The sequence below is a fragment of the Leptosomus discolor genome, chromosome 1 (genome assembly GCF_034619465.1).
Source record: "Leptosomus discolor isolate bLepDis1 chromosome 1, bLepDis1.hap2, whole genome shotgun sequence".
Classification (NCBI taxonomy): Eukaryota; Metazoa; Chordata; class Aves; order Leptosomiformes; family Leptosomidae; genus Leptosomus; species Leptosomus discolor.
The window spans coordinates 218,327,650-218,570,122 of NC_141391.1; the positions used below are offsets into that span (position 1 = coordinate 218,327,650).

A 242,473-nucleotide genomic window follows, 5' to 3' on the forward strand; every position below is an offset into this window, starting at 1 on the left:
CGTGGCTGGGCCCTGCGGTGCTGGGCGGGGGAGGCAGCAGCCGTAGCCCTGCCTGCACAGGGCCTCGTGTCTCACCCGCACCCCACCCAGTCCCCAAAACTGGGGTGTGGGGATCTGGCCCCGCACCAACCCGTGTTTCTGCCCCATCCTGCTGCCTTTGTACGGAGGGGAAACCCACACACACCACACCCCCTCTCCGCTGCAGCCCACACTCATGGCAGCCCCTGCCCATCCTGGGGAGGCTGAGCTCAGGGTCCCCACCGGGGCGCGGGTCACCGGGAAGCCGCCGTGCTGGGGCACCGAGAGCTCTGCTCCTGCCGGCACTTCGACCCTCGGCCTCGTCTCTTCCAGCCTCCTGGGCAGCGGGTCGGTTCTCGCCGTCACCTCCCGGCGGAGGCGATGCTGCCACATCCAGGTGAGCGCCGCTGGCTGCCGGGGGCACAGGGACGGGTTTTGGCCCCAGCTAAGCCCAAGGCTTGATGCACAGTGGGACTGGAGGGGGGCAGGAGATGCAGGACGCTCACACCAGCCTTCCCGGAGCGCAGGCGATCCCAGCTCTGCTCCTGGCCAGTCTGCGGAGGAGCGTGGTTGTGGCAGATCTGCAGAGCCGGGGAGAAGCTGCTGCTGCCGGGGTGACGCTGCCAGCCCGAGCTAATGCTGTGTCCCGTCCCCCCCAGCTTCGCCCCCTTTTCCTCCTCGCCCTGGCTGATTTCCTGGCCGCCGCCGCGCTGCTGAGCACAGCCACCATCCAGCTGCTGCCGGCCCCGCTCTTCATCCCGGCGTACGCCGCCTGCCCCTACGGACTGATGCTGGCCACGGTAGGGGGTCAGCTCACACCGTGGGGTGGCACTGGGAGCGGGGCACCCTGCCAGGAGCCGCTGAGACCCGACTGCGGGCTGGAGTGTCCCTGGGGAAGTCCCGGGGTGGGGAACTATTTCTTCTACTGAGAATTGGCTCCCGTTGGCCCTGTCACTGTCCTCAGCCACCAAGGCTGATTCCTGGGGAAACACAGCCAGTGCTTCTCCCCAGCCGCGGTGAGGCAAGCACCACATTCCCCCCCACCCCCACCCCACAGTGTCCCTCTTGCCCCTGCCATGCCCTGCCACCAGCTCTGGGGTGGCGAACCCGAGCTCAGAGCACCAGAGCGAAGCGGAGCGCGGCTCTCCCCGGTGCAGACGTCCTGTCCCCTTCGTGCCCGAACTCACCCAGCGCCTGCGGCTCCGCCGGCTCCTCTCTGCCCTGCCCAGTGCACAGACCCTGCGGCGGGCAGTGCCCCTTCCCTCCTGCCCCAGGCTCATCCCGCTTGGTGCTGGAGCCTTTGCCTCAGCCACGCACGGGGACTGTGACCAGGACAGGGCTCAGCACCACGGGGCCAGCTCTGCGCTGCACCCATGGGCCTGCTCAGCTGCGTAGCGGCACAGGGTGACTGTCACTGCGGTCGCAGGCCTGCTGACAGGACACGGCCCTGTTCGTGCCACCTAAAGCCCCATGCGGACCCGGGTGGTCAGTGCTGCCCGCAGCTGCCTGTCCCCATAAAGCCACTGGCCAGAGAGGCCACCCGGTCGCTCTCCCCTGGGTGGGCGCAGGGACAGCACGAGGCCATTCGCTCTCGGCACTGCGTGTCTCAGAGCTGCTGCCTCCCTGCGCGGCTGCTTCTGCCGGGGGAGGGGACAGCGGGATGTCGGGGTGCAGAGCACCAAGGGGGAAGGTGCCTTCGGGGGTGCTGGGCGCAGCAGGAGCCCCGCTCCCTCTCTCCTCTCCCAGACCTTCTACGCCATCTCGTTCCTGATGGTGGTTGTCTACGCCTACGAAGCCTACCGCACCGTCCGCGGCTGGAGAGCCTGGCACGCGGCAGCGCTGCAGGTCGGTGGCCCCCAGCCGCGGAGCAGCCGGGCATCGCCCTTCCCTGGGAGAACCGGGGAGCAGTGGGGGGGCGAGCCGAGGATGGTCCCTTTCCCTGGGGGCGTCAGTGGCTTCCCCTGCGCCCTGCGTCCCAGCCGAGCGGGGCTGGAGCCTCGAGCGGCTGCGAGACCTGCGGCCCCGGCTCACCGGTGGTTTCCTCGGTGCAGGAGAGGAGCGAGTGCCTGGAGAGCGTGCGGCAGGGGCTGCCCTACATCCTGGCCTGGTAGGTGCCAGCCGCCGGCCCTGGCCCCCCTCTCCACCCCGAGCAGGGCTGTGGCACCACGCCTGCCCTCCCGGCTCTGACCCACTCACCTCCGCCCTCCCTGCAAGGCTGGTGCCGGCACTCACGCTCCTGGGACAGCTGGTGGCCCGTGGCACCTCCCTCACCGACATCGCGCCAAGACCCATCGAGCCCGTCGTGCCGGGGAAAGGCAACCGCTCCCACGAGACCTACGGCCTTTACTGCTCCAGGTACCCCAGCCTCCTGCCACCCTGAGCCAGGGGGGAGCTGGGGGTGGGCACCCTTCTCCCTTTCCAATGGGCTTGGGGACGCTGCAGCCCCTGCAAGGGACACTGCCGGGTGGTGGAGGCTTTGGGGTGGGGGATTAGGGGGCTGCCCCCAGCATCCTCTGTCCTTCCAGCTGCCTGCTCCTCATCCGCCGAGCCCAGGATATCTGCTACGAGGTGAGCGCTGCCGGGTGCCCGTCCCTCCCGCCGTTCCCTTTCCCCGGCTAAGCCAGCACCGCTGCCCGACGCTGCCGAGGGTCGCTGGGCTCAGGAGGACACGGGGAAGGAGAGGGGCCATGGCACGTGGGGAAGCTGCCGGAGGGACGGGGCAGGGGCGTCCCTGCTCGAGCAGAGGCGCAGGTCCCAGCTCCGGCAGTGCCCCGGCCCTGGCTGCTCCCGCGCCGTGGGGTTTGTGGCACGGCTCAGCCCTGTCCCTGTGGAAGGAGCCGCTCGGGGCAGGGCTGGCCCGTGGCCCCGCTGACTCCCCGTTGCCTCTCAGTACGTAGAGAGGAAGGACGTGGGCCTGGAGGGGAAGATCCTCTTCTTCTTGTACCTGCTGCTGGTGCTCAGCTGCTGCACGGTAAGCCAGCGGGGCGAGCGCAGGGTCCGGCCGCAGCAGCCAGCCCGGCGCCCCCCGGCTGATGCCCTCCCCGCCGCCCAGCTCCTGTACCGCAGGGTGAAGCTCTGGTGCCGGAGGAACGCGGCGGCGCCCTTGCTGACCCTGGAGAAGGACGGCTTTGCGGGCAGGAGCATCCGCGGCGTCAGCAAAGTCTCTCACTACTTCCAGCTGGTTTTCCTGCTGTGCTGGGCGCCAGGCAAGTCAGGACGGGGATGCCCCGCAGCAGGCAAGAGCCACCGCAGCTCCTGCTCCAGCCCTTTTCTTCCTGGGCTGAGACAGCACCCAGGTCCGAGACGAGAGGCTTAGACTGACACACTGCAAAGCCTCCGGGGGGCTGTAGGACCCCGTGGCTGGGCAGACCCCGAAGGAGAGGCCAGCCGGCCCCCATCACCCCCGTCGAGGCTGACCGGCGGCTGCTCTAGCCCACCCCGCCCTTACCCTGGCAGGATTTTCCAGCCATGAGCTGGAGGGTGGGTCACATTTGCTGGACCTGCTTCTTAGCGAGATCTCCTCCCTTTGGGGGGCCCGTTTATGCTTTTGGCCTCACAGAAACCCGTGGCATTGAGTTCCCCGAGGTCCCTGGGCAGCGCCTTGGGAAGGACCTCGCTGTGCACACCCGTGCTTGTCCTGCCCAGAGCCCTGTGCCACGGGAACCAGGCTGAGGCAGGGGAAGGGCAGCTGCCGCTCGGAGACGGGAAAACTCTGGATGAAGCATTGTCAGAGAGAGGGAGACCAAGGGGTGTCCTTTTGTTCTCCATCCGCAGCCTTCCTCCTCACCCTCCTCTCCTTCACCAGCATCCAACCTGCCTCGGTCTTTGGCCTCTACGTTGCCACAGTAAGTAAAAACCCGTTTCCTGGGCTCTGGAGCTGGGACATTTGTCCCCACCAGACGTGCGAGCGGTGATGGGATGAGGGGTCCCCGCTGGGACAGGCTGAGAGCGCGGTGCTGGCAGCCCGCGCTGGTGACACCCGACCAGGTGCCACCCGGGCCGGGCACCGGGCAAAAACCCCGGGTTGCTGGTGGCAGCCGCGGTCCCAGCCCGGCTCTGCCGGGGCTCTTCCCCCGGGTTGGGTGGTTGGCGTTTCGCTCCTCAGCTCTTGGCCAGCGTTTGCCTTGTTTGCGTTGCCCACACCAAGAGGAAAGCCCCCCGCCTGCGTCCCGGTGTCACCCTGCCCGTGCGCTCACACGGGCTGATCCCAGGCGGCTCCTCTCCGGCGCGGAGAGGGCGACGGGGCTTGCGGCGCTCCTGCAGCGCGGGGCGGCCCAGGGGCAGGTGAAGGCAGCGCTCGCCCCTGCCCTCTCGCTCTCTCGCAGGCCCTGACCGTCTCCCTCCAGGGCTTCCTGCACAGTCTGGTCTACGGCTGGTTGAGGCAAAACTTCCGGCAGGAGGCGGTGGGCAAGAGACCCTCCCTGCAGCACCAGCGCGGCCTCAAGGCCTTCTACGACGAGTCCCTGGGGGCTGTTCCCTAGGCTCCCAGTGCCTCCGGGCTGCCCAAAGCCTCGGCAGGATTTGCGCACCCCCGGCAGGGCCCCGCAGCCGGGCAGCATCTCCCTGGATTTATCCCTGGAAAGGTTCGAGCAAGGCGCAGGCGGCGCTGGGCAGGTTTCCGACAGCGGCGGGGGGCAGCGGGAAGCCCACCCGTAGCCCCTCGCTGCTGTGCTGGGGGCAGCCCGGCTTCCCCCCGCCTGCAGCAGGCGGGCAGCAAACCCACGAGTGGTAGATGGATCCCGGGAGAGGGGACGGGAGCTCTGCGGCAGAAGGATGCCCCTGTCCCGCACCACGGACGACTCGGCTGCGGGCAGCAGCAGGGCCCGGCGGGCTCGCGAGCGTCCCGGTGCCGCGGGAGGAGGCTGGTGGCACACGGACAGTTCGGCGACATCCCCAGGGAAGGTGGCGGTTCTTTCTGCTTCGTTTGGTCTTGTTTGGGTGCTCCGCTTTGCGCCAGGGCGCCATGCAGGGTCCTCCGCGGGGCTCGGGAGAAGGGGCTCACAAATAAAGGTGTTTTGGCTGAGGTGCTCCTGGGTAAGTCACAGAAACAGGCGGGGAGCCAGGTGGCTCCTGCCTCGGGGGGAGGTTCCTGGGCACGGCCGCATCCATGGAGGCGAAGGAGCCGTCGCTGGGGGTGACTCTGTCCCTACAGCCTCCTGCCAGGCCCCTGCTTCCCCACCCCCAAGCTCCGACCAGCCCAAACGCTTGCTCGTCCCTCATGTACTCCTGGGGCCGAGCGTGCTCAAGCGCCGTCGCCCCGTGCGAAGACAAACCGTCGGGTGGTGCCGGCGGGGCCGTGCTCGCCCCCACCCACCCAGCTACCACAAACGGGCACGTCAAGAGCATTTGGGGACCCCCAGCTCAGGGCAAGGAGCTCAGGGCCAGAGCCAGGAGTGCCACAGAAAGCTGCAGAGCCTGGGGCTGGGATGGGCTTGAGCAGCGGTGAGCAGAGGGGCGCGGCGGCCCACGTGGGGTGATGGGGAGACCACCGGGGAGCTGCTGCACAGGGCAGGTGGGAGCACGGACCGAGCGGGCAGCGGCTCCTTCCAGTGGGTCTGCTGGAAGCGTCCCGTCTGCCAGTCAGCAGCGCGCCGTGCGGTGACTCCTGGGACTCCTGCGCCACCAGAAATGGAGGCGAGGAGCAGGGCGAGGACTCGGGGTCGTTTAAACCTCACCAGCAGCACAGGGACAAGTTCCCAGGCACGGGAACCAGGACTTGGGCAGCGCAGGAGAGCCCGTCAGGAGACGAGAAGGGCAAGAGCGAGAACGGAGAGTGCGCAGGAGCCGAGGTAGGACGGCGAAAAGGATGGTAACGGGTGCGGTTTGCAGGAGATACGGCCCGGCCTCCTCGGGAGGAACGCAAAGCTGAAAATACATCCTCGAGAGGAATCGTACCGGCAGGAGGGTGTTCGGGCTGTTGAGGAACGGCTGCAAGGCGACGGGAAGATGATCCAGCGGCTGCCGAGCTGCCAAGATTAAGGGTGCGCACGGACCAGCCCAGCTGTGGGTGCCCGGGGCCGCACGACGGGTACCGGGGCCGCACGACGGGGCAGGGCGGCGCGGTGCGCCCGCGGGGGATGCGAGGGAGGAGGTGCTGCCAGACAGGACGACCCGGTGTCCGCTTTGGCGCGGCACAAGCCGTAAGGCCGTGAGGTGGCCAGCAGCCAGGGCTTCCTCCCGCGGGCACCCGGTGAGCCCCACGGGTGGGCGGCGTGGCCCGCGCCCGCGTGGCGGTTGGGAGAGAAAATGATGAGGCTGAGGCTTGCCAGGAGAAGTAGGACCAAAGGCACCGCTTGGGCGACGGGGGAGGCTGAGGCTCCGCAAGCAGAAACGGGGGCAAAGGGGTGCGGGGGGCAGAGAGGCGGAGGGGCACAGCGAGAGGGATGACAAGCTGGATCGCCCTTGGATCCCACCCCAGGAGATTCCCAGAGGAAAGGAAGGGCTGGAAACGGGTAAGGCGGTTGAGGAGTAGACGAGAGGCGAACCGCAAGACGATGGAAACAAGGGTGACCCTCGCCATCTCTTCAGGAGCCCCCCATAGCCAGCGCTGCGGGCCGGGCGCCATCGGGGCACACAACGGTGGGGCCACGACGATCCCAACGCAAAGGGAAGGAGACGAACCAGCACCTACGGAGGGTGCTACAAAGGAACAGCAGCCAGCCATGAAAATGGCCAAAAAAAGTGATTACCAGGTACAAAGAGGTGAAGAGGGGGACCCAGGAGCGCCAGCAGCACTGCAGTACCAGAGCCAAACCCACCCTGGAAGGAGCAGAGACAGAGCTGGGGGGGGAGGAGAAAACAGCACAGCGGCGACCGGCGCCCAAGAGCCCAAAGGGCTCGCCCGGGCGCTGCCCCACAGCCCCCCAGCGACGGGGACCGAGCAAACACGAGGCCGAGGGCCACGAGCGACCCAGCTCAGCAGCAGCTCGGCAGAGCAGCCCCGTTCCTGACCCCAGAGCTCTACCGAGACTCAAACCAGGGCGCAGCTTGGGCGCTGCTTTTTTTTTTTTTTTTTAAACTAGTATTTTCTACTATACACGAGCGCTTCGGCCCGAGGCAGTCACTGCAGAGCTACGGCAGGGACGCACACACAGCTCTACACACAGAACATCCACTGTACAGGCAGGGCTGCCGCTAAGGAGCGTTGGACAGAACTCGCTGCTACGGGGAGGGACGGCCCCGTCGCCTCGCTGGGCCGCTTGCAGGCTGGAGGCGGCGGGGAACCGAGCAGCCTCCCGCTCCCCCGCGCTGGCTCCGGAGGGGAAAAATGCAGGAAGGGTCCGGCTGCCACCTCCGAGCCTCACCGACGTCTCCCCAGCCCCGAGGCAGCGCGGCAGCGGCCAGCGGTGAAGCGGCACAGCTTCCACCCCGCGAGCAGCGGGCGCTGCCGACGGCTTTGCGGAGGTCTCGGCTGAAAAGCTGAACCCTCCTGCCCCGGGCAAAGGTTGGCTCCAGGGCTTCTGACGGAGCAGGAGCGCATCAGGCTGCCAGGGCCATCCGAAAACCCATTCTTTTGGGGAACATTCAGGCCCTGGCCAGACTGGCCGGAGGTGAAATGCAGCTCCAGCAGCAGCAATCGACCCCGGGGTCACAGCAAATCCATTTCCAAGGCAGCTGGCAGGAAGACTGCTTGCTCAGGGAGAGGGCAGCTGCCTCCAAAGGCAGCAGCAGAGCCTCAACTCTTTCCCACATCCAGCCCAGAAGCGCACACACACACTCACACACACGCACACACACACAATAAATTACATTCAGAGGCCAGCTCCTCTCTGCGGAGCTCCACTGGCCATCGCCGCTCACACAGCACCCCGCCGTGACCTCCGGGGGACTCCGTTCCTTGCAGATGCACCAGCCCCTTCTTCTTCTCTGCCTCTGCCTTGGAGAAAACCCAGCAGCATTCCACATCCAGCCGCTCCTCCTCCCGCAGCCGAAGCTTTTGCCGGCACGAGTCAGGCTGCCGAATGGGCAGGGAGGGTTTTTTCACACCGCTGGTACGCGGGGGGCCGGCATCTCTCTCGTTACCATCAGGAGCCGTCCTGAAAACACCCCCACCCCGCGACGGGGCTGCTCCTGCTGCCCGCAGGCAGGGCAGCGGCGCGCTGCGAGCCCCAGCCCTGGGCAGAGACGGGTGCGGACGGAGGGGCGGCGCGCGCCTCGCAGGGCCTGGGCGCGCTGCTGGAAGCCCGGCTGCTGCAGCCTGAGCCGCCGGCAGCCGCGCAGGGAGCAGCTCCTCGCTGCCAGCCCCCCCCCAGCTCCGCAGAGCGGGACGAGGCAGGCGACAGCGCCCTCAGGTCCCCGTTTCTGCCGCCGTTCCGACCCACGCGCCGACGTCCTCGGGATGGCCCGCAGCGGTGAGCAAGGTCCGGATCGGGTCATGCAGCTGGATCGGGGAAGAACTTTCCTTTCCAAAGGCGACTGCAGCTGCCCACAGCCCGGAGCAGGGTGGCAGGACCCTTCCTTCTCCAAGAGAGCCCCTTCGCCGCCCTCAGTGGTGGTGCAGCACGGCCTGGAGGTCCTCCGGCAAGGAGCCAATGATGGTCTCGATGTACAGGCCCACCCGCTGCAGCGTCTCCTCCTTCACGGGGAGGTGCTGGCACCGGGCTCGTACCTACAGGGAGCGAGAGCAGAGGGGGATTGGGAAACAGCTGCGAAGCTCCTCTTCCCGCTTCGCCCTCGGCTGAGCAAACTCCACGCTGTCTTTAGCCCGGGGTGCGAGAGGACAGCCAGGAGACCGTCACCTCAGCCTCGGGGAGGCAAAAAGGGTCAGAACTTTGAAGCCTTTGCTACACAAACACTAAAGTTTTGCAACTGTCCCATCTGCCCGTTCTCCAAATCAGGGAGCGAGGACAAAGTTTTCTAAGCAACGAGTGTGATCCGTGTCCCTGGGCCCTCCCTGCGACAGAGAGAAAGGAAGGAGCGCAGGAGGAAGGGAGCAAAACTTACCAGCTTCTCACGAAGCTTCAGCACCAGGTCTACAATCTCCACCTCAGACTTGTCCTTCATCCAGGCCACAATGTTCTAAAGAGAGAGAAGAGCCTTCTTCAGGGACATTTCCCCTTTACAGAAGCTTTCCTCAAAGAGACACCCCTAAGCAACGCCTGAAATAAAAGCGAGGAGGAGGTTTCTCACCCTCTTTCACACCTTTGCTCGCAGCACTTAAGCCTAAACAAGCAAGACGGAGCTCTCCCCACCTCTCTGACCACGGAGCTCTCCCCACCTCTCTGACCACGGAGCTCTCCCCACCTCTCTGACCACGGCAGCCTCAAGCTCTGCCCTGCGAGAGGAGAGCCAAGGCAAGAGGCAGCCACACGCAGGCAGCGTGGGGCTCCCCCCTCCACTGTGAACTTTGCACCGCCCCCAGAATTCAAACCTCTCTGCCAGCGTCGGGCCCGGGAAGCACAGGAGAAGCTCCGGCGTTCCCCGCACCGTGCCCGAGGACCTGCACGGCCGGACACCGCAGCAAGCACCGCGCTGGGTGGGACACCGGAGCCCTTGGGACCACCCCAGCAGCTGCTTAGACTGGGAAACTGTTACCAGCAGTGCCTGGCACCCGGCTGAAAATCCCACCCATGTTCACATTTCATGGCATTTTCCAGCCCGCACCAGACGACGCTGCTCGTCCGGCCCTCTGTTGGCTCGGGAAGGGGCTGACGGGCGAGAAGTAGCCGACAGAAGCAGCCAGAGCAGGGCCTGCCCTGGCTAACAAGGCGGGGGAGCGGAGCTGCTCGTGGTTTTGTCCCCTCCACGTCCTGCGATTCCCGTGTGTCGACAGCCAGGCGGCAGAGCCGCGGCTCCCGGGGGCGCAGGGCACTGCTCCCCACCAAGCCGGGCAGAATCGCGACGCGTCTGGGTAGCAAAATTTTACAGTTGAAGAAGCTGCTCTAAAGGCCAAGAAAATGTTCTCAGCCTTGTCCTTTGTATAGGCCCTCCCAGGACGGGTTTAAAACCCAGTCGTGCAGATCGTGGAGGAAAACAAAAGAAAACAACAGTGATTAATTAGTAACGGGCGTGCTGAGCCTGGGGAAATAAGGTTAGAATTAGCATCATTTGAATTTTACTTGTTGCCTAAGTCCTAAATAACTTTGTGCCTTCTAAGTAATTGATGTAAGAAGTTCTCAGGATTGTAACCATGTAGGATTAGTAGAAAATTCTGTAGACTATTTCGGAGACAACCCGAAACTGAAACCAGAACTGGAAGCAGAAAAGACGAACCCAGCTGAAGAAGGGGATTGTGAGCAGACTTAGTAAGTGATGAAGAACTGAAAGGTTGAGCAAAAATTTACAAAGACTTTGGACTCTGTGCATTGATAAAGAAAAGGTATAAAACCTGCAAGGACTTGGAATTCGGTTGCCACACACTCGAGGTGTTGGCCCAACTCTGAGCGGTTAAGAAAGCAGACCCAGAGATCCCCACATCTGGGTCAAGCGATTTATCTCCTGGAGCAGCCGGTAAGCGCCCAAGGGAGCAGCGCCCCCATCTCCCAGGTTTCAGGCCACGGCGTTGGTTTTAACCGCGGCGGCTGGAACGTACCGCGTCGCAGATCGCCTCCAAGTGAAGGGCCTCCAGCTTCTGGGTCATCTCCTTGTGCCGCTGCCGGTACCAGCCGTCGAAGTTGGGAGATTTGAAGAAACGCCTGCAGAAAGAGAGGGGACGTGGAGAAGGGGACGGGGGGGGACGGATCCAGAGAAGCACACCGGCTCCATCGCACCCCGATCCCCTCCCTCCCACAGCCGGGAGAGGAAAAGACTCCCTGATTGAGCGTCCTTAGGGACAGTGACCGACTAGGAGCGAACGCGCCCGTCGTGTCTTGTCCGCTCCAGCGGCTTCTCTTCCGTCGGGCATGAGCAGCTCCGGCAGATGGTCACCAGCCCCACCAGCCTCACGCAAGGTGCTCTTTGCCCTTCCGCAGCCTTGCGCCGGCCCTCGGCGTGATGGTAACTGGGATGGTTCAACGCGGGAAGAGTCGCCTTCCTCCGCAGTATCCTTGCTTAACTCCTTTCCTGGTGTTTATTCCCCTTCCTCTGCTTGATTCCTTCCCCTTCCCGACATTTCAAGCTCTCAAGCACTCGCGAGCACGGACCCAAGTCCCAAACAACGGGTGATTTACATCCCATCATCCGGGCTACGGCGAAGGCTGTGCAATTCCCACCGCAGGGCGGTTATAACCTCCGTCCGTCCTGCGCTACGCGGGAACACGAGCGGGGGCAGCACACCGCCCTGGTTTACCTCGGAGCGTTACAGAACTTGGATCAAATCCAAACTGGGATTGAAAAGCCACGGACGCAAAGACAAGGCTCGTGGCAGCAGAGGCAGAAAAGTACGAGAACGTTTTCGCTGCCACCGAGAGGCGAGTGCTGCCGCGCCAGCAGCACGTCCTCAGCGGCTCTCGCCACGGCGGGGCTCTCTCGGACGCTGTAGCTCAGCGTCTCCCTCCACGAAGAGCGGCCGCTCCGTGGCTCTCCAGGCTGCTCCCCCGGGCGTCCTGCAGAGAGCACTTCGCCCGCAGAACTCGGCTCGTGGTGGCACCGCTCCGTTTTGCGGCTCCGAGGACTCTTGCCCGCGCGCCCTCCCCAGCGCGGCGGAGTCCGAAAGCCGGCCGAGATCCGAGGGTGCCGCTGTGACCCGGACTCGCTGTCCAACGGGGGGGTTTGACGCAGCACCACAAGCCACAGCACACGGACAGAACGTCACACGGCGAGGAACGCTGGAGCCTGTCAGCCTCTGCGTGTGCATCGGCTGCCTGCAGACCCCACCCAATTCACGGAGACAGCTGCTCCTTCGTTACTGGCTTTCAAAGGACTGGAAACCCAAACCGAAGTCTGTCCCGCACCGCAAGGAGCGGAACGGCTCGTTCTCTGCCGGACGCATCGAAGCACAAAATGGTACAAGCTTTACCCCAGCCACGCAACGCCCCGACCCGGGACAGTTGTCTCCGCTCGCTTTCTGGGTACTGTTTTCCCTTCTCCATAGCCGTACATCTGCCACCTTCCTTCCCACTGGGTACCTGATTTCTGGATTTCTCCTGCTCGTTTCGTGCTAAGGGTCTTCTCCACCTCATTTATAACTAATTATCCTGTAGGAAAACTGCACGCTCTCTTAAATTCTGCCCTGAAGAAGCTGCGTCCTTCTGTGTTCTAACAGCACTGCCCTCGGGCAGGAGAAACGAGATGCCCCTCGTCCTCAATGCTCTACACCCGCGCCCAACGCTGCTGGGCGAAGCCCTACGAGTCTTTACACCCCACCTGCCCAGGAGCAGACACTTCAGAAAGCAGGGTGCCCTGGGGGACAACAAACGGCAGCTGATGTCAGAGATGAGGGCCCTTCTTCTCCAGCAGTGAGCACTCCTGAAGGGGAGAGCTGACAGCTGCTAAACCCGGCTGCACCCGCTCACTTCAGAGCCTCCCGAAACCACGGGATTGATTCTGCCCTGCACGAGCTCCTCCTGACCGTTACTAGTTAATCAGTTCTCCAGGTCACCAGTCTGTCCTGAAACTCTCCTTTTTGCTCTAATTCCAGACTTGACGTCCATCACAACTCGCAGCAGCTGTTACGGGGACAAGGCACGTCACGACCCAGCTCTTACCTGTAGAGCCCCAACCAGTCGCCCTTCAGCACACAGGTAAGCTGGGGACCAGCATGCTCGAGGGTCTTCATGAAATCCTCCTGACGGAAAGGGCGAATTTGGGGAGGATTCTGCACAACAGAAAGACCCGGTTACACGGCACCCAAAAGAAACCGGGGGAAGGTGAGGTCTGCACCTGCCACGGAAGAGGCTGCACAAGGCAGAGCTGGTAACTACAAGAACAAAAGATGCCCGAACACCTTACCCAGCCTTGCCAGTGACATTCAAATTAGAGGCACAAGAGTTGAGCTGAGCGTACTGCAAAACAGGAAGCATCTGCCCCAATGTTTGTTTCAACTTTTTTTTTTTTTTAAAGAAGTAATAACCCTCTTCCTCACCCTCTTCCTCCAACGAGGGAAGTTCACGCAGAGGATGAGGGCACGTGATCAGCATCTGGCGCACCTATTCCCAGCCCCCGTGGTCAGAGTAAAGCAGAAGCAACTGGAAAACTGAACGTACCTTCCACGGAGTAATGGCCCTCTGCAGAGGCATCAGACTTGCAATATAATGCTCCTAGGAAGAAATAAAAAACCAAAATAGAATTAACAAAAGGTACAACAATCGAGGCGCCTCCTGCACGGTGACTGAGCCTGTCGGTCTTCTCCAGTGCTTCACAGGCCCCCTCGACAGCCTCACACCCTCTGGCTTTTGCCTTCGTGGTTGTGTTTGACACAAGCCCAAGCGTCCCAGCTCGCCTCCCACCAGGGACTGGGTCACAGAGCTGTGCCACAAGAATCCTAAGCGCGCCACGCGAGGAAAGGTCGGGCGGGAAGAAGTTGGCCGGAGGGACTAGAACGCAAAAAGATGCTCCGTCCTCCCACGTGCCACCTCCTAAGGTGATGTAGGAAAGCGGAGGAGGCAAACTTGGCCAACTGGAGGGTCACCAGCAGCTCTCCAGCGGGACTAGACAGGGAGGGCCTTGGAGGGAAGGCTAAAACCTGCCATGGGTGGTGTCACCACGCGGAGGGGCCTCAAGCTCTACAGCAAAGCTTCCCAAAGCCAAAGGGAGGGTTTTGCACCGGCAACGGGGTCAATCCCAGCATTAGAGGGGAAGAGGAACGTTCTGGGCTCCCGTCCCTTCCCCGTGTGTCTGCTCTGACCACCTGCTTAAAGAGCAGAGAGTCAGCATTACAATCAAGTAACGACTCCCACCCGTGCTCTGCCCTCACACACGGCGTGCCGCGTGCCCGACCTGCTCACTACTGACATGTGTGTTCCAGAGACACTTTGTTCCTTGCCACGGAGTAAAACACAGAGTGCCCCGTCCTGAATCGACTAGAGATGCTCGGGTAGGGGTGAATAAAGGAGGGCGAGCGCCAACTTGTCACTCGAGCACCTCCCGCTCGCCTCCCCTCCCCCTCACGCCGCTCCGACAAGCCTCTGCTCATCTCACCAGGGGAATGATGAAACTCTGGGTCAGCTCCAGGAGGTGACGCCTCAAAAGGGCACTCTGGACTTCAGACGGGCGTTTCCGCTGGATCCCCTGCAAGCACAAGCAGCGCGTTCACCGGGATGCTGTTCCCAGGCCCGGGATGGGCAAACGCTGCGGCTATCAGCGAGTGGGCCGGAGCAGGCCGGAGCACCGTCCCGCCCCAAACACAATTCCCCTCTCTAGTTAAACATGTCACTCACATTTCACTACGTAGAATCTGTTTTTCCAGACTCTTTTTTTGGATAAGGCTTGTTCTCCGTTAGGTTGTCACTAGCACCCGCATTCAATCCATAATATCCAGTGAAAAACGTTAAAACTGGCAGGATAAACATCTCCAGGGATACTTGACTAAACCATGACCCACTGTGAAGAGCCTGCTCCTTCCCGGGAGTTTTGTCTGTTTAAACCAAGCTGTTGGCCCAGTTTTCCCACAATGACATACAGGACGTAGGAAAGAGGGGAAACTGCTCACCTTCAGTAGTCGTTTTATCAGGGTTTTGTCTTTGTGAAGGAATGTTTTATAGGAAGTATAGATTCCTAGGAAAAAAAACAAAGCCAGGGAAAAAAAAGCAGAAGTTAGAAACAAATCTTTGCCCACATATCTAGAGGAGGTGCAGGGTGACAGAACTGAAGCTCCTCGCACAAACCCTGGCAGCTGTGTGTGGGTAATTAAAAAAAATTGTGAAAAAATAATTAAAAATTTATGCAATTGCCAAGGCAGCCAGTACTCACAGCAGGATTAAAGGACACTGAACTGTCTCAAGGACCTTCTCATGCTAAGCTTACGGTGAGATAACCTGCTGGCATCAGCTTAGGCTCGGCCTGAGGTGACCAGCGGGTTGAGGGACGCACAGCTTGTCGAGGTAAGCAAGTTCCTTCGGCTGCCGCCGCATCCGGAAAGCGGGTATGACACATAAAATAAACCCAGGGAAATCACAAGTTGTTCTCCCAACACTAAACCAATTTGTTCAATTAATTTATAGCGGGTTTTCCGACCTCAGAACAAAGATGAGCACCTTTGCTGTATTAGACGGGGGACGCTACCACGGTGGAGCGGATCAAGCGGGAGAGGACGGTAACACTAAAACGCCCGTTTGTTGAGATGCAAAGAATGCCGCGCGCCACGCTGGCGTGCCTGCCAGGCCTGCAAAATCCCCCACGTGGAAGGGTAAATAAAATCAAATCACGTCTGATAAAAGGACCTACCTGGTTTCGTGTCTAGAGTTTTCAGCTTAGCTAACTTCTTCACCTTGACTTGCTTGGGCAGGTCTCCTGTGGAAAGACATCAAACGACTAGTTCAGGCTCTAATCTGCCCTCACAGCCACAGCACGCACACGAGAGACTTCGCTCTCGAGAACATTCAGTCCTACACTTGCACGTCTTTAATCATATCCTCCCCTAACCCCACCCTCACATAAGCCTTCCCCTCTGCTCCCTTCCCTGCTAGAATTTTGGAACTTGTATGTGTTGAGGAGGCATCGCAAAAACCCCGCTCCTCAACCTCGAGGTCTTCTTGGCTTCATAGGCAACCATCAGAGTCTCCTCTCCACTGCGCTCTCCTCCTCTACGCAATTTTCTCCTTCCTGCCCAGCAGGGACTTTTTTTCTTAATGCTTCAGCATAAACCCACAGCACGCCATCCTCTCAGCATAAACCCATACACGCCATCCTCTCAGCAATTTGTCTTCATCACCGTTTGAGCTCAGCCTGCACACCAGCTCAGTCAGAGCCCAGACTTCCCTTCGGTTCCCCAGCTCTCGCAGGAACAAAGATGTGCAGAACCGAGGCCAGCGCTGCGACCGTCCGCTCGCCCGTAGCCTCTAACAGGCTCTACCCGCACGACAGGACTTCGGTTCCGCCCTTACCTGACATCCTGAGCTCCCCAACCCGAAGAATGTGCGGCCAGTGCTGGAGAGTTTTGATAAAGAACGGGTTTGTGACTCCCACGACGATGTTTGGCCTAGAAGGGGGGGGGGCAGGGAAAAAAAAGGCAGAACAATGCTAAGCTCAGGGTTTCCTTCCCACAGACAGCGGCAAGCGGGTCGCAAGGGTCGAGTGGCTACTCACGGAGCCTGTGTCCTGGTGGTGTACTCCTTGAACTCGCTGTCGTGGATAGTGAAGTAGGGGCGGTAGTCGCAGCAGTACCGCAGCGGAGCGAGGCAGCTGCAACACAGGGCAGTCGCCGTGTGAACTTCACAGAGGAGGAACGTGTCTCTGCAGCAGGTTCATGTCCTAGAGCCGTGTCTCGTCCTGCCAGAGGTGACGCTCTGCAGGAGTTCCAGGCTTGCTTTTTTTTTTTTCTTTTGCTAAAGCAGAGTTCAAAGCTGGGGAGACCAAGTTCCTCAGCGCTATGAACCCTCAGGTCTCCCAACACGGGAGACTCGGTTTTGCTCTTCCCTACCGTCAGTGGAAGACAAGCAAGACCCTGACTACGCTGTTTGTCGTACCAGCTCTCACAGGGAAACTAAACCTAAGGCAACTGGCTCGGCAGAAGAGCGGGTCCGGAGGAGAACAGCCGTCAGGATTTACTCGTACAGCTACCCCCACCCCAGCAGCCGAGGGCATTACCTGGTAAGCGCCAGCACCAGTTCTGAGGACACCGTAGGGGAGGGGGCCATCACAACCACGGGCTCTCCCAGTAACATCAGCTCCCACAACATCTGGACGTGAATTAACACTGGCTGGAAACACCTGGCAGCGAAAGGCAGAACGAGGGTAGAAACGCAGGTCGGAAAGGCCAGGCACGGCTATTGCCTCGTCCGGGCGCGCGTCTGCCTGGGACCCGGAAATCTCGCTTGGCTTTCAGCGCCCCGCAGCAGAGCGCCCCGGGCCCTCGCACGCGCGGGTGCTCAACCGTTCCACACGTGTGTAAAGGAAGGGCTTTAAGCGGCGCAAAGCGCCTGCTGCTCCCAGCGCGTCCCTTCACCCCAGCGAAGCCGAGCGCACGGGGGCTGCGGCAGATGCCCGTCTGTTCGCGCCCGTCACGGGTGCGTAACGCCGCCAGGTTGGGTTCAGACACGCCATGGGCACGCGTCAGAGCTGCAGCTGATCGCCAGCCGAGGCCAAGGAGAGAAACCCTCCTCCAGGCAGGACACGGGGCAGCGCACACGGGTTTAAACACCGCCCAAGCTCCGCAAAGCGGTAGCTTTTGATTCCTCCTCTGACGTCTTCCCTGTACCTACGACTTAGAGGATACTACGAGCAGGGAAAGCAGAGGGCACGGAGAGGGTTGCAGGGACGGCAGCTCTCACCTGAAGAGGTCCAGTTCGTGAATACTGGGGAGAACCAGTGGGGCTGGTAACAGATTCTAAACGAGGAAGAAAAAATAAACAAATAAATAAAAATAACCAAACAGACACCAAACTGTTAGTAAACGGAAGCATCCTGACTGAAACGCCATCTAAACTGACCCCATCAATCACAAAGCACAAAAAGAAGAGAACGAGGTTAAGGCATGGAGGTGTGAGCCAGGAACAGATCTGGATTGAGCATTAAGGTCCCAACAAATTTCCTTCGCTAGAAGATAGCCAAGAACCTCTTCTTTTCCAGATGTGAAAGACAGCCTGTGTCTGCGCCTGCACTTTCTAGAGCTTCCTCTGAGCTTAAGACACAGATCAAGACCATGAGGGTTGGTAAAACGGGTACCAAAAGTTGTGAAATACGACAGCATTTGTCAAAGGAGAGAAAACGGGAAAAAAGCAAATGCACAAGAATCGAGGTCAAAGCTCAATAAAAGCAGTAAAGATGCCCAGGCAGCAAATGCTGCAAAGCAACAGAGAAAGCTGAGGTCGGGTCTCGTGGAGACCTCCCAATGCACGACTTCCCAGGACAAGGCGGACCCAAGCGGGGAGAACAACGCACAGACACGGCTCGAAGCACGCAGCTTCCGCGCAGAGAGTCCTGTTCTGAAAGACCCGGGCAAGAGAGCGCGCGGTTGGAACCAGCCGGGCAGCTCAAACCACACCAATCCCAGGCCAAAGCGGTTCCAGGCAGGACAGGGCTGGAAGAGTTCCAGTTCTCCTCCACCCTCCTTCCTTGGGAGTCTGGGTGCTGCTCACGGCTGGCTCGTGTCAGGCCACGCTTCATCTCACCTCTTGATTGAACTGCTTCACTGGGCTCGATCCTGGCTTGTCCACCCTGGACGGGATTCTCACCTGGATTACAAATGAGAACAGACAGATTATCCAGGGAGATGGCATCAGTCAGCGCGCACACACACTCCGCTTGCTTTCCCAACAACCATCCAAGCAAGAAAGCTTCCTCGGCTATCAATTCTAACGGCACAGAGGTTAGGAATAAAGGGAAAGAATCGAGAGTAAAGGGCAAGCTGAACATCCAGAAGGGAAGGGAATACATGTTCCACTTCCCGGTTCGCCTCAGCCTGCTGCCGAGCGCAGATCACCAGCCCCGAGTACCTGAATGACAACTCCCATCACGGGAAGGTTCAGAGTCTGTCCTGGCACGGGAGGCGGCCACTGATCAATCTCATTGCACACTGCAGGGACACAGGTAAAGAAGAAAGGTGAATCTGAAGGTCAGCACAGCCAATTCAGCCCGTCCTCCAAGTTCTGCCAATTTAACTATCGCTCATTCCTAGTTCACGTGTCCCCCTGGCCAGTTGCGAGCCAACACTACGTCAAATAATTGTGCAAGTTTAGGTGGGACACCAGACTCGACGTCTGCAGCACCGTTTCCAGGGCAGGCCCAGCAGCACTGCACTGTTGAGAAATCATGATTAAGTTGAATAGAGCAATGAAGACCCAGACAGAGATGTAGCATTAGCAGTTTTTCCCCTCTCGCTGGGAATACACTGTGTGCAAAACTGACAGCCTCATCTATTAAGGTTGTCAGACACTCCCCATTAAGGCACCTTTTACAGCTGTTTATAATTTTGACAAGCCAACCACACGGATGAAAGTTTTTCCCTGCCGAAATTTGTTCCAGAATGAACTAATGTGGAACATTTCAGCTGTCTTTCAAGAACTTCCTGATAAAACCTCTGAAAGATTTCAATATGCAAACCCTCCCTCCTCCATCTGGCTGCTCACCTGCCTCCAGGCACGGCTCCAGCTTGTCAAAGTACTCCGGAGCAATCAGCTGCAGCAAGGACTGGAACAAGTTCACATACGGAAGGCGTGACACCAGCACCAAAGACTGAAAAAAGGCACATTTCGGAGTCCGGGACCCCCGACACGATCATTTCTAGCACTGCTTACTAGAGGGCTAAGCTTGAAAACCAACATCAAAACCATGAAAGAGCTCAAAAGCAGCACTTTTAGTGGTGGAATTCTTGCCAGCGTGCTCGGCGTTGAGCCTTCAGGCTTTGGGAGACCCTGGGTCCCCACACAGGCCAGGAGTCTGTTGTTTAACGACTAAGCACAGCAGGCGGCTTCTACCGGGGAGCCGCCGCAACTGGGCGGGATGAGACTGTGACCCAGCAAAAGATCAGCCGGAGCAAAACTAAAAATAAACTGCTGATAGGTCCAAAGCTACCAAAACAACCATTTCAGACGGAGAGGTGCAAAGGAGCGGACCCCTGAAACGGAAACTAGGCAGATAAACAAAATAAAGGAATTCTGGGGAAGAACAAACAAAGTGACTTGAAATAACGCGGAGTCGTTTCCAGCAATGCCTTTTGTTGCTGTTGGTTTGGCTTCTTTGTGAAACAGTTTGCTATTTTTTTATAGCTTTTCCAATTCAGTCCCACTGGGGGGACTCATTACTCTGCTGGTTATTCTCTTCCTCTAATCGTTAATGAACACATTAATTAGGATCCAGCGAAAATTTCTGCAATAGTCACTGAAATACCTCCTTTCCAACCCAAAACTTTGCCATTTGAAATAAAAAAGCCATCCAAGCACGACACTATACTTCACCGAGGAAGCCAACATGCCCACTACTTCTGTACGTCTACCAAAGAGCAAGGACACAGGCCTGGTATAAACACCTGACCCGTGCGGTCCAGCTCCTCTAACCCTCCAGCTTTTGGAGTGAACAACCCACTGCTTTCGTGGAGATGAAGCAGCTCATTTCTGTATTTGCATGTCTCTCTGACAGAGACTCCGTGCCGCTGCCTAGAGGTGGAGGAGAGAAAGCACAGCGGGCCAAGGAACTGCCGGGACAGACGGGTGTCAGCAGGTACCAGGCTGGTCTGCTCTGCAGCGCGGCTCTTCGCAGAGCAAGTGTGCACAGTTACCTGGTTGAGAGGATGGCCTTTTACCTTTTGATGGGAAAAAACACTACTGAAAGAGTCATTCCGTGGACCCACGGAGCAAGATGGATCTGAGGGTAACAGTAAAACATTTGCCTTCTCTAGAAGTCGTCTGAAATCGCACTCTCTCTCAGGCGGTGACCATAACTATCTGCCTGAGTTTGCACGTTTATTTCCGCAGGAACATGCAGTTTGTACTCTTTTCTCCAGTGGCTGTGTCAAAGGAACCGATGGGAAGGGACAAGGCTGGTGAGGCACCAGCAGTGTCACTGCTGCTAGCAAGAGGCAACCAGCCCAGCGGGAAATCCATTCCCAGACGGCTGCTAGGAAGGAGAACGATTAAAGCAATAACAAGAGTAGGGCTAAGGTGTGCCTAGCACAGACTGCAACAGCGCAGCGTGTCCTCTCGCTGCCCGTGACACCGGAGCACGCGCTGAAGCAAGTACCCGAGTGCTCCGGGACCTCGTGATTCAGACGGCGCGTCCCTGCCCGGGTGATTAACGCACCACGGCAGCCGCGCCCAGGTTTGTTTGGAGCGACACTTCCCACATATTCCTCTTCTCCGTGACCCCTGCTGCTTCCCGCAGAAACGCCGTGGGTGCCGCGTAGGAAGGGGTGCTGTTCCACCGCTGTGGACAGGGGCCTTTTCACAGCCGCGTACCGGCTGCGAGCAGCAAGCGATCTGGTTTCAGCACTCACCTTCTGAAAATAACCTCTCTTCATGGAGCTGTCCTTGACTTGCCTGAAGTACACGTACCCGAAGTAATGCGCCGACTCCCGCTGCAAGAGACCAGCGATGCCGTGACGGAGAAACCGACGGCCGCTGTCCCCACGCTCCCCCCGGCCACCGGCCAACCGACGCGCCGCCCCCCGGCTCGGGGGCGGTTACAGCACCCCCCCCGGTACCAAAGTCACCCACGCTCAGCCGTCGGGGAGAGTTTACCAAGGAGACACAACCAAACCCACAAACCCCCACAGCCTCCGGGCAGCGCCCTTCACTAGCGCCTTCCTGCAGCCCCCCCAGGGCCACCCCCTGCAGGGTTGAGCGAGGCTTCCACCAACGCCACCCCCAGCGGAGCCACCCTGCTGAGCTCACCCCGTGCTGCCACCGGTGTGCTCCGACTGCCAGTCCCCTGGGCCAGCCGGAGCACAGCGTGTTGCTGGGGAAGGAACGCGTCATCTTCTGAGCGGAGGAAACGGGCTCTGCCGTACCCGTTCCACCCCGCCTCCGCCGGGCGTTTGAGGCAGCACCGGGCAAATTTTGCTCAGGAGGAAGCACAAAGCGGAACGATGCTTCCTTCATAGCATCCACGAGAACTAACAGATTCAGTGCAAACCCCCAGCGATCATTTCAAACACGCCATGGCACTCGAGTCCCCACAAGGAGGAAGGGCAGTTTCACTGCCGAGCACACAGACCATCCCTAACATCGTTTTGAAGCCCCACAGGCCCCACGGTTTAGGGCGCCTTTCTCTTCCCAAATACTATTTTTCCACAACAGAATCCAGTACTTTGGCAGTTTTATCCCCCTGACTTCTTCACAGCTAGGTGAATCTGTGCGGCAGCATCCGACCGCTGCAAAGCAGTAAAGATGCAGGCAAGCTGAAAAATCTCTAGACCGGAATTTAGGAAAAGAAATCCTCCTACTCCCTCTCAGACTAACAACTCATTTCTGGATTGCATCCCACAAAAGGACTGCAGAAGTGTTAAAAAGGCACAGGCACAGGAAGCATCATCCCAAAGGAGAAAGCAGAAGAGGACAAGCCGATCTGACGGCCATCTGCTCAATTAAAAGAAGCGACAGTGCTCAGCACATCCCTTCCCTTCATGAAACGGACAGTTCACTGAGGGGAAAACCACAACTGATGGACACCCCTGATGTCAGGGCTTGGGTATGGTTAGACCAGCCCGCACACAGCCAGCCAAAGCGTGGACCTGCCGCACGCCGGTTATTGCGGCTGTTTTTATAGACGTAGATCCTGCCACAAAGGAACAGAGCCGGCATCCCTCAGCAAAGGAGGTGAACATCTCATTTACCACAGACAAGGATGTCCTTGTCTTGCCTCACAGAAACGTGCACAGGTAGCTGTGCCCTCTTGTTGGATGTCACCTGTGTGCCACCGTTGATCTTCCGCCGGGGCTAGGCACGACCGCTGCTCTAACTGGGGGTCCCCCGACTCAGTTCCGTCTCTCAGAGCAGCTGGGATTCTCAACACGGCCCTCTCTGAGCATTAACCTGGAAGTAAGCCCCTGTGCTGAAAGCCTTCTCCTCTTCCGACTACTCCCACGGCCAGAGAAAATGAGTATTTTATGCACAGAAAACAAATGAAGCGTCTGTTTGGCTTTTAACGCAACAACACGACTGTCTGCTCAGCAGGTGTAAGGAGTGCACTGAAATGCGACCGACCTGCAGCGTCAGGGGTGCTTCTCTATTGTACTCGCCACCATCCTCGTAATGAGCAGTCCTCTGTCCCCCCGACTGACGAAGACGGAAGCTAAATTGCGTATCCCCCAGGCCACCTGAGACAGAGAAGATCGCAAACGCTCAGGAAGAAGTTTCAGTAAAGAGAAAGCTGGAAATTGGTTAAATCCGAAACGCTGACACGAACAGGGATGCTGATTGACATCCAAAACTGAAAATGGAGAGGAACAGCATAAAGAAACCCCAAAAGCCCGGCGCAAGACAGGGAGAACACGCAGCTGAACGCAAGAGCTGGTACCACTAAGCCCAGCTTTGCCAGGCCATTGCTGGGAAACCCACAGACAGGGGCCAGTCTCCCCAGTCCCGAGAGGCGACAGGCACGGCTTCCCACCCACCGCGCGGGAACGCCCACAAACAGCCTGAACCCGAGCCCACGCAAACACCGATTCGAAGGACGACCCCCTGCCTGACAGCTCCAACAAAGGACCCGGAGAAGCCCCGCGGCCGGGCGCCCCCCAGGCGCCGCTCCCCAGCGCGCTTCGTGCCGCAGAGGAAAGAGCAGCGGGAGCCCTCCTCAGCTGGGCGGGCTCGGGAGCAGGGCCGAGCACGCACAGAGAGGTCAGTTATGGGGAGAGGGTCCCACACACCGAGCTCACCGCGCCCAAAGCAAGGCTACGCAGGCCAGGCCCGGCGGTGGGGTGAGAGGACGTACTCCCTCCGCGCTGTGTGCAGCAGCTACGCTCCGAAGAAGAGGAAAGGCTGCTGTGTGTATTATGAAGACACGGCTACTAGTAAATAATTTACTTTAATAAAAGGGACACTTAGCCTGAGCGTTCACTAAGCTCTGAGAAACCAGTGAAACTACGTCCCCAAAGACATTTAAAACTAAACTGGGCAAAGCTGTAGAAAACTAACAGTCAGGAACCAGTCTTAACGAAACGGCTGCTGGGATGCGTGAACACGTTTATTTCTCAGTGCCACCCTTCTGACGTATAAAAACGAGCTCTGGGAACGCTTCTGCTGCGGGAGCACCCTCTCCCCATCTATTTCTCTTCCCTCGCAAACAAGGAAATGCCGACTGTCGACAGCACCAAACCTCAAGGACCTGCCCTCCGGGACCGGGTTTTGTACCTCATCGGCACGGGGGGAGCAGGAGCGCGCGTGCTGATCAAGAGATTGTCCCGTCCCCCACTAGATCGCAGATTCTACACCCAGAGAGCAATCAAAGTGACAAGAAGCCTCTTTGTTCAGACCCAGGGGCCGGGCGCTCCCTGATGTCACCGCTGTAGAAGACACGGCCCATCAGTCTCCGCTGCACTAGGGGGATGACTCACTCTTTCCACCGTGAACCCGCTTCTCTCCTAACGCCACGAACCACCCGGCAGGCTGCCGGCACGGCCGCCAGATGCCACCTACCTGAGTAGGAGTCTGGGAAGGACAAGTAGCAGATACTCGTTTTCTGCAACAAACAAAAACACACAGTGGGAGAACCTTCACCGCGGCTGCTCAGCGTCTTTAAAACCAGGGGGGAAAAAAACAAATTAGAACATTTACCTCTTTCTCCGTTAGTCTAAAGTCATAAGGATACACCAACTGCAAAAGAGACAAGAGCCAAGAAGTCAGTCGCTGCTCCCCCGTGGCTGCCCCACAGATCTATAACCGTTCCCTCCACACAGTAACCGCCTCATTTCTCCCCAACTAACACCTCCCGCAAGCTGCCGCCTCCCGTCCGAACCCGACTGCCAGGGGCCCGCTGCACCGAACCCGGCGCAGAACCTGCACTTGTTCTGGCGGACCTGGAGACAGACCCAACGGCTTCTGTCTCACTTGGGTTTGAACTGGAGAGTCGGCAGCTCGGTGAGCGAACAGCCCCACCGCCCCGCCGCTAACTCCTCTGCACAGACCCCTGATGTGCAAACGTCTGTCCCCTCTGAGGCGGGCAGAGGCGACTGTTCCAGGGCTGCTTGAAATTATGTCAACGTACGCTTAACTCTCCAAGCTCCAAGCCCGGAAAGCATTACTATATTCATTTCTGCGCCTAAATAAAAGTTCAAAAAATGCCCAAAATAACTCCCTACAAAGTTTCGGACTTTGTGTCTTTCCAATTGTTTGGAGGAGGGTCGCTTTTTATTTTGATTTTTTAAACCCTGCTAAAAAGCCTCTTACAATTCACAACCCCCAGTGTCCTGCAGGGGTGAGGAAGGCTGGCCTCGCCAGCTGCCGAGATGGATTTCGCAGCAATGAAACGAGCAGACGGACGGCAGGGACAGACCACGAACGGCTTTAAAAACGAGGCAGGGAAAGAAGAGCCGCGGGGGGACGGCACAGAGCGCGTTAACAGCCGCGGCTGGGGAAGCGACCTCTGCGGCAGCAGCGTTCTGCAAAGATCCAGGCAGGGCAGGATCACTGTCCCCAAGGGCAGAGGAAAGGACGAGGCAACCACCAAGAGGGAGACAACGGCAGCCTGGACGAAGGGTCCGGCTGCGTGAAGGGACAGAAAACACTAACTCCTCTGCAGGCCAAGCAGCAGGAACCCTGGTGTTAGACACAGGCGTGGGTGTATCCACCCCAGCCTCCGGGCTGGAAACGCTTATTTACCAGTCCTGAGCGACCAGGCAGCTAGAGACACTTTCACAGTGACCGAAAGGCAGGACACGGGCAGCAGGGGAGGGCTGGGGGGATTCAGAGCCGCGTTTTAGCCTCTCCGACTTGAGCTCCGTTGTCAGAAAGACAAGCTGAGGTTTATTTCGCACAGAGAGAGGTGGGTCTGGCACAGGCGTGAAGCCTCATGCTTTGTCAGCATACCAGTGACAGCTGAATTGTGTTACACCCAGTTTATCACCCGGCATTTCAGATAAGACAGATCCTCAAGAATTTTAAATCATCTGAAGACTCTGGCTGTGCAGCTGAACCCTGCGAGCGAACGCTGATAACACCGTTCCGGCATTTAACCTAACGCAATAACAGAGAACTCAACCCAAGACTTCTCAGGTCAGGGCCGAGGACAGAACCGCAAGCGAGATCCAGCAGCAAGATCCACTCCAGGAACAATCCCACCGGGAGGCCAGAAACGACACAGTCACAGCAACGACGAGTCGTCACGGGCCGAGGACAGAGATGGAAGGGTTCACGGATCTGCAGCAGTTAATCTACGCAGCCAGTACAGCACCCACTGATCAGGAACTGCAGAAACCGTAGAAATAAGTGGATGAGAAAAAAACTTTCTCAGCACATAAGCCATAAGCCTGGAATGACCTGGAAAATGGAGACGGGCTCTTCAGACCTCTGCGGCTCCCGGGCAGTATCTCTGCTCAGGTCAGTCATCTGGTCCTCGAATCAGGAGCTCTCGTCAGTGCTTGATTCTTCTTGCAAGACTATAAATAGGAAGGGTGGCACCAAGCCAGAGCGCTGGAAGTTCACCAAGCGAGCTCGCCTCGCTCTAACAATTCCCCACTGATTCCTTGGCAAGGTCATCTAATCAGCTTCGGAGAGCGAGCCAAATTAACCGGTAAAAATGACGCTGATTGGCCTTCGGTTAAAGCTCCTCCAAAAGACGAAAGCCACAAAAACACAGGAGCAAAATGATCCCACGGACGCTACAGCGACGAGGCAGCACACGAAGGCACGACGGGCTTTTCAGGCGCTGAAGCATGAAGCGGTGCCTTACAAGCACGCCACAGGAGAGGACACGCTTCCCTGCTTGCGATAGCTTCGCATTAGGCAGCTGAATAAATCCTTGTGGTTATGACTAATTTAACAATGGTACGAACGTTTATTTTCTTAATTCCCGTGTCATAATGGGCAGCCCGGGAACGGAGACCTGGACACCTGACGGCGATTCATCACGGAGCTCAGGAATCTCACAGCGCTGTGCCCTCTGCAACGCTTGCTGATGGTCTAAACTCAAGCTCAAGAGCCAAGACAGACCTCCAGTTCTCCTGCTGCCTTTACTGGGGGGTCCTTCTGCAAGCAGGTCAGACCAGGAGGGGACACTGGTGGCTCCCAGCTGCCTTGGGGGTCCCAGTTTAAGGCACGCTAAGCGTATGTTTCACTTGGAGATGTGTGCTCAGCATTTTGGGACAAAAGAACTAGGAAAAAAAAATGAGGCTCAAATGCTTCTGGCTGAGCATGGGAGCGCTGACAGACCCAAAAATTCAGATACCATGTTTTTGAAAAACAGGCCTGGTCATCTCCATCTCTGCTTCCCCTTCAGTTTGACACGCATGTCTACGTTGGGGTGGGGGGGAATCCCTAAATATTGACAAGATTAAAACCCCAATCTCAAATACTGAGAGTCCTAGTAAATAATGAACAGTAAATAGTAAAAGTCGCTGGAACTTTTCAAAAGCAAAAAGAGAGCAAACAGAAAGGAAGCTTTCATTTGTAGAAGTCCCTGGATATCTCAGAAGCAGCCCAAAAGGGCTTGAATGATGTCACACCTTGTGGCACGGCACCCTCTCCCAGCAATACCGAATTAACAAGTGTGGAAGTGACCCACGGTGTCGAAAACGGGTCCTTGCACCGAAGCTTTGCTGTCAGCATCGGCAACGGTGCCGACACCGCTGCTGCTGCCACAGCGACGCAGAGAACACCGCAGCAGAGGACTTCTGGTGACTCCAGAGTAACCCGGCTTCACCAAGCGCCTGCGTTGGGAAAAGCTCGGGGGGGAGGAGCCGGCGCCGCAGTGAAAAGGGACATTTCAGAACCACGGGGACGGATTTTCAGCGTTTCTGTGCGAGCGGCACCAGGGAAGCCGGAGCCCTCATGGAGCCGGAGGGCGAAGGGCTGGCGGGGAGGGCTGTTCCTGCAGGACACAGACTGCTCGCCCCAGAGGACCCTCCCAGAAACGTGTCCCCTCTCTCCCTGGTATTTCTGCTGTCTGTAGTTGACTATTTGAAGAAATGGAAATGAGTCTGAAACAGAAATTAGACCTAATCCCTGCGTTAACCTCCGTTTTCCTCTGTAACTCCTTTCCTACTGTGTAGCTACAGGGCAGCGGAGCGGGACTCGCCGAATTTCAGGCCGATGTAGCTGCACCACGAGAGGACTGCACAGAACACAAGACAGGCAACATTCAGAAACCCGAGCAGACCCTCAACAAGCTCTTGGCTGTGAAGCTGCATCCACAGAGCCGACCCCATTCCGGGGCAGCTTTGCCTTCCTACCCGAAGGACGCACAACACACGCTAATCGCGCTTCGACAACGTGGCTTCTGCGCAGATTTGGGGAGCAAGGGAAGAAAAAGAGATGTTTTATCTGGAAAGAACCCAACATTCAGGCACAAGCAATCTTCAGGAAGGGATGGCGAGGTCTCAGCACAGAAGCGCTGCCCGAGACACTCCTGCTCCTAAAGCAGAGCCGCAGGGGACGCCCTCCGGTTGGACTCACCCCGGGATGTCTGCAGCCCCGCACGCTGACTGACAGAGATGACGCAGGAGCACGGTGCACCCTCCAGAACGGGAGGTTTCCCTTCCTCTGACTCGCTTTGCTGCGAGCGCGGGAGGCCGCGGGAGTTACTGCCCGTCGCTCTCTGCAACCCTTGGGTGCGGGAGCAGCCCCCGCGCCTGAATCGCTCTTCAGAGGGACACACGTCCGTCCACAAAACCACAGAGAGCTCCGTCAAGATCTAACCTCCGCCAGATGCACTGCTCTGGGGATGTCGATGCCAAACTTCCCGTGCGAACTCAGCCAGGACTGAAGTCCCACAGGGCTGGGTGCCACGGACGCGTTTTGGTTTTAAGCCAGGAACTTGCAGTCGAGAGCCCAGATCATAAAACCCCCTCTCCCCCGCTGCAGAAATCAGCCTGCTCGGAGACAAGCCACAGGATCTGGACCCAACCGAGAACAACCAAGGCAACAGATGGGAACAGGGAACAAGCAGGAAGCTGATGACACCGTTTGACTGCTGGCAATAGTGATGCTTCCACTTTTTCAAAATTTTGAAATAATTTTACTTGGAATTCCCCTGTAAGACAGTAACAGCTTGAGCTTTTATTTTTTCCCAACCCCACCAAGAATGGAACGGGGGATCTTTATCACACTGCTTCTCCTTGGCCTGGCTTCCTTCCTGGGCATCCCACGCCAGGCAGCCCCCTGTTCCTTGCCCGAACCCTTCGCTCAGAGACAGAAAGCCACAAGGGACAACCAAAGGGAAAGCGATGGTGGGGCTGTGTCGTCACTTAGGCCAGATGCCGAGATGTTCCCAGTCTTCTTGGCCATTTGTGCCACATGAGAAACATTTTCCCATCAATACTGAAGTAGGCAAAGGAGGAAAAAGGGAGGAAAGGAAGGAAAAGAAGAAAAATACCTTTCCAGAGATTAACAAATCATATTACTGCATACCCCAATCACAAAGTCTCCTCCTTATAATGCCAGACAGGTAACAAAACCAGTAAGAAAGCACCTTTGTAGCTCCATATTAAAACACCCCTAGGAAGCATTGAAGTGTAAATGCCAATCATTATCCCAGTATTGACATATATTTATATCCAGGGTATCTCGGGTCTGGTTTTGCAGGGAAGTTTAGAGCATGTGAAACTTAGGTCTACAGCAGATTTTTCTGATTTATTTTCAGGCTTCATGGAAAGAAACTTAACCAAGTATTTAAGAAAACAGAGCAGCAGTAGGCTAACTTGACCTCTACTGCTCTCCATTCCCTTCGGAAGCTGCAGCACAACTTTAAAAATTGGAAGGAAAGTTTCGGCCCTCTGAAAAACAGCGTTAACCTCCTTACACAAAGGCATAGCGAGGAGTACTTCCCGCAATGACACACCAAATACCACGGAAACTGAGATAATCCAGACACGTGTGGTCCTCTTATGTTGCATTTTCTTAGAGCACCAACCAGCTCTTGCCTTCAGCCACGTCACAAGCCTCAGGTACCCCACTCCCTTCAAACCCTCTTTCAGAGGCAAACACCACAATCTTCCAGGGAAGAGGGAAAAAACTGTCCCAGTCATTTCACTCCCAATTCATCCTCTCTGCCCCCCCCCCCCCCCCCTCCAACAACACCCCCCCGGGCATATCAGCCTCCTGGGAAACCTCTGACAGAGCTGCCTCAGCCCCCTGCTCCACTGCACCCTGTTACCTCCCCAGCACTCCCACGAAGACTCCTTCCCTGTGGCACCCCCCTCAGCCCCCCCTTAGCGCCTGCTGACCCCACACATCCCACCTGTATTTCCCAGTGCCAGTCCCCCCACCCCCAGGCCTCCCTGCCTCCACGGGCTGTTCTCCCCAGCCCTTCCTCCACAGCTTTCTCCCCACCACCCTCCTCCCCCTCCTCGGCAGCCTGCTAGCCCTCTGCCCACCTCACTCGGGCACCCCCCTGCCCTGGCTCCTCCTGGCCCTGCACACCCAGGCACTGTCCTGCCCGCTACCCCCCGCCCCAGCCCCGCACCCAGCCTTAGCCCAGCTGTCCCCAACCCGCACCCCCCCCCGCACCCCCCATTCTGCCCTGTCTTCCCCCGCATGGGGCCCTTCCCCGGCCCCACCTGCTCCCCACCGCCCCCCGCTCCCTCCCCTGCCCCCCTGCTCCATTCCCCCCAGCTCTGTCCCCATCACCCCTCGTACCCCCACCCTCCCCCCGCCTACTCGCTGCCCCACACAGTGCCCCCTTCTTCCCCACGCCCTATCTGGCTCCCCCTTCTCCACAGCCCCCGGCCCTGCCCGGGCCCACCCTACATACCCCCTAGGACCCCCACCCCACACCCCCCGGGCCCACACCCCACACTCACCCCATCCACCCGCCAGGACCCACGGACCCCCCAGGCCCACAGCCCACGGACCCCCCAGGCCCCACTCCCCCACCCCCCCAGGCCCACACCCCATGCAGCCCCCAGGACCCAACGGACCCACCTCCCACAGCCCCCGGGCCCCCCGGGCCCAGCCCCGCCCCACACCCCCGGCCCCGCCCGCACCTCCATGGCCTGGCCCAGCTCCAGGTCGAAGGTGACCACGCAGACACAGTCGAGCCAGGCGGAGAACCGGGCCCAGGGCAGCGGGGAGGCGGCGGCGGGCCGGCGGGGCCGGGGCTCGGCCCGGCACAGCGCGTCCATGGCAGCGCCCGCTCCGCCCGGCCCGGCCCGGCCCGGCCCGGCCCCGCCGCCCCCCGGCCCCGCCCCGCCGCGCTGCGCCCCCCGGCGGCCCGGAGGTCCCGCGCCCGCCGCCCCCACCATCGAGACGGCGCCGGCGGCGCAGAGCGGCCCCGGGGCTGGGCGTCATGGCGGGCGCGGCGGGGGCCCGGCGGCGGCCGAAACGCAGGGGGACGTGGCCGCCGCTAAACCCCCCTCCTACTGCGCCCCGCCGGGGGCCGCGGCTCCCCAGAGCTTCACCCTCCCGTCCCCAGCCCCCTGCTCGCCCGGGGCCGCGGCTCCAGCCCCGGGGCCTGACTGGGCCTTCCCGGGCAGGGCCTCCGCCGGGGCGGCTGCCTGGGCCCCGCGGTCGGGCCCGGCCCGTGGGCTCACGGAGGCTGCGAGCGGTGCCAGCGGCGGGGAGGGCGGCCCAGGGGTGCAGAGCCCCTTGCTGCACACCTTGGCACGGGGTGGGCATTACCCGAATTAAATGGCGAAGGGTAAATTGGGACCTGAAGGTGCTCGGGTTTGTTCAGGGTGAGGGACGTGAGCTCCCCGGCACCGGCTGCTTTGTGGTCAGTAGGTCGAGAGAGGTTCTCCTCCCCCTCTGCTCTGCCCTGGTGAGGGCACATCTGGAACAGTGTGTCCAGGTCTGAGCCCCTCAGTTCCAGAAGGACGGGGAACTGCTGGGGAGAGTCCAGCGCAGAGCCCCAAAGGGGATGAAGGGGGTGGAACATCTCCCTCAGGATGAAAGGCTGAGGGAGCTGGGGCTCTTGAGCCTGGAGAAGAGGAGACTGAGGGGTGACCTCCTCAATGGCTATAAATACGTGAAGGGCGAGTGTCAGGAGGATGGAGCCGGGCTCTTCTCGGTGACGGCCAGTGACAGGACCAGGGGCAACGGGTGCAAGCTGGAGCACGGGAGGTGCCACATGAACATCAGGAAAAACTTTTTCCCTGGGAGGGTGACAGAGCCCTGGCACAGGCTGCCCAGAGAGGTGGTGGGGTCTCCTTCTCTGGAGACATTCCAGCCCCGCCTGGACACGTTCCTGTGTGACCTGCTCTGGGTGGTCCTGCTCTGGCAGGGGGTTGGACTGGGTGATCTTTCGAGGTCCCTCCCAAGCCCTGACACTCTGTGATTCTGTGATTCCATCTCACATTTATCCAGCATTTGGGGTGGGAGGACAGTGATGGCTAGGAAATGCTAAAATATCAGTAATAAATAACAGTTTCACAGCAGATTTTCCGAGAGGCTGCATAAAACCTGTTCCCTATTTTCTTTATTATTTACTGGGTTTACTTATTCATTGCTAGGCTACTGTTCAGCCAGGTTCAGTCATGGAGCAGAAAAGCACCAGGGCCACTGGAAAGGGAAAGCATAAGAAGCAAGAGCCTGCAGCAGCACTGGCTTAGGTCTACCCCAGCGCATCCCACTGGCGCCTCGTGCTGCCCAGAGAGGTTTGTCTGCGGAGTTACGTGATGGATAAGCTGGCGTTGAGCAGTAGCCTCACATTAGATGTGTGGGCTTGGCTGTTAAAGCCTCTGTATTGGGCTAAACCGAAGCTTTGCTGTCTGATTTGATGGGGAAAGATGCAGACATTTCTGTGTGCTTCCTTGATTAAACTATATCATGACCCAAAGGTACAAAACAGGGGTAATTCTGTCAAAGCCAATTGAATTGCTTCAGATCTACATGATTTTAGAGGAGAAGCTGCCTTATGAAGTGTTAGAGAGATCGATCCTTTCACCACTGGAGCTGAATTTGTGCCCTTTCCCTTGGCCCTATGTCCAATATACTGATCGATTTAAAGCTCATTTTGGAGTTCCAGTACTTGCCTGGAACTGCCATATGACTCCTGGAAGTTGCCTCTGTGAAGAGAGAAACACGGAGTGGTGCTGACTTTGTGCCGATGACAGTGTCCTATTCAGAGTAAAGGTGTGTGTTTCGATATTAATGTTAATTATGAGTATTAATAGTCAATATTTAAGTCTTCCAGCTATCATTTTTATACTTCTCAGATGTTATGAGCGCTTGCATCACCCTTTTGATTCACAGTGAATTTTCTTCTGCTTGGCTGGCCAGTCATGTACGTGTGGCTGCAGTGAAACAGACTGAGACACCCCTTGGAATAAGATTAGACGTGATTTTTGTTATGGGACAAAGGATTACGGGGCCAAAAATGTCCAGAATTTTTTATTCAGGTTATTTTTCTTCTATTTTCATCATGCCCTTTTCTGGACAGAATCAGCTGTAAGCTTGGTGGGGTTTTGTTTTCTTTGATAACTTGTCCTACATGTTTAGCAAGGAAGAAAAATGCATGAGGATTTGCTGAGAGGGCAAGAAGGACCGAAGCAGATGTGTCTGGAATGCTGGGCTTCTGCAGAGACCCCACCAGCGCTTCGTACGATCACGGTGGCAACACTGGCTGAGGAAGAAAGTCCTCTGGAGCAGGGAGACGGAGGAGCTCGTTCTCCTCGTGGCAGCTCTGGGGCTGGACGGGACGTTCATGCCAAACCAGCGACGCGGCAGATCGTAACAAAACCTCTCGATACGGCCTGCGGAGAGCCTGTGCTAGACCAGAACCGACAGCACTCGACAGCCGACGCTACGATTCGGTATCTGCCGTGGTGCGGCACCGCGGCGCCCTCCTAATGGGCTGCGCTCGGCAAGGTGCACTACGGCCTGGGCAAGGGCAGCGTGTGGCTTCAGCATGAGAACCAGCCCGTCAAGGTGACCAAAATGGAGGGGAAAAAGGGAAAAGACAAGGGGATGCCGCTGGGTAGCACGCGGTGTGGTGGTGCCACGCCGTCGTTAGCCTCCCCGTGGTCCTACCGCGCGGCGCTGCTGTTCGGAAAGCGCTTTCCGAGTGGGTGTAGCTGCTGTGTGGGCGCCCGGGGTACCTGAGGGAAGGCCTGGCGCTGTGATCGCTCCCGACACTTCACACAAGCCGAGGTCGTGCCCCGGAGTGGTTTTGCTTTAATGTTGTCTAAACACAAGAGCTTTTATAATTGATTCCCTCGGCTCGTCTTGAAGCACGACCAGGGCAGGCTTCCAGCCCGGGGGGGTATGTGGCTCGGCAGCCCTCTCGCCAGGGCGCTGGGCCCGTGCTGCTCCGGGCTTCTGCAGGGAAAGCTGCAAAGTGGCCTTTTCGGTGAGAGAAGCGTTTCGTCTGCTCGGCGTGGAGGGCTGGGCCTTCTGCGCCTTCGGTCTCTACGGAGCAGCTCATCACGGGCCCGCGGGCTCCAGCCTCCCGAGCACCTCTACGCGCCTGGACCATATTTGGGCAATAAAGGTTCTGCAGAGCTCGAGGGCGCTGCAGATCTGATCCTCTCCAAAGCCCCGGCCTCGCCGGAGATCCTGCGCTGCGCGGGGCCGGCGTGTCGTTTCTGCACGGCTCCTAAGCAACCTGAGTAAATAGAACATTTCGCAACCCCAACCGCAGCGGTTGCTACACTTTCATCTATAATTATCTTTTGCATCAGAGCTCTCAGGAGCAACCGGCTTACCAGATTTTGCAGGATATTTTGCATTCAAGCTTCAGTTTGTCTGCCTTTGCTCTTGCATTGCCAGTCAGGATAATACTCCCCAGACAAAAGGAGAAACATAAATACCCTGCAGACTAGAGGAACGTGCAATCTGCTGTAAGCCAAGAAATGTCAGCTCGCCAGCCTCGCTTCTGACTGCTGTTTATGTTCTGCGCGCTTCAGAGCTTTGTTGTTTGAACAAGGCCTTATAACTCGCCCCAAAAGGCAGCCAAATGTAATTCGTGGTGTTTGGAAAACCCAACGCAAATTATATTTAGGAAAAGAGATGATGACTCCAGAAGGACGAACTAAGGCTCTGCCCCTCCTCCCTTCGGTGTTTCTCAGGATTAATGGCAAAAGCGCGGCGATCCTGATACAGCGTCCGTGCGAGGCACTAGATCGGGCTGCGCTTCTACGCCAAGAATAGAGCCCGGCGTTCTTGCCCATCCTATTTCTGGCCGCGCAGCCTCCCAGCAGCCCGTCTGCCTCATCCCGCTCTAGGTGTGAATCTCAGCACGGCTCAGGTTCGTTCCACCGGTTCCAGGGTGGGAGAGCTGCGCTCAGGGGCTGACACCCGAAAGGCTCGTTGCGCGGAGGGTCTGAAGGCACCGGTATCCATACCCTGCCCGAATCCTTGGATTTCTGACAAAACCTCTGGGTTTTATGCTTTTTCACTGAACTTCAAATACTCAGACTCAAAACTTCCTTAGAACAGGGTTCAAAGAAACAAACCAACCCTCGCTAGCTAGTCGTCCAGCAAGTCACACAACCCAGCACGACTTCGTATGTCCCGACTGCTTGACGTGTAAATCGGTTGTTTGCGTGAAAGAGCGGCGGCTTTTCGAGCTCAGAGGGGTGCGTTACCGACGTAGCTCCGGTTGTGAAGCACCTGCTCCACGTGTAGGAAAGGAGTGAGACGGTGCTCGCCGGCCGTGCAGTCCCGAGCCTGAACGTTCGCCTCCAGGACGAGGACGCGATTCTGGACGCCCGTACCCGGGGCGCGAGCCTGACGGACGCAGGGCTAACCGCCCCGGGACCGGCCGCGGCGCTGGGCTGAAGCCATGGCTTTCGGTCGGGGTGTGCCAGAGGGCGGGTAAGGAAATGTCCTCGTCGGGAGGAGCGGGGCGAGCTCTTCCCGAGCCCTTCGAGCGCCCGTTTGGCCACCTGCGAGAGTGAGTTTCCTATGTCGCGTGCTCACACAGTCTGGGTTGTTTCTCGATCGTCCCTACCCATTGTCGCTGGCGTCAATGGTCTGCTGAGTGACATCGCAGCTGGCACGGGGACAGCTTTGCTGTCGTGGAGAGCTTGCCGCCGAGCTGCTGCTCTGCAAGGCGTTTTGACACGGCACAATGGCCGGCGGACTCAGCTGCTTCATCTGTCTCCGAGACGGGGAGAACTGAGGTCACTGGTCAGAAGAGCGGCTCATCCCAGCGCTTGAGTTCCTGTTCTTGCAGCAGAGCTGGCGCTGTTGGACCTTGCTCCTCCCTCCTGTCCATTCCGTGTGGCTTGTGAAGCCATCGGCGGGGATAGCAGGCTGGTAGAGCACACCCCGGGGAGAGCAGAGCTGTTTCTTACTCACAGGCATTGGGGTTTAAAAGTAAACGGACGTTTTGGGCGAGATCACTGGACTAGTTTAGTATAAAATGGTAAAAATCCTTCGGAATTTTACTATAAATCTGTGACAGAGGTAGTCCTTTCCTGAGTGTATTTTTGCTGTATTAGAAACTAAATAACCGTAAGATGATTCAAGGTGCGTGTTTTCAAGAGCGCTGAATACGGACAGCATGAATTTCAATAAACAATTGCCCTGGAAATGCTAAAACGCTTGGAGGAAGGACACTAAATGATCGGCTTCTTCCTGTTTAGGAAAGCTGAAACACTGTCGAGAGGACAACAACATGATAATATTTTTCGTTACTTACACCCCGGTGCGGATTTTAACAACGGCAAAGGATGCGAAACCCAAAATTACTGTATTTTCGTGCGTGCACAAGCAGGGAAGCACTGATTTTTGTATCTGTTGGAACAGGAACGAGGTCATACCTGTATTCAGCACCTGCATGTCAGCACGAGCAGCCACAGAAGAGACCGACAGCTCGTTGGCGGCAGAACGCGGCTGCCCTCATAAAACACCCGGGGGCCCGGGCCCGTGGGTTATTTTCCCGCGTAAGGAGCTCTCCCTGTTCCTGGACCTGCCTGAGTCCTGGCCGGGGAGCGCTGAGCTGGCGGCCCCAGCCCGTGCTCGCTGCCAAGCCCGGCTGGTTACGCTGTTCTGGTGCGTTTTGTAGAGCCGGGGGAGGGAAGGAGGAAGCTGTTCCGAGGTTGGTGCTGTAGAAATCGGGCGGAGAAGGCAGGGTCTGCAGCCCCGGCCCCCCTGCGCTGCGTGGGGGAATGAGTATGCTCGGGGGATGGCTGGAGGGCTTGGGAATTCGCTTGGGTGGCCGTCGTCGTGCTCCGAAAGCCACAACAGGCCTCAAAAAATGCTTTGTAAGCGCGTGACCCTCCAATAGACAAAATGGAGAGATGAAAACTTCTGAGCTTGTGCTGGTTTTTTCCCTTTTAACGGCCAGCAGGGTGTTAATTACCAAACTGGGTACCAGGCAAACCCTGGCAGCCCTTGTCTTCAGGCCCTCGTGGTGAGAAAACAGGCACAAACTAGCCATTTTGCCCACTTAGTCACGGGTGAAATTTTTGGTGGCATTTCATTACCCAACAGGGTAAACAGGGCAGTATGAAACTGTTTATTTTTTCACATGCTTTGCTGGCAAAATCCCCATTTTCCCTTGTTACCACCCCCGCCCCCCGGGCATGTTTGCCACCACGGCTGCTCCCGCGGGCGCTTCCACAGCAGACCTGGCCGTAGGTTCTGCAGCAGACGGTGTTAAATTTTAACCACGTGCATTAATATTTGCAGGGTCAAGGCCCGAGACCAGCGGGGACCAGGAGACGTGGCAGCAAATCTGATGGCAGGAATTCACTTTGGAAGGAAGGGAAGAACTGGGTCGGTTCCTGTTGGGTTCCTGCATGATGCTGGCACTTGGGAAGCAGTTTATTCCCGTAGGAATCTGGGCAAGGCAACACTGACATCTACGTCACGCGGCGAGCGGGCCTGACGAGAGGTCTCTCTCTCTCTCCGCCCAGCACCGTTTTGTCCCTTTTTCCTATTTCTCCCCTTTTTTCCCCCATCACCTTCCCTCCCTTCCCCTCCACACTCATCCCCACCTCCCCTGACACAGTGGATGGAGTCACCCCAACGTTAACCCCTCCCCCAGCCCCACTACAGTGCCCATCTCTGGAGTCACCCCCTTCCTCCCAGCTGCTCCCAGTGACTCCAGGGCGGCCCCCCCCAGTACTGGGTTGGGGAACAGGCCTTCCCGCTCCAGCCGCTTCTTTACTTGAAGGCGGTGGCCACAGAAGGGCTCCCGCTGTCCCCCCCCCCCCGCCCCAACCCCGGGGTCCTGCCCTCCTCCCGGCCCGGGCCTGCGCCCCCCCTCGAAGCCATGGGCCACCGCTTGCCCGCCCACAGCCACGCCGGGGGCCGCAGCTCGCCCACGCCGGGGGCCCGGGGCCTGTCGCGGGCTGTGGCCTGGCCCCTCGCCCTCAGCCCCGTCCCCGACCCTGGGGCCGCCCCCACCGGGACCGGGACCGAGCCCCGTCCCCGTCCCCGTCCCGCCGCCCCGCCCACCCCCGTCCCGCCGCCCCGCCCACCCCCGGCCGTCGCCCCGCCCACCCCATGTTTCCACGCCGCCTTGCCGCGCCCCCCATCCCCCGCCCAGGCCCCGCCCCCGCCGCGCGGCCCCACCCTCCCGCCCTCCCCCGCGCGCGGCTCTGGGCAGCAGCGGGGCCGCCGCCATTTTGGAGGCAGCCGGAGCGCCCGCCGCCCGCCGCCTCGCCGCCCGCTGTCAGCGCAGCCCCGGCCGCCGCGCCCCGCCTCGGCCGCGGCCCATGCCCGCCGGGCCGCCGGCCCTCGCAGCCAGGCAGAGCGCCAGCGGCCTCGCCGCCGGGCGGAGGGCAGGCCCGGACCCCCAGCAGGTGAGACCCGCGGACGGGCCCGCCGCCCGCGCCGCCGCCGCCGCCTCCTCCGAGCTGTCACCGCCGCTCGCTCTTGCCGCCGCGCCGGGGCACGGGCTGGTCGGGCCGGGCCGCGGGCTGCGCCCCGCCGTCGGTTGCTTCCGCCCTTCCTGCGCCGGGCCCGGCGGGCCGCGGAGGCGGTGCGCGGCCTGCCGCCCCACCGGCCCCGCCGGCCCCGCCGCCTCCGCCGCCTCCTTCCCCCACCGCCGCCTCCGCTTCGGCCTCCTCGGCCGCAGCGACACCCCCTTCTCACCCCCGACACCGCCGGGAGGAGCTGGTCACCGGTCCCGTAGTGCTGCCTGGGCTGCAGGGCCGCGTCCAGCTGCCCCTGGTTTGTTTTTCGCTGTTTTTTTGGGTTTTTTTTAAACAGCCCGTAGCCCCGCCGGTGCTGGCTGCGCCGCCCCTCCAGCAGCTCGCAGCTCCGTTTTTCAGTCTTTGCCCCCGGCCGTGCCACAATCCCACCGTGTGGTTCCGTGCCACATCTGGGCTAAATCGGACTTTGTGCGCGTGTCGGAGTTTGCTTTTTCGTGTTTTTTTTTCCTTTTTTTTTGGGGAGGGGGTGGTGTTGTCGACCTGGTGGGGATGGGTGATGGGACCCAGGTGTTGGTGACTCACGCCTGGGCAGTGGCCGGTTGCCGGAGCTGTTGGGAGAGGTGGTGGCGTTGGCAAGGTCAGAGGCGAGGGTCAGGCTCCCGGGGACCTGCTGACTTGGGGCGCGCAGGGCCCGGCGCCTGAGCGAGGGACCCTGCCGGCTTCGCCCGTGCAGGGTGTGAAAATAAATGTCACCGTGCTGGCGTTATTAATGCATAGAGACCGAGGTGGGAGTTGTAGCCACAAATGGAATTGCTACGGCACGTAATCGTGCAGAAAGACGACTTCTTGACAAGTCTGACGAGGACCAGCTAATTCGAAGGCCTTGTTTTGCACTAGTCAGAAAAAAAACAAACTAGGAAGTGAAAAAGAGAAACTGAGAGAACTTGGAGGGACCTGAGGTATTTTTCATATCTTGATCTCCCACTTAAAAATTAACGTTTTAAAAACTGAAGCTTGTTTCCCTAATGTACTTTTATTTTCACTCTCAAAAAACAAAGGAGAAAGTTGTGGTTCCAGTCGTGTCCAGAACGATATGTCTGAAGCCAAGCGCGTAATCACTTACTAGCAGATTTTTGGTTTAAAGCACCATTTTAAGAATAATGGGAGAATAAACATTTATGATTATTACTCTGACACTTAAAAGCAGTCTGGCAGAATACTTCAGTGGTAAAAAAATCCGGCGGATGGTAGTATAGCAATTTCCATAGCAACCCATGGTGATATCATGGTAAGCAAAGTTAAATTCTGGAATAGGAGCACATAATGATCTGTGCTGGTCTGAGTGATACCAATAAACGTTTGCTCGGGGGGTGACTGAGGACTGGATAAGAACAAAATGTTTTGAAATAAAAGGCTTGCTTTGGTTTTCATGTATTTGATATACAGACATTTCTGGTGACTTTTGCACTTTCCTTGTATCGCACTGCAAATCCAGGGGCCTGGGACGACGTCCCGTCTAGAAATTGTGGAGAATTTGTGGTGCCGCAGCAGCTTTCTGGGGAGAGCTGGGTCTGTAGCAGGACGGTGTCGGACAGGTGGTGCAGAAAACAGCGCTGGGGTTTGGGGAGGATCCTGCAAACCTCCGACTGCGAGAGAGTGTTTGTTTTGGGGATGACGGGGAGCACCGGAGCGTCCTCCTTCCGAACCCGGTATTCGATGAGACCTTGGTTGTGTTGTAGGAGGGACAGGTTGAGTTTCGTAGTTCAGCAACCGAGGACTGTCAGAACCGAATAATAAAAGAAAACTGTCCTGAAGAGCCCATGTTTTGGTTTTTTTTACCCCTAGTAGCAAACATCCTCGGTCTGTGGGCTTAACTTATTTTTAGAAAGCTGCAGGCCGCTGTGACGAGCGGCATAGCCTGTTCCGTGGTGCTTCCCGGCGGGGGAAGGCTAAAGCCCTGGCAGCCCCCCTACCACGGAGGGGTGCGGTGGGGCTGTCACGGGCCTGCGGTGCTTCCGAGTGGGGCCTCCCCCCACCAGTGGCTCACGGTTTGCTGGTTGGACTGGGAGTCAGCTGGAGCGAAGTGAAAAGTGAACTCTCGCTGTCCCCAGATAGCGCGATCCTGAGCTGGGAGGAGGAATCCCTTGGCTACGCTTCCCCTCCTGTCGGTCGGGGGGTATCCCAGGCGTAGCTGGCGGTGGGTTTCCGTGCTCTGGGGAGGGAAGGCAGGCCTCATCCGTGTGCTCCCCTGCGTGTTGTCGGCTGTCGGGTGGGGTGTCAGAGGGAAACCAAAACCGCTTTCTCCCCTGAGAGGCAGCAGGGCATCAGCGGTAGAGGCGTTTCAGCCGAGACGGGCGTCACGTTTGGGGAGAGCTGGGGGCAGGGGCGGCAGGGTGAGCTTTCTGCCTCTGTGTTCCTGACAACAAGGGGTGTAGCAGTGCAAGTGTGAAAGCTGTAGATTATATGTTGGGGAGAACGACTCCATGTACGTAACCAGGTCGTATGTTTTCTTAACCCAGTGGCTTGGAGCCTGAAGTGTTAGTGCCTGAAGGGCAGTCGCTGGAGCGGGGTAATAAGCTCAGCCATAAAACTGGAATGCCAAGAACTGGAGGAGTCTCTTGTTATAGTAAATGTTTCTGAAACAATAGTGGAATGACAAGAATAACTGGGAAACTTGGGTGTAAATGACACGGGAGAGGCTCGGCAAGTTGCGAGCAAAGCAGGAGCTGAGCGGTTGACAGAACTTTTGAGAACTTCACAGGGAGGCATATTTGTGGGAGGTCTTGTTTGCTAGATGCAAAATTACCAAAAAACTAATTGCAGAGAGCAGAGTTAATAGACTGTGTTAATGAATGATGTCAGCTCTCCGTCTGAGCAGTCAAATATGGAGCCACAGTTCAGAGCAGCAGTCTTTTACTCTTAGCCCTATTTATAGGGTAACACAGCTCTGTTCTTAATTACGTTTTACGGGCTGGGGAATCGGTTTGACTGTTTGTTACCTCTTTTTCACGGAAAATCTACAGATGTCAGTGGGTTTATATAAGGATCAGGGAAAGAATGTGGCCTCTGTGTGACCAATAGTAGCAACAAAGGAACTTAAGTGTCGTCTTTGATTCAATATTATTAGAAGCAGAAGTATGTTGTCTTTTCTGGCCGCTGCTATGTTTCTAGGGCGCTTGTTTCTTTAATTGTGCTCTTCTCCTCTCGCCGCCTGTGTTCCTCCCACCATCCTCCCCTCCCCCTGCGATGGACTTCCCTGCTCCTTGTTTTGGTCTGCTAAAACAGTCAGCAGGGCAATAGCCAATATTGACATTGTTATTACATGCCTTGGCTATTTTTACCTGCCTGTTAACCCTGGTATGGGGCGAAACTCGGGCAAATAAATATTAGTTATCTTGGGAAATGAAGCTTTCATAGCCGAGGTTAAAAAAAAAAAAAAAATCTCAAGACTGAAAAAGCTCGGGTTTTGGTGGAATTTGAATGCCACACGCATCGCGTACACGGTGTTCAGATCTGCAGATGGGAAGTTTGACATCGGTAGCTGAATTAACAGTGACGTTCTCTCTTCTTGCTTAATAATGCCGTTTAGTCCTAGAGGCAGCGGAGACGGTGCAAGTGGTTTCAATAACTGGGTACGTAGCGATGCCTAAAGCCGAACTAAAATGGTCAGCTTTGGCAGGGATCACTTCAGACGAACCGCCGCGTGGCTCCGGGCTTTGGAAAGCGGGGTGTCAGCAAGAGTGGGGTGACCCGAGGAGAGCGTCGTGTCGGAAGAAGGAAGTCAGCCTCGCCAGCCTGAGCGTGGAGGCTGCGCAGCCCTCGGGCCGTGCCTGCCGCTCGCTTTCCCTCTGCTCTTCCCTCGCGTCTGCCCTTCCCTCCCCGCGCCAGGGCTGGGCTCTGCGGGGCAGCGGCCGTGCGTGGGGACGGTGCAGGGGCAGCCTGGCCCCGAAGCGGTGCCGCTGGGCGTCGCTGCGTCCCACGTCCCCTGTTTCTTACCCCCCCGTGGCAGTGTCGGGTGCTGAAGGACACAATCTGATCTGGACAGAAGGGGAAAGCGGAAGGCGTGAGGAAAGAACGTGATGGTTAAATGGCAAAGTTCAAGAAGTTACTTGAGCCGAAGAGGCAGAGCTCAGAGCGGTTTCCTTGCCTAGGCAGAACGAGAAGCTGTCACCAGCGTTTGTCTGGTAGGTGGCACGGTAGGCAAGCTGCCTGGTTGGCAAAGCAAGCTTCCCAAACGTCCCGACAACATGAATTCCAGGTTTGTGTTCAGCTGGGAGAGGTCTCTGCTGCTCTCTCCAGTATGCCTGTGCTAGTTGCCTTTTTATTTTTTCTAGTTTTATTTCAGTTCTGCAGTTTGCTGCTAGTCAGAGCGTCGTGGCCTGCAGTGACACTGATAACTATTAAGTCACTTTGATTCTGATTTTGTTTGGCAGAATTGGGAGCAATAGCAGCAAAGCAGAGACTGGCACCGCTTGCTGGGAGAAGGACAACAAATGCAGAGACTGCAGTGGTGGAGATGGTCTTTCTTGCTGCAACCTACAGGGAAGGAAGAAGGGAACTGAACACAAGATATTTCAGTTTCAGTTTTGTCTTTGATTTTGCTGTGGTAGACTCAGCTATGGTCGCTGAGAAAGCTCGTGATGGGTATGCCTTGGCTTGTTGTGATGAGCCACTTGGATTCTCTTCTGCGTAGCAGTTGCTTCCTTTCTTTTGATTCCCTGGAGTCCTGCAAAACCCACTGATCGTTTCAGCTTCTGATTTGCACGTGCAGCGGGGTGGGATGGGAAAGGTTGTGTTTCTTTAGCTGTTTACTTTTCATTTTCTTCCTTCGCAAGATCCTCTAACACGCCATTAATGTAGTTCTTTTATGTTGAGAGAGATTTGTTTGGGGTTTTTTTTGGAAGGATAATTGAGACTGTAAGCTAACAGATTGAAAACTGTATCCCGCCTCCCCGAGCTGGAGGACTAAGGGCGCACTTCCCCAGCGACACCAGTGGGCCCGGGTCCGGGTTGCCACGCGTGGGCATTAACGTCTGCGGGGAGCGCCCAGCGGGCTGGCAGCCTGCCCCTCTTGGAGGGAGTCATTCTCAGCTGGGTCAGCTCCCTCGACCAGCTCGATGCGGGGTTGCATAAACAGCGGTGACGCGAGGGAGGGCGCAGGAACGAACGCGTGCCCTGACCCAGGAAGGAGAAGAGGGAAAAGAGCAGGTCTCTGGCCGCCTGGGTTTGAGCAGGGTGCGGTTCGGTTTAACTAATCTGAGTTTGCGGTGCAGCGTGTTCCTGGCTTGTCCCCCTGCGCTGCAGGGCGGGAGCCGGTCCGTCAGCAGACTGCCTCCCTTCCCCTGCTCGAGTTCTGCTGGTTTGTTCTCCTCAACGGGCACGGCAGGAGCAGGCGGGCGCCGCTGCTGGAACGTCGGCCGGGCAGCTGAAACGTGAAGGGGTTGGAAATAGCGGGGCTGCAGCGGTGGTACCGAAAGCCGCGATTCCGTGTTAGATTAAATCGAGCTAAGCCCAGGGAACGGAACATCCAGCCCATCCGCAGGGTCCCAGCACCTCAGCTCCTGGGCCAGAATACCCGATTAATGGCCCACAGATGCTCAAACAGCACTCTGACTAGAAAATACTAAATGGTGGATTTCAGCTTAGTTCTGTTGCATGTTGTCTTTTTTTTTAAATATGGAAGATTGTTTTTCTTAGTGCTCAGTTGTTTTTTACTACTTCTTCACTCTCCCAGTCCTTTACTATATTATTTTTTGACATTTCATTGTCCATGGTATATCCTAAGTTTTCTTTTATCTTTTTTTTTCTCCCATGACTTTCTAAGCCTTCCCCCCCAACACTGTGTTTCAGACTCTGCCTTCCCTTTCAAGGGGCTGGAGACCTCTCACCGAAGCTCACACATCTGTGCTGTAAATGCCTGCTTCTGAGGTAACCATTTAGGAGTCCTTTTTTAGTCAATGGAGAGAAATAGATGCTTATTTTCTTTTGATGCAGAAGTCTAAAATAGAGCTGAGTTTTGCTGTAGAAGTGCTCATTTCTCTCTACTGAGAAGGGAGTCTGGGTGACTAATTCAAATTAGTCATCTGTAGTATAAATATCTACACGTTAGGTGAGAGGGATCCTGTTGCAGAAGACTCCGCTCCCCGGGCAGACTCTGATGGGGACCTCCTCAGGTCAGCACGGTTGCCTTCTCGCCCTCGATGAGGTGGGAGGTGAATGAGGCACAGGGTGTGTTTGGCAATGTGCTGTGCCCTTGGCTCTGCTTGGTGGATCTTCTTCCCCTTTCACAGCAGACTGCTGAGTTTGAGGTTGAAAGCAGGGTCTGTAAGTGATTCAGACTCACATAGTTAGTTAGTTAAGATGAATACAATAAAACAAACTTAAGTTTTTGACACATATGTAACCAGCCCAGCTGGTTTTCCCGATTCTGTTTGAGATGCAAAGACACTAGCCCGAGGAGTGATCGTCTGCCTGGTTTGGGTCACAAATAGCCGTAAGCTCCGTGGTGCAGGAGGTGGGATTTCTCTGTGTTGCTTCAGTGCTTGGCGTGAAGAGGATCCTAAGCTGAAAAGAAGTTTAGCTCTGCTTTAGTAAATGTCGATATTGAGTGTTTTCCTTGTGCTTTCTCTAAAGACAATTTAATTGTGGCCAGTCCTAGAGGCTGCTACGTGTGTCTGAGTTCTGTGAAGACTCGGGGACGGAGGAGCAAAGTAGTTTACAGAAATATGAAGGGGCTTGAGGATGCCAGATTTTGCAGAAAGGTGCGTAATGCGTTAGGGATGCAGTGCCAGAACACTGTACCCACTGTTTCCTCTTACAAAACAGGCAGCTCGCTTCATTACTTCTGTTTTTCCTGTGACTTCGGTCATCCTTGTTCTTAGCCAGCCGTGGTCCCTGTAAAATAACTGTTGTGAGCTCTTGGTGTTGGTATCTGTAGTGCTGTCAGCGCGGCAGCTTTCATCCCGTGTGTCCGTGGCTTCCTTGGTCCTGTTTTACCCCTCCATTTTACGTGGCAGCACTGCTGAAGAGGGTTGTGTTTTGCAGAAAAAATGCTCACCCCTTCCACTTCATTTTTTCACGAGTGAAATTTGTTACTCAATGAGCTTCTAAGTGCAGTTTTTTAAAAGACCTGGAAGAAAATGTTGGAACGTGGTAGTGCAGTTCCCAAGAACGAAACTATTTAATTATTTTTAGTCTTAAAAGAGACCAGCAAGTAAAAATATTTGGTGCATACTTGGGGTTTGGATATATGCTTGAGTTTTTACAAGGAGCTGTGAAATGAAACTGGATCACCTGGGAGTCACAGCAGACGTTTGCCATAGGAGGAAAATACGGTTGCATAATCACAGTTTGTTGTTAGAGCTGGTGGACTGTGCCCCGGTCATGAATATGTTGCTTTGGGAAGAGCAGAAACTTTACTGAGTCGCTAACAACCGAACAGCAGACCTAGTGTGTGGAGAAACAGGAGGATTTCAAAGGCCCTTGATGAAAAGAATCAGTCTTCTGCTGACCTACATGTTTGAGTTTTAATCCATGAAAGGCAATTCTTGCTGGAAGGAGATCACTACAATTTATGTGTATTGGCTGGTTTAAACTCCGGCTGCCTAATGGGAACGAGGTGGGGGAAGAGCAGGCAGTGTTGATGGAACGTCTGTGAAAATTCATCTCTGTGTGTGAGGTAATAAGCCAAAATAACATTGAAAGCGTAATTATTGGAATGGATGCTGTGCCTGAAAATGGCAAAATATTATGCGTGTTAGCATTAGGAACAGTTTTGAGGTGTGTGATTCAAGAACATAGCAGGGCAGAGAGGATAAAAACCATACTGGATGATCTGCTGTATTTAAAAAAAGCAAGGGGAAGTCCGATGAGATGTGTGGAATCTAAATGTATTCCTCGTTCCCAGCGTTTGGTGCGTGTGTGACTCGTCAGGCTCGATGTCAGGGCTGTCAATTAGGCCAAGAGTTGGTGTGTGGTGTTTTACCTGTTGAATAAGAGGGGAAAACATTTGTTAATTCGTGATGCTAGCACTGGTGGGATTGAGAGAAGACCCTCTTTATGCTCCTGTCGTCCCATACTGGTTTTTTCTGTACCTAGTGCCGAGGCGGCGGGAGCTGCCTGCTTTCAGGGACTGAGCACCACGAGCTGTTCCTCTGGAATGGTGTTTCTTGTTTGATGCCTCCCCAGGATGGTCCCATTCCCTTGCCGCCTCTTGGTCCTTCCTTGGACGGCTCCGTGCAGCGGTGGGGGGAGTTCAGCTGAGGCCCCTGCAGTTGTGTCTGTCTGGTGCTGCAGGGTGAGCTGCCGAGCTGGAAGGGGTCCCCGTACGTCGCCTCCAGCTCGGTGTGGGCTGACGGGCCGTCTCTGTTGCCGAAACCTGAGCTGGGGGCTCCGCACAGCACTGTGCTGCCCATGTAAATGCACCAGCGTGCTCGGTCGGGAGGGGCATCTCTTAATTCGGTGCTTTATCGTGCGACTCGGATGCAGAAGCCACAAGAACAACATGTAAAGTGTCACTATGGTATTTTCCAGCTGAGAAAACCCCACACCTTGCTTTCAGAATTTGTGGAAAGCAGAAAGAGCTCTCCCGTCTTTAGAAGGGATTGGTCGTCTTCTATAGCCTTTGTAGTTTGACAAGTCGGGTTGTAAATTAGCTGGAAGGAATTTCACTCGTGCCAAGTTGCTTGTGAGGCCTGTTGAGGTGCTGGGGGTTCTTGTGAGATTTACGGTGGCGAGCGCTCTCGGCGCAGGAGGGAATGCTCGTCTTTGCCACAGGGGGCAAACACTTCTGTTGCTTGGCTTGAAACAGAATTTCTGACTTGGGAATTGTTACTGGAATAGGCTTTGAGCGTTTTATGCAAAGTGGTACCGTACGATGACTCCTCGTAACTGCATATTCAGCTGCCACACCAAGCGAGCTTGAAGAGGAGGTTTTACGACAGGCAGAGGTGATCGCTGAGGTGATGCTCCCTTCCTGCAGCTATCGGAGTTTGCGTTCTCCGAGGTATTTGTGGAGATTGAGGGTGCTTACTGATGCAAGGTGGATGTTCATTTCTTTTCCCAAAGTTGATGCAATCCCTAGAATTGTTTATTAAACTTGGAAAAATAAACGTCACCCTTTTCAGTCATTCGAAATCTTCGCCTTTTCTGTTACAGAATCTTTTATTAGTCCGTTTGGTTATGGTTAAGGCTGTTTGGTTACAGTGCGAACGGCTCCTTCGAGTCGGTGCTTAAAGCCGTAGTTTGACGTGCATTTGAGCTGGCACGGCTGCTGAAGTGCTGTCCCCTCCTTGCTGCTCATCCCCGTCCCTCCTCGCCTCTCTGCCCTCCCTCCCTGCTGGCGCAGGCGGTTGTGCAGCTCCCCGGTGAACCAGCTCGGGGGAGTGATCCAGCTAAAAGTTTTTTCCCCTCGTACTGCATGGAAAAGGAAAACAATTTTCCTGTTCAGCAGCACAGGTTTAAATACGCGGCAAACCGTGGCCCTGCATCGTCAGCACGTCACTCTGGTTCGTGATTTCAGGAGCCACCTGAGATTTCATGTCTGTTTGTCCAGGTACAGCCCATCGAACTCCTCAGGGCGGGTCTGAGGTTGCCAAAGGGTTGTTTTCCTTTTAAGATGTTTTCTGACGAACGAGGCTTAGCCCATAAACGTGGTGTAGGTGGTGCTGCGCAGGGAGAACAGGCTCGTGGTCCATTGTCGTATGTAAGATTTTTCCTCTGAAGTGTCTTAATGTTTATTTGAACTGTAGAACCACGTAAATGTTGTGTGGGCTGTGTCTTTGTGACGTCCTGAAAGGCTGAGGAAGTCAAAATGCCTGCGCTGTTTAGCATCCTGTCTTAAGGCACTGGTTTGTTACGGCTCGGGAAAGCTGTATTGCGCCTCGTTTCCATGAACTTTGGTTGGTAGAACAGTGCAGTGTCAGAATATTCTGGTAAAAGCTGCGGTGTGCAGAAACCATAGACAGAGGCCCAGACGTGGTTTTGAAGCTTAGAACTTCCATCCCGTTAAAGGAGTGCCAGCGGTTGGTTTTCGTGCTCGTTGGAGGACATCGTGATACTGGTAACAGAGGGGTATCGGGAACGTACAGCTCTTGCTGCTCTGGTAAAGCCTGACAGGAAGCCTTAGCGTGCGAGCGCTGCGGCTTCGCTATCTAGTAGTCCGAGCGGAACGGTGTGTCTTGTGCAATACTGCCTTGCTCCGTGTGCAGCAAAAAGTGAAATACCCAGAGATCAACGTGCTAAATGGCTGCGACAGACGGGCTTTTCTGAAAAATGCTGCTGGTGTGCCCCGGTGAGTACCTGGGCCTCACTTCTGAGGTAATAGTCTAGTTAACAGTCATTATTTCTGAAGGGTTTAACTGCGGTGATCCAGGAAGAAGAAAAATAATCGGCTGCTCAAACCACACGTAGCAAACAGTGCAAGTGGCATTGAAGCCTTGTTTGCTGAGGTGGGCAGTGCAGGCGGGCGAGGAGCGGAGGGTCTGGGGAGCCCTGCAGGAGAGGCAAATCGACATTTAAGGAGCCCCCGTGACTTTGTTTCTCCTGGGTAACAGTGGCTGCGCGTTGGCTTTTTAATCCTTGCATCAGGTGGCAAATCTTACACAGAAAGGTTAATCTTTAAAGCGAAGCACAGAAGTGCCCCCAGGTTCCGTATCGGTGCTGCTGCTGCCCTGGGAGACAGCTCCAGAGCTCCGTAAAGTAACTGAAAATGTTTGACTGTTAATCTTCTTAAATTATTAGTGATAGAGCGAAGTGCAGGTTTAAAATGTTGAGATAACTGTGCCCGTGTAGATAACGTGAAGCTGGTAGGCTGTGGGGTTTCGTTCTTTGGCGTGTGTTTAGCTCCATACGCTTTTGACTGACCTAGAAAAAAAAAAGACCTTTTTTGTGCGATTATGTTCACAGTGCATTTGGTGTATTTTTCTGGCTAGCTTTTTCCTGCGTTTTTTGAAGCACTGCAGTTTCTTCAGTGTCTGGGTGTGTTGAATTTAATTAAAAGTGTAACATTTAAATAAAGAAGCTGTGCAAATTCTGTCCTTAGCATGGGGTAGGGCATCAATTAGAAGGCTGTTTAACTAGATACTAGATGAGGATAAAGTTGATCATCAAAACAGAGTACTTCTTGATATCATCTCTTTATTAGGGAACTTCAGAAGCATGGAATAATTAGAAGTAGGTCTTAATTTTGCGTGCATATTTGTACGACAGACAGGCCTTCATCATTTTTTGCCTGCAGCAGTTTTTTATTAAAAGAAGAAAAACCCAACACAACCCCTCGCTGTGCTGGCGTAGCAGACTCCTGAAGTACTTGTGATTTACTGTTGGTGCCCAAGGAATGTAAACGTAGGTGCCTCTTTCGTTTGTCAGTTAGATGTTGAGAAAAAATGAAGAAATTCGTATTGCTACCTCAGAAGGGGAGAACAAAAGGAGGCTCTTGGTGAGCTGCTGAAATACTGTTTTGGTTAAGAATAAATTTTATCGGAGAATTGTATCTAAGTGTTTTCAATCGACAGCTCGGGCTAAGCAGTCTCTCAGGAGGCTGAAACACATCTTCAGTCAGATGGTAACATCTGGGGATTAACAAAATCCTCTCTTCAGTGTTTCCATCTTCTTCCCCATGTTTGCTGTGGCTGTGGAGCGGCGCGAGTGTCCCTCGTAGTGCTGGTGCCCTCTGAGGCTGTAACCACTTCTGAAGGATGGATTTCATGGTCACAGGGCAGTTTGGGTTGGGAGGGACCTCAAAGACCGTCCAGTTCCACCCCTCTGCCATGGGCAGGGACACCTTCCACCAGAGCAGGTTGCTCCCAGCCCCGTCCACCCTGGCCTTGAGCCCTGCCAGGGAGGGGGCAGCCACGGCTGCTCTGGGCAGCCCGTGAGCTGGGACAGAACTGTTTGCCCTGCTGTTTTCTGGTGCTGTGGGGGGAGAGAGCCACAAGGCAAACCCTGAGGAACGTGGCAGGAGAATGCTGTGCCAGAAGGCTACAGAGAGAAGGTTGGGGGAGAAGGGGCTGCAGAGCTGGCACCATGACAGGAGGAGGAGCGGGAGTTAAGAGCCAGCTGGTGCTGCAGGAGCTCAGGGTGGATTTCAGCACTGCTGCTCACGGCACAGGGCTCGCCTCGGTGGGAGTGTGGCTGTGGCTGAGTAGGCAGAGCTGGGCTCGGTAGTTCTGAAACATGAAAATCCAGATGCTGAGTCTTCCCTGCAAATGCCATTAGTGTAGTGTCTTGTGGCCTTTGCCTAATTCGTGTGGGGGAGTTGGGATGCCAGGTTGATGTAGCGTGAAGAACTCCAGCGGGGAGATTTGAGTCTCATTCAGGAGGTGCTTGCCTGTGTTTGGCAGGATGATAATCTGTCCTTTCCGATTTGAAGTAGCTGAAGCTCGGACGGCAGAAGCCGGTGGCCTGCACCGGAGTTCAGGGGTGCGCTCGCTAGAGGAACCGGCTGCCACTCCAGAAGACCTTCACGAGCCCTTCTGCCTTCCAGGCAGGGCTTTGCTGGCCGCCCGCTCGGAAAGTGGCCTGCAGGCAGAACAGCCTTTTCTGGTCCCCTGCCCCAAGACGCATCCTTCACTTGTACAAAACAGAAGCTTCTGACTGTTGGGCTGTTCCCCTCGGAAGGTTATGAGACTTCGAGGGAAAGGAAGGAAGATGAAGTAATAAAATAATGATAAACTAGGTTCATTTATTTTATAAGGCTAAAACATGATGTAAGATCCAGGTTTTCACAGGTTTTAGGTATTCAAGTTAGCCCAATACCAAGTTAGTAGCTAACTACAAAGCTAGCTGAGGACAATAAGAGGCAATTTTTGATTTTGTATGCTCAGTTGTAGGAGGGAATAAAGGCTGTAATTCATTTCTGTGTTTTATTTTCTGGAGACTTTGATGTGTACGTGTGCGGTCAGAGCTTGGCAGAAATTGCCGAGATCAGAGGAGTTTGATGTCCAGTGGGACGCGTGTGCTAACTGGGGTGTGTGTGGACAGCTGCTGGAACCGCTGTTGCCTCTGAGGACCCTTGTCTGTCCTGCTTTGCCTTTTATTCAGTTTATAAACAAGAATTGAGCAAATGCATGAGGGAAGGGAACAAAGAGAGTAGTGACGAATGAGAATGTATTTATGTAAAATTCTGCCATTATTCATGTCCTGCAACTTCTAAAGGCGTCCTGAAACTACAGTGATGCCTCTTGCAGAGCTTTGTAGAGAGCCCTTCGTCAATGATGTCCCTTGGTTTTATTTTCACCAAGCCTATAGCTAGCTGTTGCGAGTGAGGATGGGCTCGTTGCGTGATCTTGGTTTGGCAATGGAGAAGGCTGGTTTGGACTCATTCAGGCTGCCGTGTGAGGGACAGCTGCTCATTGCAACTTGGCTCCTTACCTCACTGCAGCTATTGCGTGTAAAATGGCGTTCTTGCACCTAAGGCCTCCTTTGGTTTGCTGGGTGAACTGTTAGTTATGTCACCGGCTATAACCCAAACCCTGGCTTCTGGTTTTCTCATGACTTTGGGCTTAATCTTTCCTTGTGGTATTAAGCTACAGTTTCATTGCGGCACTGAGGAACAGATATGCCTGAGTGTTTGATCTTGTGGAATTAAGGCTCTGTATACCTGTAGAAGACGGATTTTTGTCTTGCTGTTTTAATCTTGGGCTTTGGGCTTTATTCCTTGCAACAGTCCGTACGTAAATAATGCCTGCCCGTGTTAGCATTGCTTGTGAAAGCATGCGGAGCGTGTCAGATAGCGCTCCATAACATCTGCTTTTGTTGTTGTTGGGTTGGTGTGACACTTCTGTGCTTGGGGAGGGACTGACGTAAAGCCTGCCAAGACTTGGCTTTCAGAGGGCGTCTGCAAGTAGGTTTCCAAAGAGAAAAACATTCTTTCAGGTAAGAGAGGCTCCTCTGGAATAAGGTTGAATTTTCTTTTACCGTCAAAAGATAGCATGACTAGCAAGGGCGGACATGGTACCAATTTGAATTTGGAGCAGTGCGTATTAATGAAGTCCAAGTCCTCCCAAATTACAGATTAGGTGGGCTGGGAAGAAGTAAAATGTTGGTGAAGAGGCGTTCTGTATTTCCTGCCTTTAACTTTCTATTTTTGATTTTGCCTTCTTGTAGCTCTGTGGACGGCTACTTCAGAGGAGAAGTATAGCTGGTGGGAAGGAGATACGTGACTGCGTGAAAGGGATTTATTTGTTCTCCCTGTAGTGGTGGGCTTCAGCAGCTCCGATGCTTATTAGATACGGCAGGACGTCTTGGGTACTGCTTTGGAGAGAACTGCTTCCCTCCAGTTTGTGTGGAGAACCACAGACCTCTCGGGTACAGCTTCAAAATAATGCGAAAAAGGTCTCTCTTCTTGAGCTATAGTGTTTGTGTACGTAGCAAACTGCTGCTTTCCTCCGTTGGGTTTTCACTGTTCTTCGTGCCTTGTGTCTGAATGTAAGAGGAATGAATACAGATCCTTGATTCAATCTTGGCTGTGTTATAAGATGAATGAGGAAATTTTTTATCGGCGTTGTTTTGTCTTGGAGACAAGCACTGAGAGTCTATTCCTGAAGAGTCTGGAGCAGGATCCTAAAGAGGTTGAGAGTGAGCTCTAGAAGTAATTGAGTAGCTCATGATTCTCTTCCCTTGGCAGGCTGAAATGTAAATTCTGAGCGTTTTGAACCCAGAGAAGAGTGGACTGCTGCAAGCCATCTGTTACCTGCGTTGTGGGTGTGCTTCAACAGCAAGGCACGGTGCCGCATCCAGGCTCTGCCAGAGCGGGGCTAGTGCTGCACCCTGCCACCTCCACCTGTGGTAGGTTCTCGCCAGCGATGGGGTCGTGGAGCTGGAAGACGAGGGCAGGACGGTGATGGGACTGCAGCGGTTGGTTGTGATGGACCGCGGAGGCACTTAGAGGCAGCAGGTAGCAGCCAGGAACCTCCTCCTGGGGACAGGCCATGGCAGAGGGGCTTGAAGGGCTGGCAGCCCGGGGTGTGGACGTGCAAAGCAGCAGCACAGCGTTGGTGCTTCGGTACCGAAAGGCTGGAAGTAGTGTACGCCAGAAAGCTGTAACGCAGGTAGGCTGTGCATTGCAGGCAGTTGTCTTTTGACAGGCCCCAGCAGTTAAATCCTCCAGAAACCAAAGGGGTGTGTGCAACAGCAGCAGCAAAGGAGTTGAGTGCTGGTAGTGCGGAGGGCCTTAGCAGCAGGGGAGAACTTGAGGCGTTAAGACACGTCCAGAAGACACTAACATCTGATTCATGGTCTGTGCAGTGCGAGTTAAAACGTTGTCGAGATTTCCATCAGTCTGACCAGGCTAAAATCCCTTTGAACACATCAGCTGGTGATTGATAGGAACTGGAGGAAGAGTTATTTCAGAGAGATCGTTAGTCCCTGGAGTGTATCCTTCAGTTGTTCTGAAGAGATGCACTAACAACTCTTGTTTCGGCTTGTAAACGCGTAATGCTGTTCTGGTCACCTCCAGTGCAGAACTGCAGTTGTGAAGTACTTGCACCTTCAAAACCTGAGTCTTCTCTTTCTGAGTGATGGGTGCTTACCTGTGCCTCGGCAAATAACAGCATATCTTCTGGAAGGACGAAATGAAGCACATCTAGGATGCACTTCGTGACACGCAGCTGGGAGGAGTGCTGCTGTACAGAGGGACCTCAACAGGCTGGAGAAATGGGCCGGTAGCAGTCTCCTGATGTTCAGCCAAGGGAAGCGCCAAGCCTTGGCCCTGGGGGGAGGGATAACCCCGTGCACCGGTGCATCCTGGGGCTGAGCAGCTGGAAAGCAGCTCTGCAGTGAATGGCCTTGGGGTCTTGGTGGACACAAGGCTGGCCAGGAGCCAGCAACGTTCCCTTGCTGCAAAAGTGACCAGCAGCCTTCCGGGCTGCGGTGTGCCGAGCGTTGCCAGCAGGCCAAGGGAGGTGATCCTTCCCATCCACCCAGCCCTGGTGGGTCACGTCTGGAGTTCTGGGTCCAGTGCTGGGCTCCCCAGGACAAGAGGGACGTGGACACAGTGGAGAGAGTCCAGCAAACAGCCACGAAGGTGCTGAAGTATTTGGAGCATTTGCCATGTGAGGACAGGCTGGGAGAGCTGGTGCTGTTCATCTTGGAGAAGAGATGGCTCGGGGGGGATCTCATCCGTGTGTGTTAAGTCCCTCATGGGGGACAGTAAACAAGACGGAGGCAGGCTCTCCTCAGCTGTACCCAGTGACAGGACAGAGGCGGTGGGCACAAAGTGAAACACAGGAAACTGAACATAAGAAAAGATGGTTTTGCTGCGAGGGTGGTTGGAGACAGGCACCGGCTGCCCAGAGAGGTGCTGGAGTCTCCATCCTTGGAGGTGTTCAAAACAAGCTGCCTGGACGCAGTCCTGGGCAGCCAGCTCCGGCTGGCCTTGTGCTGGGAAGCAGCTGGTTGGACTGGATGCTCTCCAGAGCCCCACTTCTGTCTCTGCCGTTCTGCGGCTGCTGCTGTTACAGGAAACTGCTGGCTCATATCCTCGTTAAGGTAAGAGCTGCTGACCTGTACAGGGTGCCGTGCACAGCGCTCCCTCGTTTGCATGAAGCTGCCGTGTCTTGTCTTTGTCTCAAGGAGTCTCTCAAACCGCACGGGGCAGCCAGCACTTGAGGACTGCTGCGTGCCCGAGGCTGCTGTCGGGCTCCAGCCCTCACCGGGGACAGGCCGTTGCCTTTGCCTCGCGGTGTTTCGGCACAGGGGCCCGTGTGTTGTGGCTCCTCTCCAGTGCGAGGGTCAGGCGAGCGTCGGGGTGAGAGCAGCCGATTCTGCGGTACACGCCACAGCCCCTAAACCGACGCCGTTGCTTCTTACTTCATCTGCCTGTTCAGAACGGTCTGAGTCGTTCTCGCGGTGCGTCCCTGGCAGGTACGTGCCAGCGCAGAGATCACAGTCAGGACGGCAGAGTGCGGGTGATGGTGGTTTTGCTTTACATTTCCTGGCTTTTGCAGGTAGCTTTAGCTGTGCTGTCGTTTGCCAGTTGGCTTCGTATCAGTTTCAGTTTTGGATGCCACTTAGTGGACTGGTTCTGTGGTAGTCCATACGCTTGCTGATTTTCTTTAAAGCAACCTCAGGTGGGAAATACTCTTCCTAGAAAAGGGGGAATTGAGTTTTCTGTCTAAACGTGCCCTGGCCTGACTGTCAGAGGGGAAGTGAAGAAAATGAGGATGTTGAAAATGGGAATAAGCAGGACGGAGCCTTCACCCAGAAGCATCTTCTAACCGCGTGCCCTCTGGGTTGGTGGTGAAGGCTTGTGCGTCTGCGAACAGCAGTCGTGGTGCTCGGCCTGTCTGCCAGCCCTGCCGTGTCGGGTGGTGGAGGATGTTTTGCCCTGTTGGGCTCGGTCTGGGCTCGGCACCTTGCTCAATCTTCCTAAGGCTGTGCAGAGCGTGGCAGTGGGGCAGCTCTGCCTCTCCCAGGGCTGCTGGTGTGGACACGTGCCCTGGGGTGCTGCAAGCCGGCATAGATGCCTTGAAATCATTCTCTGAGATGTTAGAAAAATTTCTAAATAGAACTTGCTTCCAGCAGGAGAACGTGGTGTAAAACGCTGCTGGAAGCGAGTGGAAAAGCCTTGAAGAAGTCTGTGAATGCTGGAGGGAGAATGTCCAGTTTCTGCAGGAGCTGTTTGGAAGGCCCTGGGGGAGCACAGCGAAACCTTGCCTTCCACTTGCCAGCCCCGGGACTGGCTCAAGGGCAGTTGCAAACAGAATGGAAACTCGCTCACTGTCCCTGTCCCCCCCGTCCTCTCCCCCTTAACCTGAAATACCCCTTTGGGTAATACAAAGAATTTCTTGAGGACGGGGGTCTTCCTGGGCACTGGGCAATTTCTCCTCTGCAGAGCTGTGACGTGGTGTGTGGGTGACGTTTATGCAGCGATCTTTTTAAAATAAATGACAATAAAAGAATGGGATTAAGCAAAAACGAGACCAAGTGTCTTTTTAGTTGGTAAATTTACTTGTTGCTGATTCCTTTTGGCAAGTTGGGCTTACGTGGAACACTGCCCAGGAGATCTGTAGCCTTTTGTTGGTGCAAAACATGTTACTGTTGGAGCTCGCCAGACACATTTCTTCTGGCTGGTCAGCCAGTAACTCTCTTAATAGGTACCAAAGAACTTCGCAGTACTCTTTTTTTTGTGAGGGTTTTGTTTTTTTTTTTGAGGGTTGTTTTTTTTTCTTTTTTCTTTCCCCTCCCAGCTTCCCATGGAGCCGAGGCCTCGGAGTGTGCTACTTGTCAGCAGCGGGCTGCCAGAGCCGCCTTGGAGGATTTGGAACCAGGCACTTTTTCCACTTACTCTGCAAAGTTGTTTCTCTGGTAGTACAAAAAGAAATGTTCTCAGAGCTCTTGTTATGCAAGTTGAATTTCAGAGAAAATGGCATGCGAGTAGTCGTCAGTATAGCTGGGAAGCCCCTTTTTAAGAACAAAAATCGCCACGTTGATGTGACGTGGTGGTGCACATCGGGAGCCCTGAGTGCGGTTCCCCTGGTTCCAGAAAGAGCGTTGCTCCTGCCACATGCCCAGCTGGCGTACTGGGAAGGTTAGACCTGGAAAGTGCGTGTTTTGGCGGTTTTTTTTTCCTTCCCTGTTTGGAACATGATTTCTGTGCGTAATCTTTATGTGATTTCTGGAATTTCGGTACTGTGTCTGTATCTTACATGGGCTCATCAGTTCAGATGGCATCCTGAAATGCCTATATAGAAGGAAATAAGACATTCTTGCCTCTTTCTATTCAATTCTTAGAAATAAAGCCAAGCAAGAACAGGGGCGATACTCTAGAGGTGTAAGCAGTGCGGTGTGTTTCGCTCTGAGGTGGTTTGGACTGTCATTTCGGAGGAGCGCCTTCACAGAGGCTCCTTCCAGGAGCGGCTGGAAACGCCTTCCCAGGCAGCGCTCCTCAGTTCGTGTGTGGCCAGCCAGGCTCGTCTCCTTTCGGATGCAGGTTTGATCGCTCACCTAGCGTGGGCTGGACCCTCTAAATGAGTCTTGAAGATGGACGGTACGTTCTGAGTTCCCGGGTGTAGCTATGGCGCGAGCGCGCTGAGCTGACCTCCCATCTGGCTTCAGCAGGCGAGGCCACGGGGGTTTGTGAGTCCGGCCGTGAGTCTTTAAGGCTGGGGGAGTTAAGAATTGGTTTCGGTCGGCGAGCTCACCGCTGAATTACGGCGCCTGGGCTGCGTTGCCGTGGGTGAGGACAGGAACGTGCCGGGGCCGTGGTTTGGTGTCCGTGCGTTTGGTCAGAGTTGGTGGTTTTGTAGCAGTTTGTGCCTTTCTGGCAGAGGTTTTTCTGTGAACACTTGGTGAGGTCCTGGGCACTAAACTGGGCAAACCAGCCCCCAGCCTGCGCCGTTTGCTGCCTCGCTAGGTTTGTCACCACCCCGTTTGGCACCCGAGGGTGGCACACCGCAGGCTCGGTCTAGGGGCAGGGAGGTGGGGGTGTGAATTCGGAGATTGGCTTGAGCTGTTGGAGAGCTGTAGTTCAAAAGCAGGCGTTTTAGTCAGGGCAAATAACTGATACAGGATTAAATCATTTCTGATGTGCCTCTTTCCTCTCGCTCTGACAAACGTGAGGCAGACAGTGTCATTTCAACCAATTTGTGCTGGTGAACAAACAGGTGGAAACCACTGGCAGCCCTGGGGATTTTTTGCAAATGATGAGAAAGGTGAAAATCGAGGAGAAGAGATCCTGACCTCTTCTGGTCAGCAACGCCTAAAGTTTGGGAGAAGCATGAGAGATTATGGTGAAAAGAAAATGGTGAGATGTACAGAAGCTTTGATGTTGCCAGGTTTTCTCAGAATTCCTTCCAGGCTGCCTGGTGTGCCATGTTTTCTTATGACTGCGTGTTTTCATTGAAATGGATTCTTTCTGTGCCGTGAGTCAGGAGCCTGGTAAGTTTTAGGTAGTATTTTTATACATGTATGTGTCTTCTAGAAATAGATGTTGTCAGCCTTGGGCTCCATGTGATTTTTTTTTATTATTTTTTATTTTTTTTTTTTTTCCTAGCAGGGACTTTTGTATTGCTGGCGGTTTTCATTCTGTCCCCATGTCCCCTCCACATGGCCTGTGGAGGAGGTTTGTCACAGCGTACCTGAAAAGCTTAGCAAGCTTGGGTTTCAGCATTGCAGAATTTGAGCAGGTGTTACTTTTTAAATTCACTGTGGGTTTTGTTTATTAAAACTAAAAATTTAAATTCTGGGTAGAATGAGTTTGATCTGCTTGCCTTTCCCCACCAGCTGTGTGTGTACCTGGCACGCGCCAGTGGCCGTATGTCACCGTGGATTGAGGTTTGTGGTGATTTTAGCTGAGCTTTCCGTGGTCTCTGAGAGGCAGCAGCGTGGAGTGCGAGGGGCAGGAGGCCGGCTGTTCCGCAGCAGCAGCAGCGGCGTCGGGTCCTCTCGTGGAGCTCTGCGCTGGTCGGCAAAGGTTGGGTTCGGTTACGTTACTGAGGTGCAGTTCCAGCTCATCCGTTGCGTTAGTTCTCGGTTGAGTTCAAGGCTGTTTTCTGTTCGGAATGGAGTAGTGTAGAGGCTTGGGATTCTCTAGAGCAAGAGCTTGGATAAACAAGGGTGATTCTCAAGAGTGTCTCGTGCCGTTTTTGATACGAGCTGGGTCCGGGCTGATGGCTTTCTGTCTCCTCCAGTAGTCACAGGAGGAAAACTTTGGGATGTGTCTGCAGACTTCATCATGGATGGCTTGAGACGTTTTGAGTGTGCTCTGAATTTTGGAGGGTGTTTACTTAACTCTTGTGGAAAGTTGGGCCCTCTTTAGGCAGCTTAAGTTGTGCAGTCAAAAAATCTTGATAACCCAAATGATCAGATTTCTTGGGAAGATCTTGGTGATAAAAATACTGAAAATGTAAATTCTTGTGAGGTAGCAGTGTGGTGTTATGCATTAAACTGGCAGCTTTCCTTGGCTTGTTTAGTTACTGAGTGGCTTGACAGATTCTTAAAATGGATTACAGCTGACTTAAAGTATCAGCTTGGGAGTGTGAAAGAGCAGTACGCCGCGTTGGCAGCAGGAGAAAAATTGGTTGAAATGACACTGTCCCCAGCCTTGGGAATCGCTGGGCTTAGTGTGACGCTTCTGTCATTAATGCTGCCAAGGAACAGGAGGACGGTTTTCTGGGGCCTTGCGAACCTCTGCAAGTGATTTGTTGTAGACTCCAGCTGCTTCCCAGCCAGCACATTTGACAATAAACAGTCCTTGATTTCCTTCTCCGCCACTGCTCTGGTGCCTTTTGGCAGTTTATTGCCATAAATAACTGCGCTAGATAATCTTCAGCTTGCTTTTCGCTCTCTGGTTATGTCTGACCTTGTGGATGGGCCTTCTGTGGTCTTCACTGTCTAACTCAAAAAAACCACAGTGACTTCACCTTCATCCTGCGCCGTACTTAGAGTTTTGAAAAGGTTTTGTGCAAGCCCTGTCACCGTAACGTGCTGGTTTTGTGGACGGGTCAGCTCCTGTGAAAGACGTTCATGGTGCTTGGCCAAAAGTTTAAAATAGTAACTGGTCTCGGTTACTTCTATAATTACCAGTATCATTTCATGGATCTCATGATTTGCATATCGTTTTGCAAATGTCCAGATGGAGAGGAAAATAAATTCGCAGTCCCTCGGAGCCTGACGATAAAAGCTGTGTTTTAAACTGATATTTGCTGTTAAGAGTGTGCGTGTGAAGTCTGAGAAATGAGTTGCAGAGGCTGGGAGCAGACGTCAGCGTTCGGGTAGGGAAGAGCAGGCTGGCTGCTCTTGCCGTTAGGATAGAAAATGAGTTCCAGGGAGAGTGGAGAAAGGCAAATATTTTATAGTCTCTTGAAATGAGAGGGTACGTACCCTCACTAATTATTTAAAGGGATTCTTCTGTTACCAGAAAAGTACAATACTATTAAAACGTTAGTCTAAGATTAAGCTGGTTGCTGACTCTCTGAATGGTGTTTCATACCCTTAATGTGACGGAAGGACTATGGGACAATAGCCGAGGTTGGGCTCCAGACAGTGCTGTTGCTGCAGAAACACTGTCGATACTGAAAAGTATCCGAAGGGCTTGGTAAAACCTGAGGTGACTATTTTGTTCTCTGTGGGAAATGCTAAAACCAAGCCAGATCTTTGCAGGAGACATCAGGGAGTCTTCGTTATTGTTTGAAAGAAGTGTGAAGATGCGGGCCCGGCGGATCTTGGGGAGCCTGTGAAGATGCAAGAAGATGCAACTGGCCTTGTTTCATCTTCCCCAAACCGCCATGGGTCACTCCGTGCTCAGGAACGACAGTGTTTGGTCTTCGGTGAGACGTGACCCTTTGTTTCCAAACGTACGTCGTTGAAAGAGGGTGTAGATCAGTTTGGGTTTGTCTACAAATAGATTTTTGTTTCTTGGGTGTTGGCTTTTTTTAAAATTTCAGCAATTTCTGTAAAGTCTCAAGCGCTCTGAAAACGTGCAGGGAGCCAGCTTCTCTCTGAAGACGCCCCGGAGCGGCAGTGGAAGTTGGCGGAGGGCTCCCTGTGGCTTTGTTTGCAGCAGAGTTTCTGAAGAAGCGGCACCATGGGTGATGTTCGGGGTGTGTCACTGCCAGAAGTGTCCATTAACCGTCCAGTGGCTCGTTTGTGTAAGCTGCTGTGTTTATTTACCGTACAGCTGGAGACTGTGGGACTAGGTGACTTCCCTTGGTACGGGGGAGGCTCAGCAGAGCTGGTGGATAGATTTTTTTTTTTTTCTTTTTTTTTGGGAAATGAGCAAGTGGAAAGCCCAAACATTGTCTGAGTGATCTTGGGGCTGCACGTAGGTTCATAGTTGGATGCAGGATTTTGTGGACTAAAATTAATCTAGAGTATCTGGAGCCATTTCGGTTGAAATTCAAGCCAAAAGCTCGGTCGGCTGATGTATGCAGTAATGTTGCAGTTCTGGCTGAGGATTGGGTGGTACCTGTCCTCAGCAGTGCTGTCAGGGAGCCTTTTCCCTAGTGCCTATGAGTTAGTTCCCAAATAAGATGCCAACACCAGGTACGAGGCCACAGCTTTCTCAAACGGGCTTGCCGATGCCCGAGTGCCTGTGGAGCAATGCAGGTGGTAGAGCTGACAATGATGTGCCAAACAACCACGGGCAAATTGCTGTCTTTTGTGGAGGGTGAACCCTTGACAGCCTTCTAGGAGACATAAATATTATTTATTATTTCCAAAAGATGGATGAAGAATGAGGAAACTTTTATGTCGTTCTCCGTGACAATTCTACAGCTATTGTACTCTTTTTTCCCTGAATTCCTGGCAGCGTTAGCTTGAGAGAAGTAGGGTTAGGAGAGAGTTGATGGTCTCAAAAAAGCCCAACTTCAGAAACTTGCTGCAAGCGTTGATGATGTAAAACCCCGCGAATGGGCCAGCCTCCGGGCTGTCTTAAATAGTACTTGGCGTTTCTCAGTCGGTGCACCGGGGAGGGGAGGATGGAGAGGGTGGCTGCTTACGCTGGGCTTTCTCTTCCTTTGGATTGTAATGATTTTTTTTGTGACCGCTCCTCAAGTAGGTGGGAAGCGGCTAAATGAGTTCCAAAATACAGGCAAGTGGAGGTAAACTTGACCAGAGACTTGTTTGGGGCTGTTACTGGTTTCGTGTAAGCTACCTGTCCCTTTGCTTAGCGCCTTCGTTGCGGTGGAGATACTCTGTGGAAATGCTTTTATTTCTTAGTTTGGATAACTAAAGTTCTGGCTTTATTGGTAACGTCTTGAGGGACATTATAACTTATATAAAAGGTTGAATTTAGTTAATCTTGCTTGAGGTTTCTGATCAACGATCTGAAAGTAACTAAGGCAGTGGGAAGACATTAAATTCCTTTAAAAATAGCTGCTTTTTATATAGTAGTATCAAAACATGCGTGTCCTTTTTTTTGTACGCTTGCATCCTGCTCCCGACTACTGCGCAGTGCCGCCGGTCCATCTGGGGAAGGCAGGGGTCTTGCTTCTCTGCTGTGCCTGAGCTGTTAGAATCGCTCGCCAGAGGTGCCCTTTTTTAAGAGTTAAATAGACCTTTTGATTATTTTTGTCTAGAAATTCTAATTCTCCTCAATATTTTCCTCTCCACCTGCCTTTTCCGGCTAATCGATCCTCCGTTCCTAGCGGGCAGTTCCCCGAAATGGTGCGTAAGGGTTCGGTGCGGGGCAGCAGCGTTCCAGCCTCCGGCGCCGCGGGGCCGTTCGACCTCTTCTCTCTGCTTGCCCTGCGGCAGCAGGTACCGAGGCAGGAGGAGCCCAGGGAGTTCTCCGCTCACCGACGCCTTCCTTACCTGTGCTCTGTTTGGAACATCTCGCTGCTTTCGAGCAGAGGAGCGCGGCAAGGAGCACCCAAGCTCTCCTGGTGCCCGCGCTGCTGCCGGAGCTGGGGCCAGGCTGACTCCTGCAGGCTCGGGGGGCCGGGGCTGATCGTCCTTCTCCAGCAGGGATGTCGGGGAGCTGCTGCCTCCGGCCTGAGCTGTTGCTGGGCGCCTGTGCGGCCCTCGGGAGCCCAGCGGGACGGGCACAGCCAGGGGATGCTGGGCTGGAGCGGCCCAGCTCTGCTGGACCCAGCTCAGCCCCAGCAGAGGGATGAGCTGCGGGTGGGTAGTGCCAGTCCTGCCTCTGTAGTGCCTGAGCTGTCTCTGCTTGTGTGTGGTGCCTTGGCACAGGCTACCCAAAGCAGTAGGGAGGGTACAGGTTGTGCAGCTCCTTCAGCAAGGCTTCCGTCAGGTGGAGGCTTCCTGAAGAGGGCTCAGGAGGTAGTTGAGAAGGTGGGGTATTTTTAACATTTTTTTTCCTGACTTGCTGAAGTGTAAATGCTCTTTCGAAGGCGTTGTAGAGGTTTATGCAGTGGATTTTAGACTGCTTGTTAATGAGCTTCCCTTAGTTATTGGAGTGGAGTCCGTCAAAAGGCAGTGGAGTATGTCTCAAAACCCTGGAAGGGCTGCAGGGAGCAGCAGCAGTGGGGAAGATGGGCTCTACTCGCAGGGCGTTTGAAGAAAAATGTAGGGAAAAGCTGCAACAGGCTTTACTTTGATAGTGGTTTAGAACTAAACTGCGTACAACTGACCTTCCCTCTTGGTATTTTAATTTGTTAGCATGTTTGGAAGCATGTTTTTCTATAGGAAGGACATGTGGCTATTTTTGGTTATTGTGGGTATTTGGAAACAAGTGCTGCCTGATGAAAGGAGCTGTAAATCAGCAGTCTCTTGAATTCCTTTAGATTTTGCTCACACTAAACTTTGGGCAAGTTACTTGGGCGTTTTGCCAATGTTCTTTCATAAAGTGAAAGTGGTTCAATTTTTTTCTGCCTTGTTGGTTCTGACGACTGTTTGAAAGGTTTGGCTGGCGTGTGACTGCTTTGAAGCTGGGAATCATTAAGTAGCGCTGAACAGCCCGTTTATCAGCCTCGTTCTTTGTGCAGCAACTTCACCAGTTGCTTGCAGAACTGCGAGTATTCCCTCTTTTCTGTGTGATGACCAGACAGGTAAGGATGGCACAGCAGTGACACCGCAGGGTGGCTGAGCTCCTCGGGAGGTGTCGGTCGGGGGGCCGGGCCCTGGGCGGCTCCCCGGAGCGGTGCCCTGGCTTTGGCCGTGAGAGCAGGCTCGGTCCGTGCCTGCAGCTGAGGCTTCGTCAGGCTGGGTCCGTTTGTCCTGCCTTGGGTTGCCATGTGCGGCACGTGAGAAGAACTTTGCTTTGTGGAACGCAAAACGATCTGCACGAGACAACTTCTCCCAAGCCCAGACCCTGCCGTGGACCGCTCTCCCCCCCGGGCTGTTCTGCGCGCAGGGAGCATCTGTGTCTGTTCTTCCGCGGTCTCCGTCTCCATCCTTGAGCTGCCCAGAGCTTCCTTACCCGTTTAAACCAGAGATCTGTAGAATTTGACAGAAGGCTTAGCTTTTGTGGCGTGGCAGTGAGCTCTGTTGACTGGGTTGTCGTTCACAATGACCAGTTTGCTGTTGGTGGTTTTTAGGCAGGTGGCCCTCCCAGGGAGCGCTGTCACAGCGAACTTAGCTGGGACGGGCGTGCTGAGGGCCTGAAGAAAGGAGCAGGTCTGGCACACCGGTGCCTACAAACGTTGGATTTCCGAAGAACCAGAACTGCGCTGTTGGAACAAGGCCGGCAGTCGGCTCCAGCTTCCCCTGTGTCTGCCCAGACGGAGGAGCTGGAGCAGGCTGTTGGGCTGCAGGGGCACCAACCCCCGCTGAGGTGGTTCTGCGAAGCGATGCGGTTTTCCCAAAGATGAGCGCTCCCGTGACACCCGTGAGGCTTGGGGTGGTTCTGGGTTTCTGAAGCCACACGTGCTTAGTTACTTCATCGGGGAACCCAGGAGTGGGGCTGTCTCCGTACAGGAGCTTTTTACGGAGAATTTGCTAAGGGCTGTCCCGTCACCTCGCTCCTGCTGCCTGCGCTGCAGGGAGTCGTGGCGTACTGTTTGGAGTGTATTTGAAAATTCGTAGCCTGAATTAGATTACATTTCCTCTGGGAGTGTGGGGAGCATGTTTGATCTGCTGGGATTATTCTCTCTACCCTATTTCAGGAAATCACTGGAGATGGTAGTTGGTTTTTTTGAGGTGGATGGTTGCTCCTGTTAGGTTTTGATGACATAGAAACCTGTCCGTGGTTTGACTTCGAAACTGAGCTTCTATATGGATATACTACACTAAATTTTTGATGTATCTGGTTAACATGCAGTGGGTTTAGCAAAGACTTTAAAATCACGAGGAGAGAAGGTAGAAAATAGAAACTCGTACTTACTGTAACTCCTTTGTTATGCTTTGTTTCAAAGTGGCTGTCAGGTAAAATAAAGCACACGTCTGAGAAGAGAGTAAGGCTGAGATCTCAGCAGTGTGTGTTCAGAATGTAGGAAAGTAATTAAGTACATTACCCAAATCTGTTTCAACCATGTTGAAGTGCAGCAGATCCCGCTGTCCTGCCACTCTTACCTGGAAATGTATTAACTATTTCAATTAAAAAATAATTGAGGGAAAATTGAGAAGAATACAGCATAAAAACTAAAGATGGCAGATCTGTGAGGCTGATGTCAGTCACTTGAAGTGTTAGGGATGAAACGCTTCCTCTTTCTCCCGTTGGAAGGATGACGCCCCGTAGGCCGTTGCAGTAAGGTGCGGCCGGATCGGGTCCGTGAGGGCCACGGCTGTGCCCGCGCCTGCGGCGAGAACAAGATGGGAACTTGCCTCTCGTCTTCCTGGGTCTCACTGCGTGGAGTCGGTGTTAAAGAAAGCGTTGAGGGGGTGTGGGATACCTGTCTGTGGAGTCGGTTTGCCGGTCTGCTGACCACCTTCCCGTAGGTCTTGTAAATGTGTGCTTGGCTTTTGGGCTCAGGAAATGCCATGGGACTGCTCGTTGTGCTGGGGTTTAGGCACCAGCTGAGCAGAAATGGGGCTGAAGGAATCCTACGTGTCTCATGGAGCCGTGGAGTGAGGCATGATTTATCTTGACCGCCGGCACAACAAACAGAAGTGTCAGAATGACGCAGATGTGTTGAGTTTCCATAATAAAGTAGCTTCTAAATAATAATAATTACACTCTGCCAAACTTCAAGGCATTATTCAGAGCTTTTCTTCTCACCGTTTAAGTAGAAATACAGCAAATATCGATGACTACCAATCAGTTTCCAAAAGCGAGTGTGACTTCTAAGGGGATATGGAGACTCAAAAAGCGTAGCTGTTTCTCGAGCGCTGTCTGGAGGTGTTCTTGCTGTATTGTGAACGCATCCAAGGTGTACAGTGATTTCTCTGGAAAACAATTCAGTCTGGTTTTGGAGCAACACTTTAATTGTTGGGCCTCAGGTTATGATTTTAAATCTGTGCTGCACTGTTTTGTGTTCAGTTTGTCATTTATAGTATTTAAAAGGCTTTTTGGGACAAATGGTGGGGAAAAAGAAGGCATCAAATGTACAGACTTTAAATATGCACAATAAAATCGTGAGCACTGTCCATCTGGGTTGATGACTTGGGTTTTGCGTGACTGTTGTACCGCCAATTAAGTAATTACTGATGAGAAAATACAGTGTGTTTTGGTAGCGCTGCCTGTGTTACACTGTCATGCCTGCTCCGGGCTCCGACAGCGCGGTTGCGAGGCTGTTGAGCCACGTCGAGTGCTTGCCGCGGTGATGGGAGCGAGCTCTCTTCATCGGGGTGGTGGGGGAAGGTTGTCGCTGGGGGTGGGGACTGGCTGCTGTTGCTCCCTGTTCGGTCATAACCCCACAGCACAAAAGGGATCTGGGTTCAGGGGGAGGTTTGGTTAAAACCCAGCTCTGCCAGTCGTGGGGGGAGCTCGGCCGGCGAAGGCAAGCTTAGTTCTCTCGCCCGTTTCCCTTCTGTGAATCGCCCTCTGAAACCACTGTGAGCTCTTCTGGACGCCTCACTGCCTCCTTGAGGTGGTGGGGGCCCCAGGCCGCCTGTGAAATACGTGTATTGTTGCTGCAGTTATTCTTGGAACAAGTGAAAATGACTGTTGGGTTTCCCTGACAACCTATAACTTTCTTTTGAAGGGATGTCAAGAGAACAAACATGTGTTCTTGAATGAGGTACAAGTCTCACAGCTGAGTCGAGGGCTATGGAGGGAAGGGGCTGTTAACCCCCGCCTTGTCCCAGCTTGGTGTGAAGGTTCCTGTTTGCCTGGGAGGAGTGTCTGACGTGGTGGTGGTGATGGCTCTGCAAAGAGGGTTCGTCGCTGATGGTCTTCTCAAATTTTACTTTGGGCTGAAAGGTTGTGTGCAAGTTTGTTTGTTTGGGGGGAATATCTTTGGCCCCCAGTTACCTTTGGTTAATAATAACTTTTTACAATATTTTCCAGGATAGGAAGCTTGAGAGAGAATTCACACTGGATGAAAATAATTTTCTGAAGCTGGGTATATTCCAGGAACTGTAACCCAAATGTTTCTCTGTCCGTGGAGAAGACTTCACGTTTGAAATAACTTCTACTGAAGGTATGCACATCTGCCCTTCCTTTTGAAGCTCAGTAATGACAGTGTGCTTTATAATGCTGTATTATGTGTTCTGGGGGTTGCTAGTGAGGTTGTTCTTTGTATTTAGTACCTGGAGGCACCTGAGCTGGGACTCGTCGTTACTGCCCATGAGTTTCAGAGCGGGGTACGTACAGCTGAGCAGCTCAGTTCTGCTGTTGTGGAGTCTGTGGTCTAGTCATGATGTGTTGGTCAGGTTACTCCCTAAAACTGGGTTTAACTGGTAAGTGCTTCTCAAAGCTTGAGCTCTAATTTAATGGACATAACTGATGGGAAGATAGAACTTCCTTTTTCCTTTCTGGTGGCTGCTATACTTCTGGGAGCTGCTTGTGGCTAGTCCAGGAAGTAACAATATGGAAATGGCACGTAGTACGTTTTGTCTTTGGGGTAATGAAAAGGCCGTGGTTACCCACCAGTTCTTGTGAGGTGGGAAGTTGGGAGCATCCAGCAATGCTATCAAGTAGGCAAGGAACTGCCCTTCCCTGCAGCGTGTCGTTATGTTGGGGATTCACTGCCCCGGGATTACTCGGGGGGGGGCTGGCTGGCTGTGGGAGCGCTGCAGTCCTTCCCGGGGCCCGAGTGGCGCTGGCCGACTCGGTCGTTTTCCTGATGGTGGTTGGGTTAGGAAAAGCCTTCTTGATGCTGCAGAGGCCGGGGATTTTACGTAAAGCAAGGTCGCCAGGGGGAATAGGTTATGCATTAAAGGCATTCTTAAAACTCCTAAAAGAGGGAGGAGACCCTGAGTTTTGTTGCAGAAAAGTGCAGGTTTTAGGTGAGATGTAAATAAAATGCTGCTGGAGCTGGTTATATTTATGTTGCATGTCAGACCTGATGGCGTGGAACTGGTGGATGTTGAGGGTAGATTCAGATTAAAGAAGAAATTTTGTACACTGAGGGTGGTGGAACACTGGAACCAGTTGCCCAGAGAGGTGGTCGATGCCCCATCCCCGGGAACATTCAAGGCCGTGTTGGACGAGGCTCTGAGCAATCTGACCTCGCTAAAGATGTTCCTGCTCGCTGCAGGGGCTTGGCCTGGATGGCCTCTGAAGGTCTCTTCTAACCGAAACCATCCTATGACTCTATGAAATTGTTCTGGAAGCCATCTAGGAGCCTAGAGCATGTGGATGGTACCCAGACATTCGTAGTCGTCTGCGCCAGTGAGATACATAGAAATAAAGCAACAGAAGTTGGAAATAGCAGTGTGGTCCGGTCTGGCAGATGCCAGTTGTCCTTGGGGTCCGGCTGGCTCGGGACCCTCCGGTGTCTGCTCCTGCTGACGCTGTATTTGGGGGAAGTTCGGAACGGTGTAAGTGTAGGGTGGGCACTGCAGCTTTCTGACAGTCACCTGGTTAGTGCCTTTTCTGGGACAGCAGTGGCTGCGGAACGTTTGAGGGTTGGGTCCTTCATAAGCCTGTGCTTTACGAACTGGAGTAACCAGCTGAGTTTGAGCTCAGCTGAGCTTTTGAACTCCGTAACCATGTATGGCAGTAAGTTCCACGGGGTTTCTTCTTCCCATGCAGGATGTAATTAGCGTTTCATTCTGCCTGTTGGCTGCTTGATAACTTTGTGAGGTGTCCCCATTCTTGGGTTTATAGGGAGCGGTAAATAACTGTCCATTCCCTCCGTAATACCGTTCGTGCCTTTCTCTATCTGTTGTTTTTCTGAGCCGTAGTTGTGGCTCGAGTCGAGTTCGATGCATCTTCCATGAGAAGCTGTGCTGTTTCTCGTTCTGCTCAGTCTCTGTTAAGAGAAGCTAATCAGACCAGCTGTACTTGTTCGAGCTCTGCTGTCTCTTCTGGGAGAAGCTAACCAGACCAGCACTCGAGATGCAAACTCACGATAGTCAAATGATGTCATGCCTTCTGTTTACTTGCTTATTCTTCCTTGTAATAACTTTTGGCATTACTTTTACCTCTGGCTGCGGCTCGATGTTGAGATCCTTGAACAGTGGCTCCAAGATCATTTCCAAATGGCGCTGACAAGCAGGATCTGTTCCGTCTGTGCGTTAAAATGTCGTGTTTCCTCAAAAGGCTTGCGGCGCGGCGCGGAGGAGGGCTGTGTGTTCGCTTTGTCCTGGCGGTGACGCTCAGGTGAGGCGAAGCCCTCTGGAAGGAGGGGAGATGGCCCCTTCCTGGGATCATCTGAGCATACTGGGGGGAGAAGTTCCCAGAACGTGGGATGGGGCAGGCAGGAGAGTGTGAGTGTGTGAAAGTTCAGCAGGAAGGAAACCTGGGGCGCAGGAGAGCGTGGGATGCGTCTCGGATGAGCAAGGGGCAGATGGACAGCCTGGCTTCTGCACTGGTGGAGAATGAGAGACTTCCTGAGGATCCAGAGGACACTGCAGGTGTTGACTGGTCCCAGGAAGCTCCTGGCTTAGACTGAACCGAGCCCAGAGGAAAGGATTTGCCAGTCAGGACGTAGTGGACAGGGGCAAATCGCTGATATCCTGCTTGTCCTCGTCTCTAAAAGACACATTCCCCTGAAGTGATGTGGTTGCTACTCAAATGCCTGTTGGTGACATTTCCAACCCCCTCCAGTGTTTATCTTCCTGGCGTGCCCATCATAAGGATTTGGGCGCTTCTGTCTGAAAGTACTGGGGCCACAGGTCATCCTGCGATGCTGACGGACTCGGCGGTCCTTGTTCGGCGGTGGGTTTTCTCCCGTGATTGGTGCTTTGCTTTTGTCAGCGCTGAGTTAAAGCTGCCATTTCACTGCCCTGCTGCTTATTAACATCAAGTCATTGTGCAGCCGTTTGTGAGAGTTCTGGTAGGTTTAAGCTAAATAATTTTCATGTCACTAGTAGGTGTTTCTACCTTGCTGTTCATCTTTCTTCTGAGATCGCTTGTAGATAGATTGAGCAGCGCAGTTTGTTTTGGGACCTCGCTTGTGTTTTTCTATTTCATTTTTAATTGGTTTTGATTTATTTCTTATGTTTTAACCATTAAGATTCACAAAAGAAAGAGAGCTTTTCTTTGAAGTTGTTTGGAGACGCCTGTGCAAAATCCTTCTGTGGGAATTCAGCTGCGCTGTCGATCGTGCTGTCCTTGTCTGCCCGCATGCTTTTCGTCGTGGGTTTTGTGAATTGTGTGTAAAAGCTAGCTTTAGGCTTCAGGTTCACCAGGTTAACTAGAGTGACACTTTCTTCCCTGCAATTAGTGTTCAGTAGCTGCATTGTAAAGGTGTAGAGCTCTTGGATGAATGCCATTTAGTTCTGGTGATCCCCTCCTGTCTGACTTACAGGTCTGTCCAAAAATCTCCTCAGATGCTGCAGTTTGAGAGAATTATCTAGAATTTTTATTTTCTTTTGCTCTGTTTAGCAAAGCTTAAAATCATCTATACTTATAGAGGAAATAAAGGAGATTTTGTATTAAAACTTAGCATAAAAAAAATAATCCTGAAATAACCTTGAAATTCACATCAGGACTCTGTGCTTGTCGAGACTGAAGAGACAGACATTAAATGGGACCTGGGAAGGCTCTTCAGCTCTGACATAGCTGCTGAAGTTATGTTTGTCCTTTGTGTCTTCGTAACAGAAAGGATGTTACAGGAAAGCCAGAAGTATTCAAAAATACTTTCTTTTTGGAAACAAGTAGGATAATGTGCTTCTCAGCATTTCCATGTGTTTCCACTTAGTAACTAAGTGGAAAATGTTAAATGTTTTATTTTATCAGGAATGGGTTTAAATAGGCTTAAATAACCCCCCCCCAGTAAATCTTGGTAATTTCCGCCCGGTTTCCAGGAGGAGTTGCCTGTGGTGGTCGCTGGCCCTCCGCGTTCGTGTTCGCTGGCCTCGGAGCACTGGGAGCGTTCTGAAAGGCTGGAGAACGCTGTGGGTTTTGTCTGCGGGCCCACGCTCAGCGAGGCTCAGGGTAGCCTTCGCTGGCTGCAGAACTGACTGGGGTGACCAGCCTGGGCAAAATAGTGCAGATGATGAATTCGGATAACAGAGGGCCAGACAAAAACTCACCCAAAGTTCCAGGGGAAGCAGGGGATGCAGTGTAGTATCTTTTTATGGCAGCCGAAGCAGCATTGCGAGATGCTCCAAGTTATGTGGAACGTAGAACTAGTCGTCTTTTGCTCGGTGAGTTTTAATGACCTGTTGTTTTTGAAGACTCCTCCTGGTTTTCTAGAGAAGGTAGAGGCCTTTGTGCCAGACCTAACAGTCCTTGGGTGAAGGCTCTCGAAAGACACCCCCTACCTCCCTCCAACAGAGCTGTTGAATAAAATCCAGGCCACGAAGTGAAAACCACTGGTAAGTGGGAGGATGAGATGAATTGAGACAGAAGGGGTGAAACGGTCATTACAGGCCTCACAGAGGAGGAAGGAGACTCTTGGCATTCTGCTTCGTAAGGAGTGAGGCGAAACGGAGTGATTCCTTTGAAACATGCACAGTGAGAGGAATTATTTTTTTTTAAATTTCTGTTGTTAATCATCTATCCCAGAAGCAGCGTGCAGTCAGGGATTGCCTTGTGTCTTCTGCTTCTCGACTGGAGCCTCTGCATACCTTCTAAATATTAAAAAATTCCTGCAGTGCATTGTTGGCAAACAGCAGGTGTTTGAATGGCAGTTTAATTCTACAGGTATCAAATTCAGAAATGCTCTCTGTAAAGCAGCTAATCTTCAAAAATGGCAGCATATAGTTACAGAAAACTTGTTTCCTTAAATCATTATGGTTTTTCCTTTCATTGGATACCCCGGTTCAGAAATAACATGAGCAGCTTTGAAGGGCTTGGAGATGTCTGCCTGGAAAAGCAAAAGATGTTTCTCGTTTGCTGTGGACACGGGTGGCCCAAACTCAAGCGCTGCGAGCTGAGATGTGGCAGGCGTCAGGAGAAAGGTGTTTTTTCCAGATACGTGTTTGGGCCTCATCGGGATTGAAACCTGAAGGTGCCAGTGCTTTAGTGCAGCTGTACAAGTTGCTGATACGTACAGTTAATTCATTTTCATAATAAAGTAAAAGGTTGTGGTATTTAACTTGTGTGGAAGAATGTAGGAAATCTTTCCTCTCCCTGTTCCTATACAGAGCTACAAGACTAACAAACGCTGCCTCCTCAGAGCGGTGTGTATTACATATATATTTGTGTATGTGTGTGTATATATATCTATATATCTGTATCTATATCACATGTATATTCCTGCCCACAAGACGTGAGGAGGACGAAGGGCTGTGTCATGGTGTGAACGCCCCGAAGAGAGCAGGCACCGCTGCGACAAACCGGCCTTCCCCGCCTCTCCCAGGGGAGCGCTGCTGCAGGTTTAAAGATGAGTTGACAAAAGGCTGCAACAATTAATCCACTTGCTGTTCACAGATAATCAAACAGGGAACAGCTTTTGCCACCTCTGGTTTTTTCTCTGGCTCTCCACCTGCTTGGTAGCCTGGGCTGGGGCGAGGCTGGTCCCTGCTCCCTGCGTGCCTGGGGAGCGCCTGCCCTTCCTTAAAACCTGCTCATTATCATAAATGAATAAATTCAGTCCTCTATACCAGACATTGTGAACCCGACGTGTTGCTTGCTGTGAACTGTACTATGAAATTTGGCCTTTTGATTTTTTTTAACGGTGTAATTTGTCGGGGCTTCCTGCTGGCGGCAGCCTTCGGTGAGACGGCTTGTTCGCCCGCCGGCGGAGCACACCCAGCTTTCAAAAAGCCTTATTGTAGCAGCTCCCAGCAAGACCAGGAGAAAGTTAGCAGCGCAGAGGACTAAATTGTGACGGGTGTTGTGACACCGAAGATGGCTGTCACGGGGCAGCAGAGCACGTGATCGGTCAGGAGACCCTTTCTCCCCCCTGCTGGCGTTGGGGTCTGTAGCCTGCTCCTGCCAAGCCCCGGCCGTCAGAGCCTCCTCTCCTGCTCCGTGGCGCTCTTTCAGTGAGAGGTTTCTAGTGCTCTGGGGTGTTACAGCAGTCAAGATGCAGAGGACAGACATAAAAAAGCGCTGTTTATGCGTAAAGCCCGAAAACGTACCCAGGTTGGGTTTGAGTGTAAATTGAAACAGGACCTTAAGGGAGCTGTTCAGTGAACTTACTGCCCAGATAAAACTACCTGAAAACCAGGGCCTTTTGTTTGACGTCTGTAAAACACCTGAATCGAAAGCTGAGCGTGACCAGCGGGGATTCTTTGACATAATTTGGGACAATTGGAAGGCGTTACAGGTCAGCGCAGGTAGTTGCGTCCCAACCGATCAAAGCGCTGGGGAAAACCAAGGCCTCGAGTCCCTCCCAAAGGGGCATGAACAGCACGTCCTGGCTGACTGGGGAGCAGAGCTGCTCCGTGGCCTTGGGCAGCTCCTTCCGCGCTCCCCTGGGGACGCCTGGTCCCGCAGAGGGAGCAGTCCCTGGGCACCGCGGGCTCCAGCCTGCAGAGCAGCCCGGGCGGCTGCGGGCGCGGGGAGAGCTCTGCCCTTGCCCGGGGTGAGCAGCGCCTTGGCTCTTGCTGCTTTTCCCACCGCTGGAGGGAACGTGCAGGGCGGACGGGCGGCGTCACAGCAGCCGGAAAGCTCGAAACAGCTTTAAAGGAAAAGTAGCCGGGGTTACCCTGAGCAGCAAGGATGCGAACCTTGACCCTCCCGTGTTTGTCCTCATGTCCTCATGTTCTGATTTAGCTCTTTTTTCACGTGTTTAAGGAAGGAAAGTGAAACTGGAGAAGCTGTGCAGCAGGAGCCGGTTTGGGTGGCTCCGTGGCTGTGAGCAGCACATCGGTATCTCCGACGAGCTCCGCCTCGGCCGCAAATAAAGCCAGGCCGGTGGTGGGGATAACAGCTTGGTGAAGAAATACCCAGCTATGGAACGTTTATTTTAAGCCATTCACAGCTGTTAATCCTGAACATCCTTGCGCAGCTCAGGACTTCCTCCGTTTTACAAAATTGGAAACTTAAATATGGGGAGAATGAGTGACCCGTGGTGGGTGGCAGGAATGGTCTTCTGTGGTGTGAGGTTAGGTGAAGGAATGACAGCTAAATAGTTGAATATGCTTAGTAAAATGAGAAAACGCAAATTCATTTTGAGTGACAGCTGTTTAGTAAGCACTTATGTCTGTTCTCTTCCTTGAGTTTATCCAAGGAACTTACCCATCATCTTTAAGAAAAAGTTACCACTTCTACCAGATGCTCCTTTTGGTTTGCACTTTTCTGGTTTTAAGTAGGTTCTATAAAGATACTGGCTCTTTTAGTGTAGAGATCAGATTAAAACAAAGGCTGAGACTGAATTTTAACTTCTTACGTACAGAACAAACTGTTTTGTAGCTTTGCAGTTTCTCATTTCCTGAAACTCCCCTTACAGAGCAACTTTCTCTTAATTCATCTGCTGTGTTCAGCTCGAAGTTTTTAACCATCCTGCTCCGTAACTTACACAATCCTCACATTTTTCTTAAACAATTTTAGCGCACCCAGTGTAATCACTGTAGGCAGGCAAAACTGTTTACTGCACTCTAGCCTTGTGATCAAGATTGTCTTTATACTTTTGCTTCACTCCTGCTTTTAATAGGCCGTTAGTTTTTCAGAGCTGACTGGTATTGCTCAAACGGTTTGTGTTCCTTTCCACGCCCGTGAGAGATGGTGAGGCGGTTGTGTTGTACAGCTCAGCGCGGGGGGGAGAAGGGAGGAATGAGCCGCGGTGAATTCAGAACAGCCGGTCTGAAAAGTGCTTTTCCAAACCGTTTGGAACTCGGGTTTGGTTTAACCTCAGAGAACGCTTCTGATGGCAAGCCCGACTGGGTTGCAAAAGGTGAGGCGTATTCACAGGACACGTTCACCGATACTTATCAAATGTGAGATTTCAGGTGTGACTGGAGGTGATCTGGGAAGAAATGATGGCAGCAGGTAGAGGCAGTTCACCAGGAGAAGGTCGCTCGTACCTCGCTTTCCAGCGTTGAGGTCCTGGACTTCTAGGAGGGGCTGTTCTCGGTGAAGGCTGAGGTAGCGTCTTGCTTCCCATGTCGATGGGGCATCTCAGTGATTCTAGGCTTTCGTTGGGGCACTGCTTTGCTTTTTCTGAGAAGATCCAAGAAATGAAGAAATCCTGACCAAAGAAGTTGCTGTATTGCAAGACAATCACAAAAGCCCCTTCGTTTACGGAAGAGGAGATTGTCAGCAGCCAGAAGGCAGGGCTGGAAGCCGAGGCTTGGGCTCTCTTTGGCTTCTTGCCTGTGAGTTAATCAAGGCTTCCCTTTCCTTCTCAGCCCTGCATTGAGGGTAGGAGAAACCCAAACTGCGTCCCGTGCGCCTGGAAGCCTCAGCCTCCCCTTCTGGGGTGAGTTGCTGCAGAGCAGTGGTGGTTTCAAAGGGTAAGCAGACGCTCTGCAAAAGGACAGCCGAGGAGCTCTGACAGCACCTGAAGATGCTTTCCGTGCTGAAGACACATTCTTGAAGCAGCATCAAAGGTTAAATCAAAAGCCCCCCCCCCCCTTTTATAGTGACAGCCTGGGGGGAAGAACGGGCTTTCTTCACCTGAGGAACTCATCCCTCTTAACTTCCAAATGGAAAGGTCTTTCAAAATGAAAACTACCGTCCTTCTACTCATGTCAGAATGGGCTATTTCATCACCTGGACCGAAGGAAGAGCAGTTTGTTGGAATACAACAGGCTGAAGGATTTTGTTCCTATTAAAGGCACTCACAGAACACAGTTCCCAACTACGTTCTCATCCATTTAGCGCTCTGGGTGAGGTTGATGCTCCTGACACTCCTGCGTTTGGCCTTGTTGCTTATTGCTGTATCCCTGAAACTCCCAGCCCAGTGGAGTCTCATTGTAGTGTGCTCTAATGTTTTGCTGGACATAGGGTAAATAACCGTAAATACTAAGAAGGCTTAATGAAGGGCAGTAGTATCTGTTAGGTGGCCGTAGGTGAGCTGGTATTTGTTTAGCAGACTTCTATAAACCTCAGGGAAACGTTTCTCTGTGCTGCTTTCTGATGAGTCTCAGCATTCAGTCTCTGCCTCCTGACTTTTCTGTGTTTTGTGGAAAGTTTCACTGAACCGTTGCTTGAGACCTGAAGCACAAGTTGTCGTCACTCAGAGATGAAGGTCAAATAGTTCAACAGTTACCATCAAAGAGCAAGAAGTGGAAGGACCTGGTGGAGACACTCAGTATCTGCTGTTGACCAAGCAGTTACTCTGTTCCTGTCTGTTTTGTCAACTGTTACTTGTGCCCGGAAGGTGTATGGGAGGTTAGCGATGATCACGGAAAGAAGGCAAGAGAAACCACACAACGTTGCATTGCTTTTCTGGTCAGAAATGTCAATGACACCTTGTTAGAATCTGCTGGAGCTGTGCAGCAGCCCTTCCCTTGAGTGAGTCGTGTTAGCAGACTTTGCAGTATCTGGGTGACTGAAACTGTCGCTGAGATGCTACCACATCAGCAAGGCATGAGGCCAAGAGCCGAGGTGGTGAAAAAGCGTGTTTTCTTTGGAGGAGAGAGGCATTCACTGGCCCTTCTGCAGGTGCCCCTGCTGAACTAAGCGCCCCTGGCCAAACTGCCCTTTCAGAGCTGAGCACCACAGCGCACTCAAAGCTGCTGCAGAAGCACGGGGAAAAAAAGCTCAAATTCCTGCTGGCAGAGGGATGGCTGGTTGTGCTACCTCCTCTGTAGGGTTCCCTCCACTTTGCTACTGTGCAGGGACGGGTGGCTTGGGTGTGGTGGCTTGTTGGGTGTTGAACGTGGTCGTGATGTTCTTGTCGGTAGGTTTTTGGGGATACCAGGAGGCCACTGAGGCTCTGCTGTTCTGAGGACTGGCACCTCCTCAACAAGGATGAAGGAAGGAATGCGGAAAGCAGTTCACACTAAGAGCAAGCTGAGCTCTGTAAGAAGGTGCAGCAACTCTGCAAGAGGAAACAGTGCAGACCACACGATTATTCAGCATAGACAGGATATTCCTTCTCCTGCTCCGACAGCACGTGGGGCCTTAGCCGTTGGGGAAGGGGCACAGGCTCTGGAGAGGGCCTCTTCTGTTTTGTCCTCGTGCTGTTACAGCTGCGCACCATCAGCTTTGGTGGTGACCAGACATGCTTCATTGCCCAGCCTCGTCACCGGCTTCCCCGCACGGGCCTGTTTGATGCCACCACTTCCAGTCCCAGCTTTTGCAGCAGGGAGTAGGGTACCTGTCGGCTGCAGAGCGCCCTGCTTTGCTAGGTCGTCCCCAAACGCGGTAACCACCCCCACCGGTGCCTGAAACTAGAGAACAGAACGCTGTTTAATGCTTAGTTGGAGATGTTTGAAGTTGCAAGTTAGCCTCTGCTTCTTTGTGGTCTTCTGTCCTGGAAATCTGCAATTTTTTGATTTTTTTTTTCCCGTCAGATGCCTAAGATGCCCCTGATTTGATTTAATTTCCTGGGTTTTTTTTCCTTATTGGGGTGTGCAATGCCACAAATTGCTAGAGAAAGTAGGATACTCTTTCATATTCACGTTTCCTCATCTACCTCTTCTGTCGTACGGTTACCTTGTATTCCTTAACTTTATTAATGGGTTCTAGTGTTTAATATCTTAGTATTTAGAAGTCCCTCCAGTTTAAGTAGGTGTCTTAAAGACAGCGTAAACAGGAACCGGCGCTGGATCTTTGCAAGTCAAGTACCAAAGAAGACCCTGTGTTTCCCACGTGCCGGGCTCGCAGCGCGCAGCAGCTCTCGAGCTGTTTGCGGTCTCTCGCAGCCCCTTTCCTGTTACTCAGTAGGCGGTTTCTCTTACCGGCGTTTTGGAAGGAGGTGAAGGGCACTTCTTGAGTTACGGAAAGAAGGTGGATTTCTGTCCTCACGCCAAAAGAAAGGGCTTGCTCAGTCTGAGCTCCTGGCTCTGCAGGGCGCTGCCAGCAGTTCAGGGCTGGAGCCCTTTGGTTTCTCGTTCCTGGGGCAGGTCCTGTTGGATGAGCTGCAGTTTGGTGATCCATGCTGCTGAGGTTTTTCACTGTAGCTCAGGTTCTTTATGGGGAGATTCCATTTCTTACGGGTGCTTCTCTTCAGGTGCCTCGCAGAGAGGTGGTGCCCTGTTAGTTGTGATCACTTACCTACAGGAAAGCAGATTTGGGAAGATTAATTAGTCACTGCAGAATGGGGCAGTTACTCTTCTAGCTTACCAATTTTTTTTAAAAGTAATCATGAACATTTTTTTATTGTGTCATACTAGTTTGTTTCTTGGTACAACTCAGAATGGAGCATTCATAGGGGTGTAAGTTCCTTCGTGTAAAACGTTTTTCTGGCCCTCTGTCCTGTGCTTTCAAGATGCTTTCACGTGCTGCAGCAGTTACGTTGCATGCTGCAGGAGGCTGCGTGTGCCTCACACAGAAATACACGTACCGAAATCAGCACACGTGTGTCTGCGTGCGTGTGTGTGCGTGTATGTATCCTGCTGCTTCCTCCAGTGGGGCAGCGGGGTTCCGTCAGAGCTCCGCTCTTGTGTCTCGTTGGTGCTGCCTGGGGGTGGGTGGCGGTGCGCCATTGCCCCCACGTTGGCTGCAGGCATCTGGGTGTTGGATATGTTGGTGTTTGGGTGGAAAGTTCTGGGCCATTGAGTCTCAAAGTCTCAATGAATTGGCAAGGGATGTGAAGAACTAAAAGAAGGGCTTCTGCAGGTACACTGGCCAGAAAAGGAAGCTTAAAGAAAATCCACAGCCCCCTGCCCCCAATAAAAAAGAAAGGAGAACTGGTAACAACTGACATGGAGAAGGCTGGGGCAGCCCCACAATTTTTCTGCCTCAGTTTTCGATGGTAATCACTCTTCCTGCATTGCTCAAGCCCCTTGAACCTCAGGGTGGTCCCTGCCATTGTAAGGGAAGAGATCAGGTTCGACACCGCCTGAGGAATGTACGTCAGTCCATGGGACCTGATAAGCTCCATCCCAGGGTCCTGAGGGAACTGGCTGATGTAGTTGCCAAGCCACTCCATCATATTTGAAAAGTTGTGGTAGTCAAGTGAAGTCCCCAGTGACTGGAAAAAGGGAAACATCACATGAAAGGAGTAAAAAAGAAAGACCCAGGGAACTACTGACCAGTCAACCTCACCTCCGTGCCTGGGAAGCTCCTGGAGCAGACCCTCCTGGAAGACAGCTAAGCATATGGAAGACAGGGAGGTGATCAGAGCCAGCCAGTGCAGCTTCACCAAGGGCAAATTGTGCCTGACTAGTCTAGTGGCCTTCTACAATGAAGCAACTGCATCAGTGGACAAGAGAAGAGCGCCACATGTCGACTACCTGGGCTTCTGTAAGGTCTTTGATACGATCCCACACAACGTTCTGGCCACTAAATTGGAGGGATGCGGGTTTGATGGATGGACTGTTATAAGAAATTGGCTGGATGGTCTCATCCAGAGAGTTACAGGCAATGACTGAGTGTCCAAGTGAAAACCTGTAATGAGTGGTGTCCCTCAAGGGACCAGTTCTATTTAGTATCTTCGTCAGCGACAGTGGGATTGAGTGCACCCTCAGCATGTTTGCAGGTGACACTAAGCTGAGCGATGCAGTTGATTTGCTGAAGGGAAGGGAAGGGATGTCGTTGAGAGGGACCTTCTCAGGCTTGAGGAGCGAGCCCGTGCAAACCTCATGGAGTTCAACAAGGCCAAGTGCAAGGCCCTGCAGCTGGGCTGGGGCAGTCCCTGGTATCAGTGCAGGCTGGGGGTTGAAGGGATAGAGGGCAGCTCTGCCAAGAAGGACTGTAGGGTGCTGGTGGATGGAAAGCTGGACGTGAGCTGGCAATGTGTGCTCGTAGCCCAGAAAGCTGGTGGCATGGGTTGCCCAGAGGAGCTGTGGCTGCCCCCTCCCTGGCAGTGCTCCAGGCCAGGCTGGATGGGGCTTGGAGCAACCTGCTCTGGTGGAAGGTGTCCCTGCCCGTGGCAGGGGGTGGAACTGGATGGTCTTTAAGGTCCTTTCCAACCCAAACCGTTCTGTGACCATGAATTGGGTAGCGCTTGGAGCCGCTTGTTCAGCCTTTGCTGTGCTTCTCTGCTTCCAGAGGCACCAGACCCGGTGCTGGACAGCATTCCAGCAGCTCGTTGGCGCTCTCGTGCCTGACTTGTGGCCTTCCAGGACAGTTCATCTGACCCCTGTGGGTTGTGACTCATTCTGCTGGTCCTTAACTGACGTGTTTGTGTCTCTGTGGGTTCTGGTGTACGGTACCTTTGTACTTTCAAGCTTGCGGAGATGTTCTGTGGGTTACAAAACCTCACTCGATTGCCTGGACACCTGCTTTGGCCTAACTGTCTGTTGGTTTCGATATGCCGTGAGCAATCGCTTCCAAACCTCACTTGCTGCAGTTTACTGAGTAGCCTGTAAGAGCACTGCAGCTGAAGGAGCTTTTTTTGGCTTGGGCGAAGAAGAGTCATCTCATGATGTTCCTGTGCCTTGGGCAGCGTGGTGGGAGAGTCACTGCTGCGGCGCAGGCTCCCTTCCCGGCTGGGTACAGCCGGTCCCAGGGCACTGGGAGTTGCATCAGTGTCTTCCAGGAGCCCGGCTCTGCCAGCGAGGATTGGGAGAGGCCAAACTCCTCAGTAATTCTCCTCAACCTTTGCTTCAAGAAGAAGGTTGGAAAGGGGAGCTGCCTGCTCTGTGCTGAGAGAAGAGCTGTCTTCCTTCCCTGAGGACAGCTTGTCAGGGTGTCTCCTATGAAAAACCTATCGTTTTGAAAAACTGTAGAATTGACAGGTTTATAATGGGTTTATATTTGAAAAGTGAGATTTACGTGTGTATTCCACATGTATGTATGGGATATATATGTATTTGGGTTAACTGTGCACCCAAACATTCTTAATTTAAGGCCTTTTATGCCAGCTCCTCACCGGGTGAATTTATAACCGAGCCTAGTTAGTTAAAAATATCTGAAGAACAGTTTGTAACGAACACGCTATAGAGCCCAGCAGCATTACTGTCACAGCAGTGTCACGTAGGTTGAAAATTCAGATGGCTGTTCCTAACTCAGAACTTCAGCTACTTGGGAGCGTTTGCAGTAGCTGCACGGCCGGGCGCAGCAGCTCTTGCCTGTTGCTGTACTGCTGCAAGTGAACCTTTTTCAGCTCTCTCGATAGGCTCTTGGCTTAGGCAGCCCGAATTGGAAACTGCTTTTCTCTCTGCCAGTTTTACGCTCTTGCGGGGGGAACTAGTTCCCAAAAGATTGGGATCGACCTAAACAGTCGGATCTGGCTGTTTGGGAGGTTGGTAGGAGGTGGTGGCGGGTGGGCCGTGGCGGAGGTTGGGGTGGGCTTTGGGCAGCTTCCCCCCGCCTTCCCCTCGGTGACGGAGCTCGGGCTGCCGGGAGCAAAGCCTGTGGCCTTGGTGCTGATGGGTGGCTTCGCACGGAACGTGACGCCGTGGGTGTGACCAGAAGCGCTTGGCCCCTGATGCTTAAAAGGGACTTTGTGAGTATAAAGTGGTTCTGCTAGATGTGACGCTTGATTGGGGTCTCGGTTCCGTTTCTGCTGGGATCGGGCCCTGCGCTTCCCCGCGGTGTGTGTGTGAGCTCTGCCTCGGGCTGCTGGAAGTCCAAAGCTGGGGGGACTGCGGGAAGACAGAGGTGTAGGGAGGCTGTGCCTTGGGTGGCTTGATAGTTCAGAGCTCAGCTGTTCCCTCTCTGAGCGCGTACTGCGACATCGGGACATTAAATAGGCTTCGTTACATCGGCAGTGCTGAGTCACAAAAGACAAGCTTGCAAAGAGCTTCTTGACTTCTTGTAAATCTCTGAGATAAAGACATTAAAAGAAAGAATTATGTTGACGTGGAAAAAAGCTCTCTGAGATAGGGAAGTTGTCTGTGACACATTTGGAAGCAGCGAGTGGAGCTCCACGGAGTTTCTTATCAAATGTCCTGGGTACCAGAGCTGGTCCAAGGAAGAAGAGGCCTGAATTTCATAAGGTAATCCTTTCTTTTAGAGATCCTTGGACAGACCTGCACACGTGAAGGGTCCTTGAACTGAGGTAAGGCAGAAAATGCCTGTCAGTAATTAATTGGACACTAAAACCCCAGTGTTTCTTTTAAACGTGTTTCACTGGGTAGTTCCGATAAGCCCTTCAGCGGGAGGTGCAGGGTGGGGGATGCAGGCGTACGTGCTGCCAGGGACCCGCGTAGCTGACCGAGCCGTTAAAACGCTGGGGTCATTCCGTAGCCTTTTAAAGTGCCCAGCTGCGGTAGCTGGAAAGCAGTGCCCCCTTCTTCAGTAAACCTTCCTGGAGGGGAAAAAGTGTTGTTTTCTGTTTCTTTTTTAGAAAGGATAACTTCAGAATTCCGTCTTGGGTGTAGTTATGCAAGCAGTGGAACTGGCAGAGGCTCAGGCGTGGTAACATTTTTGGATGCTGGAAAAAGCGAAATGAATGGTTGGAGCAAGTGTTCCTGCTGCTGCGGAAGTAGTCGTGTGGGTTAGGTTAAAAAAAGCGTGATCCCGATGTCTAAAATCACAGGCTGATGGACAGATAACCTGGGAATGTGGCGCGTGGACGTCCCTCGTCCAACTTCATTTTATAAAATGTGTTTTAGCTTGGTGTTATTACACGGAACAGTTACCTGGGCCGAGCTGTGCTGCTCACCTTTGTCCATGGGGAATAACAGTTATTTCTGTAGCGTTAGTGACTGTTTATTCCTCAAAACCGCCTGGTCCCCACAGCCCACAAGGCGATGCCATCCCTCCGTGGTCCCTCTGCAGCTGCGCAGCATACGGACCCAGGAGTCAACCGGCACAGGGCTCCTTCCTTCAGAGACTGGGTTTTTTCCCTTTTGTTAGGCTTTTGTACGTGGAGCAGAGCCACGGGGTTTGGGTGAGGATGAGACAGAGTCTGGAAAGAATATAGTCCGAAACGCTGGATGGGAGCCAGAAGTGAAAGGCTGTACACAGGTTCTCAGGGTGTTAAACGGCTTCGCTGCTTTGTGAAGTACAGACGTTGCTGCTGAGGGGCTGGAGTTACCCTGTACTCTCTGAAGGACTGAAAGCGTTCCTGGGGAGGAGTGAAGGGTACTCCTTGTTTGTTCCCTGTAGGGAGCAGTCAAAGATACGACAGTGAAAAGTGAAATGAAGAGCAGTAACTTAAATTGTGCCAAACTGATCTGAGCTCCTGCTTTGGTGACTGAGACTCGGAAATAAAAGAAATGCAGTCGGTCTTGTTTCTTTGTGGAGATCGTTAAGACGCTTGGTACGATAGCCAAGGCAGGACTGTGGAAGGTTACAGCTCGTTGAGGAATCACAGGATGGTTTGGGTTGGAAGGGACCTCAAAGACCACCCAGTTCCAAGCCCCCTGCCATGGCAGGGACACCTCCCACCAGACCAGGTTGCTCAAGGCTCCATCCAACCTGGCCTTGAGCACTGCCAGGGATGGAGCATCCACAGCTTCCTCAGGCAACCTGTGCCAGTGTCTCACCTCCCTCAGGGTGAGGAACTTCTTCCTGGTATCTAGTCCAAACCTGCCCTCTCCCAGCTCCCAACCATCACCCCTCGTCCTGTCACTGCAGGCCCTTGTGGAAAGTCCCCCCCAGCCTTCTTGTAGGCCCCCTGCAGGTGCTGGAAGGTCGCTTGAAGGTCTCCAGTTGTGGTGGATGAGCCGATCCTGAGGTGAGACGGTAAAGGGCGGCATTAGAAGGGACAATATGAAGCAAGAGGAAGACCACTGGAGGAGTGTCTCAGGGACAGTCTGAACACTGTCTTGTTCCGGTGTAGTGAGTAACTGTTCTAACAGTTGAAGTGTACTGGGGAGGCTGACTGGAAAAATGTAATTGATAGGGCTCACAGAGAAAAATCACAGTGACAAGAAGGAAGGAGGGCGCTAGGGGTAGGAGCGGGGTGCAAATGAGTAATACGAAGTGCAGTGCTCTGTGTTGAGCAGAAGTGGTGTGAAGGGAAATATTCTTACTAACCTAGCGAAACCTCCTCCGTGGTACAGCGTACGGTCCTGGTCACCCGCTGCAGACTGGCGGGGTGCAGCAGCGGGGACGTCAGCGGGGACGGCCTGAACCGTTGTGAGCGGGGCTGAGGGAGCCCTGCTCGGGCAGGGGGTCCCCGAGCACTGCTGGGGAGACTTGGAGGGGGCAAAAAACCGCAGCGGGGGCAGGGTTTGATGGCTGGGTGGGAAAGGTGACCCGCTGTGGTGGGTGGGACTAGGTTTGTCCCCCTCAGACCGGTCTTTAGTAGTTCGTCAGGTGTGGTTCTGCACAGGATCTCCGTTTACCACTTCTGCAGAGAACTGTGTGAAAACCTTTTGTGTTCCGTTGGGATGATGTGAAACGCCCTGTGAGGGAGGGTGCTGGTGAGGAGGGTTTCCCCTCGGCAAGTGGTTACGAGGGCTTGACGTCCGGAACGCGTAGGAGAAGGAGGCTGTTCCTTCAGTGTCTGTTTCCAGCTTGGGCTTACAGTGTCCTTCTGCCCGTTTCTGTTACTGGTGGACTAAATGGACTCTTCTGCCCCGCCACAGACCACTCACAGTTTTACACTTTTATGATGTTGATGAGATTAACAGCACGTGCTGGTGTTCGGTGGGGTTTGTATTTGTTGGCAGCTCCAGGTTTGCTGATGATGTTACCGCGTGCGGTGTCCAGCTGGGTTTTTCAGTACTTCCCAGTTACGGCCTCTCTCTGTTTATCTCTTGCTGTTACGTGCACACTGGAGGCGTTTCTTCCACTTCCCTAAATCATTGAGGGCTGCGGAGCACGACTGAAGCACAAATCACACGAACCCCCCCGAACCCTTTAATACAAATCAGTCACGGTGCCGTAGGTGGTGTCCCTGCCCGTGACCAGCCCTGCCTCGGACCCAGCAAAGCATGGCTGTCAGTGAACATAATCTTTGAGTTTTAGTTCCAGCTACTTGCAGTTGATTTGTGCATGTGCTGTGGCCATTGCTGGTACCGTGCAGCTATAATCAAGGTGGTGGTAGTTTTCTGGTGTGAAAAGTTGTTGATTTTGTTTACAGAATGTAACTGATTTTTACCAGCTGGCTGGCGGCTCTGTTAAGGTCCTCTGCTCGGAATTATAACGGAGGAATAAATAGCGAGGATAGAAGATTAACCCCTACTCTTTTGCATTATAGCCAGTTGTGTCCCATCAACATGTTCTGGAAGTTTGATTTGAACACAACATCACATGTGGACAAGCTGCTGGATAAAGAAGATGTGACACTTCACGAGCTGATGGACGAAGATGACATCTTACAGGAGTGCAAGGCTCAGAACCGCAAGCTGCTGGACTTCCTCTGCCAGCAGCACTGCATGGAGGAGCTGGTCAACCTCATCACCCATGAGCCCCCTGTGGATATGGATGAGAAGGTCCGCTTCAAGTAGGTATTTGTTTTCTGTCCTGTATGAAGAAAACTGAATGAGAGATTTGGAAATGCCCTGGTGCGGGGTGGATGTAACCTTTTCAGTCTTGGGAGAAAGGCTTTCCAGTTCTGTGAAACATTTCACAGCATTTTGTGATTTGTAGTGAATTTTCAGAAGCTGTTTCTTTATTTTTGATGTTTTATCGTTGAGTTTGTCTAAAAAAATAAATAAATCTCTTGCTTTTCAAAACTTCGCAAGCAAAATAATCACTGTCTCAAAAGTACCTTTAGTATGTTTTTATCAAAATTGCAAGCAGCGAGCGTTCTGCTCTGAGTTATGAATTTCTGAACTTGGTTTTCGGTAGCTAAGCCCACAGAAGAAAGTGGGCTGTCCAGTGAATAAAAGGTGTAACATTTTCCATGTGCTGCTGGCGGTGCCCGTGTAGTTAGGAGAGGGCCTGTCGCTGTGAAGAGCCTGTTGCTCACCATGGTGAACTCTTTAGACATGTTTGGCTCTCACGGCAAGTTGTGTTTTCACATCTCTAACGGAATGTATACTTGAAAATATTTAGGGTTTAGGTTTGGGAAGTTTGTTTTCCTTTGTTCAGTTTCTGTAACAATCAAAGGCTGCTCTGTGTATAAATAAATACCAATGGGCAAGTTTGCTGCTGTGGGAATGGATCGGTGCTGGTTCTTGCTGGTGGTGCTTGAAGTCCCCAGAAGAACGAGCGGTGCTGTTGAGGTTTATTGTTGGGTGAGTGAGGCCACCCGCTCCGTTCAGGTGGCTGTTCCCTGGCAAGTGAATGCCAGGAGATGGGTCGTGCGGTGACTTGGAGTGTTGTACGGCTGGTGCTGCTGGGAAGGACCCGGGGCGCTAGTTTTGTCCTGCTGTCCTACAAAGGCGGGTGTTGCCCAGGTACCCTCAAACCAGGGGTGCGGCACCGACAGTCTTTTGACTTTTTGCGTTCCCTGTGTTAGGTGAGGCGTTCCACCAGAGTTCCTGGCTGTTGGTGGGGTGGCTGGCTGCGTGCCCGGGCAGCCCCTGGCCCGTGCCGTTCGCACGGCTGGCCTGAGACCAGCTCAGCCCCAGACCTGTGACTGAAGGGGACGGGCGATACGCTCCTCAGCGAGCAGAGGAAACGCTGGGCGGTGTGGTGAGACTTGGGGTCCGTTGCTGGAATCTGGGTGTATTTTGCTGGAGGAGAGAAGGAGGGATCCCAGTCCTGTGCCTGCGTCACACGTTGTCCATGTCGCTGCAGAATGCTCCACTGCTGCTGTTGGCCTGACCTTATTTTTAAGTCTTGTTCTTGTAGAGATTTTTGTGGCTGCTGTCAGAAGGCAGTTCCTGTCTCTGATCCTGTGTGCTGAAGGGTGGAAGGGGAAACCTTTTCCTCTTGTAACCGCACAGACTAAGAATGAAGGGAGATGGGGGCAACCAAAAATTTCCTAGGAACGTTGCCCTTAGTGCAAACGACAATGGCGAGGGAAGCTCCATGTGAGAGTGTTTACTCCCAGGCGTCCTTGAGCGCCACGTGCAGATTTACAAGCCTTTTCACCAGCTTTTGAAGGCAGCCTGTGGTTTGGGCAGCTCGAGGCCAGGTTGGCTGAGGAGGAGGCACAGAGGTGGGCGGCGGTGGGAGGAGGGCAGCCTCCGGTGTTGCGGTCCCCTGTGCTGCCAAGATAGAAGAAAATCTCGCGTTGGGGAGGCCTTAAGTTAGCAGTGTTACTCACCAATGGCTTCGTCAGGTGATGGCCTTGTACCTTCTTCCTCCTCTCTGAGCGGCCGTAGTGGTGGGAAGCGTGGTTGTACACTAGACAGGCAAGGGAGTCTTTGATGGCAACGAGAACTGCATAGTGATGTGCTTGCTGGGGCAAACAGAGCTGATCTTTATGCAGTATTTTTTTGGAAATGCTTCCAGTACCATAGGTAGACCAGGCAGAGAAGCATTTTCAAAGCCTGGTGAGGCACCGGAGAGGGGAAAAGAGGGTTTTACCTGCTCTAGGCAAACCTGCTTTGGCGGGGGAGTTGGACCAGGTGATCGCCAGAGGTCCCTTCCAACTCCTGCTATTCTGTGATTAAGCTTATTAGAAACTGGGGAAACTTTTGGAATAAATAAAGGCTAAGCAGGAAGAACGGACTCTGTCTAAACCCAACTGGAACGAAATTTTTGGCTCCTAAGGTGACAAAAGTTTCTAAACCAGAATGGGGAGAAACTTGATAGGTTTGGAAGTCCACACAGCTCAGAATGATGCATACTGTGGAAAGGGAGTCATCAAAATGCTGTATTCTTGACACGTCAGTAGGATGGAAGTTCGTAGAGTTCAGAAGGGAAACTGCAAAGAGGAAAACTCCTCCGTAAATCCCCGGCTAAGCGTAGCGCGTGAAAGCAAGCAAGCAGGTGAAGACCTAGTGCATGAGCTACCCGAGCTGTCATGTCTGTTCGGAGTGAGCTCGTTGGCATGCTGGGGTGTCTCATAAACCCGCTGAGCCCCTGCAGGAGCGGGGTACGGCTTACAGGAAAGGCAGAGCGGGCTCTGCTGGCCTAAGAGCGGGCTTTAGGGGTAGCGGGCTGAGCGTCAGGCGGGATCGGGTGGCTGGAAACCTGGCGGGCTGGGGTGCCGTGCCTGAACCGAAGGGGTGAGCTGTTAGGTCTGACTGTGTGATACTTGGAGACTGTGAAGGCTGCAAGAGCAGAACGTGCTGTACAGCGGGAGGTTTCGGTTATCCCCCTGTTGACAGGAGATACATCACAGGCAGACAGGGTGCAGGAGCTTTTAGGAATCGTGAATGCCTTTTGCGTGGAGCAGGGAGCCAGAAAAAGGAGAAATAAGTCTTTGTATACCCTTGGGGGCTCTAAGAAATGTAGCTGTTGTAAAATCACTTTGTAATGTAACTGTAATGCACTCAAGTTTAACATCCTCATAGGAGCAAAAGAGACATAAACGGCATTATCATGGGCTTGGGCTTTGTTTCTTTAACTTTTAGGAATGGAATGACATAAATATGAGGAGTCTGGTTAGGAAGTAAATGGTACTGTGGAAGGGTAAAAAGCTCACAGTTGCCCTGGAAACGTTTTAGTGGCTCGTGGTAAATGCAGAGCTTGTATTACAAGGATTTAAAAAAAATCCTAGCGTGGAAAATTGACTCGGTTAAAAACGAACAGTCCAGTACAGGTAAAAGTGCAGCCTCACGAAAGGGAAGTTGTGTCCAGACGTGGCAGAAGGATCTAGTGGGGAGTTACTCTGTGAGACTGGACGAAGGGATTTTTGAGAAGCAGTTTGCTGAAGGCAAAACCACTCTCAACGCGTCAGAATGAGGAAGCATGTCCAAGAACGCGTAGGGCGGATGGTGATGGAAGTGTCAAGGAAGATGGGACCATAGCAGCCGTGTACTGAACTGTCCGTGGTGGTGCTCGCTCCAGAGACTTCTCGGGAGGTTCCCAACGGGTGTCTGGCTTTACAGGGGAGCAGTCTGGGGAACTGTCTCAAATCAGAGCGTTGGTGGAACAAAATCATTAGAATAATTGTTAGGAGTGGCAGGTATTCACCTGAGTGATTGAAAGGAATGAAAATATGAACTTGCTCACCTGGTGAACCTTAAAACCAGTGGACTGGAAGTGGCAAGTGGCACACCAGTTCTTAGGAAGGGTCTGTGAGCCAGTAAGCCTGGCTTCTGCAGTGGGAAGGATTTATGGTATAGAATTAGGATTCCCAGGCCCCTCTCGGCCGTCACATAGTACGGCTTTCGCAGAGGGAGGTCAGGCTGCAGTTCAGGAGCTGAGTTTGATGGAGTCCATGAAACACGTGGATAACGGTGTTAGGCCTAATGTGGCGTAAGTACCGTCCAAAAAGATAAGGTCCCTTATCAAGGACTGTTAAAAACGAGCTGTCATGAGGTAACAGAAGGGTTCTGTCATCAGTTAGTACCTGTTTAAAGAAAAGAAATAGAGATGAGGGAAAAATGGCCAGCTTCAGCTTGCTGGTTTGGCACTGCGGACTCCTGCGCTGTTGGATACATTCACACGTGAAATCAGAGGGGAGATGAATTATAAATGCAGAAAGTTGATAGCGGAAAGTTACTTTGGTTCGTTAAAAGGCCGAAAGATTTCGTGGTGTTGTACGGCCAAGCAGTAATGAAGGAAAGGCAGTCAGTGCTGGCTGTGTCGTGACGGATGGCCCAGGGCCCGTGCACACATTGAGGGGCTTCAGATTAGCTTTCACATCTCCGGGCGGGCTTTGGAGTCCCCGTGGCAGTGTGCTGGAAGTGCCTGATAAACAGCGAGTGCAAGTGCGTGCTCATGGTGGAAAGCACGAGGCTCCACACGAAGCAAGTCAGGGTGTGCACTGGAAAAGTTACTGTTGGCCCGGAACGCTTGTCTTCACCCTTTATGTGCTGCCAGGGCCAGAAGTATTTCCCTTGGTAAGAACCAAACGGAGCTGTGACGAGTAAAGTAAGGCTTAAATTGGGAAGGTCGAGGTGTGGAATTTCTTCCAAAATAAAAATTCTGTTCAATGGAGATAAGAAAACCAAACCAATAATGGTTGTTAGGGTAAAGGTGGGCGTAGAGTGCGGCACCCGAAAGCACAGTAGCTGAAAGGAAGCTCCAGCTCGAGCTGGGAACTGAGCAGAGCCAAGGGCCGGCAGAGCATCCCGCCGGTTAAGCCACGCGTAGGCAACTCCTGGGAGCAGCTTGGGAGGCACAGGCAGGCGGGCGGTCAGCTGAAGAGTGAGCTGCGGGTCTCCTCCTGGCCGGGGCGCAGCTGCTGAGATCAGCCACGTGGGATCGAACGGTGCTGGTGTCTGGTCCCTGGCGCTGGTCCTGGCAGTGTGGTTACACGACGGCAGGCTCAGGCGGGCCGTACGTGAGGTACGAGCATGCCGTCCAGTCACACAGCGACCCGGTCTTGTTCCTTTTGTATGGTTCCCAGCGACCTGTGTCTCTGGCTTGTCACTCCAAGAACTGAGCTGACGTAGCCAAAGACCTGCAGTAATGCCACAATTTCTTCCCTGATAGGCGGTCACCAGCTCAGGAGACATTGCCGGGTGTATGAGACGTGCTGTGTCTAGGAAGGTGGGAGATCAAAGCTCAGAGCCAAGGGTCCCATTTCAGGTTTGGGAGGTGCTGTTAAGATTTCTTCTTGATTTTCTGTTAATGAGGTTCAGAACAGAAATCTAACTAATTTCGACTGAGAGAGGAAAAAACCCCAGATAAACGCTCAACCCAGATTCTGTTGCGCACCCACAGGTCTTTACTGCAAAGCTGGTAGAGATGTGAGAGGCACCTGGTCATGTCCACAGCTCTTCTCTGCACCTCATTTTTCCCTTGAGATTGAGGCTGGGTGGGGGGAAACAACCTTACTTTGTATTGAAAGATTGTTTCAGCTTCACCCTTATCCAAAAGTGAAGGCATTCCCTTTGGTTTGTAGAAACAGTCTTGTTCTGGCAGGAGTGTTTTATGTTGGTCTTGGAGTTGGCTTGTGTCTGAAGTTACAAGAAGTGGTAGACCATGCCTGAGTAATTATTGAAAGTGGGAAATCTGTTGGGTTTGTGTCTCGTGGAACGGCGCAATTTTTGTTTGGAAAGTGAATGCACTGAGGGAGTGAACGTGCATGTGCAGCAAGTGTTCGGTAGTGTTTCAAATGCTGTTGCTAGTTTAGTTGGCCATTATTAAAATACATAGCACGTTTTCTTTTTGCGTTTGGGGGGAAAAAAAGATCCAGCGAAGACTCTCAAGCTCTAAAGTTCGAGTTTTATTTTTAATCTGTATCACTTGATAACAAATCAGAACTGCTTTAGGAAACACAGATAAGAACTGGCACTCGGTGGGGTTTGGTGTTCAGAGCTGGTGCTGTGTGCTGAGAGCCGCTGAGCCGCTCGAGCACGCCCTGGCAGAGCCTTGAAACAGTTAGTGGGAAGAGAGTCCGTCCTGGCTCAGAAATGAAGTCCAGATGCTGTTTGACTCTAGGATCTGTATCACTGAAACTGTGAACACAGTGGTGAAGTTCAGCGCGAGGCCGAGTGTCACAGCACCGATCATCGAATCGTTAGGTCGGAGTAGACCTCTGAGATCAGTGAGTCCAACCGTTGACCCAACACCGCCGTGCCCACTAAACCATGTCCCAAAGTGCCACATCCACACGTCTTTTAAATACCTCCAGGGATGGGACTCCAGCACCGCCCTGGGCAGCCTGGTCCAACATCTGACCACTCTGTCAGTGAAGAAATTTTCCCTCGTGTCCATCTAAACCTGCCCTGGCGCAGCTTGAGGCCGTTTCCTCTCGTCCTGTCATTAGTTCCTTGGGAGAACAGACCGACCCCCCCTCACCACAGCCTCCTCTCAGGCAGCTGCAGAGAGCGATGAGGTCTCCCCTCAGCCTCCGCTTCTCCAGGCTGAACACCCCCAGTTCCCTCAGCCGCTCCTCACAGACCTGTTCTCCAGACCCCTCCCCAGCTCCGTTGCCCTTCTCTGGACACGCTCCAGCCCCTCCATGTCCTTCTTGCAGGGAGGGGCCCAAACCTGCACCCACCATTCGAGGGGCGGCCTCACCCGTGCCCAGTACAGATCCCCTCCCTGCTCCCGCTGGCCACCCCATGGCTGATCCAGGCCGGGATGCTGCCGGCCTTCTTGGCCACCTGGGCGCACTGCCGGCTCGTGTCCAGCCGGCTGCCGACCAGCACCCCCAGGGCCTTTCCCGCCGGGCACTTCCCAGCCGCTCCTCCCCAGCCTGCGGCGCTGCGGGGGTTGGTGTGACCCGAGGGCAGGACCCGGCCCTTGGCCTTGGTGAACCTCACGGCACTGGCCTCAGCCCATCGATCCAGGCGATGTTCCTGGTGACGGTAGCCTCTGTGTGGTGGGGAACAGGTCTTTTTTGAAGGAGTTCTCTTACGCCCTTTTTATAGATGGGCAGTAGCTGGAATATGGAAGACAAGGCACTAATATAGCAATGAAATGCTGAAATGAGGTTTTAAAAAGGCAAAATAAAAGCAGCTGGCTGAATTTTGGTGTTGTAGCGTGCATGCAAGACAGCCTCCCGTCCCTGCCGAATTCCTTCCTCGCATGAGTCATGGAGAGAGTGAATCAGCGCGGTGTTGGCGAAGCAGCGCCGTCGCTGTGCGGTGCAGTTGGCTTTTACTGTACAACTTCGACCTGAGGAAGTTTTAGTCTTTTAGCAAAACCAACAGTCCCCAAAAAGCATGGTTTTTTTTTTTTCTGGTGTTGACTTTAGGTTGTGGTTTGTATGTTTGTGTGTATGCACTGCGATATTTGAGACTTTGTCTAGTTATGTACGCGATATTGATTATAAACCTGTTATTACCTCTTCTGATCATAAATGTGACCTATTTCTAAAAGCAGCACCTGGAAGAGCAAGAAACAAGGTCAGGAAAAAAAAAAGGTTCCATTAGCTATCAAATATAATTTCGTATTCTGATTTAAGTGAGCAAAAGGATGTAAACCAGGCACAGTCGTATTTTCTGCAAAACAAGTTGATTTTATAGAAGACTATAGACATTACTGAAAAATTGAAACTCAGAAGCTCGGCTGTGAATTGCTTGCTTGTACAGAGCCTGTACTCATTTGGTAGGAGTTTTGTGTTAGATCTACTGTTCTGTCTCTAAAGTCTAGTCCTCTTGATTTAAGAAAAAAATAAATCTGGTGTTCATTTTAATTCCACTCCGGTAGCGGAAAGAATAACTTTTCAGAAACATTACAGAAACCTGCTAAAATGTGCATTCTTCAAATGAACCCTCACTTTTCGGGTTAAGTTGGTCGTGCAAATGGATTCATGTTGAAAGATTTTAAGAGATTTTAAGTGTGTTGGAGCTGATAAAGTATTGCTTTTAAAAATGAGATGTAACTGCAGCTTGAAGCAGCTGAGATGCATAATCGAGTGGGTAGAACAGCACGTGATGGGCTACAGGAAACAGTATTTCCTTAAAACGTGCCGTTAATGGAGATGACCCTTGGTTCTCCTGTGGTTTCTTTTCCTCCGTCCCCAGGAAGGGCGGCCCCCCCGCTCTGTGCTTTAATAAGGGCAGATTCTCTTGAGAGTTTTCATTTCACCTTTAGTCGCTCTGGTTCTGTCCTTCCAGATATCCAAACACAGCCTGTGAACTGCTGACCTCGGATGTGCCGCAGATCAACGACAAGCTCGGAGGGGATGAAACGCTGCTGAATATCCTCTATGACTTCTTGGATCACGAGCCTCCTTTGAACCCTTTGCTTGCCAGTTTCTTCAGTAAGACTATTGGGAATCTCATTGCCAGAAAAACGGAACAGGTAGTGATGAGATTTGTCCTGATACGTAAGCACAAATGAGTTCTCTAACGCCGTGTTCTGTGGCGGTGTCGTTGCTGCCCTCGTGATCTCACTCTGTGCTTAGAGTCGAAAACCAGCTCGCTGTGCTCTGTACGGTGGGGTTTGAAGCGTGGGCTTTGAGAAGCGCTTCGGATTCCGCACGTGAGGGAGATGCTGGCTCCTTCAGACAGCCTGGTGTAGTTCTGGTGTCGGGTCTGCAGTAGCTGGGATGTTCCCGTGCCACAGCTAAAGCTTTATTTTTCGTACTAAGGCACGTTGACGCATCCTTTGATCATTGCCCAGGATCGTCTCGTTACATACCCAAAGCCTCAGTCTCGTGCCTGTGAAAGGGGCGCTGGAACCGTGAGCTGAGCAGAGCTTTAGGAATCCACAGGTCCCAGTTCAAAACTGATGTTTTAAATGGAGGTTGTCGGAGCGCCGTAGCGGAATGGAAAATGCTCCAGCTTCACCAGCTTCTTGACGCTCGTGTTTTGGTGGGCTTGGGTTTCGTTGTGGCGTAGAGGAAAGAAAAGACAGCTAAAAAGATTTGGTTTAGTATTGCCTCGAAACAAGAATGTTGTTCTCTTCTCTTGTTCTCCGGAGAATTTCTCAGCCCAGTAGCTGTTCTGCATCAAGATTGTTTGGTTGAGACAAGAAGGTGACGCAGAGGAAGCTCTGTGTGCCATGTCTGTGTGTCGTACTAGCAACTGATGATACGCTTTTGTTTTTAGGTGATTGCATTTTTAAGGAAAAAAGACAAATTTATTAGCCTGGTGCTAAAGCATATAGATACGTCAGCGATGATGGACCTCCTGCTTCGTCTCATCAGCTGCGTGGAGCCCGCAACGCTGCGGCAGGAAGTACTGAACGTGAGAGCCTACTGCTTTTCTCTGTACAAGGCTGGGACCAAGGGGCTGGGCTTGTTTATGTCTTAAATAGCTTTTTTTGGGGGTCAGTTATTACGAGAGTGGATCCACTCTTCTGAAGACTATTTTTCTTAGTGCTAGAGCCTGCGCGTTGGTTACTTTGGGTACTTCAGCCTGTTTGTGGCGTGTGCACAGCAGAAGCAGCCTGGGTCAGTCCCTGGCGTAAAGGATTTTCGGCTTGTTTTTCCCTATAGCAACCACTAGTTACTCCAGCTGTTTTCCTGTAGAGCTTTGACAGAGGAAATTTGTACCCTTTCCCAGCGTTCAGATTTGTAGACTGATTCTTTGGGACAGTGATTTGTTTAATTCCTCGCTGTGTTCCAGGGTGCCTGTGATTTTCATAGATGGTATCTGTGCCTCCTCCTTCCCCTTCCTCTTTAACAGGCAGCCTTATAGAATACCTTATTGAGATGCTTAGTGTGCTTTACAGGTAGGACAAGTTTTTCTCCCTTCGTGGCCCAGTCTGGGCGAGGCTGCCTCATCCCCCTTCAGTGGGCAGATGTGCAGGAGCGGAGGGTAGGAACCTGCTCGCGCTCCCTCTCCGTACGCCAGAAGAGCAGGGTGCCCTGGGGAAGGCTGTGCTCGAGCCACCGAAGCCCACGGCAGGGTCGGTGTCTTTGGCACGCTTGGCTGCCTCAGGCCCGTGCCAGGAGCGCTGACCACACCGTAGCCCAGCAGGCGACCCTCCTCCGCCGGGACTCGCGGTCGATCATCGCCGTCCGTGGCTCCCTCCTCTCGGCCCTCCGGTGCATCGTGCGGTGCGCACGCTGGTACGGAGAAGGGAAGGAATGCAGGCCCAGACGGGTCCTTACAGACGTGTACGGGCCCTCGCCCGAGAGAGGAAGGCTTTTTGACAGGAAAGTCAGCAGTTCCGTGGGTTAGACATCAAATAGCGATACCGAGAAAGGAGATGGGAGGAAAAGGCCTTCAGAGGCGGACTGGCGGGGGATAACGGTGGTGGAGTTTCACTGGAAGAGAAATCAGCTTTGCAGAAGAGGTCCAACACATCCCAAGAGCAGGGGTTGCTCCCCTCTGCTCAGCACTGGTGAGACCTGCCAAGATACTGGGGCCGGGCTGGGGCTCACTGGTGCAGGACAGACATTGCAGTAGCGCAGCATCACGTTACCGAGATAATGGGTTTTCTCTCGTGAGGTTACAATGGCGTTTTAACCGAGCACTGTTTTTCCTGGATGGGTGGCTTCCGCCCAGGAAACTTCCAAGTATCAACCATCCATAAACACGTGGGTCTGTGGGATATATTTTAACCCCATCCTGTCAGGATAATTCTATCTGTTAAAGATTTCTCACAGTCAAAAAAAAAGGAAATAAACTGGAGATACCAAGTGGCACTGGAGGTGCCCCTGAAGTTTTGGGCTTTTTACGAATAGTCTTAGCGTAAGTATTATCCCCACCCATTTAAAAATCTGCTGGCTTAAGGACTTCCCCTCAGAGAAACGGAAAGTAGCAGCAATATTGACATTTGGGACTGAATGTTTAGTGAAGCTACTTAGCAGCAGTTTTGGCAATATATCCAGAAGCTCAAGTCCCCAGAAAAGTTAATTTGCAATCTTGAATGTCGGTAGGTGTTAGAAATAAGTTGTACTTCATGGACTGCTTTAGCTTTTCATCACATCAGGAGAAAAATACTGTCTGTTAGCTCGTGGCTGGAATGGTTGTGAATCGTTCGCTGTCTGAAAGCAGTCTGCATATTTCCTTGGGGCGCTGGACACCTCAGAGCGGTATCAGGCTCTTCTGAGTTTTAGCAAGAGGAAAAGTATTATCATTAATTTTTCAGGAACTCATACAGCTGCGGTTGGCTGATTACCCCAGGGTCCCACTCCTGCCCAGCCCCTCTTCTCCCACTCCTGGAAATCGGGAGAACGTGGCCCCTCCAGCAGCATGTGCGATGGGAACCGTAAGGCTGTGCCCCCGCCGTCAAACAGCGCAGCGGGGTCCGTCTCCCTTGTGATCCGGAGCTGAGCCGCGCTCGTTCGTTTGTGTGCGTTTGATTAACTTCGTACATGTTGTGTCATCAGTTCCTGTGTGTGGTCACCTTCCGTTAAGCAGTTCCCGGCTGATGGCTGGCGCTCTCCCTGCACGCCAGCGTCGCTCGCTGGCAGCGCTGTGTGGTGACGGTGTGTCCTTAAACGCCGCATTCAGGGCTTCTCCCTGCCTGCACCGCTGCCTCGCGCGGTAGCTCGTGCGTTGGCTGGACATCCTCGGCCGTAGGTTCTCGGCTGGCCGTTTATCAGTGACTTCTGGAGCACGGTGACAGCAATCAAACTTGGTGTCTGTAGCTTTCCCTGGTGTCGATGTGCCCTGCTCCTGGACGGCCTCAGAGGAGCTCTGGCGTTACAGCAGGGTCTCCAGGTTCATTCCGGCTGCTTCCCAAGTACAAGTGAACGTCACCTGAACCACAAGATGCCTTCGGCGTCGTGTCTGTGTGTGACTTCGCAAAAGCTGAAAGCTTTGCTGTCCGAGTAAGGTTTGGGTGGCACCATCTTTCACTAGAAAGTGCTGCTGTGGAGGGCACATCGCTTAGGGCTGTGGAAAGACCGCTTTCCCACTTGATATTCTATGCTGGCCAAATCCTTCTGTGACCTTCAGTTGGGTCGTTACATGTTTCTTGCTGTCTGGAAAGGAGGTGTTTTACCGTGTCCGATCTATGAAGATGGTATCTTAAGTTTTAACTTAGAGCTATATTCTGCACAACAAGCCCCATAGCACCTCTCCTTAGGGACTTGATGTCCACGTTGTGGCTTTGGCGAGGTGGGTCAGAGACTCCCTGGTAGTTGCACAAAAGTCTGATTCTCTGGCCTTCTGGTTTAGAGCTCTTTAGGCTGTGATAGCTGGACGGTGCTGGTGGCTCCGTCCTCTGCTGTTCCCTACTGGATGGACCTTCTGAAGTGCGTGCTTGAAGTTCCCTTGCCTACACCTTGCTCAGATGATGCTGGACAGGGTGGAGGTTCTCACCGTCCTTGTGCCAGCATTGGACTTGCAGTGCTCCGTGGAGCTGGGCCAGCAATTCCCTGGGTGCTGTAAGCTGGCGTTGCCGCAGAGAGGGGCAGTCCTGCTTCACCTTCCTACCGCTGCTCTGCCCACCCAGCTCCTCTTGAATCGGTGCCAGCCGAAGTGTTCCTGTGGTTGTGAGGGGACGTGGCCTGGGGAACTGACCCAGCTGAGAACACCGCTCTCACTTGTATTTTTTGCCAGGATTGTTTTCAGCGAACTCAGTTCCTTGGTTTGGTTTCTTTGGGTTTTGCATGGATTTGTGCGGTGATAAGGGAGGTCAAAGGAGCAGAAGAGAAGTGGATGAGTATGAGCAGAAAGAAAGTGGCAGTGCCATTTTACACGCTCTTACACTGCTCACAGAACTACAGTTTGTGGTGGGTTTCCCCTTTCTCTTCCTTGATCTCTAATTGAGGGCATACAGTTAACACGAAAACAGGATAATTCCGTATCCATTTCCTTCTGTGCATGCACGACAGAGGAATGCTTTGTTCGTGTAGCTCAGATTTTGTTGTTTTGGAGAGCTGTGCCATCAGGAAAAAGCCTTGCTAGCACATGTTGTCCCTCCATACTTTGATCCTGAGCTGGACAGAAGCACCACTTCACAAGGAAGTCTCCAGGTTCAGCAGCCCATGGGTAGGTGCGATGGAAGCGACATAACCTGTTGTCTGCATTGCGTCTTTACGGCCCTGTCTCGTCCTGTTTCTGGACTCTCACGACTGAAAAAGCTAGAAGAGTCTTGGTCAGAAACCTCTAAGGAGGTCCTTCCGGCAGGCAGTGTCTTTCAGGCACCTGTGTTTTGATATCCTTGGGCAAATCTGACACCACGTGGGTGGATGACAACATCCTGTCTTTGGTGTCGTTTGATCCTGAAATGTCTCTGTGGATTTGTGAAGGAAAAAATATTGATCTTAAAAAATTGACTTCTTGTGCAGCAAGAAAGCTCAGATACGGGTTGCTTCCTGAGGCATTTTTAGTATCAGGACAGATAAGTGGCATCCAAGAAGTCTGACCTCTGTCTGCATGTTACTAGTATAAAAACTTACCTAGAAAAATGCGAAGAGGCATGACCACGACCGCTGTGAGAAGACTCCACGTCTGATTTTGCTGGCGTGTGCTGGGAGTTTGTGTGAAGCAGATCCAGGTACTGTTGAAAGCTCTTCTGCACTTCATCTTCTCATGCTTGCCTTAGTGACAAAAAGCACAGCTTCTGTTGTGTAATTTTCACGGAGGAGAGTTGGCCTGTCTTCCTGATCCAGGTCTGGAGGAGAGAACCCGCTGGGGCTCAGCTGGAGCGCAGTGAGTCACTGGGATCTCGCTGCCAACCCCCCCTTTGGGTTGCAGAGTGGGTTACACCATTCGACATAGCTGACCCGGTTTCCTTGGTAATCGGGAGAATGTGATCCTGAAGAGAAATCGGCTTCTCCTGGCTGGATCCGTCTCTTCTTGCTGGTGAAGAGCACTCAGGCATGGACCATGGCTTCTGCAGAAACCCCCCACAAGCTCAGTACCTCTGTGGTTGAGCTGATCTTCCAGTTTTCGCTGCTTGTAGCCAGGTATCGTGTAGCCTTTTTGTCAGAGTCCAACACGAACAGAGATCATAGCACAGAAGAATCCCCTGCTGCGTGTTCTCCAGCTTTTTTTTCTGTTGCTTTCACGGGTAGCAAACTGCAGGAATAAAAAGGGCGTATTCTTCATGCTGTCTGCCCTGCGGAAGCGGTGGCTCCCAGGGCTGGATTAGACTAACGCAGGTTTTCTGTTGTACAAAAGTTGTCCTACTGCAAGATCAGTCCTCAGCTGAGGAGAGTTTAATGTCAAAACTTCAGTGAAGGACCTGGTCCTTGAGCCTGGTAGCAGGTTATGAGGGAGCGAAGTCGTCGCAGAGAAAGGTGAGAGTTAATACTTAGGCAAAACGTGCCATCCCGATGTGCAGGAAATCAAGCAGGCGTGGGAGAAGGTCCGCCTGGGTGAGCAGGGCACTGCTGCCTGAGCTCCTGCGCGCACAGACAGTGCTGAGGAGGTGGAGCGGGGACGGAGCAGCCAGGAGCGGCAGGGAGAGGCTGCCCGCGCGGGCGGGGATGTGGTTGGGAAGTCCAAAGCTCAACCAGAGTTGAACCTGGCAAAGGATGCGATGGGCAGCCCAGGCGCTTCTCCAGGGCTTCGCCCTACCCCTCGTGTCGTCGCTACTTGTGACGCGCCCGAGATGGCCCTTGGCAGTGGCATCGGTGCACGCGTGGTGTCGGGAGGACGGAGTGGTCATCCAGGGGCGGGATGAGCCTTGGCATCTCCCCGCTCACGGCTGGCAGGCAGCACGCTTCCCGAAACAGCGGATCCGGCTGGTCAGTGGGTGCTCCGTTCCCTGCAGAAGGGAGTCTCCAGCCACGCTCCTCTGCTGCCTCCTCTTCCCTCGGTGCGAGGGTCAGGCTCGGGTGGCTCTGAGCTCCCTTGAGCAAACCTGTTCCTCCTCGCCCGTTACCGCCAAGCCATCGTGCCTCTTCAGGAAGCGCCCATCTCCCGGGGGTGAAAGCTTTTCCCGCATTCCCAGCTTTTAGCCACTCCCGACTCGGGAGTCTCCGTCCTCTAACTCCTGTGTAGTCTCTGGCTCTTGTGTCTTCCATGAAAAATTAGGGTCCAGGAGACTCTGACCATTTCCATGGTCTCTGCGGAACTCTGAGGAGTTGATCTCTTCCAGGTTTACTGGGTGCTTCTTAATTCACCAAATTTTTGTATTGCTCTTCTGGTCTTAACAGATTATTTCAGTTGGGGTTTTTTGCTTTTGAACTTCGTTTTCTGTGTCTCTCAGTTCCCAGGAACAGTAATTCCTTTGTTCAGATGAATCCTCATGCTTCCTTCTCTTCAGTACAGCTCTCTGTGGCCATCCAACTCCCCCCAGAGCCTGTTATTATGGCAGTCCAGGCAAAAAGAGCAGCCCTTTTATCTGTGCTTGCTGTGCGACTCCCGGCTTGAATTAATAAGGCCCGTAGGCTCAACCGATGTGGAGCGTGGGGGATGTTGTTCATACAGGACAAAGTTGAAGTGACAGTGGAGGGCTGGGATTTGACTTCCTGCAGTCTGCAAGGGCAAGAAAATACGTAGAGTGTGTTAATAAGTCGTTTTCTTCTGGGCAGATGGAACTTCAGTAGGTAAAAATTCCTCTGCTGACCTGGATTGGCAGGTAGGTTCTGCACTAAGCACCAAAGAGGCTGAAATACCCACTGTACCGTAGCTGTGGAGCTTATGACTTGAAGAAGGGAAACTTGCAGGTGAAAATGGATATAAGTGGGTTTGTGGGGAATTGGGGTTTTGTTTTGGTTTGGTTTGGGTTTGTTTTATGTAGTTGAAGTTGTGCGATGTGTTGATGCTGTGGGAATACCCAGATTGCTGTCAAAATCTGGGCTCGTAATGATTTTGCTGTGCAAACATGGGGTGTGTAATTGATGATGAAGAATGAAGCATGCGGCTGTGTCATAGAGAAGGGAAAGGAGAGGTGGGTAATGGTGGTGTCACCGCGCCTGCCGCGGGGCGCAGCCGATCGGTGGGAGCACCTGGGGTTTAGGAGGTACAGCTGGGGAGATTGTCCTTGGTCTCGATGGAGCTGCTTTGGTAAATCGCCAGTTGGCAGCTACCTGAGCTGTCCCCAGAAGGTGGAGTCTTAGGGTTTGAAAGAAGGATTCGGTAGTCCTACCCGAGCACCAGGAGGTGAGAGAAGATGTTTGACAGAGTGGGAATGGAGAGTTGCTTGGTAGTGGAGTGGACTGATGTATTAAGACCCAGCAGGGGTCAACTCTACTGTGGTGGTCTTGGTAATATTGATGCTGGGAAACTAGAAACTAGTAGAAGAAGCTGAAGAGATAGGTTGGTAGAGAGACTGGTGAGGAAAAATATCTCTGGAACCCAGTTTTTTTGAACTTTTGGGTAAACTGGATGTCAGGAGGAAGGAATTACAGAAACCGGATCTGAAAACACAGTCTTGAATGAAATGCTTGGTTGCCCAGCTGTATGCTGGGAAGATTTTTGGACAACAGTAGTGTTTTTGCAATAATAAGGGACATCAGAAAGGAGACCAAGTCAGACGTTTCAGACTTAATAGTAAAAGAGCAGTATTATTCATGGGAAAAGTCACAAACCATAGTGAGCCGGAATGTCTTGTTTTAAGTCAGACATACGTCACAACCTGGTGTTGGAGAGGAGAGGATGGGATCTGTAGGAGGGTTGTTAGAGCAGAGGTGGTAAAGTGTCAGTGTGGGGTGTGTGGTTGGAGTCACGTAACAGGTAACATCAAAATGGACGTTGTGCACAGAACCTTCCTGTAAAGAAATGGAAGGCAGGAGGCGGTTCATGTTCTCCATGGCTCATCTGAAGAGTGATGGAAGCTCGTATCATTGCAGAAACCTCCAAAGTCTTTTTCCTTCTCATTCATGTTTGGTCGGATAATTCAAAAGCCACCGAGAGCGCCTTAGTGTGACTGCTGTGACCGATCCGTGGGGCTGCTGTTCGACATCCGGCTGTTTGCCTGCGGTGAAGACCGCAGAAATCTGAGTGAAAGCGGTTGGGTGGGAAGGAGACGTTGAGCTTGCAGGGGAGGCTGGGAAGGGAGGAACTGGATCGTGGCCTTTGCAGGGGGAGCGCGCGGCTTGCGGGCGGTCAGGGAAGGGAGTGGGGTGGTGCTCGCCCTAAGACGAGGCAGCGGGCTGAAGCTGGCGTGGCGCACCAGCAGCGTTGTCCTGCCGCCTCCAAGTCTGAGGAGCTGTTTGGCGCACACAGCGGCAAGGGGGAGAGTCGGAAGCGGCAGGGGAAGAGCGTGTTGGTAGTGAAGCAGCTGATGCTCCTTCAGGTGAGCCAGCGTTGGTGGCTGATGGGCCGTGCTTCCCAAAGGCTTTAGTTCCGCGGGCAGGGTGTGCGTCCCGATGCAAATGGAAACGCATCTTGGTGCCTGGGGGAGCCTGGCTGCTGCCTGTGGCTTTGATGAGGGAGTAGAAGGAAAGGGCTTTCCCTTCTAGAAAAGCCTGCGTTAGGGGCAGCTGCTCAAAGACCCGCTTGTTTTGAACTCTGTGATGTCAAACAAGGATTTTCTTTCCCCTTTCCTCTCCCTCCAGTGGCTTAATGAAGCAAAGATTATTCAGAGACTTGTGGAACTGATCCATTCGAGCCAGGATGAGGACGTGAGTATGACAAGGCTAAGTTTGGTCTATGGGTGGCAGGTGCTGTAAGGTCCAGAAGACTCTCTCTGTCTCTTCAATAATGCCCAGGTGCTTACGGAGGGAGATCGAGGGATGATCTGGATGGGTGGACATCCTCTCCTCTGGTTGCTCACCACTGAAACGTTTTGTTGTGGGTTTCATTTGGTTTTGACTCATTTTACTGCCAATTTCGTAGTTCATTCTGCTGCTGCATCAATTTGTCTCAGTATCTGCAGGTGGTGGGGCCTTGCTTGGTTTTAAGTAGGAACCTGCTCCTTGAAACAGGCTATTGAAAAACCTGCAGAATTAACCAGTTCGCTCTAACTTCCAGTTCTTTTTAGACCCTAAGTAGGTATTCAGCTGTAAAATCTGGAAGATGTGGTTCTCTGAGGCCATGAAAGACCTGCAGAGTATTAGATTTTGAGTGCTTTTACCCCCCTTTTTTTTCTTTCAGTAATTTTCCTGGAACATCCAAGCCAGGAGAGCTCTAGTCTGGGTTTCAGTTTCCCACACCATCATTTCCCCGCCGGGGGGTGGGTGACTGCCGTCCCCGAGGCTGAGCAGAAGCCCAAGGAGGCGTGTTGGTCTCTGGCCAGCCTGCCGTGGCTTCGATGGGGGTGGGAGCACTTGGTCACGGACCCTTGCGAGTGCCAGCAGCAGAGCGACCTGGATGGCACAGGGTTCCTTTGGGGTCGTGTTCGTGCCGACACTGTGATGTCCGTGTCACGTCACAGCGACAATTACCCCTTTGGAGAGGAAAACCGAGCAGGACGGTGCTGATCCGTGTGCCTTCAGCAGTGCTGCCTCATGGGCGAACGCTCAATTGCAGCGAGGGCTCTCACGCGTACAGTAGCTACAGAGAGTCTTTGATTGATGGCCGGGATGAGACGATTAATTCATCAAAATACTGCTTTAAAGCCTTTTCATACATAGTAATTGAATTGTAAAGGGTTTTATCAAGCCGTTTATTTTCCTTCGTGCAGGAAACCTCCTGAGTGGTGAGAAGTAAGAACAAAATACTTGTGTTTGAAATTGGCAAGTTAACGCACTCTGTCAGGAAGATAAAGAAACAATCTGCGCTTTCTGAGATCGGCATTTCATTGCTAAGCTCAGGAAGACCTCCTCTTTGATTTTAAAATCCATTAAGGCTCTTAATAATTTCCATCAATGCTGTATTTAACAGATGGATAATCTAGAGCACAGTAGCACTTGTTTTGAAAAATTCTGATTTATCCAGTTTCTTGCATTCCCAGCTGTGTTAAATTTTCTGACAGCCAGAACGAGCCAAGTAGAGACGTTGGCGTTGAAATGTGCTCTCTGTCATTGTTTACAGAGGCAATCAAATGCTTCCCAGACCCTGTGTGATATCATAAGATTGAGCAGAGACCAGAGCAATCAACTCCAGGATATACCTGAGCCTGATCCACTTCTCACAGCACTGGAATCGTAAGTACTTGTCAGAGGACCGTTGCTAAACTACGTGCTACCAATGTTGTCACTCACCGATAGCTCTGGAGACACAAACGATGCCTGTCCAGCCTTTGCTTCGCTCTTGACGTTTGTGCCAACCATTGAATGTTGCCTTTGAGTTGTAGCATCACTTATCCGCCTCTGTGGAGGATTCTGGGGTTTGTAGCTCTGTGTGAGGGCAGGAGGTGGGGGTTAGTGATCCCCAAAGCTCCCAGCCTGATTCAAGAGGAGGCAACGCTAGTGAGCGTGTTAAAACACTCGTAGTGAATTTGGGGAAAGGTGCACTGTGGTGGCAATAGTGGAGGGAAATCCCACGAAGACGAATCTTAAAATTCCTGTCTCATCGCTGTTCCTTGGAGGTTTGAATGGGGCATCAGGAAAAATTTCTTCACCGAAAGGGCTGTCAAGCACTGGAACAGGCTGCCCGGGAAGGGGTTGAGTCACCATCCCTGGAGGGCTTTAAAAGACATAGATGAGGCGCTAAGTGACACGGTTTAGTGGTGGGCTTGGCAGCGCTGGGGTAAGGGTTGGACTCAGAGGTCTTTTCCAGCCTCAGTGGTTCTGTGGCTGGGTCACACGTGGCTGATCAGTGGCTCTTACTGCCCATGGTGAGCGTGTGGGTTTCAGATCATCAGGTTGCTCTTCCTCAAAAGGGGACGGGAATGCTGTGACGGCAGGAGGAGTTCTCTCCCGCGGTAGCTCGCCCGTCACCATGCCCTTGGTTTTGTGCGGGCATTATCAGCCTGCCTTTGCTGGGCTCTGCTTGCACACCCGCCCTGTCCTCTGGCGTGCCGGTTGCGGCTCCCGAGTCCAGTATCTGTTGTGGATTTCTTAACTTCGGTGGACCTTGGGGTGCCTGCGCTGCCCCAGAGACCAGGTGGTGCTGGGATACGGCCTGATACGTCCCACCAGAGTTTGCCGGCCTGCCGGTCACCCGGACTGAACCATCCATCTCCCTGGCTTTGTTCTCCAGGCTGCACGCTCCCGCACGCTCCCGCACGCTCCCTCACGCTCCCTCACGCTCCCTCACGCTCCCTCACGCTCCCTCACGCTCCCTCACGCTCCCTCACGCTCCCTCACGCTCCCTCACGCTCCCTCACGCTCCCTCACGCTCCCTCACGCTCCCTCACGCTCCCTCACGCTCCCTCACGCTCCCTCACGCTCCCTCACGCTCCCTCACGCTCCCTCACGCTCCCTCACGCTCCCTCACGCTCCCTCACGCTCCCTCACGCTCCCTCACGCTCCCTCACGCTCCCTCACGCTCCCTCACGCTCCCTCACGCTCCCTCGCCGTCTCCGGTCGTTCCTAAAGTCCTCCTGTTTCTCGTGGTGGTCGGGCTAGCCGGTGCCAGTTCAGACCCCTCTGTGTGCCATCCCCGTGGATCCCTTCGTACGCTAGAGTCAGTGTCAGCCGCGGCTTTTGCCTCAAAGCCCTGTCCCCCGTGGGCGTGCGAGCTCTCCTCGTGTCGCAGAAGCGTCCTGCAGGGCTGTCGGCAGAGGTGGCGCGTCACGGCGCGGGTGTCTAGCGGGGTGCAGCGTTTTCTGATCGATGAGCCTTGCAGGCAAGAGTTGTAAGTAGAGATACTGCTGTCTTCTGGTAAGCCTGGTGGTTTGGCTGGAAAAAGCGGGGAAAGCTGTTTTGGTTCGTCTTTTGCCATGTTTGCAGGTGGTCTTGCGGAACTAACTTGGAGGTGGAGTGTCACCGAGTAGCTGTGGGGAGGGGGATCGCGGGGTTTCCATCGTTTGGGCGCTGTTGGGGTGTGTCGGGTTGTTCCAAAGGTGGAGCCCGGTGATGAAACGGTGCCAGTGCACGGGCGGCAAAAGAAGCATTTGGAGCAGCGCAGGATTTTCAGGCTACGTCTGACCGGAGGTGTTCTCTGACAGACGGGCGTAAGGGTGCACGTGGCCCCGGCCGGCAGCGCTCAGCCCTGCTCAGCGCCTGCGGCTGGGTGTCCGGACAGCTTGCAGTGGAACTTGGAGGAAGTTTTTTCATTTGAAGTTTGGTTGTTGGTTTGTTTCTTTTTTTTAAATCCAGAGCTGACGTCTCTAGTGTGACCGAGGGAATGCATTGGTGAGAAACTTCCAGAGTGTTTTTGTTAGGAGTTATTTCCCAGATCAAGTGAGGTATGAGTTGTTGCTTTTTCAAGTTTACTCCCTTGGCATTGTTTTCTTTGCCCTTTGTAAGGTAGTTTTAACTGATCCGTGTTAGCGTGTTTACTGCTTCCTGTATTTGCTGCAAACCTAGAAACGTTTACTGGAGAGTCAACGTGAGATTGAAACCAAAAAAGGCTCTTTTAGGCCTAAAGGTGCCATTTTGACAGAAAAGGGGTAAACCAAGAGACTTGCAATGAATAGTGTAGCACCTATAGCTAGGCCTTAAAATTCCTCTTTTACACGCTTTTGTCAACCCAGAACTTGCTTAATTTCTGTGACGTTGCAGCTGTTTGTTCCTGATTCTGAGCTGTCAGCTCCTACGGGAGTATCGGGGGGACCTGCTGGGACAGGGCCCGGTGCGGGGAGGTGAAAGCGGGAGGCGAGTCGTGGGGCACACAAGCGCTGAGCAGCCGCGGCCTCTGCCGATGAGCTCAGGATCTGCCCGGCAGGGGAGCGCTGCGCCTGCAGAACGAGGCCCGCCTGGGCCTCTGTCCCGTGCCCTGCCCTCAGACTCCCGTACCGAACGGCTCAGCTCCCTGCAGGTCGCGTCCCTGGTGGCGGAGCCTCCAGCGCCTGTCTCGGCTTTGAGCCCTTTGCAGTGCGGAGGTTTCACCTGGGAAGCCCAGGGCCTTTGACGGGAGCGGTGCTTCGCTGTGGTGGGAGGCGTGGCGGGCCGTGGAGAACGCAGTGCTCGGACTTTTTTGGTAATTTCAGGCTTTCTCAGTAGCTGTAGACTTTCTCGGTAGCTTTGGAGAGGGATGTGGAACCCTGCTGTGTGGGGGGCAGGAGATTGCTGCCCACAGTTTGTCGTGAGAGCCTCTGTGACACCAGTGGTGTAATTTAGGCAAGTTTCCTTGTTACACAAAGAATTACACAAAGCTGCGATCTGAAGTTTGGCTCGTACTTTCCTCAGATGGTCTTTAGCTTCTTCCCCCCCCGCCTTCGCTCTGCCTCCAGTCGCCCTCACCTCCCCGGTGTTCTGTGTATGCCCTCCCTGTGGTTTCCAGCACTACCTGTAACTTCCAGGAGAGACGTAGAAGCGGTTTTGCACTTTCAAAAAGCATTTCTGAAAGTCGTTATACCACTTCCCTGCTTAGAAGACAAAATATTTTGAAGGAACGTGATTTTTTGCAGGACTAACCTTTCTACTGAAGGTCGCACATCTCGTGACTGTGCTTGGCCCATCTTTTCCAAGCATTACTGGTAGCCTTTTTTGGTCTTTGGGTAACTTTTTTAATCTAGGAGTCGTGAATGAATGATCAGCCAGTGCAGCAAGAAGGAGCCGCGATCAGGGTTACGGAATAAATCTCAAATCTAGATTTTCAGTAACTGTTGGCTGCGTGCACTAGGAGTGAATTTGGTTAATCACAGTAAACTATTACTTCTTTTTCCTGACTCTGCCTCTTGTGCTTGTGCTGATGGAGTGTATTTAGATGCTCCTCATTAAAATAATTTCATCTCATGCATTATTCATGGGTTTTACATTTTTATCTCATATTTTATTTATACAAATGTAAATGAGCTTTTTTCAAACGTTAGAAAATAGTAAAAATTAGGCTGTGAACTTGAGTTCGCTGTTTTTAGCTGGACACGTGACTTTGCGAGTCAGGAAAGGCGCTTGATGAGTCCCGGGTTGTGCAGAACTGTCATTAACACCCGCAGAACGAGCAGGGGACAGGGTGACGGCAGAGGTGGAAGCAGGCGCTGCTGCAGCGAGCCGCTGTGGGTGGGTGGCAGCGGCAGCCTGCGCCTCGCGCTCCTCCGGTCGCTCAGCCGGCGTGGCAGCACGCGGGGAGCAGAGCGGGCTGTTGCCCTGGCGCTGGTGGTTCGTCAGTCGTGAGGCCGTGTCCCGGTGGTTCTCAGGGCTGGACAGGAGCGATGGCATTATTCACCCCGACTCCAGCAGTCGTCAGCGCTTCGCTTGGTGATCCCTCCCCCTGGCCCCGAATCTGTCAGTGCTTGGAAGGCATCTTGTCGTGGTTTGAGGGCTTGAAAAGATGATGAATTGCTTAAAGTGTGTCGAGGGGATAATAGCTGAGACTACTAAAAATGTGCGTGTTACTCACAGCTTCCATTTCTTGGCCTCTCTTCCCAGGTCCTGCATCTTACTGTGCCCCTGGCAAATGATAAGGGGCCACTTCCAGCGCTTGTTGTCTTCCTTCTGCAATCCTGATGGATAATTTCAGGCTCTCAGCTGATAGCTTCATGTTGTCTTTAATAAATTAATTAGGCTGAGTTAACGCTTGGGTTGTCTTCCAGTTTATAATTAAGATGTGTATCCTGTTGATAAAGGAGAATGACAATTTGCTTTGGAGCCTGGGTGTCTGTGACCAGAGGTCTTGCCTGGGCGAGCAGCGAGCAAGGTCAGAAACCTGGTGCAGAGCCCTGCTTCTCATGTGAGGCTTTAGAGAGGAGTGTCGTCATTCTGTCTGCAAAAAAATTTAAAAAAAAAAAATAAAAAATGGCAGCCTTTTTTTCCAGAAGACCCAGAAGTGGATATTTTGTGATTAAAGCAGCTGCCAAATACTTCTGATTCTTCTGCTGCTGATGTGTGTGTGTGTCTGTCCACAGGCAGGAATGTGTGGAGCAGCTCCTGAAGAATATGTTTGATGGCGAGCAGACGGAGAACTGCATAGTGAACGGAACACAAGTTCTTCTGACGTTGCTGGAAACAAGGCGCTCTGGGTACGTTAGCACTTGCTTCCCTGGCGAGAACATCTGTAGGGACTCCAGTCTAGCTTTATTAGGCAAAAAAAAGGACATTTTTTGGCCTAGTGTGAGGTGCTGTCTAGAAATGAGTACCAGAAACGCTGGTTGGGTTTCCTGATGCTGTGGCTGTACCTCGGGGCGGTCAGACCAGTTGGCAACTGGGTCCTTCTGAGGGCTCTTGTGGCTCTCTTGCAGGTGTATAGCGAAGTCTTGTCTGTGATAGCAGAGATCGTACAGCAGAAGGCACGCAGAGTGAGGGGGGAGGCGGTACCTCCTGCGTAATCTGTGTGGTGCTGTGTGCATATCTGCACATGGCCATATAGTTCTAGTCTTGGTTTTTATTTCTTTCTGTGGAGATAGAGGAGAGAAGAGGCAAGAGAGAGTTCTGGGGAGGAAGGGGGATGTTGAAAATCTCAGTTTTTAAAAAAGGAGACAATAAGGAGGAGCGAAGGAGCTAACTACCGTAGCTCTGTAAATATATTCAGTAGCTGGAAAGTCTTGGTTTTCATAGTCGTAGGTACTTTTCAAGAGAAAGTGACCAACATGGGCGGTGTGACTGGAGACCATTTTCAGGTTTTGTCAAACCTTAAGTGTTGTGCTTTTCTTCTTTGCAGGGTGGAAGGACTGATGGACTCATACACTCAGGGATTTGAAAGGTCTTACACTGTCAATAGCAGCATCTTGCATGGTATTGAACCAAGGCTGAAGGATTTCCACCAGCTGCTGCTCAGCCCTCCCAAGGTAGGGCGCCTCGGCCTTTCGCGGGAGCCAGTGGCCCCTGACCTGCATTTCAGGGTTTCCCTCTCCTCGTACCCGGGCTCCCTGCATGTTCTCTGAAAGCGCCGGGAGCTGGAACAGGCAAACGGCTTTGAAGAAAAATTTGTGCTTGAAGTATTTCTAGTTCAGGTGCTCAGGGACTAGGCAGTAGGAACCGTGAAAGCCGTTGTGTTCCAGTCAAGCCAAGAAGCAGAGATGCCTTGGGACTGGTGGCTTGTGTAAAGATGGTTAGGGGTGAAGAGAAGGGAACTTCAGTGAGTGGATCTTTTGATTTTAATCTTCGGTTTTGGAAGGAGGAGTCTCACACGACACCGTCTTCTGTGTGGGAGGGTGGTCTGGGTTTACCTGCAGAGGGAATTTCTGGAATGCACTAGTTATGTTTAGTCAAATCATGGTGCACATACACTGAGGAGACGTTGATCTTCCTACTCACGATCTGTTTCTCTGATAGAAAACAGCAATCCTAACTACGATTGGTGTCTTGGAGGAGCCACTGGGGAACGCTCGTCTTCATGGATCTCGTCTAATAGCTGCTCTGCTTCACACAAACACTCCCAGTATTAATCAGGAACTATGCAGACTCAGTACCATGAATTTATTACTTGTGAGTAATACGCCGTGACGCCGAGTGGGGAGAGGGGGAACGGCTTTCACCTGGGAACATCTTTGCTTTCCCTTTCATCTGTTCACTGCAAGGCAGCTTGTTTCATGTGTGCCAGTGTCTAATTATTTTTCTAATCTGCCCAAAGTAGGAACACCCATCCTCAGAATAGCTTTTGTAACACAAAACCGGTGCTTGGCATTTGGAACTGAACCTCACGCTTCAACTTTCTCCTCACCGTAGTTCGGTGGTGTGTGTGCCAACAGCCTGGCTGGTGAGAAAGCCCCGTGGGGTGCGTGGTGCGTCCCGGCTCTGTGCTGCTGAGGGCTGGTCTTTGTGCCTGGCTGTGGACAGGGACACGGTCTGAAAAGTGCCCACGTAACCTGGGCAGCCTTTCAGAAATGGACTTTTATGCTTAGAGATTATTCAGTTCATACTTTCTGAATATTGGTTCAGGCACAGAACGGGTAGCATTTTTTCCGGTGTGTCTGTGCGGTGAGCCCCAGCTGTGTATGAGAGCATGGCCGAGTTTGTTGGGAAGTGTACGTTGGAGCAGTGCAGACAGAGCTCCTTCAGGCTCTCCGTGGATACTGAGGCGTAGAAGTAAAATTGTTTTAGTGGAATTGCTGATGGAACAACTCGTTGGGCACTATTCTGACATCATTTGGTGGGTACGAATGGGAAAGTGTATCTAGAGTGAAGTCTTTTGTTTCTCGTTTTTTTTTTCCAGGATTTGTTTTTTAAATACACGTGGAATAACTTTTTGCATTTCCAAGTGGAATTGTCCATAGCAGCAATTCTCTCCCACTCTGTGCAAGAGGGAAAGACTACTGCTCACGAGCTAGAAAGCAAAGAGGAGGTGCTGAATGGAAACGTGGCCACAGAGAACTCGGAGACTCCAGCACACAACACGGAGAACATCATGGTTACTCACGTAAGTCCGGTCGTGCCACCTCAGAGTTCGGGACTGGCTGGTTGAGTCGGCACATGCGTTAACGAGAAGATGGTGTGACGAGCTGCGCAGGAGCACGGAGCTTATTGGAAGGTGCCTGGCGATGACTGGGGTCTGTCAGTGCCAGACAGAAGTGTATTGGCTGCTGCACGTTGGCTTTTAGCCTCCGGTTCCAAAATGAACATACCACCTGTCTCCTTTAGTGGGCTTGGGAGTCCATTCTTATTTACTTTTTTTAGTAAAGATGCATATAAACGTTGGACAAAAAGCCCCCAGTAGTGACTACAAGTAGCTAACTGCGTTTTAGCTTCTGCATCGTGGCCCTGGTGATGAAAACTTTGTGTTCCGTTATAAAACGATAACAGTGTTTGTCCTTACTGCTCCTGCGCAGCCCGGAAGCGGGCAGGAGATGTCTGGAGGTGTTGCTGTTTTCCCTGGATCTGCTCAGAAAAAAACTGAGAGCAAAGAAACTCGAGCTCTCGGGAAGGTTAAGTGTGAGCTTTAGGTTGCTGTTCAGCAGGAGCCAGGGAGCGGGCAGAGGCAGCTGTAGCTCGGCACTGGCTTCCTAAGGCACGGGCCTGTCTTGGCAGACTGCTGAAATGTTCCCCCTGTCTCTCTCTTCCCTCCAGCTGTTCCAGAAGTGCTGCCTCGTGCAAAGGATCTTGGACGCCTGGGAAGCCAACGACAAGATCCAGTAAGGGAGCGGGGGTCGGCAGGCCCCGTGCTGGGGCTGCCGGGTGGGGGTGTTGCCTTGAGGCAGTCTTCCTGGTGTGTGGGTCACTTACAGCTCAGGGGTGTCTGAGGTGGTCTGGGTTTCAGCTGGGGTTTGGAACTAGGAATATTGGCATGTTAAAAACCAAATTCGCCAAATAGGCATGTAAGTCGAAAGCATGATGTATTTTTTTAATCTTTATAACGTCTCACCCCAAACACAACGTGCTGCTTTCTTGCTGTCTCAGGGAATTACGCAGCGTATTAACTCCTTTTTTTTTTTTTAAATGCGTAATTATCTTCTCCCTAGAGTGAGCAGCTGAGAGGAAACTGAGGTGGGCAAGTACTTTTGCCCCACATTTGCCCCGCATTTAATATTCTAACTTTATAAAACACTTGGATTTTTGCTGATTGCAGTGATTATAAGAACTAGACAATTAAACAACCCTAAAACTTATTAAAGTGAAAATATTATCCAGGTTCTGTTTCTTTGTCCATCTAAATGTTTTGGTCCTCCCTCGCTGTTTTGAGCTCCCTACATCTTCAAAGTGCTCTGTAGTCCCACGGTAATTATTTTAAGCTTACTGTCAGACCATAATTGGTGGGTTGGGGTTTGGTTTGATTTTTTTGTTTGCTTTGGTTTGGTTTGGGGGTTTTTTTGTTTTTTTTTTTCCTCTTGCAACCTCTTGGGCTGTCGGTGACAAATTTTGCCGGTCGTTTCATTGCGCAGGTGTCGCTGTGCCCAGCTCTGTAGGTAACCGGAGTACCTGTGGTGGTTGCTGCTCAAGAGTTTTCCTAATTAGATTAGATGGGAGCTAGAGCTCATACGTACTTCGTGCCAAACCGTTCCAGTCACCACCCTGGGAAGAATTTTAATGGCAAGAAAAAAAATACCGAGTTAACGAGAGGTGTCTCAGGTGGTGAGCTTTAAGAAGTTTGAGTTTATGTGAAGATTATCGTACGCACTTAGTGAGGAGATGGAGCCCTGGGGGCCCCAAGGTCAGAGATTGCAGGTTGAGAGCTTGGGAATTATTTCTTAAAAATCAGCAGCAAGAACAGTGGTAGCGTATTTTCCTGTTGGAACGTGGAATCTCTCCTTGGGTTCTCTTAGGTTTAGTTATTCCCTGTGTTCTTGATGAAGGACTTTGTGACTACTGGAATTTAACTGCCAGGCAACCCACGTAATTCTTCTACTGCAGCCCGTTTGATCTGCCTTCGTAACGAGGATTTCAGATGGAGGGTCTGGTCATCAGTGTGAGGTTGTAGGAAGGAGCAGTTTGCGGTAGCTCAGCTTTGCCTTCCTCTTCGTGCGAATCCAGTAACCACCGGTGGTGGCGTGGTCGATGAAAAGCGTTGGAAAGTGTTGAAATAAAAGTTGACTTTGCCGGCTGCGTTCCAGCAGTGTGGTAAGGACGGCGCAGCTCAGCAGAAACGTTGTCTGGGTCCTCCCAAAGCAGTCGAAGACGACGGGTACAACAGCGCGGCAGCTGCTTTTCTCGCCCGACGCTTGAGATCGTGGAGAAGGCTGAGCCTCACGGGTTTGCCGGGAGCAGCGGGGCAGCGCTGTGTTCCTTTGCCCCGTCTGCCCGGGGCTTTCGTCCTCCAGAGCGGCTCTTTGCAGGGCCCTCACGACGTGCTGGTGTGACCCAACCGGGGGCCTGGGCACCCGTGTCCCCGACGCAGACGGGCTCCAGCCCGGGGACGGCGGTGCTGGGGGTGGCTCTGGGCTTGCAGCAGGGCTGGTGCAGCGAGGCGGCGCCCGCCCGTGGGTCGGGGCTGGGGCTCTCTGAGGTGCAAAGGGCACCGCCACGAGCCTCGGCACAGGGAGCTTGTTTCCAGGCGTTCATTTTATTGGAGTGGTTCTGATCCCTGGGTTTGGGGCTGGCGTGCCGGCCTCGTTCCCTGTGTGCAGCTCTGGCTTGTGCTGGCTTTGTGCGCCGTTTTTTGGCACAGGAGCATGCGGAGGGGTAAGACGGGGTTTTTTCCGAACCATCTTGTCTCCTCCCTTGCACAAGTTCAGCTCCAACATTTGGGAAGAGCCTGAGATGATTTGAGTAGAAACCTGCCCTTTTTGGAGATTGAGGGGGTGAGGATTGCGCCTCTCAAGGGGTGTGGAGGTCATGAACCAGCAGCTCAGAATGTCGCAGGGAGGGCCCAGCGTTGCTGCAGCCGACCTGGCAGCTTGGGCTGCCGCCCTCCGAGCCCCCCAGCCAGGGCGGGGGGTTCAGGTGAGCACAGTGCCCCAGCTCTCAGTTCCCTCTCACGTGTTTGGTGTCGTCCTCTCGCCCGAGGAAGAGTGAAAGTTCCTGATGCGTTGGCTCTGTCAGCACCTGGGAAGGAAACCTTCGGGTTACAGACGGAGACTCAATCACGTGAGGTGGAAACGACTTGTCATCCTGTTTGTAAGGGGTTTAGTTCTGTGTAGTTTGATTCTGACCCACCCGTTTTACCTGTGGTGGCTTGAGTCAGCCCTGCTTGTGGCTACATCAAGGAATGATATCTGAATTTGCCTTCAGGGTCTGGGATGCTTCAGCAGCATTTGTACGTATGGGCTTTGTCTGGGCTTCCTTCAGCACCTGCCAGTTTAAAGGCAGAAATGCTGCTTCTCCCCGTGGAACTGTGAAACTTCTTACCAGGAACCTGCCACTAGGCTTTACGTTTTCCTTCCCAAATCTCCTTAGTCCTCTGGTGGATACTGTGGAGAGTGGAATTACTTCAGGCTCTTCATCCCCGGATTTTTAGATTGCTGCTTTGCTGTCCAGGGAAGGAGAACCAGTGAAGGCTCAAAGAAAAGTGACTTAGGGGCTGCCTGGACTTAGCTCAGCTGCTTTTTTTTTTTGTCTTGTGAGGGGAAATCTAGCGGTTGTAGATTAAAGTCTTTTGTTCTCTTGAGTTCATCTGCTTAACGCTTCAATTGCAAGTGAAACTAAAGCTTTTCAGTAGTAGTGATGTAAATTCTTACTGCTGTGAGCTTTCTTTAGTGGAAATTATAATCAGATTATTTATTTCTGCAGCGGTTTTTCAGCACACCCGATTAGCTTCCTCTTTGTAACTGGCTTAAATTTTATCACGTGTGTTCTGAACGGGATGGGTGATTTCTTCCCTCTCGCTACATGAAAAAATGCAGAGGGGTTCATTGGTGGTGGGTAAGCCCCTCGTGTGCCCTGCCGGCATGAGCGGAGGGCGGTGCTGCTGCGCCGGCGGCGCTCGCCCTGCTCGGGCCCTGCGGCCGTGGGGGGCTCTCAGCCTGCCTGCGGGGTGAAAGCGGTTGGGACTGCGACCCCGGGGCTCCCGGCGCTGGTTGGTTTGCTACTGGCTGTTGTCTCTTTCCAGGGCAGAAGGTGGAATGAGGCGAGGCAACATGGGCCACCTCACCCGGATAGCCAACGCCGTAGTGCAGAACATGGAGAAGGGCCCCATGCAGACTCAAATTAGTGAGTTCATTAAAGGTACGTCCTCCTTTCTCCATCCCCGACCCCCTTTTTTTTTCCCCTGGATTAAATAACCCTTGCAGGCCTTTGTCAAGACTTTTATTGCGTGTATCTCATGAGGGTCCCTTTTATGGTGGGCAGTGAAGGGCAACGGAGCTGGGGAGGGGTCTGGAGAACAGGTCTGTGAGGAGCGGCTGAGGGAACTGGGGGTGTTCAGCCTGGAGAAGCGGAGGCTGAGGGGAGACCTCATCGCTCTCTGCAGCTGCCTGAGAGGAGGCTGTGGTGAGGGGGGGTCGGTCTGTTCTCCCAAGGAACAAGCGACAGGACGAGAGAAATGGCCTCAAGCTGCGCCAGGGCAGGTTTCTTCACTGACAGAGTGGTCAGATGTTGGACCAGGCTGCCCAGGGAGGTGCTGGAGTCCCATCCCTGGAGGTGTTCAGAAGATGTGCAGATGTGGTGCTGAGGGACATGGTTCAGTGGTGGCCTTGGCAGTGTTAGGGTAACGGTTGGACCTGATGATCTTAAAGGTCTTTTCCAACCAAAATGATTCTATGATAGTGAAAAGAATTTCCAGTTAAATATCACAATTTCCTGTAACTTAAAACAATGTCTAGACCAAATCTGGTTGCTCTTTGTTTTGATAGAGTTTTGTTGGAGCTTTGTTTTTGCAGCCAGAGACTGACGGCACCCTTTTGTGCTGAAGAATGCTTCTCTTTGTGCGGATTTATGTGCACGTCTGTCGTGCTGAGGTGCAGCCTCCTAGGGTGGTGTCCATGGGTGGGGGTTCTGTTCTTCCCTGTTCTTGTACCCGCTGAGAGGGAGAGAGGTGCAAGAGTAAATGATCGCAGGGGCTCTGCGCCTCTGCTTGGTGGGAGATACTGATGTTGCCAGGCTTTGTCCGTCGTATCTTCATCGGGCTTTGATTTTGGGAACCAGTTCTACCTGGTGTTTTTGTGTGAGAGGAAACAAGATTTTCCATCTCTGCCTCTGTGAAGGGAAGCAGCGAGCTCAAATGGGACTTGAGTTTCCATTTTTGGCTTCTAAGGAGCCTATCGAGCGGTCATACAGTAACGTGATGTGCTGTCCTAGCTATGTGGAAGTTGAGACGTTCCGAGGATTTTAGTAAAACTGGAAGTTTCACAAGTCCTGGTTATTTCTCTCTGTTGTTTGACTGTACTGGGTCTGCCTGGGATGAAGAGAACTTTATTCATCGCAACTGTGCAGTGCTGTGCTTGGGATTTGTGACTCCCAGGCACCAGTTTTAGCTCTTGCTGAGTGGTCACACGTGTGCTGGTTTCCAGAAAGCTGTAGGAGAAGTTTTCTATCTTTAGCCCGCTGTAATTCCACCAGCAAGCTAAGATTGTTAAGAGCAGTAATACATCACTGGTTGGCCCAGTGAAAGATGTTCCTTTCTCTGTGGAATTTACCATTTTTAGGAAATCACGGGTAAAATGTAGTTCCCTTTGCAGAGCACGTACAGAACGCATGCGTGACTTGGCAGGTGTGCGTGTCTGCTCAGAAGCTTCCAGGTCACCCGTGGGGCTAAGCCACTGCCTTGCTCCCTTCCCGGTGAGTTGTGGTAACCTCTGTGGTGACCTTGTTGTTCCAGAGCTACCTGAAGATTGCAGAGGGAGGTGGGAGAGTTTTGTAGAAGAGACGCTGACGGAAACAAACAGGAGGAATACGGTGGATTTGGTGAGAAGAGTGATTTTGTGCATGTTTCAGATGGGCTGCTATCTTCTGGACTTTCTTTAACTAAGAGAGAGTGATGTTGCTGGGTTTTTTTCTTCTTTTGCTGGTTTTCATGACGTAGGCTTACAAGGGCAGAATGTTTGTAGAAAGCATACTCTGTAACGGTTCTTCAGGCAGCAGCAGCAGCTCTGATACGTGTGGGCAAACTCTGGACCACGTGCCCGTGTTGTTCATGGGGACAGTTTTGCCTTCTGGGGAGTTTGGTCTTTGCTTGTACATGTGGAAGAAAAGTATTTGAGCTTCCTTAGCTTTCACTTGTGCTTATTTTTTTTGTCCTTTTTTCAGGTGAGCACTCACCATCTGCACTCTTCCAGTGAGGATGAAGACATTGAGAGTGCTTTCCCCAATGAACTTTCTCTCCAGCAGGTGAGTTGCCAACACGCTCTTCGCCATGCCTGGGAAGCTTCCTTCCCCGGTGTGCCCGTAACCCGTCCTGGTATAAAGCAGCTTCCAAAATGCTGCCCTTAGTCAGCGCGTTTGGCTCTGTTGTGCTTTTCCAGCGTTGTCACTTGTGTGGTCTGGGCTCCAACTGGGAAGAAACTGGGCTCAGACTGCGTCGACGTCCCGGGTACCCGACGTGTCTCACGTTCCCGTGAGGCTGTGCCTGTGCTTGCTCTTTCCCTGTCCTCCGCCGGCGGGGCGCTGGGGGGTGCTGAGGCTGGGGAGCAGCTGCAGCGGGCGGCTGCGGTTCCCGGGCAGCGGGTGGTGCCCGTCGCCTGCCCGCAGGAGGGCCGGAGCCGGCAGAGGGGTTCTGCTTCCTCTGGGCTGCGCGGGCCTCTGTGAAAAACTGAGAGAAGGGGCCCCCCGAAACTGTTGGCCGTAAAGAGCGGTGAGCAGGAGAGTCAGAGCAGTAAAGAGCCTCGCCTGGGGAGGGAACGGAGGTAATTAAGGGTTCGCTGGCATTTAGCAAAGATCTCGGGGTCCTCAAAACCTGAGGTGCTCGGCTGAAGCTCCATCGAATGGGTGGAAGCTGGTTTTCGGGATGAGGTATTTAGACAAGTTCTTCCAACCTTTTTTGGTGCGAAGGACAGAAGGAGCGTTAGCAGAACGTACGAGTTTCAGCCTGTTTGTCAGAAAGCTGCCTACGGGGGGTGAAGAGGCAATCTCCTGTGAAATCTAGTTAGGGGTAAAAATGGGCTGAAAATAGTTTATGGTGGCTGTTTTGTCCAGATACTCTAACTGGCTGCTCAGACGTTACAAGTACCTTTATTTTCCTCAGCTGATACTTAGTGCATTGCAAAGAGGAGAATGCATTGCCTTTGGGGAAAAAAAAAAATAAAGATGATTTTGTCTTTTATCGTGACAAGTATCAGTACGGCTGCGGCCAGGAGCCTGCAGAACTCCTCGGGCGGGAGCACGGGTCCTTGTGCCCCCGCGGTGCAGCCGGGGCGGAGAGCAGCTGCAGAGGGCGCGTTCGAGTCGCGTCGCTGTAGCGGGAGGGCGCTGCCCACCCGCGCTCGCCCCCCGGGGAGGAGAAGGGATCTGGGAAGGGATAAGGCCACGCGCAAGAGCAAGCGGGAGGTGCCGTTCGGAGGCAGCAGCAATCCTCCTCCTAACTAGAGCGCGAGGCGTGGCTGGGTGGGCAAAGGTGTGGCCCAGAGCGCCGCTGGGCAGTTCTGCGGGGCGCGAGCTGAAGCAGAGAGGACCCGAGCTGCCGTGGGAAACCAAGCGCCTGCTGGGGGCGAGTGTTGTCCCCGACGCGGGGGGTAGTTCTTCCGTTCTCCTTGGCGAGTGTCCACTTGGAGGCAGTGAGCTCCAGGAGCGGTTTGTGTTAGCAGAAGGTGAGCTGCAGGGGAGCAACGAGAATGACCAGAGGTGTAGAACGTGACACAGGGAGAAAAGTTGAAAGAATTTGGTCAGCTTGGTCAAGAGAAGACAGGATTACGTGGCGGCCTGTGCCTCATCCTGTGCCTTAGAGCACCTTCCTGGTGTCCGTGGTGGGTCTAGGTTGCAGCAAGGTAAATTTCGTGCTGCATCAGGCAAAACCAAACAAAAGGAAAAAACGCAGCACTGTTTTAATAGAATCATGAAGCCAAGGACTGGCTTCCTAGGACATTTCCTAACTCTCCTCGGGAGCGGTTAAGAGCAGGCCAGAGAAGCATCTGTCCAGGACTTGCAGAAGCCTCTTTGATCGTGCTTTGAAAAGGGGGTTGGAGTAGACGATTTCTCAAAGTTTGTCAATTTTCTACGATGTTAATGCGTTTCTAGAATCTGTGTTTTCAGCCAGCTTGACCGAGTATCTCCGGACACCGTAACGTGGCTCTTTTTCCGTTCCATTGCTCAGGCCTTCTCCGAGTACCAGATCCAGCAGATGACAGCTAACTTTGTGGATCAGTTTGGCTTTAACGACGAGGAGTTTGCAGACCAGGATGATAATATCAAGTAAGTTGATAAAACTTCAGGAGGCTTAGATGTGGCGTTGAAGCCTCTTTGCATCTCGTCTTTCTTTGTCCCGTCAGGGTTTCAAGGGAAGCTCGCTGTGTGCCTCCTGTGGTTTGGAACAAACCAAAAACCGCTGATCTCTTCGTCTTTTTATAGGGGTCCACCCTGATCTCCTTGTGGCACCAAGGAGAAGTACTTCATTCTGATGAGAAACATTTTTAATAAAGCACACAATTATTATCCAGCCATATTCTAGAATGAATTCAGTTGCACAGAAAGCAAAGCATTAGAGCTAACTGTAGGCAATTATGCAGATATTCTCCAGGGGTGTTAAGCCTTTATTGAAATTAGGAGTAGAAAGAATAGTGTTCTGATGAAGTCCGTGGAAGGATGTAGCCGTTTTCTCTCTTACAAGAAAGGAAACACAGGTAAGGCAGGAGCGAATGACGGTTCCAAGAAGGCAGATACAGGGGGACTTAATGTTACGTGACTCGCTGAATTCGGTGCTCGGCATTTGTGCTGCTTTATAGAACTATGTGATCTAACAAAAAGCGCAGCTCATCTTCTCACCTAAACATCGTAGCTGAGGGAACGACTGGGACTGTAATTATCCCACTTGTCCGTGCTGGTTCAGAAACTGTGAGCATTTAGTGCTGGTTCCTGACGGAGAAGGCTCCGGGAGGGTCCCCCACGTGTTCCCTGCTCGTCAGTTTTGCCCATTCGCTGTCGCCTGGTGGCAAGGTTTGTCTCCATCAAAGGGACTAGTTGTCACCCACCCGAGGTGACAGGGAGAGGATGTGGCAGCGCCTCCAGTGCGGACGTACCGTCTGAGGGCTGGTACCCGCAGGGCAGCAGATGCTGGGTCTGCTCTGCGAAGAGCTGCAGGGCCCTGCTGTCCTGCAACCCTGACAGAAACCGGAGGCTTTTAACCCAGAAAGCTCTGGGCACGCCACATCGCTCCGACTCCGTGCCTGCTCCAGATCTGCTTTGTTGAGGATCCTTTTGCTGGTTCTGCTCAGACCGTGTTCTTAGCAACTACTGGGCTCCGTGAAGTACTGTAAAAGACAAGACAATGTGGAAGTAGTTTGGCTGCTTCAGAGTTGCTTTCAAGCAGGAATCAAAGTAGAGAGTTGTCAGATCCCTGGGGTCCTAGGAGCTCCCTTAAGGTGTTTGCCAAACAGTTGGGAGCCGTGTTCCAACATGGAGAAAAACGTTGGCGTCCAACTTTCCTGCTTTTTTTGCTGAGTGTTGTAGGTGTCCAGAACTTCAATAAGGCCAAAAAGTTCCGGGCTAGAACGAGAGTTTAACTGAGCATGGGTTACTTCGTTCTGCATGTTTTAAAAAAATAAAGTACACTGTTAACTTCTTATCAGATGGCAGCAAGTACCGAACTCAGGTGTGTGCAGGTGGAGCTCACCTGCGTGAGGAGCTGCTGAGCCGCCGTTTGGAAGTGAGCGTGGAGCTGAACAAAGGCGGTCACGGGGATGCGCCAGCCGTCGCTGCAGTTGTGGCTGCAAAAGGAGGAACGTGCTGCAGGACGGGTCTGGCCTTGAGCCTTCCGAGGGCGCTGCTCCCTGTCAGCTGCTTCCCAGCTGTTGAAAAGCGCTGCAGATAGGAATTTGAGTATTTTAAAGGAATTTGAGTACTTTAAGAAGTATTAATCGTGTTTCGGTGTCCTGGTGATTTGCGTGACAGTGTTTTTTTTACCAACTGAACAGTCTTTAAAAGACAGTAACGCTGTCCAGACTTAGAGATATGGGGAACAAATACTGCAGCGACCCGAGCGGTGCCAGCGGGTCGGAGTTTCTCGGCCTGTAGCACCCTCTGCTGTTCCCACAGGGGGCTCTCAGAAATTGGGTTCTGTAGTGGTTTTTGCAGCGTTCACGTCTTGGTGGTGTGTCGAGGTTGTTGAGCCGCCAGCACACCGAGGTTCCCCCACGTTGCTGTAATTACATCAGACCGGGCGGGCGCCATCCCCCGAACACGCGCCCACCGTGGGCGTTCGGTCCCGTCGCCGGGTCTTGTCTCGTGCTGAGGACCCCGACGGAATTCCCGGGTGAGCGAGGGACTGGAATCCCGGCGCAGCTCCTGCTCTTTTGAATTCATTGGGAATTTGGGGTTTTTCTGTAAGATTTGGCTTAGCTGGAGCGACTCAGGGAAACCCTGGAAATGGCCTTTGTGCCCCGTGGGTACCACGGGAGTTGGACATAACAGCCAGACGTTGCTGTGGTTGCCGTGAAGCCCCCAAATCAACGCGGTAACGACAAAGGTTGTTCATTCGGGTGTTGAACCAGACCTAAGCATGGAAGTGTGCAGTAATCTCCACCTCAAAGAGAGGAGGCCATTGCCCGTAGAACAGGAGGTGTGAATGCTCGGGGAACCGGCGCGGAAGGCGCTGGGTGGTCACACAAAGCCTCTCCATGGTTAGCCGCCGTCCTGGTCCGGCGTGGGGGGGCAGAAGTGCTGCGTTACTCCGTGCTGTCACTGAAGTTTCTTTCCCTTCTTTTTGCAGTGCTCCCTTTGACAGGATCGCGGAGATAAACTTCAATATAGATGCGGATGATGACAGTGTAAGTGGGTATTTTGGGGTATTTATTGAACAGGACAGACTCGGGCAAGGTCACGCTTGAATCGGCTGTTGTCATTCTGAAAGAAAAAAGATCTGGCGTGTTATTTGGGTCAGCGGAAAGGTGTCCTCGTAGCTGAGTCCACTTCAGGAACTCGGGGCCTTACAGGTACGCTCAGAGAATCTCCCTGCAGTTTATAGCTGCGGTGAGGATCTGCAAGAGTAGTGCCCTTCGCATCCAAGGAATCTTTCTCTCTCTCTGCAGTGTCAGTCTGTTGTTCTGGTCCTTACTTCGATAGGCTTTCCATGCACAGCCTAGGAAAAAATGCCAAGAGAGAGGACTGGGGTTCTTGTGGGTCTGAGCATTGCTGTGCTGTGCCTTGCCTTTTCTGTTTAACTGACCTAAAGGACGCTGCACAGTGGCTCAAAGGGGTGATTCCACGCTCATCTCCTGACCAAAGCTTGGTTTTGTCGATACTAAGTAAGACTTAGGTTTTCCTTAGTCTTAAAATATTTCCTTTTTCACTCGAACAGCACTGGGAAGAGTTTTTCTTCTCTCTTCTGGCTCCTCTAGGCAGCCTGCAGCCACCAGGAGCTGTTCATACGCTTCTCTCCACTTGGGTTTCTCCTGAGTGGGCAGTTTTGGGGGGGGGGGGGGGGAGTTGCCCTGCAGCCCTTGGTTTGCCCTGCACCACCTGCGGGTCGCCACGGAGTCAGTCGTTCAATGGCGAGCTCCAGGAGGCCGCAGCAGGCGCCGTGGGCGTGCGTGTGCGGGCGCCTCGCTGCACCAGTGCCTGAAAACAGTCGTTTCCAGCGTGAAGCTCGTACGTCTCGAAGGGGGGACGTGCACATGAGTGGGGCGTGGGCAGGTTTGCTCGGAAGCTCCCTGCAGCCCTGTCGGGGGAATGCGGTCACGGAAGGAAACCGCGCTGGGGATTGTTCATCCAGGGGGACGGTTCGCAAACGGGGCACGGCGTTACTCGCCGAGTTCCGGGCTGGGCAGCTTGGGAACGTGTTCCTGAGGGAGCTCTTGCCAGCCCTCTCCTGCGTCCCTGCCGTGTGGGGGGGGGCAGAGGGAGTCGGGGAACACGCAGCCGTTGGAGCAGCGTGCGGGAGAGCCGGCCGGTCTGGGAGCCGCGCGGGCTGAGCGGCGGTGGTGCGTGTGCTGCTCCCGCGCCTGCTGTGCTCTTGCTGCTCTTCTGCAGCGGCACGTGGCTTGTGGCGCAGCTTGGGGTGTGCAATGAAGCGCCAGCACCTTCGTGGTACTGGTTGTGCGCAACTGCTGTTCTGTGAACCTGCCCGTCATTGAAGCTCTTGTTTCTGGCTCCAAACAACGGGTGGAATTTTATTTCTTTTTAATACTGTTTCAGCCCAATGCTTCCCTCTTTGAAGCCTGCTGCAATGAGCGGATCCAACAATTTGATGATAACGAGGAGGAAGAAGATATTTGGGAAGAGAAGGAGATAACCTATGCAACCCAAGTTAAATCAAGAACACGGTAAGGTGAAAAGATCGATTCCCTCCCACACCCCCTTTATGCTCTGAAACTGTACGTTTTGGTTAAGTCCATGCTGAATTGTTTGATATTTACATGCTTTTTCTGACATCAGCCAGAGTACTTCCCGTGTCACACTGCCACAGGAAGAGGTTTGTCTTGAATGTGAAACGAAGATCCAGTTTGAGGGGAGACAGTAATGATGGAAACCCCTAATTACTGAGTCTGCTACCGAAGATATTAAAAAAACCACACACGCACCCCCTTAGTCTGAAATACTTCGAACATACTCCTTTCCTCATGTTTGGAGCGGAGGAGGTTGAAAGGGGGGTTAAGACCGAGGGCAGTAGACAGAATAGGCTTTTTCAGCAACGTTTTGTGAGAGCGAGTGGCCTCCCGTGGTGCGTCTCTGGCATTGCACGTCACCTACAGATGCCATCCCTTTGATAGAGTCCGTTGTTGAATACAGCTACTTCTGTAGTTCTACGTCTGAAAATCTGATCGAATGAGACAGGAAAAATGGCCGAGGCTTCGCGTTTATTTGCCCACATCAAGAAACTGATTGTCCTGCCCAGACGCAGAACTGGTACCGCAGTGGTGTGTCCCTCCTGTGCCACTGGTTTGTCTGCCCCTGTCAGTCTCCGGCCCTGAATATGTCACTCCAACATACTTCCCATTGCAGCTCTGCAGATGTGTTTTGGCAGGTGAAGCACGCAGGGACTTGAGCGGCGATACGTAGGGGAGTGCCGGCGGTTGCCTGCCCCAGCTTTGTGGCTCTGGGGGAGATCAGCCCCGTAAAAGGCGTTGGGCGTCGCTTGGGCAGGGCACGGTTTGTGCTCCCTCCCCGGGGCAGGGAGGAGCTGCCTGCCCTGAGGGGTTTTCTGATTCTGGCTTCCGTGATTTAGATTTGGAGCATCTCAGACCTCAGAGAGTTCGTCAAAAAGTGATCTTGAAAACGGAGATCATGATGGCAGCGTGGACTCCGAAGAGGAGGAGGAAGCAGAACAGCAGCCGCCTCCTTCCTCGGCGAACAGCAAGAATAATATTTCCGAGCAGAAGGAGTCTGACTCCTCTGAAGGTAAGGGGTTTAAACCAGCGGCATCCCATCTGAACCCGCCTCAGCAGGGGGTTGGACTGGGTGATCTCCAGAGGTCCCTTCCAGCCCCCGCCGCTGTGGGATGTGAAGGGCGATCGGCGGTCACCGCTGCCGAGCAGCAGCCGGCAGGTTGCCGGGTTTCTGTGGCTGTCGGGGCTCCGGCCCGCGCAGAGAGAAGGGCGAGTGTCAGCCTTGGCGTCTGCCCCTGCGGTGTGGGTGAGGCCGAGCCCTGCCCCTCCGTCGGGAGAGCGGGGTGGTGCTGCGGCCGGGCCGAGAGCCGCCGCACGGGCGCGAGTGCGGTAACACGCTGGCTCCTTCAGGACAAGCAGCGATGGACGAACTCTGAGGGGAGGGTGGTGACGTTCACTCCCTACGCCCGAGAGTTCTGTGCAGGCCCTTGGCCCGGATCCCCGCGCTCCGTGCATCCGCCTTTTCGGCCGAACTGCCTCTCTGGTTTCGGTTTGCGTTTGCAGCCCTGCTCGTACAGTGCCTGGAGGAAGGCTGTAGGGTCACAATGCAAATAATGCTGTGTGAGTTCACGAGGCACCGAGCTTTGTCGGCAGGACAAATTCATTCAACCGAAATAAAGAGACAGAGCTGTTTTCCCAAACATTAGTGTCTTATTTGGTGGAAGCATTTTCAGTTTCAAATTTGTGATTTTTAGGGAGAGAGGTATGTTCTGGTGAATAAGGAGTACACTGGGGCCGTAAAGAACAAATTATATTCTTAGTTTTGCTCAAGGTCACTTCTGTGATCTTAAACATTTTAATCCCTCTGTCAGTTCCTTACCTGTAGTTGCCCAAATTAAACCATTAGCGACTGAAGTGGTCGAAAGCCATGGCACTTGGCTTTGACAGGAAACCACGGGGCTTAGAGTTCAGCTGTTAATCGCTGGCTCGAGGAATGCAGACATTCACCATGTCGTTTGTCTTAATTAATGCTTCTCTGCATGGGGATAATATTAATATTTATCAGGAGAGGGATTTTCGAGCTGATCGTCTGTAACCTGTGGGACAGGCAGCTTCCCACGGGTTTCAAAGCAGTGCCGTTGGACCATCTTTCTTTTCTGGTCTCTGGGATCACTTTGGAGTTGGGATCCCAGTTTTGGGATGGCCAAAGCCTCGAAGGACTCACAGGAATTCCAGTCGGTGGTTCTGTGTCCCCAGGGTCTGGCTGGACAGCGGTGTTCGAGCCCGTCAACTCGAAGCCCCCCACACCCTGCGTTGCCATGGATGTTGGATCGAGTGTGTGGGATTCAGCAGCCCCCGAGAACCCCACGCCCGAGGAGAAAGGGTGGGCAAAGTTTACAGACTTCCAGCCTTTCTGTTGGTAAGACAGGCACGCGTTCTTTCCCTTTCTTCATGGCTTTCGAGTGAAAGAATGTTTGAGATCTGGTTTGATGGAGCACCTTGGCCGTGACATTTTCTTCTTCCCTTTCCCTTCCCCTTGCTGCCCCTTGGCAGTTTTTCATGTTGTCTGAGTGTCTGGGTCAGGGCTTCGGGCTTCCCTTTGCCTTCCAGCGCGTCTGACTGGTGTTAGCACTTACCTCTTGCGATGCAGGGATACTTCCTGCATCGTCACCGCTGCTACGCTGGGAGTATGAAATGAGTAGATGAATACGATTTTTAGAAGTTACAAGTATTTACGTAAAGAAAGAGTGAGCCCTAGTGCTGCCTTCTGTTGGGGGTGTTTAGCAGCACAACCAAGCCACCTGTACTTCATTCTCAAGGCTTTTCCCCCTCTACTTCAGCTCAGAATCAGGCCCACGGTGCAGTTCTCCTGTCGACACGGAAAGCAATGATTCCGATGGAAACCCGAAGCAGAGTCAGGACAAGAACTGTAAGTGGGACTGGTACCAGACAAAACAGATGTGGTGTTTCAGCTGTTTGACGTGCTGCGTAGCGTGCCGAGTGCGCTGGGGGGGCTTCCCTCCGGTGTCGCCTGCCTTGTCCTCCTTGGAGGCTGTCTGTGTTAAACACGGGCAGGGGGTGGCAGGTGGAGACGCTGGTTTGTGGGGCTGGGGGTTTTTTTTCCTTACTTGCCAAAATAACACTGCATGCGGCGGGATCTGCGCAGAAAGCGTCATCTCGAGATTTGCCGTGGCTGTAAACGCTCCGTTTTACACCACCCTGCTGGCCCGGCCTGCCCTGGGGAGTTGCTCCTGTGGGTTTGTTCACTTTGCAATGGGGATTGCTTCCTTTTCTCAGTCAGCACTGCCTCCCCCTGCGTTTGGAACGTCTGCGTCACGAGGAAAGCGCCGCTGGTGGCCTCGGACAGCAGCTCCTCCGGAGGCTCCGACAGCGACGAGGAGGAGGATAAAGCTGATATCGTCACGGAAACCATCAGCACAGGCTCGGGCCAGGAGACCATCAAGCTGACTATGGATGCTAAAAACGAGAAGGCTGTTTTCACCAGGTGCGAAAGGAATCTCCTTGGGCTGGGGCCCCGCTCGGCCCCCGTGCCAGCCCTCGTGTCGCTAGCGGTTCGCGTGTCACCCTTCCCTTTGGCCGCCGTGGCTCACACACGTGGTCCTGTGTGAGCGTGCCTTGCAGCTTTCTCCTCACGGGGTTTTGTTGTAAGAAAATATTTACAGCAGGTTTATTTTAAGAAACGTGTGTGGCTCGTTTTAGCCACGGAGCCACGTCCCAGAGGCATCGCCCGTCTGGCTGCCCCAGAGAGCCGGGCGCTGGCTCGGGGCAGGGCTGCCAGCTCGGACGGCACAGGGGAGTCCAGCAAAGCCTCACGTGGTGGCAAGTGCAAGGTCTGACCTGGACTCGGCCTGAGGTCTTGCGGGGGGAAGATTTAAATGACTCAAGCTGTCGTTTTCCCCTCGCTGTCAAAGTAGTACGTTACAGACCATAAATGATAACGGTGCGAAATGCCAGGAAAGGAGCAGATCCCGAGATCCTGGGCAGCCACTTGGTTGGAATTGCCCGTGCTCGAATCTGGCCTACTTCAGTCAGTTGAGGGGGAAGTTGCTTTTCGACACAGTAAGCTTCTGGTTCACTTTGGTGCATCCAGAAATACAACCCCGTTTTAAGAGACTTGGCTTTTTCCCTCCTGTTCCTTACAAGCGTGTAGGGTGTGATTTAACTAGCTGGAGCTGCTGTGGTTTGTGCATCTGGCTCAGGAACAGGTATGTACATTTTATAATGTTGTGGTTCTGTGACTTTTTTGGATAATCCACGTGAGCTGCTCGGCGTGTGCGCACAACTCCAGCACATAGTTACTGGGGGTTGCAAAGCGGTGGCTCGGAGAACAAGGGGGTTACGGAACTATGGGGAGCTGTGGGAGGCAGTTAAGGACAGGCACGCTTGGCTGGGCAACGCTGAAGTGAGTTTTTGGTAACGTGACTGGGGTTTGGTTTTGGTGCCCGCCTCAGATGGCCTTTCCTCTTCGGACCTGCCAGCAGTGAGGGGCCTGCGGTTTCTTTGCTGGCAGTGGTTCCACCCGGAGAGCCGTTTTGCCCAACGGAGCTAGTTTGTGTGCGCAGGGCTGGCGTGGCCGGGCAGGCTGGCTCCATGAAAATGGACCATGAGGAAAGCAAGAACACTGCCTGCTGCGCTGGAGCAGCGCCTCCTTTTCCAGTTTTCAGGGAGCTTGAACTACAGCTCATTAGATCCGTTGGCAAGCGTGTTTAACACAGCTCCTGTGCTCCAGCTGTGTTTCCTCTCTGGATGCACGGTGTGAGCAGGGTAGTCTTACTCACGTCACTGTCTGGATCCTCAGCAGCAGTGCCACTCTTCCTTGGCAGGTTCTTCCATCTTCCGTTTATTTCCTAGCAGGTAGGACGTGCTTTTTTCTGGTTTGGCTGGCGAGAGGCGGTGGGCTGCGCTGCTGTTGCAGGCAGTGCAGTTCTGACGGTGTTTTTCTCTCTAAATAAGTGTGTGTATCTCGAGCACTTTCAAGACGGACGAGGCTTCCAGACCCTGCTTGGGTTTGCCTGACTGCAGTTCTGCAGAACTAACTGCGTTTTGGCAGAGGAAGTAAATACTCGAATAACCCCAGTCTCCACTTTAAAGGTGTCTGTAGCTTTCCACAACCATAACTGTAGCCAGAAATCAAAATAGAAGTGGTGGGAAGACAGAAACCTGGTATAGATGGTGGTTTCAGCTGCTCCAGGTCTGTTCAGTAGGCAGGTTTCTCCCAGTGTGTGAACTGCCATCTTGACCAGTGACAGTGATGGAAACTGCCTGGTATGCTCAGCTCTCCCAGACCAGCCTGCCTCCTGTCGGAGCAGACGCAGTTAAACAGCCGGTAGTGAATATGTTCGTTTCTTACCATGTTCCTTAACAATTCCAAGGAGATGAAATATGCTGAAAGCTTCAGAGTATTTTGGATTGACTCTGTGGTTCTTGACGACTTTCTACAAGCACTTCCCCAGCAGTGCTGAGCCTTTACCGAACCACAGTCCTATTTCTGTAGAAACGGGTCTTCCTTCTCCTTTTTTCCCCTCCCTGCGACACTGAAATCTACAGTGGAGATCTTTAATGCTCCTCGGAGCTACACAAGGACTCTCTGGATTCTACGATCACTGGGGTCGTGAAAGCTCCAGATGTTACAGCACATCTAAATACCCTCCATGACCACCTTCTCAGCTGCTCAAGCTTCCCTGCCTGCTCGTGCCGCCCCAGAATTTAAACTCTGGAAAGTTAATGATTTGTCCTTGCGTGGCTTAGTAGAAGGTCCCTCGTGGCAATTCTGCTTAAACTGCGGCTAAGAATATTGGCCACCACGCAAAAGAAGGCGTTTCAGATGTATTTAGCTGATTTCTCTACTTCAGATATATTTAGCTACGTTCCTTTCCCATATCTAATTGTATATGGTAGTTTCTTGTGAAAAAAACAGTAGTTTTGCAGAAGTTCTCTGACTGAAGAGCTTCCAGTATTGCCAAATCTCACTCTGGGGTAACTTCAGGATGTGTGTTAGGCTTGAGAAAGATGCTTTTTACAGTGTATCGAATCTTCTGCTTCTTTTGTACGTTGACATGAATTTTATGTGGAAAATGCCGTGTTTGGTGACTGTACTCTTTGAAGTAGCTTTTAGATGTTCCTGCATGTTCTCCTGGCAGGAACGCCGCTCGAGGGTACCGTTGCAAAGTTAACTCTTTTGTCTGTTTTTTCAGCATCTTTACTGTTTTCTTTTTCTTCCTTTGCTTTCTTTCTCTTTCTGCCTCTCGCTGCCTTTCTGTCTTGCTGTGGGTATTGCTCAGAGTGTTTAGACCTGCAGTCAGAGGGTATGTATGACGGTCACCTTCTCAGGGTTCCAAACATCCACCTGACAAGTAGTTTCTCCCGATAGTTACTTCATGCTGGGCTGGAAAAAGGAGCTGTTGGACTGGGAAAGCTCATCTTCTCGGTTCAAACAGATCCTAGAAACTGTATTTCGGAAACCTGAACTGGAGGTTGCGCGTAGTCCTGTGTGAAAGGACGCGCCCAGTCACAAATACGGCGCTAGGGGTTTCCTGCATCGGGTCCTTGAGCTTCTGCCACGCCGCTGTTTGTGAGCTCTTTCTGCAAACGGCCTTTTGGGAGGGAGGTTCCAGCTGGGGCAGGGCGCCCGTGGCCTTGCGGGCCCCAGTTCGCTGCCGCCCCGCTGCTGGGGTTGCTGCTGGTGCGAGGGGGGTGCCCGAGGCTCTTGAGGCTTTCTCGCCACAGCACTAACGAACATTTTACTTGGGTGCTGCCATATGCCATAAAATAACGATGGATCTCTTTTCCAAAGGATTTTTATTTTATTTTATTTTTTTTTACAAAATACTTATTTTTTTCCCTGTTTTCTTTCTGTTTTAAATTGTGGGGTTTTTCTAATTATTTCCTAGAATGCATCCATTGAAATGCGTTTTCCCAGTCACTGTGCGAGCTAGCAAGGCCTTGCAGTGATTTCTGGCTGAGATCAGAGACAAAAAGAGAAATGCACGGTGATAAGCGTGTCCCCATACTGTTTCATGTGACGAGGGGTGTGTTACAGCAGTCCTTCAGACTCCCGGGTCTGGGAGGGGGGGTCGGAGCTGAGCAGCGGTACCCTCCTGCCTCCCGAGCAGGGGTTTGGGAAACGCAGCTCAGCGCGCGCCCACGGTCCCCGCAGACGGAGGGATTTCAGAGCTGTAAGCGCTGTGGTGGGATAAAGCAGCTGTAAGAACGATGTGTACTTACTTAACTTACTAATTTAATAATTGGCAAGGCCATTTTCACAAGCTTTTGCCTCTTTTGTGAGCCCACGAGTGCGTATTGCATTTCTCTCGCAGTACGTGCTACCAGGCTGCGCTGCGTGCCAGAAGAATGCAGGGATACCCCGGCTGTTCGTGAGTGATCCGAGAGATCCCTGCCAGAACTGGGCTGGCTGAGGGTTCTGGGAGCTGTTGAGAGCGAGCGCAGGCTGTGCCGGTCTCGGGCACTTGTGCCAGGCTTTGCTGCAGTTGGAGCAGCAGCCGATGGACGAGGCCGGGAAGCGCGAGGGCTCCGCAGCGGTGTCAGCCTGGGCGGGCCCCTCTGCTCCCTGGCGTCAGCAGTCCCGAGACCTGCATTTCGTGGGGAGAGCAGAATAGTGACAGCAAAGTACGTGCGACGCGAGCAGTACCTTTTGGGGGCAGGACTTGCACTTCCGTGTCTGTGTGCTTGAGTTTTCATTGTAGGATTTTGACCCAGCGCTTGACAATCGTAAAGATGAAATGCAAAAGCGTACCTGAAGTGTTTCGCTGCTGAGGTGTTGAGTAGGGTTTCTAAGCAGCTCCTTAAAAGATGAGCTGCACTTCAAAAAAAAAAAAGTAAAAAAAAAAAAAAAAAAAATCCAGCTTTTGCTGTGAATGGTGATAGCGGGCTTGGGATGTTTGTAACTTTTCATTTCTCTTTCAGTTCATTAACTTCACCTGAAATGCTTTTTTCCCCTTCCATCTTTTTTTCTTTTCTTTTTTTGTTTTCCATGGTTGAATATGTTTATACTGTCCCCTTCTCCCTAGTGCCTCCTCACCCGCCTAGCTCGGATAAGCAGCTGCAACAGCAGGCTTAGAGGGGAGGCTGGAATCCATCTGCAAACAGTGGTTGCTGACCGTTAAAACCAAGTACATTTCTTCTGTGTCTGTGTGATAGCAACCCTCAGTACACTCGTCAGCTTTGGAGGCCAACACTGTCGGGGCTGCAGCGATTTCCTCAGAACAGAGGTGAAATGAGACAGCACTGACAGTTCCTGCTTCTTGCAGGAATTTCTGCCATCTCTCCATTACAGTTTCTGTAAAATCACCCTAAAGGTCTCCTCTTGTTTCTGATCATACACGGTCCTGGGATGAAGGCACTTCCCTTCCCTTCTGACAGCAGCGACCACCCTGAGTTGCTGAAATAGCTCAGAAATAGCGGCTGGCAGCGGTTCCTCCCGTTGCCGTGGGCGCGGGGGCCGAGCCAGGCGCCTGCGCAGGGCTGAGCAAGGCGATGCGGTGCAGCGCCCGCTTACGGGCACCAGAGAAAATAATCCTCCAGTTTCCCAGGCTGAGTGGAGTGACGTTGTCACCGTGGATGTTTTGAGCTCTCCCCTTCTGGAATACGTTTTTCTTTGTGCCTGCCGACTGTCGCTCTTGCATGGCGTTGGGCTTCACCCTTGCACGTGACGAGCATGAAACGCCGGCACCAGAAGTGGTTGTGTCGCCTTTGGCTGCCTGGCCGCAATGAGCGGCCCGAGGGCTTGGGTGGGACGGGGAGGGGAAGCCAGCATGCTGTGGGAAGCGGTGTGTGGAGCATGGCGCCACCGGTCTGGGAGAAGCTGGCTGCGTGCCGCCGGACGCTTGTTCAGAAAGAAACGTAAAAGTCACTAATCTGAGGTCCCGTTTCACCAGGAGACTTTCCCAATCAAAGCTGAACGCTCGGTGCGGTAATGGACATAGATGGGACCTTCTAAGCTGACATAAGTGTTGGCCTTTTTAACGAAGATTGCATGTAAATTTGGAAGAACCTCCCACGTTGTGTGACTTTGTCTGGTTAACAGCCAACAAACAATTTCCTGGTGTGGCGAGAAGAACGTGTGTGGCATGGCTGCCCTTGCATCTCTTGCTTTGTCTCGTGCCTGCTGGTTGCAGAGCCTGGTTTTTAAGGACTTGCTTGTGGGCTCGGCATGAGACTGTGTTTCGGTGCGCTCGTTACGCAGGTCTTCGTTGTTTATAGCACCGGTGTCCTTCCTAGTGTGTCTTCATGGTGTTTTGTGGTCTGTGACACTGCTTGGTTACCAAAGAGACTAGAGGATACCTAAAGTGTCTCCCAGGAGCCGCAGTAGTGAGCTTCAGAGGTGGGTAGGACTGAACTCGCAGGCTGTTCCGTTTCAGTATCAAATCCTTCTTTCCCGAAACACCTACAGCTCTTTGGTCGCTTGGGACCGCAGCGTGAGTTCTTTACAGACCCCTCGGCAGGGAGCTGGAGATCAGGGTTGCACGTCGCGTCGCCCAGAGCTGCGTTAGGTGCTGCGGCGTGCGGATTTCCGTCTGGCGCTACCAGTCAGGGCCAGCTTGGCTTCGCCGAACCACCAGCAAAGCTGTTACAGCTCGGTTTGTCTTGCTGGTCCGAGAGGCTCTCGGTGAACGGGCTGGTGGAGAGAGAGGGTGGGAGCACGATGTGTTTCGCAGTTGTGCTGTCGAAATGGGTGTTAGAAAGAAGTTTGTGTAGTGAAACCGGGCAAGAGAGGGGTTCAGAAAAATGGCTGCGCTCAAGTATTTTCTCTGTGGAGCTGGTGGAAATCTGCAGGAAGAACTGAATTGTTACCAGAAGTTACGTGAGCTCCTGACGAGTTCATCTTCATAAACATCTTCTTTATTTTAGCTGGGGGTCGGTTCTGATCCAGAGTGGGTTTATGGCAGCTTCAGTGATTATGAAGTGCAAACTTTGTTGAATCCTGTTTTTCGAAGAAGAAATGGCGCTTCAGGGAAGACCGCTGTGGTGTTAGCTCGGGGAAGCTTTGTGTGGCAGGGTTTGGGCATTAGAGCAGAAAAGAAGGAACCACCACTTCGTAGCACCTAAGGTTTGCAATGAGGATACATCGTCTTTCTTGTTTTCCTGTGTTCTGTCACAAGTAGGAAAAGCTGAGAACTTGGTGCTGTCTTCATGGCAGATTTTCCTCTCGGAAGTGTACGGAGTTGAGAGCCACTAGTTGAGAGAGCTGCAGGTTTTCAGTAGCGTGTGAAAAGCAAATCCCTGCGAAGCATTCACACGAGCGCGGGAGGAGCAAGTCCTGCACCCGGCACGGGCTCGTCCCTGTTGGGCTTCCAGCAGAAGGGGAGGCCTTCCCTAGAGGAGCTGGAAGCCAGAGTTCATTCTCTGAAGTGCCTTGTCTGAAGGGTCCCTGGAAACCTTGTTGGAAGCAGCTGCAGTGCTGGCACGGCCGTGCGGGGCTCCTGCTCTTCTGGCTGTTGGGGTACCCAGAACACCTCTTCGTTTCCCCGCGGCGAGGCAGGACGTGTGTGTGTATTCTGCACAGACACCAGCAGCTTTGACCAGAAGTGTTTCGGTGACCTTCCTTGTCTGATCCTTGCACACATCAGCGAACACAAACCAGCAGCTTTTGAAGTAGTAGTATTTTCAATACTTCTTCGCTTAAAATTACTATTGTGATTTATCACGTAGTTGTTCTAAAGGAGGTGGGAGTGCTTGGCGGTACGCGTCACCCGGAGGAGAGGTGGTTGTGCCTGCCTCGAGGAACTTGCTGCCTTAAAAGACAACCCATAGTTGATGCTTAAGGTGCGAAATACATGAGGAAGAGTAAACAAGAGCGGCTGACTTGTTTCCCTTTGACCCTCTTTACGATCCCCTGCCATGCTTCAGGGCGGCCTGTGGAACGTGTCGTTGGAGGGCGTTCCTCCATTCGTCACCCTTGGGTGACTGTGGGCGAAGCTCAGCAAGTCCCACGCTCTGAGGCTGGCTCCGGCAGGAGGTATTCCTTGCTGGTGTCTGCAGTACGACACAGGTCTTGACCCCTCGGAGAGGTTCCCAGCTGAGGAATCACTTGCTTTCTTCACAAGACATTGGGCAATAGTCCACTGCTGCCACTTCTTTAGACCCCAAGGTCGTCTTAAAGCTCTCTTGCAGAAGCCTTGTGGCGTGAAGGTCAAGTAGAGGTTGTCCTGTGCAGGATGCTTTGAGCTCGGCTGTCTTACACCTGCGGTGAAGCAAACGTGATCGGCTCTGCTAAGCCCGATGCTCACCAGGCGTCCAGGTGAGGAAGCGCCACCAGACTCTGTGCCAGGGCTGTCCCGGAGCAACCAGCTGGTGGTTGGGAGGAGACATCTCCAACTTCATGCAAACTACGTTCGAACCTTCTAGAGGTGGAGATGGCTGGGCCTAATCATGCTGGTCACGTCTTCCAGTCTTGTTTTCTGGTGAGACTGATGAGTTTGGACGTTCAGCTTGTGCCCTGGGGGTGGTTAGGTCTCCCACAAGGCATTGCAGTGCTTGTGGAAAGAGAGGCCTCTCTGTCACGAGTGACCTCCAGGGTGGTATTTACAAACTTGGTGGTTAAGTCGCAGATTTTGGCTACGATGTTGAACTTGGTGAACATAAAGGGGGATTGTCGTGGCTGTCGCGTGGGAAAGCCCAGCGGGCAGGGCTGTGGGTGGCATTCACAAGTCGGTGGTGCCGCGTGCTAGCCCGTTGTGCAAGAAGACAGCGTTCTGCACGGGCTTAGGCTTTCTGTTGGGAAATTTGTACAAGTGGCTTTGAATTTGAGCTTAAAAATTCCTAATTCTTTCTGGCGTGGGGAGCAGCAGAGATCTGTTTGCAGGGCTTAACTGAGAAGAGTCTGGAGTAGCTACGGAGGCTGTTGCTGATAGCTCTTCCTCCTCAGCCCGCCTTAACCAGCCTCGGGGGAGAACAGCTCTATTCCTCGCAGGTGACGCGCTCCCTGGCCCTGCCTGCGGCCTGGCCGGCGTTTGGAGCGTGTGACCAGGCTGTGTGGGGACACGGAGGCGGGCTGTTGGGTGCACTGGCAGCAGGGTCCTCCCAGGCTGCGCTGAAGGGACCCAGCTAGCTGCTGGAGATAGGCTGGCCGGAGGAATACCGACGCAAAATATTTACAGGTGCTGGAGTTTACTCTAGGCTGGAGTGAGATACTGGTGTGAACCCTCCTGCCTGGGTCACGGCGTCCCGTATTCCACACAAACGCCTTGTCTTGGTTCACCCCGTTGGTTTGGGCTGTGAGTGTCCTGCTGCGGAGGGTTGCGTGTCCAGCTCTGCTTTTCTGTGAGCCTGGTGGAGAGGGATGAGTTTCCGTGCCCCCTTGGTGGTCAGGTAACCGCAGGACTTGGTAACATCGGAATCCTCGTGTCACGGAAATTTTAGTGATTGAATTGACGAAGTTTATCTTTGAGCAGTTTCTGTCTCATGAGCTGCGGTTCCTTGTGTGGGAAGTCATTTTCTAATGACATTTCTGGCTGCTTAGTTCGATTCTCTGCTGTCTCATCTGTCCCCTGCGGTTTCTCTAAGGTGTATTTTTGGACTCGCGGTATTTCTTGTTAAGAGCACGCTAGCCCTTTAGGGAGATAAATGTTTTGATCTCATTGTTCCTCATTTTAATGTATTTTTTTTCAAGAGCACACAGAAATAGAACCTTGATCTCAGAATCCGTCACGTGTCTTAATTACCCGACTGCGATTATACGTGAGCATCATGAACTCCCCCGGCAGCTGGTGGCAGGATTCCAGCTCAGTCATCTGCTGAGCTCTCCTTCCATTTCTGTAGGCTTGCTCTCTGAAAGAAGGAGAAGAAATCATGCTTGCAACTGGGTCTGGGCTAAAACCAGGAGGAGGATCGTTCACACGCAGGCTTGTCCTCTGCCTTACAAGGCAAAAACTAGAGATATTCACAGCGATCGCTTCTCCAGTTAGAAATGTGGGTTGTCTTAGTACAAACGTAGAAGATGTGCAGGTTTTGTGCTAGCAGTTCTTTTCCTTTCTCAGGATTTGAGCTTCTGTTTTGTTGTAGGGCAACATCACTGGAAATGTTGTCCCTCAGGCGCTGGGATTCTGTCGTCCGATGTGTTACTGAAAGCGAGTTAGTTAACCCTGTTCGGCTTCTGAAGATACCGCTCGTGAACGTCCAACTTTTTTTTCTTCCTCAAGATTTTAGGTTCTGTACTTAAATTTAAGTCTTTCCAAGGTGCACACAGAAGTATCAGATGCCACTTGGGAAAAATCTGTAGAGTAGAGAGCGTGGGTGCCTGTGGTAGATCAGAAACGGGCTTTGCCAAAACGGGCAGCTTGGGGAGCGGTGGGTTTGGAAATCTGCTTGACGGTGTGCGGCAACAGAGGGCAATTCCAGGAGAGGTGAGCTCCTCTGGGCTGCCTTTCCCACCAAAGGCTGGACCCGCGGATCCTCTGAGGTCCCTTCGAGCCCGGCTGGTCCGTGGTCCCGTGCGCTGGTTCTGACAGCCTCCGGTCACCGCCGGGGCAAGCAGCCCGCTCTGGCGTGCTTGCTGCCAGCGGGAAGCTCGACCTGGCCCCTCCGTGCTGGCAAAGCCTTGCCCGAGTGAGCTTCACGCTCATCCTTCCCCGGCTCGGTTCCTGCCTGCGTCCGTGGGAGAGCAGCAGGGGCAGTCGCGGAGGGTGCTGAAGTGGTTTGCAGGCGGCGGGGGTACGCGGGGGGCGCTTAGGCCGGGCTTTGCCGCAGGAGGTGGGGATGCCTTCCCCCAGGGGCTGCCGTGCTCGTGCCTCTTGGGTGTCTCGGTGACTTCTAGGAGACGTAGCCTCCAGGATGCGCACGCTGCTTTTTAATTCCAGTTTATTTTCAGTTCTTATTTCTTTATGGGATTTTGTAGCCTGTGCTGGGAGAGGAGGGGGGATATTTTTTTTTTCTCCGTTGGAATTTAAGCCCCATTAATTGACATTTTGACGTGAACTTGAATTCTCCCCACACAGTGATGCGGACTGCATGGTCATTGATAAGCTGGCCATCACTGACATCGGAACAACAAAAGCATCCAGACCCCTGAACAACGTGGCCCAGCGCTCGGAGGAGCACCAGAACACCGCCGCCGTTGTCACAGCTGTCACGGAAACGGCCACAAAAGACAGGTGAGAAGGTCAAACCGCGCCTTGGCCAGCTCGTGACCGAGAATCGGTTTTTACCACGTCCCTGACTGTGGTTATTCAACCTTTAGTGTGCAGCCAAAGTGACACGAGGGGCACGACTGGAGCCTCTCGGGGGGCGTTACGCTGCAGGCAGGGTAGGGCTATCGCTGCGATTCACTGCACATATCTTGCCGTTTCCCAGAAGTGCTGTCGCTGTCAAATCATCCGTTTTGTTAAAATAACGGACTTCTCATTTTGTACTCGTGCACAACAAGCACTCAGATAATATGGAAGGGGTGTTCAGGTGAGCGTAGAGACATTTACACTTAAAATAGGAGGAAATGGGGAAATGTGTTTTGGTAACTGAAACTGGAAGTAATCTCCAGGACAAATGATATTAATAATGTTGGACGTGACAGTTTAGGTATTTTTAAATACGGAAACCAGTCCTTCTGCGTGTTTAGCGCTGTCACCCCACAGCTTTGCTCCGACTCCTGGTTCGTGGCCAGAGATGTGTGTCAGTGAGGTGCCTCTGCTCCTCCCGAGCTGAGACGGCCTCTCTTGGCTGTCTCGGGCCTCCTGGGGCAAGCTTGCTGTTAGACTGAATCTCGGACCATGGTGCTTGGCGGCACCCAGACACCTGGGCCGTCCGGGGGAATCTCTTCTGTTTGGTGCTTCGGGTGAGAGGAAGAAGTTCCCACCAGCACCTTGAGCTTCCTGCAGCCAACCCCCTCCCACAAGTCCCAGCGCTGGTGTGACTTGTACTGGGGAGGCAGCCGAGCGTCCCACCGGGTCGTCGTTCTCAGCACTGCGCCCCAGGTGCTGCCAGGGAGCTGAGCCGGGACCCGGGGGTGGCAGCGAAGTGGGGGGCAAAGCCCCTGCAGACAAGGTGGGGGACCCCATCCAGCGATGGCCATTCATGTCCTCGTCCTGGGACGAGGCAGGTCCCGGGACAAGCCACAGGCTGAAGTCAGCAGGTCCGTGGCAGGAAGGGGTGAAGCCGTGCGGCACAGCGCTGGCAAAGGCCTGAATCCGGCTCTGAGGGGATGGTGGAGGGTGCCTGGGGGGAGACCGTGGACAGGGCTGGTCAGGCTGGAGCCTTCAGGTGACTCAGGGCCCCGACAGTCAGGTTCCATGCGTCTGGTTCAATAAATCCATAAATTAATGTCGTGCAGCCGGCGGTCAAAGCTGACGGCAGTTTCTGCTCTGATTTTTAGGCGTAGCGTTTTGTAACGGGCTCGGAGGAGGTTCTCATTAGGAAGCGAATAATGCTTTAGCAGGGAGAAGGAACAAAACGAGGGGAGGGGTGGCTGAGCTGGTACCGAAGAGGAGAGTTCCCAGCCAGGGAGGAAGCCAGCTTTGGGAGCGAGGGCGTTCCCGTAGTCGCGTTTCTCTAACGCTACTCTTTGGGTTTCTCTTTAGGAAAGAAGAAGTCTTGCCCTGTGCTGAAGCCACGTTAAATGGCCCTGCTTGATGAAACAGATGCAATGGGACGTGTGTGATCCAGGCCAGGCTGCTACCTGGTGATGCAATTTGTCAATTTATTATTTTTTTTTTTTCATTTTAATTTTATTTTTTAATAAATGCTGCATTGATGAGAGAGCTGGCATTCAGGACCAGACACGCAGTTTGAACACCAACAATCTGTTCTGAAAGACACTTGCATTGTCTAAATGTAGCATTGATCAGTTAGTCATCACAGGAAAGACGGGGTTCTTCCCTAGCAAGCCTTCTGCCTAATTTTAGTTCCTTGTCCCCTTCCCCCTCCCCCTTGTTTTTTGTTTTGTATTTGGGGTTCAGTCCTATTTTCTTAGTGTTATTGCACACAGTATTCAGCTTCTCTTCAGAAAGGTAGCAGGTCTAACGCTGGGACTTGGACAGGGCACAAGAGTCCCGCAGTCGTGTGACCAAAGTTCCTGATGGAGCTGTCTTTGGGCAGCATTTGCACCGCTTTTGTATAGCAATAAAGCCTTATCAGAAACATTTCATAGGAGGAAAAGATGCAAACACTTTAAACGGGATGAGGCAGGGAGGGATTTTATTTTACATTTTGGGGGGAGCGGGGTGGGGGGGCGGGGGGGAGGGATGTCACTGACGTTGTCCCAGGCCAGAGGCCAAGCAGCTGGCTTGCTGTAACGCGGAACTGTCTCGGGACCCGGGAAGTCTCTGCATTCCAGTGACCTGCTCAGTCTCTCTCCTCTGGAGACGTGACGGTTGGCTGCAGGTCCTGGGTCGGTTGGCAGTTGGTCTCTTCTGTCCGAGCCATCCAAGCTCAGCTTCCCGGATGTCGTCCTCCGTGGGCCGGAGAGCGGGCAAAGAAGGTAGCGCGCGTTTGCCGGCGGAGAGGATGGTGATCCACTGGACTGCTGCCGTGCAGGAGCGAGAGCGGATACGGCACAAACAGGTTACCGGGTGTTTGCTGGCTTTTTGGAGACTAATGTATTTTCAAATTATTATGGAAATCCTTTTCTGTTTGTTTTGTTCTGTTTTTAACGTTTTTAATGGATGCAGGAACAGCAACACTTTTGCACTTTGTACCTAGTGACAACATTGGAGAGTGAAACGGCCCCAGCACAGGACCTCTGCCGTTACGCCCCAGGTGTCGGTCATGGAGAGGTTTGGGGGGTGGGGGGCACACGCGTGCCGCTGCCTTGGCCCGGTGGGGTAAAGCAGGGTGGAGAAATGGACTGCGCTTCAGCCTGCCCGGGAGCGAGGTCAGCTGGAGGGGTGGGCTTGCCTCCGGCCCACGGGATCTCCTGCGCAGGCTGAAGGACCTGCTCCTGTGACGGCCGCGCCGGCCTCGGGCACAGGTCTGCGCCGGGCGGTGCTGGCCTCTGCTTTGAGCTGGTGCGCCCAGGTCATACGGGTGGAGGTGTTGGGCCACGCGCAGAAGCAGGCTCGGGCTGGTGACGGCAGGTCGCGGCGACCAGGGGGCTCCAGTGCTTGTTCTCTGCCCCTGTAGTCTAGAGGCAGAGCTGGGCCTGCTTCGGTGTGCGAGCTGCCTCCTGAAATCCACCTGTCAAACGTTAAACGCCGCTTATTTTATTAGTCCAAGGCCTAAGCTGGAAAATCGTTCACTTTGGAATAAAAGCATGAAGCTTAACACATAGGTAGCCAAATAGCTTCTTTTCAGATATATTCTCACTTGTGCATAACGAGGGACTTTACCCTGTGAGTATGAAAAAGTACCTCACGCAGATCTGTCGTTACGAGCAAAGGCATCCTAGCCAGACTTCAGTCTTCTAAAAAAAATCCTTTAACTGTGATACGTGTGTAGTGCATATGAAACTTTCTTCACTGTATCGAGAGGTGGGGCGGGGGAGCGAGGTGAACAAAACGTGTTCGCTGTTGGAGTCAGTCTGTTCTGCTGGGTCCGTGTCGGACGGTGACGTACCCGCAGCACGAGGCCACCCTTGCGCGCCCCGAGACACCGTGTTTTCCTTTTTGCTCTTAGGGAGAGCGGAGGGTTTGGTTTGCTGGAGTGCCAGCCGCGGAGGCAGCGATGCGGAGGGCAGGGCGAGGTTCCGTGTGCGTCCTGGAAGCTGGGCGCGAGGGCTGTGGGCCGCCTGGGTGCTGCTGCCGTAGCGGTGGTTACTCTCAGCTGCAGTGACTCGGTAAGCAGGTGCTTTCGTGGCACGGCACTGTTGTTCTGGAAGTCTTCTCACTTGCTCCTTGTAAATCAAAATAAGTAATTTAAAGTTGCATTGCGCTGGGAGGGGAAAAAAAAAAATCTCACTTTCTGCTTTGGTTGCCCTGCTTGCTATTTGGAGATCAATCCCGCTCCTGGCGGATGATCTGAACTGATGAGTGGTCTCGAGTTCCTAATTGGAGACACATTAAAGTCTTAATTCTCAGAGGATTGGTGCTAGAGTTTTTCTGAAAATCAGGTTCTCTTCGGGCATTCTGTAAGCACCCAAAAACGACGCTATGAAAACCGAAAAATCATTCATCTAATAGAGCATCAGCGCAGCTTCTTCCAGCAGCTGGTTGAAGACCGTGGTTGGGCTTCAGGTCCCATTAAACACCAGGGGACAGCAAGAGGTCTCTTTGGGTCCGTGCTCATTCACAGCTCCTGGCCGTGGTGCCCGCGGGTTCCACCAGGCCGCAGTTACGACCAAGTCCATTCAGGGTCAGGAGGTGGAGGGGAAATGTCCGCAGCAGGCACGGTTTGATCATCCTTCTGGCTTGAGGTGTTCTCCGCCGCCTTGTTACACAGAGCCGTGATCTTGGCATCGTAGGCAGGGGTCACCTCGCGTCCCCGCGAGCTGGGCTGGCCGGTGCTGCGGGAATACGGATGAGCTGTACCCGCCTCAGCTGCTCCCGATGCCTTTGGGGAGCAGGAGCCTCCGCCTGCAGGGCGGTGGGGGCCTGCTGGCAGCAATAATGCCCCGGAACGTTTCCGAGATACGCAGGGACGTGTCTGTCTGTGCCTTTCGTTGCAGATTCTGAACGTGTCGTTTGTTAGCTTTCGGCTTGAGGCTGTACAGTTGAGTGAGAGCTTTAGTGGTAGATTGAAACATATCCAGTAAGCAGATCTAAAACCACAGTTTAGCTACTGGGGGACTCGTTATCTTAGTTGATTAATTTGGTTCCTTGTGTCCAGTTACTCTTGTGATCAGGCGTTTTACCGGTAGCTCGCTGGATTTGTAGAAGTGCACAAGCTCTCTTGCTTTCATGAGAGGTGATGGTTCTTCCACGTTTGGGATTTACGCTCTGAATTATACTTCATCGCGCCCGTAGGGTTGTTCTTCACAGCAGCCAACAGGCGGATCTAGAAAGAGTTCCTCGTGCTTCGGGTGCTGGAGTCTGCGGTTCGGAACCGACCCAGAGTCGGATGATGGTTTCCTTGCCTGGCTCAGATGATTTTATGGGTTAACAGTGCGTGAATGTCTTTCTCTTTGTGAGTCTGAGCTTCCATCTCTCTGGAGTCGCAGTGGAGACGTGGAGGCTGAGGGGTCCCACCGCCTCTGGGCTGTGGCCTCCCTCGGTCCCCGTGGCTGAGCTTGCCTCCTCGCCGGCCCGGAGTGCCGCCCTGCGGGGCTCGGAGCCCGCTCCCTGCGCGGGGCCGTGGGGCAGGACTTGGCCGAGCCCCTTACGCAGGTCCGGCCGTGCCACGTGCGGTGCCAGCACCGCGGCTCCGTGGGTTGCTCCTGGTGGCATCTTGGGGCACGCTGGCTGCTGCGGAGCTGCGTCACCTCCTCGCCAGTAAGCCGTGACCCGAGGTTGGAGCGGGAGGAGCTGGCTGCTGAAGGTGGTGCCCTTTGAAACCCCTCGGCTCGCGGAGACGCTTGGCCGGAGCGCCGCCAGCACTAACCAGGAGTCAGGTCCAGCTCCGCCCTTCCTCGTCCGTGTGCAGTGTCTTGAATCTCTCCGTATCGGTGTGGTCTGTCTAATTTTAGGTTTGAGTGTGTGTGCTGACGAGTGTGTCTATAGATATATATTTGCAATATGTATTATTCCATGTATATTTATACACACACAGCGGGGTATTGTGAGAAACCTGGCGAAGCAGCCGCTGAGAGCACAGCGAGCCTGACCGTAGCATCCGCGTGCGGCGCCGTCGTCCGTAACAAGTCATCGACAAACGTTCCTTGCACAAGACCGACACCAGCATGGCATACCTTACTGGGGGGCACTGGTGCTGCTGGAACGTTCTAGTTCAGCGCCTTTGCCCAGCTGGGCACTGGTACGGTTACAAGAGAGCAGCGGCTCGTCCGTGGTCCCGCCGCTGCCGCAGAGCCGTGCCCGGTGCCTTCGCGCTGCGAGAGGAGGGGGCCTTTTCTGCACCGTCGGCGGTTAAAAAGTGGTCGGTTCAGCCGACGCCGAGTATCTCTTGACTCCGTGGCTGGCTGGTTGGGTTGTGGGGAAAGCAGGGTGGTGCGGCCGCTCGGGAGTCCCGCCGCCCGTCGCCACCTCGGGTCGCTGCTTCCAGGGGTCCGGCCTCCTGCGAGCAGCACCCGCGTGTTGAAGCGGGGGAGCGCAGCCGCAGGGCTTGCCGTCAGAACCCCTGTGCTGCGGGAGGGTCGAGCGGGCCTCGTTTGGCGCCGCGGAGAGGTGATCAGGTAAAAACCCAAGTGCTTTGGCCGAGTTACTTCTGTTGCTCACTGCAGGTTCGACGCTGGGCGCAGGGACGGCGGCGCTGGGGCAGGCGGGTGGTTACGTACCCTCCTCGGTTACACCGGGGGGATCTGGAGGGGGGTCCAGGGCTTTGAATTCCCGAAGAGGGGAGGTCCCCTCTGAAATTATATCTGCCAGCTTCAAGTTAAAGTTATGGGGAGTTGGTCCTTTGGAGGAACGTGCTTTAGTTCATTCAGCAGTTTCACCAGTTTTCTAACAAAATCTTCCCACGTGCGAATACAATTTATTGCTCCTCCTCTTGAGCCGCAGCAGTTAGGGCGGACAAAATCCCGGTTATTCCTCTGGATGGTGTGTCCTCAGCAAAGCTTGATAGAAATGTCGTGAGCATCCCAGGGCTTTGCTGCCCAAAGTGCTTGGTAGAGAGCTGCAGCTGGCAAGCGGGGTGGGAGAGCAGTGGGTGCACAGATTTAAAAAAAAAAAAAGGAAAGGAAAAAAAAAAAGCCAACCCCCCCCCCCAACAAAGCAGCCCCTGTTGCGCTCGGCAGCTGTGCAGAAAGGCTCAGGCTGGTGGAAAGGCTTTGGGCACGCTGCAGCGTGCATGGTGGACGACAGGGAAGGGACGTTCCCGAGTAACCCATCTAAAGGAAAAACATCTCACCCGGCTTTGTCGGCGCCTGCTGGCGTCCCAGAGCTGGCCGTAAGCTGAAGTCGTGACTCACCAGTGGCGTAACAGAGCAGAGCCTAGTGCCGGTCCCCAAAGGTTCGCACCGCGGCCTGCGCTCCTTCGTCTCGGCTTAATCCTTCCAGCCACGAAGCGCCTTGATTTCCCTCCTGCCCGGCTCGAGCTGGGCCTGAGGATGCAGCCGGGGGCTCGGAGCCCTGTGCCGGGGCTTTGGGGCTTTCACGCCTTTCTTTGCACTTCTTGTCTGACCCTCGTGGCCGCCCTCAGGAGTGTTTTCATCCCTGTTTCCTAGTGAGGCCTTTTTCAGTCTCACCGCGGCGCGCTCAGCCCTGTCTGGCTGCGGCGCTGGGCGCAGCGGAGCTGGAAGCGCCGCCTTTCCTTCAGGCGCTCGGTTTGTCTGGGCGGCGAAGCCGCTGCCGTCGGGCAGGTCCCCTCGCTTCTGCCGGCGTGAAGGACCGGAGTGGTTTGCCAGGCGTGGGTGGAGGGGCTGCGGCAAAGTCGTGCAGGTCCTGGCCGGGCGGTCGGTGTCCCCTGAGACGCGAGAGAGACGAGTCCTGCCGCATTAATTATACTTGATAAATGAGATCATCATTTGATGTTTTTGCCACGTAATGCTTGACTTTTTTATAGCCGCTCGTCTTGCAGTTGTCAGTCATTTAAAGAACAGGTTTTCTTGCCCTCTTGCTCTTCCCAAAGGGGTGGGCTCGCCCTGAATCGTGTTCAGAAACTATGAAAATGGCTTTTGTTGTTACAAGAGGTTTCTCGTTAGGAAGAAAAGAGACAAACCACAACGTGCCGTTTGCAATGGCATGCTGATCGGCTTCGCTTGGGTCGGGGTTTAACCTGGCATCAGCCCTCTCTGAAATCCCGTCCTGCCGCGAGCTCCGCTGCTCCGGAAGCGCCCGTACCCCTGGCCGCGAGCTCTCGCCGCCGTCACGCGCTTCCCTGCTCTTTGGCCAGCCCCGGCTTCCCAATAAAACCTGGCTCGGGGCATTTCCCTGAAGGCAGGTGCGGTTTCTCCTCCCCGTCCCTCGACGTCAGGGGAGCGCCCTCGGTGGGGGAAGGCGCTGGAAGGGCCGTGCGGTGCGGGAGGGTTGGCCTCTGGGTTGGGCCTCATGAGCCGTTCAGAACAACGGGGCGCAAGGTGCCCCCTTCCCCTGTGCCCAGAGAGGCCGCGGTCCCCTCGGGGCTGGCCCGGGGGTGGTGCCACGCGCTTCGGAGCTCTTCTGGCCGTCGCAGAGTGCGTTTGGCTGCTGGCGCCTCGGTGCCCGTCGTGCTGCCGCCGCTGGCCCCAACGCACGTGGTTTCCCAGTTGGGGTGTAAAGGGATTTGTTTAAGCTGGTTATGGAACCGCCATGTAATCCGGAGTATGGGACGGCTGTGTCCAGCGTGGTTAGCGCCAGCCCTGGGCGGATGGGGTTTTGTTCAGAGCGGCACGGGCCCGGAAGAGCCGAGGGCTCCAATTAAGCTCAGACCTTGGCTTGGGAGGCTGCCGAGGGTGTTGGCGCTGAGCGCAGCAACGCGTGTGCTGTGGAAAGGGGTGCTGCCCCCTCTGTAAGACCGTGTGACTTTGTGCAAGGGGGGGTTTATTCTTGTTTTTCCCCCCTTTTCTTCACTTGGCAGCTTTTGTGGGTGGAAGATCCCTACACTGTTCATTTCCCCGCCAACGCAGGAAACCCTTTTTGAGCAAAACCAGGAGAGTCCCAGAGGAGGCTCCAGGTTCGAAGGTTCCAGCTGCAGAGGGAACGCTGTTTCGTTTGGGGTTGGTGATGGATCGTTCCCCTCCGCGGTGGCTGCTGACGGGCGGTTTCTGGCAAACCTGAGCGGTTGTTTTCTGTGTGCGCTCACGGGCGAGCTTCCCGGCAAACCCGAGGGCGGAACAGCGAGGCTCCGGCTCCTGCGCCTTGGCTCACCTCCCCTGAACTCACTTACCTCCTGGCAGAAGGGCAGCGCGGCGGCCGGTCCGACCTCCTGCTGGCGTGCGTGCCGGAGTGAGCTGTGTCTCCTAGGGACTGCGACTGTCCCTGCCGTGGCGGGAGTATAAAGACGTGCAGAAGTGGGCCTGTACCTAAAATGTGGGTTTGTATTTGACGCTGATCAGGGGCTTTTGTAGCGGACGGATCCTTCCCCAGCTGTTTTTTATTTTCTCCAATTGTTGGGGCAGATGTAAACTGTTAAAAAATCTTTTCTCGTGTAATTTTGATGCTACTTTTTCAGAACTTTCTGGGAATTTGTAGAAATGCTGTAGAGAATCTCCCGCCACTGAGGGACTCGGGGCGAGCTTGGCTCCTGCTGTAGATGCCGCTGCCAGGCGCTGCGGCAGCGTCTCCTAGGCTGGGTCGTGAGGGAGCCGCGCGTGGCGTGTCACTAACTCCAGGCACAGCCGATGCCAACTGGAAGCCCCTCGCCGGGTGCAGCGCGGAGCCGCTTCTCACTCTCTGCTGAGCCCACGGAAACCTTTGCCGAAGGCCGAGCGTGGCGGCTGAGCCAGCCAGGGCTGGGTGGCCGGCGGCGAGCTCCTGGCCTTGCTCCGTCCCCACCCTAGAGCGTGGGAACCGCCTTCGTGGGCGCTGCCATTCCCCGAGCGGGTGTTGCGGGAGCCCCTGGGGCACTCGCTTGGGCCGGGGGCGGTGGGAAAGGAGGGTCCTGCTGGCGCCGCGGTCGGAGCTCCCTGCGCTCGGTGCTCCTCGCCGCGGGGACGTCGCGCTCTCTTCCCGCTCCTCTCGTCTCCAGACTAAGGCTTAAACACCAAACCCTGACCGACCCGCCGGGACAGGCCGGATCGACGCCTTTCTGCAGCAAACCCCCCTCCCCTCCTCACCCGCGGGCGGGCGGCGGCCGTCTCCGGCGCAGCGTCGCGCTCGCTCCGCCCGGCCTCTCCCTGCGCAGCCCCGGCTCCCCGCGGGCGCCCGCTCGGGGGGCGAACCGGCAGAAGGGCTTCGGTCCTCGCGCGGGGACAGACCCTCTTCAGGGGACCTGGCGGTTCTCCGAAAGGCGGCGCCGTCGGTTGGGGTGACGAGGGCACGGGCTCGCCCTCAACTCCTCAATCTGGAGTTCCGCGTTCTGACTCTTGCAGGATGAAGTAACAAAGAAAACCATTAATTACCTCAAGCTGTAACTCCGTGTGAATTCTGGCTGCGAGGCAGGGATCACACGAAAATCCGCAGGCTACGTGGAAGGAGCAGCAGCTAAAGGAAGGGGAGTATTTAGTAAGGAACGCAGTCAGGTGTGGTGGTTAGTGCCGTGCCCCGTTCCTGCCCGCGATTTGGAGCAGAAACGTCGTCTTTGTAAAGGATATCTTCACAGTCGTTCTCAAAGCACCGTTTGCTTTTTGCCTGAGACTTCGAACAGACTTTTCTTTCTTTCTTTCTTAAGATACGTTGGCCAAAGCGCGGGGTGGGAGGGTTCGGAGCACTGGGGACTCCTCCGTCCTTTTCGGAAACTTCTCCTCGTGGGACCCGTGTCCTGTTAGTTGGTCGTTGATTTCCATTTACTGTGTCGCATCGCCCCTGCGCTGCCCCTCGCGCCCCTCTGCTCAGCTCCTCTCCCTCTGTCAGCGAGGCGGCTGGAACTGCCGGGAAAAGGCGTTTGCGCTCGCGCCGACGCTTCCCAGCTCCTCCCTGGGGCAGAGCCCTTGGCTTTTGGGGGGGGATCTTTTCCAGTGACTTCAGTTTGTCTCATTTCTCACACTTTCCTACTTCACCCTTGATGGTACAAACCCACCCGCCCGTGCTCCCCTGGCCCGCCTTCCCCTGGAAGTGCCCCTCGCGGGGTCGGGGCAGAACCGCTCCATCTTGCCGGTCGCACCGTCCTTCCTGCACCGCGATGCGTTCGCAGCATCTGCGGTCGCGGCTCCGACTTCGTGGGGTTTGGGGGTTGGCATCGCCCGCTCCGCCGGCGCTGGGTCGGGTTTTTCCCCTCCCCGTTCACAGCAGTGTCCCCTCCCCACCCCGGACCCCGTCCTCGCTCGGGCGAAGAGCTCACCCTGCGCGTTCCGCTGGTGACCGAGTGCCCTGGAAGGAGCGAACCCTCTCTAGGGCAGAACAACGATCAGCAATAAAAATCCCAGATACAAACCCCCCAGTGCCTTTGGTTTAGTTCGGAAGGAGTAACTTCTTCTCGTTCCAGCGTTGAAGCCGAGCCGTGTTTCGCCTGCGGGGGGCCGGGAAACGGGGCGAGAGGACGCGGTGCGCGGAAGGTCCCGCGCTGCGCGGGAGCAGTTTTCGATACGCCGCTGTTGTCCCGAGTGCCTTATCCCGCCCGGCTCCCGACAGGAGGCGGTTCTGTCCCTTGGGCTCGCTTACGCCTCCCGAACCCCGTAGCTGCTTGTGCCCCCTGGTACATCCCCCCGTGCGCGCTGCTGAGCCGCCTGGCCAAGCCCAGCGCGGCCGCCTCCTCTCCCTCTCCCTCTCCCTCTCCCTCTCCCTCTCCCTCTCCCTCTCCCTCTCCCTCTCCCTCTCCCTCTCCCTCTCCCTCTCCCTCTCCCTCTCCCTCTCCCTCTCCCTCTCCCTCTCCCTCTCCCTCTCCCTCTCCCTCTCCCTCTCCCTCTCCCTCTCCCTCTCCCTCTCCCTCTCCCTCTCCCTCTCCCTCTCCCTCTCCCTCTCCCTCTCCCTCTCCCTCTCCCTCTCCCTCTCCCTCTCCCTCTCCCTCTCCCTCTCCCTCTCCCTCTCCCTCTCCCTCTCCCTCTCCCTCTCCCTCTCCCTCTCCCTCTCCCTCTCCCTCTCCCTCTCCCTCTCCCTCTCCCTCTCCCTCTCCCTCTCCCCTTCCCCAGTGCATGACAGGGATCCAAGGACCGTTGCTGAAGGTGCCTGCGCTGGGGGCGCCTGCAGAACCGGGGCCGTCGCCGCACCGGCCCGCGCCGCCGTGTTGCACCGTGGGGAGGGAAAGGCGGCGCTTGGGGATCGTTCTCGCCGGGCCAGAGCTCCGTGGGTTGCCCCTCAGGATGGGGCTTTGCTGGGGGGAGAGGCTCCTTTTTCTGAAGGGTTGTAGAACTCGCGTGGCGGGGAAGGGGAACGCGGCGTGCAGCCCGCTGTCCGCTCGGAGCCGCCCGCGACGCCCGGCTGAAAACCGTGTGTTGGGTTTGTCCCCCGGGTGCCAGAGGCACGGCGCTTAGAAGTGGCTGAGAAATTGATTACACGTCATTTTGTGTTTAAATGTAACTAATATTTAACTATTTTATTATTTAATTTAAATTAAAACCTCATTTGTCAATGTGGGCATGTAAATATTTTCCCCTGATGAAATATAAATATTCCTCGTCTGAATTTTGGGGGGTTTTTTTGAACGAAAAGCAATTTTTCTGCAAAACAGTCACTGAGAAATACTTGAAAAGCTGCTGACGAGCTTTTCCCTTCGATGGTTGTCCGTCCCTTTGGTGGCAGCACCGCGTCAGCGTAACTGGAAACGACAGAAACATTGAAGTGTTCTGGGTTAAGCATCAGCTGGAACCGGGGGAGCGGCTTGGGGCTGGATCCGGGGGTTCCCTTCGGCGGGGTCCTGCGGAAGTCCTGCGCGCGGCGAGAGGAGCGGGACGGCGTTGGCCTCGCAGCGGCCTGGAGGGGCGGTCGGTGCGGTGGGACGTCGCCACGCGTGACCTCCCCCACCCCGCTCCGTGGGTGCTCCGGCAGCGTCCGCGGGAGAGCGGAGCCTTCCCGGGGGGTCCGTGCGGCTGAGGGCGAAAGGAGCCCGAGAGCTGCTGGGCGGGGGGACCCAAGGGACCGCGGGACTAAAAGAATTACTGGGATTTCAAGGAGGAAAATCGTTTCTTCAGCCGGCCTCGGTGGTGATCTAAAGAGCAGGTTTAGAAGCGACACACACACACACGCACTTCCATTTGCTTGCTGTGCCTGAAATACTCTTGGTGTGGTTTTGTATATTCCCCTCGGAGCGTCGGCTCCCCTCCCTGCGCAGGCGGCGAAGGAAAGGGCAGCTCTGCTTGCGCAGGGGCGGCCGGGCGGGACGGGCAGGAGCAGGAGCAGGTCCCGGTCCCGGGCAGGGCAGGGGTTCGGTGGCGGGACCTGCTGGCCGGAGGGTGCTGGCTTTGCACGTCCCTGCCTCGCTCTTCCCCTCCTCCGCTCTTCATCTTCACTTGTAATGTATATAGGGACTATTTATATATATATATATTTCTAGATTCACCATAAACCTATTTTTCTCAGAGCTTTTGGGTTTGCGTTTAACTTGGTGAGTGAGTGTGCACCTTCCGACACGGCCGAGTCAGTGGTACAGGGGAGGAAAAGGTACTGGGCGCACGGGGGGTCGCTGGGGACTCGCCCCCACGGGGCTGAGGCGCGGGGACGGAGCGGCTGGTTCCCGTTCTCTCGGTTCGCGGTAAAACGCCGATTTGTGCTTGTCGCCGCTGTCGCTGGGCAGGGCGAGCTGGGGTTTCAGGCTGAAAAAAGCGCTCGAGGGTGTTGCCGTCGTGGCGCTCTCCTCGGCGAGGCTCACGGCAGCGGTCGCTGGGTTTTAACCTTCGTTCCTGCCTGTCCCTGTCTTTGCCTTTGTACCCGGCCCGGGGTGACGGCGCGTGACGCTCTGGCGAGCAGCTTCAGCTGAAATGTCAGGTTTTCTGGAAATCCTTTTTCTGGATCAGATGCTTCATAAAACCTTCTCTGTGGCACAGCCCGAGCGCTGGCGGCAGGGCTCAGGACAGGGCTCAGGACAGTCCTGCCGTGCGCGCGCGTGGCGTGGGCGGTGCGTGTTGTGGCACGTTACGTTAGCCGTGGTTCTAACGAGGCTTTTTATGCCAGGGTTTGTCTGCTCAGACAAACAGAAACTTCCTTTTTAGGCTCCGACTCCCCAGGACACCGCCGTTTCGCCAGCTCATTTGCACTGGCCGTGCTGAAAGCAGTCGGAACGTGAGGTGCTCTTTGCTGCCTGATCTTGGCCCAGGTCTGTTGAACTGGAGCTTCGGGAGTTGCTTCTCTGGGGCTTTTCCATAACCTCTGTTGGTGTCTTTTCCGTTTGGTGTTGGGCTGCAGTTCGGGCTGAGGCGGTTGGAAGGACCCAGAATGCTTGTTCAAACTAAAATAAACCCAGCCAGTTCGGTTTTTGCAAAGAGTCACTTATCTCCAGGAGAACTGGGAGGCTGGTCGGAGCGGGCAGCGGTGCTGCTCAGAGCCGGGGAGCTGGCAGGTTCCTCCAGGCATCTCGGAAGGGGAGCGGAGCTCCGGCTGGGGAGGGTGCGTGGCCGTGCCCCGCTCCTGGGCTTCGCTCCTGGCTGCAGCCGCTCGTGTCAGGAGAAGAGGGTGGGGACGGCCGCCTCCGCAGTCCCCGTGTCCCAGCCGAGGTAGAGCTGCAGTCCGGGCCGTGGGAGATGCGAGGTGAAACCTTCCCGGGGCGCCTTTAGCTCGGCTGGGCCAGGGGAAGGCACTGCCGCCCGGGCGGAGCGGGGCTGGGGCGCTGACGTGTCAGAGAGACGGATTTCGTGGTGCCGGGTGCCCGAGCACGAGCCCGGGTTTGCGGCGTTGCGCTGCTGCGCCTGCTTCGCTTTGCTCTTCCGAAAATCCGGCCCCTTTTGGTGCGAGTTCCCCCGAAAATCCGCTAGTGCCCTGCGGGCGGTGCGGGGCCGGGTTCTGTGTGCGGGCGCCCAGGCCGGGGAGGCCAACGGGAGGGGCTGAACCGACGCCTTTAAACACCCGACCCGCGAAGCGGCGGCCGACGGACGCACCCTCCATAGCAATAAGAAACACCGGCCCCCACAGACGGGGTCCTGGGGCCGCCGCCGCGGCCGGACCGGTGACGGCGGTGGGGCGAGACGGCGGCTGGGCTGGGGAGGGTCCTCGCTGAGCGCGGGGCTCGACGCCGGCGTGTGCCGCGATGCCCTCACGGCGTCGCGCGGCCTTTCCTCCCAGCCGGGAAGGGTGGCAGAGGGGGCGCCCGCCGGGGTCAGCGCTTCGGTGCAATGACAGAGGGGAGCCTTTTTTCTCATGATGCCTACTGCCCTTAAATGTTGAAACCGGGTCTTTGTAAGCAATGTCTGTGTATCTATGTGTATATATGAGGGACAAATTTTAAATTACTGCCTTTTTTCCCTGTTTATTTTTCTGAGTAATTCCAGATGTACTTTAGTCTCTCTACTGTCAAAACTTTTATATTGTAAATCTGATGCTGGTGGCTTTTGGTTATTTTGGTTTTTGTTTTTGTAAAAAAGAAAAAAAAAAAGAAAAAAAAGAAAAAAAGGAAAAGGAAAAAAAAGTCTGCATCTCTATGTTGTCAGTTTTAGGCTGTAAATTCCAACTATCAATAAAAGCTCAAAATTCACGTGCCAGTGGTGGATTCCTCCATCCCGCAGGACACGCTCAGCCCCGCCGCGCCGCATCCCACCCTCCGCTCGCGTGAGCGGGACGGCTTCGCTCGCCGGCTTCGGCCCCACCGCCCCGCTCGGTTCGAGGTGCTGCCTGTGGCAACCTGCCCGTTTCTCCTGCCCACACCCCCGGGAGGGCGGCTGGGCCCGCGGCGGGAGGGCGGAGGGGAGCGGGGACGGCTCCCTGCAGCCCCTGGCGAAAGCGGGGGCCGCGGTCGCTCATTTTCAAGTCGCCCGTTGCCGTCAGAGGGGAGAGGAGGTGCAAGCGGCTTTCTGGCCAGCCCTGGCTCGTGGGAGGATGGGCGCAGCGACACGGCTGCTCGAAGGCGAGTGCGGCTTTGCTCTTACAACTGTGCCGCTTGCCTCTGCAGCGTGAGTGACGTGATGCTGGGGCAGCGGGGCTGATTCTGGGTGAAACCCGTGGGCTGTGAGAGCTGCCTGGCTGACGGGGGGAGGCGCTGAGGTGACCGATGGTGTCACTGCTGACCCGGACGGTGCTTTGGGCTTTGCCAAGGCCAGGCGTGGGAGCCTGCAAACCACAGGCAGCGACCAGGGGGCCTTGGCCTGTAGCAGCTTTGCCAGATGTTTGCCTCTGTACGGGGCTGGGCCCTTTTTGTTGCATTGTGTTGGCTGCAGTGTAAGAAACCCTCAGTCCCGTGGCTTCTTGTGCCCAAATCCGCACGTCTTCACCCTGCAGAAAGGGGCTGGGTTTGCAGCAGAAGGCTGTGGCAGCAGCCAGCACCAAGGTGGAGTGGGGCTGGCCTCCCGCCGTGGGCAGGCCCGGAGGCACCGTCCTTGTTGGCATCCTCTCAGCTTGGGCCGAGGTGGCTTTTCAGGGCTTTGCGATGACGCTGGAGCACGGAGCTGCCTCATGCCCTTTGGTTCTTCAAGGGGTCCCCGTCTTGGTGGTTGCAGCCGGGAGGATGTTTGAGAGCGCTGCACGGCGTCACGGTTCCTGTAGTTACTGAAGCATTTCAGTTGGGTGGTCAGGAGGAACCAGCACCGTTGGGTTTGGGTTTCTTGCCAGCTTTCCGTCAACACCGGGTCCCAGCCCCTGCTGCAGCGCAAGACAGTTCACAGCGTGTGGCTGCGCAGCAGCAGCTCCATGCGGCCGCTCTGCGGAGCCCACCCCTGCGGTGCCGTGGTGCTGCTGGACTCTGGGAACGGCGGTTTGCTCGGTGGGGTGGAGCTGGGTCAAGGGGCCACCCTGCATGGGGCAGCCCAAGGTGTCCCCCTCCTTTCCTGGGGAAGAGGTTCTGCTGCAAGACTGGAGCCCAGGCAGGGCCTGGCACCCCCCGGGCAAACCAGCAGAGCTGACCCTTGGTGACACTCGGCTCATCAGCATCCCTTGAAGAGTAAAAACTCAACAGAACAAGCAGGAGCCGGTAGGACAGCGCAGGATGAAGGTCCTTGTTCCCGGTGGGGAACGCAGGGACCAGCGCAGCCTCTGCTCGGGCACGTCCCCGGTGCTGTGCCAGCAGCTCTCTGTGAGGCTCCGTCCCAGCAAAGCTGGGGACAGCCGCGGCCCCTTGGGACAGGAGCTGAGCCGGGGTCCTGTGGTTCCCACGGGTGGGGGAGGGGGGCAGCTGCTGTTGGGGGCAGTGAGGCAAAAAAGCATGTGTCATATTAATTTTTTTTATTAAAGTCAGTTAGTTTTTCCTCTTTATATAATAACCTTTTTCCTCTAGGCACAATACAATACAAGGACTCTGTATGTTTGACACAATGTACAGAAACTTCAATAATCTACAACTGCTCAGGTAAGTTACAAAAACCTCCATGTTACACCAGCTACCTGCCACAGCCATTATTGTACAAGAAAACAAAGAGGGAACCTGGGGGTTAAGACTGTACAAAGATCTCTGCACTGAAATAAAACATTGTACTCCTTTAAAAACAAGACAGGTAGAAGAGCTGGCTGAGCTTGCGGGGAGGCAGGAGGGTCGGGCCCCAGCCGGCCGGTGGCTCTGTGGGGCAGGGAGGGCTTCGGAGGCCGGTTCCCGTCCAGCGGCCGGACGGCAGCGGGGCCCGAGCGACCTCGCGACGCCTGTTTGGGGTGGGGGGGGCGGGAATGAGGCCAAACCCTGGCCCCCCGTGTTCACACCAGTGCAGGGGATGGATGAGGTGCTGCAGGATCCGTTTCTGTACCGCGATTTCCCCCTTTGCACCGACACCGTGACAGCAGTGAGCAGGGATGTGGCAGCGGGTGTGGGACGTGCAGCCCCCTCCCCCCAGCAGCTGCAGGGCAACCCTGGCCTGAGAGTGGGGGGACGGGGGGCTTGGGGAGGGGGAAGAGCCCCCAGGCGGTGGGGAGAAGAGGGCAGCGCTGTGCAGTGCCCCCCAGGGTGCTGCCCCCTCCTTCCCGCAGCAGGACCTGGGGTGGCAGGAGGGAGGTGACCTGTGCAAAGAGACCGGGTGGCACCTGCCACCACCGCTGTGCCCGGCCGTGTCCCAGCCCCGGCGTCGCTGCCGGTGGGGACCCTCAGCCGTGGTGGCCCCAGCTGCAGCCGAGCAGGACCCCTTGCCTCACCCCCCGCTACGCAAGGGGCCACCAAGGAAGCTGCAGCCTTTGGCACCTCCCGCGGGGAATGTGCCCCCTCCGTGACAGCCTGACCCTGGAGGTAGAGCCTGTGCCCCAGCCAGGCCAGGGAGCCCCTTTGTCACAGCCTAAGCAGGGACAGGCCTGCTGGGAGCAGAGCGGCCACGTCCCCGTCCCCTCCCGAGACACAAGAGTCCAGCGCCTGCAGCTACAAGTGCCACCATCGCGGGGAAGGCAGCAGCCACGCTCACTTGTTCCTGTGCAAGTCGGGGACAGACGAGGCTCAAGGGCTGGGACGCCGGCCGGGCAGGATGGTCCCTCCGCCAACCCCGGCAGCCCGAGCTGCAGCAAAGACGGGAGCGAAGCCCAGGACACGCTGCAGCCAACTACTGCGCCGCGGGGCAGCGGCGCCAGGCCGGGGGGAGCAGGGCTGGTTCTCTCCCTCGTGGGTGCTCTGGCAGACATGCAAGCGGTGGGGAGGCCGAGGCAGGCAGGCGGCTCCCGCTTTCTCCAGCAGCACGGGGTGGGGTGGAGGCGAGGTGCAGCCTCTGGCACCGGCTGGCGACACCCCTGCTGCTGCCGCAGAGCCGGAGCGAGGAGGGGTGCAGAGGGCACACAGTAACGACAGGGCTCAGACAGGCCGGGGAGGACAGAGCAGGACAGGCTCCTGCCTGCACGGCCCCCGAGCCTGCTTCAACGCGAAGAATTCCTCCACTCCACAGTCCTACCGTCGTGTAAGATACCGATCCTGCCCCCGCTGCTGCCCGGGGGTGCGTGGGCGCAGGCTCCCCCGCACAGCACCCCTGGCAGGGGGGAAGGCAGGCCAGCTCCTCCTCGCCAGTCAGTCACAGCCCCGGCTCGGACGCGAGCCTGGGCCCTGCCTCTGCCCCACGTGCTGGGGCGCAGGAGACGCCGTGCCTGGAATAGAGGCTCCTCTGAGCCGGTCTCACGCGTCGGACAAGCAGCTCTGGATGCGGTCGATCCACTGCTGGGCCAGCTGCACATCCTGGGCGCAGAAATTGTAAACTCGTTTCGTCGTCTTCAGCTGCAGGGGAGGAGGGAGGAGGTGAGCGGGGCCGGGCGGCTGCGCCTGGTGAGCCAGCAGGGCCCGGTGCTGCCGGAGCGACCGGCTGGGCTCCGCGGCGGGGCCAGGGGCTGCCGAGCTCCTCGCCCGAAGGCGCAGCTCAGCGCAACGACTCACATCGAAGAAGGCTTTCTCGTCCACCGTCTTGGGGGCCCCCATGGTGGGGGTTCCTGGGGTGATGGACTCCACCTCGGCCAGGTCAATGACGCCTTTGCACTCCGTGTCCATCCGGCTGTCGTAGTACCGCAGCTGCGGGGAGACACCCGCGCTCAGCGCTCACGGCTGGGAGGGAGGGAGGGAAGGACAGACCCCGGGGCTCGCCCGCCCCTCGGTACCTGATGTTTGGTTTTATCCAGCACGAACCAGCGAGGCTTCCAGGGTTTCATGAAGGCTCCTTTCTTGTACAGCGACCCCTCGTAGGACCTGCGGGGCCAGGCAGCGCGTTAGGGCCGAGAGCAGTTCGGTCTGCGGCGCGTCTGCGGGGACGAGCAGCGAGCGGGGTCCGAGCTCCGCAGAACCCACGCGCCTTCACCCCTCCCCGGAGAGGGACCCCCCCTCCCAGCGCCACCCCCAGCCCCGCGCCTGCCTGTTCTCGCTCTCCGACATCTGGAACTGGCTGTAGAGCGTGCTGGTGCTCTTGCGGCCGCCCTGCTTCCCGCTGGACGGGGTGGAGGTGCTGCTGGTGTCGCTGTCGAGGCTGAGGTTGAGGGTAGAGCCCACGCCGCTCTCCTGCAGGTAGACGCCCAGCGAGCGGCGGTGGTGGGAGAGGCCGGAGGACATCAGCAGGGAGCTGGGGGTCTGTGGGGAGCAGGAGGGCACAGCGTGAGGGGGAGGATGGCCCCGCGGGCACGCCCAGCCCGGGGGCCGAGCACCAGCACCCCCCTCGTCGGCCCCGGGTTGCAGGAGCAAACGGCGCCTTCGTTCGGGGCGCCCTCGGGCAAAGCCAACCCCCCCTCCCGCCGTCACGCAGCCCCCCGACCTACCCGGCTGCCCTCCTGCCGCGCCTCGGTGCGCTGGGAAGCTTTGACCTTGTCCCACGTGTCCTTCCAGCGCTCCGGGACCTGCCCCAGCTCCATCTCCAGGTTGTGCAGCTCCTGCGTTGGGGCGGGGGGGATTCAGGCATCAGCCCAGGAGGGGACAAGGCCCCGGGAACTGCTGTCCCTGTCCCAGGGGCTCAACCGACTTCCAACCCTGCCACCACCCTGTCCCACCGTGTGCCTGCGGCCACGTCCCACCCCTGGGGACACCGCGGGGAGGACCAGGCCCGGGCCAAACCCCGGCGGTGCCGCCGCCAGCCGCGCTCACCTCCAGCAGTTTGGAGATGGCGTCGGGCTCCACGCGGCCGCGGTTGTCGTAGCACGGCCAGATGATCTTGCGCTTCGTCTGGAGGGCACTGGTGTCCTGCCGGTCCGGCTCCTCCACGTGCTCCGGCTGCCCCTGCGCCAGCTCCCAGTCGTAGGAGGGACCCTCGGAAAGCGTCTCCTCCGTGTAGTAGTCCCAGACCTTCAGGTTGGAAATGTTGCTGTACGGCCGGAGCACCTGTGGAAGCAGCGGGGTGACGCTCGGGAAGGGAAGCGGCAGCGTCCAGGCAGGACAGGGACGGCCCGTCCCGATGGGAAACGAGCCCCTTCCCACGGAGCTTTCCCCCAAGGGCGACGCTTTCCGCCCGGTGAGGAGAGGCGGCGGAGGCCGGCGGGCCGCGGGCTGGTCGGGGCAAGGCCGTGCCGGGGCGGAGGAAGGCAGAGCCGCTCCCAGCGCGGTCCGAGGCCGGGCCCAGGCCAAACGCGAGCTCGGAGCAGCTCGGCCGGCTGAGGCCTCCCCGAGGAAGGATGCCCCCAGCTTGTGGCGGGGAAGAGCCCAAAACGAGCCCCCGGCAGCTCCAGCTCAGGATCCCCCGCTCTGCCCCAGCCCCCTGCAGCCCCCCGACTCCCGCAGGGACGCAGCTCTCGGGGTCCCTGACTCTGCTCGTGCCCCTCGAGGCGGTGGGACCCTCCCCAGGGCGCCGGTGCAGGAGTCGGGCAAGAGCACCGCGGTGGGTGAACGCCGCGGCCCAGCCGACACGGGGCTGCTCACTCGGCCCCGCGGGGAAGGCTGACCCAGGGCAGGAGCAGAGCTCTCACCTCCCCATCCTCAGGGGCATACATGTAGTTGAAGAAGACGGGGGCTTTCTTGTTCAGCCGGTCGATGTAATCCCAGATGGACTTGTAGACCTGCTGGCTCTTCCGCTCGCCCTTCTCCTCGTACAGGAGGCCTGCGGAGAAGGCAGCGGGGAAGGGGCGTTATTTGGGGCAAGGCACGGGGCTGCCGCCCGCTGCGGGCCCCGCGCGCCGCCCTCACCCAGCTCGATGCGCTCGTAGTCGGAGTCCAGCAGGAACGTGCGGAAACGGTTGGAAATGTAGTGGTAGCTGAGGAACTTCAGGTAGTACTGGCTGAACTCGAACTCCATGGGGAACTGCAGGTGGATCTGCAAGGCGCAGCGCGGGTGAGACCTCCCGGGACCCACAGCCTGGCTGGGGACTCGTTCCCCGCTGCCCGAGGAGCCAGCCAGCCCCGGCGCTCGGGGAGAGCCGGCCGGTGCAGAGGCGGCGGCCGAGGCGCTCGCTCGGAGCTCACCTGATGGACGCAGTCCAGGAACTGCAGGAAGATGGGGGCAAAACCGCTGCTCTGGCCGGCCAGGGTCTGGGCCCCGCGGTGGCTGAAGCGGTGCCCGAAGGACAACCACTCCTTCTCCACGAGCAGGCGGAAACCCTCCAGCGTCCGGTAGTAGGGGTCCGACAGCAGCTGCACCAGGGAGACCACCTGCAGGGACACGGGGGCTCGAGACGCTCGTGGGGAGACGGCCCCGGGCAGCCGTCGCGTCGGGGCAGCCGCAGGGCTCCTACCTGCGTGGTGATGTCCCAGCCGTCTTCCAGGCTGACCAGCACGGAGGAGCCCGTGTCCAGGAGCTCCACCACCAACACCGAAATCTGCAGGATCTTATGGATCTGCCAACGGAAGGGCCAAGAGTTACTCGGGTGCAGGAAACTCGTCTGCTGGGCGCCGGGCAAAGCGATCCTTCCTCCTGGGAGCGGGTGAGCCCAAGGAAGCAGAGCACCGGGGTCACGCAGGGCCACGATACGCCACCCCCACGGCCGGACACCGCGCAGCACCCTTCGTCTGTGCAAGGCCTGTGGGGCAGAACCCCCGCAGCACAAGCAGCGCCGGGGGTCCCTCGCTCCCTTCAGCAGCCAGAGGGTCCGGTCCCACCGCAGCTCTGTGGCGGAACGAGCCCTGTGGAGCAGCAGCCACCCGGGTCACCCTGGCTACCGCTGGCACAGCCTCGTACCAGCCCCTCAGGGCGTTCTGCCCTCCTGCGGGTGCTGCCCGGCTCCCCCAGCCGGCAGCTGCCCCAGCACTCGCGGCTCACGCCCAGCACCTCCGAGCAGGACTCCGGACCGTTCTGTCCTGGTTCTCCTGCCCCCCGCTCTGTGCCGCAGCGATGCTCTGCAGAGGGCGCCCGGACCCCCGCGCTCGCTTTGCCAGGAGGGTAAGAGCACCTGCCCTTGAGCGACAGCCAACAGCGAAGGCTCCTTCCGTGGGGACAGACCAGGGCCCCTCCAGGCTTTGGGGGACGACTGACCTGGGACAGCCACTCGGACTCCTCCAGGGACCGCAAGTAGGCGACGCTGGGGTCGGTGGAGGGGCAGCCGGGCACGCAGGCCTTCATCAGCTTCTTGAAGCTGGCCTTCACCTGCCGCACGTCGAACACCTCGATGGGAACCACCTCCCAGTGCTGCAGCGGGTCCGGTTTCACCCCCTGAGGGAGGGAGAGCATCAGCGCCGTCCCGAGCCGACCCACCGCCACCCCCTTGTCCCCCTCCCTGCCCCGAGGAGGCTGCTGCCAGGCGCCGGGGTCACCTTCAGCTGCGACTTGTCCCCGATGATGTAGAGCGAGGCGCGGTGCTGGCGCAGGAAGCTGGCCTCCGCCGGGGTGCCGTTGTGCTGGGCGCCCAGCAGGTCCTTCCCGGCCAGGCGCGACCCGATCTCCATGTTCAGGGCGTAGCTGCTCACGCGCCCGCTGGCTCGGATGCTGCCCCACTTGCCTGCGAGACAGCCCGCCGTCAGGCCGGGGGGCACCGGCTGCCGCGGGGGCTGCGCCGGCATCCACGACCCCCGCCCCCAGCCGGGCTGGCACAGGGAGGCGAGCAGCTCGCCACGAAAGCAGCGGCCGAGCTGCCGTCACCCCGCAGCCCAGCGCCCCGGGAAGGTGCTGGGAACCAGGTTTGCTTTCGCTCCTTCTCCTTGCTGGGCGCTGCAGGACATCGTGCCCGGCGGATCCGGACACCGACCCCGGCGTCGCCGTGCCCCCACCACCTGCGCAGCGGCGCCGTCCCCAGACCTGCGCCCGCGCTGCCAGGACCTGCCCCTTTCCCTGCCAGCCAGACCCCAGCCCCGGCCACCGCCAGCCCAGCACCAGCAGATGCGCAAGGAGCCCAAAGCAAACCTGAGAGGAGGGTGCGGGACGAGGCGGGGACAGGCCCGGTACTTACCGCTGGCACCACGAGCTGGGCCAAGCCAGCGACATGCCGGGTGGAGGCGTTAGCGGGCTGAGGTGGGGTGTTACTGGGGCATTAGTGGTGTGATGGGTGGGAGTGCGTGTGGGGGGTCAGTCGGTGAGGTTAGCACCCGGGTGGTGGTTAGGCGGGCGGCGGTACCGTACCTCGGGGCGTCTCGCGGCCCTTCGGCGACACGCACTTGGGGGTGGAGAGAGTGATGACCCTAGCTCTGTGACCGAGCCCTGAGAGCACAGGACGAGAGCGACCTCAGCGAGGGCGCCGGGGGGCGAGGCGGACCCACGCTCTCGCCGGGCGAGACCCGGACGGAGCGACCGCAGCCACGAGCGGGACGAACGAGATGGCTCTGGGGTGCGCTGCAGCGGGTCCCTCCCTCCCTCCCTGCGGCTGCCCCGCAGCAGAGAGCTCGGGGGGAGCGAAGGGGAAGCGTCTACTCTACAACGGCTGCCCCGAGCCGGGGGGGGCCTTCGCCAGGCCCCCACGAGGCAGCGTTCGCCCGCACGTCCTCACCTCCGCGGCTAATAGTACCGGGCCCATCGTCCTTCCCTCCCATCACCTGCTTCATGAGCGATCCCAGCTTAGGCTGCCTCTTGTCGGAGAAATCTGTAGCACCAACAAAACGTCAGCTCTCGGCCTCGCTGTGCTGCTCCGGAGGGGCCCTCCCGCCTTTGCCACCCCACGAGTGCTCGGGAGGGAAGGGGGGGGAAAAAAGAGGCCGGAGAGGAAGCGGCAGCAAGCGGGAGGGCCCGGGGCCGGGAGCAGGAGGCCAGCATGCGGGAAGCGCCTTCCAGCTGGAGCCCCGGCGACAAGGCACCCGGTGCAGCGGGGGCTCGGCCCTCCCGCAGCTCTGCCGTGGCTCTGCGGCTCCCTTGCCACCCCGCCAGGTCACTCCTCTGTCATCCCCACTGCTGCTCTGACCCTCCCCTCCTTCAGCCGTGGCTCTGGGCACGTCCTCCCACGCCAGGGGAGAGGCCTCAGAGGGGCTTTCGGGAAGTCCTCTCCTGCCCAGGCTGCAGGGAGCCCCTGGCTGGGTTCCCCCACAGTCCCTCTGGCCCCCCGCCGGTCACCTCGGCAGCAACAATGGGGTGGAATGGCTGGGGCAGAGGATGAACGGCACCGGAGCGCGGCAGGGCAGCGACAGGCAGCTCTGAGGGCAGCTGCTCGCAGAGCGAGGGAGGCAGAGACTTACCGAGGCTTCCTGCGACAGACCCCCAGCACCGCTGCCCGCGGCGCCGGGGCACGGACGGTGCCGAGACCTCGGCCGGCGGGGGCTGCCCCCACCCCGGCCGCAGCGAGCGCCCGGATCCGAGCACAGGCTGGGGCTCCCAGTGCTCGCAGGTCCGGGGCCGCTGGGTTTCCCGAAACCCATCCCCACCACCAGGCCCAGCCAGCGCCGGGAGCTCTGGAGAGCACACCGGGAAGGTTCTGCTGCCGCCTCTGATGCGGGCGACCGGGGCCAGCAGCTCGCCGGGGCCAGCAGCTCGCCCGGCTGCCCAGGGACCGCCAGCACGCCCCACGGCCGGGGCCCCCCGCACGCCAGCACGAGCCCTCCCGCGCCCCCGCAGCCCGTGACCCGGCTCCTCACCTGAGCTGCTCATGTGCGCGGAGGTGAAGCCGCTCAGCGTGTTGCGCCCGCTGGCGTCGGCGTAGTGCGGCATGGAGTTGATCACGGCCTGCAGGTACTTCTCCTGCTCCAAGCTGGTGGAGTCCGTCTGCGAGGGGCCTAGGAGGAGAGAGCCACCGGCATCACCGCTCTGCCAGCAGACCCGAGGAGGGGTGCGCAGCCCGCCCCCGGCACGGGCGCTGCCCAGGGGCGGAGGGGGACGGGCACCTGCGGTGGGGGCGTTCTGGGACTTGAAGAGGCCCACAACGCCTTTGCCGTGCAGCCCCCCCGAGCGCAGCAGCACGGCCTTGGTGCGGGAGTTCCGCCAGCACACCACGGGGAAGCGGTTCTGGCGGTAGCAGCGGGAGATCCGCTGGATCGTGTTGTCCTGGATGCTCTGCGGCACGATGAGCAGCCCGGGGTAGCTGCGGGAGAAGAGCGGAGGCTCTGCAGAGCCCAGCGGGGCGCCAGCGTGAGCCTGCCCCCCACCCCCCCCCGGCTCCCACAAACCAGGCGAGACCCCCGCTGTCCCCTCCTAACCCCGCGGACCCCCCCCGCTCGGCCGCGGCCCCGCCGAGGCTCACCTCCGGCAAATGGCGTACATGCGGTTCACGGTGGAGATGCGGAAGGGCTCGTTCTTGGAGCGGGTGAGGCTGCTGCTGAGGGTGCCCAGCCCCAGCCGCTGGTAGTCGCGGCAGCAGGCTCGCTCCACCAGGTGGTTGATGGTCATCTTGTCCGAAGGTCTGATGGTGGTGGTGGGGGTCAAAGTGCTTCTGTCCATCTCTTCAGACACTGCGGAGGCAAAAGGGGAGTCTGGGTCCGCTCTCGGCACGGACACGGCGTCCCAGGGGCAGCTGGAGGAGGCGGCCGGGCTGGAGGCATCTCCCAGCCCAGCCGAGACAGGACGGGGCAGGAGCTCCCTCCCACCACCGTCACCTGAAAGAGAAGAGCTCTGCTGCCCCGTCCAAAGGGCTGGGCACGGGGCTTTGGGGCAGGAGCCTCTACGTGTGAGGTTACGGGGACCAAGAGAAGCCCGCTGCCCGGCTGCTGCCCACAGAGTCGATTTCACACCACCTGATGCCACGGAGAGCCGCGGAACAGCCCCACACGGATCTGTCCACAGCTGCTCCGCCACATCGCCCCAATCTCCCTCACAGAAGGGCAACCTCCTGGGAGAGGGGGGCAACACAGGCAAGACCTCGGCTCCAGCGAGGCTTTCAGCCCGGGGACACTTCCATCCCAGCAAAACCCTTGCCAGGTGGACACAACCTCTGGGGGCCGCTCTCGGCCGGCAGCTGTCCTAGCGCTCCGAGTGCACTTCCTAACGCCAGAACTGGAGGACAGTGCTGGATCTCACCGGCAGCTCTCTTCTGGGCCCGAGGGCTGCTGGTGTTTTCGCTAATAAGCAAGGTGTGTGGCAGAGCTCGAGCTGAAAAGCGCTGCAAAGCACCGGGGGAGCGAACCAAAGCAGCAGCAGCCCAAGCACCGCGGTGAACCGGAGGAGGGACTGGTGCCCGCAGAAACGCCGAACCCCATCCAGGCCGGCTCCTCCGACAGCCCTGCCCGCCGTGACCTGCAGCGCAGAGCACTCCCGTCCCTTCCAGCCCTCTCAAACCAGTCGAGCTCTTCTCACGTCTATCCTGACCTGCCGGGTCGCGGCTTAAACCTGCGACTTCTCCTCTGAGGAGCCGAGGCCCCAGAGCACACAGCTCCCTCCTCTCCGCAGGGCTCCCGAGGTATTCACTGGAAGTACGCTGAGCGGCTGACTGGCCACCACCAGCAGACAAGAGCTGGTGGACGGCTGAGAACTGGGAGAGGCGACCCCGGTGGCAAACCCAGGGAAGCTCCCGCGCCTGCTCTCCTGCAGCGTGACGGCCCAGCCCTCTCCCCGCTGGAAGATGCTGCTGCTCCAGCGAACGCATCGCTCCCCACGGCCTCCCTTCCCTGCTCGGGGTGCTCCCAACCTGAGATCTCATCCTCGTTGTCCTCTGGGAAGTGCTGGCTGCTCCGCTGCTCCCATGTGGGCGGCGTGTACTTCTTCCGCGTCACGTACTGGCGGCCGATTGTTTTCTTGGCGTTTTTCACCAGGTTTTTGGAGAGCGTCCTGGAACGAGAGGAGAGGTTGAGGCCGGCTGATGCCGCACGTGCACGACCACAGCCCGGCGCGGCCAGAAGAGCAGCCCCTGAAGGGTTAGAGACACCAACGCTGCCACGCCGAGAGCAAAGCAGAGACAGGAGCGTCCCTCACCACCGCCCACAGGCGCGGGGGTCAAAGTCGCTGTCACCACAGCAGGGGGGATGTCCCTGCTCGCTCCCTGGCAAGGAGGAGCTGGCTCCTCGGCTGTCGGAGGGCACCGAGCCGGAGGCAGAGCCTGCAGCGCTCGCCTTCCCCTGGGGGGACCCGGGTGCCCAGGGAGGCCGGAGGGGGCAGGAGGCCGAGCGGGCGCCCAAGCCTCCGACCCGAGGGGACACCAGCCTTGTGCCGGGCTCCAACGCCATCACCTCCCCATCGGAGCTCCCGCAGGCAGCCATCTGGCCCGTCCCCGTCGGAGCTGGGCTCCAGCTCGGGGCAAGGGCCAGGGGATGCACCGCAGGGATGCTGCCAGCCCGGCCCCGTGTCCCCCAGGGCTGCTCCTCCCCGGGCAGGGGACAGGCAGCTGGCGGGAGGTGACCTGATGCCACGTAAGGGACAGGGAGAGCACGGCTGGGCTCGGCCACTCCCGAGGGCAGCCTGGGGAAAGCAGGGAAGGGAGGAGACCTCCCCAAACCCACAGAGGATTAGGCTGCACGGTCAGAACAGGCTCTGCACGACGGAGCTCCAGAAGGCAGGAACGGCCTGCCCACGCTCAGGACCTGGCGCTTGTCACCATCTTGGTGAGCCCCTGGGCTCGAAGGGGAGCAGGTTAAGGAGACGTGGGATATACATCAGCGAGGGAAGGGGCCACGGCCAGCCCAGGAGAAGAGCTGCGCCGATGCAAAGACTCCAAGAAATTCACCTTATTGGGGCAGGGACCAAAGTGAGACTAGGAGGTGCCTTGGTTCGCTTTGTGAAGCAGATGGTGAGGAATCCAACTGCTCCCCACATTTACCAAGGGAGGGAAAGCCTCAGGACCGAGGAAGAATGCTGTCCTGAGAACGTACGGCTCGGGTACGGGGGCTAGGAACAGGCGGGCTGCCTAACCGGAGGAATGAGATTTGCAGGCAGTGTGGGGCACTGGAAGCAGACTCGGAGGGGGGTGACAAAGCAGATCTCGCCAGTTCAGACAGACTTGTGAGACTGTGCCCAGGCCTGGAGCTGGACCCGGCAGCTCTAGAGGTCTCCGGAGGTTAGTGGTACAGGCACAGCTCGCCCAGCACGTCCTGGGATCCACCAGAGCACCAGGATGACCGCCTGCCCGCCCGCCCGCCCGCCTCTGGAGGCCGCAGTGCTGCGACGGTGAGAGCGCACAGCGCAGCCCTGAACGCCAGGCGGGCAGCCTGGAAAGGGGCGTTCCCCGAGTGCCAAGCCCACAGCCCAGGTGGCATGCAGAGCGGGTGAGAAGAAACCCTGGGAGCAGTGAAGGCTGCAGCCGGAGCCAATGCCACCTCGCAAGCTCCCGCCCAGGGCGAAGGCATCTTACGTGGTTGAATGGCCAAGGTGCCCAAGGGACATGACCCCCACTGTCAGGCCCTGGAACATACCGGTCACCTGCTGGGAGCTGAGTCACAAACACACGGGAGAGACGCTTAGACTCCAGGGCACACCAAGCGCCAGCGCAGCAGCACCCAGAGCATCGCTTATCGCCGCCACCCAGCGCAGGCGCGGGGGGTGCCGCAGGCCAGCACCACGCACACAGCTCCGCCGCTGCCCCGCAGCGCTCCCCGTCCTCCAGCACAGCAGGGGCTGCTCTCTCGTGCCCCCCTGCAACCTCTCCCACGAGACGCCTCCTCGGGGCTTGCGCTCTTTTGGCCTGGCCAAGGGGGCAGGGAACGCCCCTGAAACAATGCCCGGCTTCCCAGGTCTGACCAGTCCTCTGCGGGGGGCGAGGAGACCGCTGCCGGACACGCAGCACGTCCCCTCCCCAAGCCAGGCGGGACCCTGGGCCAGGAGAGCTCTGAGCTCGGCAGCACGTCCCCCCCCAAAGCCAAGTGGAGACCCTGGGCCAGGAGAGCGCTGAGCATGGGAGGCTCAGGGACCCCCGACCTCCTGTGCAGGAATCTGTGCCCCAGCTTTCCTCGAGCGACCCCCGCTCAGCAGCTCTGCTGGGCGGGCAGGAGGAGGGAGAGGAGGAGAAGCCCTGCAGCGCCTGGGAAAGGGTCAAGCGCAGCCCACGTGCGGCTCCCCCCATGGGACGGGTACCTGAGCGAGGGGTTCTTCTCCTTGGTCTTGGGCTGCATGGCTTGCTTGGGCGACTGGCCCACGGTGAAGGCGAAGGTGCCACGCACGTGCTGGGGGTAGCGCAGCTTGTGCAGGTGCTTCCTGAAGATCTCGGCGCTGTCTGAAGCCACCTCCTCGTCGAAGGCGATCTTCAGCAACTGCGGGAAGAGCAGAGAGCAGGCGGGAGGGTCGGTCACGGCGTGGGCCGGGGGACTGCGAGCGGCTCCTCTTCCCACAGCACGGGGCAGAGCTCAGATCCCGGTCGGGAGCAGGGGCCGCAGGCCGGGCTGGGAGGCTGCCCTGTCTGTCCCTCTGTGCCAGTTACTCTGTCCCACAGCCCTTCCTCCTGGAGACCGCTCCGTACCCGGCACTGCTGCTCCCGATGTCCCTGGCGCCCGCTCGCTGCGGCTCTGAGCACGCAGGAAGGGCAGCAAGGAGCAGACGGCGTGGTTTAGGTGCTCTCCTCCCAGCGCTGCTCTACCTCCACAAGTCTCTCAAAGACGTAAAAAGCTGAGTAACTACTCGTGTTGTGACATCTCTCCCTGCTGTATTTCTCTCCCCCAAGACCTGCTACAAGGTTTTGCAGAACCACCTCCCACGGCGCCGTGTGGGGACGTCTCACACCTTTCTCAGCCACTGGAGCAGCTGGAAAGGAGCCCCCAGCTAAGGAGCAAGAAGTTGCTCCTGTGTACAACAGGACTGTGACTGGAGCAGCTCCCTGTGAGGACAGGCTGGGGGAGTTGGGGGTGTTGAACCTGGAGAAGAGAAGGCTCCGGGGAGACCTTAGAGCGGCCTTCAGTGCTGAAAGGGGGGGTACAGGAAAGGTGGGGAGGGACTCTGGATCAGGGAGGGGAGTGATGGGCTGAGAGGTGAGAGTTTCAAACTGAAAGAGGGGAGATTGAGATGAGATCTTGGGAAGAACTTCTTCCCTGTGAGGCTGGTGAGGCCCTGGCACAGGCTGCCCAGAGAAACTGTGGCTGCCCCCTCCCTGGCAGCGCTCAAGGAGCAGAAACCTGCTCTAGTGGAAGGCGTCCCTGCCCGTGGCAGGGGGGTGGGACTGGGTGGTCTTCGAGGTGCCTTCCAACCCAAACTGTTCTGTGACTCTATGGACCACAGTCTACTCCCTCCTCCGCAAGGGGGGCTCTGGCTCTGTCCCCTCAGCTGCACTGTCACCTGCTACAGAGGTTGTCTCTGGTCCCGTCAGCAAACTACCCCCAAACCATGTCAGCCTGGGCAGCCAGTGCCTCGTCCCGAGGGTCGGTGCCAGCCACGGCCACGCACCCGCAGCCCCAGGCAGCCTCACCTGGAATGTGCACGAGCGCAGCTGCAAGCCCTCCTGGATGAACTGATCCACCTGGGCCTGGATATTGATCTTCTTCTCTTTGGTCAGCGAGGCGATGGGGAAGGACCGGATCACCACCTGCTCCCCCACTGGGCACAAGCATGGGAACAGGTCAGCCACATCCCGCTGCCTCAGCCCCGGCCGCACCGGGCCGCCCTCGGTGGCCAGCACCGCAGAGAGCCCCGTGGGATGAAACAGGCTAGCCATACTACAGCCAGCGCACGGCGACTTGTAGATGGTGCCCAGGGATGGGCATGAGCAACTTCTCATCTACCACAGGTGGAGAGCAAGAGCAACCACCTCCTTCGTAGTACTGGGAGCAACCACCGAGCTCGCGGTGGCTGCAGCGAGGCCCAGCGCTGGCTGGCCGCTCACCCAAGGCCTTATCAGCAGCTCCTGCAGCAAGACGAGCTGCAGCCACCGCTCCAGGAGAGCTACCGGCCACCTCCTCCCCGCCAGGCACCACCAGCCCCTGAGGACAGACGCCGCGGTGCGCTCACCCAGCGGGTCCGTGGGAGTGCCTTTGAAGATGATGCGGTAGGTGGTGAGGAAGATGGCTCCTTCCGCGGGGAGCAGAGGGGGACCACCAATATTCCCTCCAGCGGCTTCTTCCCGTCCATCGGGCATGAGGTACACGCGGAGCCCTTCCATCACACACTCCTCACCCACCAGCAGGTTGGGGCGCAGCAGCTTTGGCTACGGGGATACACGGTGGGAAGTTCAGGCCCGTGCGGGCTGCGGGAGGGGACCCGAGAGCCCCCCGCCCCAGCACCAGCACCTCCCCCCGCCCGGGTCCACACCTTCTGGATGGGAGGAAGCCTCTTGCTCTCCCTGTGCACGGCATCCAGCGTCTCTATGTGCATCTGCACAATATCTGCGGACAAACATGACGTTGGAGACCGCGAGCGAAGCGCTGTCCGACACACCACCCAGCGGGCTGCCAGCCCGCCCTGTAAGCGCCCCGTGCGCCTTCTCTGGGTTTTCCCACCGCTTCCTGCAGAACCACCCCCTGAGCAGACCCCCCCGTGCTGATCCGGAAGGATCCCCAGGGAGACCACACAATCCCCCGCGCTGCTGCAGCGCGCGTTTACCAGGGATCATGACGTGCAGCCCCTTGAGGTGCTCGTTGGTGACCCCGCTCTCGGTGCAGACTTTGTCCACAAAGCGGTTGATGAATCGCACCACGTAGTTGGCCACGTCGGAGCTCTCGGCATCCTCGAACCCGCTTTCCGTGTCGTAGCTCTCCGCCACGCTGCCCGCGATGCTGCCGCGCAGGAGGAGGGAAGGGTTAACCCGGAACATCTCCCCTCGGCTGCAACCCACGCCAGGCAGAGCCCGAGAGCGCTTCCACTCTTGAGAGGAACCCAGGAGAGCTTCCACCCCTGGGCACTGCAACCCGCACCCATCCTGACGGCAGCGGCAAGACCCAGACACCCCAGGTGCCGCACCGAGGAGCTGCCGCCCCCAGCTCAGGCTGCCCCGGGGTCCCCGCAGCACGGCCCCGCCGAGGTCCCCAGCCCCGCTCACCTGTTGGTGACAAAGCTGTTGCTGACACTCTCCACGTCCCCCAGCCCAGAGCTGCGGAGCAGGCGGTTCTTGCTGGTGTCGAGGGGCAGCAGCAGGTAGCTCATGCGGTTGGCGTAGTGGATGGCCTGGCTGAAAACAGTGCTCTCCTCCTTCTGGATCAGCTCCTGCTGCTTCTCTCGGCTCATGGTGGGCCAGAGCCTCAGCTGCTCCGAGGCTATCTCCAGGGCAGACTTGGCTTCCTGCGGCCCCTCCGGGCTCTCCTGAAGGGGTTGGAAGGAGATGTCAGGGCTCTGCACGGACAGGAGACCTGCCAGCCTTCACCCCAGCGCTCCCCCAGGAATCTCCCGGAACCAGCAGGCAGCCCCTCAGGCTGGTTCCACATCCCCACCCACCCGCGGACCTTTGGGGCAGAGCTGCTTCTGCGCAGCGGCTCTCCAGGGACACGGGCACCGCTGCCACCTCCTCACCTCGTCCGTGTGGTTCTCCTCGTTGCTGTCCAGGTACAAGGCTCGGATGTGGTTCTGCACGTCGCAGTAGAACATGGCCTCCCAGAACTGGATGTTGGTCCACACCACATGCTCCTGCACGCAGCTGTAGGCAAACTGCGTGATGCCCGGGCTCAGTTTCTGAGGAAGCAGAAGGTGGAAGAGAGTTTCATCACAAACACGGCCTTTGGGCCAAGCCCTCCTCTCCAGGCAATCCTTGCTCTAGCCTGCTGCTGGGAAAGGCGGGAGGGACACTTGCATCAGAGCTCCCCCGGGCATTCCTTGCAAACTCTCCTCAGATCCCCCCAGTGCCCATCCCGAGCCCCGCAGGGCCTCATGCTACAGACGCTTTACGGGAGGCAGAATCTTCTCTCAGCCCAGCTGGACCAAGCTGGCACTTCAGAGCAGCCCCGATTTCTGAGCACCCTTCCCAGAGTGTGTTCCAGCCATCCTGGGAGCCTTGGGCCCAGAGACCGGCACAGCCAGCCTGGCCGAGCTTGCGAGTGGCTGGAAGCTACTGGTCAGGAGAAGCACCGAGGGGACAACCTGCCCTCGACCTGCTGCAGCGCTGGCTCTCCGTCCTTCAGCCTGCCAGCCTCTGCGGCCTCCGAGGAGCTCCGAGTCGGCGCGGGCCGTACCGGGTCAGGGCGGTGCAGGTACTCACTCGGCAGAAAGCGGTGACCAGCGGCAGGAGAGCGGCTGCGATCCCGTGCTCGTCCATGGCCGTGCAGTCCTGGGGAGGAGAGCGGAGGTTGCAAGAGGGTTCACTGCAAGACCCCCAGCCAGAATCACAGAATGACAGGGGTTGGAAGGGCCCTCTGGAGACCACCAGGTCCAACCCCCTGCTAAAGCAGGTTCACCCAGAGCAGGTCACACAGGATCGTGTCCAGGTGGGTTTTGAATAGCTCCAGAAAACGAGACCCCACAGCCTCCCTGGGCAGCCTGTGCCAGGGCTCTGCCACCCTCAAACCAAAGAAGTTTTTCCTCATCTTCAGGCAGAACTTCCCGTGCTCCAGTTTGTGCCCGTTGCCCCTTGTCCTGTCACTGGGCACCACTGAGAAGAGCCTGGCCCCATCCTCTTGACACCCCCCCTTGAGATATTGATAAGTGTTGATAAGGTCCCCTCTCAGCCTTCTCCAGGCTAAGGAGCCCCAGGTCTCTCAGCCTTTCCTCGTAGCAGAGATGCCCCAGTCTCCTCATCATCTCCACGGCCCTCCACCGGACTCTCTCCAGTAGCTCCTTGTCCCTCTTGAACTGGGGGGCTCAGAACTGGACACAGCACTCCAGACGTGGCCTCACCAGGGCAGAGCAGAGGGGGAGGAGAACCTCCCTCGACCTGCTGGCCACACTCTTCTCCATGCACCCCAGGATGCCATTGGCCTTCTTGGCCACAAGGGCCCGTTGCTGGCTCATGGTCATCCCATTGTCCACCACAACCCCCAGGTCCCTCTCCGCAGAGCTGCTCTCCAGCAGGTTGACCCCCAGCCTGGACTGGTGTGTGAGGTTATTCCCCCCACCGTGCAGGACCCCACACTTGCCCCTGTTAAACCTCATCTGGTTCCTCCCCGCCCAGCTCTCCAGCCCGTCCAGGTCTCGCTGAAGGGCAGCACAGCCTTCTGCTGGATCTGCCCCTCCTCCCAGCTTCCTATCGTCACCAAATCTGCCGAGGCCACGCTCCGGCCCTCCATCCAGGTGGGTGAGGGATGTATTGAGCAGGACAGGCCCCAGCACTGACCCCTGGGGAACACCGCTGGCCACAGGCCTCCGGCTGGACTCAGCCCCACCGATCACAACCCTCGGAGCTCTGACCCGCTCCGATCCCTGCGCCACGCTGTCTCCCACAAGACACGCTCTCCCCAGCCCTCTCCTACCTGCAGGCAGCAGTTCATCATGCGGATGATGAAGTCGAACTGCTGGTGATCCAGCACGGCCCGGTTCTGCTGCACGTGCAGGTTCAGCTCCTGGGTCAGGCAGTGCCTGGCTGCTCGGCCCTTCATGGCGCGCAGCACCGCGGGGAATAACTGCCGGGGAAAGGAGGAGTCACGGGGTAGAGAGACGGGAGCCAGCGGGGCTCCGCTCAGACGGCGAGTTCAAGGGCAGCCCACAACGAGGGGGTGCAGGAGGGGCTTCACACTCCGGCTGCGCTGGCCGACACCGGGGTGTTTACAGACGGCTCATCCGCACTCGGACGTGGAGGCAAACCAGAGCGAAACCCCCCGTCTGGCCAGCTGGAGCACAGCCCCCAGAGGTCCCTGCTCAGCAAGGCCGGGGAGGACCCCAGCCCGGTTACCTCCACGGGACAGACCCTGGGGGGCACTGGGAGACGCAGAAATAGCGCCGAGCTGGTGCAGTGCAGCGATCGGCCAAAAGCCCAGGGACACCAGGAGGAACAGGGCGGAGAGGGGAACGCGTGGCACAGAGCTGGTCAGCAGAGACCGGGACGTGGGCAGGGAACGTCCTCTCCAGCCCGCCACGGAGGAGAGGCAGAGCAACCCCCCCCCCCTCCCCTCCACCACCAGCTCCTCGGGAGCCCCTCTCACCTTTTTGGCTTCTAACATCTTGTTCTCAAAGACGTAGGAGATGCAGTTCCTGACCACCTCCAGGCGACGGGCGCTGTTGGCCAGGGCGTTGCCATTGCGCTCCATGATGGCAGCTGGCGAGAGAATCGCCTGTTAGTTCAGCCAGGGCAAGGCTTCACCCCGGGGTGGCGAGAGACGGGTGCCCCCTCCCCTGCAGGGAGGCTCTAGGCTCCAAGAGCTCATGCTGGAAGGACGCTGTGGGGTCTTCAGCTGTCCCCTCATGCTGGCTGACAGACTCTAAGGAGCTCTAAGCAGCCCATGGGGCAGAAGCTAATGGGGACGGTGCCAGTGCTGCTGCTTCTCCAGGGCACATTTTGCTCATGTGGGACCCTCGGACATGGCAGCGACACCAGGGTAAAGCCCCTCCCAAGCGGGGTTCCTCAGCGCAGGGAAAGGCCCCCTGCGCACACGTACCAATGGGGGGTCCCGACGGCACCATGCATTTCTTCTCCGCCTTCACGGCAGGAGGAGCCGTCTGCAGCTTGGCAGTGGCCTGGTCAATGATCCACTGCACCGTCCCCTCATCCAAACGGGGAAAAGGCTTCTGGTGGAGGCGCAGGTGACAACCTTCCGTGGGCTTCTGCACCTTGTGCATGGTCACCGCGGGGTACGGGTTCTCCTGGCACAGCAAAGAGAGTTTCCCTTCAGGCAGGCGGACATCGCGCGTCCTCTCCCAGGGCAGGAGCCCCAGCGAGGGATCCTTCAGCAACCTCTGCCGCTCTGAGGCCAAACGCTCTCCCAGCTGGTATCTACAACCCCCAGCAACCTGCAGCCCCGAGGGCAGGCTGGCTGGGGAGCAGTGCAAGGACAGCTCGCTTGGGCCCCGAACACAGCGGCGAGCAAAGCGCCATTCAGGAGCTCCGTCCTGACACGGCCGAGGGCCCCGCCGGCGCTGCTCTGCTGGCCTGCCCTGGCTCAGACACCAGGCGGCTGCTCGGGAGCGAAGCCGCGGAGTGCCTGATGCTCAGGCCACCCCAGCCTGAGGAACCTCGTGCCTGGGAGCAGCTCTCGCCGGGCCAGACACTTCTGGGCCCATCAGCAGGTGCCCCGCCACAGGTGACAGCGCAGGGTGGCACACGACGGCGAGAGCGTACGGAGGGAGGACAGGCCGAGCGGGGCGCCGACCCAGGCTCTCCCTGCCCCGTACCCTGCTCCGAGCAGCTCCAGCGCTCGGGGCCTCTCCAGGACTCACGTTTTTGTACAGTTTCTCCGCCAGCTCCTTGATGTGCCGCAGTATTTTCTGCTTGTTCCCCTCTTCCGCACGCATGCGCTTCACTTCGTAAGCCACGAGCTGGGAGCAGGAGAGACGGGTGAGAGGCGCAGCTGCCTGCTGGGCAGGACCCGGCCACCCTTCCCGTCCCCCGGCTCCGTCCCCCAGCGCAACGCTGCAGCTGGAGGGTCACGGCAGACCCCCCCGCTCAGTCCCTCGAGGGGCAGGGAGAGCCGAGCGGAGCAAGGACGCGCGGGGCAGGGGCGTGCTGCTCCCAAACCGCCGCTTACCTCATCAAACAGGTCGATGGAGCGGTACGGGGCCCCCCGCTCGGTCACGAAGCCAGCGAACGCCATGCCCTCCAGCACCTTGGTGAGGAAGTCATCCTCCGTCAGCCCCCTCTGCCCAAGGAAGGCTGCCTGGAAGAGGGGAGAGCGCTGTCAGCAGCACTGGCCAGGCATCAGTCGTCCCGGCTGAGGTGGCGGCGTGGGTGACACCACGACCGCAGCGAAGGACAGGCGCCCGCACAGCAGTGGGACCCCACCGTCTCCTTCCCCGTCCCGTGCAGGCACAGGGACAGGCTTTGCACCAAAACCCGCGCCTCTGGCCCGTGGCAGAGGCACAGCTGCAGCAGGACGTGCTCGGTGGCAAGCGAAGAGCACCAGCATCGGCCCCTCGGGAGAAGCAGTGTGACGAGGACCTCACCCTGGACCACGCTTGTTCAGCCCACCTCGTCCCCAAATGTGGCTTTGAAGGAGCCTCTCACCAGCACCACCAACAGAGCCCAAAGCACCAGGTCCCCTGCGCCTGCATCAAGCCCTCAGGACTCCGCTCCCCTCGGCAGACGAGCGTGGGAGCTCACCCCACCCGAGCGCCACCGGCTGCGGCACACCACGAGCCGTCAGGAGCGGCCGGTGGGGAACAGCTTTTGCTCCCCCAAACGCCCTCCCCTGCTCGCTGCACACCGACTCACGACGGTGCTACGGCAGGGACCGCTCGCCCACGGCCCCGATGACACTGCGGACCTCCGGGTCACCACGCCACCCACGCTCGCCGCTCTGCGGAGGAGCTGGACCAGCCCCTTGCCAGGGGAAGGAGCCGAGAGGTGCAGAGCACCAGATCACAGACTGCTGACTCCCGCAGCCCTAAACCTGCTGTGAGGCCTGGATGCTGCTAAATAAGTGAAATTCAGGCTATTTTGTACCGCATACCATCGCTGCACAGAAGGATTTCATTAAACGGAAGTCTGCTGTACTTTATTCGGTTTATAGCCGTTCTGTGCAAGGGCATTTCTCATGTTTACCGCGTGTTTACGGTTTTATGGAACGACCGAATCTTTGTTGGAATCTTTGTCGAGCACAAAAACACAGCTCGAAACCCTTACGGACGCGCCGCTGACTCGAGATGTCAGAGACCAGAGCACACTCGACAGCTGGTGACGCTCACGTGCGCTCTCCTGGCTCGCTTTTGGGGGTACGAGGTGTCGCCCCCCCTGACCTCGCGGCGGGCTGGGCAGAGCGGGAAGGTGCAGGCAGCAGGAAGGCTCCTCCCTGCCCGACCTCGGCGACGTCGAGCGCGCAGCGGGGAGGGCACGGCTGCGGCAGGGCTGTGCTCTCTCCCTCTGCTCTCGCTCCCCGTCCCGCTGCCTTCTCCTGCGCTGGGTCTCCTCCACGGGTGCCCGAACACTGCTAGCTCTTCCCTGCTCTCCCTGCCCTGCCAGGTCCAGCGAACAGCCCCGAAGGGCCGGGGAAGGCTGGCTCTGCCTCCTTCCTCTCCCCAGATCTTCAGAAAATCCCCAGCCGCAGGGCAGGACGGGAGGGACACCCTCCGGGAGCCTCGAAGGCGGCCTGCCACCAGGCAGCGGGGACGCCAGCCGCAGCGCCTCTGAGCGCAGACGGGCATAAGCAGGGAAGCGCTGCCGGACCCGCCAGACCTCGGGAGGGTCAAGGACAAACAGGGGCTGCAGGCGGACCCGGGAGCGATGTCACAGAGGCCACTCGCTGGAAACACACGGCTGTCCTCGAGATATGGCTGCGCTTGTGCCGGCCTCTTCACAGACCGACTCATCCCAACCTCCGCCCCACCCTCCTGAAGAGTTATCCCACAGGAGAGCGGGAAAACTTAACTCTGCCGCCTGGGCAGCGGGCGGTGGAGCAGCGGGAGCCGAGCCACGGCAGAAACACGGCCCCTGCCCTCCCTCGCTGCCCAGGCCCCAAAGGCTTCCTCCCGTCCCCATCACAGCTCCCAGCGGCGGCTCTTTTCCTCCCCTGCTCAGACGGGAGCCGGGCTGGCAGAGCCGCCGTGCCGAGGGGCCAGCCAGCCCCCAGGCCAGCCCCTCACCTTATGGAATCGGATGACGGGCTCGGGATGGATGCGGATGATGTGCAGACACCAGCGATAGCCCTGAAGCAGCTGTGCAAACAAGCGGAGGAAGACAGCACGGATCTCCTTATCCTGCGAAGAAGGAAGGGCGGCGTGGTCACGGCGTGGTCAGGCAGAGGGTGCGGACAAGCCGGCTCACGGCGGGCAGGAGTTTACCCCCAGCACAGAGGCGAGGGGATCAAACCACGTGTCAGGGTCAGCTTCTGCTGAGCAGGGCAGGAAACTCAGCAGAAATTCCAGGGAGAAAGAGACGTGGCGGGCTGGATTCACTGTTTTGCCGCCCCTTCCCAGTGTCCCTGACGCTGCACGCGGAGGAAAAGGGAGCTCTCGCAGCCCTGGGGTTTGATGAAGGGCCCAAATGCTCGGTGTCTGCCCCCAGTCCCTGCTCCAGCACGGCAGGCAACGCGGCAGCCACGGGCCAGCTACCGAAATGGCACTGCTGGCTTCCAGGCCGCGGCTTGGAGCTGTGGCCTTGGCATCCTGGCAGTACTGTGCTTTGCCTCTTAACCTCAGCTACACCACAACCATGCCCAAGAAACGGGCAGGGACGGCAGCCTCACCGGAAGGTTGTCCCCTCCCCCCCCGCTCCACTCACCTGCATTTTGAGAGAAGAGGCAGAAATCGTTGAAGGGGGGAAGGCGAGATCTGCCACCTCCAGCTCGGGGTCCAAGACCTGCCCAGACAAGGCACAAAGCACGCTCAGGCCCCGGCCCAGGGGCATCTCTACCTTCACAGCTGGAAAAGGCAAAGCAGCAGCATTCCCCAGAAACCCGACAGCACCCACAGAAACAGTCTGAGGGTCTTGGAAACAAACCTACAGGGCTGGAACCACCAGGGTTCAGAAAACTCCGTGCTGTGCAAGGGAAGCCTCAAGGCCCGACCCTTCCTTGTAAAGCCCCGCTGCCCGGAGCGCCGACCCCGGGGACACCTCGGTGGGCTGAGGGCAGTGGGGAGCCTCTGCTGGGGGGAGCCGTACGCCGTGGGAGGGCTGGGGGCTCGGTGCAGCGGGGCTGCGGCAGAACCAGCCCCCCCCCCCGGCTCCCCCCCGGTCACAGCCGGCGTGCAGCCTTTGTTTGGCACGGCTGTCCTGGGCACGCTCTCGCACGGCCAGCGGGCTCTGGGAACACAGGAGCAGCCAGAAAAGCTTCAGGGCTGCAGCTGCTTCCTGCCCACGGGCTGGGATCCAGCCGCCTGATTCCCAGAAACCTTTGGCAGAAGAACCCCCAGCTCCGGCACTGCCACGCACCGGAGGCCATCAGGATCAGGAGAGGTCTCCTGCGGCACAGTCAGCGGGACCCCGAGGTACGGACCTCTGCTCTGAGGAGCCCCTGCTGCTCCGTTCCCGGGTCCCCCTGGAAACGTGAGTCATTCCCGAGGTGTTTGCACCCCGCAGAATGGGGGAAGGCCGCAGCACTCACCATGGAAAGGGCTTCCCGGGTCTGCTGGAGCAGAGGTTCGGGGAGCAGGGAGATATGCACACACTCGGGGACGTTCACCGTCCCGCCGTCCAGGTCTGCGATAACAACATCCAGCTGGAAGGGGCAGGACAGGCATGAGACAAGGCCGGGCTTCCCGACCCCCTCCCCACCACCTCCCGCTGGGAGAGCTAGCGAGGGGTAAGCCCAGCTCAGGGGAGGAGGGCTTGGGAGCGGTGTCTCCATCTCCTCTGAGCTCTCCGGCCCTCCGCAGCTATCTTCTCTTTCCCACTGCCACCAAACCCAAGCATTTGCCAACAGACACGCGGTGACGGGATCCCACCGCTCCCTGCAACGAAGGCGGCAGCGGGGGGACAACGGGGCAGGGGCGGGACGCAGCTTTGCTCGGCATCAGACTCCTCAGCGTCTGATCAGCCTGGGCGAGGGGTCCAGCCCTGACCCCGGCCCAGCAGAAGGGCCACCCTGCCAGACCCGGGCGGCACGCTGCGCGGTGCCCAGAGGGCTGCACGGAAGCGCGCGTCAGCTGAGGCCGGACTCTCCGCGCTTCAATTTAATTCGCTTTCCGAAGGGCCAACGCGGAGCAGCGCTGCCGGCCGCGTTTCAAACCCAAATCCTGGGTTAACCCCGGCCGTTCGCGTGCAGGCTCCGCGGCCCCAAGCCCCGACGGCGCGTGGCCCCGCCAGCCCGGCTTGGCTGGTGTGGCACGTCTGGCTCGCAGCCCGGGCTGGCCGGCCTGAACAAGCAGAGCCTGTGCTCAGCCCGCTGCCCCGGGCACCCTCAGGACAAGGTTTGCCGCCACCTGAGGCGGCCGGCACACGAGCCCTGTGCCTTCCCTGGGCCGCTTCTGCTCCCGGCACGAGGGAGGGGGTACAGAGCGTCGTCTCACCAGCTCCTGCGTCTCCGACTGGAAGATGGAGTGGACTCCGATAATGAAGGGCGTTGGGGTGCTCAGCACCTCGAGGAGCTGCGCAGGCAGGATGGGCACGTACGTGAAACTGCAACCAGAAAAGAAGAGCGTCGCTGCAGCCAGTCGAGCCCTGCTCTCCACCCGAGCACCGCCCGCAACACCAGCCGATGACCCCCACCTCCAGAGGCTGGGGGGTGACGGTGTCCCCAGGAAGGCAGCCTTCCTCCTGGCACCCTCAGCCCTCCAGACAGGACGTGCCCTACGGCCGCGCAAGGGTTCTGAGGGCTTGGGGACACTGACCGTGACCATTCTCCGGCCCTGGAGTTACAATCAAAGTCTGACCAGGGGACAGGTTTCCAGCAGAGCACTTTAACCCCGAAGGAAAGCTTTCTTTGGAGTACAAACAGCCTTTCTGCAGCCCGGGGGTACGGCAGGCCAGCGTGGAAACAGCGCGACAGGCGCTGGCAGCAACAACGGCCTGTCTACCTCCACCGCCCTACTTGGGGGATGAGCAAACAGCCCCAGTGGCGGCCAGTCTCCGAGCTGGCCTCCCCCTCCCTGGCCGGGCCCCGTGGGCCAACAGCACCACCAGCTCCCCGGGGCTGGGGCGAGTAGGGTGCCGGCCATCCCGCAGGAGTCACCGCGGCGGGTTGGCCACCCCCCTTGGCACCTTCACAAAACCCCTGTATGCACGTGGCCCTTTCCAGGGAGGGCAGAATTTGCACCGTGGCTTTCTGGAAGCCTCCCAGCGTCCAGCCTCCCCGTTCAGTGAGACCTTGTGCCCGGGGCTGGGACGGAGGGCTGCTGAGGGAAGGGAAAAGGGATGGATTCCGGAGAGGGAAGCATCCCTGGCCTCTCCCACGCACACCATGGGGTGATCACACGCTGCCAGGCCACGTCCCCCAGCCCAACGGGCACAACTCCTTGCTTCCCTCTGCCAGGAGCTGCCACGTCTCGGAACAGCGCCGGCCAGCAGCTCCCGGAGCTACGGACACTGCTGGTAACGCCTCGCTCCCTGCTTCCAGCGCTAGAGCCCCGCCTGGCCCTAGAGAGGAGGGAGGCAGGGGTGGAAGGTTCGCACCCCTCCACTGCTGTGGGCGCCCTCTGGAATTGCTGTGCAGGCTTCAGGAAAGGGACTTTCAGCCCAGCCGAGACCTGCGGGCGTTCCCCCGCCTGCCCCTTTGCCGGCAGGGCCTGCAACACAGGGATTTACCAGCCACGCTGGCTACGGAACCAGGAGGCAGCGAAGGCTTCGTGAAGCAAGGGGGAGGCAGGCGGCTGCGCCCCGGACGGCTCTAGGTTGCTGTCGGAGGGCCGAGGTGCTCGAGGAGCGGTGGGGTTCCCTCACCTGTACTTGAGGGGGAACATAAGTGCAAGGAGAGCCCGGCAGGCGTCGGTCAGCCTCTGGTAACTGCTGGAGAGAAACAGGATCTTGTGTTCAGTAAGCGCTGCACAGAAGAGATACAGCACGTTGGTGATGCCTGGGGAGAAAGGGAGAGAAGAGTGCTCAGAAACGAGGGGTCCCCTCTCGCACCCCACCAGAGACCACCAACCCCCATCCGAGCTGGATCCCACTCCCCATCTCCCCATTCTGCACCACAGAGGAGTTCAACATCCTCCCCAAAAGCCGCTCCTGGGTCACCCAGGTACGTGCTCCCCCAAGGAAGCCCCTCTTCTGAGAGACGCTGGGCACCCCTGCTGAGCTGCCCGTGCCCTTTAACGAGAGGCAGGGCACCTCCGGGCACCCCTTCCTGCCACCTGGGCCGTTTCTCATGAGACCTGGCCACGCGCCTGCACCGGAGCTGGGCAGGCCTGCCCGTCTCCTGCTCTCCTGGGAAAGGGGAGGCCAAGCGGGGCCGGGAAGGGCTCGGTCTGAGGCGGCTGCAGCTGGAAGAGAGCCCTGAGCTGCCAAGCCAGGCTCAGGAGCGTGGTGGGAAGGGACGTGCAGGGAACTCCAGCCCGGGACTGGGCCAGCTGGCTTTGGCACCGGACCCGATGAGAAGGAGGTGCGGGGAGAAGTCTCACCGAGCTGGCGGAAGAGCAGGGCCACGCTGCAGCTGCTGACGGGAAGCGAGTCATTGATGGGCGTCTGGATCACCTGCCTGTCCCCTGCTCCCAGGGAGATCGTCCTCTGCAAGAGAAAACCGACCCGGTCACTGGGCGTCCACCCGAGCAAGGGGCGAGCACAAGCCTCGCGGGCAAGCCGGCCGCCCCGCCGCCTCTCCCAGCCAGCGGCAGCCCGAATCCCCCCGGCGCACGGGGCCAGGGCGACCGTGCCCTCGGCGCAACCCTCGTACCCAGCGGGGCAGCAGGCCCCACCACGGCTCACGCCGCCTCACGGCCGGAGCGAGGCTGCTGCAGAGAACACGCGTGCTGCCTGCCCGGCCGGGGCCACGGGGAGGAAGGAGACCTGCTGCCGGCGCTCCCAGCCGGCACGAGCAGCTCCTCGACGGCTGGCAGAAGGCGGCAGCGAGCCCCGAGACCCGCGCTGCGCCCCAGCCCACGGGGGCCCTCCAGGGCCTCGCGCCCAGGGGGACGCAGCTCACCGGTGCCGTGCCCAGCCAGCGCCGCCAGGCGAAGGAGCAGCACCAGCGCCGCTGCCTCCCCCCTCGGGCAGGGTGCCGAGGCGGCGTGAGCAGGCCCCGACGGCTCCTGCTAGAAGGGCTGGGGATGGACAGACTGGGCACAGTCTCACGCTTCTTCTCCAGTATAACTTTCTTCCCAGACCTAAGCTCATTCCCAGCGGCACGGGGAAACCCCGCACTCTCTCCAGGCCATAGGGGCTGGGGCAGGACCAGGTCACGGGCCCTCTTCTGCTCTTTCTGCACCTCCCTAGGGAAAACGCTCCGCTGCAATAGCAGATTTCGCCATGCAACCCACCTCCTCGCCCAGCCCCCTGGCAGCCACAAGAGCTCACGCCACCACAACAGCCCAGAAATCTGCTCCCGAACGCTGCTGTGCCGGCCGGGCAGGGACAAGCGCACCCCTGACCCGCTCTTCAAGACCAGCCCCCCGCGTTTTCACAACCCCATTCCCCAGGAGAACGCCCCCACGGGGAGGCAAACGGCGCACGGCCAGTCTGCTGCGGGGCAGGAGCGCAACCCCCTTCCCCGGAGCCCAGGGCCCCTGCTGCCCGTCAGAGCAACACACGCAGACGCACGCACACCCGAGGGTGCCCCTGACGGAGACAAACGGTGCCCGGGCCTCCGCCGCCGCAGCGGCTGCGGCGTGTGCCACCCTCGAGAACAGTAAGAGGGGCTGCTAACGAGGAGACAGACCCAAGGAAAGAAAAGGAGTGCGTACCGCTGCTTCGTCCTCCGCGTCAAGCTGAGATGGGGACAGACAGAGATAGCACAGTCAGTTAGAAACACACACAGACAGCAAAACGGGGAAGACGAACACGGGCAGAGGCCAACGACAAGCAGGGACCGGCGCGCTCGGAGAGGAGAGATGCCCACGCACACACACACACACGAAGCAAAAGCCACAGCTACTACGCTGGGAAAGGGCGTCTGGACACGGCAGGGGAACGGGTAAAGCACGGGAAGGGAAGCGCCACCAACAAACTGTCCCTCCCTCCAGTGCTGCTTGTTCCCACAGCACAGATCGATCCTGCAAGAACTGGGAGGTGACGAACCACCGTGCCAAAAAGCGCCGCTCAGTGAGCCGCAGCGGCTCGAGGAGCCGCCCTGGTCTGAGGAGCCTCTCCTCTCCCGTCCTGCTGCTCACACGTCCCACCGGGGAGGAACCAGAGGGAGCCGGGCAGAGCCGGGCAGATCCTGCGGGAACGCTCCCGCCCTCGGCCAGAGCAAACCCAGGACGCTGGGCACGCGGCCGCAGCCCCCAGGGTGCGGGCAGCACCCGGCTTTCTTCTCCGGAGGACTGGGATATGGCTGGCATCCGCCCCTCTCCCGCAAATACCAGGACCACCGCCGGGCCCTCCCAGGACCCCCATCGCTCTGGATCACCAGAGGAAGCGCCAAGGGATGGCGGGGCCAGGGCGGCAGCCCACGGGGCACCGCTTCTGCCCCAGAAGCCCGTGCAGAGACACGGGCTCGAGCCAGCGGCCTGCCCGCAGGGTCAGGGGCCGCAGCGGTGGAGGAAACCCTTGGCTCCAGGCACCAGGGACCTGCCGTGCTGCCCCAGCCTCGCAAAGGCTCCTTCCTCCTCCCCTCGGGTGCAGCCTGGGTGCGAGAGACTTTGGTGGCATTTTTTGCTGGGGCGAGGGGAGCTCAGCTGGAAGCGAAGCCGCTGCAGGAGACAAGCGCCCGTCCACGTTAGGTTCCAGGCATTAGCGTGGCAGAAGAGGCCCAGGGCGTTACGCTGCTGTCTCCAAATGCCTCCTGCCAGAGGGTCCAGCTGGACTCTTTCCACTTCTGCCATCTCCAAGCCAGCTTCCATCAGCCCTTCCTTACCCATCTGCTGCTCACACGAGCGAGCCTGAGCCCAGCTGGCCTCCCGAGAGCAGGAGGGGGGCTGCTAGAGGAACACATGGCTCAGAGGGGAAAAACAAGAGGGTTGCTTATCTCTGATGGCCTCAGCTCTGGTCACAAGAGAGGCTGCTGCTTCTCGAGCCCTGTCCATCAGAGATGCCGGCCACGCACAGGCACAAGCCAGTGGTTTGAGGAGAGAGCGCCAAGCTGCTCATCTGGCAAGCGTCAGCCTCGCTTGGCCCATCTCCCTCGAGCTGACTCGTCCCTGCTCTCACAGATGGCCTGTGACCACTTGGCTCTGGAGCAGCTCTCCAGGCAATCAGACAGAGCCGAGTGGAGGAACAAGACCTCCCTGATGCAGGAACGACCACAGACCGTGGCAATTGTTTGCACAGATCGATCGGTGACTACGTAAGCCAGCTGATGGTCGAGCCACCCAGCGCTCCCTCCTGGAGGGGGCAAGGAGCCAAGACCAAGCTGCCTCGTCATGGCAAGCGGTAGCTACGCGAAGCAGCAAGATCTTCTCAGCTCATCTAGGAGCTGAGCGGCTCCAAATCACGGAGGTTTGTTGTTTCTACTCTCGAAGCACTCGGGAAGGCACTGCCCGCTCTAGCCAAGCACTTGCCAGTAGCAGCGCGCTGCGGCAGCCCCTCAGTGGCCAGTGCGCCGAGCCAGACTCTGCCCACGAGCCCAGGCAGCCTCGCTCAGCTCACCCCAGGGCAGCAGAACCAGAACACAGCTGAGCAAAACAGCCCTGCTGCCGTCAGAGCTGCTCAGGAGGCAGAAGCAAGGAGAGGGAAGCAGGCAGGGGCAGGTTACCCACCTGAGCTCCCCCGGTGATGGGGATGGTACATGTCAGGAGGTTTCCAATGACGTTCTCCAAGGACACACTCAGCCCGTCCACGTAGATGGTGTAGATCAAACCCAGGCTGTTCTGGAGAGGAAAGCACAGCACGGTTGAGCACCGGGGTGGGAAGCAGACGTGTACGGGTGCGGCTGGGGACACCCTCCCGTTTGGAGCACGGCCGCGTGGAGGGGCTCCCAGTGCTTGTCTCCAGACAGAAACGCACCCTGTGACAGTCAACTCTTGGGTCCTGCCCCTCAGACCTCTCACAGCGAGCCCTCATCAGCAGGGACAGGACCTCCAGCATGTGCTCGGTCTACTTCCAGCCAGCAGCACCTCCCCACCCCATCACCGACCCCAGCAGAGCCATCCCCAGACCCGCGCCCTGGGCTAGAGCTCGGCAGGAGCAGCGCGGAGGGGCTCCAAAAGCTCCATGGGCAGAGGTGACCGAAACCAGCTGGACTTCTCCAGCACCCCCAAGCACTCCCAGTCCCTGCAGATTCACATCAAGTCTCACAAAAACCCCAAGCAAGGGATGGGAAGGAGAGCCACTTCTCCACCGCGGGCTGGCCGAGACGCTGGCCGGGCCCTGCTCCGCTTGCTCTCTGCCCGCCGGGCACGTCTGGGAAGCAACACCAGCTCCAGGACGGAGGGGCTCAGGGGGCACAAGTTCAACACAGCTACAATACACATGAATAAGGAATTTGAAGAATGTGTCTTCAAGGCACCCTCTGGGTGTTTTCTTTTTTAACTCAAACCATCTCCCCATGTCAGGGAGGAAAGGAGAAAACACAAATACTGAGGCTTTGGAGAGGAGGCGCCAGGCAGGCTGCTGCACGCTGGAATAACCGAGTGAAGAGCAAGCTCACGCTCCTGCACGTTCTTGAACGGTGGTGAAGGCTCCTGGTGTAGCACGTGTACGGCTTGACCTCACCTCGAGCAAGAGGCAGACTCTCAGTCCAGCATCGTGCTGACCAAGAGGACCAACAGGTCCAGCTCTCAGGCTACAGAGAGACCTCTGATCAGAGAAGGAGCCGCGACCACTCGAGCCTTGTGCTGGGGAAGTAACAAGCTGCACTTCAAACTCAGGCAGCGAAATCCGTCCGCTGACCCAAACGGTCTCCACCCGTCGCCCTTCTCCTGGCAGGGACAGGGAGCAGCGAGGGGAGAGGCAAACCCCGCTCAACAGGCCGCGTCCTGCCACAACCTCAGCCTAAAAGCAGCGCTGCTTCGGCTCCCCTCGAGCAGGTCGGAGGCGTGTGGCACTCGCTGCTGCAGAGCAGAGACCTTCTGGGGACACCCAGCGACATTCCTGGGTTCGGGTCACAGCTAAGGGGGAAACGACCCAAGGCCCAGAACAACAGGACTGTAGCGCTCTCGTCGCTCACCCGTTCCTCAGAAATCACCAAGGTGGATCATTCAAGCCACTGAGCCACGAAACCAGGCAGCCAAACGCACGGTGCCGACGTTACGGGGCCTCCAAGACAGGCTTGACGAGGCTCAGACAACCTCCCCAACACAACACCAGAGCATACAGGCTTTCCTGCCGCGGGGGGGGTTGGGCAGTGGCACAGGCTGCCCGGAGAAGTTGTACGGCCTCCGTCCCTGGAGGCAGCCAGAACTCAACCGGGCGCTATCCTGGACAACCCGCTCCAGCTGCTCCAACAGGGGTTGGACCAGAGGCCTCCAGAGGTGCCTCCAACCTCAGTTACATGGTTTGGGGCTGTGAGTCTGCGAAGCCCAGAGTTTCTGCTGCTTGAAGCAGCTCCAGGCCAGAGAACGGAGTGATTTTTTTCCCCCATCAGTTATTAACGCCTTCGGCACTGAACGCCCCGAGGGAACACCATGTGCGCCCGTTCACAGAACAAGAGGTCCAAGAACAGAGCCCAGAAGCGATATCCTCGCGGTGGGAGGGGAAAAAAGAAGGACACGGCCTGGCCTGATGGAGAACGCTGCTCTCCTACAAGCCGAGCACCCGGCCAAGCCAGAGGAGACCCCCACCGTAAACGCCGAGGGGATTCCTCCTCCAGACCGAGGGAGCAGCGAGGCAGCCAGCCCGCTCGGGCCGGGGGAGGCTGCCCAGGCCCCCCCTGCCCCAGCCGCAGAGCTGCGGACACAATACGCACCGAGGCAGCTTGTCAACACTCCAGCTTGCAGCCCGTGCCCTCCCAAACCTGCTACAGCCACATAATGCGGCACGTTTAAAGGAAACAAAGATGGCAAAGATAAACGCTCCCACAGGAACGGGCTGTTCTTCACGGCTTTTCTATTAACAAATCTGGGTCAAGGCCACCAGCTGCCTGGCGTGGCCGAGCCCTTGGGTCGCTGCTCTGCAGCAGCCGCTCAGGTTCAACAGGCAGCCGCTGACCCGCCTCGGGGAGCTGGACCGGGATGCAAAGAGCGGGCTGGGGCCAGGCCGCTCTCCCACGGGGTGCTGTGCCAGGGAGCTCCTGCAGCTCCTGTCCCTGGCAGTGACTACGTGGCTCCTGGTTGCTTCCAGAGCCAGGAGGTTTTAGAAACGTTGTTCTCCTCTCCCGCCCCGAGCAGGGGCCCTGCTCCCCCCGCCCCAGCCGCAGGCCATCTCAGACTTACCCTGAATACCTCCGCGTGGTCCAGCCGCGACACCAGCACCAAGCTTTTGGGAGCGAAGAGCTGCGCAGGTTGAACGGGAGACGACGGCTCCTCTTCCTCCTCCTCTCCTTCACCATTCCTGGCGTGGCTCTGAGGCTAGGGAGACACACATCAGCCAAGTCCCAGGGTCAGAAAAAGGATGCTCTACCCTCTGCCAAGCCTCTGACACCAGGGCCTGGATTCCTCCAACACAGGGAAAGCCAGAACCGCTGGCCAAAGCCAAAGGCAGCTGGATGCTTCCCCGCCAGTGGTGCTGACCACCCTTCCCAACCCGACCCCGGCAGCCCGCAGTACCTGCACGCTCTCGACGGCCTCCCAGAAGGTGAAGCAGGCGCAGTAGTGCCGCTCCGAGTTGATGTCGGTCAGCACGGCCACGAAGAAGGTCGGGGGGTTCCTCTCCGTGAAGAGCTGCCAGCCGCTGGGCTGGCAGAACTGCGAGAGAGGGCAGGGGACGGCGCTCAGAGGGGCCGACCCGTCCGCGCCACCGCCCTCGCTCCCCGCACCGCTTCGGCAGGCTGGACGACACCTGCCGGGTACCAACGCCGCCAGGTACCGGCTCCCGGGGACGGGCAGCTCGGTGCGGCAGCACGTCGCCCGTGGAGCACGGAGGGAAATGGCTGCGCCACCTTCCCCGGAGCGTGCTGCAGCACCCGCAGCCACCACGGTCTGGGACGGGGGACAGCACCGGCCAGAGCCTCTGTGGGGGAGAACAGGGCAGGCGTCTTCCCCTCCTCTCCGCAGGGACAGCAGGAGCCGCTCGGAGAAACGCAAGCGGGGAAGAAGGGTGACGGGACACCCTGGCTGAGCTGAGCACCCTCCACCACCCTGTGCCCTACACCCGTCCCAGAGCAGCAGGAGCTCCCCCAGCCCAGGGGCTGCGAGGAGCTGGGCTGGGCTGTGCCGTGCGAGGCGGCTACCTGCCCCCAGCACCGAGCCGGCCAGGTCCCCGCAGCCCACCAAGGTGCCGGGTGGCCGCACACAGGCACCAAACAGACTCCGGGAAGGACGGGAAGGCGACCTGCAGGCTGCCAGGGAGAGCTCCCGGCGGGGCAGGGCGGCCTCCAGGCACCCGTGTCCGCTCCAGGAGGTGGCACTCCTCCCTCAGGACACACAGCTGGGAACCACCCGGCCCAGGCTGCACCAGCACCGCGCTTCAGGCAGCTCCCAACACAGTTTTACTGGTTTCTGGGGACTTTCCAAGCACGCTCTCAGCGCTGATGGGTAATTCCAGCCAGCGGCCCCAGGACTCCCCCCAGGTTTCCAAGTCTCGAGGGATTTTTCTGTATTTCCTCAGCATCCGCGTTTGGCTGGTGAGGAGCTGTGGAAAATTCCTGACACTGAGCACAGGACAGCTCGGCTCCTTCTGGGGCTGCGGCCGATGCGCTCTGAAGACGCACCTTGAGCAAAACCCAAACCATTCTACGATTCTATGAAAAACCAAAGATGAGAATAAGGAGGCAACAGGGCCAGGCTGGCAGAAACGGCTGACAGTCCACAAAGCTGCAGAAATCCCTGTTCCAGCCCAAACCCCGGCGAACCAAAGCTGCTTTCAACCTGGGGAAGCTGGCTAGCTGTTCGCCACGCTCCGTGCCCACCCGCGCTGCTGCACAGACCCTCCTCTCCCGCGCGGGGCAGCCCGGTGCGGCCACAAGAGCCGGGCATCAGCCGCAGCGCACGAGCTCGGCTTTCCTCAGCTGGCAGGACCTGAGGCAAAAGCACTCGGGCAGCTGATTCCCAGACGCTGCCCCACACGTCCCTGTGAACCCGTGTCCCAGGGCCCCTCCGTGGTGCCACTTCCAAACCGGGCTGCCTCCAGCTAGCAGGCTGAGGTCACTCACACAGCGGCACCCTCCCAACCGGGGGGCTCCTCTCCTCACCGCTCTGCGCCAACCTTTCACTGCAGAAATGACGAGACTGAAGCACACAAAGCTGCTGCCCCTCGAGGAGTCTGCTGCTGGGCCCCGGTGCAGAGAGAGGGATGCACTCCACGACCGCGGTGCCAAACCCTCCCTGCAGAGACAAGGACGTACAAGCCAGATGTCGGGGGTCAAGCGTGCTCATCCAGAGGCCTGAGAAATGGAAGTCCAGGTCCCCTGGACTGCTCCGCTACCAGGGAACCCCAGGAGGACATCGGCAGCTCCACCACCGGTGGGCACAGGCTCTGCTCCACTCCCCGGTCACGTTGCCTTCTCCACCAGGGAGCCTCAGCCCGTTCCAGAGACAACTACATCACCGCTAAACGGGTGCAGGGAAACAATGTCACGACACGAACGTGAACACAGCTGAGCCTCTTCACTCGGGGTGACATCTGCCCAGGCCAAGGCACGGCTCCATCACTGTCTGCTCCTGACGCACGAGCTCAGCAAGGACCAGGCTGGACGGGGCTGGGAGCAACCTGCTCTAGTGGAAGGTGTCCCTGGCCCATGGCAGGGGGGTGGAACGAGACGGTCTTTAAGGGCCCTTCCAACCCAAACTGTCCTGTGACTTTGTGATATGACCACCAGAGCCCTCAGTCCCACCACAGGAGGTGCAGGAGGCTCCTGGCATCCACCTGGGCTCCAAGCCCCAAGCCGCTCTGGGACTCCTTCCAAGCCATGGGATAAGAAGTCAGCTTCCTAAAAATAGCATTGCTGAGAGGACAGGTCACTTCAAACCACAGCAGGCGACGCCGTGGGTCGGGTCACGCCGCTGGGGTACACAGCTACTCCCCAGAGCCGCCTGCAGCCCGGTCCGATGGCACTCAACGCTCCTCGGCCGACCTACCCTGCAGAAGCCGACACAAAGCGGCCGCGGGTTCGTGAAGCACCAGGCACGCCGCTGCCTGACCTCCACAGCCACTGCCTCGTTTCAGGCTGGATCCTCTAGGAAGGACAAGCGTCCTCCACGGAAGACAGGCACAGGGTGGCTGGTGATTAGAAGCGTGTGCAGGAGGGGAGCTCTTCACCCGCGCATCGCCCAAACTCAGATCCACGCCGGGAGGATGCTCACCCTCTATTTGTTCCCCCCACTGCTCGGGCACACCCAGCACGCCCGGTGGTCTGCCCTCCGGTGTGGGGCGACCCGCTGCCCGCACGACCCACCCATAGCACACGCTACTGGGGCTCCGTCGGGGCACGCGGGAGCTGCTCGGCACAGCCAGTGCCGCGGCGTCGGTCTCTCCTCCCAACCCATCTCAGCGCTGCCGGGTGCCCCAGGACAGGAGCGAGGAGCAGACAGCTGAAGAGAAGAAAGTCTCCAGGCTGACGTGAGGGGGGTGTTGATGGAAGCGACTGACCTGCAGGATGTCCCGCAGCCCCCCTGCAGAGCAGCGCTGGGGGATGCCCCAGCCGAGCTGCACCTACGCCTCTCCGGAGCAAGAGCCCTTGGTTTATTTGGAGTCCCAGAGGAAGGCAGAGCTGCGTGCCGGGCTCTGCAGACACTGCCTAGAGCGGGTTTAGCCACAAAACCAACCTCTCATGGCAATACACGTGGCCGGCTGGCTGGCTGGCTGGCAGGCAAGCCTTGTTTGCCACGGCACCGCACGGAGCAGCGCTGCTTTACCACCTTTCCCGCTGCCCCCAGTTACATGGCAGGCCTTTCCCACGTTGGCGGGGATGGGTTTTGGAAGGATCCAACCGACGACGCCCCAAGACATCCTCCTGATCCTTTACTTCCACACTGGAAAGCTAAAGGGAGGGCAACGCCACCCTGCAGCAGAGCCGGCTGCCAGGCAGGAGGGACGACACCGGCCACCAGCATCCCGCTGGGTAAGGAGCTGCCCACTCCGCTCCCGCTCAAGCCCACGGCCAAGCCTGGCAGCAGCTCTCCTCTCTCCCGAGCGCTGCCGAAACAGCCGCTGGCTGCATGGGCTTGGCTGCCGGCTGCCAACCACAGGTCCCTCCATGCTGGAGGGGAAGAGACCTCGGTCCAGACGGACGCACCAGACGAGGCTCTGCTCGGCTGCCATCGCCTCACGAACACAAAACAGCGATGGGAGCTTTCCCGCACATGGCAGAGCGTGTTACCGCCCCTGGGAAGCGGAGACCCTCGGCCCGGGCCTGCGGACCCTGCCCCACTGAGCCCCCCAGGCCAGGGCCAGGACGCGGCGTCCTCCGACAGACACCTCTGCCCAAGCGCTCCCAGCAGCCAGGGAGCCAACCTCGTACCAGCCCCTGCTCACCTTCGCCAAACGAGGAGGCTGAAGCTGCAAACACGCAGGCAAATTACCTGCTGGTGGGGAAACAAAAGGATTTCACCGTTTCACCTCAGAGAGCAGCAGGAGCCCTAACACCCTGCAGTGCCCGGCGCCAGGAGGGAACGCTGCCATCGGCTGGCTCGGGTGCCAGCGCACGCCGGCAGCGGTGAAACGTGTCTGTGGAGGCTTGGATGGGCCCAGACGGCAGGGCCTGCAGCGCGCAACAGCCATCCATGAGCAGCCCGAAGACACCGTGGGCTCGAGGGCTGCCGGAGGAGAGGGCTCTGGCCTGGGAGGGGAGGACGCGGCGACAGAGGAGACACGTTCACATCCTGCATCTCTCTCCAGAGGAACTTCCACCCGTTAAAATCAGATCTTCGTGTCTGGCAATGCTGTCAGACAGCGTGCAAGGGCAGAAGCTACAAATTCCCACTCCCCACGCACACCACAAAACCTTCTCCCCCAAAAAGCAGTTAGAAAGGAACCCAGCAGTGACGGCAACGTAACGTGCCAAACCTCCCCAGGGTGGGCTCCGTCTGGTTTTCGGAAGCTGCCTTAGTCTCAGCCCTACATGCTGCTCACCCAGGACTCCTCCTGACAGCTTGTGGGAAGCCTCCGAGCCACCCCTGGCTCCCAACAGGCCGGGGCTCCAATTGTTTAAATTCCAGGGATTTTTTGGCTGGACAGTTTGACCCTTGGGAAAAAAAGCAGCTTTCCTCTTTCTCGGGACAGTTCCCAAGTCCCCTGCGGACAACCAGGCAACACTAACCAGAAAAATAATACGTATTTTTGCCTCAGACGAAAGAGCACAGAAAACTCCGAAATGGCGCTGGAGTGGCGGCGAGCAGGCGATGGGAGGACGAGCCGGCCCTCGCTGCCGATCCCGGCGACCAGCATCGCTGCCGGCAGGCACACGGCACAGCGCGGCAGCTGCAGTGGTGACGGCCGAAGCCAAGCGCGCAGGACGGGGCAGAGGGACGAGGTTGGGGATCAGAGGCGTGCCCAGCTCCACAAGCTGGTTGCTCCCGGCCGGGTACGAGGAGCGTGCCGGCAGCTCTCCCTCACAAGCGCCAGCAGAGCCCCTTGGTGTTCGGTTAAGCCTGACACGAGAGCCCTGGAGGGCACACGGCACGGGGCGCCCTGATCAGCCACAGCTCAGGTGGAAGCTCTCCAGCACCAGCACACACAAAGATGGAGACAAGGACCAGCTCTGGACAAGGCCACGAAATGTGGGAGGCAGCCGAGACCAGACGGGCGAGCAGGGGTGGCTGCAGATCCACTGCTCAGAAAATGAGTGTTAAATCACAGAGTTGAGGAACAGTTTGGGCTGGAAGGGACCTCAAAGACCATCTCGTCCAACCCCCTGCCCTGGGCAGGGACACCTCCCAACAGACCAGGTTGCTCCCAGCCCCGTCCCGCCTGGCCTTGAGCCCTGCCAGGGAGGGGGCAGCCACGGCTGCTCTGGGCAGCCTCTGCCGGGGTCTCACCACCCTCAGTGCAAAACATTTCTTCCAACCGTCCAGTCTCACCCTGCCCTCTTTCAGTTTGAAACGGTTGCCCCGTCTCCTTTCACTACAGGCCTTGGTATAAAGTCTTGCTCCATCTTTTTTCTAAGCCCCCTTCATACACTGACAGGCTGCAGTAAGGTCTCCTGGAGCCTCCTCTTCTCTGCGCCGAACAAGCCCAACTCTCTCAGCCTCACAGGGGAACTGCTCCAGCCCCCAGATCATCTTCGTGCCCTCCTCTGGACCTGCTCCAACACATCCATGTCCTCCTTAGGCTAGGGGCTCCAGAGCTGGACGCAGCACTGCAGCACGAGGAACCTGCCCAGGCCGTGAACCGCGATGCCGGCTGGGCCACCACCCCCCTCAGCTCCCCGGAGCCCTGCACGTGGACAGCGGAGATCCCAGAGCGCAACAGCCCGAGGGCCCGTGACGTTCCTGCTCTAAGGAACCGAGCGGCCAAGGCCGAGGCCACCCTCCCAGTTGGACTCGATGGTCCTTACGGGTCCCCTCCAACTTGAGGTACTCTGTGATCCTATTCTACGATTACATCGAAGCCGGGGAAGTGCAGGGACCTGGAATGCCCTTTGCTACACCAGGTACCCGGGACTTCAAACCAAGTCCCCTCGTCAGAGATGCACGAACGCCCTTCAGCGAGTCCTGCTGGCCGGTGACTCAGGCCGGGCCCATCCGAACACGGAGGTACAAGCCCCCTGCGCACACCAGCGGAGGCAGGAAGGGTTGGCTGCTCTCGGCTCCTCCGCTCCCGGGGACGATGGGGGCTCTGGGCTGGCTGGTGTCCCCACACCAACCATCACACAGTGGCCTCGCCGGTGCCAACACCTCCCAGCGCAGCAAAGGTACTTGCACGGCCTCGAGGAGCGGCGTGAGGATAGTCCCAGCACCAGGAGGCTCGCAAGGTAGTGAAGGAACCTCCGAAGCCTCCTCTTTCTCTGGGTTTTGCACTCCACTGTTCTTCAGCTGGAAACAGCAGGGAAGAACAGCAGCAGGGAGGAGAAGAGCAGCTCAGAAGGGGGCTCAGTTTTGGGGTGAAAAGGGGTCCAGACAACCAGCTCAACCCACTGGCTTTGGCTGGCAGCGGAGCACCAGCTCCTCTCCTCCAGAGCTCCTCAGCAGCGGCAGCAGCAGGGAAGGGTTTGAGAAGAACTTCCACTCAAATTTAGCAACCGAGGAGAACAATCCTATTATCCCTGATTAGTTAATAGCCGGTTTGTGAAGAGCCCACGCAGTGCCAAATTAGCCTGGGTGTGGCGCTTTATGGGTATGACCCAGCAATGAGCACAACCTCAAAGGACTCGCAACAGCAGGCGAACGTGGCCGGAGGGCCGGGGAAGGGATCCAGGGCCCAGCAGCCTCCTCGCCGGGCGGATGCAAACAGAGCACACCCATCCCCGCCGGAGGGCGAGCGGCCGCCGACGCCACCGGCCCGAGGAGGGGAGCGGTTCGCTCGGCGAAGCGCTCGGCAGAGCCCTGCTCTTCGCGACGGGGCTATTCATCCGTGCGGCTCCGCCGGGCAGCGTTCCAGCATCCCCAGCAGCCGATCCCGGAGGAGGAGGGGGAGCAGAGCAGCGAGGAGAGGAGCCAGCCCCAGGCAGCCCCCCCTGGACGGCTCTGCCACCGCCCGGCTGGAGGCAGCACGCTGGATCCCGCAGTTCTCTGGAGCTGGAGCCGTGCTGGGGTGCAGGTGGGAACCCCTCTCTCGTGGGGTGCTCCCGGTCAGACCCCGCAGCGCCCCATGAGATGTGTGTACTGGTGTGTCACTGGTGTGTACCAGTGCCACAGTGTCACCTGCCCCGCATGCCGGTCACGCTCCCCCAGGGTCCCGGTCCCGAGGGACAGCACACTCACCAGCTCGATGCCCTGGGGAAAGGGGTTGTCCTCCCAGTCCTTCTCCGGGAAACGCTGGAGTATCTGTCCCTGTCCATCCCCACTCCCTGTGGAGACAAGAGGGGGATCAGAGGGCAGTCAGCGGGTACCCAGCCGGCATTCCAGCCTCAGTAATGCCAGGCTGGAAGCAACACCGGGATGCTCCGGCACTGCCTCAGCCCCCCGCGGACACGGGCAGCGCAGAAGAGACCCCGGCCCCTTCCGCAAACGCAGCAGCGCTGCCCCAGCCGCAGGGAAAGGCGGTGATTTGAGCAGCGCGCGGAGCACAGAGCTCCCGAACTCGTCACCTGAAGGTGGGCAAAGCAGAAGCGCGGCAGATCTCCGGCCAAGTTCAAGCTTCCTTCCCCGTGGCGCTCACACAAGGCCGTACACGCGGATTTTGAACTGCAATTCGCTGCTCATTATCTACGACCCAGCACTTGGCGTTTTCCCCGAACAACGGCACCGGTTTTACTTTCGGGTTCCGTTTCCCCGCGGCTTTACAGCGCCGGGAGCCTGCCCCGCTGCTGGGGGGAGCACTCCCGCCCACGCCTGCCCACACCAACCCGAACAAAAAACCTGTTGTTCCCCCGGATCACGCCCTGGCCAGGCAAGCACAGAGCACGAACGGCACACCGGGGAGCGGGCCAGCTCCTCTGGTGGCAGCCGGGACGGCCCGAAGCGACGGCTGAACCACCGCTGGCCACGTCGCTCCCGCCTGCAAGGCCGGGGAAGCGCTTCTACGCCGGCCACGTCCTTTCAGCGACGAAGCTGCTCACGGTAAAACCCTGCTCCAGGGGATCAAGCTGGAGTCTGGGAACTGGAAATGCTGAGAAAGATTTTGCTCCAGGCACAGCCACCCACCAAGGCCCGGTAAAGCGGGACCACCTCAGTCCCTTGCAGAGCTGCTGAGGGATCACCGCATCGTGCCGGGGGACGGCCGCCTCTCCCGGCCCTTGCAGTGACGCCTGCTGCCTTTGGGAGCACGAGCACCGCAGACCGACCTCTGGCACAGCTGGATTTTGGCCCCAGGACCGCTGGCCAGGTAACAGGAGGAGCCTCACCAGCAGACGTGCACCGCTGAAGGACTATTTTTGGCACCCAGACCTGTTTCCACCACCCCACTTACCACCAGCCAGCCACAGCTGAATTTAGCAGAACAAGGCATCAGAAAAGATGCCACTTATAGCCTGAGGACCAAAATGGAAAGGTCAGTGCCAAGCTGCGAAGAAAATAGCACCGAGCGTCAGGTTAACCAAATCTCCCCACCCCGTGCCCAGACACCACCTCCCCCCCAGGCAAGTCCCCGGCGCCGCCAACAGCATCACTGGCTGCAAGATGCTCAGGGCCAAACGTGTTGAGGAAGACCTGCCGCCTCCGAGCACAAACCACCCGACTCCAGCTTCGCCGAGAGGAAAAACCCTTCGGGACACGCACGTCGGAATCACAGCTCTCCGACAGCCTGCCCCCGGCGAGCGCTCTCGGCTCCGCGCTCTCCACGACGGCTTGCTCCAGCAGCCTTGCCACGAGCGCCCGTGTCTTCACTCGCGCTCTCGTGGTCGCAAGGGCAACAGAGAAGAGGTCATCCTCAACCCAAATGTAAAAATCACTCCAGGAGTTGTAGAGAGCGAGGAGATGCTTGAGCTTTGTGTCCAGTTTTGGGCACTACAGTGTAGGAAAGACATTGAGGTGCTGGAGCACGTCCAGAGAAGGGCAACGGAGCTGGGGAGGGGTCTGGAGAACAGGTCTGTGAGGAGCGGCTGAGGGAACTGGGGGTGTTCAGCCTGGAGAAGCGGAAGCTGAGGGGAGACCTCATCGCTCTCTGCAGCTGCCTGAGAGGAGGCTGTGGTGAGGGGGGGTCGGTCTGTTCTCCCAAGTAACAAGCAACAGGACAAGAGAAATGGCCTCAAGCTGTGCCAGGGCAGGTTTCTTCACTGACAGAGTGGTCAGATGTTGGACCAGGCTGCCCAGGGAGGTGCTGGAGTCCCATCCCTGGAGGTGTTCAGAAGATGTGCAGATGTGGTGCTGAGGGACATGGTTCAGTGGTGGCCTTGGCAGTGTTAGGGTAACGGTTGGACCTGATGATCTTAAAGGTCTTTTCCACCCACAATGATTCTGTGATCCTATGACCCCTGGGTTTTCTCAAAGCCAAGTGCTGCCATGTTATTCAGCGACCTGTGGGCTACATACACCCTGCTCTTCACAACTGGCATCCACAAGCAGCCTGACTTACAAATTCCGGCCAGCCCAAGCCACCCGGTGCGTCCCACAGCCGCTCCTTGGGCGGCCCGATCCAAGGATTCCTTGGATCCTTCCTACTTCCCACCATTCAGCACACGCAGCACCCAAGCGGCTCGCGGGCCGTATCGGGCTGTCCGATCGGCGCGTCCCTTCCTGCGGAGGGGAGCCGGACCAGCCCCGCCGATTCTTCTGCCGCCCCGAGATGCCTGGGAAAGCACGTGTGCCTGCGAACGCCGGCATCAGCGCAGCTGCACCGCTTCCTTCCTGCCTCCTCCTGCCGCCGCGCCGGAAAAAGGCCGGCAGGACTTACGGTGACACCTGGTCGCTGCTCCTGGGGCAGCCTGTTACGGTCGGAGTTAGTGTTCGAGCTATATTTGGACGTTTACGAGATCTTATCGTGATACAGGAAATTCTAAATAAGCAGAAAGTTAAACACTCAGCTGACACAACACAACCAGATGACCTTAACTCTCGGGCAGGCCAGCAGCAAGCGCTGGCACGCCGGGGACGCTCTTCGGGAAGGGCCGGTTCTCAGCCCCGTGGGGTCACGGCCAAGTGAGAGAGTCCCCTCTGCTTCCCTTCGCTCTCAGTGTCTCTCAAGCGACACGACAAGAGGAGCTCGGAGCGAACATCCTGCAGAAAGACTAAGGCAGGACTCCATCTCCTGGGCCCCGGGGCCACGTTTCCAGCCTGTTCCCAGTCCCCTGCCTGGAAAATTCACCAGCAACTGCCTGCCAGCGTGGGGGAAACCAGCGGCAGGCTGGCACTGCCCCACGGCGAGGGGCACCGCAGCCGGTGCTGCCGCAGGGTCTGGCCAACGGGGAACCCAACCGCACAGCAGCTTCTCCAGCTGCTTCAGGAGCTGGACCTTCTCTGTGGAGCCTGCTGCGATGGCGGAGTGAGGAGAGACACGGGAGAAGTGAATTTTTACGTGGTTTTTAGGCCAAGGATCTTGTTTGGAACAAGTCCTTTTTCCAACTTCCAGGTTGCTGAAAGCACGGGAGGGTGTTTCACCAAGCAACACGGCACAACCTGTACAGTCAGGCTCAAGAAATCAGCCCTCCTGCAGGCTCAGACACGACTCCCACACCCCCGAACCTCGAAAATGCAGCATGATATAGTACAGTGGAATGCGAAGGTCGCGAGTCCTCCACACAAGAGGTGCTTTAGCCTTCCCTCACCCCCGGGTTCCGGCGGCTGAGGGATTGCCTAGCTCTGCCAGGAGAGAGCGGGGGGATCACTCAGACACGATACCGCTTTGCCAGCTCACCTCGGGTACAGGGAGACGGAGCTCAACTTCATCACTGCTTGGAAGTGTTGCGAGCAGAGCCTTCCAAGAGCTGCCTGGTATCTCAAAGTAGAAATTATCTTAAAAGTCGAGCTGTTTTAAAGCATCATGAAATACTTTATGCTACGAAGCACTGGCCACAGCTGCTGAGGTGGCTTCCTGCAAGACAGCACTAACCCACAAGGCCCGAAGCCACCAAATGCCACCTGTGAGGGGACCTGAAGCTCCTGCCAAGAGCACTCACTGCTCAGACCGGCGGCACGGTGCGACGCACCCGACCCCCGCCCGCCTGCGCCAGCGGCCGCAAACCAGGCACCAGCCCCGCGCCACAGAGCGGGTCGCTAACGGTGCCCCTGGAACGAGCGGCGACCCACGTAACCCTCGCGGGGCTGCGAGCGGCGTCCAGCAGGGGTTGGGCAACCACCCCGCGAGAAGCAGGAGCTGTTGCATCAACCGGCATTACGGTCCGGCGACCCGGCCGGCGCGGCGCTCGGCGACGCTCCGTCCTGCCGGCAAAGCGAGGCGGCGGCTCTCGGCTGGCCACCGAGAAACGGGGCGCTGATGGCGTCGGGAAGCAAAGGAGCGCGCTCCCTAGCGCAGCCCCGCGCAAGGGGTTCTCACCCAAAACGCGCCGGCTGTATTTACGACAAACCAGCACCTGACCAGTGGAACTAAACCCCAAACCCGCTACATCCAGCTGCTGCGACAAACGGGTGAGATCGTGTCGGGAACGAAGCGCAGAGCAGGGTCCAGGAGGCTCTGCCCAGCTCCACGCTCCCCCCGTGCAGCTCTCCGGGGCGGCGGGGAGCAGCACGTCCTCGCCGCAGCCCATCGAAGCTGAACCCAGGCCAGATCACGCCTCGGCACCTGGCTGGGTGACGCCTGGGACAAGAAAGCAAAGGCAGGAGCTGCCCCCGCTCACGAAAGCTCTGCCGGGGCGGGAGAGCGAGCGGCCCAAGGCTGCGACCTCCGCCAAGCTTCGACGCACCGACGGCCCCGCGGGCCGTGCCCGGCTGCTCAGCGGAGGGCTGCACGGCACAGCGGCGGGCGGACGGCTCGCCGGGGGACGGAGCGCTGCGGCCCGAACTGCCGACACGCGGCACGGGAGCTGCGGGCTGCTCTGCAGGCCACCCCCACGTCCCACACCCCGAAACCATCGCAGCACGTGGGACAAGACACCGCAGTTCTCCCAGTCGTCGCCCAGAGCTATGTCCCCCTTCCCCACGGCCCTGCTTCCCTCCCTCTGCACGATGGAATTCACTTTTTAGAGAGAAATAATTCAACAGCTTAGGAAGAAAAAGGGGGAAAGCCCACACGGTTTCAGCCGATAACTTCCAGCTCTCCCAAGCAGAGACGAACAGGAGACACAAGGAGCTGCTGGAGGACACCTCAGCGGGACCCTGCACTGGCCCGTCCTCAGGGGACGGACGCCTGCCTGCACCCCACGGCTCCCACCCAGCTCTCGCAGCCGCACGGTTCTCCTCTCGAGCACGCCAACCAGGAAACACAATTTTATTTTTCACCCTAACGTCCACACCTGCTGTTTCGCTTTCGGATCGAACCATGACAGGCCAAGTCATCGCTGGCTCTTTATTTCCCCTGCCCTGCCCGTCACGCCTCGCCTCAACAGAGCAGTTCCAGAGACAGGCTCCAGACAAAACCCCTTCTCCTTCTCATTTCCTTCAGAAAGAAGCACCTTTGAGATCTTCCCTAGCTGTAAGATCTTCACCTTCAGGTTTCTGTGCTCATCCCACTGGCCTCAGGGCTTCCTACGAGAAGTCTTACCACGCTGAGCTGATGAGAAAGGCAGGACCACCACTTAGCAGCCCGGCTAACTGGGAGTCAACACCTGCAGGAGTGGAGAAGCTGGGACATTCTGGCCCATGGACACCAGCTCCTCCTTCCTGGAGAGCAGGGAGAAGCTTTGGGGGACCTACACAACGACAGAGAAAGGCAGAAACAGGGATTCGGAGCTGAGCCCAGCAGGCCGTCCTCAGCCCAGGGACTGAGGTCCTCCCCCCGCCCCACCAAACCCACCGCACCGGCGGGCACAGCAGCCCCAGAACAACACGACGAGTGTCTGCTCGGAGGACAATGACAGCACTGTTCCCTCGTTACGTATTTATGAAAGGAGCACGAAGAATGGCTTTTCTATGGGGGAAAACAAAAGGGCTGTGTGCGGGGCTGGCGGGGCCGGGGCTGGCCCGCTCCTCCCGGCCACCGCCGCAGCCCCACGTCTGCCACCGTCCCGGGCACCCCGAGCCCTCCGCTGGGGAAAGCCCACCCGCCCCAAACTGACCGAGCAGACCGCCCTCGTCCCTGCACCCCGGCCACGAGCAACGTCCCCCCGGCACGGGAGGGGACGCCCCTGTCCCCAGCGGGCCGTGCCACCCCGGCAGCACCGCCCGTGGCTGGCAGCACCGCGGTGTGCCACGCGCCCGTGCAGACACCCCAGACCAAGTCCCTGCTGCAGGCACGGCCGCCTTTCTCTGTCTGCCCAGGGGGTCCAGCGAGCCAGAGGAGTAAATAACCCAGACAAATAAACCATCCACACGTTCCCCTTCGCTTCGTGTCTTAGCGTGACTTCACAGGAGGAGGAACTTGGGAAGAGACGAAGCTCGACCCAGCTGCAGGAACACCAGCAGCCAAATCGCCGGCGCCTCGCACACGGCCAGATCTGAACCAGATAAGGAACGTGCACCCGAGTCTGCAGGACAGGACAGAGACGACACAGAACCTTTTGGCTCTTACAAAGGTCTTTTTGATGGCGTAGTAGTAAGGCAGAAGTCTCTCCAAAGAGACAAAGTCGCACCCAGAACACCAATTCGTGTCCTGGGTATATTAAAAAGAAAAAAAAAAAGCAGAGAGGGGGAAATGAACTCATTCTGTGTTTAATGATCGCCTTGGTGATGTTTGAGGACATGTTTGACTCTCTGTAAACACCAGATGATAACGATCAGCAGGACAAACAGTTTGGGATGGGACCGAACGCAGAACTGGGTGGCGAAACAAACTGTCTACATGCAACTCCCATCAAACCATGACCAACTCGTCGTTGGAAGGCTCCTTGCAGCGACAGACCACCTCGCACAGGCAGGCAAAACACTCCACTCTTGGGTCACTCACTTTCAGATAAAACATCCTCGAGAAGAGTCACGACTCTCGGAGGTTCTTCTGGATGAGCCACTTAGTAACGAGATGTTTATAGAAGAGCTAAAATTAAAGCCTCTGAAGAACCGGACGGCGTTGCTCTCCCCTGCAGAGCTCCTCACCTTTCTATTTTCACGCCAGTCCTGCCCCAGGGCCCTGCTCCCATCCCCGAGCTGTCATTACCTTCCTCAGACCGGGTCTGACTCACTCTCAAATTAAGGCAGAGAAGTGTCGGCGAGACACCCCATCTCCCCCCGGCTGGCGAGTGCACAGCACCGGCCCGGCGAGCAGGCAGCCTGGCGAGCAGGCAGCCCGGCGAGCAGGCAGCCCGGCGAGCAGGCAGCCCGGCGAGCAGGCAGCCCGGCGAGCAGGCAGCCCGGCGAGCAGGCAGCCCGGTGAGCAGCTGGGGACTGGACCTGCTCTGGGGGCAGCACCAGAACCTGCGCGATGCAAACTCGACGGGGTCGGCCACGCTGGTGAACCCCTGCGGGGCAAGGAGTCGTGGCTGGAAAACCCCGGGAGCCCCTGTGGGCCGGCGGGGACGTGGAGCCGGTCGCTCTCCCGCCGCCCGGCTCCCTGCGGCAAGGCCCGCTCGGATGCCCCGACAAGGTGGAAGCCGCTGCTCTCGCCCAAGCACGGCGCTGTGGGGATGACACGCAGCTGCCCCGCCACATGCCCCAGGGTGAGGAGCTGAATGGGTCAGGAGAGACCCCGCGATCTGGGACCGGGCCGGTGAAGGAGGGACCAGCTCCCCGTTCGGCATGAAACACATCATGCTGGGCAGGGAGCTGGAGAGAAAGATTTACCACCGTCTGTGACACAAACCGCAGATTTGGAGACTGGGCACAGCACACGCTGATACGGAGCGTCGCTCCTTCGTAAAGCTTTACTGTTCCTTGAGCAGATGCCAAGAGGAGAGCTGTGTTTATCTTTAGAAACATTAAAGCGTAAGAGGAAGTAATTAAAAAAAAAAAATCCGTCTGTTTCCGAGAGCTCGTCCCAGGAAAGTGCTGCTCGGGGCCCGGAGGGTTACTGGCAGGGAGACAGAGATAAGCGTTTTACAGCTGCCTACCACTTGTTCACCCATAGCCATTTCTGGAAATGCTCCCTGCCACCGCCGAACAGGAAGCCCTTCATAAATACCTCGGGCTTGACACGACCAGCACAGCCTCCCCGCAAACACACGGAGCCCCCCAGCCCCCCCAAATCATCACACACACCGTGTCTCGGTCACCGCTGGCTGCTGGAGCGAGCACCCGCTCCTCCCAGCCTGCGTCCGGACCCCAAGGCGTCCCTTCAGAGGAGCCCTCCACAACAACAGTCCCAAGGCACGACAGCCCGGGAACTGCTTTAAGGCATGAACAGGCGCAAAGTCAGGAGCTGCAAGGTGACAGAGCCAGCCGCTGGGCTGGAGAGGGTGAGAGGGGTGTCCGGGGGGTTCCTCCAAACCCGGCAGGAGCCCCAGTGCTCAGAGCTATGGAAGCTGCTGGGAGCAGCATCCTCCACCCAGCGCCATCAACCGAAAACACTCACGTGAACTTTGCCTTTTGTCCTCTCTCGAGGGAGGAACGGGCTCCAAACAGCAGGTCCTCGCGGTTCAAGCTGCCTGCTCCACCCGAGGCGTGGAGGTGACGGCCTCGCACCCCCAGGCACCGGCTGACGGGGCGCAGGCTCCCCATCCCGCTCCTGGGAAGGCTGCGAGGCTCTCCCTCAACCGAACCTCACCGAACACAGCTCTGCCCGGCTCAGGCTTTGCACGCTGAACCCCCAAATCTCTGCAAACCCCAACCCGAAAGCCGCCGTTTTAGCAAAAGTTTCCGGAGAATCCACTTTGCCAAAAAGCGAGCTGGAATTGTACCCCAGCCCTGCGCTTGTGCTGCAGAGGGAACCCCCAGCCCAGCCCCGGGGGTCTGCAGGGGTCTCTCTGGGAGAGCCCAGGGCAGCAGCAAAGCCAGGGGCCGGCAGAGGAGTCACGGTCCTCAACCAGGGGAAACACTTCCCAACCCCAACTGCCCCACTCCAGTGCTCCCCGTTCACCGTGGCCCTACTGGGGTGGGAACAGCGGTCCCTAGTGCAAGCCCAGCACTCCAAACGACGGGACAGCCCGACACAGGGCATCGTACAAATTCATATTTACTCACCCAAAATAACCAGAAAAACAAAAACAAAACCACGGTTCTCAGCGTCTCACAACTGCCACCGGGCATGTGACGACTGCCTCAAGCACCGCTTCCTCACCAGGGTGTCCTGGGAGCAGGAGGGCCGTGGGGAGCGGCACACCGCAGCAGGCACGCCTCGGGCAGCGGGGCAGCCAGCGCCGGCGGGGACACGGCAGGCGGCCCTCGCGGTGACACGCTTGCTGCCCCGAGCCGCGCCAGGGAGACCTTTCGCCTCCGCCGAGCCTCGCCGCTGATGCTGGCACGGCTGGGCCGCTCAACGCAGCGAGGAGGGCGGCTGACTCGGGGCTGCTCGCCTGCGACGGCTTTTTGGGGGGTTTTGTGCCGTTGTGGGAAGCAGCTCGACCTGGTCTAGACCGTTACCGGAACAGGCTCGAGCTGTTGCCGACGGGGGGCTGGTAACGCTGTAGGCAGGCTGAGCGCCCCACTGCTCCTCCAGCTCTGTGAGATACCAGGCACCACTGAGCCACTGGAGGGACACCACAGGACAGCGGGGATGGTTTCGGAAAGCACCTTCACCTCGGCAACGAGCACGCCCAAGGGCCTCCAACAAACCGTTCACGCAGGGCGAGCCTCGCTGCTTTGGGTGCCCCCCCTTAAAGGTGGGGAAAGGTTTCAGAGCAGCATGGAGAGGAGAGCAAGGCAGAGCGGCTGGGAGTACAGGGACGGGGCGGGTCTGGAAGGGAGACATGTCTCTTCTCCAGTTATTTACCAAAATAGGTATTTTCAGTGCAGAACAGCTGGTATTTGGGGGACACAAATCTCAGGAGTTATCTGTGCTCCTGACCCAACACTCCATCATCCACTTCAGAGCAGAGCTGCTCTCCCTCCTGCCCCTCAAAGCACAAACGAACTGAAAGGACAACTGCCCCGGCAGGACACTCGTGTCTGAGCTGGTGCAGCAGGGCCGAGGTGGGGGGGACACCCTGTCTGCTCAAAAACTACACCCGCTCTCAGTGGGAATCGTTAAGAAACGCACTAACAAGCACTAAGTTCAACCCTCACCCTTCCCCGGCGCAGAGCAGCCCAAACTCCAAAAGCGGAAGCGATGGTACGTGCCAGTGTCGCCAGAATTATCTTGTTTTACCCCACTTCCTCCTCGCCCCGGAGAGGCTGCGGCGCGATGCTCAGCGAGGCTGCGGCGCGATGCTCGGCTGAAGAGCGGGCGCAGCAGCCAGACGAGCTCAGCGGAGCTGCCGGGGCTGCTCAGCAGCGTGGGATGCTCCATCTATCCCCTCCCTGCCCTCCCCGGTGCAGGCAGGTCGATGCCCGGTGCCGGGGCTGCGCAGGGCACACCCGCAGTCCTGCCCACACACCTTGTCGCGGAAGCTGCAGCTTGAACTGCAATGTAGGAGCAGCGTGCGAGTCAAAATAGGTCACGAGAGGCTGCGTTAGACAGATGGCTGCTGTCTGGAGGCGCAGCGGCCGCAGGGCCGAGTAGATGCAGGGTTCCTTATATGAAATAGGCCCAAAATGGGAGCGTCTCCTTTCCAATACAAACCAACACGACGATTTTGAGGCTGATGTGGTGCCAGCACGCACAGATCCTGAGCGCGCTGGCGTTTGAGGTGTAGTGGGTCAATACCGTGAGAGGAGACCTCGCCACCTATCTCCTAATTCAGTCCTTCCCCGTGTCTGAAACGGTTTCAGATCCCAAAATTAACCACAGTTTTTTCTGAGGAACCCACGTGCTGTTTGGATGCAGCCCAGGGCTCAGGCCGAGTCCAGCAGCCGGGCAGCACCACCGGCTGCGACCACATCCCCAGCTCAGCCAGAGAGCCGGCTCACGGCACGGGACGGGCCCGTCACCAGCCCCAGCCCAGACTTTGTTCTGCAAGAAACACAACGCCTTGCGGACGGGACGGCACCGAGAGCCGCAGCCGGTGCGGCCCAGGAGGAGGGCGCCTGTCGGGAGCTCCGCGCTAGGAAGCGACTGCCTCTGGATGCAGGGACAGAGCTGGTTTCTCCTGCCCCAATTTTAGCATCCCTTCCTCCCGGCCGCCCGGGCAGCCCGACCGCAGCCGGCAGAGCTGTCCTGCCGCGCGGCACCGCGGCGATCCCCGGCCGTCACACACGGGCGCAGAGCAAACACCGCGGCCCACGCGCGGCTCCACGGGCACGTGGCGAGCTGCTAAAAGCGGTTTTGGGGAGGAACCTGCTCTATTTTTACCTGATGCCAAATTCCAGCTGCTTCCCAGGGGAGCTATCAGCCAGCTCCACTGGCACCCTGTCCCGATAATTACAGGGCCACGCCAGCACCATTTACCCGAGGCCTAAAAACAGCACGTGCCGCGCCGATGGCCCCTCCTGCCCCGCCACAGCCCGGCAGCGCCAGCGGGGACCCGCCGGTCCCTGCAGAAACCCGCTCTGGCCGTGCGGACAGGACACGGCAGCTGGGCACACCCCAGCTCACGGAGCAGCCATGGGGACGCGCTGCGCCTCCGCGACCCACCGCTATTTTCAGTCTCAAGCTTTGGGACCTTGCAGCCCCGCCGGCAGCAGGGGCTGCCCACTGCGCGCAGGCACCTCGGGGAGAATCGCAGAACGCAGCGTATTCACCTCAAAAACCGCACGGGAGCCACGCGCGCATCCCGAAACGCAGCACAGCTGCTGAGCCGTGCGGGGCATGGACAGACGGGGCGACTCGCCAGGTCCTCGGCCCCGGGCCACAGCTCCAGGGCATGGAAGCGCATCCCTGGCAGGAGTAACGCAGCGCTGGACAGCAAATGTTCTAACGAAGGAGAGTCCAAGTGCTTCAGCACGACTCAAGGCGCAGCGTTCGACACCCGCAGTCACACGTCTGTGACGAACACCACGTTACAGCTTTCCCACTCATCACGAGGATCCCAGCTCGCGCACCCGACTGAGCTCCGCTCGCTTCCCACCCTCGCTGCCGAGGTCCCTCGCGCAGGGCTGCGCCCCCGGCCGTGCCCTTCCCAGCGGGAGCGAGCACAGCTCCATCACCAGCTCCGGCACGGAGCGAGGATCCCGCTGCAGCTCCCCACGCCTACGCCAGGGCAGGCAGCACGTCCTGCCGGGGCACAACAGCCACCACCAGTACAACAGCCACCCCAGCACAGAGCATGGCTGCGGGCAGGAGGAGCACGTCCCGCTCAGCTCGGTACCGGACGGCTCAGTGCCGTAACGCCCCGACAGCCAGCGGACCCTGTCTGTGTGGTCACACGAGCCCCACTGCGCCCGAGGCTGGCTGGATGGCACAGGCTATGAAGAGGTTCTGCACCGTCACCTCCTGGTGCCTGGCAGGCACTGTCACCGTCCTCCCTCTCCCGGGACACCGGCGCTGGCTTCCTGCAGGGCCGCGCTTCCAGCATCGCTCTCGGTCCGCAGAGAAAAAGCCAAAAGCGGCCTCTGAGCTTCCCGAACGCCCGCCACGGAGGGAGTATCGGCCGCTGGCAGCTGGCTAACAAGAGAGGAGGGAGGGCGCGGAGCTGCACCCTGCTCCTCGGCAAACCCACGCCACCCTGAAGGCAGAACCTGCCAGGCAGCGATGGCCGAGCACCTGCAGGATGGCTCTGGCGTGAGCCCGACTGCGCTCCACTCCAGTGCGATCCCAACCTGGAACAGCCCTCGCCTCCCAAAACCCTCCACAAATCCCCACGCGCTGCCCGAGGACCTCGGACACAGCACCCGCTGACGGGCCCTGCGGTCTGCACCTCCTCCTCCCGGCACCATGGTGGAAACTACCACCGAAACCGCCCTGCTGCTGCTGCTGCTCAGCTCCTGGCATCCAGTGTCACCGGGATCAGGAGCTATCTGGGAACAGCGCATCCCAGTGCTGCGGGTCGGATGAATAACGCTGCTGGGAAGCTGCTGGACAGAAAAAACAGGCAGCAGGAACGGCAACGTGAACAGCGAGTGCCAACAGCCCTCGTGCTGCGCCGGACCCTTCCGAGGCACGCTGCGGGCGACCACCAACGGGCCGAGCGCAGGCAGGGCAGGAGCCGCCCTGACCCGCCGTCAGCTACCCCTGCCCAGCCTGCCACGCACGCTGGTAAGAGCAGGAGGGGAGGGACACGTGTCCCTTGACGTCCCACCTGCCCGCGGCGCTGCCCAAGCTGTCCCCAGCCCTCCCCGGTGGAGGCGGCGATCTCCGGTGCCCACAGCCCGCGAGCGGAGGGAAACAGCAGCTCCTCTTCCCTCAGCTCCCTCTCCTCGCCAAGAGCAGGAGCTTACGGGAAGCCCCCAGCTGCGGAGCGGGGTTTACGGCACGGCTGGGCTTTCCCCACCGAAACACCCGTCGACACCGCGCTTTGCAATGGCAGCTAGCCGCGCTCGGCAGCATGGGCGGTGACGAATTTTCACCGTTCTGAGCTCTGACCCAAGCACAGGCTCCTCCCATCGCATTAGCTAATTCTTGACATTACTGGTACTTTGAGACAAACCTGCATTCGCTGCTTTATTCCACCCCCTGATGCTCTCCGGAGCTACGGCACCCAGAAACACACGTATCGGTGGTGAAGCATCACCACGCAGATCACAGACACCTCTGCAACTTTCTGTTGCCAGACTCAAGGGTGAGGGTTTGGGTGTAACACTGAGGACTGAGAAAGGAGCCAAGCACGCCCCGTACCTGTGGACCAGCAGGACCTGCCCCTCCCCAGAAGCCTCTGGATTGCAGGTGTCCCTCTGCTGCGCCTCTACAGCCCAACCATGGTCACCCCAGGCAAGCATCGCCGTCCACCAAAGCTGCTCATGAACTACTGCCTCTTCTTCAGTCGGCACCGATCAGTCCCTTCTCTGCTCAGTTCAGAGCATCTTTCCACGAGCTATAACCTCCTTTTAATCTCATTTCCAGCCCATTTCCCAGAGCACGACAGCAGAGCAGAGTGACAAGAGCCACAGCAGGCCGAGGGAAAGACCGGCCACGGTGTGTCTGGAAGCCACCCTGACGGGAGCGGTGAGGCCGGGGAAGCCCAGCTGCAGCCACAGCCGGATGGAGGCGACGGAGAAGCGAGCCGAGGACGCGGGACGGGTGCACCCATCGGGACTAGGGAGGTGGCCGTGCAAGGACACACCAGCTCCCCGGGGTGCCACCACCAGCCACCCTCAGCTGCCCGCACAGCAGCCGGGCTCGGTTATCCCTCGTGAGCACAGTGACCCACAAATCCTCCAGCCACAGCTTCCGTACCCCTGCTCCCAACACGGGAAACGCCACTGGCAAATACCCGGAAAGCCCAACCGGCAAACGGACACCAAGGGATCGTGGGAGCCAGACACAGCCACGGGTACGCAGCAGAGAACACCGCCGGCTTCAAGCTCCAGGACAAAACGACTGACCCCTCCTGCCCGAAGGGCACGCTGCCCGTCTTGCTGAGCAATGCACCGCAAAGACGAGGACGGAGGGGAAAACCCAAACCCTGAACAGACTGGACCGTTCTTCATGGCTCACACGTGAATACCCCAAGTCCCTCCCTTTCCAAGCAGGCCGGGACAAAAAGAGAATGATCTAAGCATTAGCTCCGGTTGTCTCGCCCCTACAGAGAGCATTTACATCCACAGGGTTTGCCAGGATCAACATCTCCCACAACTGCAGAAGGAGCTTTTGTTCCTGGTGCCCCACGCAGGAGGCGGCTGGAGGGAGGAACAACGGGGTCAGAGCTGCCATCAGACCGGGGAGCGTGGCACCTTCAGAGGGACCAAAAAGCGCCGTGAGAACACCATGAACTGCCAGAACAGGATATATAGAGCTAGAATCAAGGTCAGCTTCCAGAGGTGCCTCAGCCAGAGCGGGCAGTGCTGGTACTACGAAGGACTTGCGTTAAGTGCTGAAACAGGAGGAAACGCTCTCATAAAGACGGCACTGACCCTGCTGGAAAGCGCTGCCACCAGCACACCCACGTTTTGGGCACCACGCACGGACGAGCGCCTTGGCCCTATGGAACGGCCGCCGGCCGCAGCATGAGTCGCCATCGGAAAGCCAGAGCTCCGCGGGGCAGCCGGGAGGGCTCTCCCAGAGACCACTGTGCTTGGTCCGACCGGCAGCGTTTCGGCCGCCCTGAAGCCGCCGTGCGAGGCGGCCTCGCGGAGATCTCTCCGTCGGTTCCCCAGCTCCAACCAGGAAGACCTGAGTGAGAAAATAACTCAGCCGGGTGGTGCACGGACTCTCCAGCAGCCCTAATCCGCACGAGTCAGATACAGCTCTCCCACCAGACTCCTCCGCGTGTGCCTGGTGGGGAGCGGCACCTTGTTTCGGAGTCAGAAGGCAAGGAACTCTGCAAAGTCAGTGCTGGGGCCCAGTGCTAACAGGAGACTGGGATGCAACAGACATCCCCTTGCCCCGCTGGTGGAGGGAGGGGAGACGCAATCCCATAGCATCTGCTGCAGGAGATGCAGGAGGGAACTCACCTGCCACCATCCAGCCCAGAGCAGAGCAACCAAGGACTGCGGTCTTCCTTAAACCGGGATTTATTTCAGTCTCCCCAGCCTGGTAAGGACGATCATGCCCTACTCCTCCCCATCTCACACCAAGAACCGCACTAGCTGGGAGACGTCGGGACGCTGAGCAAGCTGACCATCACCAGGGTGCCACAACGGAAGAGGACACGACTCGTGCTGCCCACGGGGGCGGCAAGCGAAGGGATCCCTTAGCTCTGCTGCTTCGGCCCAGACCCACAAGCAACACAGGAACCTGCTTCACAGCTCCTCTTCCGAAGCTCCAAACCACAGACCCCCCAGGCAAGGCAAACCCTTCCCGAGAGGCCTCTGGCTGGGGCAGGGTGCGAGGAGCAGGACAGCAGCTCGCCCCCACGGGCAGGAGAGCAGGCAGCTTGCCCGAGGTGCCCGGGCAGTCAGCGTTACCCCTGGGTTTCCAGCTCTGCGTGCACCTCTGGGAAGGAGGATCTGCCTCGGGGGTTAACTCACCCGGAGACGGCGGGGGAAGGAGAAGCGAAGCAGCGTGGTTCCTGCAGGAACCTCTCGTATGAGCAGGGCAGCCCAGCCCGGAGCGGAAGGGGCTGATGCTAACGAGAACTGAAAACCCCACCGATTACAGACTGCTCTAGGATGGAGAACTGACATTCCCCCCTCGAGCCTTCGGCTTCCACAGCAGCAGTTCCTCCGTGAAGCGGGCTCGCTTTCTGAAGAGGGTAGAGCCCTCCCCGGGGCAGCAGCTCCCGTCCCACCGACCAACGGGCAGTCCCCTGCCCCCGGAGCCGGCCCGGGCACAGCGCCTCAGCAGGAAAGGAGCCCCGCTCCCGCCCGGGGCCAGGACCGCCGTTCCCTTCCCCTCCACGTCCCACTCCGTGCAGGGACGGGACGCAGCGGCGAGGGGCACGCACCGGTGTCGGGTCTCTGCCCCTCGCAGCCCAGGGGCAGCAGGCAGCTCGCCACCTTTAATCCCTTCGCCATTACGGGGAGACGGCCACCGCAGCGGGCGAATCCGAGTGCCGAACCCAGCGCTGAGCCCTGCGAGGGAGATTACGGGATTAACGCGTCCCCGGCAGCTTCTGCTACCGGGCACCTACGGCCACCACCACCACCCAGGTGGGGCTCGTCCTGGGCCCTGCCAAGCCCACCTAGTGTCAGGTAAACGACCTCATCCTCCGCACACAAGAGATTATCTGGAAAGCCTTTAAGAGGCAGGGGTGCCTCCTGAGGTCGCGGAGCTGAGCGGGAAGGACAGCAGCACCACACCGAGTGCCTCCTCCCGGGGCTGGTCCTGGCCGAATCCCACCGCCAGGTCAGAGCCACCGATGCCCCTCGGCTCCGGCTGCGCCAGAAGCAGGCTATGGGGGCCGGCTCCTCGAGATCAGCCGGGCACGCAGCCCTTCTCAGCTTCATCCCAGGCACAGGCCAGCAATGCTGTGGACAGCGACTGCTCGCTGCTCAGGGGAATCAGAAGGCATGCCCCATGCTCAGCCGGCACGCCGGATCCCAGCAACCCCGCAGGAATAGCCTCCTCCCTTCGCAGACTCCCGACTAGCAGAATGACTGATTCCAGCCCCAAGGGAGAAGCTTCCAGGCAACCCGAAGCACATCCAACACCTCCATTAGCGTGGGAGATGCACTGTTTGACAGGTAAGGTGTGAAAACAAGCGTTCAACCTAATTCTTACAAGCAGGAAACAAAATCATCCTCCTCCACCCAAAGTCAGCAGACCGAAGGCACGGGGCAGGCAGCAGAGCATGTCATCCATTCCCCGTCTGGCTGCCTATCTCTGCCCGCACCTGCAAAACAGGGTGCCTCCCTAAAAGTGCATGCTTTTGGGGACAAGGCTAGAAGAGTTTCCATGTGGCTTGAGGAGCTCCCCCATCTCCACAAGTCTAAAATTCCCCGTCTCCTGAAAGAATTCAAATGAAACCACTAAGATAATTCAGAATTGATTTTGAGGGCAAGGGAAGACAGGAAAGCCTAACAGGAGTAAGAAAGGTCTTAACAGATTAAGACCTGCCTGCTGAGCAGCTGAAATCGCAACTGGAAGCTTGGAGGAACAACCACGAAGCCAACACATCGTCAAGAGAGGGGACGGCGACGTGGCTCAGTGCGAACACGGGCCAAGCGGATGCTCCGAGACAACGCTGAGTCCCAGCTGCCCTCAGGGCAGGGGGCATCGCCCGGGTCTTTCACTGAACCACAGCACCGAGTGCAGGAGGAAAGCTGGGCTTCCTCCAAAGACATCCCCGCAGCCGGCTCAGCACCAAGAGCTCCTGCCACCCAGCTCCGCGCCCACGCACGACGCGTAAGGGTGGGCAGAACCCCCGCACTCCGGGCCAAGGGCTGCGTTTGCTGCCTGTGACAGAGCTTAGCCCTTCAGAACAGAGAAATAAAACGCTGCTCCGGCGGGTGACGGACCGGGCAGAGATGAACCCCCGTCCTGTAACGAGCAGAGGAGCAATGCAGCCGAAGCAGTAAGGTGCCGGCCCCGCAGCCTGCTCTCTGCCCATGGCCCCGGAGGGGGAGTTTCCAGCCTTGCGGTAACTGCTCAGGCTCGAAACGGCAATCGCTCATCTTTGCTGCTGTTTTGCTGGAAAAATTAAGCGAGAAACCGTTATATGGACAGGAGACTCAGAGCATCTCCAAGATCTAACTCAGCGCTATCCCTGTCCTCTTTCCCACAGCACCCTACCGTGCACCGCAACGCCGGTGCAGAGCAGGGCTGCTCACCGGGCAGTGCGGCGTGCACCGCGACGGATGGGAGCCGGCAGCGTCTTCCTCGGGACCCGAGTACATTGTGCCTGGTCCTACAGCTGAGACTGAGCTACGGCCTGTCTGGCAACCCTTAACAAGAAAAACCCAGTACGGCCAGCACTGAAAGGTCTAGACGACCCCCAGGGCTCCCTCAGCACCCGGAGATGCTGTGACCACGCTGGCCAGGCAAGACCTTGGTCCCTGCTCACAGACCTCCCACCTCACTTCAAGGCCACCGACCTCCCTTGCAGCCCCGGGACTCGCCACCTCTGTCACTCTGCTCCGGTGAATCCCCCTGGGCTTTCCCAAGTCACACGAGTTCTTCATCCATTTCCCTTCACTAAGCCCGTTCCACCCGTCAAGACAAAGATTTTCATGAGGGTAACTAAATGCAAAACAAAGCAAGTGACATCTCCTGAACTCCTCTTTCACCCAAGCTTTATGTGAACACCCGAGGACACGGAGTTACCAACTTGTCCCCAGCAGTTTCAGGCACATCATCAGCTCTTGTCCTGTTTGTAATGAACGATCTGGGTTCTAGTCTATCCAAACCGAAGCGATTTTTAAAGAGGGAAAAAGTGATCACGGCCTCTTAACGCCACAACACAATGCCTAAACTCACAGAAAAGGTTAATCTTAAATGTTAAAGTCAGGGCAGTCTTTATATGTAAGCCTGAACTACTTGGCAGTGTCCCTCCTGCACGTACTGCAGTGCCAATTATCTGAGCCATCGGTGGCTTTAGGTCACTGTTATGAACTCTCGCGGCCGAGAGGGGTGAGAGCAGCCACGGGCACCGAGCGCTGCACCGTTTCTCCCCATTTTTAGTAATGCCCTGTCAGTGAAAAATGACTACACTTGGTGCACGACCCGGGCGGCCCAACTGTGCTCAAGATCCCTGCTGACAGCTTCCAAGGAGTCCAAAGGATGCCCTGCCTCCCCCGCAGCCTACGAACGCCAACAGCCCCCGGCCACGCCGAGCCCGCTGCCGGGGGCTGCCGCCACCCGGGCTCTGAGCCACGGGCCCGTCGGGGTCCGGAGGCCCCAGCCTGTCGTTTCTCTCTTCGCACCGAGCACCTCGGTGTGCGGGAGCAGCGGCCAGGACGCGTCGCCTGCAGCCCACGCCACCCCCCGGCTGTCGAGCTGAGCCCCGAGAACGCCGCTCAGCACCGGGCTGTGCCAGCTCCCTGTCGCCAGGGCTCGGCTGGACGGGGAAAAACATGGGTGCACGGTGCCACCCTAACCCTGGCCTTGAGCACGGCAGCGCGGCTCAGCCCTTCGGTTAAACCCTTCGGGTGGCCACGAGCCCGCACGGCAGACAAACCACGTGAGAAAGGACGCCCTGAGCTCCGGCGGCATTCTACTGTCCTTTTCTCTCAGCAGAGAGCCCAGGTCGTGGTCACACATCTGCCCTCCAAACAGCTCGGACTTCAACTGCAGAGCGAGGCTGCTGAGACCCTTTCCTCCCACAAAGGGAGAAAGCCCCCGGGACGCTTTCCTAAGCTTTATCACAGCGCAGAAACCAAACTTCCCAGCAACGAGGAAAGCCTGTGGAGACAGGCAGAAGCCTGGTTTAATCCAGCCCCTACAACCGAGACGTCGTGGCCACAGGGGGCCGGGAGACAAACCCCGCAGGCAGCTCACAACACCTAGTGCCGCTCGGAACAAGGGGGAAAGTTGGTGTGAAAACCACAGGGAACGGGAAACGCGCTCAGCTGACTCCGAGGGCAGCTGCACCGCTCCCGACCATCACCGCTGACCATCTCTCGTACATTTGCTCCCCTAAATCAGGTTTCACAATCTATTTATCAAGGAAAATAAACTGTCCCCAAGACGATTCCAGCAAAGACAGGCCGCAGAGGGATTTAGCTCCCAATGGAATCCAAATCCCCATGTTCAAGCGTTCTGGCTCTTTATAAAGAGACTCTCACCCTGGACAGGCCCAGAGTCCCATCACAGAGAATAGTTTCATCACCAGAAGGTCACCAGTGCAGAAAATACCCAAAATCAAAACCGAATCTGTCTAAAATAAGAGATGAAGTAGAAGAACCTCACGGAGAAGGAACTCCTTGAAGCAGATCCTCTGCCCCATCACCGCCCCGTTCCCTGGGCCCAGCCAGGCTTTGGGCTCTACTTTGTCGCCGTCGGCACAGAAACACCTCCCATCGCGTGGGAACAGACCCGGTTTGCCGGCAGGTTTCAGCCTTTTCCTCCGACACGCCTGAAAGTTTCTGTGCAAAGAAGAATTCCCACGTGGGAGCAGTGCTGTGGGGAAACTGCCTCGGCAAGGTGGAGATCTGGCTGGCTGTCCCCAGGCTGCCTCAGGTGGACCATGCCAAGCCTCCTCCTCCTCCTCCCGAGAGCACTCCGCTCCCCAGGCTCTCACCCCAAGCTCTGTCAGCACTGCTCCCCCCAAGCACTGTCCCTGGGGCTCCCCCACTGCTCAGAGCTCTGTGCCGGGGTGCCTGGGCCACCCCTGCTCCCTGCTCTCCCCCACACGCTGCCTGCTCCAGGCCCTGCGTCTGCAGGGAGGATGATCTCCACATCTGCTCCCCAGCACCCAACCCTGAGAAACACCACGGGCTAGATTCGGAGATGGAAGAGGTAAGAGAAAAGCTGGGTCAGTCTGGGAAACTCCTTTAATCCACCAGCTTTTAGTGCTCTCAGTAAAGCGAGGACTTTGGGCTGGAGGCTGCAGGCGCTGCCCACCCAAGAGCCTACAGAGCCCGCTGTCTGCTCGCCGAGGCGGCTCAAAGCCCGCGCACAGCCCGCCGAACCCCGGCAGCGTCAGCCCAGGCTGGATTAGGAGCTAGGATGAGCCCACCAGCTCCCCGTGTCCCCCATCCCAGCCTGGAGCAGGAGCTGGGACAAGCCCACCACCTCCCCGTGTCCCCAGTCCCAGGCTGCAGCAAGAGTTGGGAGGACCCCACCACCTCCCCATCCCTCCCCTCCAGATCCAGGGAGGGGAGTCCACATTTTCCAGCAAGCATTTCTGGGAAGCGATCCAAGACCAGTGAGCAATCTTCCTACTCTCCCCCATCCTCCAGAGCCCCTTCCTCATCCTCCTTTTACCCGATGCCAGGGTGAGGAGACTGCTTTTCTCTTTCGGGGCCGTGTGCGATGACACTCCCGATGAAGGATCTGCGGATGCCGTGGGAGCTCCCTTCCAGCCACCCCGGCGCTTGGAAAATTCCATGAACCCCAAAGCCCTCATGGGCTGAGACAAAACAGCGGAGCCAAGCAAAATAACCACGTTGCAAGTGATTTCAGTGAAAGAGAAAGGGAAGGTTGCAATAGGAAACGCTCGCAGGCCGGCTGCCGACGGGAAGGACAGCGTGCTCCCCCGGGGATGAGGCCACCAGCAGCCACACCGGTGTCAATGTGCCGGCACGGCTCCTGGCACTTCCCAAACCTAAAGCGACAGGCGAGGCTGCCAGACCAGGTAATGGACAGCATCCGAGCTTGCACGGCCACGTGAGATGCAGCAGCGTGTGTCTGTAGCGTAACGCAGACCTCTCCCGGACCCTGGGAATTCCTTTTTTGGCACCTGAATCGCTCCATCGCGGTTTGGGGACTGACCGAGCAGCTCTGACCGGACCGGTGCGGTCCTGCCCTTGAGTGAGGGCTGCCTGCGGGCACTCATGCACGTTTCGGACTTCCCTCACCCTCAGCCTATGGCCACAAGCTCGTGCCGAGCTGGATGAGTGCACGACATGCCGTCCCCAGGGCTGCGCAGGGGTGCACGGCACAGGCCCTGCCGGACAGGGGTCCCCAGCAGCGAGGCTGCTGCCCCGCTTCGGCTGTAGCCCAGCACTCATGGCCTGGAGCATCTCAGCGTCCGCAGCACTGGCAGGGGTGCGGAGGGAACCACGGCAAACGCAACTGGATGGCTCTGGGGGAGGGAGCGAAAAGAACAGTGAGTGGAAAAAGGACTTTTGTCCTTAATACAACCAGGGAAAAGAAAACAAGAGCAAAATATTCACACTGCAGAAAGCCAAAACCACCAAAGAAAGAAAAAAAAAACCCAACACACAAAATAAAAACAAAACACCAACCACCCTGCAGTCCCACACCAACCCTTCATCGAGGCAGCGCTGCTGAACCGACGCAAGCGCCGCAGACGCGGAGGAGCACCGCACGCGCCACACGTCGCGAGAAAACAGCAGTTGCGAGAGACGGTGCAAACCACCACCGCTCGCCCAGACGCCGACTGCTACGCCGCTTCGCCGGGCAGGAACCGGCCCGGAGGGTGAAGGTGGAGAGCCCAAGGCAGCGCGGCCGCGGGGGTCAAGGCCAGCCCCGGCCTCGCTGCCCACAGCATCAGCAGCTCTGGCACGGGGGGGCTGCTGCCAGAGCCTGAGAAGCCAGAGCTCGAGTCACATCACCCTTTAAAAGCTGCAGGTCGCTAAAAAAAGGAACGTTGCCCAACCTCTCCATGGCGAGGCATGGATTTTAAGTAGACGTGGGGGTTGGGGTGCTTTGCCCCGATAAAAACCGCAGCAGAGAGGGGCTGAAGGCGAGGAGGGGGGCGGCAGCCGGGAGACTTCGCGGGGTCTCTGCTGTCGGACGCCGATGCCGGCCGAGTGAGCCGCAGCTCCTACGGGCACGGCCGCACGCCGGGCTGCCAGGCACCGCCAGCGCCGCCAGGGAAGCACCCGCAGCCGAAGGGGGAAGCCGAAAGCGGCGCGTTAAGAGCGAGCAGCATCGCGGCGCACGCGTCCGCGTTGGCGAGTGAAATAAAAACCCTGCCGGGGGAAGCCACCGCGACGACAGCTCCCCTCTGGAAAAAGAAAGGCAACCGCCGCCTGCCAGAGCGAGGAGCAGCCCCGGCGGGGGCCCGGCCCGGCAGGCGTTCAGCCGGAGCCCCTTCCCCACGTACAGCCACCCAAGCGCACCAGCTTTCCGTCCGGAGCACCCGTCCCGTCACGCTGCAGGACGGCCTCCTGCGCGGCGGGGACCTGCTGTCCCCCGGGGGCTGAGCTCAGCCCTCTGCCACCGCTCAGCGTCTGGCTGAGGCTTTCGGGTTACCCCCAGCCACGCACCGGCAACGCTGTCGCTGGCTGGTGCTTCAGAAGCAGCGCTGACGCCTGAACCCCCATTTCTGAGGCGCTGCCAGCAGTCAGGGGATGGGAGGCCCCCAGGCAGGGACGCTGGGATCCTCCGCTACTTCCAGTAAAGGAAACCCCTGCGCAGTCCCCTCTGCCAGTGCGAGCGAAGGGAACACCGGCACAGACGTTACGTGGCGGTGTTCTCCTGCGGCTCTAAACAGAGGTGACATGGACGCCCCTTTCTGCAGCCGTTAAGCTTTAAACGGGCCAAGAGAACTGACTCCAGGTTATCATGGGAAGGCCCGGCACAACGACACCATGGCTCCGCTCCCAGCCCGCGCGCTCGGCTCTGCAGGGGCTCTGCCCTTCACCACGTTGGCCCTGGACCCTTCCTGAACCTGAGGCGAAACGGAAGAGGCGGCAGATCTCCCTGGATGCTGCGGGGGAGGACTTGGCATTTGGGATCCACAAATAAAAGGTCTTGAGAAACACAACGGAGTGAATCCCCAAATCATCTCTCACACGTGGACGCGGACAGCTCACCACTGCAGGGACGTGGCTGCTCCAGGAGCAGCTCACCGGCCCCGGGCCACGAGGGCCATCAGGAGCCCTGTAACCCGGCCAGGGACAGGGAGCCCGGCCCGGGGCTGTGGGGCGCAGAGGCAGAGCACTTGGGGGATGGACGAGACGGGCTATGGGGGGCTCACCTCTGTAAGCCAGGAGGTCTGGGGAGGAGGGAGCGTGGGGAAACAGGGAGGAGGAGGTGAAAGGGGCCGGCTGCCGGCGAGTGCGTACTGGCCGCCCCACGCCTGACCAGCACGGCTCCTTCTGCCTGCTTCTGCATCCTGTTTCTTCCCCCTTCCCGGGTGGGGGGCTCTGTCCTGTGTGCACATGGGGTTCCAGTGCCAGCAGCGGGAGTCAGGCCACGGGTGACGGGCCGAACCCTGGTCGAGAGCGATGCCTTGCACGTCGGCGTGGTCACGAGCAGAGATCCAGCCGGAGCAGCCGGCGAGCAGGTCAGCGGCTGGGGAGGCGGGTACACGTGCTCCGGAGCCGGAGGGTCCGGGGGTGCAGGCCGACTGCCGAGACCGTCAGGCGTGGGGTCGCGGGAGAGCCATTTGCACGCGCACGTGTCCACGTGCAGGGGGCTGCTGGGGAGAGCCAGGACCCGGCTGCAGCTACTGCGTGGGCTGGGTGCCTACGCCTGGCTCCTGGGGGGGGGCACAGGGGGGCAGGGGGCACGCAAAGAGCGGGCAGAGAGGGCAGTTCCCCCGGTGCAGCCAGCCCCGGCCCTGCTCTTTCACATCCCCTTCTCGCCGCAATCTCCGCGCCATCAGGTGAGCGCCGAGGCTGTGCCTATATAAGGGAAGCTGGCTGCAGGACTGCATGCCACCCAGAAAACCCCAGCTTCCCGTTCAGCCCCCACCAGCCCACAAAAGCTGGGGGTTTTTTTTTAAGAGTGACAACAGCAAACAATAGCAGGAACACAACTTTGGCCAGCAGCGCAATGAGACAGACCAGGGCAAGGCGGGAGCAGCACGGGGGCTCAGCGTGTCCCCTGAGCTCAGGGGCCATCGCAGGAGGGCAGGGGCTCCTCTCCACGAGCAGCCCCAGACCAGCGTGGAGGGAACCCACTCCTGTAGTCTCCCCCGATACCTCCCCGCTCCTTGAGACTTCATCATGAGTCTCAGGATAGGCGAGGTCAATAAATCCCTAACCCAAAAGTACTGGCAGCTCATTTATAGGGAATGAGCTACTACAGCAAGGTGGCATTGCTGCGGGAAAGCTGTCCTGTGTTAGCACGAGGGAACGAGCCGCTATGATGGATGTTCATCATCCTGCAGAGTGGGAAATAAAGGAGGAATAAAGTCTAGTCACCCTCCTTTATTTCTATTTTTTAAGCAGCTCATTGATTACCTCTTCTCAGGAGAGATGCTAACATTATTCTGTTTGGAAAGTATCTTTTGTGCTCAAGAAATCTCCATCCTGGAGCAGGAGAAGCTGCTGTAGGACATGGGCTGCGGCACAAGCAACAGGAAACCACAGTAGTCTGAAATCCCCAGAGACGAGACAGAAACCTGCCAGGATCCTGAGGGAAGGGAGAAGCTACGGGTGTTGGGGAGCTCCAGGAATGAGAGGTCCCTACTGCTTTCCACCCACAGAAGCGAAGAGCAACCAAGCTCGGCTTCATCACAGAACCCTTCCAGAAATTTGACAGCCACCCTGCTTCAGAAAAAGCCTGCTGTCGTCTTCAGCAAGTGCAACATTTCACCGCAGAGTCCCAGTCAGCGCTGGGGAAAACACCCTGCCTTTAGAAACAGCCCTCTGCGAAGGCCCAACGGTGATCTCCAACCCGATGCAACCACCTATCCCGGGTAGGTCTGCACCGGCTTGGATCAGAAGAGAGCTCCTGCCACCACTGCCCGCACGCTGGTTCACACCACGGAGCACGACCCGTACCCGCTCCGGGTACCTCTGTAAAAGCCCCATTGCGTGGGGCTCAGCCGACAGGTCCACGGCTGCAGCCAGCATGGCGTGGAAAGGGATCCTCGGCGCCAGTGGGCTCACCGACGGATCTGCTCCTGCTGGGCTCCGAGCCTTGCCGACACAGGCACCGACATCCTTTTCTGTGACTGGTTTGCCTGTGCTGTTATTTCCACAGCACCAACTCGAAAGCCCTTTGGAGATTAGGGGAAGATTTAGCGTCTGTTCTCCTTAAAAACCCTTTTGACCTGGCCAGGCTGTTCCCAGAGGGAGAACCCTGTGAGCCAGGACATTTAGTTCCTGTCCGCTCACCCTCTCACCCCAAACCGGGTCTGCGTTTCCAAGCAGGAGCCCACACTGGTAACTCCACTTTCACTGCCCCAGCCCCAAAACAGGCTCTGTCAGCTCACGGCTGCTCCGCAGCAGGAGCCAGGCTCATGAAGGACCCGGCCCTGAGGTTCTTGATGACGTTACTCTGCTGGGGGCTGAAGGGGGCTGTGGTCGTGGTGGGGGCTAACCGGAGCCCCGCTCCCGCTCTCTGGGGTTCAGGTTCCTGGCCAGGGAACGACAGTTCCTGGGCTGACCCCGTCCAGCACGGGGTGGCTGCGGCACCGAGCATGCCAGCGCTCCCTCCCACGCGTCCTCCACGGTCGCGCAGCCCATCCGTCTCAGCCGGCGGAACCGCCGAGCGCCGTGCCACGCTCCACTGCTGGTAAATCCTGGGATTTACTTTGACGCCTGGAAGTCTCTCCATCTGGCAGAAGACCTGCAAATCCCACAGCAGCCCTGCCCTCCCCACGGAAGCCCGAGAGCGCACCCTGCGCTGCTGGCGGGGCCGCACGGGGCAGGTCCCCTGGCCTGTCGCTGCAGCTGGGGACGTATCAGCAAGGTCACCCGACGCTGCTGCCCCGGAGGAGCTGCTCGTCCCTCCTCCACCTCTTTGGCTCAGTGCTGTCCTGCGGGGCAGGACATGCTTTCTTCCCTTCCCATCCCGTCAGTTTTACCCTTCTCTCGCCATCCATCCTTCCCCACCGTGTCTGAGTTCCCCGTCCTCCTCCTCACCACGGTGCTGTGCTGCTCCCGCAACGCCTGCCGCACGTGAGCTGAGCGGGTGTGCTGCTCGCCCCTCTGCCCTGCGAGGCTCCTGGGGACAAGGCAGGGCAAGGCCGGCAGCCGCACGCCACGGCGCTGCCCGTCCTGCCGGTACCCGCTGCCCGTCCTGCCGGTACCCGCTGCCCACACTCCCCAACCCACACCTCGGTGTGCGAGGTCGTCACCGGTGCTGTCCACATTCCTCCGGTCAAACTTCGTGGGGCGATGATGAAGGAAGTCCAACAGTCAATGCCGACCCAAAGCGAGGGGGCAGCCCAGCACCGGGAAGAGGAGGAGAAAGCGCTCGCTCTCCGAGTGTCCTGGGACCCGGAAATTTGACCGGCGGTGGAGAATTTCCGCTCTGTCAGCTAACGGCCCTGTCCAGGGGGATAAACTACACCTACACCTGAAGCAATTCTGCAGCTTATCACGTATAGTGAAACGCTGGATGTGCCATTTTCCATTTTCTAATGTATATCCAAAGGCTTTTTCCTTCGGGATTTCCACCCAGCTACCTGTGACCAGTGGCATTCAACCACCATACACACACGCACACACAGAGATGAAGCCTTAAGCCCTGCAGGGTTGGTTCCGCCAGCTTCGAGACGATGATTGAACTGTGATCTCTTGAGTATTTGGGGGCCTGTGCAAGAACTGGCTCCTGTACCAGCGCTTGATCTCCACGTGCTTGGTTTCAGACGGAAAGCACTGGGAGACGGTGCCCAGCAGAAAAGGCACTGCTGAAGAACAAACACGCTGTTCATCGCCACGCGCGCGCTTCTGACGGGCAAAGAGCGACTCGAGAACCTCACTGATGCTTTTATCTTTCCTCCTGTTCAGGGGAACGGAGAGGGGAGAGGAGGGACAGGGACGCTGCTCCTCCTTACACGATGAAGGGTGACAGCCGGTGTCTCGGCTGAAGAGGAAAGATGACGAGATTCTAGAAGCAGCTTAATTTTACATGTCGCCTTCCCAGGGCGGGTGGTGGTGTCTCCATTGCCCTCTCGGTGGGCAGCACTCTGCTGCGCCCACGCACTGACGATCTCCTGGGCTGGCCTGCAGAACATCACCAGAACGAATCCATTGGCCATAGGAACAGCTGTGTGCACGACTCCACGTTGACTAACAGGACCCAGCTGGTAGATACCACCCTCCCGCTGGTACATATTCCCTAAATAATCAAGACTATTTCCTCGGAGGAGTTGGATTATCCATCTTCTCCAGTGGTACAAGTAGAAGTATCTAAAGTTGGACGTAGACCTGGGCCAACAGCTGGGGATAACGGCTGCAGACCAAACGCCCAAGATGAATTCATGCCCGTCGCGCACACAGGGCAGCAGCTCTGTTCCCAAGGCACGACAGGCGTCTCCACAGCATCACTCATTTTCTCAGTACAACCACTCTCATCTTCTGCCATGAAGCTCTGAACAGGCAGCGCTGGCCTTCGGACGGCGACTAATGCCCCCAACCCCCTGAGTGTGTCTCCTGAACCCAAGCCGCTGCCCAGTACTGCAGGGACACCCAAAGAGCCCGGGAAAGGGAAGGATTCAGGGATCGACAAAACGGTGAGCAGGGCACTGAAGAGAGATAACGCCGCAAACACCGTTATCCACCTCCAAACCATTTAAGCTGTCCGAGGAGGAAACCCACGGAAATGATTTCAGGAAAATCCTCTACTCGAACCAGGAGCGCTTCAGGCCCGCAGCACTCCCGCCCTGAACTGGAGGTCAGAGGGTACGAAACTCTGTAACGACCCTGTAACGCCAAGGACGCGTCTGATTCCCACGGGCTGGCAAAACTAGGAAGAAAGCTGTGACTGTTTTTCGGGGAGGTGTGGTTGGCCGGGGTTGTGGGTTTGGTGTCTATCCTCCTCCAGCGACACCAGTGCTCTCACTGGATCACAGCTACTGACAGCCCTTCATCTCCCAAACCGCAATTACCCCCTCAGCCAAAACACGCACCCCACATCGCTTCAGGCAGTCACCCCATCATCCCACCAAGATGAGAACAACATGTTTACTTTTCATCACACGCACTCTCTCAATCTCCGTTCCCAGGATGTTTGCTTCCCACCTTCCACTTTACGTGGACTCAAAAACACTTTACATAACCACGAGCTGTGAAAGACGACGGCACCTTCTGCGGCGAAAGCCAGCAAACGCTGGCTGGCGGGGCCCTGGCAGCGCCGACGGCAGACAGCACCGCTGCCCCCACACCCACCCGTGACTCCTCTCGCTGTTTGGCAGGACTCCACGGCTCTCGGCTGCTCAAAGACTCAACAGCCTCGGCTTTCCGCAGCACTTCCTACCGCATCCTTCGCTGGGAACGGGTTTCTCTAAGCAAACGATCCAGCAGACCAAAGCGCCCGCGCTTTCACGAAACACGTCTCTCATGACCTTACCCAACGACAAGCCTGCAGCGTCCGAACTTCCAGAGAAACGGCACCTGCAGCGCCGTCGGTTCATTCTAGCGCGCTGAGACAGTGACAAATGACCCATCGTGTTCATTCCCCTTGGCCTGATGCCACCAGGGATTTCCCACGTCCAGAAGGAAGGGCCAAGATATGCCCATGGATGCTTTTGAAGGGCCTTTACAAAAAAGCAAAACCTCCTCTGAAAAGGACAAGACCATAATGAAGTAGAGGTTATGACCCCTGCCTCGAGGAAGTCTGCCCAGCCTCTGTATTGACTACATATGACCTGGGTAACCTTACTGTTAGACCCTTCCATGCACCTCTGAGCAAGTCATACCTCTGAAGCTGCATCTTACAACACTCAGTCCCTTCTTGCCAAAACCACAGCTCACTTGGGTTCATTCTTACTTGTTCTCCAAGAGGTCTGGTGCAGCCCTTCCCCTCCTTCAAGTCCTGGAGGAGCCAGTGTCAGCCAGCCTCTCCCGCCCCCACCTCCAGGGCTGCACTCGGAACAGGCGAGAGTAAAAAACCCCCAAACCCAGCAGCGTCACTCCGTGCTCTGCCGAGAACGGGAAAAAGCAGCACTAATGTCACGAATAAGAACGACACTAACCGCCCTCTTGAGCGCCAGTCCCTGCAATCCTGCCTCAGAAGACGGCTGTTTCAAACGGCCAGCTGCCCCGCGCCCTGCCCATCACACGCTCCTGCTCCTGCCACTGCCCGCGCTGAGGGACCACACCGGCAAACCTCGGAAGCAGCCACCACCACCGAGCTGCCCCAGGGGAGGGCACCGCAATAAACCCCCCGCCACGGCTGCACTCCCAAACTGAGGGGCTCTCAAAGTCCACATCTCACCTACTCCTCGCGCTCTCTGCTGTCCCTCAAATGTCACGTTACGCCGGGGGACTGCAGGTGGAGACGAGGCTCCGGCACGTCTGAAGAGCGCAGCAGGGGAGTCGGTCCCGGGGGAAACTCTCCGGAGGAAGCAGCTCCAGCAGCAGTTGGAGCTGCTCCTCGAACCATTCGTTCCAACAAGACACAAGTCCGAAACATATGGCAAACCTCGAGTCTGTCCATCAGCGTTTTAAAACACATACAGAATCGTGACAGCCTCGATGGAAAGAAATTTCCAAGAGACGTGACATTTTTAAAAGATACTTCTATAAAACGAGAGCTGTCAAGAAAACTTCAGGTCAAAAGAAGAGAATCAAGGTTCCCACCCTCTACATGAAAACGATGTTGAAGTGACCTCCATTGCCAGGGCTTGAGAGGAAAAAACAAAACAGGGATGAAAAGAACGACGGCAAGGTTAGAACAGTCAGGATGCGGATCATTATGCAAAAGGAGCAAAGCAGCCTTCAAACTCAGCCAAAATCCAGCCCAAACAGAGAGGAAAATAAACAGTTAAGTGAAAACATGGACCAGAGTCAAGACAGCTGAGAGAAACTTGGAGAGCCTGCAGCCAAAGAAGGAAGAACAAGAAGTTTAATTTTCCAAACCAGCAGCAGAAATCCCCCCCCAACGAGTCACACGTTGCTGGGCTGCGAGAAAGAAAGGAGTCGGGATCGGAGAGACAGGTCACGGCTTCAGGACACGCGAGGTTTGTTTGCAGTGCCGCTGTCCCCCCTCCTCCGGCCACCCAGAGCCACGCCGGCACGGCACCTCCGCCGGGGCAGGGCTCCAGGGCAGCCCTCCGCTCGCAGCACGGCCCCGCAGGCCGGGCCAGCGTGGCCTCGGCTTTATGGAACGTTTTCAAGGAAATCGTCAGATGGGACTTTATCGTCCACGGAGACGCTGTGCTGAGCTGTCAAGGAAAGCGGCGCTAGAACGGACTGGAAAAAGGGACCAAAACCAGCCAGGGTTTATCCTAGAACTGAAGTAACAAACACACGAAAGATCTGCCCGATGCCTCAGAATCACGTTTTGTTCCAACTTGTTTTTAAATAAATGAAATTACAAATAAAGGTGTTCCTCTGACGCAAAGCCCCAGGACAATCCAGGACAAGACGCTGACAGACGAGCACCGGCTGCAGAACACGCGCGTGAATTCTCTGACACGCTCCCAAGAAACTTCAAGAAAAGAAACCTTCCGTGGCTCGGCTGTACTCGAGTCAACTCCAAGGCGATGTCCACAGCGCACAACGAGGCACCGGGGCTTTCAGCTGAGACAGCACTTGACCGTCTTAACTCTCCTGGCCCAACCAGTGCCCCATCGCCGAGCCCCTCTGCCACCAGAAGCGGGCGCAGCGGGCACCACGCCATCGGCTGGGCAAGCGGGATGGCTATCGCCCCAAAGGCCCAGTCCCTCATCGCGCCTCACGCCCAGGCGCAAGCTGCACAGCTCAGCTCTCCCCCTTCGCCCTCGCGCTCACCGCTCCAAACACACCGGCGTCCCGCTCAGCAAGAAAACGAACGCAAAGTCATCCCCGCAGTATTCCTGGCGTGGGAGATGAAGCAGCCTGCTGGAGCAGCCCTCCTCTGGCCAAGCTCCTCCATCCAAAGAGGCAGCTCCAGGCTAGGAAGGAGCTCTCAGGCGCCAGTGGCACGGACACGCTGAGGAAGACGTTTCTCCGGGCACGGCGCAGAACAGACACAGCACCTCGGCATTTCAGCCCAGGCCCCGGTTAGACACGCCGGGCTACATCAGACCGTACAGCCCTTGCACCGCGCAGATACTCGCAGGGGTAGTCATCTTCGTCACCGCTCAGCCAGCTTACCCAGATTTTAATCTCCTGTCAAGCCGGGCGTACGAGCCCGCCTGAACCCAGCGCCCTTCCAGAAGCGAGGGCCCCCAGCACGACGGCGGAGGCGCAGTCCCGGCTCCTGGGATTCGGGCAGCCCAAACCTCAGCCGTGTGCCCTGCCTGTTCCCCCTCGGCAAACACGGGCACTCGGGGCTGCTCTCACCTGCCGGAGAGCGGGCTCTGCCCTGCTCCCTCCAAAAAGTCTCCCAGTGCTATTACAGAAAACTCCATTTCATTCTGGAGCGAATGGCAGCAGGAGCCGAGCAGCTCCCCAACTTATCTTCGTGCTCTGAGGTGCTGGCAACTCCTTTCTCTCCATTTCCCAGCCGCTGCAAACGTTAACAACATATGGCTCCCTCCCGGCTCATTAAGGGAGGCTATAATTAACATCTACTCCAAAACCTGCTACAGCGGTGCCCTACCACCCAACAATCCCCCGCGCAGTTTTGCATAACTGCTTGTTTACGCCCTCCAACCTCCTGCTCACAAAAGCGCCGGCGTTCCCACGGCCGCCGCTCGCCCCGGCGCAGCAGCATCTCTCGCCGGGGCACACGGTCCCCAACCCCTCCTGGGCCTGCAACCCCCCGCTGCTCGGCCGCGCTGCCAAGGCGCAGCGCCTTGTCTGCCGGCGTGACGTCTGCGATCCCGCTTCGAACTCAAGCGCCCCTCAGACACAGACGGGCACGGTCGCTCCTCGTCTTTTAGCGGGGGAAAGCGCTGCCTGTGCCCCCCGTCAGCCCAAACCCCCCGGCTGTCACAGCCCGTACAGCTCGCTAATCTTGGTTTTAACCACATCATCAACCCCAGGAACGAGGCTGCGTTTTGCTTAACCAATTTAATGAACAGATTTAATGAGCCAGAACCACCACACTAGTCTTAGACGCCCAATCTCCGACACGGGCCAAGCAGGCACACGCGAGGCACGGATTTATCCGCCGCAGCCTGCACAGAAGCTTCCTCCAGTGCGTCTGTCGACTGGAGCTGGTCTGCGCGGGGAGGCAGCACCTCTTTCCCTAACCTCACCGCAGGTGTTCTCACCCACATGAACACCTCATGCATCACTAGACAGAGCGGTTAAGCTCCTTGCCTCACTGATAGCCCACAGGAGTCACTCCTGCAGATGATTACTGCATAAATCAGCACGGGTCTCATTCTTCTCGTCAGGAAGGTAAACTGGAGCAGGCTGTCCTTGGTACAGCACACTTCACCATGCATATGGGCTGACCTCCTTCCTAACTGGGTCTGCTAAGTTCACATTATCTCACCCAGGAGCTTCTCTCTCCTGGTTTGTCATCACCTGCCTTTCCAAAGGAACGGGACCGGTCCAGCCGCTGACCAAGCTCAAAGTGCCCCCCGACGTACTGCTCCCTCACCGACCACATTCATCCCACACGTCTTGGATGACGGGTAAATCACGAGAACCGCGGTTTTAGTCATGTCTAAACACAACTCATGACGCACCCCCTCGCTGGTACCCCTGCTGCCACCGGAGCCACCCCTCCAGAAGAAGCTGAAACAAACAATTGTCCTCCGGCTTCACCCCATTCGGCGCTGAACAGAGACGTTGTGTTCGACGGCGAGCACGGGACAGTGTCCCCACTCTCCTCTCAGCGGCGGACGCGGCAGCAGCTGCACCGACCGACTCCCCCACCCCTGTGCTCCCGCAGCCGCGCCGGGGGGACGGCCGGCATGACGGGGACAGCCAGGCAGAGGAGGAGAGGAGATGTGCACGCTCTGTGCCCTGCGATCTGCCTGGGGTGCGGGCTCCTCTCGCCCGCCTTGGGGAGGCGCATTTCCACGTCCACCACCGAACGATGCCGCTGAAAACCCGGCAGATGAAGGCGGGAGGTAACCAGCGCCGACGGCCGCAGCCACGCTCGTGCGCTGCCCTGGGACATGCCGCGGGTGTGGGGACACACAGCCGCCCTGCAGCAGGACACACAGCCGCCCTGCAGCAGGACACGCCACGGGTGTGGGGACACACAGCCGCCCTGCAGCAGGACACGCCGCGGGTGTTGACACGGGTGTGTTTATGCTGTGACAACAGCACCCCTGGTCCTGTCACCGCACCTCAAAAACGCCTGCAGGCTCCCCACGCAGCCGGCACTCCCCACCAGCCTGACCCGGCAGCCTTGCACCGAATTCACCACCGGCTCTCCCAGGTCTCAATTAACAGACGCTCATCTCGGTTCTCAGAACATGAGAGGCACGACTGCAGGTATCCAAAACAAAACCAAAACAAGAAGCACCACAGTAAAGTCCCTGAAACGAGGTCAGAAGTCTTCTCCCGCTCTACAAGAGTGACGCTATCGCTGTTTTGGAGCAGAGTTGACTTGCAGGCCGGCCAGAGGACCGGTGGGCACCAGGCCGGCCAGCACCGCCTGCGGAGGGACCCGGACTCTCCCTGGGGTCTGCCGCAGGTTCCCCCCGCAGCTGGAGAGCCAAGACTGAGCGGTGCCTCACGGCTGTGATCTCTCAGACCCCCAAGCCCAGGGCAGGGTGAATGGCACCTCCAGAAGGCCACGGGTCCTTCTCTCGGCGTCTGACACGGGGGCGGTTCGTCTTTGGAAAGGGTGCTACTCCACCAGACGGAAAAGCGCGGTTAGCTGGGCAATCAGCACATCTCGGAGACCTCCGGTTTGGGGAGGAAGATGCCATACAGAGAAGAGGTAAGCAGCCTGACTAGCTTTCTGCTCCACTTCCTACAGCTACCCACAACACAAAAACAAGTCGAATGAACAGAGAGAAGCTCAGTTTTTCCTCCCCAAAAAACTTCCTGCTGCATCATCTTGATCAGAAAGCGCTCAGAAACACAAAAATAACGCACAAGACTATCCAAATCTCAGTTAGGAGGCAGCAGCGGCTGCCAAATCTGCAGGCTCTTCCCTGCAAACCGACACGTGGCACTTTTGAGCCACACCATAAACAAAACCCGATTTGGATCGGTGCGAGAGAAAGGCCTTTGCTCCTGGGAGACGAAGGGCCCCCACACGCTGCCCTTCCGCGCAGCCTGACCTCCACTGCCCGCCCCATCTCACCAGGAACCACTGCCACCTTCACCAAACCCTCCCTGCCTCGCTTTTTCCAGTTGCCAAACCGGGAGGGATGAACTTTGGATATTAGAAAGATGCACTCCTAGAAGCAGGATGATCCCCGCCCTGAGGTGCTTGCAGGCTCTCAAATGTCTGGTTTGACACAACACGAGTATTTAGTGGTCAAAAGCGTCACGGCCCCAGAGAGGGAAAGATGAGCAGCCCGGCCCTGGAAGGCTTCGTGCCACGATGAGAGGTGGAGAGAAAAGCTCCCTGGCTCAGCAGTACCGCCCCACCGCTCCTCTGATCCTCTCAGGGTAACCGAACCCACAAGGTTTTCACAGCGAACTCCTCCTGCCCCGGCACCGCAGCGGCAGCTCCCACGGGGCACACAGCTGGGCAGCCTGGGGAACTCGAGGGCACGTTTCTGCCTCCGCCCAAGTCATCTTTGTCTGTGTTTTTAGTACCCATAAAACGGCAGCTGCTGTTCAAGCCCAGCACTAGGAATGGGAAAACAAGACTCACTGCAAACAACATTTTCAGATTCCTGCTCACGCCGAGATAAATACAAGCTCAAGTGAGAGAAATGAAAAATAAATTTGCAAAATTCTCACTGGCAGTAAACAAAATATTAGTAACAGTTCAAAATCTGGTTACAACAGATGTTTTTAGACTGATGCTTCCTCCTCACGTTCACCCACTTTCCCAAAACCGTGACGCAGGTGTCGGCAGCCACGTGAACAGCAGCCGCCCTCTCAGCGATGGTCACAACAACAGGAGCTTCTGGCAACGAAATCCAGCCGGACGCGGGACAGCCTCCTCACAAAGGGGGAGACACGACTAGACCAGAGCACCAAAGCACTCGTGCCGATCTGTCCTGCAAGGGTACTGCTCCAGGGCCAAAAGGACTCCCCCCCCACCGATATAAAACACACTCACTCCCCCACGAACACAGCGGATCACCCAAGATGGGGCAGAGAGAATTTTCCATCTTAAGCGACGTCGCAGGTTTACAACTCGCAGAGGCGAGCCCACGGAAAGCTTTACACCGAGATGCTTCTTGTGCTGTATTTAGACGGTTTCAAAGCACCGTCCCACTCGGTGACCTTTGGGAAACGGAGCTGCCGACCACACGAGACAGCCGCAGGGGCTCCAGCTGCCCCGGCACCTCCGGGAGAGGCTGCCGGCATGCGCCGACCGAACCGAGCTCTGGCAGCCACAGGAAGCACCACGGAAAGAGGTACAGGGGAGGCAGAAGCGGTGGCGGGGAGAGAAGAGAGACGTCGTTGTCCCTGTGCAGGCCCAACGCCGGGCAGCGACGCCCCGGGCGCAGCCGCGGCTCGTGTGCAGGCTGCCGACGGGCTCACCGGACCCTGCGAGCGCAAGATGGCTTTCAGGGCCCTCTGCCTCACGAGTCTTATGGCGACGGCGGGATTAATCTCTCCTGATGTACAAAAGTACCTCAAGGAAACTGGAAACACCGAGACCTATCGAAGACGGGACCCAACCCACCGCCCTGGCGCTGGCTGAAGGAAGATCTAATCCCACGCCACTGCCAGGCACCTGACTCCCCGGCTGTCGATCCGCAGCACGCGCAGCTCCTCTTCCCGGGCAAAAGTTCAAAGAGAACAAGACAAGTATTAATAGAGTGTCTGGGATCAGAGGAGCTGCAGTTCCCAGACCGACCCGTGCGGCCGGGGGCTGGCGGCTGCCAGGAGCAGGGCTGAGCCCCTTCGACAGGCACCCACGCCGACGGCTCCAACGCGCTCCCGTTTCAAGCAGCCAGGTCACCGGACGGCAGGCGGGCAGCTCTGCCCGTGGCGTGTACAGGGGTTACATCCCCTCGTTCCGAGGTCCCCTCTGCAAATATTGACGCAGCAAACAGAGCTGGCTGTTGGCAACCACTGGAGGCATTTCAACGTGCGGGGTGGGTTTTTTTCTGCTAGACGGGCGCATTACAAGAGCCCAGCCTGAGTCAAACCGATGAGTCACTTGGCCAGGTCCACGCACGACAGAGCGAAGCGTATTTTTACTGCCAGTTGGAAACGCCTCCCACCAGCGAGAGCTGCACGGACAGCTTGCCGCAGCAGAGCGCCTGGCACTCTCGGGCTGAAAATCGACTCAAAACACAGGTGGGACGGTAGCAAGACAAGCCGCGAGAGCTCTCCTCTGCCCAGCGGGTTTACTCCAGCCTCCCGGCCTTTCAGCGTCAGCTCCTCGCTCCAGGCATCGGCTCCCACCGTGCAGCAAAAGCCCGAGAGGCAGCCGAGCTGCGAGCACCTCGGAGAAGCGCAGCACGCATCACGCCTGCGCCTTCGTTCCTCCGACCGTCTGCACGGGGCCTGCGCCGCCAGAAGCTGCTTCAGAGGCATCGGGGAAGGAGGCAGCACCACGGCCGGAGGCCGCTTCCTCTTAGCGCCCACCCTTACCTCCCGCAGCAGCTCGAAACCAGAATTAACGCGCCCAAACCCCAGCCCCGACGGCGGGAGCAGCGAGGTGTTCTGAAGGAGCTACGTTTGAGCACAGCAAGAGTACGCCCCACAGGGCACGGCACTCCAGTCTGCACCACTGCAAAGAAACACAGAACACGCTGCAACCTCCCCGGCCCAGCCGAGGCCTCCGAGCAGCGCCGCCAGCCTCCACCCCCTGGCAGAACAGCAGCACCCCTGACAGGGCGGCCGGGCCTCGGGAAGACGACGGCAGGCACGGCAGGAGGCTCCGCGCCCACCAGACCCCAGCACGCTGCTCGGCCGGGGCGGCGAACCCCAGCCTGGGGGCAGGCAGCGATGCGGCAAGCACCAGGGCACGCAGGGCTGCCACGCCTCGGGGAGCGATGCCGCCTGGCTCTGCCATCACTCCGGGCCACCAACAGCACAGCGAGGCCTGGGCAAACGTGACGATCCATCGGGGCTGGGGGGGGGGTTGACCCTGGCTGGACTCCGGGTGCCCACCGAAGCCGCTGCATCACTCGCCTCCTCAGCTGGACAGGGAGAGAAAACACAACGCCAGGCTCGTGCGTCAGGAGAAGGACAGGGCGATCGCTCAGCAGTTACCCTCACTGGCCAAACAGACTCGACTTGGGGAAAAACCTAGTTTATTACCAATCAAATCAGAAAGGAGCCATGAGAAATAAAACCAAATCTCAAAACACCTGCCCCCCACCCCTCCCTTCTTCCCAGGCTTAACTTTATTCCCCATTTCTCTACCTCCTTCCCCCGAGCGGCGCAGGGGGACAAGGAATGGGGGTTGGGGTCAGTTCATCACACGTTGTCTCTGCTGCTCCTTCCTCCTCAGGGAAGGACTCCTCACACGCTTCCCCTCCTCCAGCGTGGGGTCCCTCCCATGGCAGACAGTCCTCCATGACTTCTCCAACGTGAGTCCTTCCCCTGGGCTGCCGTTCTTCACGAACCACTCCAGAGTGGGTCCCTCGCATGGGGTGCAGCCCCTCAGACACAGACTGCTCCAGCGTGGGTCCCTCCCGCGGGGTCACCAGTCCTGCCACCAAACCTGCTCCAGCCTGGGCTCCTCTCTCCACGGGGCCACAGGTCCTGCCAGGAGCCTGCTCTAGTGTGGGCTTCCCACGGGGTCACAGCCTCCTTCGGGCGTCCGCCTGCTCCAGCGGGGGGTCCTCCACGGGCTGTAGGCAGGTCTCTGCTCCACCGTTACCCTCCGTGGGCTGCAGGGGCACAGCCTGCCTCACCATGGTCTTCACCACAGGCCACAGGGGAATCTCCGCTCCGGTACCTGGAGCATCTCCTGCCCCTCCTCCTTCGCTGACCTCAGTCTCCGCAGGGCTGGTTCTCTCGTGCACTCTCACTCCTCTCTCTCACAGCAACTCCTCCCTGTTCTTAAACACGTTATCCCAGAGGTGCTGCCACCGCCACTGATGGGCTCGGCCTCGGCCAGCGGCGGGTCCATCTCGGAGCCAGCTGGCACTGGCTCTGTCGGACACGGGGGAAACTTCTAGCAGCTTCTCACAGAAGCCACCCCTGCAGCCCCTCTGCTCGCCACGCACACCCATCAGAGAGGAAAAGCCGAGGAGACCCTGAGCTGGGGGCCTCGGCGCCCGTTACCCACTGCCTGCCCCGCTGAACGGCCTCCCGTCCTCCCCTGCCTCACTGCACCTGCGGGGGAACCCCAGAGGTTCGGCCAGAACCTGCAGCACCAGCGAACGCCAGGGCTGGGCGGGCTGCACAGCTGCAAACTGGGGTAGCGACAGAAACAGCAGCAGATCGTCAATGGCTCATTCAGAAACGCATGTATTCTAAATCCCCCTATTTTTGTGTTTGTCTGTTTGTTTTCTAATTCCCACAGGGAAGAGGCCACGCCTCACTCAGCGCTCCCTACAGAAAACCCCGAGATAAGCCCTTCAGCCCTGCTAAACGTGTTTTGAAATCGAGCTGCTCTGGCCTCTGAGGCCATGGGGGATACACAGAGAAAAACCTCTCGGATCCCCAGGCAAAAAGCAGCCAGAAGTCCCGGCTTTGCAGAGCAGCCATTTGTCTGCACCAACAATAAGAGCCAAGAGACTTAAAAACATCCATTTACAGAGAGTAACGCCAGCCATCGTGACACAGTGTGACAAACACTCACTTATGAAACAACCCGTTTCCCGCTGCATTTAGCGCAGCCCCTCTCCCGACACAAGCCCACGGATGCAGGACCTGGCTCGGTGCACAGCGGCCGCGGCTGCAACTGCAACCACAACCAACCGGGACACACGGACATCGGTGTCAGGCAGCCGCAGCTTCTTCTCCCTGTCGTGTGCCGGTGCTCTGCTTCCCCGGACGCAACCCCTGCCACCCTGCGGCTCGGCACGCCGGAGCGGGGCTCGTGAAACTGAAGGAAAAGCAGCCGGACACCGGCCCGGCTCACGGCCACGCTGGCCGGCCGAGGACCCCACGCTGTCCCGTGCAGACACCAGTTTCACAGCCAGACAACACGTTTACCGAAAGAGTTAACAGCTGGTTTTTTCCCATCCTTCCAGATGAGGAGAACCCAGCAGAGACGCCGCTCCCAGCGGCCAGCGCGACTCCGCGTGCGACGGGGATGACCGGGAAGACGCTGCTCCGCACCAGGAGCGGATGCCACCTGTAAACCCCAGCGAGCCACTGCCGGCCTGCACCGTTCGCAGCCCCCCATGCCTCCAGCCAGCCCCACCAAACCCCGCTGGCTGCCCCGCTCCAGCCCTCGGGTCTCTCGTGCTTTCGGTTTTGCTCTCGCCAGACCGCGCTGAGTGCGGTTAATGCCGAGCACTGGGGTGGTTCAGCCTGAGGAAGGGAAGGCTCCGGGGAGACCTTCCAGTACCGAAGGGGGGCTGTTAAAGATGGCAACAGGCTCTTCACCAGGGCCTGCAGCGACAGGACAAGCAGTAATGCTTTCAAACCAAAAGCAGGTGGATTTAGGCTACATAGAAGGAAGAAATCTTTTAGGCCGAGGGTGGCAGAACACTGGCCCAGGCTGCCCAGAGAGGGGGTCGATGCCCCATCCCCGGAAACATTTCCCTGGAAACAGTCAAGGCCAGGTCGGACGGGGCTGTGAGCAACCTGACCCAGCTGAAGCTGTCCCTGCTCGCTGTGGGGGGTAGCACTGGGTGGCCTCTGAAGGTCCCTCCCAGCCCAAACCATGCCATGATTCTACCTCTGGAGACCACACAGAGCTACCTCAGGTCCCCCCACCCCCGCAGACCCTCCCCTCTCACCGTCCCCAACGGCGAAGCCGCCATCTATCCCCTGGCACGCCAACTCCTCGGCAGCGGCAGCGACGAGCCCCCTCCCCGCCTGCGCCAAGGGTCCCATCCAGCGGCCCCCCCCCCCCCCGCTGTGCGGGTTCCCCCCCGGCAGCGCTCGGCCCTGGTTTGTTTACAGCTGGCAGGGAGGTGCCGGCATGGCACGGCACGGCACGGCACGGCACAGCCGTGGCAGCAGCAGCCTGCCGCCCAGGCTAGGGCTCTGCCGAGACTAACCCAACCTGTAAAGCAATTAGTCACTGGCAGCGGAGAGCGGCGGGCCCTTCCTCCCCACAGCATCTCAGCTCCCCGCGGGGAGGGAGGATGCGAAACCAGGGCAGCGCGCGGGGAGCGAGCGGTGCCGTGTCGATCCCAAAAGTCAAACCACCGGCATCGGTCAATCTTTGACCCCCGGGGTGCTCGGGAGGGCTTGGCACATCACCCGGCCACGCGTCCCGCTCCGAGCCGCCCAGCACAGCTCGGGAGAGCACTCGGGCGCCTGCGAACGGGGACGGGAAAGGGCTTTGCTTCGGCTGCCCCTGCCCCGAACAGAGCTTTCATCACAGAACGCCCAGCTGGGAGGGACCTCAGGGATTATCTGGGCCAAACGCACCATCTAGACACCCAGCACCCCGTCCAGCTGAACCCTGCAAGTCTCCAGTGCTGGGGAAAACGGTCGCGCTCTGGCAGAAGATGCCCCAGCCCCTGGGTACCTCACCCCGGCGAGGTCACCCGCGAGTGCCTGATCTCAGCAGCACGGAGGCTCGGGCTCCGCAGTGGAAGGTCCCCCCCGTGTCCTGGACATGTCTCCTCCCCGTCCCATCGCTTTGCTGCGCTGGAGGAAGCTTCACGCCTTCTGCCAACCGTCCCCAACGGCGGTGCCAAGCTGCCGCGCCAGCAGCCGGGGGCAAAAAGCCCACCCGAGCTGTAGGAAGCGCAGATCACGGCCGCTTCCCACCACAGACAAACACCCTTGGCTGCCGAGACCCCCGAGGCAGAGCCTGGGCCTCCACCCACGGCCTGGGGAAGGGGCAGCCCCACAGCCCCCGCGGGGCTCCGCTCAGCCGAAACACAACCCGGGAAAGGCCCGCGGCTTTTGGCGGCGCTGCCGATTCAAACGGGACGGGAGTCTGAAAGCGCTCTGCTGGCACCGTACCGGTGCCTCCCGGTTTGAGGGCCTCTCAAACCCAAAGCCAGCGGCCAGGCAGGTTCAGGATAGGCCTTGCACACATTTTTACGGGGACAGCCACCACGGGACAAGTGGCACAGCTGGCGACAGGGTTTTTGACTACCCAAACCTGCTAGGGGCTTTCAAGTCACGGCTGGGTGTTGTGCCGAGGTCTGCACTAGCCCAGACACAAGCGCCTTCAGCTCAGGTCTCTGCCCTGTACGCTACAGACGAGATTTAAAGAGAAAAAAATGAACATTTAAGGCAGAGGAACGCGACTCACTAATTGCGAGCTCACCGCAACGAACCACTTCACCTCGGAGCGCCGTCCCTCTTCCCCAACAAGGCTCCAACGACCCTAGGAAAACGCGTGGCATTGATCGTCCCCTTCCGAACCTCAGGCTTCCGAGTCCCCAGACACGGAACACCAGACTGAAGCGCTCACCTGCGCCCCCAGCCCCACCCTCGCCCACCGCTACGGACCACCACCGGCTTGAGGCCGCCAACAGCAGCCACAGCTCTGGCAGGGAGGCCGAGACGAGCGAGAAGACACAGAAGGAAACGCTCAGAGGCCCCAGGGAGAGCGCTCGGGAGCGAGGCGAGGAGGGCACAGCTGCGGAGCATCACCCCAGCCCTCCGTTCACTCCCGGAGCAGCCCCGGGCAGCCCAGCTCCTGCAGGCAGAGTCCAACCCGGGGGGGGGACAGAGGGCAACTCCTTCCCGCTCCGATGCTGCGGGACACCGTGGGAAGGCGCCTGCAATAACAACAACAATAAACCACCCCGCCACGGGATCAGCCTCCGACAACACCACAACTCTGCTCCGGGCTGCCCGCTCTCTGGCCCAAACGCCCTCCCGAAACCAGACCTTTCGAGGGCTCCACGGCCCAGGCGCTGCCCAGAGCTCCTGCCTTCCGTGGGGGAGCCCCCGGGCGGCTCTGGAAGCCGAGGGACACGGGAGCAGACACGGGGGTCAGGATCCGCACCGAGCACCGCAGCTGCTCAGCGGCTCCCCGCGACAACCCAACCCACGGCGGAACAGGCGCTGCGTGGGAAAGGATTCCCCCTCCTCAGCTCGAGCGCACGCTTAAAGCCTTTCCAGCCAACAGCCTCTTCTTCTGGGAACGGGCCGTTTGGGGAACAGATCTGCAAGAAAGTCCTTGGTTTAGGTAAACTTCGCCTCGTGTGGCGCGCCGACAAAGCTCGCTTTTACCAAACCCAGCTGGGCGCAGCAAGGCAGAAGGAAGCATCACGGAAAGAGCCCGCACACAAACAAAACCCCCGCGATCAAGACAACCCACCCCAGGGCCTGAAGACAAGAGCAGACGCAGGCCGAGGACAGAGGAACGAGGTCTTTAAGCGGACCCAGAGGCCGGGGCCCCCGAGGCAGCGGCGTGAGGCAAAAGGCAGCCCGGCCCCGTCTCAGGGGGTTTCGGTCAGTTCGGGGGGAGCCGGGCTGGGAGCGGCCTCCGCACCCCCGTGAGCAGAAATCCCCCACGCCAAACCAACGCCAGCCGCCGCTTCCGCCGCCCTGACGGCTCCTCAACGGCTGGGGCGGGGGCAGCCTCTAAAACGCCCCAAACCGTAATTTGGCAGAACCGCGCACGGAGGTTGTGCCGGCTGCCGGTGAACGGGCACGTAAGCCCCGGGGACGGGGCAGCTGGAGCTGCGCACACCCAGCGCCGCTGCTTCTCCCCGGGCTTTGCCGTGAGAGGCTTTATGGGGGATGGCGGGGGGGACCAACCATCCCGGGGGAAGCGGCCCGAGCCCTGCCCGGTGCTGCCCGGCCCTGCCCGGCCCTGCCCGCCGTCCCGCACCGCCTCACGGAGCAGGCGGGCAGCCCCGCCGGGCCCGGCTGGTTGAAGGACCCCAGCGGCCACCCCCGCTGCCCTGGCCGGGCCCCCCCCCCTCCCCACGCCGCCGCCGCCCCCGGTACCGGCCGCGGTCCCGCCCGTGGGCCCAGCCAGGCGCCCGCCACGTCGCGCGGGCGCGGCCCGAAGCCCCGGCCTGGCCCCGCACCCACGGCCGGCCCGTCCCTGTCCCCTCCGTGTGTCGTGTCCGTCCGTGTCCCCCCCCGCCCGCTCCTCCCGCCGCGGCGCCGCCCGCGCCCCTCCCCCGCGGCCGGTGACAGCGGTCGCGCCCCCGCCGGCCCCGCGCCGCCCCGCGCCGCCGCTCACCGCGCTTGCCGGGGTCGTAGCCCACCAGGACGAAGTAGTCGGCCAGGCGGGCCATGGCGGGGGCGGCGGCCGCTGCGCCGCGCTCACAGCCCCGCCGCCGCCGCCGCGCTCCGCGCCCGCCCGCGCTCCCCGCCGACCGCCGCCATCTTGGACCCCAAGCGCGGCCGGCCCCGGCCCGCCCGCACTGCGCCTGCGCCTGCGCCGCCGCGGGGGGCGGGACGCCGCACCCCATTGGGCGCGGCCGGAGGGGCGGGGGCGGAGCCGGGGGGGGGGCGGAGCCAAGGAGGGGGCGGGGCCGCGGCACGGCGGGGTTCCCCGGCCGGAGGGGGGGCGGGGGGCGCGGCCCCGGGCTGAGGCGGCCGCGGGTGTGCGGGGACCCCCGGTGTCACGCGGGGACCCCCGGTGTCACGCGGGGACCCTCCGCGGGTGTGCGGGGGGACGGGTGTGCCCCGACCCCCGGGGTGCGGGGACACGGGTGTGCGAGGACCCCCGGTGTCATGTGGGGACCCCCGGTGCGCGGGGACACGCTTGTGCAGGGGACCCCCGGTGTGCATGCACGGCCCCCCGGTGTGCGGGGACACGGGTGTGCCCCGACCCCCGGTGTGCACGCACGGTCCCTCCCCGGTATGCGGGGACACGGGTGTCTGGGGACCCCTGGTGTCGTGCGGGGACCCCCGGTGCGCACGGGCACGCGTGTGCACCGACCCCGGTGGGCACGGGACTCCCCGAAGCGCGCATGGCCCCCCGGTGCGCAAGCCCCCCTCCCCGGTACGCACGCACCCCCAATTGTGCGCAGCCCCCTCCACCGTGCACGGCCCCCTGGGGAGTACCCCCCGCCCAAGGTGTCCAGGGGTGCACGGCCCCCCGGGGGTGCACAGCTCACACGCACACAGTCACCCGAGGGTGCAGAGCTCCCCCCAGGTGCACACCCCCCGTGAGGGCCGGGACTCCGGGGCACGGTGACCCCCACCCCCGTGAGGTGCCGGGACACGTGGGGGGCGCAGGGGGGCTGTGCAGCCCCTCACCCCCCTTGACGGTGGAAAACGCCGCAGGGGTCTGGGCACCCGTTGGGATACGGGGCCGAGCTGCACCCCTGGACCGGAGCCGGGGTCAGGCCTTGGGGGGCCGGGGAGCAGCCCCGCAGCCACGTGGGCAGCATGTGTCCGGCCGCAGGCCCCGGTGCCGGTGCCGGTGCCTACCAGGGCGCTGAGTCCGTCTTGGCCCTCACTGGTCCCTGGCAGCTCCCACCGGCACCCACGGCCCATGACCTTTTGCAGCAGCCCCGGCACAAGCCCACCTGTGGGGACAGGGACGGGGGGACGCGGCCTGGCAGCGGTGCCGGTGGCGGCACAGCCTGGCACAGTCCCGCGGTGCCACCAGCCCGAGAGCTGAAGCGCCGGCCGCAGCCGCGGCCCCCACTTGCAGTGTGGCCGTCCCGTTCCGTCCCGTCCCGTTCCGTTCCGTCCCGTCCTGTCCCGTCTCGTCCCACAGCAGCAGCTGCCAGAGCTCCCCTGTGCCAGGACCAGAGTGTGTGGCCGGGGGTCCCGGGGCAGGACCCACCGCACGGCTGCCCACGGCTGTGACCATCCCGTGGTGAGTGGGGTCGGCGGGCACACGCCACGGCACAGCCGCTGCCAGCGCGGGGAATGATTCATCGGAGAAAATCCCCGTTCCCACTCCCACGCGGGAGCGGGACGTGGGGTGCGTGCGGGATGGGGGGGCAGCTCGGCACCGCCCAGCCTCGGCCCCTGAGCCCGGCACATGCTGCCCCTCCGGCCGACAGGCACCGGCGAAGGGAAGGCAGGAGCGGGTCAGCCCTGCCTGCGGGCAGCTGCCGGCCTGGCAGAGCCCGGCTGTGCCAAACCCGGTGGGCAGCACCAGCAGCCCCAGGAGCTTCCCAGCCCCCCTGATCCCCTCGGCCAGACCCCCATGTGCCCAGCAGCAGCAGGGTACGGGGCACACCCGAGGCAGAGGGGACAGCGAAAAGGCACAGGGGACACAGAAACGGGGGAGGCAGAACTATGGGATGTAGAGAAATTGCCCTGCAGACCCTTTTGGGCGGGGGGTGCCGGGGCTGGGTGGTCCGGGCAGACTTTGGCAGATGGCTTCTCCCTATCCCCGGTGGCCCTGGGGTCCCCTCGGGCTGGGAGGGGTGCCCGGGGTGCAGGGCACAGCCAGCCCTGGCAGCCCCGCAAGGAGGGGGTCCCCTCCGCACCCCTGCTCGCTGGCCAGCTCGGGCGTGATGCAATCCTGCCGGGCCCTTGCACCTCCTGCCGCCCCGGCGTCACCGGCCGCTGCGTGCCAGGGCACGTGCTGCCCCGTGCTGCCCGTGCCGGCCCAGCCACCGCCTCCCCACCGCGGGTACCGCTATGGGGTCCCACCGGAGCCCCACTGCCAGAACAGGCACCGCAGCGGCCGGACCAGCCCCAGTGCCACCGCCGCTCCTCCTGGCACCTGCACCACGCCGGTGACAAGCGCCGCCAGTGACGCCACGCGGGGCGGTGGGTGGGGGCACCCTCCCCGAGGGCAAATGGGGATGAACCCCAGGGGGGTTCTGCGTTTTCCTCCCCCTCCCCACGGGTCCCCCGCTGGCTTTGCCTCCCAGTGTCACCAGCTCGCCGCTGGTCCCCTGCACCCCGCTGCACAGACACACACCCCCTCCGGGACAGGGCCACAGTCCCGTGGCATGGGGGCATTCCTGGGCACACCGGGTCCCATGGCACCGGGGCAGTGGGTGCCCGGTGGCACCGAGTCACGGGCGTCCCCGTGCCGCCCACCTCTGCACCCACGCCACGTGCCCGCGCCGGCGTTGCTCAGCCCTCGGCCCCTTCCCAGGGCTTGTGCTGGGTCTCCCAGTCCCGGGGCCCCGCCACCGCTGTGCCCAGGGCTGCCCCCCCGGGTCTGGCACCAGAGTGCCGGAGTAACCCAGCAGGGGACGATGCTCCGGTGCAATCTTGTGGGACGGTGACATGGAGCCAGGGGATGCACCGAGGTGGCCATCTCACCGCCGGCAGGGCGGCAGCGCCGGGACGGCCCCAGGGGTGGCGGTGGGAAGCTCGCCACCGAGGGCGATGGCAGGGACGTGGGACCGGAGCGGTGGCGGAGGGTGGGAACGGGGAAACGGGGCTGAGCTGCCCTGGGAGCGCCCGAGGGTGAGATGTGCGTGGGGTGCGTCTCGCCCTGTGCCAGGGTGGAAGGGTGCGGGGCTGCCGGCGGCGATCGGCACCGGCGGGGGTTGGCGCTGGCAGGGATCGGTGCCGGCTGAGCGAGCCACGGTCTCGCCCGCCCATGGGGACGTGGTGGCAGCGGGTGGCACAGGAGCAGGGGCTGCGCGGGACCCGCGATGGCGGCGGAGACCCATGGCACGGGCCCCCCAGCCCCTCTGCACCCATGGGTGCCGCGTGGCCATGGGCTCCCTGGCCCCATGGGCACAGCCCTGCCCTGAGCAGGTGACAGGGGGCCAGGGGCTGTGCTGGGGTCCCCATTCCTGTGGGAGGATGCTGGGAACACTGCGGACATTGGGAATACTGGGGATGGTGGGAACGCTGGGGATGTTGGGGAAGCTGGAGACGCTGGGGACCCTGTGAACATTGGGAATGCTGGGGACACTGGGGATGTTGGGAAAGCTGGGCATGATGGGGACACTGCAGACACTGGGAATACTGGGGATGCTGGAGACACTGGGGATGTTGGGAATGCTGGGGACGCTGGGGACATTGGGAACACTGGAGATGCTGGAGACACTGGGGATGTTGGGAATGCTGGGGACATTGGGAACACTGGAGACGCTGGGGAGCCTGTGGGCACTGGGGAACTCTCCCCATGATTTCAGAGGACGCGTTTCTCCCCTCTCCCGGCGATTGCCGGCCGCCTCCCGTGGCCGCGGAGCAGCACCAAGCACCGTCACAGCGGCTCCGCTGCCACCCTCCTGGCTGGGGACGCGGATCC

General features: G+C 57.4%; 3 protein-coding genes across 5 annotated transcripts; 1 reads left to right on the forward strand and 2 right to left on the reverse strand.

Moving 5' to 3' along the window:
- Positions 1 to 8,345: 8,345 nt before the first annotated feature.
- On the reverse strand, positions 8,346 to 30,760 carry DENND6B (DENN domain containing 6B). The gene is made up of 20 exons (XM_086475314.1): positions 30,623 to 30,760; positions 24,261 to 24,299; positions 24,123 to 24,165; positions 22,692 to 22,804; positions 20,984 to 21,064; positions 19,122 to 19,227; positions 18,489 to 18,568; positions 18,165 to 18,227; positions 17,325 to 17,380; positions 16,642 to 16,764; positions 16,141 to 16,236; positions 15,939 to 16,033; positions 15,280 to 15,345; positions 14,546 to 14,610; positions 14,035 to 14,124; positions 13,101 to 13,154; positions 12,603 to 12,712; positions 10,550 to 10,652; positions 8,962 to 9,036; positions 8,346 to 8,626 (listed from the first exon to the last, which is right to left on the reverse strand). Exons 1-20 carry the CDS (start codon positions 30,758 to 30,760, stop codon positions 8,504 to 8,506), a joined length of 1,719 nt encoding a protein of 572 aa, XP_086331440.1. The 3' UTR covers positions 8,346 to 8,503.
- Positions 30,761 to 38,293: 7,533 nt separating this feature from the next.
- PPP6R2 (protein phosphatase 6 regulatory subunit 2) lies at positions 38,294 to 139,700 on the forward strand. 2 transcript variants are annotated; one of them, XM_086481197.1, is made up of 25 exons: positions 38,294 to 38,329; positions 67,188 to 67,320; positions 85,330 to 85,575; positions 93,650 to 93,836; positions 94,586 to 94,723; positions 102,886 to 102,951; positions 104,303 to 104,415; positions 109,164 to 109,277; positions 109,916 to 110,042; positions 110,530 to 110,682; positions 111,410 to 111,613; positions 112,261 to 112,325; positions 115,676 to 115,791; positions 117,383 to 117,468; positions 117,811 to 117,891; positions 119,810 to 119,907; positions 122,420 to 122,477; positions 123,844 to 123,971; positions 124,874 to 125,046; positions 126,231 to 126,393; positions 126,815 to 126,903; positions 127,272 to 127,479; positions 130,277 to 130,300; positions 137,948 to 138,103; positions 139,523 to 139,700. In XM_086481197.1, the coding sequence occupies exons 3-25, from the start codon at positions 85,349 to 85,351 to the stop codon at positions 139,572 to 139,574; spliced, it is 2,826 nt and encodes a 941-aa protein (XP_086337323.1). In that variant the 5' UTR covers positions 38,294 to 38,329; positions 67,188 to 67,320; positions 85,330 to 85,348; the 3' UTR covers positions 139,575 to 139,700. The 2 variants fall into 2 exon arrangements, with proteins under 2 accessions (XP_086337323.1, XP_086337315.1); XM_086481189.1 differs by lacking the exon at positions 130,277 to 130,300.
- A 16,693-nt stretch (positions 139,701 to 156,393) lies between these two features.
- On the reverse strand, positions 156,394 to 238,580 carry SBF1 (SET binding factor 1). 2 transcript variants are annotated; one of them, XM_086481208.1, is made up of 43 exons: positions 238,526 to 238,580; positions 194,623 to 194,708; positions 187,372 to 187,509; positions 187,039 to 187,173; positions 184,426 to 184,536; positions 181,195 to 181,300; positions 180,518 to 180,650; positions 179,149 to 179,257; positions 178,245 to 178,358; positions 177,422 to 177,499; positions 176,785 to 176,898; positions 174,735 to 174,863; positions 174,427 to 174,525; positions 173,649 to 173,853; positions 173,196 to 173,308; positions 172,527 to 172,676; positions 171,320 to 171,388; positions 170,638 to 170,796; positions 170,171 to 170,430; positions 169,735 to 169,907; positions 169,444 to 169,517; positions 169,144 to 169,339; positions 168,605 to 168,732; positions 167,284 to 167,459; positions 166,565 to 166,642; positions 164,909 to 165,048; positions 163,529 to 163,736; positions 163,173 to 163,369; positions 162,927 to 163,064; positions 161,852 to 161,944; positions 161,488 to 161,565; positions 160,686 to 160,870; positions 160,408 to 160,584; positions 159,671 to 159,772; positions 159,402 to 159,587; positions 159,126 to 159,252; positions 158,909 to 159,039; positions 158,094 to 158,327; positions 157,772 to 157,882; positions 157,375 to 157,586; positions 157,124 to 157,211; positions 156,906 to 157,037; positions 156,394 to 156,749 (listed from the first exon to the last, which is right to left on the reverse strand). In XM_086481208.1, exons 1-43 carry the CDS (start codon positions 238,578 to 238,580, stop codon positions 156,651 to 156,653), a joined length of 5,826 nt encoding a protein of 1,941 aa, XP_086337334.1. In that variant the 3' UTR covers positions 156,394 to 156,650. The 2 variants fall into 2 exon arrangements, with proteins under 2 accessions (XP_086337334.1, XP_086337337.1); XM_086481211.1 differs by lacking the exon at positions 166,565 to 166,642 and adding an exon at positions 182,473 to 182,496.
- Between the last annotated feature and the right edge of the window lie 3,893 nt (positions 238,581 to 242,473).

What these genes read in the sequence shown, in the direction of transcription:
- DENND6B (XM_086475314.1), bottom strand. Translation starts at nt 30,760, where the DNA reads ATGGACGCGCTGTGCCGGGCCGAGCCCCGGCCCCGCCGGCCCGCCGCC. An exon ending in AGCTGGGCCAGGCCATGGAG is followed by an intron (nt 24,300 to 30,622) that starts GTGCGGGCGGGG and finishes TCTCTTTTGCAG; the next exon opens with TTGGTGTATCCTTATGACTT. An exon ending in GACTGGTTGGGGCTCTACAG is followed by an intron (nt 10,653 to 12,602) that starts GTAAGAGCTGGG and finishes CTCTTTCTGCAG; the next exon opens with GCGTTTCTTCAAATCTCCCA.
- PPP6R2 (XM_086481197.1), top strand. Translation starts at nt 85,349, where the DNA reads ATGTTCTGGAAGTTTGATTTGAACACAACATCACATGTGGACAAGCTG. An exon ending in CTGGAAACAAGGCGCTCTGG is followed by an intron (nt 109,278 to 109,915) that starts GTACGTTAGCAC and finishes TCTTCTTTGCAG; the next exon opens with GGTGGAAGGACTGATGGACT. An exon ending in CAAGTTAAATCAAGAACACG is followed by an intron (nt 123,972 to 124,873) that starts GTAAGGTGAAAA and finishes TCCGTGATTTAG; the next exon opens with ATTTGGAGCATCTCAGACCT.
- SBF1 (XM_086481208.1), bottom strand. Translation starts at nt 238,580, where the DNA reads ATGGCCCGCCTGGCCGACTACTTCGTCCTGGTGGGCTACGACCCCGGC. An exon ending in AGGCCGTCGAGAGCGTGCAG is followed by an intron (nt 187,174 to 187,371) that starts GTACTGCGGGCT and finishes GTGTCTCCCTAG; the next exon opens with CCTCAGAGCCACGCCAGGAA. An exon ending in CCATCGACCTGTTTGATGAG is followed by an intron (nt 174,526 to 174,734) that starts GTAAGCGGCGGT and finishes TCCTGCTCCCAG; the next exon opens with CTCGTGGCTTACGAAGTGAA.